This window comes from Panthera uncia, assembly GCF_023721935.1.
Source record: "Panthera uncia isolate 11264 chromosome C1 unlocalized genomic scaffold, Puncia_PCG_1.0 HiC_scaffold_4, whole genome shotgun sequence".
NCBI classification, from domain to species: Eukaryota; Metazoa; Chordata; class Mammalia; order Carnivora; family Felidae; genus Panthera; species Panthera uncia.
In genome coordinates, this window is record NW_026057585.1 from 8,267,605 (window position 1) to 8,549,661 (window position 282,057).

The following is a 282,057-nucleotide window of genomic DNA, read 5'->3' on the forward strand; positions in this document are numbered from 1 at the left end:
CAGATAACATTCCATAGGCTCTGCAAAACTGTAGGGGAAATGACTGAGAACAAGAAAGATCTTTTGGCATCCTTCTATTCAAACCACACCAGTGGCTGTTGGTTTGGCCAAGTGTTTGGCTTTTCCCAGAATTATCCAAGAGGTAGAAGACATCAGTAATACCAGAATTCCAACACCTCGGTTTATGCTTTGGGGAAACTGTGGAGTTAAATAGTGAAGCATCGTTTGTACCTTAAAATGGACCAAGAATGAAGAGACGCTCCACTTTGTCATATGTGGTCAAGGCTGCAAAAATTCGAAACTTTTCCAATGACAGAAAACTCTTTAGACCAAAAATGTAAACAACTAATAAATAGTTGATATGTTAATATGGAAGCCTTTAACCTGCAGCCATAAATAAGTATTATATACAAAAGTGCCATTTATAGCCAGTAGTGGTTGTAATTATTTGTTAGACACCCAGGCAGTTTGCTGACCTTTTCATCAATTTTTATCATTCGAAAGTCACTAACAAGTGGTTCCTTCTTTTTCAGATCTTTGGCATGATATTCAGCATGGTCCTTTGCTGTGCAATCCGAAACTCACGAGATGTGATATGAAGCTACTTCGACATGAAAACTGCAATCGAGAGCTTTCATACAGCTGTCACAGGACCTGGCTCCTGGCTCATTTTTAATACTCAAAGGACATTAGGATCTTAAAATAATTTGCTGTCAATTGTACATTTGCACATGTATGTATGTTTGGCTCATTCCTCGTTTACCCCTTGAGTGAATGCTCTGTGTGTTGACTGACAGCATATTCATGTGTGATCTGTGTGTTTCTGGAATACGCATCATACAGAATGAAATCTGTTGGCTGAAAATTCCTGGTTCTTGTTATGTTAGAATAACAATCTATTTAACTCTCAGAAAAAAAGATCATAAAACTTTGATACACTTTAAAAAACTTGGCTATTCAGAAGAAGTGATAATGGGTCATTCTCTCAGATTCTAGCCATAGAAAGTTAGATACAGAGAATTCAGGGATTTCTAGTTAACAGAAGCAGTAAGTTATGGGAATTGAGAGATCGTGGCGAGGTGCTGAAATTGCCTGCCTCTGAGTTGGGTGTCAGGGTTTCCTGGGATTTTTTTATATACATACTCTCCCCAGAACACAGTAAGCCACAGTTTTAGAACTAAACACATCTGTAAAACTAAATATAGCATGGAAAATCTTATTTGAATAACTCATACTTTCCTAGTATTTAAAAACAAAAAACTCCCTCTGGAAAGAGTGGTCACACAGACAATCATGTGCCCTATAAAAGTGAGTGTTTTTAGGACTTCAAAAAAAAAAAAACCTTTTAATAACTTTTTGAAGACATTTTTTTTCTTATGTAAGTACATTTAAACATTGCTTTATTACTTACTTTCCTTTTCTGACTCTGCTCTGAACTACAGCAACCCTCACACAAACAAAAGGGCTTTTATCTCAGATTTTTCCGTGTTTCTCCAAATGTAAAGATAGAAAGACTAAAGCCAGAGATCTGGCAGTTGCAATTAGTGGGAAAGAGAATTTTCATGGGCACTGTATCCTTGAAATACCTCATAACTTGAGTTTACATATTTTCCTAATTTTTTCTATTTTTCTTACTCACCTAGAGAATTCTTCTTCATAGATTATGAACTATAGTTTCCACCACTTAGGAAAACAAAACCCTTCCTAATTCAAATATTATAAGCATCCTTGGCCAAACCAAAATAAAGAAAGAAAAGCATCTACTAGTTGTGTGCACACAGCAGAGACAAGCTAAGGAAATTAAAATATTTGAACACACAGAACAGAAATATGTTTTTTCTGTGTTAAGTCGCCTATAAAAATAAAATTTTCGTATTCTTTATGATCTTGATGCTTTCATTTTGGTATGTAAACCCAAAGATAGGATCTAAACTGACATTATTTGTCCATTTTTAACAACTTGGTACCTTTAGTAGATCATGGAGGGGTTTTTTTAATTATTATTATTATTACATTTGAAAAGGCCACCCAAAAGTGAAAGTGCTGGGGACTTTGGAAGCCCCTGGGTAAGTTCACAGGCTTGTGAGAACACAGTCTTTGGGTGCGCACTAAAGCAAAGTGCTCAGTCCCAAGAAACTTTTACAAAACGATTTGCTGAAAAGACCTAATTGCTACAAATAGTCTCAATCACATAGAGAACCATCTTCCACCATACTTGCTACTGCCACTAACTTGGGAGGAAGCTTTTCTAGAAAAAAAAGACTGGAAGCAAGCTAATTTAATCATACGTGGCTACTTTACAGTGTTTATAGCTGATGCAAAGATGATTTTAAGAAACTCACTTTAATTTTAAAGATTATTTTAAGAAAGTCACGTGTAAACGTGAAATAGATGTTTACACCCCAGTAGGTGACAAATACAACCTTTGAGGCAAAGAACAAACAGTCCATCTCTCTTGCTGGCTTTAGTTCATCCGTCTACCTGAAGACAGGCCCAAGTGCATACTCGGGTTTCTTGCAGTTCAGAATCATCTCTGATTCAACAAAACTGAGTTTCACTCCATATCTGAATTAACAACCTTAAAGAAGACTACAGTGGTTAAAAAAGAGTAGAGATCTGTTCCATAAATGATTAATGTACCCCTTTGGGGAGTAATTTTTCAGAAATATGTGCCATGAGTAAAACTAGAGAATTCCACCTCTGAGTGAGGGTAGATTTATATATATCCTGAATCTATATATATCTTGAATTCCTATATATCTTGAATCTATATATGTCTTGAATCTATATATCTCAAATATGTAACTCTTGGATACATACATATGTAACTTGAATATATGTATACATGCATGTATGTACAGGCATACATACATGCATGTATATATATATATGTGTGTGTGCATATATATATATATATATACACACACACATATATAAATTTTTGGTTATGTCTGTTTACCTGAACTGATTTGAGATCAGACTCAAACATATTCTTAAGCATCTGGTGCCAAGGCACTGAATTAAAATTTCTTGATGAACTATTTTAAGTTATTTCAAATTAAATTTTCTACGTACTGGAATTGTTTGTTTGATTTTATCTTAAAATTCTATTCTATCTGTATACACCCCTTTACACAACCTTTCCAAATGTCCAACTACCAAACAATACGGTTAAAAAAGGCAGGAGTAGCAATCCTTCTATAGTTTATTGTGAGGAGCTGGACGTAAAAGCAACACCCTAAGGACGTTCAAGCAAATAGCACTATTTCCTTTAACGTTGTTTCATCTCTTCCCCAGAGTCGCTCCTTTGTTGTCCATGGTTCAATCTGGGAAGCCAGACATTGCTCCTGGGGCCATCACAGTCCCCCCCTCCGCGCAGTCATGTAGATAGTTCTTTGCCCATGTGCCTTGCTAATAGGTTTGCTTGATGAGAGTAAGGCTGGTGGGAAGACAGCAGTGAAGGAGATCTCTTCCCTTCTGAAGTATCAAAGGTTAAAAGGAAGAGGCACCCTTGGAAATTCAGGCAGTGCACCCCAACTTTCCTGGTTCACTGCTCCGTTGACATCCCTTTGAGGGAGCATTTGTGGGCCCTCGAAGCTAGTCACTTAACTACACCATCTTAGTTTGAACTCATCAAAATCAAATTTGTATTAAGGTATATTTTAAGGGGAACAAACGTTTTCTACTTTCTCTCAACATGATTTTATTTTTTCCTATAAAATGTACCTGTAAATTATTATATGTAGGTGTCCACTGAAAGGTAAAAAGGACTACACTACTACCAAATATTATTAATCATTCTGTTGGTAGCCTCATTGCTAACAAAAGTTAAATGCATTCCAGGAAACCACTATTCCAATGGCTATCTCCTGGGGACACAGAAAGCATGACATAGAGAAGCAGTATGTCGCAAAGCAAACTCTATGTTGATTTCATAAAGTTTTTAGCCAGAAACCCATCTGAAGCTTTGGTATTTGTTTTTTGGGGATTTTTTTGTGTACAATTTAATGATGGTTTTACTTACATTAAACAGAAGAAATTTAAATTAAAAGAAATAACCAACGAAATGCTTAGCAAACCTGGCAACTAATGAGTATTACCTTAATTGTTATATTTATTACATTGATAAGGACTTTCTGTTAATTACAAATCAAATATGCATCATCGTGCACAACTGAATATAACTTCTGCATGATACCAAATACCTATCTGAACACATTCATTTGTTGAATTAATCAATAGTCTTTGATCTAGTTCCCCATTCTATTTTAATTCAAAGACTTGTTATCAGTAGCCAGAGCCAGAGTCCCTCTATATCCCCCTCGGCCTTCTCTGCCTTACAAGATGCAACCCACTCTAATATTAGAATTTTTTTCTTTACTTTCTTTGGGGGCTACTATTTTATACATTTGATAATCTCTTTGCAACATACTGATATGCTAAGATGAACAAGAGAAGTCTCTGCCTTCAAGAAGCTTAGGGTGGAAAAAAGGCAGGCAAATAGAACCCCCGTGAGGTTAAGTGCTGTGATAATCGTTAACCACGCGTGGGCCTTCTTGACCTTGGAGAGGATGGTCAGGGGAGAGAGGTTTCCTGAGTTCTGAGGTCTCTAAACTGAGTCCTGAAGAACTCCTCTAACACATTAGCCAAGTAAAAAGTAACAGGAGTCGAGAAGAAAAGGGGATCTTTGGTGGAACAATATACAAGAAGACCCTGAAACAGAGAGCATGGAAGCTTTCCAAGAGGGCATGTCAAGAAGACACAAAGAGATGAAGGGCCCCGTTAAACTGTACCAAGGTGTCTTATCTCTGTACAGAGATCATAGGAAATACTTTATTTTCACATATTGTGATCTTTATTTTTTCTTTTAATTTAAATTTGAGTTAACATAGAGTGCACTATTGGTTTCAGTACAATTCAGTGATTCATCACTTACATACAGCACCCCATGCTAATCACAAGTGCCCTCCTTAGTACCCACCATCCATCTAGCCCATCCCCCACCCACCTCCCTCCATCAACCCATAGTTTGTTCTCTATCATTAAGAGTCTCTTGTGGTTTGTTCCCTTCTCTTCTCTTTTCCCCCCTTCCCATGCGTACATCTCTTTTGTTTCTTAAATTCCACATATGAGTGAAATCATTTGGCATTTGTCTTTCTCTGACCTATTTCGCTTAGCATTATAATTATACTCTTTAGATCGATCCATATCGTTGCAAATGGCAAGATTTCCTTCTTTTTACGGCAGAATAATATTCCATTGTATATGTACACATCACATCTTCTTTATCCAGTTATCTGTCAGTAGACACTTGGGCTGTTCCATAATTTGGCTATTGTAAATAATGCTAGTATAAGCATCAGGGTGCACATATCCCTTTGCATTAGTATTTTTGTATTCTTTGGGTAAATACCTAGTAACGTAATTGCTGGCTCATAGAGTAGTTCTATTTTTAACTTTCTGAGGAAGCTCCATACTATTTTCCAGAGTGGCTGTGCCAGCTTGCATTGCCACCAACAATGCAAAAGAGATCCTCTTTCTCCGCATCCTTGCCAACACCTGTTGTTTCTTGTTAATTTTAGCCATTCTGGGAGATGTGAGGTGGTATCTCATAATGGTTTTGATTTGTATTTCCCTGATGATGAGTAGCATTGAGCATCTTTTCATGTGTTTGTTAGCCATCTGGATGTCTTCTTTGGAAAAGTGTCTATTCGTGTCTTCTGCCTCTTTCTTCACTGGGTTGTTTGTTTTGGAGGTGTTAAGTGTGATAAGTTCTTCATAGATTTTGGATACTAACCCTTTATCAGATAGGTCATTGGCAAATATCTTCTCCCACTCCATAGGCTGCCTTTTAGTTTTGTTGATTGTTTCTTTCACTGTGCAGAGGCTTTTTATCTTGATGAGGTCCCAGTAGTTCATTTTTGCTTTTGTTTCCCTTATCTTCAGCAATGTGCCTAGTGAGAAGTTGCTCCAACCAAGGTCAAAGAGGTTCCTGCCTGTGTTCTCTGGATTTTGATGGTTTCCTGTCTTAAATTAAGGTGTTTCATCCATTTTGAATTTATTTTTGTATATGGTGCAAGAATGCGGTCCAGTTTCATTCTTCTGCGTGTTGCTGTCCTGTTTTCCCAACACCATTTGTAGAAGAGATTGTCTTTTTTCCATTGGATATTCTTTCCTGCTTTGTGAAGATAAATTAACCATATAGTTGTGGGTCAATTTCTGGGTTTTCTATTCTGTTCCATTGATGCATGTGTCTGTTTTTGTGCCAGGACCGTACTGTCTTGATCACTAGCTCTGTAATGTAGCTTGAACTCTGGACTCGTGATGCCTTCAGTTTTGTTTTTCTTTTTCAGGACTACTTTGGCTATTCAGGGTCTTTTGTGGTTCCATACAAATTTTAGGATTGTTTGTTCTAGCTCTGTGAAGAATGCTGGTGGTATGATGACAGGGATTGCATTAAATGTGTAGATTGCTTTGGGTAGTATTGACATTTTAACAATATTTGTTCTTCCTATCCAGAAGCATGGAATGCCTTTCCGTTTGGGTCTTCTTCAATTTCTTTCATAAGTGTTCTATAGTTTTCAAAGTATAGATCTTTTACCACTTTAGTTAGGTTTATTCCTAGGTGTCTTATTGTTTTTGGTGCAATTGAAAATGGGATCGATTCCTTGATTTATTTTTCTGTTGCTTCATTACTGGTATATAGTAATGCCACAGATTTCTGCATGTTGATTTTATATCCTGCTACTTTGCTGAATCATGTGTTCTAGCAATTTTTTGGTGGGGTCTTTCAGATTTTCTTTTTTTATTATTTTTTTAATGTTTATTTATTCTTGAGAGAGAGAGACAGAGCATGAACAGGGGAGGAGCAGAGAGAGAGAGAGACAGACAGACAGAATCCAAAGCAGGCTCCAGGCTCTGAGTTGTCAGCATAGAGCTGAACTTGGGGCCTGAGCCCACACACCATGAGATCATGACCTGAGCTGAAGTCAGACACGCAACCAAGTGAGCCACCCAGGTGCCCCCAGATTTTCTACATAGAGTATCATGTCGTCTGCAAAAAGTGAAAGTTTGACTTCTTCTTTCCTTTCTTTTTGTTGTCTGATTGCTGAGGCTAAGATTTCCAGTACATGTTAATAGTAGTGGTGAGAGTGGAAATCCTGTCTTCTCCTCACTGTAAGGGAAAGGCTCTCAGTTTTTCCCCACTGAGGATGATATTAGCTGTGGGTCTTTCATGTATGGCCTTTGTGATGTTAAGGTATGTTCCATCTATCCATACTTTATTGAGGGGTTTCATCAAGAATGGATTCTGTATTTTGTCAAATGCTTTCTCTGCATCTATTGACAGGATCATATGGTTCTTTCATCCTTTTTTTTAAATTAAAGTGGTGTATCAAGTTAATTGATTTGTGGATACTGAACCAGCCCTGCAGCCCAGGAATAAATCCCACTTGATCATGGTGAATGATTCTTTCAATGTACTGTTGAATTCGGTTTGCCAGTATCTTCTTGAGAATTTTTGAATCCACATTCATCAGGGATATTGGCCTGTAATTCTCCTTGTTTAGTGGAGTCTTTGGTTTTGGAATCAAGGTAATGCTGGCCTCATAGAATGACTTTGGAAGTTTTCCTTCTATTTCTGTTTTTTGGAAAAGTTTGAGAAATTAGATGTTAACTCTTTAAGTGTTTGGTAGAATTCCCCTGGGAAGCTATCTGGCCCAGGTCTCTTGTTTGTTGGGAGATTTTTGATTACTGATTCAATTTCTATACTGGTTAGGTGTCTGTTCAAATTTTCTATTTCCTCCTGTTTCAGTTTTGGTAGCTTGTGAGTTTTTAGGAATTCGTCCATTTCTTCTAGATTGTCCACTTTGTTGGCATATAATTTTTCATAGTATTCTCTTACAATTGTTTGTATTTCTGTGGTGTTGTGATTTCTCCTCTTTCATTTGTGATTTTATCTATTTGGGTCCTTTCTCTTTTCTTTTTGATAAGTCTGGCTAGAGGGTTATCAGTTTTGTTAATTCTTTCAAAGAACCGGCTCTAGTTTCATTGATGTGTTCTACTGGGTTTTTTTGTTTGTTTGTTTCTATATCATTTCTATTCTTCATTATTTCCCTTCTTCTGCTGTCTTTAGGCTTTATTTGCTGTTCCTTTTCTAGATCCTCTAGGTGTAAGTTTAGTTTGTGTATTTGGGACCTTTCTTACTTTTTGAGATAAACCTGAATTGCAATATACTTCCCTCTTAGGACTGCCTTTGCTGCATCCCAAGGGTTTGGGATTGTCATGTTTTTATTTTCATTTGCTTCCATGCATTTCTTTAATTTCTTCTTTAATTTACTGGTTAACCCATTCATTCTTCAGAAGGATGTTCTTTAACCTCCCTGTAGTTGAGGGCTTTCCAAATTTTTTCTTGTGGTTGACCTCAAGTTTCACAGTGTTGTGATCTGAAAAGGTGCATGGTATGATCTCAGTCTTTTGTACTTGTTGAGGGCTGATTTGTGACCCAGTATGTGATCTATTCTGAAGAATATTCCATGTACACTCAAAAAGAATGTGCATTCTGTTGATTTGAGATGAAATGTTCTGAATAATATCTGTTAAGTCCATCCAGTCCAGTGTGTCATTCAAAGCCATTGTTTCCTTGTTGATTTTCTGCTTAGATGATCTGTCCATTGTTGTAAGTGGGGTGTTAAAGTCCCCTACTATTATTTTATTGTTATCAGTGAGTTTCTTTATGTTTATTATTAATTGATTTATATATTTGGGTGCTTACAAGTTGGAGACATATTACAATTATTTGATCTTCTTGATGGATAAGCCCATTTTATTATGACATAATGTCCTTCATCCTTTGTTACAGTCTTGTCTTAAAATCTAGTTTGTCTGATATAAGTATGGCTACTCCAGCTTTCTTTTGACATCCAGTAGCATGATAGATGGTTCTCCATCCCTTCACTTCCAATCTTCAAGTGTCTTTAGGTCTAAAATGAGTCTCTTGTAGGCAGCGTATAGATGGATCTTTTCTTTTTACCCATTCTGATACCCTATGTCTTTTGATTGACCCTATGTCATTTAGTCCATTTACATTCAGAATGATTATTGAATGATTGGACTTTAGTGCCATCATGTAACCTGTAGATTTGATGTTTCTGGTGATGTTCTCTGGTCCTTTCTAGTCTTGTTGCTTTTGGTCTTTTTTTTTCTTTTTTCTCCAAAGAGTCCCCCTTAAAGTTTCTTGTATGGTCACAAATTCCTTTAGTTTTTGTCTGGGAAACTCTATCTCTCCTATGTTGAATGACAGCCTTTCTGGATAGAGCATTCTTGGCTGCACAATGTTTCCATTCAACATGTTGAATATATCTTGCCACTCCTTTCTGGCCTGCCAAGTTTCTGTGGACAGATCTGCTGTGAACCTGATCTATCTTCCCTTGTAGGTTAAGGACTTTTTTTCCCCATGTTGCTTTCAGGATTCTTTCCTTGTCTGTGTATTTTGTGAATTTTACTATGATATGTCTTGGTGATGACTGGCTTTTGTTGAATTTAATGGGAGTCCTCTGTGCTTCTTGGATTTTGATGTCTGTGTCCTTTCCCAGATTAGGGAAGTTTTCCACTATAATTTGCTCACATAAACCTTCCTTTTTCTCCCTCTTCATCTTCTGGGACTCCTCTGATACAAATGTTATTACATTTTAATAAAACACTGAGTTCCCTTAGTCTGCCTTCATGATCCCTGACCTTTGTTTCCCTCTTCTTTTCAGATTCATTATTTTTTATAATTTTATCTTCTGTATTGTTAATTCACTCCTCTGCTTCATCTATCCTTGTTTTTATGCACTCGATTTGGGTTTTTGCATCTCAGTTTTAGCATTTTTAATTTCGGCCTGACTCGATTTTAGTTCTTTTATCTCTGCAGAAAGAGATTCTTTTGTGTCTTCTATGCTTTTTCAAGCCCAGCTAGTATCCTTATAATTGTTTTAAATTATAGTTCAGAAATCTTATTTATATCTGCATTGACTAAATCCCTGGCCATCATTTCTTCCTGTCCTTTTTTCTTTTTTAAAAAAAAATTTTTAATACTCATTTTTTTTTAAATTTTTTTTAACGTTTTATTTATTTTTGAGACAGAGAGAGACAGAGCATGAACGGGGGAGGGGCAGAGAGAGAGGGAGACACAGAATCGGAAGCAGGCTCCAGGCTCTGAGCCATCAGCCCAGAGCCCGACGCGGGGCTCGAACTCACGGACCATGAGATCGTGACCTGAGCCGAAGTCGGACGCCCAACTGACTGAGCCACCCAGGCGCCCCAATATTCATTTATTTTTGACAGAGAGAGACAGACAGATTGTGAGTGGGGGTGGGGCAGAGAGAGAGGGAGACACAGAATCTGAAGCATGCTCCAGGCTCTGAGCTCTCAGCACAGAACCCAACACAGGGCGCAAACTCACGGGCCATGAGATCATGACCTGAGCCAAAGTCAGATGCTTAACCAACTGAACCACCCAGGCACCCATCTTCCTGTTCTTTCTTTTGAGGTGAATTCCTCAATCTTGTAATTTTGGATGAATATAAAACAACAACAATAATAATAGAATAAAATAAAATAAAAATTAATTTTAAAAAATCAAGTAAAGGAAGCTAGATCCTAAGTGTGTTTTGGTCTGCATGTTAAGAGAAGCTTGATAGAAAAAAGAGGAGAGAAAAAGAATAATGAAATTATTAAAATGAAATAAAAAATTAAAAAATTGAAAATTAAAAAAATTTTAAAAATGAAATTAAAAAAATGAAAATAAAAATGAAATAAATGAATGAATAAATGAAATAAATGAATAATGAAATAAAAAATGAAAATAAAAATGAAATAAAATTTGAAAATAAAAAATTTTGCTCTTTCTGTAACCAAGATACAAAAGAAAAACAACAAAAACAACAGAAGCAACAAAAACAAAAAAAGCAAACAAACAAATGAACAAAAAAACCCAAATGAAGCTAGATCCAGTTTTCCCTAGAGCTGAAACTTCGCAGCAGTATGGTCAGTAGACTTATCTCGTGGAAGGGACTTGTGCTGGTCTCCTAGGAGAGGGGAATGCTGCTCTCTCAGGCTGACTTGCCCTAGTGGAGATGTGCCTGGAGGACACAATGGGGAGGGGCTTGCCGTAATGACTCAGTTCTCCACTTGGTGGCACTATTTAGCTCACTGGGGTCCATCAGTGTTGGTGGGCTAATGGTGAAAATGGCTTCACTCCACTCTGTATTCTCCAGTGTGGGAAGTTTGGGCCATCACCCCTCCTGTGTCCCCTGCTTCCGTCACCTCCCTGCCTTCCCCCTGTGTCCAAGCTGTCCACCTACTAGGCAGTGACTCTCTCCAGAGTTTTATCTTAGGCATTGCTGTGTTTCAAAATCCATATTTCAGAGACCTCCATGGTTCAGACCCACAGTGATCTGGGGGAGTCTCATGGAACTGTAGCCTGCTTGTTCCAGGAAACAGTTGCACCACCACACAGTGGCTTAGAGTTTATGGTGAATGAAACACAGCCGGTACCAGGGTTTGTTGCCCTCAGCTGGGGTCTTTGTTCCTATATGGGTGAATATGGCAGCTTGATCATGCCCACCAGGTCTTTTGCCCGCAGAAAGGCCATATCACCTCTATTAAATGCACTGCAAGCTGGGGAACCACTTCTTCCTGTAGGACCCAGGGGATCCTCAGACCGGGCTTCCTGCTCCTGGGCCTCCGCCTTGCTTCCTCACCAGAGCACCACCAGGGGCTGACCTCTGACTCTGTGCTCCACTGTTTATTAAAAACTGGCAGTATTGAAACCCTGTCCTTTTTCTCCTATCAATGGTTTTGGGGAACAGTTTTCTTGTGCAGTCCCCTGTGCCTGTTTTCACTCTTGCTTTCTAGCTGCTTTCAGGGGGATTGCTTTCTTGCACAAACCCAATGCACTGCCCTCTCCCTTGAAGTGCAGGTAGCTGATAGAGACTCTCCAGCCTGAGATTAAGGAATGGATGGGGAATACGAACTGCTTTGGGCTTTAAACATTACTGAATTCTGGAATGTAGTTAGAAACATTACTGGATTCTAGTTTTTGCAGCTTTCTCACTGAGGTCTTCGATGTGAAAGGCTACTCATATTGTTCAAATATGGGCACTACTGCTTGTATGTTGCAGATTCCTAAACTATAGTTCTCGTGAGACTCCCTCCTTGAGCTTCAGGAATGTATATATCCTTCACATGTATTCAGTGCCTGTTTATGTTTCCTCTTGGATGTCATATAGTCATTTCCAACTTGCTTCCTCACTGTAGTCTGCTTTCCTGCCTGTGTGCCACCATCTTCTAGCTGTCAGGAAACCTGGGAATGATTCTAGTTTCCTATTTCCCTCAATTCCCCCTCTCTCTGTCTACTTCTTGGTAGGAATTCCAGTATATTAGTTAGAAATCCTCATGAAGGGGTGCCTGGGTGGCTCAGTCGGTGAAGCGTCCGACTTCGGCTCAAGTCATGATCTCACGGTTCGTGAGTTCGAGCCCCATGTCGGGCTCTGTGCTGACAGCTCGGAGCCTGGAGCCTGCTTCTGATTCTGTGTCTCCCTCTCTTTCTGCCCCTCCCCTGCTCATTCTCTCTCTCTCTCTCTCTCTCTCTCTCCAAAATAAATAAACATGAAAAAAAATTTTTTTAAATCCTCATGAAATCCTCTGACTTTGTCCTCCAGTCACTGTTCATACTAAAGCTAAGTGATCTTGAAAGAGTTCAAATTTGATTTTGTAACTCGTTCAAAATTTTTTCAGTGTGGGGAGGAGTTAAGATGGCAGAGTAGTAAGGGGACCCTGGGCTTGTGTCATTCCTTGGACACAGATCAACATCAACCCATTTTGAACACCTATGAAATTGATCTGAGGATTAACAGAACAACCTGCATAATTTGAGGCAGAGAACACAGCAGGTGTGTGCCAAGAGGTGAACTAGGGGAGCGAAGAGCTGCGGTGCCACAGAGTAGAGGGAGGGAAGGAGGAGAGAGGGAGGGAGGGAGGGAGGGAGAAAACAAACATGGGGGGAGAGAAGCCCAAAGGAAAATCGAGGTGCACCTACCAGAAGGGACATGAACGCTAGGCAGACAAAAACAGCAGGTGGAAGGAGGGTCACAGAAGTAGAGAATGTGAGCCAGAGTTCTTTGAAAAGATAACTAGGAATTAGCCAGGAGAGATGAGAGGGTAGGAAAGAATCCAACATTGAGCAATAGGGGGTTAGAGTGGAAGTTACCTTGATAAAAACAATTTTTACTGTACTTAGACTTGCTACTGAGAAGTGGGAGAGGGGCAATTTCTTATATAAATGAGAACTTTTTCTTTTCCTGAGGAGATACTGTATAATCGACATACAACATTAGTTTCAGATGTACATTATATTTGTATATATCCTGACATGATCACCACAATAAGTCTAACATCCGTCACTGCACATAGTTACAGAATTTTTTTTCTTATGATGAGAACTTGTAAGATTTACCTTCACTTAGCAACTTTCCACTATGCAATACAGCATTAACTATAGATGCCATGCTGCACATTACATCCCCATGACTTAGTCATTTCATAACTGGAAGTTTGTACCTTTTGACTCTCTTCACCTATTTCACTCACCTCCAACTCCCCACCTCTGGCAAGCACCACTCTGTTCTCTGTATCTCTAGCTTATTTTTCTTTTTCTTCAAGATTCAACATATAAGTGAGATCATACAGTATTTGCATTTCTCTGACTGACTTATTTTGCTTAATATAATCCCCTCAGGGTCCATTCATGTTGTCATACATGGCAAGATTTTACTTCTTTTTTATGGCAAAACAAAAAATAAGTGTTGATGAAAATGTGAAGAAAAGGGAACCCTCGTATGTTGTTGGTGGCAATGTAAATTGGTGTAGCCACTATGGGAAACAGTATGGAAGTTCCTCAAAAAATTAAAAATAGTACTCTCATATGATCCAGCAATTCCACTTCTGAATATTTATCCAAAGCAAATGAAAACACCAAGTTGAAGAGATATATGCACCCCTATGTTCCTTGCTGCATTATTTACAATAGCCAAGATACGGAAGCAACCCAAACGTCCGTCAATGGATGAATGGATGTGTGTATATATATATATATATATATATATATATATATATATGCAATGGACTATTACTCGGCCATAAAAAAGAATAAGATCTTGCCATTTGCAACAACATGGATGGACCTAGAGGGTATTGTGCTGAGTGAAATAAGTCAGACAGAAAAAGACAAATACCACATGATTTCACAAGATGTGAAGTCTAAAAGCAAAGAAAAAAAAAACACAACAAGCAAAATAAAACAGACTCATAAATACAGAGAATAAACTGGTAGTTGCCAGAGTGGAGGGGAGTGGCAGGATGGATGAAGTAGATGAAGGGGATTAAGAGGAACAGGGGCGCCTGGGTGGCGCAGTCGGTTAAGCGTCCGACTTCAGCCAGGTCACGATCTCACGGTCCGTGAGTTCGAGCCCCACGTCAGGCTCTGGGCTGATGGCTCGGAGCCTGGAGCCTGTTTCCGATTCTGTGTCTCCCTCTCTCTCTGCCCCTCCCCCGTTCATGCTCTGTCTCTCTCTGTCCCAAAAATAAATAAAAAAACGTTGAAAAAAAAAAAAAAAGAGGAACAAACTTCCAGTTATAAAATAAATAACTCATGGGGATGAAAAGTACAGCATACAAAATATAGTCAATATATTGAATAACATTGTATGATGACAGAGGATGACTACACTTATTGTGGTAAGCAATGAGTAATATGTATTGTAGTGTATACAACGTATGTCATACACATATATATATTATATTTTGTTGTATGTATAGTGAGAATTGTTGAATCGCTGTGTTGTACATCGGAAACTAATATACTATCATATGTCAACTACACTTCCATAATAAAACAAAAATATTTTTTAAGGTTGCTTTGGTTATTCAGGGACTGTGGTGGTTCCACACAAGTTTTAAGTTTTAGAATTGTTTGCTCTAGTTCTGTGAAAAACGCCACTTGCGTCTTAATAAGGCTTGCACTGAATCTACATGTAGATTGCTTTGGCTAGTATGGATTTTAACAATATTCATTTTTCCAATCCATGAGCAGAATATCTTCCCATTTACTTGTGTCTTCTTCAATTTCTTTCATCAATGTCTTAGAGTTTTCAGTGTCTTTCACTTCCTTTGTTAAACTTATTCCTAAATACTTTCTTCTTTTTGATAGAATTGAAAATAGGATTGTTTTCTTAATCTCTTTCTGATAATTTTCTGGGGTTTTTTAGTGTTTGTTTTCAGTGCAACAGGTTTCTGTAGATTGATTTTGTACCCTGCAATTTTACTGAATTTATTTATTAGTTCTAACAGGTTTTTGGTGGAGTCTGTAAGGTATTCTATATGTAGTATCATGTCATCTGCAAATAGTGACAGTGTTACTTGCAATTTGGATGCCTTTTATTTCTCTTTCTTACATACTTCTGAGGAGTTTGGCTATTAGAAAAGCAGAGATGGCGGCTGCACTGATCCCAGATCCATTTACTTATGAAAAACTCTTTATATTTCAGAGTCAAATGAGGAACAAAAGGGTTTTTTACAGACCTGAGTCTCAAACTTCTGTCAAGAACTGACTCCTTTAAACTTTAGGTTGAATTAAAAGCCACTTCAGAAGATGTTCCAAAGTCTCCATCTTTTCCTTATTCCACCAGCAATGATTCTTTATTTCCCATTTCTGAGCTCTCTGTTCATTCCGCCTCTCTTAAACCCAAAGAACATCGATACCCTCCGAAAGAGCATTTCCATATACACGTGTTTCTAGATCCAGTTGAGGCAAATTGTTGATCGTGCCAATCCCGAACCCTTCTCCTAAGGATTGTCTTAGACTACTTCACTTTTAAAAATAGTTCAGTATAACTTATACGTGCCCCTATTCTAAGTGGATTGCCTTCAGTGGGTGGAGACAAGTTGTCTCTGATATGCCATTATAGGGTTCTGTGGCCCATGATGGTATAGGCCCACCACAGCCATGTCCAGGCCTAGCCTCCTCCCTACAGGTATAGGAAGCTAATTTATGCAATGTCTTCTGAGTGGAAGTCTGTTTAAGGGGCTCCCTAAATCTTTCAGCGTAGTCACAGTTCAAGTCGCTGGAAAATATCTTTCAGATTCCATGAAAGCCATGGAATCACGTGATTAGTGCCAGTTAGGTTTGAACATTAAAGAGTTTACTCATTAATCAGAGATCTGTGTTTGATACACAGTTTTCAGAGGGGATGTTATAATCCTGCAGCTTTAACGTGTTCATGTTATCAAGTGATATAAGAACCCAAAGCCCCAGATTAATACTTGGAAACTGTACTGTCAACCTCAAACACAGTAAGGTAAGCATAATGTGCATTCCTGACTTTGTCTATAAATGTGCAACTATTCGGGGTGCCTGGGTGGCTCAGTTGGTTGACCGTCCGTCTTCGGCTCAGGTCGTGATCTCGCCGTCTGTGAGTTCGAGCCCCGCATCGGGCTCTGTGCTGACAGCTCAGAGCCTGGAGCCTCCTTCTGACTCTGTGTCTCCCTCTCTCTCTGCTCCTCCCTGACTCATGCTCTCTCTCTGTCTCAGAAATAAACATTAAAAAAATAATAATAATAAAAATGTGCAACTATTCCCTCCCCATTGACAGAGCATGGGCTTGGTGGTAATCCATCTATGCCACCTGAACACCTGCACACATGCGCACTCGCACACACACGCATGCGCACTCGCCCAGCTCTCCAGTGTCTGCATGCGGGCATTTACAAGATGCCCAGCTGAATGTAGCCGGTGACTGTGGGATACGGCAAAGGTAACCATCCCTGCTGATAATTGATTTTTACCCTGAGGGTAGCAGTTTAGATGGAGAGAAATGGGCAAATACAGGATAAATCATCTTTTTGAGGTCAAGTCTTTTTGAGGTCAGACTAGGTCTGTCTCGCATCACACATGTGTTGAAACCAAACTCATGAAAGAGTACCTAAGGAAGGAAAAGAAAAATAAACGGCCACTTACCAAGTGCATTTTCCAGATAACAGTGTTTCAATATTGATGAAGGTTTAGAATTTAAGATGATTCTATGTTATTGAATCCCTTAGCATTCTCCCCCTTTCCCTGAAATCTTTCAAAATCCTTCTAGTTTTTCAGGACATCAAAAGCCAAAGCCGCACAAGTTACTCTTGGTATAAATGCTGAAAAGTGTCTCCTATTACCTGAAAGAATACAAAGGATTTAGACTTCCACATGTAAAATGATCATGGCCTCTTTTCTAGGCTTTTGGGTGTATAACTTTCACAAGTCAGTTGGCCCATCAGAGTAATTAAATTAAAGAGAACAGTTTTTAGAATGGAATATACTGTCCTCTGAGTTTTGGTGAAGTTTTATCATATGCTTTGAGTAGCCTAGAATAAAAGGCTATATTGCAGATTTCACATATTCTTTACCCACCATTTCCACTCCAGTCCTGCTTCTAGCCTTTGGAAGTCAGTGTCTCCAGTACCCTGTTGCCATATATTCCTTCACTTTCTGATCACATAACCCTCTACTTATAACTCTGCAGCGTCCCCACATTCATTTTCTATATCAAGACAAACCTCATGGCCTTCTGTTAAGAAAACCTGCTCAGGGGGCGCCTGGGTGGCTCAGTCAGTTGAGCGTCCGACTTCAGCTCAGGTCATAATCTCACGACTTCGGCTCAGGTCACAATCTCACGGCTTCGGCTCAGGTTATGATCTCACGGCTCATGAGTTCGAGCCCCACGTCGGGCTCTGTGCTGACAGCTCAGAGCCTGAAGTCTGCTTCGGATTCTGTGTCCCTCTCTTGCTGTGCCCCTCCCTCACTCACGCTCTCTCTTTCTCTCAAGAATAAATAAAACATTAAAAAAAATTTTTTTTAAAGCCTGCTCAAGGCTGGCTTTCATCAGTGTCTGATATCCCTGTTCGCCATTTTACCTGCTCTCTGCCCTTCCATGTGGAAACCATCCTTTATGCGAGCTCAAAAGGCTGTTTCACTGACCTTTTCTTCTAAATCCCCTAAGCTCTCTAATGCATGTGTGGGTATAGGTTTGGATGAAAGAGTACTCAAAATGTACACAGTGTGTTGTGAAATATATTAGTATTTTATTAATTGTATTCCAGGTAAACACATTGAACTGAACCGCAAGTGACCTTGCTATTGAAGTTAGATAGAAACTCCTACCACATCGGACTTCTGGGGTTTGGTACAATCATTTGTCTTGATGGCCTCATGTATACAGTCGCTATAGTCAGTGTTACACTTGCCACATTTACAGCTTATAGCTACCGGGTAGGAGAAATAGGGAGTAACATGGTGTGGGCATCCTGGTATTTCTACAGTCTTGTACAGGAAGTCTCTGTAGGTGCAAACATCTTGGGACAGAGCATATTTGGGAAGAAACAGTTTGCCATTGATATCCTGAGGGAAGAACAGAAGAGGAAGCAAAATGTTAATTCGCTTACATCCCATAGATACAAATAGGACTGGGGGAGGATTCCTTAGTCCCATTCCCCAATACCAATTCAGCATATCCACACTGAATCCTATAGAGACAAAAATGACATACACACACACCTCTCTTTTATCCTTGATCGTGGGAATAAGATAAGGTTTAAATAAACTTTGGGAGTAAAACTATTGTAAAAATTATCTGTACCAACTGTATGGAGTAGGTCCGTATATTATAACCTAGGGACTCTACCTCTAAGGAGCCAATGACCGTTAGGTCTGCGAAATGAGGTTGTGATTTATCTCATTTCCTTTCTGGATAGAAATGGACTGAGTCTAGGTTTATCTAATTTTCAGCTAAAAGAAGTGAGATGAACTACATACCCGTGTCATACAATATCCAGCACAGATGGTGGTGTTGATGGTTAGGCAATAAGCACACTCTTTCCTTTCGACATGCATCATATACTCAGTTGGAAAACAAAAAGACATCGCTTGTCCACATGCCAGGCCAAAAAGCACGGACATCACATAGATTGCAGTCATGCTAAATCAAAGACAAAATTAAAGAATCTATTACATGAATCCTTTAGGACATTCAGAAGGGACATTTAGAAAGAGCTACGGTGCGTGTGCATATGTGTGTGCATGTGTGTGTGTGTAAATATATATATTTATCGAATGCCTACTTTGTCCTAGGCCCTATATTAGGTGTTTTTACATACTTAGTACTCTCAATAACCTTTCTTTATAATGTGGCCATGAGCCATATACGTCATAGTGTAGGAACTCACATAGCAAATGTCCTGCTCGCAAGTGCCACTTAACAACACTGGGCAGTGAAATGAAAAGCCTGAAACATCACAACAGAAAAGTGACAGACACATAAGGTCAACTCAGCGCAAAACAATTCATTCGGTAGAAACAGTTTAAATACCTGCCTCTAATTATAAGAAGTGACTTAACAGGCCTCAGTAGGGGCTTTTCAAAACAGGAGTTTTCTAAAATCTTTGGTTCGATAGTTTAAAAGGCCAACAGACTAGTCATAATTAGAAAGCATATCGAAACCAAGAAAATGTATAATCAAACTGTAGTGCCATCTCAATGCAAATAAGCTTGCATACAATTCTATCCAATGTCCGGCAAGGAAGATGAAGCTAGAGAAAGCCTAGAATGGGCCAACTGTCCTAGTGTTATTCTAACCGGTGTTAAAGGGTTAAACCAGAAATCTAGAACCCCCCCCCCTTTTCCAACCCTGAGAATATTCTCTGATGGTTGAAAGAAGTGGAGTTGGACAAATAAAAGTTATTTTACTAAGAAAATGTATGGGGCGCACTATCTTAAAACAAATTATAGAAACAAAAAATATAGGTTGACATAGTGAGAGTAATACCATTCAAGGACAGATCTACTGTGGGTTAGCCGGGAAAATAAAATGAGGTTTCACTACCTGGAAGATAACAGAGGGTCCGCTGTGCCTCAAGTAGAAGGAGAATATGTATCTCAATAGAACCTGTTTAATGGAGAGTCTGTTCAATATTGATGGGTCATTCTAAGCAGATGGATAATGTTATTATGACTTATAGCAGATAAATTAGATAAACATATACTGAGCATTTGAACCAGACGATGAGAAATACAAAATGGATAAGCTATAGTCCATGACTTCAAGGGCTAACAGTCTAAGGAGAGAAGTATAAACACTAATAATAAAAGCATTGTTCTAAGTGCTCTGAAAGAGTCCAAGGCATGACTCCAAGATACAAAATTATATAAAACGTCTTCTGTATAAACAAGGAAGTGAAGTAACCCATTTAAAAGAGTTTTCTGGTTAACTCTTTTGGATAAAATGTTGCATATTCAAGTATTCTTTGGAATTTTTTGGTATTTCAGTTAAGGAGTGAAAATATAAGAATTTCTGGCTCATGGGTCTGGTTTTCTCAAGTGCTTCACAAATGTGAGCTCCGTCTATGGTAGAGAATTGGTTCCATTATTTTAAAACCACAGATTTAGAGGATTCTCTAAGAATGATATAAAATATTCAGCCATCATGATCATATGGTTCTTGCCTGTCTAGCCAACTACTGGGTTTTTGCATAAAACATAATTAACTCGGATATTTTAACTATTAGCTCTGTCTGTGATTCTATATACAATAGATGTGTGGTGATCTGGTGAGAATATTGGTCCTGGAGTTAGGAAACAGAATGCTATTTCAAGATCTCCCATAGATCTATGAGAAATTGACTAAAATATTTAATCTATCTGGGCCTTATTTTCTCATCTGGAAAACATAAAGAGACAAGTAAACCTAACCATTTTTTTTTTAATTGTAGGATAAAACACTGTTTTAGAACTTTTACCCACTGTTGCCATATTCATTATGGATACTGTATATGTTTTGAGAGTTCCTCTTATAAATGTAAAACTCTGAACTAACAAAAGGAAAAATTAAAAATGCTGAGTTACTGGGTGGCTCCGTTGGTTAAGCATCAGACTTCATTCAGCTCAGGCCGTGATCTCATGGTTGCTGAGTTCGAGCCCTACATCTGACTCTCTCCTGTCAGCACAGGGCCCACTTTGGATTCTCTGTCCCCTTCTCTCTGCACCTCCCCCATTTGCATTCCTTCTCTCTCAAAAATGAATAAAAACATTTTTAGGAGCTCCTGGGTGGTTCAGTTGGTTAAGTGTCTGACTTCAGCTCGGGTCATGATCTCATAGGTTCATGGGTTCGAGCCCCAGGTCAGGCTCTGCGCTGACAGCGTGGAGCTTGGAACCTACTTCAGATTCTGTTTCCATCTCTCTGCCCCCACCCCCTCCCTCGCTCACATTTTGTCTCTCTCTCTCTCTTGCAAATATAAAATAAAATGAAAAAAAAATGTTTTAATAAATAATTTTTTAAGTGCTGAATTACAAGCAATAGTAGCTGTATAATTTTGTGAGTGTAAAAAAAAGTAAGAATTGTTCTTTCCCCTTCATTGCAAATAGTAAAACTTCACCCACAGAATCTTTCTGAGCCTGTTTCTTCATCTATAAAAGGAAGGCTTAGAACTAGAAGATGATCAGGAAGGTCTTTTCAGCACAAATAGATTGTGATTCTATGTGATAAATTAGTGTCAGTTCCCTGAGCTATAAGAGTTAGTGATCTAGAATTCTGCTTCCAGATTTCATTACAATTATGAGTAACTGAGCGATTTAATATCATTTGCCTTCATTTTTCCACATGCTCCTTCCTAAAAAAGAATAAAACAATATGTGTGAAGCTCTTGGAATGCTATGGAACAAAGACTAATAACTATATAACACTATATAAATCACTATTAGTTAATACCTCCCTATATGATCTGCCATAATTTCTCCTTTATTGTCACCTGGATTCTCATCTCTGCAACTTAAATGCCTCTCTAAAATCATCATAAGTGATTTATTAAGCACCTAAAAACAGAAGGCATGATTTCAGGTCCTAATAATGAGAGATGCCTCTTTCAGTGGTATGACCATCTGTCTACACTTTCGACATTTTTTCCTATATAAAGTATCTTCTTTCCTTTGCCACTTACCCCACCTTTTTCCTCCCTCCCTCTTTTTTTGCTCTCACTACCTTCATTCTTAATAAACACATTGCTCTCTACTCTGCTAAATTCCTTTGCCTATCTTTTGTCTCCAAATTCCTTACTATGCCATAAAAAAATCAATTGCCCACCCTATGAGCAATCCAGAACTTCACTAAAGCAATATTTTTCTGGAAACCAAAATATACTATAAGGCAGGTGTGTACATTAGACACTATCCAAAGTGAATTTACTGTAAGTTTTCCCAGAAGTATATGATCATCAAACATAACCATTAGTAATTGACAGGATCTAATACACTGATAAAAATGTTTAAATCAAAATGTAACCAGAGAAAGCCATGAACATCAATCAGCCTTCATTAGAGAACTGACCAGTTGTTCCTCTTACTTTAAGTCAATGTAGTTTTTCATATCTTTATATATGTCATTCACTCACCTCCACCACCATTGAACAATTTTGGAGCAGTAATTAGAATTCTTGGAGTCTATTGAAGCAAATTATCACTTAGCACTTGCCATTTTTGAGTATTGGCTAAAATCATGAAAATGAAGAAAGAATTCAAGTAAGAACATTTCATTTCACAAAGCCTTTTCAGTGTAGACACCTACCTTACTTTGCATTGGTGAGCTGATGGTATAATGACCCAGACTAAAAGCTCTTGGTTCATTTTATACCCTTCAGGATAATTCCTCTCTGATCTTCTTGTTTATATAATTGCGTTTGAATTACTGCTTTCTTATCTGAAAAAAACATCTATTGAAAATTCATACTTAACCCCAAATAAAATGTGTTTAGACAAACAATTTCACAACATATTCCCCTGGAAACTCTGACATTATTGCAGCATGAATTTTCCTCTCTCCAATTTCAAAATAAAATTACCCTTTTAAATACATCCTTTATTAATATTTATTAATATTAACAAAGGATACACACAGAAGGAAAAAAAACATAACAAAAAAAACCCCCTCAACATCATCTAAATAAATCTTGGGAATAAATTTATTTGGGGCTTGAGTGTCCCAAATTTTGCCTGAATGCTCCTTTACAGATAATAGAAAATTTTGCTCATCTACAAAACAAAGGCACCTTTTTTATGGAAACCCAGGGCAATTAGCATATGTGTTGTGGATTAAAATAAAAAAATATTTAATTAGTTCAAATATTTTAGTTCAAAATATTTTATTGTTCTACCTTTGGATTTGAAAAAATAATAAACAAAATTTACATGTGTGAAAGAATGGTCATTTAAGTAAATGACCAAATCTGACAAGATGTCAAACTGATCTGAGATCAAATCCTGACTCTACCATTTACTATGACATTAGCATGCTTGAGCTTTGTTTCATCACGTACTTAAAGGTAGTATCAGTGTTTATGTAAAGCACTTAACACAGTATCTGCCATATAATAAGTGCTCGATAAATGATAGCTAATTTATGATAATTCAATACTCACTTGTTTAATAACTATTTAGTCAGAATGCCTGGTATATAGCAGGCAGTCGTTATATGTGTTTAATGTATAAATGGCTGAGGAAGGGCATGAAAAAATAAATATTGAATTTTTGAAACCGACATACACTTTTCTCCATCTACACAGCTGTAATTCAATTTTACTTCTTTTAACCCATTTGCCTCTGTGTAACAAGGTAATATGCCAAAAGTTCAACGAGAATTTTCTACCGCCCTCAAGGAAAAAAAGTCCAAACTCCTTAGTAACATTTACAAATCCCTGGCAATCTATTTTACCTCTCTGGTTTTATCTGTCACCCCTCACCCTGACTTCCCCACCCTGTCTGCACTTTCTATGTCCTTCAGCCAATCTAAATGGAATTCTCAAATTAGTCACATTCTTTCTTGCCTCCAAGTCCTTTCATATACCATTCTCTATCTCTGGAACATCTGCCTGATCCCCCACTGCGTGCCTCATCCCACCTAATTCCTACTCATCCTTCAATACTTAACTGAGTAAGCAGCCCTTCTGTAAGCCCTGATTCCCCAAGGCCTTCATCATGGTTAGTGGTTTTAAAAGAATTTGAGAAAATAATAGAACATCTGGCACATGGTAGATATTCAATAAATTATAGATACTATTCTTGATTATTGACAATCCCATTGATCATCATTTATTCTAGTCTTTCTTGTTAATAAAAGTTAATGCAAAAAATGAGTCCTGTTATAGGTGCGTCGCTCTGGAGGTAGGATGGAGAGGTCAAGGCAGAATCTGGTATGTATACCAGGAATAGCTAGGCCAGAGGCCTCTAAATATCAGAAATATAAGTTACTGTGTAGTAAGAGAAAAACTCTGAAAACAGGAAAAGTTGAAATGAAGATACCAAACTTAACCTATTTCATGTGATTCCATGTTTTGATCCTAAAAAAAAAAAAAAAAAAAAAAAAAAGTAAAAAAAAAAAAACAAAAAGAACCAATTTTATGTAAATCCATTTTTTAAACAAAAAAAAAAAAAAAAAAAAAAAAAAAGCTTAAAAAGCAAGACCTAAAAGGATCAACTGTTTGCAAGTAACATAATTGAGTCAATGAACAAAACCAAAGAATATTTATAGGAATGCAATGATATTTGGTACCCAAGAAGGTATAATCCACAATATGTGGAATTTAATAAAAAAAAATAAGTAGTAATGCAAAGAAGCAGGAAAATACATGGGCCCCTGTGTGGTTCAGCCGGTTAAATGTCCAACTCTTGATTTTGGCTCAGGGTATGATCTCATGGTTTGTGAGTTTGAGCCCCACATCAGGCTCTGCAGTCACAGTGTGGAGCCTGCTTGGAATTCTGTCTTTCCCCCTTTCTCTCTCCATCCCTACCCCACTCATGCACATGTGTGCACTCTCCCTCTCTCAAAATAAATAAATAAACTTTTTTTAAAAGTAGTAAAATACAATCCATAATGAAAAGGAAATTAATCAATTGAAACTGACCCAGAAATGGTATAGAATTAGTAGACAAAGAACATCAAAACTTGACATCACCAAAAGAACACAAAACCTTTCCAGTAAATAATCCCAAAGAAACAGAAATTTGAGTTACCTGAAAAACAATCCAAAATAATTATTTTAAGGAAGCTCAGAGAGATTCAAGGGAATGTAGACAAGTCAATGAACTCAGGAAAACAATCATGAAAAAACAAGAAGTTCAACAACAAGATAAAAATAATAAAAAATAACCGAACAGAAGTTCTGGAACTGAAAAATATGTAAACCACATTGAACTCTAGTATGTAAGTTAAAAGACAGAACTGTTGAAAAAAATATCTGTTAATTTATATTGTGTGGATACACCGTATACAAAGATGTAAATTGGGCACCAAAAACAAAATGGGGGAGGCAAATAAATGTGTAGAACTTTTTTATGCAAATGAAGTAAAGCTGTCAGCTTAAAATAGACTGTTATAAACATTACATGTTTTATATAAGCTTCATAGTAATCACAAAGAAAAACCCATAGTAGATACACAAATAATAGAAGAGAATCGATATTAAAAAATCATCAATTCACAAAGAGAGATGAGAAGAAAAAGAACTACAAAATAATTGAAAACAATTAACAAAATGGTGATAGTAAGTGCTTTCATATCAATAATCATTCCAAATGTAAATGGTTTAAATTCTCTAATTAAAAGACACAGAGTGGCTGAATGGAAAAAAAATAAAAGACCCACTGATATGCTGCCTATAAGAGACTCACTTAAGCTTTAAGGACACTCATAGCCAAAAAGTGAAGGAATGGAAAAAGATAGCCCATGCAAACGGAAACCAAAAAAGAGCAGGGGTAGCTATACTTTTATCAGACAAAATAGACTTTAAGTTAAAAGTTGTAACAAGAAACAAAGAAGGTCATTATGTGATGATAAAGGGGCAAATCATCAAAAGGATGTAACAATTATAAAATACATGCATCCTATATCAGAGTACCTAACTACATTCAACAATAATAAACAAATCTGAAGGCAAAAACAAACAGCAATGCAATAATAATAGGGAACTTAAATACCCCACTTTCAAAAATTGATAGATCATCCAGACAGAAAGTCAATATGGAAATAATAGACTTAAACTACAAGTTGGACCCAACAGATATATACACAAGATTCCATCCAACAGCAGCAGAATACACATTCTTCTCAACCATATGCAGAACATTCTCCAGGATAGACCATATGTTAGGTCACAAAAAAAGTGATAACTAATTTAAGATGACTAAAATCATACCAAGCGTCTTTTCTGCCCACTAGAAATCAATAACAGAAGGAAAACTGGAAAATTTCCAACATGTGGAAATTAAGCAAAAACAATCCTGACCTGCCAACTAGTCAAAAAAGAAATGAAAAAAAATCTTAAAACAAATGAAAATGGAAACACAACATATCAAAACTTATGGGGTATAGCAAAAGCAGTTCTAAGAGGAAAGTTTATAGTGATTAATACCTACATTAAGAAACAAAAAAGATACTAAATATACAACCTCACTTATACCTCAAGGAACTAGAAAAAGAAGAACAAAGCCCAAAGTTAGAAGGAAGAAAATAATAAAAATTAGAGCAGAAATAAATGAAGTAGAGACTAGAAAAATAGAAATCAATGAAACTAAAAGTCGGGTTTTTGGAAACATAAACAAAATTGACAAACCCTTAGCTAGGCTCACCATGGAATAAAAAAGACATGACATAAATAATAATTATAAATGAAAGAGGAGACATTACACTGACAACAGAAATACAAAAGACCATAAGAGACACTATGAACAATTACCAACAACAAATTAGATAACCTAGAAGAAATGGATAAATTTCTGGGAACTTACAAGCTACCAAGATTGAACCATGCAATAATAGAAAACCTGAATAGGCCAATAACAAGTAAGGAGACTGAGTCAGTAATCAAAAATCTCCCAATGATAAAAGCCCAAATGGTTCACTGGTGAATTCTCCAATTAAAATATATATTTAAAGAAGAATTAATACCAATCCTTCTCAAACTCTTCCCAAATAATTGAAGAGGATGAAACATTTCCAAATTAATTTTATAAGGTCAGCATTACCCTGATACTAAGTCAGACAAGGACCTACAAGACAAGAAAATTATAAGCCAATATCCCTGATAAACATAGATGCAAAAATCCTCAATGAAATGGTAGCAAACCAAATTTAAGAGCACATTAAAAGGATTATACACCATGATCAAGTGGGATTTATCTCAAGGATGTAAGGATGGTTTAACACATGCAAATAAGTCAATGTGATACACCATATTAGCAAAATGAGGAATAAAAATCACGATTGTCTTAATAGAAGCAGAAAAAGCATTTAAAAAATTCAACATTTTTTTATGATACAAACTCTCAACAAATTAGGTACAGAAGGAATGTACCTCAACATAATAAAGGCCATATATGACAAGCCCACAGCCAACATCATGCTCAATGGTAAAAAGTTAAAAGCCTTTCCTCTAAGATCAGAGACAAGACGTGGAGGCTCACTATTGTCAAGTCAATGAAGTACTGGAAGTCCTAGCCACAGCAATTAGGCAAGAGAAAGAAATAAAGGCATATGAATCAGAAAAGAAGCAGGAAAATTATCTGTTTGCAGATGACATAATCTAATATATGGAAAATTCTAAAGGCTCCACCAAAAAAACATTACAACTAATAAATGAATTCAGTAAATTTGCAGGATATAAAATCATTATACAAAAGTCAGTTGCATTTCTATACACTAACAATAAACTATCTGAAAGAAAAATTAAGAAAGCAATCCCATTTAAAATAGCATCAAAAAAACAATAATATACTTCAGAATAAATTTAAACAAGGAAGTGAAAGAGATATACACCAAAAACTATAAGACACTGATGAAAACAAATGAGGAAGTCACAAATTAATGGAAGTTATCCTGCATTCATGGGTCAGAAGAAATAATAGTGTTGGGGCGCCTGGGTGGCTCAGTCGGTTGAGCGTCCGACTTCGGCTCAGGTCGTGATCTCACAGTTTGTGAGCTTGAGCCCTGCATCAGGCTCTGTGCTGACAGCTCGGAGCCTGGAGCCTGCTTCAGATTCTGTGTGTCCCTCTCTCTCTGCCCCTAACCACTTGCATTCTGTCCCTGTCTCTCTCAAAAATAAATAAACATTTAAAAAAATGTTTTTAAATAAAGAAGAAATAACAGTGTTAAAATGTCCATATTACCCAAATCAATCTACAAAGTCAACGCAATCTGTATCAAAATTCCAATGGCATTTTTCACAAAAAATAGAAATAATCCTAAAATTTGTACAGAACCACAAAAATCTCTAAAAACTAAGGCAATCTTGAGAAAGGGAAACAAAGCTAGAGGCATCACACATCCTGATTTCAAACCATATTACAAAGATACAGTAATAAAACAGTATGATACATAAAAACAAGCACATATAACAATGGAACAGAACAGGGAGCCCAGAAGTAAACTCATACATATATGGTCAACTAGTCTTTGACAAGGGGGCAAGAACACACAAAGGAAAAAGTGTAGTCTGTTGAATAAATGATATTGAAAAATAGGATAGCCACATACAAAGAAAGGAAACTGGATCCTATTTTATACTAATCAACAAAATTAACTCAGGGGTCCTGGGTAGCTCAGTTGGTTAAATGTTCAACTCTTGAGTTCGGTTCAGGTCATGATCTCACAGTCATGAGATTAAGCCCCACATTGGGTTCTGTGCTGGGCATGGAGCCTGCTTCAGATTCTCTTTCTCCCTCTCCCTCTGCCCCTCCCCAACTCATGTGTGCACTCTCTCAAAAAAAAAAAAAAAAAAATGAACTCAGAATGGATTAAAATTTAAATGTAAGACCTGAAACTAGAATTCCTAGAAGAAAACATAGGAAAAGGCTCTTTGACATATGTCTTGACTATGATCTTTTGGATAGGACTCCAAAAGCATAGGTAACAAAAGCTAAAATAAATAAGTAGGACCATATCAAATTTTAAAAGCTTCAGGAAAGCAAATGAAATAATAACTTGAAATGGCAACCTACAGAATGGGAGAAAATACTTGCAAACCAGGTCTGTTAAGGAGAAAATATTTGCAAACCATGTCTGTTAAGGAGGTAATATCTAATATATATACATACACACACACACACACACACACACACACACATATATATATACTCATACAACTAAATAGCAAAAAAGTAAATAACGTAATTAAAAAGTAGACAAATGACCTGAATTGACATTTTTCCAAAGATAGCCCAATAATACAGTATTGTATATACTTGAAAGTTGCTGAGAGTAGATGTTACGTATTCTCACTACATAACAAAAAAAAAAAAGACTCAACTATGTTAGAAGATGGTGTATTAATTATCTTGATTTTGGTTATTATTCCACTGTGTGTGTATGTGTGTGTGTATAAAATCATCATGTTGTATAATTTTAATATATACAATTATTTTGTCAATTATCCCTCAATAAATAAAGTTGGGGAAAAGGTATTATAACTAGTTTCCATATATTAGAGGAAAGATTAAGTATGTAGAGACATGGAGATATAAAAGACCAAAATTGAACTTCTAAAGGTGAAAACAACAATGGTTGTGAAGAAAAATACATTTAAATGAGTTGACAATAGAGAAGACATTGCAGAGAAAAAGATTAGTAAACTTAAAGACATAGCAATACAAATTATTCTAAATAAAATACACAGAGGAAAAAAAAATAACAGTAAATGATTGAGTTGTGGAACAACTTCAAGATCCCAAACATATATGTAGTTGGGACTCCTGAAGGCAAGGGATACAGAAAAAAAATACTTGAAGATAATGGCCAAAAAAGTTTACAAACATGATCAAAGCTATAAATCTACAGATCCAAAAAGCCCCAAAACATAAGAAATGTGAAGAAAACCAAACCAAGACACATCATAATTAAATTGCTTAAAGGCAGTAAGAAAGAGAAAAAAATTAAAAGCAGCCAGAGAAAAAGACACATAATGCAGAGTAGAGCAAAGATAAGGATGACAGGAGATTTCTCACTGGAACAATCAAGTCAAACTAAAAGGCAGTGGATTATCATCTTTAAAGTACTGCCAAAAACAAAAACAAAAAACTAAAAAACCTATCCACAGAATTCTTAAGCCAGCAAAAATATCTTTCAAATATGAAGGGAAAATAAAGGCTTTCACAGACATGCACAATCACAATCTGAAAGAATTCATCACCAACAGATCTGCACCATAAGCAGAAGGAAATGATACCAGATAGAAATCTAGATATAGACAACAGCATGAAGAACACTGGAAATGGTCATTACATGTGTAAAAAATTTTTGTCTCATTATTTACATTGTTTTAAAGATAACTGAATGTTTAGGGGGAAAACAATAATATAGGGCTCATAATATATGAAGAAGTTAATTATATAACAAAAGCACAATGGCCAAGAGGCAGAAATGGGAGTATCCTGTTATAATGTTCTTATGCCATATGTAAAATGATATATATAACATCACCTGAAGATAGACTAAGATTAAGTTAAAGATGGATAAAGATATAATCCTTAAACTATTAAAATACCACAACAAAGAATTATGGATAATAAGTCAACAAAGTAAATAAAATGAAATTATAAAACATGTTCAATCCAAAAGGAGTCATAAAAATAAGGGAAAAGGTAACAACAACAACAAAACAGATGGGACAAATAGAAAACATCAAGATGACAAATTTAAATCCAACCATGTCAATAACTGTATTAAGTTAAATAGTCTATGGTAGGCAGAATCTTAGCCCCCAAGATTCCTGACTCCTATTATACATACCTTGTATAATTCCCTCTCCTTGATTATGGGTAAACACTTTTAAAAGAAGATCAGAAACAGAAAAAGTCAGAAAGACTCAAAGCTATAGCAGATGCCCTCCATTGGTCTTGAAGAAGCAAACTTCCATGTTGAGGAAAGTGCCACATGGCAAGGACCTGAGAGTGGCCTCAAGGAGCTGAGAGTGGTCCCTGATCATAAGTAAGAAAAAGAGAACCTCAATCATACAGCAGTTAGGAACTCAATTGTGCCAACAACTTGAGGGAGCTTGGAAGTGGATCTTTCCATAATCAAGTTTCCAGATAAGGATGCAATCTACTGGCACCTTAATGTCAGCCTTGTGGGATGTACCAGACCAGTGACCCATGTAAATTATGAGATTATACATTTGTGTTGATTTAAATTGCTGTCTGTGGTAATTTCTCACTCAGCAAAATAACATATGCTATAAACACACCAATTAAAAGTACAGAATGTCAGTGTGGAAGGGAAAAAGACCCTACTCAATTACATGCCACCTATAACAAATCTACTTTAAACATGAAGGCACAGAGGTCCTAAGGTGGCTCAGTCGGTTAGGTGGCTGACTCTTGATTTCAGCTCAGGTCATTATCTCACAGTTCATGAGATTGAGCCCCAGGTTGGGCTCTATGCTGATAGTGCAGAGCTTGCTTGGGATTCTCTCTCTCCTCTCTCTCTTCCCCTCCTCTCACTCATGCTATCTCTCTCTCTCTCTCTCTCTCTCTCTCTCTCTCTCTTCCTCTCCCTCTCCCTCTCCCTCTCCCTCTCTCTCAAAATACATAAATAAACATTTTTTTAAAAAAAAGAATTAAACATGAAGGCACAAATAGGTTAAAAGTTAAAAGAATATAAAATGATAAACTATGCTAACATCAATCAAAAGAAAGCTAGAGTAAATATATTAATACAAAACACACTACATTTCAAAGAATATTACCAGAGTTAAAAAGGGTCATTTGAAAATGATAAAGAAGCCAATCCATCAAGAGGACATAGCAATTCTAAAAATTTATGCACATAATAACAAAGCTTCAAATTTGTTGAAACACTGATAGAACTTCAAAGAAAAATTTCCAAATGCATAATTATAAGTGGAAATTTCAATGCCCCTCTCAACACTTGATAGACAAGTGGACAGAAAATTATTAAAGATAGAGAAGATTTAAACAACATTATCCAACATTTCCTAACTGACCTTTGTAGAACATACCATCCAAAACAATATGATACACACTCTTTTATAAAAAGATTCAAGTCATACAAAGTATGATCTCTGACAAAAAATGGAATTAAATTACAAATCAATAATAAAAAGTTATCAGTAATAACCTCAAATATTTATAAACATACTTCATATAACCCATGGGTTGAAAAAACATTCAAAGGGAAAATTATAAAGTATTTTGAATAGAATGAAAATTAAAAATTAAAACACAACATGTAAAAATTTGGGAAATGCAACTAAAGCAGTACTTAGAGGGAAATTTATACCCTTGCTGCCTGGGAAGATAATACCTTAGAAAAGAATAATGGTCTCACAAGAAAAAATTTGAAAAGACCACAAATACTTGGAGGTTAAAGAACATCCTACTAAAGAATGAATGGTTTAAACAAGAAATTAAAGAAGAAATTAAAAAGTACATGGAAGCCAATGAAAATGAAAACACGACAGTCCAAAACCTTTAGGATGCAGCAAAGGCAGTCATAAGAGAGGTGTATAGCAATCCAGGCCTTCCTACAAAAGAAAAAATGTCTCAAATACACAACCTAACCTAATACCTAAAGGAGGTGGAAAAAGAACAGCAAATAAAGGCCAAAACCACCAGAAGAAGTGAAATAATAAAGATTAGAGCAGAAATCAATGATATCGAAGTAAAAAAACAAAAAGCAAAAGACAGAAGAACCGATCAATGAAACTAGGGACTGGTTCTTTGAAAGAATTAATAAAGTTGATAAGCCCCTAGCCAGACTTATCAGAAAGAAACAGGAAAGGACCCAAATAAATAAAATGAAGAATAAAGGAGGAGACAGCACAACCAACACTGCAGAAATACAAACAATAATAAGAGAATATTATGAGCAGTTACATGCAAACAAATGGGGCAATCTGGAAAAAATGGAAAAATTCCTAGAAAGACATAAACTCCCAAAACTGAAACAAGAAGATATAGAAAATTTGAATAGACCCATAACCAGTAAAGAAATTGAATCAGCCATCAAAAATCTCCCAACGAACCAGTCCAGGGCTGGATAAAACTTCCCAGGGGAATTCTATCAAACATGTAAAGAAGAGTTAATATCTATTATTTTGAAACCATTCCAAACAAATAGAAATGGAAGGAAAACTTGGACACCCATTCTCTGAGGCCAGCATTACCTTGATTCCAAAATGAAAGACCCCACTAAAAAGAATTACAGAACAATTACCCTGTCAAACTTGGATGCAAACATTCTCAATAAGATACTAGCAAATTAGGGTACCTGGGTGACTCAGTCAGTTAAGTGTCTTACTCGTGGTTTCATCTCAGGTCATGATCTCACAGTTTGTGAGATTGAGCCCCACATTAGGCTCTACACTGACAGTGCAGAGCCTGCTTGAGGTCTCTCTCTCTCTCTTTCTCTCTCTCTCTCTCTCTGCCCCTCCCCCTCTCAAAATAAACAAATGATCTTAAAAAAAGATCTAGCAAATCAAATCCAACAATACATTAAAAGAATTATTCATCACAATCAAGTGGGATTTATTCCTGGACTGCAGGTCTGGTTCAAAATCATGAAATCAATCAACATGATATACAACATTAATAAAAGAAATGATAAGGGGCACCTGGGTGGCTCAGTCGGTTGAGCGTCTGACTTCGGCTCAGGTCATGATCTCACAGTTTGTGGGTTGGAGCCCCGCATCAGGCTCTGTGCTGACCGCTTGCTCAGAGCCTGGAGACTGCTTCAGATTCTGTGTCTCCTTCTTTCTCTGCCCCTCCCCTGCTCACACTTTGTCTCACTTTGTTTCTCAAAAATAAATAAATGTAAAAAATGTAAAAAAAAATTTTAAATAAATGATAAGAATGACATAATCCTCTCAATAGATGCAGAAAAATCATTTGACAAACTACAGCATCTTTTCTTGATAAAAACCCTCAAGAAAGTAAGGATAGAAGGAACATACCTGAACATCATAAAGGCCATATACGAAAGACCCACAGTTAATATCACCCTCAGGGGAGAAAAACTAAGAACTTTCCCCTTAAGGTCAGGAACACAACAGGGCTGTCCACTCTCACCACTGTTGTTCAAGACAGTAGTAGAAGTCCTAACCTCAGCAATCACACAACAAAAGGAAATAAAAGGCATATAAATTGGCAATAAAGAAGTCAAACTTTCACTCTTCACAGACAACATGATACCCTATGTGGAAAACCCAAAAGACTCCACCAAAAAACTGCTACAACTGATACATGAACTCAGCAAAGTTGCACAATATAAAATCAACATACAGAAATCTGTTGCATTTCTATATACCAATAATGAAACAGCAGAAAGAGAAATCAAGGAATTGATCCCATTTACAATTGCACAAAAACCATAAGATACTTAGGAATAAACCTAATCAGGGGCTCCTGGGTAGCTCAGTTGTTTGAGCTACTGACTCTTGATTTGGCTCAGATCAGGATCTCACGGTTCATGAGGTTAAGCCCTGCATTGAGATCCATGCTAACAGTATGGAGCCTGCTTGGGATTCTCTCTCTCCCTTTCTATCTTCCCTACCCCACTCTCTCTCTCTCCCCCTCAAAATAAATAAACTTAAAAAAAAAACAAAACCTAACCAAAGAGGTAAAAGATCTGTACACTGCACACTATACAATGCTTATGAAAGAAAGTGAAAAGGACACAAAGAAATGGAAAAACATTCCATGCTAATGGATTGGAAGAACAAATATTGTTAAACTGTCTATGATACCCAAAGCAATCTACACATGCAATGCAATCCCTATCAAAATAACATCAGCATTCTTCACCAAGATAGAACAAACAATTCATAAATTTTTATGGATCTAGAAAAGACCCTGAATAGCTAAAGTAATGTTAAAAAAGAAAACCAAAGCTGGAGGCATCAAAATTCTGGGCTTAAAGCTGTAATAATCAAGACAGCATGGTGCTAGCACAAAAACAGACACATAGATCAATGGAACAGAATATGCAGAAATGGACCCACAAATGTATGGCCAACTAATCTTTGACAAAGCAGGAAAGAATATCCAATGGAAAAAAGTCTCTTCAACAAATGGTTCTGGGAAAACTTGACAGTGACATATAGAAGAATGAAACTAGACCATTTTCTTACACCATACACAAAAATAAATTCAAAATGGATGAAAGACCTTAATGTAAGACAGGAAACCTTCCAAATCCAGAGGAGAACACAGGCAGCAACCTCTTTGACCTCAGCCACAGCAACTTCTCATTAGACATGTCTCCAGAGGCAAGGAAAACAAAAGCAAACATGAACTATTGAGACTTCATCAAGATAAAAGCTTCTGCACGGTGAAGGAAACAATCAACAAAACTTAAAGGCAACTGATGAAATGGGAGAAGATACTTGCAAATGACATATCTGATAAAGGGTCAGCATCCAAAATCTATAAAGAACTTATCAAACTCAACACCCAAACAAATAATCCAGTGAAGAAGTAGGCAGAAGACATGAATAGACATTTTTCCAAAGAAGACATCCAGATGGCTAACAGACTCATTAAAAGATGCTCAACACCTGTCATCATCAGGGAAATACACATCAAAACCACAATGAGATACCACCTCATACCTGTCAGAATGGCTAAAATCAACAACTCAGGAAACAGAGATGTTGGTGAGGATGCAGAGAAAGGGGAACCCTTTTGTACTATTGGTGGGAATGCAAACTGGTGCGGCCACTCTCAAAAACAGTATGAAGGTTCCTCAAAAAATTAAAAATAGAACTACACTATGACCCATCAATTGTACTACTAGGTATCTATATGAAGGATAAAAAAATGCTGATTCAAAGGGGCACATGCACCCCAATGTTTATAGCAGCTCTATCAACAATAGCTAAATTATGGAAAGAGCCCAAATGTCCATCAACTGATGAATGGATAAAGAAGATGCGGTCTTTATATACAATGGAATATTACTTAGTGATCAAAAAGAATGAAATCTTGCCATTTGCAACAACATAGATGGAACTATTGTGCATTATGCTAAGCAAAATAAGTCAGTCAGAGAAAGATAAATACCATATGATTTCACTCACATGTGGAATTTAAGAAACAAAACAGATGAACATAGGGGAAGGGAAGGAAAAATAAAGTAAGATAAAAACAGAGAGAGGCAAACCAAAAGAGACTCTTAAATACAGAGAACAAACTGAGGGTTGATGGGGGGCAGGGGGGAAGGCAGACGAGAGGGGAAAATGGGTGATGGGCATTAAGGAGAGCTCTTGTTGGGATGAGCACTGGGTGTTATATGTAAGTGAGGAATCACTAAATTCTACTCCTGAAACCAATACTACACTATTTGTTAACTAACTTGAATTTAAATTTAAAAAAAAAAAAGAAAAGAAAAATGGTCTCAAATCAATGACTTCTGCTTCCATCTTAAGAAACTAGAAGAGCAAAGTAAGCCCAAAATGAGCAAAGGAAAGGAAATAAAGGTCAAAGAGAAAGTCAATAAAATAAGAAAACAGTAGAGAAACCTCAATGAAATTAAAAGCTAATCCTTTGAGAAAATTAATAAGATCAATAAGCCTCTAGCCATACTGATAAGAAAAAGACAAAACACATATTATTAAGATTAGAAATGAGAGAAGTGACATCACCACAGACTCCACAGGTATTAAGAGGGAGTATTATGAATAACTTTCTCTCAAAATCAACAATTTAGGGGCGCCTAGGTGGCTCAGTCAGTTGAGTGTCTGATTCTTGGTTTTTGCTTGAGTCATAATTCCAGGGCCATGAAATCAAGCTCTGTGTCAGGCTCTGTGCTGAGCATGGAGCCTGCATGGGATTCTCTCTTTCTCTTTCCCTCTGCCCTTCTCCCCTTCTTGCTCTCTCTCTCTCTCAAATATCAACAATTTAGATAAAATTGACAGATTCTGTAAAAGACACAAATTACCAGAGCTAACTCTAAAAAAAAAAAGGTAACTTGAATAGCTTTATATCTATTTTAAAAATTGAATTTGTAGTTAAAAACATTCCCACAAATACTATGCCAGGCTCAAATGACTTCACTAAGGAAATTCTACCAAACTTTTAAAAAATAAATAAAACAAAACTTACACAAATCTAGAAAGTAGCAGAAAACAGAACATTTCTCAATTCATTTGATGAGAACTGCATTATCACTTTATACAAACTCATATTCTGCAAAAAATGTGAAGAGAAGGAGGTACATCCCGATACATTCTATGAAGCCAACATTATCCTGATAATAAAGCTAGACAAAGACATTACAGAAAAGAAAACCACAGACAATAACCTTCATGAAATGAACATACATGCTAAAATTCTTCACAAAATTTTAGCAAATCAAATCAAATAATATATAAAAAGGATAAAACATGACCAAATAGAGTTTATTCCAGGAATGTAAGGATAATTTGCATTCAACCAATGCAATTCACTATACGAATAGACTAAACAATAGGGGAGAGTCAAGATGAAGGAGAAGTGGGGGAACCAGAATTTCCCTCAGCCCTCAAACACAGCAGTACTGAGGTCAGAACATTTGAAGTTCCAGGAATCCAGGCTACAGAGCAACAGAAACATCTCCACAGGTGTATAGAGACAGCTTGGCAGGACAGAGGTGCATGTTTGTGAATTGGGAGAGTGAACTGGGTGGTGTAGGCATGGACAGGGGGAACCACTTTAGTGGAGAGACAAAGGGAAGAGAAAGGCTCTGGAAGTAAGGGATTGTATTTGGACAAGAGAAAAACCTCTCTGGACCATGGGCCAGAGAATGAAAAATATGGAGAGAGCCCATTTCTACCTTGCAAATAGCATTCAGAGTGAAGATCTGAGTTTTCAGGGTTGCACAACTATCTCCAGACTGGAGCTGTGTGCACGAACTTCAGGAGGAAGGGAGCCAGCACTGCGACTCAGTAGCAATCTTGGGGGCATAGTGGGAATAAGCAGTCCTCCCTTGAGTACTGTGGGAAGAGGGTATACTGCCCCTCCAAGGACAAAAGACCTGCAGGCACCAGCCAGAGGCCCTTTTGTTGACTGGGCAGAGTGGTGCTATTCCAGAACGGGTCCCCACAGAATGGGATCCTTTAAGACAGTTGGTTTTGAATCCCATTCAAGCATCTGGGAGGAGCAGGAGATTGTAAAGCAGGACAAGCCTGCCCACCTGTACTGCTCTGTGAGGGCTGCCTAAACAGAATAGTTTGCGACACCTGGCCCAGGAAGGAGAGATGGGGGTATTGCCATTTTTCTGGCCATCACCAACACAGTGGGGCTTTGGAGAACAGGACAGTGGGTCCCAGTGGAGGCAGGACCCACTTACACCAAACCCTTTCACTTCATGCCTGGTAACTGCTTATCTACAGCAGCAAGATTGACACTGACCAAACCAGACGGCCTCTCCTCCAGACCAGTATAGCCGCCAGTTTCAAAGCACCAACAGACAACCATCCTGCAGTTTTGCATTTTCTGGTTTGATTTTTGGCCAGTTCTTATTATATTTCTTTCTTTTTCTTTCTTTCTTTCTTTCTTTCTTTCTTTCTTCCTTCCTTCCTTCCTTCCTTCCTTCCTTTCTCTCTCTCTCTCTCTCTCTCTCTCCTTTTCTTCCTTCTTTCCTTTCCTTTCTTTCTCTGTTCTGGTTGTTTGTTTAATCAGGCACTTTTACTCTATTCTTTTTACATCTTTGCTGTATCTCCTTCTTTATTTTCCTCTCTCTCTCTCTCTCTCTCTCTCTCTCTCTCTTTCTGGATTAAGCCTTATAGTTTCTTTGATTCTCTGCCTGGTCTTTTTTTCCCACCCCTGTCATTTCTCTCTTTCTATGGGATAAGGTGTCTTCCACTCTCCACCTTTTTTCATTTTTTCAAGTGTTACTTCAACAAACAGATCAAAGCACACCTGGTGGAAGGTCCAAACCTCCACTACAAGTAGGGAGATAAAACAACCAGAGACACAACAACAAAGTGCACACAACACACTCCAGAAACACTTCCTGAAATTCCAGGACCTGGACAGGGGATAACCCCTTTTAAATATAGTAGTACTCACAGGTGCAGTACACATAAAAAGCTATTAAAACACATAAAAGACAGAAAACTAGCTAAAATGATGAAACGGAAGAATTCTCCTCAAAAGAAATTCCAGGAAGAAATGACAGCCAAAGAATTTCTCAAAACAGATATAAACAATACATCTGAACATGAATTTAGAATAACAGTCACAGGACTAATAGCAGGGCTTGAAAAAAAACATAGAAAACAACAGAAAATCTATTGCTGCAGAGATCAAGAACCTAAGAAATAGTCAAGACCAATTAAGAAATGTTGTAAATGAGATACAAAATAAACTAGATGCAGTGACAGCAAGGATGGAGGAAGCAGAGGGGAGAATAGGTGAAATAAAAGATAAGATTATGGAAAATGATGAAGCTGAGAAAAAGAGGGCTAGGAAATTACTAGACCATGAGGGGAGAATTAGAGACTTAAGTGATTCAATGAAACATAATATCCATATCATAGGAGTTCCAGAAGAAGAAGAGAGAGAAAGGGGCAGAAGGTTTATTTGAACAAATTATAGCTGAGAACTTCCCTAAAGTTCTTGGGAAAAGAAGAAGACATCCAAGTCCACTGAGAACTCCCTTCAAAATCAACAAAAACAGGTCAACATCACAACATATCATAGCGAAACTGGCAAAATACAAAGATAAAGAGAAAATTCTGAAAGGAGCTAGGGATAAATGAAACTTAACCTACAAGGGTAGACACATAAGGGTAGTAGCAGACCAGTCCACTGAGACTTGGCAGGCCAGAAGGGAGAGGAAGGAAATATTAAGTGTGCTGAATAGGAAAAATATGCAGCCAAGAATCCTTTATCCAGTTAGGCTGGATAGTCATTCAGAATAGAAGGAGAGATAAAGGCTTTCCCAGACAAACAAAAATTAAAGGAGTTCACAACCACTAAACCAGCCCTGCAGGAGATCCTAAGTGCAACTCTATGAGTAGAAAGCAGCAAAGACTACAAAGGACCAGAGATATCACCACAAGCACAAAACCTACAGATAACACAATGGCACTAAATCCATATCTTTCAATAACTCTGAATGTAAATGGACTAAATACCCAAATCAAAAGATATAGGGTATCAGAATGGATAGAAAAAACAAGATCCATCTATATGCTGTCTACAAAAGACTCCTTGTACACCCGAGTACACCTGCAGATTGAAAGTGAGAGGATGGAGAACCATCTATCATGCTACTGGATGTCAAAAGAAAGATGGAGTAGCCATACTTATATCAGACCAACCAGATTTGAAACCAAAGACTATGACATGAAGAAGGGCATTATATCATAATTACGGGGTCTATCCATCAAGAAGAGCTAACAATTGTAGATATTTATGCCCCCAAGGTGGAAGAACACAAATATATAAATCAATTAATCACAAACATAAGCAAACTTATTGATAATAATACTGTAAATGTAGGTGACTTTAATATTCTACTTACAACAATGGACAGATCATCTAGGCAGAAAATCAATAAGGACAATAGCCTTGAATGATACACTGGGCCAGATGGACTTAACAGATATATTCAGAACTTTTCATCCAAAAACAGCAGAATACACATCCTTTTCGAGTGCACAGGGAACATTCTCCAAAACAGATCACATACTGGGTCACAAAACATCCCTCAACAAATATAAAAGGATTGAGATTATAACGTGCATATTTTTAGATCACAATGCTATGAAACTTGAAATCGACCACAAGAAAAAAATTTGGAAAGCCTCCAAATACATGGAAGTTAAAGAACATCCTATCAAAGAAAGAATGGGTAAACCAGGAAACTGAAGAGATTAAAAAATATATGGAAGCAAATGAAAATGAAAACATGGTAGTCCAAACCCTTTGGGATGCAGCAAAAGCAGTCCTAAGAGGAAAATACATTGCAATCCAGACCTATCTCAAGAAGCAAAAAAGATCCCAAATACAGAATTTAACCTCACACCTAAAGGAACTAGAAACACAGCAGCAAAGAAAGCCCAAAGCCAGCAAAAGAAGAGAAATAATAAAGGATTAGAGCTGAAATAAATAATATACAATCCAAAAAAACAGTAGAACAGATCAATGAATCTAAGAGCTGTTTTTTGAAAGAATAAACACAACTGATAAACTCCTAGCCAGACTTCTCAAAAAGAAAAGAGAGAGGACCCAAATAGAGAAAAATCACAAATGAAAGAGAAGAGATCACAACCAACACCACAGAAATAGTTAGTAGAAAATATTATGAAAAATTATATGCCAATAAAGTGGATAATCTGGAAGAAATGGACAAATTCCTAGACACCCACACACCACCAAAACTCAAACGGAAAGAAATAGAAAATTTGAACAGATCCATAACCAGCAAAGAAATTAAATCGGTTATCAAAAATCTCCCAACAAATAAGAGCCCTGGGCCAGATGGCTTGCCAGGGGAATTCTGCCAGACATTTAAAGCAGAGTTAGTACCTATTCTTCACAAGCTGTTTCAAAAGATAGAACTGGAAATAAAGCTTCCAGACTCATTCTATAAAGCCAGGATTACCTTGATTCCCAAACCAAAGACCCCACTAAAAAGAACAATTACAGGCCAATATCCCTGATGAACATGGATGAAAAAACCACAACAAGATATTAGCAAATCAAATTCAACAGTACATTAAGATTCACCACAATCAAGTGGGATTCATTCCTGTGCTATAGGGTTGGTTTCAATATTTGCAAATCAATCAATGTGATACAACACATTAATAGAAGAAAGATTAAGAACCATATGATCCTGTCAATAGATGCAGAAAAGGCATTTAACAAAATACAGTATCCATTCTTAATAGAAAAACCTCAATAAAGTTGGGATAGAAGGAACATATCTTAACATCATAAAAGCCATATATGAAAGGCCCATAGTAAGATCATCCTCAATGGGGAAAAACTGAGACTTTTCCCCCTGAGATCACGAACACTACAGGGATGTCCACTCTCACCACTGTTGTTCAACATAGTAGTGGAAGTCCTAGCCTCAGATATCACACAACAAAAACAAATAAAAGGCATCCAAATTGGCAAAGAAGAAATCAAACTTTTACTTCTCGCAGATGACATGATACTCTACATGGAAAACCTGAAAGACTCCCTCGAAAAACTGCTAGAGTTGATGCATGAATTCAGCAAAGTCACAAGATATAAAATCAATGTGCAGATATCAGTGGCATTTCTACACACCAATAATGAAGCAAAAAAAAAAAAAAGAGAGAGATATAAAGGAATCGATCCCATTTATAATTGCACCAAGAACCATAAAATACCTAGGAATAAACCTAACCAAAGATGTAAAAGATCTGTATGCTGAAAACTATAGAAAGCTAGTGAAAGAAAAGGAAAAACATTCCATGCTCATGGATCAGAAGAACAAATATTGTTAAAAAGTTGAGGGGGCGCCTGGGTGGCTCAGTTGGTTAAGCGGCCGACTTCAGCTCAGGTCATGATCTCGCGGTCCGTGAGTTCGAGCCCCGCGTCGGGCTCTGTGCTGACAGCTCAGAGCCTGGAGCCTGTTTCGGATTCTGTGTCTCCCTCTCTCTCTGACCCTCCCCCGTTCATGCTCTGTCTCTCCCTGTCTCAAAAATAAATAAAATGTTAAAAAAAAAATTTAAAAAGTTGATACTACCCAAAGGAATCTACACATTCAATGCAATCCCAATCAAAATCGCACCAGCATTCTTCTCAGAGCTGGACGAAGCAATCCTAAAATTTGTATGGAACCACAAAAGACCCTGAATAGCCAAAGTTTTGTTGAAAAAGGAAGCCAAAGCAGGAGGCATCACAATCCAGACTTTAACCTGTACTACAAAGCTGTAATTATCAAGACAGTATGGTATTCACACAAAAACAGACACATAGACCAATGGAATAGAGAACCAGAAATGGGCCCACAAATGTATGGCCAACTAATCTTTGACAAAGCAGGAAAGAATATCCAATGGAAAGAAGACAGTCTTTTTAGCAAATGGTGCTGGGAGAACTGGACAGCAACACAAAGAATGAAACTGGACCACTTTCTTACACCATACACAAAAATAAATTCAAAATGGATGAAAGACCTAAATGTGAGACAGGGAACCATCAAAATCCTAGAGGAGAAAACAAGCAACAACCTCTTTGACCTCAACTTCTTACTTGTCTCTGAAGGCAAAAGAAATAAAAGCAAAAATGAACTATTGGGGCCTCATCAAGATAAAAAGCTTCTTTCTGCACAGAAGGAAGTAATCTACAAAACTAAAAGGCAACCAATGGAATGGGAGAAGATATTTGTAAATGACATATTGGATAAAGGGTTAATATCCAAAATCTATAAAGAACTTACCAACTCAACACCTGAAAAACAAATAATTCAGTGAAGAAATGGGCAGAATACATAAACAGACACTTTTCCAAGGAAGACATCCAGATGGCTAACAGACACATGAAAAGATGCTCAACATGGCTCATCATCAGGGAAATACAAATCAAACCACATCGAGATACCACCTCACACTGGTCAGAGTGGCTAAAGTTAACAATTCAGGAAACAACAGATGTAGGTGAGGATGTGGAGAAAGGGGAACCCTCTTGCACTGTTGGTGGAAATGCAAACTGGTGCAGCTGCCCTGGAAAACAGTATGGAAGTTACTAAAAAAATTAAAAATAGAATTTCCCTATGACCCAGCAATTGCACTACTAGGAATTTATCCAAAGGTTACAGGAGTGCTGATTCATAGGGGCATATGTACCCCAATGTTTATAGCAGCACTATCAACAATAGCCAAATTAAGGAAATAGCCCAAATGTCCATCTACTGATGAATAGATAAAGAAGATGTGGTATACATATATATATATACATACATACATACACACACACACACACACACACACGCACACACACACACAATGGACTACTACTTGGTGATGAAAGAGAATGAAATCTTGCCATTTGTAACAATGTGGATAAAATTGGAGGGTATTATGCTAAGTGAAATAAGTCAGTCAGAGAAAGACAGATATCATATGTTTTCACTCTTATGTGAAATTTGAGACCATAGGGGAAGGGAAGGAAAGGTAAGTTACAAACAGAGAGTGAGGCAAACAATAAGAGGCTCTTAAATACAGAGAACAAGCTGAAGGCTGTTGGGGGTGGAGGCTTGGGGGTGTGTGTGGGGAAAATGAGAGATGGGCATTGAGGAGGGCATTTGTTGGGATGAGCACTGGGTGTTGTATATAAGTGATGAATCATGGGAATCTACTCCCAAAGCCAAGACTACACTATATACACTGTATGTTAGCTAACATGATAATAAATTATTTTTTTAAAGCAATAAAAACTATGGTGCACTGTGGAAAACAACATGGAGGTTCCTCAAAAAATTAAAAATAGATGTACCACATGATTCAATAATTCCACTACTGGGTTTTTACCCAAAGAAAACAAAAACACTAATTCAAAAAGATATATGCACCCCTATCTTCACTGCAGCATTGTTCACAATAGCCAAGATATGGAAGCAACCCAAGTTTCCATCAATAGATAAATAGATAAAAAGATGTGATATACCAAAAGTCTATTAACATTAGAATGAGTAATACACTGTGACATGTTTATACAATGGAATGTTATGCAATAGTGAAAAAGGAATGAACTACTGAATCATGCAATTGCATTAATGAATCTCATAGACATAATGTTGAATGAAAAAAGTAAAAAAAAAACAACAAAAAGTATACATACTATGTCATTCCATTTACATGATGTTCAAGAACTTGCCTGAAAGAAGGCATGAGTGAACCTTGTGGGAGGGGGATATGATAAGGTTCTATATTTTGTCTGAATAGTGATTGAATATTACTCAGACTTTAAAAAGAAAGAGATCTTGGTGTGCCGGGGTGGCTCAGTTGGTTGCGTGCCTGACTTTAGCTCAGGTCATGATCTCACAAGTCGTGGATTCGAGCCCCATGTCGGGCTCTGTGCTGACATCTCAGAGCCTGGAGCTTGCTTCAGATTCTGTGTCTCCCTCTCTCTGCCCCTCCCCTACGCATGTTCTGTCTCTCTCTCTCAAAAATAAACGTTAAAAAAATTATTAAAAAAAAAAAGAGATCTTGCCATGTGCAACAACATGGATGGACCTAGAGGGTATTATGCTATGTGAAATAAGTCGGACAGAAAAAGACCATATAATTTCCATAAATACCATATAATTTCACTTATATGTAGAGTATAAAAGACAAAACAAATGAATGAACAACAAACAAAAATCAGAAAAAAGACCCATAAATACAGGGAACAAACTAAACTGATGGTTGCCAGAGGGGAAGGGGTGTGAGGATGGGCAAAATGGGTGGAGAGGAGTAGAAGACACAGATTTCCAATTATGGAATGAATAAGTCACAGGGATAAAAAGTACAACAAAGGGAACATAATCCATGGTATCAAAATAGCATTGTATGGTGACAGATCGTAGCTATACTTGTGGTGAGGACTGTATACCTTTAGGCTTGTCAAATCACTATGTTGTACTCCTGAAACCAATGTGACATTGTATGTCAATAAATAAATAAGGAAAAAATGTTCATCCTTGATCTTAGGAATGTGCACATTGAATGCATATTCAATGATGTGCTACTGCATACTTCTTTGAATGTCTAAAATTTTTAAGTTGACCATATCAAGTGTCAGCAAGGATGTGGAGTAACTAAAATTCTCCTACACTGCTGGTAGGAATATAAAATGGTATAGTTTGTCAAACAGGCAATTTCTTAAAAATTTAAATACATACCTATACTATGATCAACCATTCCATTCTTACACAAGAGATATTAAAGGGCATGTCCCTACACAAAGACTTGTACATAAACATTCATAATGTCTTCATTTATAAAAGCCAAAACCTAGACACTAATGTCCATCCACAGCTGATAAACAAATTACACACACACACACACACACACACACACACACACACACACACAGGAATATTTTCCAACAGTAAATAGGAATAAACTATTGATACAGTAATAACATGGATGAACCTCAAAAAGTAATTATGCTTTGTGAAAGAGCCAGATCATATGATTCTGTTTATAAAAAATTCTAGAAAGTACAAACTAATCATAAGAAAGAAAGAAAGCAGATTACTGAGTGCCTAATATGGGGAAAGGGAAGGAAGAGCAGAAGAGAGGGGTTACAAAGGGGCAGAAGAAATTTTAGGGGTGATGAAAATGTTTATCTTGATTGTGATGATTTCACAGCATATACATATGTCAAAATGTATCATATTGTGTTCTTTAAATATATGCAATGTTATGGTTTGAATTGTGCACCACCAAATTCATATGTTGAAGTTCTAACCCCTAGTATCTCTGAACGTGGCCACATTTGGGAAACTGAGGCATTGCAGATGTAATTAGTTAAGATTAGGTCATTCTGGAGGAGGGTAGTCTCCTAGCCCAATGTGATTGATATCCTTATAAAAAGAGGAAATTTGGACACAGACATGTAGACAGGGAGAATGCCATATGAAGACTGGAGTTATGCTGCCACAAAGCAAAGAACTATCAGAAGCTAGGACACAGGCCTGGAACAGATCTTTCCTGGCACCTTCAGAGGGAGCCTGGCCCTACTAATTTCTTATCTCAGACTTCTAGCCTCTAGAACTGTGACACAAAAATTTCTGTTGTTTAAGTCCCTCGGTTTTGTAGTACTTTATTACAGCAGCCCTAGGAAACTAACGCATGCAGTTTATTGTATGTCACCTATACCTCAACAAAGCTGTTTTTAAAATCCAGTAGGTACAAATGATCTGTGGTCAGTTCTCTGGCTTCATGTCATATCACTCTCTCACTCTACCGTTCACTTACAATGTTCCTTTGAACATGCTAAACTTGTTCTTGCATCAGGACTTTTCATTTGCTATCGTTCATTATGAAGGGCTCTTTCACCAGATCTCCAAATGGCTTACTCATCATCTCAGTTTAAACTACTTAAAACTACTTTCCTCAGAAAAGACTTCCTTCACCACCAAATCTAATATAGCACTCCGGTTCTGTCATTTGTTAATCCACTATCTCATACTTTTTTCAAAGCACTTATAACTTTGATATCATATCATTTGTTTACATGTTTATTCTGTTTCTCCCCTTCTAACTAGGATGTAAGCACCCTAAATAGAGGGAATTATTTGTCTTGGTCATCACTGTATCCTTAGAATTCAAACCAGCCTATTACATACATTAGATGTTCAATAAATATTTACTGAATGCATAAATAAATGGAAATAGATATGCTTTTCCCAGAGTTTATAATTTGATACTCAGGGGGGCGCCTGGGTGCCTCAGTCGGTTAGGTGTCCAGCTTCGGCTCAGGTCATGATCTTGTGGTTTGTGAGTTTGAGCCCTGCATCAGGCTCTGTGCTGACAGCTCAGAACCTGGAGCCTGCTTTGGATTCTGTGTCTCCTTCTCTCTCTGCCCCTCCCCAACTTGTGCTCTGCCTCTGTCTCTCAAAAATAAATAAATGTAAATTAAAAAAAACAAAAATAGAATTTGATACTCAGAGAGGCTATTAACTGCTCTGATGTTCTGAAAAAAAATTTTGCCCTGTTTTTTTTTCCTTTTGAAGTAGGCTTCATGCCCAACGTGGGGCTTTAATTCACAGCCCTGAGATCAAGAGTCACATGTTCTACCAACCGAGCCAGCCAAGCACCCCAACTGCTCTGATGTTCTATAGATAGTTATAGGCAACCCCAGGCTAAAATCCAAGTTTCCTGATGCCCTTTTACTGCATTAAAATTTTAACTCATTTTCAAAGAAAAAAAAAAAGCTACCCACAACCTTCAATTACCTAAACAGAGAAACAGAGGAGCGGCACAGGAATATGAATCAGACATACAGTATTTTCCCCTCCTCAAAGAGAGCGTAATTTTGTAGTTTGCTCTGCTTCCATAAAATTCTAAAATCTTGTACAACAATTATTTTTTAATCAGTTTATCTATCTGAATTCGGAGTTATCTGTAAGCATCACATTAGAACTGTCTGCCATTTGAAACAAAATCTGTTTTTTAACTCCTTTTAATGTTTTTTTTCTTAAACAACACAAATAAATGATAGCAAGTAGAGTTGGGCCTAATGTGCGTATTGATCATTTTATTATCCTAAAGTTCCCAAGTAGAGGGACAAAATTGGTTTAATATGTATAAAATTTATGTCAGTGTGCTTCTCCCATCTGGTAACAGGTTAAAGCCCCTGATATGCCAGATTTATATGAATTTATATAAGCTTTTTCCATCATTTTCAAAACATTTCTGAAATTAAGGTCATATATTAATGTTAATAGGAATTGCTAGCATCTTCCATATCAAGTTTTCTTTCCTGTATATCAAAACGTATTTCTTGATCCCTTAGTGTACTATCATTCACTCTATTTTTGTTGCTTTGCATAAACTCTTGGTAATTAGATATTATTTCTCTGGCTGAATAATATGAGTAGTATTAACTGTACTCATAATAACATGTGTAGCTACTTCCTAACAGCTAATCAACAATATTAATCAACAGTATTAGTTAATATTAATTTTTGGTTATTAATCTCATCAAAACTTATTTTAACTTTTCTCATCTTTGTTTAGTACACCTTTTATCTTAAAAGAAGTTCATAGTATTTTTATATGCAAAAATCAATAAAAGATTCTGTTAGTGGGACACCTGGGTAGCTCAATCAGGGAGGCATCTGACTCTTGGTTTTGGCTCAGGTCATGATCTCACAGTTCGTTGGTTTGAGCCCACGTCGGGTTCAGTGCGGAGCCTGCCTGAAATTCTCTCCCTCTCTCTCTGCCCCTCCCTGCTCATGCTCTCTCCACCCCCCACTCTCTCAACAAAACAAAAAAAGATTCTGTTAGCAAATTAATCTGTGGTAGCCAAGAAATAATAAACGAACAATGCAGTTAAATTCCTTAACCACATGTGTGTATAAAACAAAGTGAAAAGAAGCTACACACAAAAGATCACATATGGTGCAATTCCATTTATTTGAAATATACAGAATAGGTAAACCCATAAAGTCAGAAAGCACACTAGTGGTTACCAGGAGCTGCAGGGAGTGGGAATGGGGAAATAACAGCAAATGGGTGCGGGCCCATCCTTTTGGGGTTATAAAAATGATTTGGAGGGGCACTTGGGGGGCTCAGTCTGTTAAGTGTCTGACTCTTGATTTTGGCTCAGGTCATGATCTCTTGGTTTGTGAGTCTGAGACCCATGTTGGGTTCCTCGCTGATAGTGTAGAGCCTGCTTGGCATTCTGTCTCTCCCTCTGACCCTCCCCTGCTCACTTGCACACATGTTCTCTCTCTCTCTCTCTCATTAAAAATTAAAAGATAAAAAGAAATAAAAAGAAAATGATTTGGAACTAGATAAGGGTACATTATGGAACATTTGGGACATTGTGAATGTATTAAATACCACAGAACTGTTCACTTTAAAGCATTTAATTTTATTATGTAATTTTCACATAACTTAAAAAAAAAAGTGGGGGCACCTGAGTGGCCTAGTCGGTTAAGCGTCTGACTCTTGGTTTTGGCTCAGGTCATGATCTCACAGTTTGTGAGTTCGAGCCCCACATCAGGCTCTGTGGCATCAGTGTGAGTCTGCTTGAGATTCTCTCTCTCCCTCTCTCTCTCTGCCCCTCCCCTGCTCACTCTGTCTCTCTCTCAAAACTAAATAAAATTCTAAAAATTAAAAAAAAAAGACAAATGACAGCTTAAAGAAAAAGTGACAATGTTTTGTGGGATTTATAACATATAAAGAAGTAAATTATACGTCAAGAATAAAACAAAGAACAGGAATGGGAAATAGAAATATATTTCTGTAAGCTTCTTTAACTATATGTGAAGTGCTATAATATTATTTGAAGGTAAACTATAAATTAAAGATGTATATTGCAAATCTTAAAGCAATCACTCAAAATAAAAGTATAGCTAAAAGCCAACTGTGTCAAAAGAATGAGAAGACAGACTGGGAGAAAATATTGGCAAAAGACATGTCAGGTAAAAGACTGCTATCTGAAATATACAAGGAACTCTTAAAAATCAACAGTAGGAAAACTAAGTTTGATTTAAAAAATAACTGAGCAGACGCTGCAACCAAAAAGACACAGCAGATGGCACATAAGCATATGAAAAGATGCCTCACATCATAGGTCATCAGGGAAATACAGATTAAAATAACAACGCAATACCACTACTCATCTAAGAGAATGGTCAAGATCCAGAACAATGACATCACCAAATGCTGGCAAGGATGAGGAGCAAGAGGAACTCTCACTCACTGCTGGTGGGAAGGCAAAATGCTGCAGCCACTTTGGAAGACAGTTTGGCAGTTTCTCACAAAAATTAAACATACTCTTACCTAGCAACCTCACTCTTTGGTATTTACCCCAAAAAGCTGAAAACCCTAGCCACACAGATGTTAATAGCAGCTTTATTCATAATCATCAAAACTTGAAAGCAACCAAGATATCCTGCAGAAGGTGAAAAATAAATTGTGGCATATTCAGACAACGGAATATTATTTAGTAGTAGAAAAAAACAAACGAACAAACAAACTACCAAGCCATGAAAAAATATGGAGGAACCCTAAATGCATATTACCAAGTGAAAGAAGACAATCTGAAAAGGCTACTTACTGCATTATCCCAATCGTATGACATTCTGGAAAAGGCAACACTACAGAGACATTAAAAAGATCATTAGTTATTCAACACAGTGTTGGAAGTCATAGCAGTCAGACAGCAAAAACAATAAAAGGCATCCAAATTGGAAAAGAAATAAAACTGTCACTATTTGCAGATGACATGATATTATATATAGAAAACCCTGACGACTCCACCAAAATATATTAGAACTAATTTAAAAAGTTAACATGCAGTCATGTAGTATGTTGTAAGATATAATAAAGTTGTAAGATACAAAATTAATATACATAAGTTATTACATTTCTTTTTTTTTTTTTTTAATTTTTTTTCAACGTTTTTTATTTATTGTTGGGACAGAGAGAGACAGAGCATGAACGGGGGAGGGGCAGAGAGAGAGAGGGAGACACAGAATCGGAAACAGGCTCCAGGCTCCGAGCCATCAGCCCAGAGCCTGACGCGGGGCTCGAACTCACAGACCGCGAGATCGTGACCTGGCTGAAGTCGGACGCTTAACCGACTGCGCCACCCAGGCGCCCCAAGTTATTACATTTCTATACAGTTATAATGAACTTTTAGAGAAATTAAGAAAGCAATCCAATTTACAATTGCATCAAAAAGAATAAAATACCTAGGAATAAATTTAACCACGGAGGTGAAAGACTCTTACACTGAAAACTCTAAGACATTGATAAAAGAAATTAAAGACGAACACAAATAAAAGGAAAAATATTCTGTGCTCATGGATTGGAAAAATTAATGTTGTTAAAGTATCCATACACTACCCAAGGCAATCTACAGATTCAAAACATCGAAATAACAATGGCATTTATCACAGAACTAGGATAATCCTAAAATTTTTATAGAACCATCAAAGACCCTAAATAACCAAATCAATCTTGAGAAAGAACAAAGCTATAGGTATCATGCTTCCTGATTTCAAACTATACTACAAAGCTATAGTAAATAAAAACATTATGGTACTGGCACAAGAACAGATAATAAATCAATGGAACAGAATAGAGTCCAGAAATAGACCCATGGTTTTATGGTCAGTTAATATAAAACAGAGGAGGCAAGAGCATACAATGGGCAGAAGACAGTTTCCAGTAAATGATGTTGGGGAAACTGGACTACATGCAAAATAATGAAACTGGACCACTTTTTTATATGATATACAAAAATAAACTCAAAATAGTTTAAAGACTTAAATGTAAAACAGGAAATCATAAAACTCCTAGAAGAAAACATCAGCAGTAAGCTCTTGGACATCAGTCTCAGCAACAATTTTTTTGCATCTTTCTTTTCAGGCAAGAGCAACAAAAGCAAAAATAAACAAATGGGACTATATCAAACTAGACAGCTTTTGCATAGTGAAGGAAACCATCAACCAAATGAAAAGGCAATCTACTGAATGGGAGAAAATATTTGCAAATGATATAACTGAAACAAAATGTGGAAAAACACACAACTCAATATGAAAAAACAAACAATCCAATCAAAAAATGGGCAGAGCATCTGAAAAGACCTTTCACCAAAGAAGATATACAGATGGCCAACAGATACATGAAAAGATGTTCAACATCACTAATCATCAGAGAAATGCAAATCAAAACCACAATGAGATATTATCTCATACCTATCATATTGGCTATTATCAAAAAGACAAGAAATAACAAGTGTTGGCAAAGATGTAGAGAAAAGAGAACCCTCATGCGCTGTTGGTGGCAATGCGACATGATGCAGCCACCATGGGAAACAGTATACAGTTTCCTCAAAAAAATTCAAATGGAGGTGGTGAGGGAGCTAAGATGATGGCATAGTAGGAGGACCCTAGGCTCATCTCATAGCTCAAACACAACTAGATAACTATCAAATGATAACTACCATTCTAAATACCCCAGAAATCAACCTGAAGACTGACAGAACAAACTTCACAACTTGAGGGAGAGAAGAAGCCACATTGAGGAAGGTAGGAGGTGCAGAGGTGTGGTATGAGGGAGAAACTGACCACAGGTGCTACGGAGGGGAGGGAGCTGTGGTTGTGGTGAAGTGTGAGGGAGACAGGAGAACACAGGGAAATGCACAAGGAGAACACTTTCCCCAAGCCATTGGCTGGGAAAATGAGAGGGGCTGATTTTTGGGAGTTCTTGCAACCAGCCAGGTTTAAAGACCGGTGTTTTAAAGGTGAAGAGGCTTGGCTGGAATAAAGCCCTGAGGGTACTTCCCTGCTCCTAGAGAGAAGGCAGGCAAAAAACCTACGGGCAGACAGGTTTTAGAAACAGGGATCTAAAGAACACCTGGGGCACACAGCTGGGAGATAATTCACTCTTCTTGGAGCAAGTCCCTGAGAGGTAGCATTCACAGAGATGTCTCTCCCCGGGGACAAAGGAGCTGGCTGGCACCATTTCCCTCCCCTGCCCTTCAGCATAAATGCAGAGCCACCTGTGAGAAGCGGTTCAGCCCTGACAGTGGCTGCCTAACCTCCTTACACCAAGACCACATCTGGCACAACTGACCTTCTCAGTGAAGCCCGCCTCATTCCCAGCATGGTGAGACCCTCCCCCAGAAAACCAGGGCAGGCCTCTGTCCATACCACATCCCTAAAGCCTGGAATTTTCAAAGTCCGAAGGGTTAGCTGGGAACTGTTAAGAAGGCACTTCACTGTTCCTGGAGAGAAGGCTGGCAAACAACTCAGAGGCATAGAGTGTGGAAATAGCCATTTAGGATTGTTTGTTCTAGCTCTGTGAAAAATGATGTTAGTATTTTGATAGGGATTGCAGTAAATGTGTAGATTGCTTTGGGTAGTATAGACATTTTAACAATATTTGTTCTTCCAATCCACGAGCATGGAATGTTTTTCCATTTCTTTGTGTCACTTTCAATTTCTTTCATAAATGTATTACAATCGACAAGATAAAAATCTTCTGCACAGCGAAGGAAACAATCAAGAAAACTAAAAGGCAACCTTTGGAATGGGAGAAAATATTTGCAAGTGACATACCTTATAAATGGTTAGTATACAAAATATAGAAAGAATTTATAAAACTCAACACCCCAAAAAACAAATAATCCAGTTAAAAAATGATCAGAAGACATGAATATACATTTTTCCCAAGAAGACATATAAATGGCTACCAGACGCATGAAATGATGCTCAATATTAATAATCATCAGGGAAATACAATGAGCTATCACCTCACATCTGTCAAAATGGCTACCATTAACAACACAGGAAAAAACAAGTTTGGCAAACATGTTAAGAAATGAGAACCCTCTTACACTTTTGGTGGGAATGAAAACCGGTGCAGCCACTGTGGAAAACAGTACGGAGCTTCCTTAAAAAGTGAAAAATAGAACTATCCTATGATCCAGTAATTGCACTAATAGATATTTACCCAAAGGATACAAAAATACTAATTTGAAGGGATACATGCACCCTTATGCTTATAGCTGCATTATCAACAATAGCCAAATTATGGAAAGAGCCCAAATGTCCATCAATTGATGAATGGCTAAAGAAGATGTGGTTTATATATACAATGAATATTACTCAGCCATATAAAAGAATGAAATCTTGTCATTTGTGATGACCTGGATAGACCTACAGAATATTATGCTAAGTGAAATAAGTCAGAGAAAGACAAATACCATTTACTTTCATTCATATGTGGAATATGAGCAACAAATAAACAAAGGGGAAAAACCAAGAAAGGAAAACCAAGAAACAGGCTCTTATCTATAGAGAACAAAATGATGGTTATCAGAGGAGAGGCGGGTAAGCGATGAGTTAAATAGGTGATGTGGGTTAAGGAGTGCTCTTGTTGTGATGAGCACGTGATGTAGTATGTAAGTGTGGAATCACTAAATTCTATACGGAAAGCTAATATTACACTGTATTTTAACTAACTGGAATTTAAATAAAAACTTAAAAAAATAAAACTGTATACCAAAAAAATAAAGTAGAACTACAACTATATTATCCAACAATTCCAGTTCTGAATATTTACCTGAAGAAAATAAAAATACCAATTTGAAGAGATATATGCACCCTTGTGTTCATTGCAGCTTTGTTTACAACAGCTAAGATATAGAAGCAACCTAAGCATCTATCAATAGATGAATGGATAAAAATGTGGTGTGTGTATGTGTGTGTGTGTACAGATACACACACATGGAGGCTGGAAAATGGCAGCAGAGTAGCAAGACCCTAGGCTCAACTTGTCCCACAAATACAACTAGGCAACTATCAAATCATCTTAAATACTCCAAAAATTGACCTGAAGACTAGCAGAACAAACTCCACAACTGAAGAAGACGCCATATGAAAGAAGGTAGGAAGCGTAGACATATGGTTTGGGAGAGAAATGGATTATGGCCACTGTGGTAGGCAGGGAGCTGTGGTCAGAGAGAAGGGCAAGAGACAAACTGTGTGTACAGGGGAGCTCACAGGGAAAATGTATCCCCATAGCAAGTGGCTTGGAAAGTGAGAGGGAACAAATTTCCTGACTTCTGGCAACCAGTGGGGCTTAAAGCCTGGCATGTTTTGTTTTGTTTTAATTATTTGTTCATCTTTATTTACTTTTGAGAGAGAGAGAAAGACAGCATGAGCGAGGGAGAGGCAGAGAGAGAGAGAGAGAGAGAGAGAGAGAGAGAGACATAGAATCTGAAGCAGGCTCCAGGCTCTGGGCCATCAGCACAAAGCACAATGCGGGGCTTGAACCCACAAACTGCAAGATCATGACCTGAGCCACCAAAGTCAGAAGCTTAACCACTGAGCCACCCAGGCACCCCCAAAGCCTGGGGTTTTGAAGATCAGCAGACTTGGCTGGGATAGAGCCCCATGCTCTCGGCAAGACAGCAGGAAACAATCTGTAGATAGGTAGTGTGAAAACAGTGATCTGAAGAGCACCAGGGACACACACTGGGAAGGTTATTTGCTCATTTCAGAGCATATCCCAGAGAGGCAGTGTTCATGAAGAAACCCTGCTGGGAACAAAGGAACTGCCCCACAGCACTCTGGCAGAACCACCCTTTCCAGTCTCACTTGCCTCAGTCCCAGCTTTGTTGGACCCCTTCCCCAGAAGACCTGCCCAAACCCATGGTCACACTGCATGTCTCCACGCAGGAGTTTTCTGGAGCCTCATTTCCACTGGGGACAGGCCTCATTTCACACGCAGACCAGAACATACCTAGTTAAAATGCACCACCTTCAGGCCTGGAATCAAATACTGCCCACAAGATGCAAAGATAGCCTCTGCAGATGACTGGCCTGAAAGTTAAAGTGGCCAAGACAAAACATCAGAGAACACGTAGCACACATTGGAAGCACTCAAAACTGCCAGGACAGTACACTATAGGGCACTATAGGACTGCTTCTTCATAAGGCCATTACCCTCAAGAATAGGAGACATAGCTAACTTTCTTAACACAGAGAAACAGACACAGAGAGGCAGACAAAATGAGGAGACAGAGACATTTATCTCAAATGAAAGAACTGGACAAGGCTATAGCCAGTGATCTAAGTGAAATAGAGATAATAACATGCCTGATGGAGTATTTAAAGTAATTTATTGGGGCATCTGGGTGGCTCAGTCTGTTATGAATCTGACTCTTGATCTCAGTTCAAGTCATGATCTCACGGTTCATGAGTTTGAGCCCTGCATCAGGCTCTGCACCAGCAGCGCAGAGCCTGCCTGGGATTCTGTCTCTCCCTCTCTCTGCCCCTCCCGCACCCATTCTCTCCCTCCCTCCTTCTCAAAATAAAGAAATAAACTTTAAAAAAATAAAAAATAAAGTGATGATCATATGAATACTCCCTGGATTTGAGAAAAGAGTGGAAGACATGAGTGAGATGCTTAACACAGAGATAAAAAATAACATAGCAGAGATAAAGGGCTCAATAAACAAAATGAGAAACATGTTCCTCCTCCTCCTCCTCCACTCACATGCTCTCTCTCTCAAAATAAACATTAAAAAAAATAAGTTAGCTTTTTTGAAGGAAAAATATATACACACATACATACACACAATGAAGTATTACTCAACTAAAAAAGAATGAGATCTTGCCATTTGTGACAACATGGATGAACCTAGAGGATATTATGCTAAGTGAAATAAGCCAAAGAGAGAGGGACAAATATCATGATTTCACTTAAATCTAAAAAGAAAAACAAACAGAAAAAAACAGAAATAGATTCATAGGTACAGAGACAAATCTAGTGGTTGCCAGAAGGGTGAGAGGTATGGAAAATGGGTGAAATAGAATAGGGGATTAAAAGGTACAAACTTCCAGTTATAAAATACATAAGACATGGGGATAAGATATAGAGCATACAGAATATAGTTAACAATATGTAACAACTTTGTGTGGTGACAGATGGTTGCTAGATTTATCATAGTAATCACTTCATAATGTATATAAATATCAAATCTCCATTTTGTACACCTCAAACTAATATTATATTGTATGTCAACTACACTTTAATTTAAAAATATATATCAGTGGTTATCAGGGATTGAGGGAAGGAAGTGATGAATGGGCAGAGAACAGAGAATTTTTAGGACAGTGAAAATATTTTGTATGATACTATAATGGTGGGTATCTGTCATTATACATTTGTGAAAACCCAGAAAATGTACATCAAGAATTAACCTTAATGTAAACTATGGACTTCAGGTAATAATGATGTATTGATAAAGAGTCATCAGTTGTAACAAATGTACTACTCTGGTATTGGATATTTATAGAAAGAGTATGCATGTGTGGAGGAATGTGTATATAGGAAATCTCCATACTTTCCACTCAGTTTTGCTGTGCACTTAAAATTACTCTAAAAAATAAAGTCTAGGGGCTCCTGGGTGGCTCAGTCGGTTAAGCGGCCAACTTCGGCTCAGGTCATGATCTAACGGTCCGTGAGTTAGAGCCCCATGTCGGGCTCTGTGCTGACAGCTCAGAGCCTGGAGCCTGTTTCAGATTCTGTGTCTCCCTCTCTCTGACCCTCCCCCGTTCATGTTCTGTCTCTCTCTGTCTCAAAAATAAATAAACGTTAAAAAAAATTAAAAAAAATAAAGTCTATTAATTTTTAAAAAGTCAATGATGAAGATAAAATGAAATCATGACAATACCATAATAAAACAGAGCAGGCAGAAAAAATAAGAACAGAGGGAAAACTGGGGCACCTGGGTGGCTTAGTCGGTTGAGTGTCTGACTTCGGCTCAGGTCATGATCTCACTGCTTGTAGGTTCAACCCCATCAGGCTCTGTGCTGACAGCTCAGAGCCTGGAGCCTGCTTCAGTTTCTGTGCCTCCCTCTCTCTCTCTGCCCCTCCCCCACGCATGCTCTCTCTTTCTCTCTCTCAAAAATAAATATTTAAAAATTTAAATAAAAAAAAGAATAGAGGGAAAATATAAAGAATAGAAAACAAATGGCAATATGATAAACTTAAACCTAACCACATTGACAATTACATTAAGTGTAAAGGGTTTAAACATTCAAAATTATAAAGCAAAGATGATAAGACTGCATGAAAAAATCAAGACTGATATATTCCATCTCCAAGTAATGCACTTTACATATAGGGACACACATGGGGTGACAATAAAAGGACTGAAAAAGACACATTATGCAAACATTAATTAAAAGAAAGCTGCAGTGGCTATATGCAAGTCAAAGTAAACCTCAGAGCAAGGAATATACTATGAATAAAGAGGGATATTCTACAATGATAAAGGGTCAAATTAGTCAAGACCAGAAAAGCAATCCTAAATGTGTATGTGCCTAAAAACAAACTCCAAAATATATGAAATAAAAATTGATAGAATTTAAAATGAGAAATAATCTATTATAGTTGAAATTTTCAACACGTTTTTCTCAGTAATTGAAATAAATACACAAAATATAAGAAAAAATATAGAAAATTTGAACCCTATAAACAACTTTTCCTAATTGATATACGTAGAATATTCCATCCACCAAGAGCAGAACACACATTCTTTGTGCACATGAATACATATGGGATATTCACCAAGATAAGACTATATTCTGGGCCATAATACAAGTGTCAAAAAATTTTACAAGATCATAATGATACTGAGTATAGATTCTGACCAAAGTGAAATTAAATATCAACAGAGGATATCTGGAAAATTCCCAAATAGTTGGAAATTAAACAACACAATTTCAACATTCAATGGTGCAAAGCAAAAAAGCAAAAAGTTAAAAAGTAAATTAGAAAATATTTAAAACTGAATAGAAATAAAAATGTGTCAAAATTTGTGAGATGTAACTAATGTATAGAAAAAAATGTATAGCCTTAAGTGTACATATTAAAATAAGAAAGGTCTAAAATCAAGTTTTTAAGCTTCTATTTGGAAGAAAAGTAAATCCAAAGTAAGCAAAATAAAGGAAAAAATTAAAATGAGAATACAATCAAAGAAATAGGAAACAGACAAAAAATCAACAGGAAAACCACTAAAACCATTTTTTTCTGGAAAAGATCAATAAAATCAATAAACATTTAAGTAGACTGGTCAAGAGAAAAAGACACAAATCACCAAAATCAGGGATTAAAAAATAGCCCCCACTACAGATCCTAAAGACATTAATATGATACTAAGGGAATATTATGAACAACGTCATTTCAAATACACTCAACCATTTAGGAAAAAAAATATGCATTTTGTGAAAGATAGAAATTATCAAAATTGACTCAAGAAGAAATAGTAAATGTAAGTAGCCACATATTTATCAAATAAATTTATTCATAATTAAATATATTATTAAAAAAAAACTCCATTCCCAAATGATTTCCCTGGTGAATTCTATCATGCATTAAAAAAAGAATAATACCAATTTGACATAAACTCCAAAAGTTAGATTGCGGGAATGCTTCTCAACTCATGTTATAAGGCCAGCATTACCTTGATAGCAAACCAAACAAAAATATTACAAAAAAACAAAACTAGATGCCATTCCTCAGAAAATCTTTAGCAAGTTGAATCCAATAATATATAAATAGAATAAAATATAATGACCTTCACATTCCAGGAATGCAAAGTTAGTTTAACATTAAAGACTCACTCGGTACAATTCACCATATTAACAGACTAAAAGTAAAATACCATATGATCATCTCAAAATATTCAGAAAAAGCCTGAGAAAATTCAACTTTCATTCATGATACAATTTTCAACAAATTAGCAATAGAAAGAACTTCTTTAATCTGATAAAAAGATATCTAACAACATACTTAAGGTTAAATAATTGGGGAAAAGGCAAGGATGTCAACTCTCATCATATATATACAACATTGTACTGAAGGTACTAGCCTGTGCAATAAGGCAATAAAAAGAAAAAGTTATAGATTGAAGAGGAAGAAGTAAAAATGTCTTTAGCCATAGATGACATAATCATCCACATAGAAAATCCCAAGGAATCTATAAAAGTGCGACTGGAACTAGTGAGTTTATCAAGGTTGTGGGATACAAGCTGATTAGACAAAAATCTCCACCTCCCCAGGCATCATTATCTTCCCCCTGCCACACTGTATCTGGAGGGCCTGGCCATGCCATACTCACACCTCCTTTTGGATCCTAGGCTCTATAGATGGGTACTGCTAGGGGGCCATCCTTGGGCCCATCTACCTGCTGTCCCGCTAGCTATCCTGCTTTAGTTCCCATACACCAAACACCATCTTCTGATTCCTCCAAACACATGCAGACCCCAGCAAGGCAGACTTCCTCAGTCAGTGAAGCTAGCAATAGTAGACCAATGCTCCATGCCAATTTGGCTTTTCACAGACTGTGGCCACCTATTACTGGCCAGAGCTGCCCTGAGGTAGCCCCTAACGTGTCCATTCATAGGAACAGTAGCCTCCAAGTTAACTCCAAATTTTTCAAAGAACCTGGGAGAAACAGGTGTGTGGTAACAATAGCTATTGCAGGCACCAGTCTGGCAATATGGATTCTGTTGACATTTCAGGTATTCCTAGGACAGAAAGGAGGCTTCTGAGGCTGGAGAGAGTCCACTTGGCCAATTTGGAGCTAGGGAACTTCTAGAATACAGGTCCTTCTTTTTCACTGTCCCTGTTAAATTTTCACCTTCATATGGTGAGTCAAATTCATCAAAATCCACTGAAAGCCTACATGTCATGGGCATGCATAAGATTGATTTTATTAATAAAAATGAGAGGTAATCATGATTAACACTTGCTTTGTGCTAGATACCTTTCAAAATGCCTATTATTTTTTTCTAGTTATAAGTATCATCATTTTTTTAGACCTAAAACTCAGCCACACAGAGGTTGTTATTCAAAACATGAACAACAGTTGCTAAGATTACAAATTCAGTAGGCCAAAACAAAAAATAAAAAAACAAAACCCAAAACAAAACAAAACAAAACAACAAAAAAACCCACAATACTTTTAACTGACACTTGTAACATGCAGACTGGCCCAAAGAATTAGTTTTGACTTAAGTAAACATGATAACCCCAACAAACTATAGTTGTGATTTAGCTGATAAACAGAATATACAAAAATCTCAGTTATTATTATAAGGACTAGAAAACTTTTAATGTAATATCATATAACATAGCAATAATTTTTAAAAATTAAAAAATAATTTAGAATAATCAATTTGTATTACAGTTTACAACTCTTGATTATCACTTAACTTAATGTTTATTTTTTAGAGAGAAAAAGCATGAGAGGGGGAGGAACAGAAAGAGAGAGAGACAGAGGATCTGAAGGCGACTCCAGCTGACAGCAGAGAGCCCAATGAGGGGCTTGAACTCACAAACCACACGATCATGACCTGAGCTGAAGCTGGATACTTAACTGACTGAGCCACCCAGGCTTTTATAAGAGAATAAGCTGTACTCTGTAGAATATATTGTCATAGAATATAGTTTCAACTATTAATTACATAATGATTTATACACATAATATATATTTCCATACCAGTGATTACATATTTTTACTATCGCTCCTAGACAACACCTATTAAAAATTTTAATATGCATATCTGTAGGCCCATCAATTCCAAAGTCAGTAATTTACAGAAATAAAAGCACTAACATTAGCATTGTTCATAGTGCAAAAAACTGGAAACAAAGAGAATTCTCATTATATCAGTTAAGATAGAGTAGGTTATGCCAACAATCATAGACAACCCCAAACTCTCAGGGGCTTAATGCTACAAAGTCTTATATCTTATTCATACTACATGACCATGATGGGCTAATGGGGAAACTTTATTTTATGTAATTTTTACTCACGTAGAATGACAGGAGTTTTGTCATCTGTAACATCACAAATTGCTGCAGCAGGAGGAAGAATGTTCTAGAAGGTCTCACACTATTAATCAAATACTCTGGCACAGAAGTAATTAGTGCGTATCAGTTCTATCTAAACTCCCTTGGCCAGAACTTACAATATAGGCTCACCAAGATGCGAAGGGAAATGTAGTCTTTATCTTGTGTGCCTAGAAGGAGAGAAGAAGTAGGTATAGGTGATCATAAAAGTCTCTACCATACTCTAATATATAGCTAAATTATGGTACATCCATGAAATATTACTACAGCCATTTAAAAGAATGAATTGCAGGGGCACCTGGGTGGCTCGGTCAGTTAAGTGACTCTTGATTTCAGCTCAGGTCATGCATGATCTCATAGTTGGTGGGATTGAGCCCTGTGTCAGGCTCTATGCTGACAGTATGGAGGCTGCTTGGGATTCTCTCTCTCCCCCACCCCCTTCTCTGCCCTTCCCCAACTTGTGCTCACTCTGTCTCAAAAATAAATAAACTTAAAAAAAATAATAATAAAAGAATGAATTGGAACTACACCATGCTTTAAAGAGATTGTCATGAGATACTGTGTAAAGACTCTGAAAAGCATATATATTATCCCATTTTTGTAAATTAACCATGACAAGAGAATCCTGTGTGCGTGCCTATGTAAAAGTATGTAACTAAATATATTACATTTATTATCTACATCTATCAGTGATTGAAAAAAACAGGAAAGGATTTTTCCCCCAGGAGAGGGGGATTTGGCAGAGGGCGACCCTGATGTGTGTGGAGAGGGGAAGAAAGGGGGAAGACAAAAGCAAAAGGAAAAAAGAAGGCAGTAAGATTTTATGATTATATTTATGTATTGATGTAAAGTATGTATATGCATAGAAATTCAGTTTTCAAAACTATCTTTGCCTTTTAATTATGATTACTTTTATAGGCCTCAAATTATTGATCTATTGAAATTAAATTATCTTTTCAGTTCCCTCCAGCTCTAAACCCTACGATTTCATAACTTAATAACGGTAAGTCCTACCTGTCTCCTGTTTGTCATTTCCTATTTCTAACCCAGAGATGACCTGCCACTGATTAAAGTAGATGTACTTCTACAGCCTGTGGACTACTAATTATACTGAATTCAGGTTGCCTAAATTATAAATAATTTATTTCTAACCTTTATATCAACCAAAGCAAGTTGTTCTTTGACATCATTAACTTACATTTACATGAAGGAGGGTTTAAAGAGATAAAATTATGGATATTTTTCTTATGCTAGGTATTAGATATAATCTAAAAGTCTGGAACTTAAAATTTTTAGTCTAAGAAATTTTCCCATCTCTCATCTGGACTATTTCCATAGCTGCAATAACGTCACCCTGTTCCAACTGACCTTTAATGAGCTTTCTAAACACAAAAGTCTTTTTCAATTATGGGGATGAATAATAGAGTTGGGAGACCTTATAAACACTTGTTACACTTTTGTAAAACTTAAATTTTAAAATACTGTATTTTAAATAATAAAGTCTTATTTTCCTTGCTTAAACTCTATTCAATTTTCCATATCAAAAAGTCCAAGCTTTGGAATATAACATACTACATGAAGACACCATGGTCTGGTTCAGCTCATCCTTTATATTGCTATTTCTCCTGCCTTAATTTTCCCTTGTCCTTCTTATACACCGGTAGCATTCTTTTTTATGTCCAAAATTCATCTCTTCTAGAAGGTCTTCTCTGAAGCCAAGACATGAAATTATCTTTCACATCTCTGTATCTCTTACGTACTGTTGAATTGCTTACATTATAAGTGATTCATTTGTTTACACATTTATATTTGCTACTGGACATCAAGTCATTGACGGCAGAGATTGTATGTCATATAGATAAATCCAATTATTTGCTTTCAAGTATTGCCACTCAGAAGGATTGGACATGGGAGAATACTCCCTTCTTAAATCACTTTGGTCTTTAAGCTTCATGACCCCTTACACTTCACCTGTCTGTCCTTCTTAGTCTTTGCAGCAACTCCTCTATTGCTTGACTTTTAAATGGTCCAGTATCCCAAGGGTATTAACTCTTCTCTGTAACTACACACTCACTGTCCACAGAAAGAGTGCACACAGTCCTATGCTTTAAATGACATGTATATGCCAATGATTACCAAATAATGATCCTTCTGGAGAACTCCAGATTCATTTGTTCAAAGATCTATTCAACATCTCCACTTAGATATCAAAGATAGCTCAGGGCGCCTGGGTGGCGCCGTCGGTTAAGCGTCCGACTTCAGCTCAGGTCACCATCTCGCGGTCCGTGAGTTTGAGCCCCGTGTCGGGCTCTGGGCTGATGGCTCAGAGCCTGGAGCCTGCTTCCGATTCTGTGTCTCCCTCTCTCTCTGCCCCTCCCCCGTTCATGCTTTGTCTCAAAAATAAATAAACGTTAAAAAAAAGAAATTAAAAAAAAAAAAGATAGCTCAAATATTACGTAGCCCCCGCCTCCAAATATTACATCAAAACAAAACTTCAAGACCCAACTTTGTACCTTCTTTTTCTCTCACTTCATCCTTATTTCAAGCCAATCTGTCAGCAAATCTTTTTGGTGTTTCCCCTTTTGCAGCAACCTTGGAAGCCCGTTGTTAAACATGGCAGAACTAAAAGTTGGAAGTAGCCAGGTTTCCTGAATCACTGCTTGGAGGAATGCTTCTCACTAAATAGGAACATTTATGTTGGAGTTTAGATAAGTGACAAGTTGATAAATGATTAGCCAGAGAAGCTTGTTACCTTAATACACTAGCCTGGTGGCTCAGTTGAGCATCTGACTCTTGATTTTAGCTCAGGTCATGATCTCACAGTTTGTGGGGTTGAGACCCAGATAGCGCTCTGCACTGACAGCTTGGAGCCTGCTTAGGATTCTCTCTTTGCCCCTCCCCAACTCATGTGCATGCACTCTCTCAAAATAAACATTTTTAAAAAATAAAATGTTTGAAAATACATAGCTTCAAATACAAAATATCACATTATCAAGACCAATAATCCTCTAAAAAACACTTGCTCAGGAGACTAATTATAAAATTTCAATCACGATATCAGAAAGCTGAGGGGCATCTGAATGCCTCATTGGGTTAAGCCTCCGACTTCGGCTCAGGTCATGATCTCACAGTTGGTTGAGCCCGCATCCAGCTCTGTGCTGACAGCTCAGAGCCTGAAGCCTGTTTCAGATTCTGTGTCTCCCTCTCTCTTTCTGTCCCTTCCCCACTCATACTCTCGCTCTCTCAAAAATAAACAAACATTAAAAAATTAAAAAAAAAACAAAAACAAAAACCAGAAAGCTGGAAATCCCCAAACCATTTCCAGTTATCAGAGTATAGTCAAAGGCTTACAAATTGAAGGAGGAACACAATTTCTGTAATGTTATAGCATTTCCATTTTTTCTTGGCACACAGAATTCCACACTATGAGGGAATTAGAGTTCTACTACACCAAAATTGTTAGAGACAACTGGAACTATTTTTTATCTACTTGTCAGTTGTTTTGACAGTTTATTTTCGCTTCCCTAGTTTATATGAATCTTTTACCTGCTCATCTTTCTCCTCCATTCTCATTCTCAATTCTTACTCCACTAGGAAAATTGAAGCTATGAAACCACAACTTCCACAAACTCCTATCCACTTACCAACATCTTGTGTGATACACTCTTCCGTTTCTCTGGTTACTATGGTAGAACTCTCTATTTTCCTACCTAAGGCCCAGCACTTTCATTTTCCACTAGATTCTATTCATCTTGCCTATCATAGAACATTCTACCAAAAAAACCCAAAACAAAACAGTAAAAAAAGCACTTCCCTCTCTCCTGCATAATCATTTCCCCCCATCCTGAATCCTTCCCTAATTATTAAACATGCTATTAATTTTTAGATCTTTAAAAAAAAATCTCTTGATCCACTTCCATTTCTAGTAACTGCTTCATTTATCTTCTTCCCTTTAAAGTGTAACTTCTTCTGTTTCTTACACTTTTTAAAAAAATGTTATTTTTGAGAGAGAGCACAAGGAGGGGAGGGGCATAGAGAGAGACCAAGGATCCGAAGTGGGCTCTGCGCTGACAGCAGAGAACCTGATGCGCGGTTTGAACTCATAAATCATGAGATCATGACCTGAGCCAAAGTCAGCCACTTAAACAACTGAGCCACCCAGGCATACTGCTTCTTACTCTTGATAGAGATGTTATCTCCACTTCCTCTACTCCCATTCTCTTGACTGTCCCCTTCAAATTCCAGTCACCAAAACTGCCATTCTTAAGATCATCCAGGCTCCACATTAACAACAACTTAACCAATTTTACTTTACCTCTGAGCAGTATTTAACACAATTTATCACTCCCTCTTTGTTGAAATACTTTCTTGCTTGACTTCACTATCACTCTTGGCTAATCTTTTGATGGTTTCTTATCATCTCTCTAATCTCCTCTTTTCTAGGTACAGTCACACCCATGATTATACATGTTCTCATCCAGTTTGATAGCTTTAAATATGCTGTTAACTCCCACCAAATTTATATCACTACCCTAAACTTGTCTCTAAGCCTATTTACCATCCCCTATTTGGATGTCTAACAGGCATTTCAAACCCCACATGTCCAAAACTACATTGCTCAGGCCGAAAATACTAAATTATCCTTGGCTCTTTTTCTTATCACGTCCCAGATCTAATCTTCAAAGCAGATCCAAAAGTTGACCACGTTATTCCTCTACTGCTTTCACCCTTGTTCAAGCCAAATACCATCTCTCGTATGTATTATTAAAATAACTTCCTGGGACACCTGGGTGGCTCAATCAGTTGAGTGTCCAACTCTTGATTTCAGCTCACGTCATGATCCCAGGGTCATGGGATTGAGCCCCATCTTGGGCTCCATGCTGGGCATGGAGCCTGCTTAAGATTCTCTCTCTCTTGGCTCTGGCCTTCTCCCTCACTTGCTCTAAAATAAAAAAAAAAAAAAGTTCCTGTTTTGTTTTAGCCTTTTGTCTTCTTTTCAAAATCTGTTCTCAATATAGTAGTCAGAAAGGTCCTTATGTTAAAACTTGAGTCAGATCATAGCTCTTCTTTGCTAAAAAATACTATTAATTTCACATCTTATTCAGGGTAAAAGCCACAGTTCTCACAGTAGTTACAAGCACTACATAAACTGCCCACCCAAATTCCCCATCCTGATAAAGATAGACCTTTTCTCCTTCTACTCTTCCTTTTGCTCATGATTCTCCAGGTACAGTGACCTCTTTGCTGCTTCTCAAATACAGTAGGCACACTTCCACCTCTGGGTCTTTGAACTTCTGTTCCTTGCGCCAGGAATGTACTCTCCCATAGAGCCACAGGCTCACTTGTTAGTCATCAGATCTTCAAATGTTATCTCAGTGAGGCCCACTCTACTTAAAAGTCCAACCTTCTTCATACTCCCTAGTACTCTTCTGTTTTATTTCTCCTAGCAATTACCATTAACAGTACACTATGTTTTGGTCTTTAAATTTTCTGTCTTGTCTATTTCCCTCACTAACATGTAAGCTCTAGAAAAACAGAGGGTTTCTTTTTTTTGTTCTGTTCACTGTCATATCTCCAGTATCTAGAACTGTGTTTTGCTCTTAGTGGGCATTCAATAAATATTTGCTTAAATTAGTAAGTGTTGAATAAATAATGTTATGAAGGCATACTGGTATAGCCTTTTTCCCCCTACAACTAAATAGATAGAGCTATTAGTATAACTCTAAAGTTTAGTATAGCTAAAAGGTATAGCCTTTTTCCCCCTACAACTAAATAGATAAAGCTTCTTCAGAATTATGAAACTTCACTAAAAGGACCTTAAGATTTTAAAAACAAATATTATCAAAATTATGATAAGCTGTTCAGATGACCTCACAGAATCAATTTATTTGCATTCAAAATATTTTAATAGTAAAGAATAAAGAGTAAATCTCAATGTGTTCCTAGCATTTAATGGATAACTTTACAAATTTGAAAACTTAGCTAAAACAGTTTTCATAAATACAAGAAAAGGTAAAAACAAAATACAATCTTCTTATTATTTGAATACAATTACAAGATTTCAGGTAACATGTGGTTATTTCAATTTAGGCCAAAATATACAAATTTTAAAAACCAAATTATTTATGCAAAAAGTCTCAATTTCAGAAACTGGCTCTTCAGAAAATAAACATTTTTAATTAACTATAAATAAGATGTTATTAGGCTCCTTAATCACACTTATTTTCTGAAATTAAGCAAATAGCTTTTCTGCATCCTTTAGTTTTTTTTTCCTATCCATTTTGGCAATTACAGCCCAACGATCTTCCCTCATTTTCCTCATAGCTCCAAACTTCAGTGTAGATCCAGGCGTTGTTAGAGATGAAGGGGTCTGAATATAAAATAAAATAAAATCATAGTATATCTAATTTAAAAAGATAAAGTCCAGCTTTTGAAATTTGCTTTCTGAAGTAAAAATGAAAAGATACCTGTTTTGGTGTTCTGACACAAAGATGAGGAGTTGGTGGATTATGAGTCTTGTACAGTTTTTTCGATGTGTCTTCTTCTGCTACCATGCCCTTAAAGGAAGATACAAAAATATTAATTTGGAGTCTGTCATCACTGATATTTGTTATTAAGATTTTTCCTACATATCACAGAGAGGAGGAGAAAAACGAGGAAGGGAAAAGAGGAAGAAAGGAGGTAAGAGAAGGGAAGAGAGAGGAGAAAGAGGAGAGAAAAAAGAAGAAAAACTGAAGACAATGACAAAATAAATCCTCCATCTGTCAAACAAGGACATAGATTTGGATTCTATTAACGGTGTTCCTGAAAGGTTATGTGAAATACAAGATGTGTATGAATAGTACTTAGTTATTTCTATTTCAGTTTCAGAGTCTTTATACTACCTTTCCTTCTCCTTCCCCCCAGCCCACTTATTCAAACTCACACTTCAGCTTTAGAATAAGCATTTATAATCCTATAAAGCTATAATGTTATCAATTATCAACTTATGAGTATTGTAATGTCCCTACACAATAGCTAACACGTATTTAGTACTTTATGTTAGAAACTGTTTTAATCACTTTGTGTATTTTAGCTTTAATCCTCACAACAATTTTATGAAGTAGGTATACTATTATTATCCCCATTTTGAGGGTGAAGAATGAAGACACAGAAATATTAAGTAACTTGCCTAAGATTATACAGCTAATAAGAGGTGGAGCCAGGATTCAAATCCAGGTAGGCTGGTTCCAGAATCCATTCTCTTAATAAATATACTACACAGATTTAGTCAGGCAAGCAATCTGTTTACATTATCTTTTCCTGCTCCTAATGTCACATTTACAGAAGCTTCATGAATAAAAATATTCAGAGAGATTTTCATGAATTCTAAGATTTCAGCAGAATTCAGTAATTCATAAAAAGCTGCCTTTTCAGTTATACTCAGAACCAGTATGTACCAACTGACCAGCTTAGAAAAGAAAAATTTTTTAAATCATCCTGGAAACTGTTAAAATTTTACTCAGTACATAGCAAACTGATAATTCATTAATGACTGTCCAAATAAAAATAAATTAACCCAATTAAAACAAAACCTTATCTGTCCTTCTAACTCTGTAACGTTCACCTTTTCATGTGCTTGTTGGCCATTTATATATCCTCTTTGGAGAAATGTCTATTCAAGTCTTTTGTCCATTTTTAAATTGGGCTGTATGGTTTTTGGTGTTGAATTATGGGGGTTCCTTATGTATTCTAGATATTAATCCCTTTTCAAATATATGATTTGAAATATTTTCTGCCACCCTCTAGCTTGTCCTTTGACTTTAATAGTGTCCTTGGATGCACAAAAAATTATTAATTTTGAAGTCAAATTGATTTATTTTCTCTTTTCTTGGCTGTTTTTGGTGTCATACCCATTAGGTCCTTGCCAAATTCAATGTCATGAAAATTTTCCCAATATTTTCTTCTAAGAGCTTCATGGTTTTAGCTTTAAGTTTAGATCTTTGATCCATTTTTACTTAATTTTTATATGTGGTATAAAGTAAGAGTCCAACTTCATTCTTTTGCATATGGGTATATCCAGTTCTAGCACCATTTGTTGAAAAAAATGTCTTCTCTACCCACTGAATGGTCTTGGCACTTTTGTCAAAAATCAATTGACTATATATGTGAGGATTTATTTCTGGGCTATTTTATTCCACATATATCTGTCCTTATCCTAGTATTAATCTCCTTAAATTACTAGCTTTGTAGAAAATTTGAAAGTTGAGAACTATGAATCCCCCAACATTATCCTTCTTTTTCAAAATTGTTTTAGCTATTTGGGGACCCATGTAGTTCTGTATGAATTTTAGTATCAGAGGTAGTTTTGACATCCTAACAATGTTGTCTTCCTATCCATAAGCAGAATTTTCTCCTATTTCTTTAAGTCTTAATTTCTTCCCGCAATGTTTATAGTTTTCATTATATTTCAGTGTTTTACCTTCTTGGTTAGATTTGTACCTAAATAATAGTAGTAGTAGTAGTAGTAGTAGTACTAGTAATTTCCTTTTGGATTTTAATCATTGCTGGTGTATAGAAACATAACTGATGTCATGTGTTCTACCCTTCCATGTTGCTGACTTTCATTTATTAGCTCTAGTAGCCTTCTTGTGGAGTCTTTGTGATTTTCAATGGATAGGATCATGACATCTGCACATAGCTGTACACCATACTCCATCTGTATGCCGGCTTTTTAGCTCCCTCCCTCTCCCTTTGTCTTTTTTGTCTTGGCTATAACTTCCAGAACAATGTTGACTAGCAGTGGTGAAAACGGATATCCTTGTCTCATTCTTAATCTTAGGGGGAAGTTTTCAATCTGTTACCACTATGATGTTAGCTGTGGGTTTTCGGAAGTACTTTTTATCATGCTGAGGAATTTTCCCTTTATTATAAGAGTTTTTAATCATGAAAAAATGTTGGATTTTCTTGAGTGCCTTTTCTATACCAATTGAGATGAACTTTTTCCCTTTGTTCTATTAATGTGATATATTACATTAATTTTCTTATACTGAACCATCCTTGTATTTCTCAGAAAAACCCCACTTGGTCATGGTGAATAGCCCTTGTAATATGATGTGGAATTTGACTAATATTTTGTTGAGGATTTCTACATCTACAACCATAAAAGATAATGGTCTTTAATTTTTTTCTAATGATATCTGTATTTTGCTTTGGTATCAAGGTAATGCTGGCCTCAGGGAATGAGTTAGCATGAGTTCTCTAATTTTTTTGAACTTGAGAAGGTTATATCCTCAAATGTTTGATACAATCCATCAATGAAACCATCTGGTCCAAGGCTTTTCTTTGTTGAGAGTTTTATTATTACTAATTCAAATTCTTTACTTACTGTAGATAAGTCTGTTGAGATTTTCTATTTCTTCTTGAATCAGTTTAGGTAATTTGTGTTTTGAGGATTTTACCCATTTGTCCATTTCTTCTAGGTTATAAAATTTGTTACCATATAGTCACAGTATTTTTTTATCTCTGAATAATTAGTAATAATGTACCCACTTTCATTTGATTCAAGTTATTTACATCTTCTTGTTAGTGTAGCCAAAGATTTGTCAATTTTGTTCAAATAAACAAATTTTGGTTTCATTGATTTTCTCTATTGTTTTCTATTCTCTGTTTATCTCCCCCTTGAATATTCATTATATCCTTCTTTCTGCTAGCTTTGGGTTTAGTTTGTTCTTCTTTTTCTAGTTACATAAAGTGTAAAGTTAAGTTACTGAACTGAGATCTTTCTTTTTTAGTAGGAATTTGGGAACTATGCCTTTCCTCTGAGTGTGGTTTTTGCTGTATCACATAAGTTTTGATATACTGTGCTTTCATTTTTATTCATATCTAAGTCTTAATTTCCCTTGTGACGACTTCTCTGATTAAAAGTGTGTTAATTTTCACAAATTTGTGAATTTTCTAATTTTCCTACTCTTACTGATTTCTAATTTCATCCCATTGTAGTCAGAGAAGATACTTTGTATGATGGCTATCTTTTAAAATGTATTGAGACTTGTTTTGTAATCTATACGGCTTATCCTGAAGAATATTCCATGTGCACTTGAAAATGATGTGTATTCTGTTGTTGTTGTTTTGTATAGATCTGTTAGTCCTATTTGCTTTATTGTGGTTTTCCAGTCCTCTATTTCCTTATTTATCTTCTGATTGTTTTATCCTTTATTGAAGATGGGGTATTGAAGTATCCAACTATTGATGTAGAACTATTAGTCCCTTCAATTTTGTAAATTTTTTTTTTTTCAACGTTTATTTATTTTTGGGACAGAGAGAGACAGAGCATGAACGGGGGAGGGGCAGAGAGAGAGGGAGACACAGAATCGGAAACAAGCTCCAGGCTCTGAGCCATCAGCCCAGAGCCTGACGCGGGGCTCGAACTCACGGACCGTGAGATCGTGACCTGGCTGAAGTCGGACGCCCAACCGACTGCGCCACCCAGGCGCCCCTAGTCCCTTCAATTTTGTAAAGACTTGCTTCATGTACCTTGAGGATCTGTTATTAGGTATAAATGTTTAAAACTCTCATATCTTCTTGCTGTACTGAACCTCTTATTAATATAAAATGTCATTCTTTGCCTCTTGCACTTTTTTTATTTAAAACCTATTTTGTTGGATAGAAGTATAGCCAGCCCAGATCTTTTATGGTTACTATTTGCATGGGATATCTTTTTCTACCTTTTGACTTTCAATTTGTGTCTTTGGCTCTAAGATGAGTCTCTTTTAGACAAGACACTAGTTGGATCATTCTTTATTCTGTAAATCTATGTTGATTGGAAAGTGTAATCCATTTAAAGTAATTACAATAAAGAGAGACTAACTTCTGCCTATTTGCTGTTTGTTTTCTATATGCCTTATAGGTTTGTTGTTTCTCTCTCATTTTCTCCATCACTGTCTTCTTTTATGGCTAGGTGATTTTTTTTTTTTTTTTTGTAGTGAAATGTTTCGATTCCCTTTTCATTTCCTTTTGTGTATATTCTACAGATTTTTTTTGTATGGTTACCATGGGGATTACATTTAACATCCTATAATGTTATAACAATCTAATTTGAATTTATACCAAGTTCACTTCAATAGCCTGCAAAAATCCTGCTCTTATACAGCTCCATGCTCCTTTTCTGTTATTGATGTCACAAATTACATCTTTATACCTTGGGTACCCAGTAATGTAGATTAACAATTCTGATGCAATTTCTTTCAAATCCTGTAGAAAATAAAAGGTGGAGTTACAAACAAAATTACAATGCTAGCTTTTGTAAGTTCCTGTGTAAATTATTTGGTAACTCCCTCAGCTTTTGTTTATCTGGGAATGTCTTAATTTCTCCCTCATTTTTGAAGAACAGTTTTTGCAGGTATCAAATTCTCAGTTGACGATTTTCTTCTTTCAGCACTTTGAATATGGAAAACTATTGTCTTCTGGTTTCCAAGTCTTTCTCAGTGAGAAATCAGCTGATAATTGTATTGAGAGTACCTTGTTTGTGATGAGTTGATTCTCACTACTTTCAAGATTCTCTTTGTCTTTAGACAGTTTGATTATAATGTGTTTTGACGTGAGTCTGTTTGATTTTATACTACTTAGAATTCAATGAGCTTCTTGGATTTGTAGATTCATTTTCTTTCATCAAAGTTTGAGAAGTTTTCAGCTATTACTTTTTCAAATATTTTTTCCCCTTTTTCTCTCTCTTCTTCTTGGACTCGTACAAAACATATAGATATGTTTGATGATGTCCCACAAGTCTCAGGCTGCCTACTCACTTTTCCTTTTTTCTTTCCTTTCCTCAAACTCAGTAATTTCAATGATCCTATTTCCAAATTCATCAATTCTTCTGCTTACTCAAATCTTTTGAATCTCTCTAATGAACTTTTCATTTTAAGTTACTGTACTTTCAACTCCAGGATTCCTTCTTGGTTCTTTTTATAATTTCTATCTCTTTATTGGTATTCTCATTTTAATCATACATCATTTTTCTGTCTTTGTCTATGTCTTCGTTTAGCTCTTTCAGCATCTTTAAGATGGTTGTTTTGAAACCTTTATCTAGTAAGCCCAACATCTGGGCTTCCTCAAGGACATTTTCCGTTGACTTGTTCTGTTCCTTTGTATAGCCATACTTTCCTTTTCTTTGTATACCTTGTGATTTTTGTTGAAAGCTAGACACTGGAATCTTATAATTAGATAGGTCTGCAAATCAGATTCTTCACTTTCCCCAGGGTTTGCTGTAGTGGGTTAGTTTTGTTTTTGTTTTATGTTGTATAAGTTTCTATGCCAGGGATCAGGATGAGGTGAAAATTTGAGATCTCAGGTTTTTTCTGAGCTGGTCTTTCCCTGGACACATGTAGTGGTTTTAAATACCCCATAAATGTGAGTGCTTTTGAATGTACTAATTCTTAAATGCCTGGTCTTCCAAAGAAGAAAAATGAAAAGAAGAGGAAGGCAAAAAACAAAACAAAACAAAACAAAACAAAACAAAACAAAAAACCCACAGGTACAGATCACTTAAATCCTCTAAGAAGACACAAGCCAGCGAGGGTTGAAAGAATGACAGGAAGTTTCTGTGCCTGCACCTCAGTGGTGAGAAGCAGCAATCATGATATGGAACAATGAACCTTGATACTCAGAGAAAAAGTCCTTGTTGCTTACCCTGGCTATGGCCAAGACCTGAGCATAGCTGTCTGCCACAGGCCTATGGATTGGATGATAGGTAGTTACCACCATTCTTAAGGTTGCAAACTTAACTATAATTTACCAAGTTGCAACCCTGGAAACTGCAAGCATTCAAATAGTCTCCAGAGCTCCAAAATAGTTACTTCTGGCAATTTCTGCAAGTACAATTGCTATCTAGGTGGAGAAATAAATTTGTGGTATGTCCTACTCCACCATCTTCTCCAAGATCACTTAGACAATCCATTTTTACATCTAACTTTTTATAATAATTTGAATGTTCATCAAAATTTAAACACAACAGTTAAGAAATTTACAAAAATAGTAACTTCAAATGATAATTATAACCAAATAAACAGACATGAAATGTCTTTTTAGACAAGTGGAAATAATTGTGTATACATATAATAGTGTAGTATGCTTATGGTGTTGCAAAGTTGTGATGCTCCTTTTAAAAATGAGATGAGTCATTTTGAATCTCAGATCAGCTAAATTCACACTGCTAGAAAAATAGTAGGGATTCCAACCCTGGAGTGTCTAATCCCAGAGCTCATAGTCTTTCTACTAATTCTCCTTACATTTTTATATATCTGGACTTCAGTTTAAGCTGGAAGTTACTATGTACATGGTCTTACATAGGCTTTGGAGCTAGATGGTCTGTGTTCAAATTTTGGCTCCCTGCCTTACTAGCTATGTGATCTTGGGCAAGGTATCTGTGTGACTCAGTTTCCTCTTCTGTAAAATGAGAACAGCAACATTGTCTATACTTCTTAAACAGGAGATTGTTCTAAGAAATAATCTATGTAGTCTTTGAAACATTGCTTGGTTCAGTTTTAATCATTAAAATGTTAACATCTATAAAACAACAGGTACTTGAGTAAGGATTCTGTATGTTAACTTCAATAATTAAAGTTTTAAGACTTCAGCTACTCATTTTTCCAGAACAAAGAAGTCCCAAAAAAGCTTGAAGAATCTCAAAAGTTGTAAGTGGCAACAATGAAACAAGTGCTTTTAACTGGAATTTTATAATTAGGAATCTTTGGTATATTGCTTCATTTTGTGTGATGAGATTTATTTGGTTTTAAATTAAATGAATCTAAGTTTAACTATTCTCAATAAATCAATATTATAACTTCAGAAAACACTGGTATGTGTGGATACACTCATGGTAGGGAGTAATTACTACTACAAACTGCTAGGGGAAATATCTTCCTTAAACAACTCATCTTTAATACATTAACTCTTTAAGAATAATAGTAATGTTATACCTTGATACAGATTTCAACCAAAAAGTGGTATAAAATGAAGTAACATGTATATTAGCAAAATCAAAAGGGGCCCTAAATAACAAATTTGGCCATAGCAAGATTCATCTAACCTTTCTGAAAGAAAGAAAGAGGAAGAAGAAAAGAAACAAAAAAAGAGAAAATGTGGTTAAAAATTCCTTGTAACACTCTGCTGGAAAACAAGATTGTTAATCATGTGTCAACTATGTTACATTAAGTAATTCAAAATGCCATGTTTACTGAAGTTAGATTATTTGAACCCTATCCGAAATGCTGCAAAAGCATATAGGGCTCTGTGTTGTAGTAGAGTTCTACTATATTTTAATATTGCAATGGTAGATGCTATGTGTATATATTATACATATACATCAAAAAGTAATGTATAAAAATAATGAATAATGTAAACAAGTAATAAATACTGATTTGTAGTATTTTTACCAAAAGATCAGTAGTTTCTGAACTATCCGAGTTAATATCAAACTCAAAGACCATTTTTCTCTTTTTATTACTTTCTTCGGTAGGTATATTCTTGCTTTCTCTCTGCTGAATTTTTAGTTTCGTTGGTGTCTTCACAGTATATGCCTATCCAAAAAGAAAAACAATACATTTTCCCATCAAAAACCCCGTATTATTAATAAAGGCAAGTTAAGTCTTTAGCAATCAATAACTCTCAATTATTAGTGGAATGTATATAGAGATTTTTGATAATAATTTAATTCAGGTATTTTTGATGCTAAAACTTACAACTTCCTTCCAAAAATTTTTAATAGAAAACTTTTTCTTTGTCCTTCCCTTCAACTTACTGAAGAAAATAATGGCAGGAGAGAGTGCGGAGAGACACTCTTCAACTTCAGGAGTCAACGGTCTTAAGAAGAGGGATTTTTAACTTTTTTAACAATGATTCAGACCAAAAAACAGAGTGAGTTTAGCTCTCTCTACAAAAATCCTTACTGATTTATGAGAAAATAGGTATGCTTATATTTTGTTGATTAAGTAATTCACATTAGTCAATGTTTAGTATTCCATATTTCCCCGTAAGTTTTACAATTTTTTTTCAAGTACCTTAAAAAGTTAGGTCAGTGACATCAGCAAAAATGGCACAGTAAGGTACTCCAAAAATTTTCTCTTCCATAAAGCAATAAAATACTAGTAAAATGGTCAAAGTCCACTTTTTTCAGAACTCTGGAAATTAACCAAAAGCTTGTCACAAACTGTAGTGTTTATTTAAAAAAAATAATAATTGGCAGAGGGGTGCCTGGGTGGCTCAGTCAGTTAAGCTTCCGACTTAAGCTCAGGTCATAATCTCACAGTTTGTGGGTTCAAGCCCTATATCAGGCTCTGTGCTGGCAGCTTAGAGCCTGAAGCCTCCTTAGGATTCTGTGTCTCCCTCGCTCTCTCTGCCCCTCCCCCACTCATGTTCGCTCGCTCTCTCTCTCAAAACTAAACATTAAATTTTTTTTAATTATAAAATAAAATAAAATAAAATAATTGGCAGAACCTCCATAAGAACAGCAAGCTTTGCGGTGTCTTAACTTTTCTTCATCCTAGCTCCCATTCTCTATGTTACCCATAAAAATAACATCCCACACTCCCGGTCCAGACTGGCAGCCATTAGTCAGAGCAAAACAAAATTGAGAGCTCTTTCAAAGCTTTTATTCCCAAAGAGTTGTCATTATTTGATCTGTCTAGGGGTTCTGTGAAAGACCTCACAAGCTAGTCTGTATTTAACCTGATTCAGAACTCATTCAGTACAAAAGCTTTCTCTTTGGTATTGAGTAGGACACAGCATTTATCAAGACAATTATAGACAAGTGTTTTCACTTTGCAGTTCCATGAGGCAATGATTTTAACAGGTCAAATGATAAACTAGACAAAAACTTCAAAAATTCTGGCATTCCTGGAAATGTAGAAAGCCACACATGCATAGGACTGTGAATAAGCACAGGAAAGACCTAAGAAGGCCCTAGTTGAGCTTGAAGATTCAGTTATCAATGGTCTGGCTGAGTGCTGAAGGTATACCCTAATAAGTACCTACAGTCCATTGGTAAAAATTGGGAGATTTATTGGTACAGGCTCAGTTGGTTCAAACATTAGCTAAACATTAAGCTAACCAAGTAGAAACTTCAGTGGCACTCAAAGAATACAAACTTTACAGAATTAGTTTAGAAAAGTCACTAAACAAACAACAACTATAACAAGCAGAAACAACAAACCCTAAGGACAGGGGTGAATCTGATCTCCACAGCTGTCACATTATGTTATTTTTAGTGTTCAGATTTCAAGAAAAAATTATGAGACATGCAAAGAAACAAAAAACTATGGCCCATCACAGGGGTTGGGATGGTACAATCAAAAGAAACTATCCCTAAGGAAGACCTGTCATGGATTTCCTAGACAAAGGCTTTAAGTCAGTTATTTTAAATATGTTCAAGGAGCTGAAGAAACCCATATCTAAAGAAATAAAGTATGATGACAATCTCTAACCAAATGGAATTATCAATAAAGATAAAACTTATTTTTTTTTAAAAGAACCAAATTGAAAACTGCAGTTGAAAAGTATAACTGAAATGAAAAGTTCAGTAGAGGGGCTCAATATCAGATTAAAGCAGAAAGAATCCATGAACCTGAAGATAGTTCAATTGAAATTATCTGGTCTAAGAAATAGAAAGAAGAAAAATGAACACGGCCTCAGAGACTTGTGGGACACCATCAAGTATACATAATGGGAGTTCCAAGATAAGAGCAGAGAAAGGGAAGAAGAAACATTTGAAAAAATAATGGCCGAAAACCTCCCAAATTTGGTGAAAACATTAATCTATACACCCAAGAAGCTCAACAAACTCCAAGGAGGATAAACTCAATTAGAACTACACTTAGACATACAATCAAACTGTCAAAAGTCAAAGACAAACTAGAAAAGCAGTAAGAGACAAGTGACTCATTACATACAGTTGATTTCTACCATAAAGCATGGAGTTAAAACAGCTGTAGGTTGACTCCAAAGCACTTAAAAAAACCTGTTTCCAAATAATTCAAATAATTCTATATACACCAAAACCATCCAGTAAAGAAAACTATACAATTATAAAAGATAGTATACATGTATTTCTGTTTATAATTCTTTTTTCCTATCTAATCTAAAATATAGACACATAAGGCAATAATTATTATACTGTATCAATGGGATTAAAATGTATAAATATATGATTTGCATGACAATGATATCAAAAGAGAGAGGGAATGAAACTAAGTTTGGGCAAAGTTTTTGTATACCGTTGAAATTACATTGGTATTAATTCAAACTAAATCATTTTAAGACGTTAATACTCAGGTAATCACTAAGAAAATAATTCAAAAAGTATAATAAAAAAACAAGAGGATTAAAATGGTATACTAGAAAATACTTAGGGGCACCTAGGGCTCACTTGGTTAAGTGCCCAACTCTTGGTTTCAGCTCAGGTCACGATCTTACGGTTTGTGAGCTCCACACTGGGGTCCATGCTGACAGCTCAGAGTCTGCTTGGGATTCTCTCTCTCCCTCTTTCTTTGCTCCTCCCCACTCATGCTCTCTCTCCCTCAAAATAAATAAATAAATAAATACATACATAAACTTTAAAAATTTAAGATCAAGACTAGGGAAGTATGCCAACTAAATGCAAAGTGGTACCCTGGATTGAATCCTGGAAGAGTAAGAAAACATTAATGGAAAAATAAAGTTTAGTTAACAGTAATGTACCAATGTATGTTTCTTAGTTTTGACAAATGTACATGGTAATGTAAGATGTTAACAATGTAGAAAACTGAGTGACTGGTATAAAGGAATTCTCTGTACTACCTTTGCAATTTTCCTGTAAATCTAAAATTATGGTAAAAATGTTCTTTTTTAAAAAGTAAAGTCACCACAGCCATGAGAATGGCTAAAATCAAAAAGATAAAAAGTACCATGTGGTAGCAAGGATGTGGGGCAACTAGAACTCTCACTTGCTGCTAGCTTAGATATAAATTGATGTAATGATTTTTTTTTTAAATGATTGGCAGTGTGGTACAACAAGAAACATACCTTTAGTTTTTGTCCCTGGTTCCTGACAGAGAACTTCTAAAACCCATGTAATTTTCTGAGTGAAAGGAGCATCTTTTGGTACAACATTTGGTCTTTGTTGACAGTAATGTGATAGGAGTCTTTTCCTATTCAGAATGAACTCCTTTCAACTGGACAAGAGTTAATGTTAATGAAACAATTGGCAGTAAAGGGCACCTACATAACTTCAGGATGGTAGCTTATTGCCGGAAAAAAACAAGGTTTGATTAGAAGTTTGTAACCTTTCAGTTCCACCCCCTGACCTCCTGGGAGGGGAGAGAGGTTGGAGATTGAGTTACCAATGGCCATGATTTAACCAATCATGCTAGGTAGTGAAATCTCCATTAAAAAGAAACCCTAAACGATAGGGTTCTGAGAATGTCCATGTTGGCAAACACACAGAGGTGCTGCTGGAAGGATGGAACTCCTGAAGAGAGCATGGAAGCTCTATACCCCTTCCCCTATACCCTGCCCTACTCATCTTTTCCATTTGGCTGTTCCTGGGTTGTATCCTTTATAATACACTGGTAATAGTAAGTAAAGGAATTTCCTGAGTTCTGTGAGTCATTCTAGCAAATTAGCAAACCTGAGGAGGGGGTTGTGGGAACCCCCAATTTAGAGCCAGTTGGTCAGTAGTACAAGTGGCAAACCAGGATTGTGACTGGTGTCTGAAGTGGAAGCAGTCTTATGAGACTGAGCCCTAACTTACTGGGATCTACATTAGCTCCAGGTAGTGTGAGAATCTAATCAAGTTGTGGGACACCTAGTTGGTGTCTGCAATCAGAGAACTGGCATGAGGGGGAAAAAACAAAAAACAAAAAACACATGTTTTGTATCACAGTAAAAAACAGCTCAGGCAATATCTATTAAAATGTAACATATTATGCATAATGCTATTACCCAGCAATTTCATTCCTAAAGACATACCCAACCAAAATGCATACATGTCAAATACTAGAATTTTTATAGCAACACTGTTCATAAAAGTCCCATCTGGAAACTACCCAAAAGTCCACTAACAATACAATAAATAAAATATGGCACATCATACAATGGATTACTATACAGGAACAAAAACAGAGAATCTACAACTTAAAGCAACAATATAGATGAGTCCCACATAATGTTAAATGAATAAAGCCAAAACAAAAATAATGATTCTGTTTATAGAAAATGCAAAAACAGATACATCAAATATTAGAGTTGGGACAGTAGTTAGCCTTGGGGGAGAAGCTAGTAAGGGGGCAAGAAGATCTTCAGAGGTGATAGTAATGTTCTGTATTTTATTGTGAATGCTGATTACTAAAAAAGTCATCTTTAGTTTGTAAAGATTCATCCAATTGTATAATTAAGACCTGGGCATTTTTTTTGCATATATTTCAATAAAAAGTTTTTTTTTTTAAGTAAGGTTCATTTTCTATAAAGATCATTTCATGTGAATAATATAGTTATAAATACAACAAAATAATTTTATATAAAAGCCTCTCTAAGCCATGTAGTTTACTAATTTTCATAATTTCCATGGTGTGGATAACATGTATCAACAGGATGTGAGAGACTCTTCTTTTTGCTCTGGAACTGTTAACTGGGGCACAAAGCTGTGGAAAAAAGTGCTAGTAACCCATATTCTAAAGAAAGTAACCTATGATTAAAGCCTGGATCCTTCAATCCTTCTTTCGGGCTTATTAAAAAGTGGTTAAACTGGCCATACAAGCACCAAACACCTCCTTTCTGGGAAGAAAAGAGGTTTCCTTATCTTAAGGAAACTGAGAAGGAAAGGTATGAAATTTCAACTTAGAAGGATACAAAGAGGTAGAGATATTTTTCCCTTCAAGTTCCAAGCCAAGTGAGGAACTAATATAAAACTAGGGGCACCTTTAAGAAGATACACACTTAATGTATACCTCACTAGATTCACACTTAGGAAGAAATTTCATTTGTCTTTGCATCTGGCTGAATAGTTTAGAGTATAAAGAAATTAGAGAGAGATGGATGGTGGTGGGGGAGGGGGGGCGGGCCAGAGTAGACATTCTGTACTACCATTTAGCACGGAAAGGCTGAATGAATTCCCCATGGATTAAGTGGGCATATGGAAGATAGCTAGTAACTCAGCCACCTCCTGGTGGTACCTGATCCACCAAGGGCTGACTGCTAAGTAAAGGACTCTCCCAGCAAGATGATGAAGGGTAAATAGCAAAGGAAGCAACTGGGGTGAAAAATGCCAAGTCAGAACCAGATTTCCCACATCAGGGAATGCCACCTGGTGAATGCCAAAAATTTACGGAATCTGCCCAAGATGTCATTAAGTTGTAGACAGTAATTTAAAAAAAAATTTTTTTTTAACTTAAAAAAAAAAAAAAAAAGGAAACCATTTCATGCTGGTATCACAAAAACTGAATTGGTTTTATATATGTATGTGCAATACCAGATATATGGCATATGATACTAAAACCTTTTTTAACCAAAACGTTATGAACTTCTTAGAAATTTTAGCAACCAACCTTTGGCAATGGTGTGGATAAAGTACTTTTGGCAGATGTCCACAAATAGTCTCTTTTGTCTTTGGATTTGCCATTGTCCACTGATGTGATGTTTCTGGATATATTTTGTGAAGGAGCTACTTTAGAATCAAACTTCCAATAATGAGTTTCAGGTGTTTCCAACAGAGATGTCTGTGTTTTCTATATTGAACAACAAATAGGAATAAAATCATCACTATATGTCATTTAAAGTGCAGCAACTACTAGAGATAACACTGGAATAAACTAGAATTTACCCCCAAATTTATTATTAAATAACTTTCAATAAATTATATTTATCACTTTATATTCCCATTTAAGATGAAAATGGTATCTGCCCCTCTCTGTCTTCACAGAGCTGCTATAAAAAGAAATAAAACATCTCAACTCTCTAACTGACCAAAAGTTGAGGATTTGCTAAAGAAAAACCTCTATTCCTGGTAGCAAAAAAGCCTTTCTTTGTTGTTCATTACAATAGTCTAAAAGCCAGAGGGCAGTTTATTCTCATTTCTATCCATTCTCTTTTATGCTTTCGTATTTCCTCTCTCTCATCTATAAAAATATCGCCTTTCCTATCCACCAGCCTTACTCCCCACCAAAAAAAAAAAAGAAAAAAAAAAAAAAAAGAAAAATAGGTAAGAAAACCTATAAAAGTAAAGAACCAGAAATTTTTTCCAGGAGGAAAAAAAAAATGTTTTTTTTGTTTTTTTTTTAAGAAAAAAATTTTTTTGAAGAAAAAAATTTTCTTCAATTCTGAAACAAATTGCAAATTTACTTTAAATACTTAGGTTTTATTTCAATTCAATGTCTTCCATTTTTTTTCTACCTTCATATGTATCTTCTCTTTAGCATCTGACCTATCTTTCTAGTAACAGTTCGTAGTAGCTACTTTAGTGGAATTGTGTTAGTTGCTTTGTATTTTATCACTTCTCCTGGTTGCCACTGTCTCCATGCATGGCAATTACTCACAAGAAAAAACAGAGCACATACAAACCACACACAAAGGGCTATTCTCAAAAGTTCAGTGGTTAAGTCTGCCATAAATTTAAATTAGGAGGGTATAAGATGCAGGATTAAGAGGTGACCACATGTGCTATAAAAATATTGGGAGTAGGGGAGCCCGGGTGGCTCAGTCAGTTGAGCATCGGACTCTTGATTTCAGCTCAAGTCATGATCCCAGGGTCATGGGATTCAGCCCCGTGTCGAGCTCCCTGCTGAGCATGGAGCCTGGTTAAGGTTTGTTCTCTCTCTCTCCGCCCCCGCAAGTTCCCCCTCTCCCCCCTTTACAACTTTCACACTCTCACTCTCTATAAATTAATTAATTTTAATTTAAAAATTAAAAAACTTGGGGCACCTGGGTGGCTCAGTCGGTTAGGTGTCCAACTTCGGCTCAGGTCATGATCTTGTGGTTTGTGAGTTCAAGCCCTCCATCAGTCTCTGTGCTGATAGCTCAGAGACTGGAGCCTGCTTCAGATTCTGTGTCTCCCTCTCTCTCTCTGCCCCTCCCCCACTCGCACTTTCTCTCTCTCAAAAGTAAATAAAACATTTAAAAATTTGTAATAAAAAATCCCACACTGGGGCGCCTGGGTGGCTCAGTCAGTTGAGCAACTGACTTCGGCTCAGGTCATGATCTCATAGCTCGTGAGTTCAAGCCCCGTGTCGGGCTCTGTGCTGACAGCTCAGAGCCTGGAGCTTGCTTCGGATTCTATGTCTCCCTCTCTCTCTGCCCCTAACCCACTCGCATTCTGTCTCTGTCTCTCTCAAAAATAAACATTAAAAAAAAATTTTTTTTTAAATCCCACACTGGACTAATCAATAGACAAATGGATAAGGAGGATGTGGTATACATACATACACACACACACACACAGAGAAATATTACATAACTGTGTTATTACATAACACAGAGGAATATACATATAAAAAAGGATGAGATTGTGCCATCTGAGACACCACGGATGGACCTAGAAGCTATTATGCCAAATGAAATAAGTCAGACTAAGAAAGACAAATACCATATTATTTCACTCATATGTGAAATCCAAAAACAACAAAAACAACAAAAGAATAAACAAAAAGCAGAATCAGACCTATAAATACACAGAACAAACTGATGGTAGTCAGATGGGAAGAGGATGGGAGAATGGGCAAAATTGGTGACAGGAAGTGAGAGATACAGGCTTCCAGTTAGGAAATGAATGAGTCACAGGAATAAAAAGCTCAGCATAAAGACTACAGTCAATGATATTATCATGGTGATGTAATAGGACAGATGGTAGCTACACTTGTGGTGAACACAGGATAATGTATAAACTTGTTGAATCACTATGTTGTACCTGAACTTACATAACGCTGTATGTTGACTATATTTTAAAAAACAGAACAAAACATTAGACTAAGAGTCAAGGAATATACTCTTTTCTCCTCAATCTTTTACTATCTTGCTGGGTGATTCTAAGTAAATCTCCAAGTACCTCTTGGCTTAAATCTGTCCATCTACATAAATCAAGGAGCTAAATGAGGTGACATGTAGGCTTCTGCCCAGTTCTAGTGATCTCACTTCATAATCTTTTTTCCAGCAGGTATAAATTTTGGTAGCTTTTTTTCCACACACTTGCATTTTTGTATCCTCCTTCCTAAATATTTCTGCATCATAGTTGATAACACAATTTTGATGGAAGTAAATCTTTTTGCTCTCTGGACTTATCAGGAGTCATCCTCAGAATTTCCAAAACGTAGCTGTTTTCATAGACAAATTTTTCTCTCTTGAAAGGACTGATAATGACAACTACACCACCTTGTGGCCAAGTCTAGGAATTTAACACTTCCTGGGGTAGAAGGGTAGTTTGAAAGAAAATTCACCCCCATTCTAGAATACTGAAATATTCCCCTTCATAATAAGTCATAGAAATGTATATATTCTCCTACCATTCTTTTCTGAAGGTTACATTTCTAGTGATGCATATACAGGCATATCTCCTTTCATTACACTTCACTTTACTGTGTTTCAGATGCTGTGTGTTTTTTGGTGTTTTTTGTTTGTGTGTCAAGCAAGCCTATTGGCAACATTTTTCCTTAACCATTTTGCTCACTTACTGGAACTTTTTTCTCTTTGTGTCACATCCTGATAATTCTTACAATATGTCAAACTTCTCCCATTATTGTTATATTTGTTATGGTAATCTGTGATTGGTGATCTTTGATGTTACTATTGTAATTGTCTGGGGGCACCATGAATCACACCCTCATAAGATGGCTAACTTAACTGTTAAATGCTGTGCGTGTTCTGATTGCTCCACTGACCACCCATTCCCCGTCCTTCTCCCTCTCCTGGAGCCTCCCTATTCACTGAGACCCAACAAAACTGAAATTAGGCCAATCAGTAATGCTCCAATGCCTCTACGTGTTCAAGTGAAAAAAAGAGCATGAGCTATAAATGATTGAGCTTAGAGAGAGGAAGGCATGTTGAAAGCTGAGATAGGCCAAAAGCTAGGCCTCTTGCACCAAACAGCTAGGCAGGTTGTAAATACAAAGAAAAAGTTCTTGAAGGAAATTAAAAGTGCTACCTCCAGTGAACACACACAAATGAGAAGTAAAACAGCTTTATTACTGATATGGAGAAAGTTTTAGTGGTCTGGATAGAAGATCAAACCAGCCACAACATTCCCTTAAATCAAAACCTAATCCAGAGTAAGGCCCTAAATCTCTTCAATTCTATGAAGGCTGAGAGAAGTGAGGAAGCTGCAGAAGAAAAGTTTGAAGCTCGCAGAGGTTGGTTCATGAGGTTTAAGAAGCCATGTCCATAACATAAAAGTGCAAGGTGAAGCAGCAAGTGCTGATATAGAAGCTGCAGGAAATTATCCATGAGACCTAGGCTAATTAATTACTGAAGGGGTCTATGCTAAACAAGAGAGTTTCAATGTACATGAAACAGCCTTATATTGGAAGCAGATGCCATCTAGGACTTTCATAGCTAGAGAGGAGAAGTCAATGATTGGCTTCAAAGCTTCAAAGAACTGGCTGACTCCCTTGTTAGGGGCTAATGCAGCTGGTGAATTTAAATTGAAGCCAGTGCTCATTAACCATTCTGAAAATCCTAAGGCCCTTTAAGAATTACACTAATCTAGGGGCGCCTGGGTGGCGCAGTCGGTTAAGCATCCGACTTCAGCCAGGTCACGATCTCGCGGTCTGTGAGTTCGAGCCCCGCGTCGGGCTCTGGGCTGATGGCTCGGAGCCTGGAGCCTGTTTTCGATTCTGTGTCTCCCTCTCTCTCTGCCCCTCCCCCGTTCATGCTCTGTCTCTCTCTGTCCCAAAAATAAATAAAAAACGTTGAAAAAAAAATTAAAAAAAAAAAAAAGAATTACACTAATCTACTTGCCTATGTTCTATAAATAGAACAAAGCCTGGATGACAGCACATCTGATTACAACATGGTTTACTGAATATTTTAAGCCTGCTGTTAACACCTACTACTGCTCAGACAAAAAGATTCCTTTCAAAATATTACTGCTCCATGACAATGCACCTGGTTACACAAGAGCTCTGATGGAGATGTACAAGGTTACTGCTCTGATGCCTGCAGCCCATGGATCATGGAGTCATTCTGACTTTCAAGTCTCGTTATTTAAGAAATGCATTTTGCGTTTTTTTTAATGTTTGCTTATTTTTGAGAGAGAGAGGGAGAGAGAGAGGAAGAGAGAGAGAGAAACAGAATGTGAGTAGGGGAGAGCAGAGAGAAAGGGAGACACAGAATCCGAAGCAGGATCCAGGCTCTGAGCTGTGTGCACAAAGCCTGACACAGGGCTCGAACTTATGAACTGTGAGATCATGACGTGAGCCAAAGTCAGACGCTTAACTGATGGAGCCACCCAAGCACCACTTAATAAGTGCATTTTGTAAGCCTACAGCTGCTACAGATAGTGATTCTACTAATGGATCTAGGAAAAGTAAATTGAAAACCTTCTGGAAAGGATTCACCATTCTAGATTCCATTAAGAATATCTGTGATTCATAGAAGAGGTCAAATATCAGTATTAACAGGAGTTTGGAAGAATGTGATTCCAACCCTCATGGATGACTTTAGGGGTTCAAGACTTCTGTGGCAGAAATAACTTTAGATGTGGTGGAAACAGCAAAAACACTGGAATTAAAAGTGAAGCCTGAAGATGTGATTTAAAGGCTGCAATCTCATAAAACTTTAACAAGTGAGGAGTCACTTCATGTGGATCAGCAAAAAAAAAAAAAAAAAAAAAAAAAAAAAAGTGGTTTCTCGAGATGAAATCTACTCTTGATGAACATGTTGTGAAGATTGTTGAAATGAAACAAAGGATTTAAACTATGATGTGAACTTAGTTGATAAATCAGCAGCAGCATTTGAGAAGACTGACTCTGATCTTAAAATAAGTTCTACTATGGGCAAAATGCTATCAAACAGTATCCCGTGCTACAGAGAAATCATTCGTGAAAAGAAGAGTCAGTGAAGCAAACTTCATCGTTGTCTTATTTTAAGAAATTGTCACATATCCCAACCTTCAGCAACCATCATCCTTGATCAGTCAGCAGCCATTAATATCAAGGCAAGACCCTCCACCAGCAAAAAGGATTACTACTCATTAAAGGCTCACATGATGGTTAGCATTTTTAAGTAATAAAGTATTTTTAAATTAAGGTATGTACACTGTTTTTTAGACATAATGCGCACTCAACAGACCACAATATAGTATACATGTAACTTTTATATGCAGTGGGAAACCAAAAAGTCATTTACTGTGGTATTTGCTGCATTGATCTGGAACTGAACCCGCACTATCTTCAAGGTGTACCTACATACAGAACATTCACGATTTTCTGCTTTACTTTTTTAATGGAAATATAATTAACATACAGTATTATATTTGTTACATGTATACAATGTAATGATTCAACAATTCTATACATTAAAAAATACAGTGATGAGCACTGAGTAAACACTTATATGGCATTTTCTATGTGCCACGCTCTATTATAAATGCCTTAAAATATTATCTCATTTAATCCTTATAACGTTAAAAAATAGATACTATTAATTATCCCTATATCAATGAAGAAACTGAGGCATAAAGTAATTTTCCCAAACTCAGAAATGTTTCATAAACCTAATAGTCATTACATATAAAGATTGTGCTATTTCAATATTGTTGGAATAAGGCATAGCAAATAAAAGCTTATTAAAATTTTTTATTTCTTGTATTATTTCCTCATTTGTAATTTATATATCCAGAACCCCAAACGAAATATAGGGCATTTACTAATCTAAATAATGGGCCTATATTACTGGAATTATACATGAATCAAAATAACTCCATAAGGATACATGATATATACTGGTATACTCTAAGCACATTCTATATTTAGAAATGAATATTAGATGTTCCTTACATATTTATGATCAAAAAAATTTTTCAGGTAAATGTTAGAAAAACCAGGAGAATTATATAAAACTCTTACCTTGTCTTTTTTTTCTTTGAGAAGAACTGTGTTTTCTTTGGTCTCTTTTTTGAGTTTTTCCTATTAAAAATGAGTACACACAATGCAGTCATTACTGTTATCAAAAATTAATGCTATTATCAAAATCTTTGCTGAGAAGTATCAACAAAGAATGCTAAACTCTAAATATTAGAAAATAATGAAAAAAAAGCAAATTAGTTTCTTTCTACAGAGCCCATTATTTAGTTTTGATTATCTTTTTTAAAAATTCTGATCTGTCTAGTATGTATCTGTGGAATCCTGAGTCTTTTAAAACTCTGAATCAACTTTCTCATTTGTAAAATGAAGTAGACGAATTGGATTATAAACTAAGGAATACACACAAGTAATAACTGTGAAGAGCTATAAAGAGATCCAAGTATTATGGGCCTTTAGATGTAGAATTCAATTTTTCTGTGTGTTGAGAGAGGATACATCTCAGTTGGACCTTGGATAATGAACTTTCAACATGAGATAATCAAGGATGAGGGAAAAAAGAGTACAAAATACTTAGGAAATAATAGATCACTTTTGCTGGAGATTAGGGTATGTGTACTCAGTATAGAAAAGAGAAAAGTTACCCCTGGCCTACAGAAAAGAATATGTATTATGCCTTTAATATGACAGCCAACTGGAAAACAGAATTGTTACAGCCCCAGGGGAACTTAAAGGACTCAGAGAAGGGAAAGTTCCAACACACAGAACTTTAAGCAAACTTGCCGTGCCTGCCCATGATGCCTATGCCAATATCAATCCTCACTGAATGCCTCTTGTACATTGTGCTCTCTATCCCAGAGTGTTGCTCCTAACCAAAAAACTCACTTCACCACAAAGACGCTGGCAGTAAACTAATTTAACAATAGTCACTATTCTTATTATGTATCCTATCAACCACCAATGGTTGATTTTTAGTTATAGTGAAAACTGGGGTCTCTACTAAGGGACTAGAATAAGGGCCTAGAATGCTATCTTCTAGAGTAAAGTACATCCTCTAAACCAGCAAAATTGCACTGCCTCTCTGAATATGTATCTTGGCTTCTAGAAGACAGAAGGGCAAAAGCACCTCTTATGACTGCAATGACTCTATGAAAGTCTGGAGACTTTTACTGGTCTGGAGATCTTAGTACAGTCTATTCTAATACAACATATGTTTCCAAGGTGGGAATTATTAGCTCATACACAAACATGTATCTTTGGGAGTGGTTAATTGATCTTGAGTTCCTTAAGAACATACCAATGCGCAGTCCACTATGGTCCCTATTCAATCTGAATAACTAAAATATGCCTGTAATACACATTGGCAAACAGAGGATTGACTTCAGCCACAGGAATAGAGAATGACAGGCCTATACCCAGATTTCAGACTTGAACAAATTAAATTTATAAACCTAGAACCCTCTAAATTAAAAGAAAGCCTGGTAACTCTTGTGGAACGATTTTGTAATAGTATCACAAATAAATACTGTATTTTCTAGTATCTTGTGCGCTGAAACACTAAGACTTATGGGTAAGTGGACACTGACTATAAATTAACCCCATTTATTACACCCATAATGTTACTATTTTTTCATTAGATCAAGTGCAGGCGTTTTGGGATCAGGTGAAAATGGCATTTAATCCAAGTCTACTTTCACAATGAGCCCATGGAACTATAAACCTAATCTATGGTCATTTCTTTGGATCCTAAGAATAAAGTTTGATAGAGAGTTTAAATTCAGTAAGTGCCATAATCCCCATACTAGTTCTAACCACAGAATGAGGGTTTTAAATTTGGGAGGACCAACTGGAAGACTTTGTTATTTTCCTCCATATCAAGAATGTAAACAAATACAAATCAAATGTCACATCTCACATAGGCAGAGACTAAGGTCCCATTAAACCATGGAAGATATAGAGAAGGTGATTTATCACAGTCCCACAGAGATAATTTTTGGAAAATTAAATTTGACTGTCATCTAGTAATAATTTGGTCATACCAATGGGCAAGTAACAGAAGTCAAAATACGGATTGCCATAATGACTGGGACCAAAATTGAGAACTAAGAAAATAGTTTCATATAAAAGATGAACTGAATCGGGGTGGGGGGAGCGCCTGGGTGGCTCAGTCAGTTAAGCATCCGACTTGGGCTCAGATCATGATCTCACGGTTGATGAGTTTGAGCCCCACATCAGGCTCTGTGTTGACAGCTCAGAGTCTGGAGCCTGCTTCAGATTCTGTGTCTCCCTCTCTCTCTGCCACTCCCCTGGCTCGTGCTCTGTCTTCCTCGCTCTCTCAAAAATAAATAACCATTAAAAAAATGAAAAAGAAAAGATGACCTGAATCTATGTAAATATAAAGCTCAAATTAAATACCAGAATCATGGTTACAGAACAAATACATGTGTTTATTAATCTTGACAATGTAAATTAATACCAAAATTGTATAAGCAAAGGAAGAAGCAGTAGGAGGAAGTGTTAGATACACTGTTTACAAATACAAAGGTAACCAGTAAAATAACTGAAAATACTACACACACCTTTCAAATTAACAAGATACCCACACACACATTTAGAGAAAAAGAAAAAATAAATAAATATTAATATGTAATGTAAAATAAGAGGACAAAAACATGATATAAATCATATCAATAAGGGGTTAATATCCAGAAAATATAAGTCAACAACAAAAAACAATTTAAAAATGGGCAAAGGATTTGAACAGACAATTCTCCAAAGAAGATGTGTAAATGGCCAACAGGGGAAGGAAACAATTAAGAACTTCCAAAATAAATTCAATAACATAAACATACAATCACATGCCATAATTTCTGATTCCAGTGAGACTCAGCATGAGAGCCACTGTAGACCTGTGCTTATTTGATTCTAGTCAATATGGCTCTTAACCTAATCACCACTTGTATAGTACTGGTGAAAGTGGACACATATAATAATGAGAATAACTGTCACTAGTATACCTGTATTGATAAGAAGTAATCTGAGGGGATAAGTAGGCAGTCCAGGAAAAAAAAAAAAAAAAGAGGCCTATAAAATGCACAGAGAGTCAAAGTTTCAGGAAAAATGACTAAATTTTTTTCATTTTGGTCTATCTAGTCTGGATAAAGAAAGTACAACAAACATACCCATACAGAATTAATTATCCATGCCAATAAATAGGACATACTAGCAATAAAGTCAAAAGACAAGTTAAAAAAAAAAAACAAGAAAGAAAAGATTCACCTGAAGCAGAAAACACAAAAAGAAGAGATTCACTGAAAAAATAAATGAATTTTGTCCTTTTCCCAGCCTCCCTCTTACCACGCTGTAAGTAGAATATACCAAATCACGATATTCTTATCTTTCTTGCATAAACTGCATGAAGAAACACAGCTTGAAGAGAGACTGGTAAATGGCAAAAGTGAATACACACACTGGAATAATACTCAGCCATGAAAGAGATCTTGCCATTTACAACAACATGAATAGATCTATAGAGTATTAAGTTAAATGAAATAACTCAAAGACACACATACCATCTGATTTCACTTATGTGGAATCTAAAAAACAAATAAACAAAGCAGAAACAGACCCATAAATACAGAGAACAAATTGATGACTGCCAGAGGGGAAAAGGGTGAAGAGATGGCAAAATGGGTGATTGAGAATAGGAGATACAGGCTTTCAGTTATGGAATGAATAAGTCAAGGGATGAAAGGTACAGCATAGGAAATATAGTCAGTGATATTATAACAGCACTGTATGGTGGCAGATGGTAACTACACTTAGGGTGAGCATAGCATACAATACTAAACGCTTTCAATAGGAAAAGAGAAGACTGATGTCAGCAAAATGGCAAGAGTTTTCTACCATCTACCCCACCAAGACAACATATTTTAACAATCATCCACAGATGAGAGTTCCTCTATGGACATCCTGGAATCCAGCAGAGAAGTTACAGCATTTCACTGGAACCAAAAAAGAAAAAAAGAAAGAAAAAAAATCATAGATCGAACACACTGAAGATGACAAGAGGAACAGTTTCACTTTACCCATGTTACCCCTTCTCCCAAGAAAGCACAGTTCAGTGCCAAGAAAGACCTCTCAGCCAGCAGTTTTTCCTATGGGAAAAAGTGAGACCAAGAGAGAGATGCCCAGCTTCCCCAGTTATATAGGATACTGCCAAGAGAGGGATGCCCAGCTTCCCCAGTTGTACAAGATCACTCCATCCATGATACTGAGGTTAACTATAAGACTAAGGGGTGAGGAGGGTTGGGACTATAGCAGCAAAAGTTCAGAATGTATTTAAGGGACACAGATCCTACTAACTACATCATGGACTCTATTGGAAAGCCTGACTAAGAGCTGCTGAGGATACCTTGCTTGAAGATCTCCTCAACTGGCCAATGGGCATTCTCCCAATGCTCCACACATCTCACCCATACACGTCCTACCCCGCTGCCAACCTATGCATGCCCCTATAAGTGTGGCAAGTGTGGGTCTTTGTAGATGGCAAGTGATCATGTGCAGAAAGCTGGGTCAATGCTGCATCATGCAGACATAATGAAAGTAGTCCTTCAAGCTGAAATGAGAGGATGGTAACTAGTAATATGAAAACATATGAAACTATGAAACACACTGGTAAAGGTCAAATTCAAAATACTCTAATATGTATGAAGGTGGTATGTTAATCACTTAACTATCTCTCATATAAAAGTTAAATAAGCATTAGAAATAGCTAGAGCTATAAAATTAACAAGTCAGGAAACAACAGATGTTGGCGAGGATGCAGACAAAGGGGAACCTTTTTGCACTGCTGGTGGGAATGCAAACTGGTGCAGCCACTCTGGAAAATAGTAGGGAGGTTCCTCAAAAAATTAAAAATAGAACTACCCTATGACCCGCAATTGCACTACTAGGTATTTATCCAAAGGATACAGGAGTGCTATTTTGAAGGGGCACATGCACCCCAATGTTTATAGCAGCACTATCAACAATAGCCAAATTATAGAAAGAGCCCAAATGTCCATTGATTGATGAATGGATAAAGAAGATGTGGTACGTGTACACACACACACACACACACACACACACACACACAATGGAATATTATTTGGCAATCAAAAAGAATTAAATTTTGCCATTTGCAACACATGGATGGAACTAGAGTATATTCTGCTAAGTGAAATAAGTCAGAGAAAGATAAATATCATATGATTTCACTCATAGGTGGAATTTAAGAAACAAAACAGATGAACATAGCGGAAGGGAAGGAAAAATAAGATAAAAACAGAGAGGGAAGCAAACCATAAGAGACTCTTAAATACAGAGAATAAACTGAGGGTTGCTGGAGGAGTGTTGGGTGGGGAATGGGCTAAAGGGGTGATGGGCATTAGGAGGGCACTTGTTGGGATGAGCACTGGGTGTTATATGTAAGTGATGAATCACTACATTCTACTTCTGAAAACATTACACTATATGTTAACTAACTTAAATAAAACTTAAAAATTAAATTTTAAAAATGAGAAAAAAGAAATACAGCTACAATAATTTGTTAATGGACACACATTATTAAAAGATGCAAACTGTAACACTGACTGAAAACACAAAATGTAAAAGGGACTTGTTTGCACTACAAGTTATTATCACCTTAAAATAGACTATTAGAACTATATGAGTTTCTAGGGAGGCCTCATGGTAACCACCAAGGAAAAACTTACAGTAGGAACACAAAAGATAAACAGAAGGGAATCAGAAGGGAATCAAAATATACCAGTAGGTAAGATTATCATTTCACATTTCACAAAGGAAGATGCAAAAGAAGAAAGAAACAAAGGAACTACAAAACAGCCGGACAACAATTGGATGGCATTAGTAAGTCTTTACCTAACATTAATTACTGTAAATATAAATGGACTCAATTCTCCAAGCAAAAGATGGAGAGTGGCTGAATGGAAAAATACGGGTAATGGATGAAGAATGAATAAATAAAGATCCAACAATGTGCTGCCAACTAGACTCAGTTATGCTTTAAGGACATTGGTCAAAGTGAAGGGACAGAGAAATATTCCATGCAAAAAAAAAAAAAAGTCTATTTGACAAAATAGACTTTCAGTCAAAAGCTATAACAAAAGACAATGAAGGTCATTACGTAATGATAAAGGGGTCAACTTATCAAGATCATATAACAACTGTCAATACATATGCACCCAACAGCAGAGCACCTAAATATATTAAGCAAATACTAACAAACCTGAAGGGAGAAACAGAAAACAATATAATAGTAAGGGACTTCAGTACCTCATTTTTTTATTGAAATATAATTAACAATGTTAAATTAGTTTCAGATATACAACATATTGATTCAACAATTCTATATATTACTCAGTGATTATCACAATAAGTGTAGTCACTATCTGTCACAACACTGTTATAATATCATTAGAACATTGTTATATCATTAGAACAACACTGTTATAATATCATTGACTATATTCCCTATACTGTAGTTTTCATCTCTATGACTTATTTTATTTTTTATTTATTTTTAATGTTTATTTATTTTTGACAGAGAGAGAGAGAGAGACAGAGCATGAGCAGGGGAGGGGCAGAAAGAGAGGGAGACACAGAATCCAGAGCAGGCGCCAGGCTCTGAGTTGTCAACACAGAGCCTGATGCGGGGCTTGAACCCATGAGCTGTGAGATCACGACCTGAACCAAAGTCGGACGCTCAACCGACTGAGCCACCCAGGCGCCCCTGACTTACTTATTTTAAATTGAAGTTTGTACCTCTTAATCTCCTTTACCTATTTTACCCCTCCCCACCACTTTCCCTCTGGCAACCACCAGTTTGTTCTCTGTATTTAAGAACCTGTTCAGGGCGTCTGGGTGGCTCAGTCAGTTAAGCGTCCGACTCTTGGTTTCAGCTCATGTCATGATCTCACGGTTTCATGAGTTCGAGCCCTGCATCAGGCTCTGTACTGTCAGACTGTCAGTCCCTCTCTCTCTCTCTCTCTGTCCCTCCCCTGCTCACACTGTCTCTGTCTCTCTCAAAATAAATAAACTTAAAAAAAAAAAAGAGAGAGAGAGTCTGTTTATTCAGGGGTGCCTGGGTGGCTCAGTTGGTTAAGCGTCCAACTTCAGCTCAAGTCATGATCTCATGATTCATGAGTCTGAGCCCTGCCTGCATTGGGCTCTCTGCTGTCAGTGCAAAATCCACTTTGGATCCTCTGTACCCCCCTCTCTGCCCCTCCCCTGCTTGTCCTTTTCTTTCTCTCTCAACAAATAAAAAATTTTAAAAATAAGTAAAATATGAGTCCATTTATTCATTTGTTTTCTCTTTTAGATCCACATATAAGTGAAATCATATGGTATTTGGCTTTCTGTGTCTGAGTATAATACCCTCTAGATACAGCCATATTGTCACATATGGCAAGATCTCTTTCTTTTTTATTGCCAAGCAATATTCCATTGTGTGTGTGTGTGTATCTCATGTCTTCTTTATCTAGTCATCTATCAATAAACACTTGGATCACTCCCACATCTTGGCTAGTGTAAATAACGCTGCAGTAAACATTAGAGTGCATATATCTTTTTGAATTAGTGTTTTTTGAGAAACAAAAAACCTCCTGATTTTAAGATTTATTACAAAGCTAGAGTAATTGGTAGAATTAGTGGATCATATGTTTATTTCTATTTTTAATTTTTTGAGGAATCTCCATACTGCTTCTCACAGTGGCTACATCAATTTACATTCTTAGCAACAGTGCCTGAGTCTTCCTTATTCTCCATTCTTCCTTATTCTCCTTATCAACACTTGTAATTTCTTATCTTTTTTTATTCTAGCTATGCTGACAGGTGTGAGGTTGTATCTCATAGTGGTTTTGAACAGTACTCCATTTTCAACAATGGATAGATCAGTAAGGAAACATTGGAATATGAACTATGCTTTAGACCAAACAGACCTAACAGACATACACACAACTTTTCATCCAATAAAACATATTGAGACGAATATTCATTCTTCTCAAAACACATGGAACATGTCCATGGTAACTCATATGTTAGGCCATAAAACAAGTCTTAACAAATTTTGGATGACTGAAATCATACCAAGTATGTTTTAGAACCACAAGAGTATGAAATTAGAAATCAGTAACAGGAGAAAAACTGGAAAATTCACAAATAATGTGGAAATCAAACAACATACTCCTGGATAACCAATAAAGAAGAAATCCAAAAGGGAATTTAAAAAATATATAAAGCAAATGAAAATGGAAACATAACACACTAAAACTTACAGGATGCAAGTAGTTCTAAGAGGAAAAAGTTTATAGCAGTAAACACCCTCAACTAAGAAAAAAGAAAGATCTCAAGTAAACAACCTAAATTTACATCTCTAGAAAATAGAAAAAGAGGAACAAACTAAGTTCAAAGTTTGCAGAAGAATGCAAATAACAAAGATCAGAGTATAAAAACATGAAAGAGACAGATGAGGAAGGGGAGAGGATGGGACAGGGGGAGGAGGACAGAAGGAAAAGGACAATGGCTAAGTCTGATCATTTGAAAAGATAAACCTAACACACCTTTGGCTAGATCATTAAGAAAAAAGAGAACTAAGAGTCAAATGAATAAAATCAGAATTAAAAGAGGAGATATTACAACAAACACCACAGAAATACAAAGAATCCTAAGAGACTACGAAAACAATTATATGCCAACAAATTGGATAACCTAGAAGAAATGGGTAAATCCCTAGAAATGTAACCTACCAAGACTGAATCATCAAAAAATAGAAAATTTGAACAGACCAATAAGAATCAGTTGTCAAAAGTCTCCCAATAAGAAAAGTCCAAGAGAACACCTGATTGCTTTTCTGGGGAATTCATCCAAACATTTAAAGAATAACTGACACCAATCTTTCTCAAAATATTCCTCCCAAAGTGAGGAAGGAACACTTCCAAACTCATTTTACCAGGCCAGCGTTACCCTGTTAACAAAGCTAGGGAAGAGAATTATAAGAAAATTACAGGCCAATATCCCTGATGAACACAACTGCAAAAATCCTCAACAAAATACTAGTGAAGGGAATTCAACAGTACTGAAAGAATCATACATCATGATCAAGTGGGATTTTTCCCTGGGATACAAAGATCGTTCAAATACACAAATCAATAAATGCGATAAACCACATTAACAGAATTGAAGGGTAAAAATAATATGATGATCTCAACAGATGCATAAAAAGCACCTGACAAAACTGAACACTCTTTCATGTAAAAACTCTTAACAAATTAGGTATAGTAGGAATACACCTCAACATAATAAAGGCCATATATGAAAAGCCCACAGCTTACATCATAGTCAATGGAGAAAAGCTGAAAGCCTTTCCACTAAAATCAAGAAGACGACAAAGATGCCCACTGTCACCACTCCTATTCACTTATTTCTCTGCCAAAGAAAGCAGACAAGAAAAAAAAAAAAGGCATCAAAAATGGAAAAGAAGAAGTAAAATTATCTCTATTTGCAGATGACATGATTTTATATGGAGACAATCCTAAAGACTCCACCAAAGAGCTGCTAGAATAAACAAAGTTGCAGGACACAAAATTAATGTACAAAAATCCATAGCATTTCTATACACTAGCAACAAGTTATCTGAAAAAGAAATAAAAAAAATAAAGAAAATGATCCCATCCATAATAGTGTCAAAACTATAGGGTATTTAGGAATAAATTTAATCAAGGAGGTGAAATATTTGTGCATGAAAACTTTTCTTTAAATATAATTTATTGCCAAATTGGTTAACATACAGTGTGTAAAGTGTGCTCTTGATTTTTGGAGTAGAGTCCTGTGGTTCATCACTTACATACAACACCCAGTGCAATGTACATGAAAACTTTAAGGCACTGATGAAAGAAAACAAAGAAGACACAAATAAGTGGAAAGATGTCCCATGTTCATGGGTTGAAAGAGTTAATACTGTTAAAATGTCCATACTACCCAACACCATTTATAAATTCAATGTATTCTCTATTGTTTCCAATGGCATTTTTTACAGAAGTAGAAAAAACAATTCTAAAATTTACATAGAATCACAAAAGACCCCAAGTAACCAAAACAATCCTGAGAAAAAAGAACAAAGCAGGAGGCATCACACCTCCTGATTTTAAGATCTATTAGAAAGCTAGAGTAATCAAAAAATAAATAAAAATAAAGCTACAATAATCAAAACAGTATGGTAATGGCATAAAAACAGACACATAAACAAATGGAACAGAATCAGGAGTCCAGGAATAAACTCATGCATATACAGTCAACTATTATTTTACAAGGGAGCCAAGAATACTCAATGGAGAAAAGACAGTCTCCTCAATAAATGGTGCTGAGAAAACTAAATATTCATAGTAAAAGAATAAAAGACCACTATCCTATATTTACACCACACACAAAAATTAACTAAAAATGGATTAAAGACTTAAATGTAAGACTGGAAACCATGAAACTCCTTGAAGAAAGCAGGGGAAAAGCTCCTTGACAGGATCTTAGCAATGATTTTTTGGATAGAACACTAAAGCACAAACAAAATCAAAATAAATAAGTGGGACTATGTCAATCTGCACAGCAAAAGAAATGATGGATCACATGAAAAGATAACCTACAAAATGGGGAACAAATATACGCAAACTATGTGTCTTATAAGGGGTCAATATCAAAAATATATAAAGAATTCACACAATTCAAGAGGAAAAAAATCCAATTAAAAAATGGGCAAACGACCAGAATAGACATTTTTCCAAAGAACATATATGAACAGCCAATAGGTACATGAAAAGGTTCTCAACATGAGTAATCATCAGAAAAATGCAAATCAAAACCATATTGAGATACCACCTCAAGCCTGTCAGAATAACTATCATTAAAAAGACAAAAGAGGATGTATAGAAAAGAAAACCCTTGAAGGGAGCTAAGACAGGGGAACGTAGGAGGACCCTAGGCTTGCCTTGTCCCTCAAATACAGGTAGATAAATATCAAATCATTCTGAACAGCCAAGAAATCGATCTGAGGACAGAACAAACTGCACAACTAGGAGAGAAGAGTACACATGACATTGGAAGGAAGGAGGTGCGATATGTGATTGGGGGAGAAAAGGATCTCAGGTGCTGCAGGGGAGAGAGTGCCCTGATCACAGAGAGAGGGAGGGAGAGGGAGGGGAAGGGAAAGAAGAAGAGGGAGGGAGGAAGGAGCACAAGGAAAACACTTTCCCAAAGCCAATGATTGAGAAAATGAAAGGGGCTGATTATCATGAGTTCTTACAACAATCAGAGTTCAAAGACTGGAGTTTTAGAGGTCTGTACCATGGCTGGTGTTGAGCCTGGTGGGCATTGCAGTGTTCCTGTGGAGAAGGAGGGCAGAAGGCTGGGAGCAGACAGCGAGATCTGACGATCTCCTGGGATGCACTGGGAGAGACGGATCCTCCTTCTTGGAGCACAACTGGAAGAGATGGCATTGCTTCTTGGCGGACAAAAGAGCCAGCAGGCACCATTACACTCTCCCACTCCTTAGCATAGGTGCAGAGACAACTGCTGAAGACAGCTAACCTGGACATTGGCTTTTTGCTGAGCTTTACTCCAAATTCAAAGTTCCTGCATATTGGTGTGACTGCCCTTCTGGGATAAACCTGCACCAGCCCCATCATGGTGAGACCCTCCCCCAGAGGATCAGCATGGATCTGCTCCATGCCAGGTCTCTAAAGTTTGGAGTTTTAAATTTTTTTTAAGTTCATTTATTTATTTGGAGAGGGGGGGTGGGCAGAGAGAAGGGGAGAGAAAGAAGCCCAAGCAGGATCTGTGCTCTCAGCTCAGAGCCTGACACAGGGCTCAATCCCACAAACTGTAAGATCATGATGTGAGCTGAAATCAAGAGTCAGATACTCAACTGACTGAGCCACCCAGGTGCCCCTAAAGTTTGAAGGGTGTTTTTTCCTTAATGTGTATTTATTTTTGAGAGAGAGACAGAGCACAAGCAGGGGAGAAACAGAGAGAGAGAGGGACACAGAACCTGAAGCAAGTTCCAGGCTCTGAGCTGTTAGCACAGAACCTGATGTGGGGCTTGAACCTACAAACCTCAAGATCATAACCCGAGCTAAGGAGGAATGCTTAACCGACTGAGCCACCCAGGCGCCCCTGGAATTTTTTAATCTTAGCCATCCTGCATTGGATAAAACTCAGGTGTACTGCACTGCCAGAGTGGGCAGATCACCCAAACACAGGCAGGGTGAAGGCAGGGATCTGAGGGACACCTGGCACACATGAGTGGAGATGGTTCACTCTTCCATGAGGGCTTCCCAGACAGCAGTGGGAGCAAACTCCACTCTCCAGGGACAAGAGAGAGGGCTGACATCATTTTCCTCCCCTATCCCTTAGTGTAAACTAATTTCAGTTAGCAGGACAGCACCAAAATTGAAGGCCTAAACCACTTATGCCAAGCCCCACCCCCCAGTGTTCTGCAGGTGCTTCTTTACTAGGGCAAGTGTGCCTGAGAACCAGAGCACCAGGCCCCTCCCCAAGAAGACCAGTACAAACCCCCCACATGCACCAAGTCTGCTGACCTAATAGAATGCTGCAAAGCTTCAGGTCTAGTGCAAATAACTGATCAGGTCTATTTTAACAAGCAGACAAGAACACACCTAGTTAAAACTCACTACACACTCTGGCCAAGGTCCAAATACTCCCCACTGCAGGCAAGGAGAAACTGCAGAGGACTGACCTAAGGGAAAGAGCAGCCAAACCACAGTGTACACCAGAAACACTTCCTAAAGCACCAGGCCCAGAACAATATATGACCTCTTCTTAAAGTTATTACTCTCAGGAGCAAGAAACATAACAGGCTTTCCTAACACACACAAAAAAGGCAAAGACCTAGACAAAATGCCAAGACAGATGAATTCATCCCAATAGAGCAAGAAAAGATCATGGCTAGGAATCTACTGGAAACAGATAAAAGTAATATGACTAATCTAGACTTTAAAACAACAATCATATGGATACTAGCTGGACTTGAGAAAAGCACAGAAGACACCAGGGAGTCCCTTACTGCAGAGATAAAAGACCTAAAAACTATTCAGGCCAAAATAAAAAATATTATAACCGCAATGCAAAACCAACTGAATGTAATGATCATGACAATGGGAGAAACAGAGGAACAAATGACTGATATAGAAGATAAAATTATGGAAAATAATGAAGCTGAAAAGAAGAGGGAAAGAAAAATACTGGATCACAAATGTAGACTTGGGGAACTCAGTGACTCCATAAAACATAATAACATTCATACCACAGGAGTCCCAGAATAAGAGAGGGAAAAAGGGACAGAAGGTTTATTTAAGAAAATGATAGCTGAAGACTTCCCTAATCTGGGGATGGAAACAGACATCGAAATCCAGGAGGCACAGAGAATTCCCATCAAAATCAAGGAAAACAGGCCAGCACCAAGATATATCATAGTAATGTTTGCAAAATATATACATAAGGAAAAAATACTAAAAGCAGCAATGGAAAAGAGGTCCCTGATTTGCCAGGGAAGACAAATAAGGTTATCAGCAGACCTCCACACAGAAACTTGGCAGGCCAGAAAGGAGTGGCATGATATAGTCAATGTGCTGATGGGAAAAATATACAGCCAAGAACACTCTATCCAACAAAGCTGTCATTCAGAATACGAGAGACAAAGAGTTTCCCAAACAAAACCTAAAGGAGTTCATGACCACTAAACCAGCCCTGCAAGAAATAGTAAAGGGGACTCTTTGGGAAAGAAAGACCAAAAGCAATAAAGACCAAAAGCAAAATAAAAGAAAAGAATAGAGAAAATCTCCAGACACAATGACTTAACAAATAATACAATGGCACTAAATTCATATCTATCATTAACCACTCTGAGGTAAACAGGCTAAACCCTCCAATCAAAAGACATATAGTATGTCAGAATGGATTAAAAAAAAAGACTCATCTATATGTTGTTCACAAGAGACTTATTTTCTCCTATTTTGTTTGAGAGAGAACAAGCAGGTGAGGGGCAGAGGGAGAAAGAATCTTTAAGCAGGCTCCATGCTCAGTGCAGGGCCCAACGTGGGATTTGATCTTACAACCCTGGGATCATGACTTGAGCCAAAATCAAGAGTCAGATGCTCAACCGAGCCACCCAAGCACCCTAAGACTCATTTTAGACCTAAAGCCACCTGTATACTGAAAGTGACAGAATGGAGAACCATTTATCATGCTAATGGATTTCAAAAGAAAGCCAGTGTAGTAATACTTAATTCAGACAAACTAGACTTTAAACCAAAGACTAACAAGAGATGACTAAAGGCATTATATCATAATAAATGGGTCTATCCAACAAGAAGATTTAACAATTGTAAAAATTTATGCCCCTAACTTGAGCACACCCAAATATATAAAACTAATAGCTAACATAGAGGAACTCATTGATAATAATACAGTAATATAACACCCACTTACAGCAATGGACAGACCACCTAAACAGAAAATCAGCAAAGAAACAATGGCTTTGAATGACACACTGGATTAGATGGGCTTAAGAGAAATATTCAGAACTTTTCATCCTAGGGTAGCATACACATTCTCCAAAATAGATCACATACTGGGTTACATATCAGGCTTCAACAAACACAAAAAGACTGAGATCATACCATGCATATTTTCCAACCACAACACTATGAAACTTAAAGTCAACCACAAGAAAAATCTGGAAAGACCACAAGTACATGGAGGTTAAGAATACCCTACTAAATAATGAATGGGTTAAACAGGAAATTAAAGAAGAAATAAAACAATACACAGAAACAAATGAAAATGAAAATATGACAGACCAAAATGTTTGGGATGCAGCAAAAGCGGCCATAAGAAGAAAATATATAGCAATACAGGCCTACCTCAAGAAGAAAGAAAAATCTCAAATATACAATCTAACCTTACACCTAAAGGAGCTAGAAAAAGAACAAATGAAACCTAAAGTCAGCAAAAGAAGGGAAGTAATAAAGATTGGAGAAAAATAAATGATATAGAAACAAAAAAATAAAACAGATCAATGAAACTAGGAGCTGGTTCCTAGAAAGAATTAACAAAATTGATAAACCCCTAGCCAGACTTATAAGAGAAAGGACCCAAATAAATAAAATCACAAATGAGAGGAGATCAAAACCAATACCACAGAAATACAAACAACTGTAAGAGAATATTATGAAAAATTACATGCCAACAAATGGGGCAATCTGGAAGAAATGGATAAATTCCTAGAAACATATAAGCTACCAAAACTGAAAAAGGAAAATCAAAAACGTGAACAGAGATAACTAGCAAAGAAATTGAATCAGTAATCAAAACACTCCCAACTAAAAGAAGTCCAGGGCCAGATGGCTTTTCAGGCAAAACCTTTAAAGAAGAGTTAATACCTATTCTTTTGAAACTGTTCCAAAAAAATAGAAATGGAAGGGAAACTTTCAAACTCACTCTACAAGGCCATCATTACCTTGATTCTGAAACCAAAGACCCAGCTAAACACAAGAATTACAGACCAATATCCCTGATGAACATGAACACAAAAATTCTCAACAAAATACTAGAGAAAATCAAATCCAACAATACATTGAAAGAATCATTCACCACAATCAAATGGGATTTATTCCTGGGCTGCAAGGTTGGTTCAATATTCACAAATCAATCAATGTGATACATCATACATAAAAGAAAGGCTAAGAAACGTAATGATCCTGTCAATATATGCAGAAAAAAGCATCTGATAAAGTATCTCATCCATTCTTGATAAAACCCCTCAACAATGTAGGAATAGAGGGGACATATATCAACATCATAAAGGCCGTATATGAAAGATTCACAGCTAATATAATCCTCAATGGGGGAAAAACTTAGAACTTTTCCTCTACTGTCAGGAACAAGACAGAGATATCCACTCTTGCCATTATTACTTAACATAGTACTGGAAGTCCTAGCCACAGCAATCAACAACAAAAAGAAATAAAAGGCATCAAAATCAGCAAGGAAGAAGTCAAACTTTCACTATTCGCAGACATGATACTCTATGTAGAAAACCCAAAAGACTCCACCAAAAATTGCTACAACTGACAAATGAAATTAGTAAAGTCAAAGGATACAAAATCAACTTACAGAAACCTGTTGCATTTCTAAACACCAATAATGAGGCAGCAGAAAGAAAAATCAAGGAATCTTTGCCATTTACAACTGCACTAAAAACCATACAATACCTAGGAATAAACCTAAGTAAATAAGTAAAAGATCTGTACTCTGAAAACTATAGAACACTGATGAAAGAAACTGAAGATGACATAGAGAAATGGAAAAACATTCCATGCTCACAAATTGGAAGAAAAAATATTGTTAAAATGTCAATACTACCCAAAGCAATCTACATATTTTATGCAATCCCTATCAAAGCATTTTCACAGAGGTAGAACAAACAGTCCTAAAATTTACATGGAAGCACAAATGACCCCAAATAGTCAAAGCAATCTTGAAAAAGAAAAGCAAAGCTGGAGGCATCACAATTCTGGACTTCAAGCTATATGACAAAGCTGTAATATGCTACTGGCATAAAAACAGACACATAGATCAATGGAACAGAACAGAAAACCCAGAAATAGACCCACAACCATAGGGTCAACTAATCTTCTACAAAGCAGGAAAGACTATCTAATGGAAAAAAAGACAGTCTTTTCAACAAATGGTGTTGAGAAAACTGGACAGTGACATGCAGAAGAATGAAACTGAACCACTTTATTTTTTAATTTTTTTATGTTTATTTTTGAGAGAGAGAGCATGTGAGCAGGGAGGGACAGAGAGAGAGGGAGACACAGAATCTGAAGCAGGCTCCAGATTCCAAGCTGTCAGCAAAGAGCCCAACATGGGGCTCGAACCCATGAACTGCAAGATCATGACCTGCACCAAAGTCGGACGCTCAACCAACTGAGCCACCCAGACACTCCAAAACTGAACCACTTTTAACACCATACACAAAAATAAACTCAAAATGGATGAAAGACCTAAATGTGAGACAGGAACCATCAAAATCCTATTAGAGAAAACAGTCAACAACCTCTTTGACCTCAGCTGCAGCAATTTCTTACTTGACACATCTCTGAAGCCAAGGGAAATAAAAGCAAAAATCAACTGTTGGGACCTCATCAAGATAAAAATCTTCTGCACAGCAAAGGAAACAATCAACAAAACTAAAAGGTAACTGACAGAATGGGACAAGATATTTGCAAACAGCACAGCTGATAAAGGGTTAGTATCCAAAATCTATAAAGAACTTATCAAACTCAACAGCCAAAAAACTGATAATCCAGTGAAGAAATAGGCAGAAGACATGAACATTTTTCCAAAGATGACATTCAAATGGATAACAGACACAAAAAATATGCTCAGCATCACTCATCATCAGTCAAATACAAATCAAAACCATGATGAGATACCACCCCCATACCTGTCAGAATGGCTAAAATTAACAACACAGGAAATAAAAGACGTTGGTAAGGATGCGGAGAAAGGGGAGCCCTCTTACACTGTTGATGAGAACGAAAACTGGTACAGCCACTCTGGAAAACAATATGGAGGTTCTTCAAAAAGTTAAAAATGGAACTACCCTATGACCCAGCAACTGCACTAGGTATTTACCCAAAGAATATAAAAATACGGACTCAAAGGGATATATGCACCCCAATTTGTTTACAGCAGCATTACCAACAACAGCCAAACTATGGAAAGACCCCAAATATCCACTGACTGATGAATGAATAAAGAAGATGTGGTATAAATACACACACACAAGGAATACTACTCAGCCATCAAAAAGAATAAAATCTTGCCATCTGCAATGACATGGATGAAGCTAGAGTGTATCATGCTAAGAAAAATAAGTCAGAGACAAATACTGTATTATTTCACTCATACATGCAATTTAAGAAATAAAATGGATGGACATATGGGAAGGGGGGAAAGAAAGGAGGGAAACAAACCATAAGAGACTCTTAAGAACAGAGAACAAACTGGGGGTTGATGGAGGGAGATAAATAGGTGATGAGTATTAAGGAGGGCACCCGTTCTGATGAACAGTGGATATTATATGTAAGTGATGAATCACTAAATTCTACTCCTGAAACTAAGATTACACTATATGTTAACTAACTAGAATTTAAATACAAGCTTGAAACAACAACAAAAACAAGAAGAAAAGAAAACTCTTGTGCACTGTTGGTGGGACTGTAAATTGGTACAGCCACTATGGAAAACACTATGGAGCTTCCTCAAAAAAATCAATAATAAAATTACCATATGATCTAGCCATTCCATTTCTAGGAATACATCCAAAGGAAATGAAAACACTATGCTAAAGAGATATCTGTCCCCACATGTTCATTGCAGCAGCATTACTTCCAATAGCTAAGACAAAGAAACAACTTAAGTGTTACCAACAGATGAATGCATAAAGTGTGATACACATACATACACATATATACACACACACTGATATATTATTCAGCCATAAATAAGAAGGAAATCCTGCCATTTGCAATAACATGAATGGACATTGGGAGCATTATGCTATATGAATTAATTCAAAGAAAAACAAATACTTACATGTTCTCATTTATATGAGAGTCTAAAATTTTAAAAACTCCAGGCACCTGGGTGGCTCAGTCGGTTAAGCATCTGACTTCTGCTCAGGTCATGATCTCACAGTTTGTGGGTTTGAGTCCCGTGTTGGGCTCTGTACTGACATCTCAGAGCCTGGAGCCTGTTTCAGATTCTGTGTTTCCCTCCCTCTGCCCTCCCCCATCCCGCTGCCCTGTTTGTGCTCTCTCTCTCAAAAATAAACAAACATTAAAAAAAAATTTTTTTAACAAAAAACTCATAGAAAAACATCAGATTTGTGGTTACCAGAGGCAAGGGGCTTGGGGCTGGGGAATTATATGAAAATGGTCAAAGGTTCAAACTTCTAGTTATAAGATAAATAAGTACTAGGGATGTAATTTACCACACAATGACTATAGTTAATACTGCTATATGGTATACGTGAAAGTTAAGAGAGTAAATCCTAAGAGTTCTCATGAAAAGGGAAAGAACATTTTTTTCTTTTTTTTTTTTTTTGGCATCTATATGAAATGATGGATGTTAAATGTATTACAGTAATCATTTCACAATATATGTAGGTCAAATCATGCTGTGTACCTTAAACTTGGACAGGGCTGCATGCCAAGTATATCTCAACAAAACTGGAAAACATTTGGAAAGAAAAGAACCTTAAGAGTAGTTAAAAACAATGAAGAAGACCTCTTATACTAAAACAGCAGGATAAAGGTAAGTATATGTTACTAATACAGGTGAAGAGAAAACCATTTAGTCATTCCTCTGACAACATTCATTAAAAGCAGAAACTTTTCAGAGCCTCCTTGGTGGCTCGGTGGGTTAAGCGTCTGAGACCTTTGGCTCAGGTCATGATCTTGCGGTTTGTGGGTTTGAGCCCCGTGTTGGGCTCTGTGCTGACAGGCCTGCTTCAGAATCTGTGTTGCCCTCTCTCTCTGCCCCTCCCCCTCTTGCACTGTCTTTCTGTCAAAATGAACATTAAAAAAATAAAAATAATAAAAAAATAAATACATTAAAAAATTTTTCAAAGCACTGTGCTCAGATAAAGAGAAAACAAAAATAAATAAGATATAATCCTTGCCTCTGAAGAGCCTGAAATATAATAGAAGCATAGAGTGACATAACTATTTTAATGTAAGTACAAACTGCTATGAAAATACTTATATACAGTAAGCTCACCTTTGGAAGTTGAAAGATGTGTCAGATTTGCCATAGTGAAGAAAGGAATTAAGTACAAGAAACAAAGTGAACAAATGCACAGGGTCTTGAAATTGAAAGTGCAGGTTACCTAGGCTGCTGTTGAGTCATTAAGAGCACAGATTTTGGAATCATGTAAAATAGACCTAGATTTGAATTCTAAGTCATTTTACTTTTTTATTATGTGATCTTGAATAAATAACCTAAACTCTGTAAAAATGAGGATAATATGTATTGCTTATACCATTGTTGTAAGGATTAGGTAGGATAGTCCTATAGAAAGCAAGAATAAATAAATAGTATCTGCCATTTTAAAATAAGCCTATTCAGTTTGTCAGGGTGCCTGGGTAGCTTAGTCAGTTGAGCGTCCCACTTTGGCTCAGGTCATGATCTTGCACTTCGTGGGTTCAAGCCCATGTCAGGCTCTGTGCTGACAGCTCAGAGCCTGGAGCCTGCTTCAGATTCTGTGTCTCCCTCTCTCTCCACACCTCTCCCACTAACTCCTGCATGCGCACTCTCTCTCAAAAATAAACATTACAAAAAAATTTTTAAGTAAGTCAATTCATTTTGTAAACTGCAAAACACTATACAAATATAAGGCATTATTCTTTCCTAAAACCTGATGAATAGTTTAAAAAACACATCTAAATACATAAGCATTTTATAATATATGAGATAATATTTTCCAAGTACTTCTATCTAAAAGCACTCCTAAAGTATGGCTATATTTATATGTTTAACATTTCAATAAAGGAATATACTAAATATGTCTGAAAAAGAAGCTAATGGGGAAAAACTATATTTTAAAAATATATATTTATTATATATATATTTAATATATATAATAAATATATATTTTCTAGTATGACATGTTTATAAGAACAATGTTGCAATTATACTTCAGTAAAAAATTAAGAAAACAAAGTCACACCTAAATGATACAATTAGTTACTTTATCTATAATGCCACAAAACCTACCTTTTCTTCTCTTTCTATTTCAAGTTGTTTCTTAACAGACAAAAGTTCATTTTTGAAATTAGATAGTTCAGCTTCCTAAAGAAAAAAAACATGAAATTTTCAAGTACATCCATGTATTTCTCAAAACAATGCTAAAAAAATGCTTCAGATATATTCAGTTTTTCAGAGAAATAAATTCACTAATAAAATATATACACTTTAAAAGTCTACTGATAGCCTGCTAGCTGAACATGACTAAAGATTTCATTTAGACAAATTTCTTACAGTTTTCTCTGAATAAATATTAACACCATGTATATTCTCCTCCTCAGCATCTCCTAATATATCCCATTCCTCCTCTCCCCATCTCTATCAGAGCTCCAAATTTATTTGTAACTGGAGTTTATATTTATTCATTTGAAAAAATAGTTCACCCCACCATTTCAGAATATAAATTGGAAAACCACTTAACTATCAAACCCATAAGATCTTTTTCAAAATGTAAGATTGATTCTATAGCTCTAAAATTATGGCTTTATTTAATATATTACTCTTTACCACCAGCCATGCTGATATGAAAATTGGCTTTACTACTATTTGCTCTGTATCTCACCAAAGATGCCTTCATTGATGACTGTTCTTGTTCTTTGCTTTTATAAAGTCCTAATTCTGCGTCTCTTTCTTCAACTATTTTATCATATTGGTGCTATATTAAACAGAGAAAATATTTTAGGTGTATCAGAACACAAATAGGTCATGTTTTAATAATAGTGGTATTCTTAAGCATTTAATATTTGTTACACAATGTCTAGGAATTCAGTGATATATATTTGAGTTTTTTCCTAACTTTTCAAGTCTTTTTTATTCGTATAACGTAATCAATGAAACATAAAAAACAGTCTTGAAAATAACACAAGAGCAGCAAAAAATTCTTTTTAATTAGAAATGTTGAATGTCATAATTTAAAAACTAAGGTAGGAATTCCAGGACCTCTTAGAAAAGTAACTGATTCCAGATCTGGGAATACAGGATGAGTCTTGAACATTTGTCACAATAGAAAGCAAAAAAGCTGTCAGAAATTATTAAGGTCAAAAGGACTGGCCAGTGAGTTTGAAGAGCCTCCCGCTGGCCAAAAGATAAACAATTTGAGCATCAAGGATTATACTGGATTGAGATATATAAAATATATTTAAATCTATGAGTTCACATTTAAAGTAAGCTCCACGCCCAGCGCGGAAGCCAATGTGAGACCTGAACTCACGAACCTAAGCTGAGATCATGAGTAGGATGCTTAACTGACTGAACCACCCAGGCACCCCGAGTTCCCAATATTTTTATGAATTTTGTTAATATTTATTACCTAAATATTTTTAATTCTTGTTGGTTACCTCATAACAATGTTATATTCCACCAACAATTTTTAACATGGATAGATAGATAGATATAGCCTACCTCCTCTCCAAATCTTGAAGGGAATAAAGGTAAATTCCCCTAAAAGAATGACTACTTTTAGAACAAAAAATACAGCATACTCACAAACACAACAAACATGAAGTCTTTCATCTATTTATACCACTGATAAAAATTTGTTTAGCTTAATATGTGTTAGCCATATAGATGATATAAATATTTACCAGATACATATCCTGGGGATGTGCTTAAATAAATAGAAGGTGGCTATAAGAGACTACTAGGAAAATTCGGAAGAAAAGTGATCACTTCCATACATCATAGATGACAAAGAGAGATTCTACCAAGGAAGTGACACCCGAACTCAGCTTTGTGTAGTTAAGACCCAAACTGAGAAATGAGAGATCAAGAATATTCAAGCTGTAATAAGACATTCTTGCATAGTTTTCTGACATATCAGAATGTTATCTTGATTTCATTTTATTCATAAATATGGCTCCAATTAATAGTTTTCAATACACCAAAAGGGAAGAGTTACCTTATGTTTTTCCATAAGTGCTACCATTTCAGCTATTTTATGTTGACATCGTTTATCAATTTCTTTCTGTAATTTTACTGCTTCATCAGCTATTACTTTTGCTTTCTCAACCTATCAAATAAAGTGATTCTTAAAATTAATGCACAAAAAACAAATTTAACTTAAATCCAAAGACCATACACACTACTTACATAAAATGCAGAAATCAAACACAAGGATATTAGGAAAGCCAAGCAGAAAATGCATTACTGTTTTGGTTCATTTTAGGGTGTTCTATCAAGTGAGATGACAATATAACACTGTAATGTTATAACCTTTTAATGTTATAATCTTAATCTTGGCAAAATATACTACTCAGTAATCAAATACCTAGAATAACAAAGATATTTTTAAGCTTCATAGAAACTGTCTCATATAAATTTATTAAATCTTTTAAAAATCATAATTTAAAAATAAGAATTGCTTTTCTCTTAAAATGCTAATAAAAAATATAGTTTTAAGATAACAAATTTTCAAACATAGTTTTTCCTACCTCTTTCAAAAGATTTTCTTCTGATATCGTTTTGTCTTTAATTTCTTTTTGATAGATGTCAGTCATTTCTTTAAATTTTTGTTTGGCAACTTCTAGTTCTAACTCTAATTTATTGACCTTTGAGCAAAGAAAATAACATGAACATTAGTAAATGCTGTGGATTACTTAAAAATATTCTGTATTCATTTTGAGGTATTGTGAATCTTAAAAGATTACTTATTCATTGCAATTGTGGTTAGATCATTTTCTTACATTTTTTATATGGTGAGATGTGCTTTATTTTTCACAAAATCCATCTTCTCCCCTGAAGTATGTACGTAGTCTTAGCAAGTAATGTTTTAAAAGCAAACATATATATTTTTTAATCCATTCCTCAGCAATATTTATTTAGTCTCAGGTTTAGGTTTATTACAGTAAGTACTCCATTTGGATAGAACACCCATGTGACTCAAAGAAAAGTCTGCTCTTTTACCAAAACAAAACAGCTTTACTGAGGTACAACTGATACACATAAAAAAAAAACTACACGTAATGTATACAATTTGATAAATTTAGACATGCATATACTGTAAAACCACCACGATTCAGATGATAGACATAATGCATCACCTCCAAAAGTTTCCTGCTATCCCTTTGTTTTTTGCCATTAAGAACATTTTAACGTGAGATCCTCTTAAATGAATAAGTTCACAATACAGTATTGTTGACTATAGGTTCCATGCTGTACCATCTGCTGCTGTACAGCTGATCTTAGAACTAATTTATCCTACATAATGGAAACTTTATACAAATTGAGGAACTCTCCATTTCCCCCTACCCCTTGCCCATTCTAATCTCTGCTTCTGTGAATCTGACTCGTGCCTCAAAAAAGTGGAATCATGCAGCATCTGTCCTTTTGTGACTGGCTTTTGTTGCTGAATTGGAAGTGTTCTTTATATTCTGAATACTAGATCATTACCAAGTATATGATTGGCTAATATTCTCTCTATTCTGTGGGTTGCTTTCACTCTTTTGACACTGCCCTTTGATACATTCGGTAAAATTTCTACCAACATCCCAACTATCTTTTTGTCAGAAAATATAGAAGCTGATCCTAAAGTTTGTATGGAATTATGAGGGACCCTGAATAGCCAAAACAATCTTGAAAAAGAATGATGTTGGAGGACACATACTTATTAATAATTTATAATAAAATTTATTATAAAGCTACAATAATGAAAACAGTGTGATATTGACATAAGATAACATACAGATCAAGGCAACAGAATTGGGAGTCCAGAAATAAGGCCATACAGCTATGGTCAATTTGTAACTTATTTTCAACAAGAGTAACACGACAATTCAATGGGGAAAGAATACTCTAACAAATGTTGCTGAGACAACTGCTATTCACATGGAAAGAAATAAAGTTGGACACTTAACCTCGTATCATAAAAAAAAAAAAACAGATTAAAGATTTAACTGTAATAGCTAAAACTATAAAACTCTTAGAAGAAAATAGGAGCTAACATTCATGGATTTGGCAATGGATTCCTAGATAGGATACTAAAAGCACAAGCAAATGAGAAAAATAGATTTCATGAAAGACATAGTCTTAAAGAGATTTTCTATAAAAAAATAGTATCTCTGATTTCTATTATTTTCATATATTTTGTACAAAAATGTACTGAGTTGTGTAGACATGATTCAAGCACAGAAATTATCAAAAGAAAGAGAAACCTGAATTAGCATATCCACCCTCCAGAGTCACTTATTACTTTAGAGCTGAATTAGAAATGAAGAGTAGGTATATGGCAGGGACAGGAATTGGGGAAGGGAGGTATAAGTAATTTAACAATGAATCAGACCGTATACTGTACTCAAGAATCAACCACCAACTTTAAGATGGAATAGTATCAATATTGATAAATACTTCTGAGTGCCTCTTTTCATTGGTTTGCCCCTTCTGCCCCTCAAATGTAACAAATATCCTTAATATTCATTTTTCCTTGCTCTTCTTTATAGTTTTACCGTATATTTATCTACCAATACTTCAGAGTTGTTTTTGAACTTTATGTAAATGTATGTTTATTTTTCTTTCTTGTATTTTTTATTCATCAGTATATTTCAGATACTTATGTGTGTAAATACACTTCCTTCATTTTCACTGCTAAACGCTGTTCCATTGTATGAGTGTACTGTAGTGCTTGGTGATGAGAAAGAATGAAATCCAGTCATTTGCAACAACATGGTCGGAACTGGAAGTTATTGTGCTAAGAAATATGTCAGAGAAAGAACAGGTACCATGTATCACCATATGTGGAACTTGAGAAGCTTAACAGAAGACCATGGGGAAAGGGAAGGGGAAAAATAGTTTCAAACAGAGAGGGAGGCAAACCCATAAGAGACTCTTAAATACAGAGAACAAACTAAAGATTGATAAGGGGGATGGGAGAGAGGGGAAAATGGGAGATGGGCATTGAGGAGGGCACTTGTTGGATGAGCACTGGGTGTTGTATGTAAGTGATAAATGACAGGAATCTATCCCCAAAACCAAGAACACACTGTATATGTTGTATGTTAGCTACTTGACGATAAATTATATTTTAAAAAAAATGAGTGCAGGGGCGCCTGGGTGGCTCAGTCGGTTGAGTGTCCGACTTCGGCTCAGGTCATGATCTCACGGTCCATGAGTTTGAGCCCCGCGTCGGGCTCTGGGCTGACAGCTTAGAACCTAGAGCCTGCTTCGGATTCTGTGTCTCCCTCTCTCTCTGCCCCTTCCCCGCTCACACTCTGTCTCTCTCTCATAAATAAACATTAAAAAAAATTTTTTTAATAAAAAATTAAAAAAATGAGTGCAGAATTTTGTCAGATGCTTTTTCTGCAATCACTGAAACGATTACATTGTTCTCTTTTATTACTTGATACAGGAAATTACACTAATAGTTTCAAATTTTAAACTACCTTCTCAAGATAAACCTTCACTCGTTCAATGTAAGATAGTTTTCATTACAAGATTAAATTTACTATTATATTAAGGATTTTATACATATATATTTTTTAGTGTTATTTTTGAGGGAGAGAGACAGAGAACAAATGGGAAAGGCAGAGAGAGAGAGAGAGAGAGAGAGACAGAGAGAGACAGAGAGAGAGAGACAGAATCCGAAGCAGGCTCCACGATCCAAACTGTCAACACAGAGCCTGACGCGGGGCTCAAACTCATGAGCAGTGAGATCATGACCTGAGCCGAAGTCGGACGCTTAACCAACTGGGCCTCCCAGGCGCCCTTATACCTATATTTTTAAGGGATAGTGAAAAAATAAAAGGTATTCTTGTAATGTCTTTGCCAGGATTTGGTATCAAAAAAACTAGTTGAGAATTGTTCCCCTGCTATTTTTAGGAAGAGTTCATAGAAGGCTGATATTATTTTAAAAAATTTCTGAACATACAGTTTTACATTACTTTCAGATGTACAACAAAGTCATTCAGCGTCTCTATACATTATGCTACACACTCACCACAACTGTGGCTACCATTTGTCATCACACAATACTATTACAATACTACTATGTTCCTATGCTGTACCTTTAATTCCCACAACTTATTCATTCCATAACTAGGAAGCTGTATCTCCTACTCCCTAACACCCATTTTGCCCATCCCCCAAAACGGGTATTATTTCTTCCTGAAGCATTTGTTAGAATTCACCAGTGAGACCTTCCAGATCTGGATATTTCTCTAGGAAATTTTTCATGACGAATTCAATATCGCTGATATATGATTCTTTAGATTTTCTGTTTCATCTTGTGTCCGTTCTAGTAAATTAGGTTTTCCAAATTTTCCCATGTCATCTAAGTTTCAAATTTATTGGCATATAATTGTCCATGACATTCCCTTATTATCTTTCCAATAGTTATAATATTTATATTAATAATGTCCTATTTCATTCTTACCTTTAGTGAGTTTTATTATTTTTGTGATCAATCCTGCTAAGGGATTATCAATTTTAGTAATATTTTCAAAGAATCAACTTTTGACTTCATTGATTTTTTTCATTTTTTTTTCTGTTTGTCTCTCTTCTGTTTCTTTGATCTCTCTTCTTTACTATTTCCTTTTGTCTACTTTCTTTCGGTTTAATTTGCTGAATAAAAACGTGAGTCATTTCTTTTCTAAAACAAACATTGTTGAGAGGAGAGGGAAGATGGCGGTGTAGGAGGACGCTGGGCTCACCGCGCGTCCTGCTGATCACTTAGATTCCACCTACACCTGCCTAAAGAACCCAGAAAACCGCCAGAGGATTAGCAGAACGGAGTCTCCGGAGCCAAGCGCAGACGAGAGGCCCACGGAAGAGGGTAGGAAGGGCGGCGAGGCGGTGCGCGCTCCACGGACTGGCGGGAGGGAGCCGGGGCGGAGGGGCGGCTCGCCGGCCAAGCAGAGCCCCCGAGTCTGGCTGGCAAAAGCGGAGGGGCCGGACAGACTGTGTTCCGACAGCAAGCGCGACTTAGCGTCTGGGAGGTCATAAGTTAACAGCTCTGCTCGGAAAGCGGGAAGGCTGGAGGACAAAGGGAGGGAGAGCTGCTGAGCCCCCGGACGGCAGAGCTCAGCTTGGCGGGGAACAAAGGCGCCAGCGCCATCTCCCCCGCCCATCCCCCAGCCAAAATCCCAAAAGGGAACCAGTTCCTGCCAGGGAACTTGCTCGCTCCGCGCAAACACCCAACTCTGTGCTTCTGCGGAGCCAAACCTCCGGCAGTGGATCTGACTCCCTCCCGCTGCCACAGGGCCCCTCCTGAAGTGGATCACCTAAGGAGAAGCGAGCTAAGCCTGCCCCTCCTGCTCCCGTGCACCTTGCCTACCCACCCCAGCTAATACGCCAGATCCCCAGCACCACATGCCTGGCAGTGTGCAAGCAGCCCAGACGGGCCCCGCCACCCCACAGTGAATCCCGCCCCTAGGAGAGGGGAAGAGAAGGCACACACCAGTCTGACTGTGGCCCCAGCGGTGGGCTGGGGGCAGACATCAGGTTGGACTGCGGCCCCGCCCACCAACTCCAGTTATACACCACAGCACAGGGGAAGTGCCCTGCAGGTCCTCACCACGCCAGGGACTCTCCAAAATGACCAAACGGAAGAATTCCCCTCAGAAGAATCTCCAGGAAATAAAAACAGCCAATGAACTGATCAAAAAGGATATAAATAATATAACAGAAAATGAATTTAGAATAATAGTCATAAAATTAATCGCTGGGCTTGAAAACAGTATAGAGGACAGCAGAGAATCGAACAGTCACGAGGAGCTGAAAAACGCTTTAAACGAAATGCAAAACAAAATGGAAACCACGACGGCTCGGCTTGAAGAGGCAGAGGAGAGAATAGGTGAACTAGAAGATAAAGTTATGGAAAAAGAGGAAGCTGAAAGAAAGAGAGATAAAAAAATCCAGGAGTATGAGGGGAAAATTAGAGAACTAAGTGATACACTAAAAAGAAATAATATACGCATAATTGGTATCCCAGAGGAGGAAGAGAGAGGGAAAGGTGCTGAAGGGGTACTTGAAGAAGTAATAGCTGAGAACTTCCCTGAACTGGGGAAGGAAAAGGGCATTGAAATCCAAGAGGCACAGAGAACTCCCTTCATACGTAACTTGAATCGATCTTCTGCACGACATATCATAGTGAAACTGGCAAAATACAAGGATAAAGAGAAAATTCTGAAAACAGCAAGGGATAAACGTGCCCTCACATATAAAGGGAGACCTATAAGACTTGTGACTGATCTCTCTTTTGAAACTTGGCAGGCCAGAAAGGATTGGCACGATATCTTCAGTGTGCTAAACAGAAAAAAATATGCAGCCGAGAATCCTTTATCCAGCAAGTCTGTCATTTAGAATAGAAGGAGAGATAAAGGTCTTCCCAAACAAACAAAAACTGAAGGAATTTGTCACCACTAAACCAGCCCTACAAGAGATCCTAAGGGGGATCCTGTGAGACAAAGTACCAGAGACATCACTACAAGCATAAAACATACAGACATCACAATGACTCTAAACCCGTATCTTTCTATAATAACACTGAATTTAATCATACTTAAATGCGCCAACCAAAAGACATAGGGTATCAGAATGGATAAAAAAACAAGACCCATCTATTTGCTGTCTACAAGAGACTCATTTTACACCTGAGGACACCTTTAGATTGAGAGTGAGGGGATGGAGAACTATTTATCATGCTCCTGGAAGTCAAAAGAAAGCTGGAGTAGCCATACTTATATCAGACAAACTAGACTTTAAATTAAAGGCTGTAACAAGAGATGAAGAAGGGCATTATATAATAATCACAGGGTCTATCCATCAGGAAGAGCTAACAATTATAAATGTCTATGTGCCGAATACCGGAGCCCCCAAATATATAAAACAATTACTCATAAACATAAGCAACCTATTGATAAGAATGTGGTCATTGCAGGGGACTTTAACACTCCACTTACAGAAATGGATAGATCATCTAGACACACGGTCAATAAAGAAACAAGGGTCCTGAATGATACAGTGGATCAGATGGACTTGACAGATATATTTAGAACTCTGCATCCCAAAGCAACAGAATATACTTTCTTCTCGAGTGCACATGGAACATTCTCCAAGATAGATCATATACTGGGTCACAAAACAGCCCTTCATAAGTTTGCAAGAATTGAAATTATACCATGCATACTTTCAGACCACAATGCTATGAAGCTTGAAATCAACCACAGGAAAAAGTCTGGAAAACCTCCAAAAGCATGGAGGTTAAAGAACACCCTACTAACGAATGAGTGGGTCAACCAGGCAATTAGAGAAGAAATTAAAAAATATATGGAAACAAACGAAAATGAAAATACAACAATCCAAACGCTTTGGGACGCAGCGAAGGCAGTGCTGAGAGGAAAATACATTGCAATCCAGGCCTATCTCAAGAAACAAGAAAAATCCCAAATACAAAATCTAACAGCACACCTAAAGGAACTAGAAGCAGAACAGCAAAGGCAGCCTAAACCCAGCAGAACAAGAGAAATAATAAAGATCAGAGCAGAAATAAACAATATAGAATCTAAAAAAACTGTAGAGCAGATCAACGAAACCAAGAGTTGGTTTTTTGAAAAAATAAAATTGACAAACCTCTAGCCAGGCTTCTCAAAAAGAAAAGGGAGATGACCCAAATAGATAAAATCATGAATGAAAATGGAATTATTACAACCAATCCCTCTGAGATACAAACAATTATCAGGAAATACTATGAAAAATTATATGCCAACAAATTGGACAACCTGGAAGAAATGGACAAATTCCTAAACACCCACACTCTTCCAAAACTCAATCAGGAGGAAATAGAAAGCTTGAACAGACCCATAACCAGCAAAGAAATTGAATTGGTTATCAAAAATCTCCCAACAAATAAGAGTCCAGGACCAGATGGCTTCCCAGGGGAGTTCTACCAGACGTTTAAAGCAGAGATAATACCTATCCTTCTCAAGCTATTCCAAGAAATAGAAAGGGAAGGAAAACTTCCAGAGTCATTCTATGAAGCCAGTATTACTTTGATTCCTAAACCAGACAGAGACCCAGTAAAAAAAGAGAACTACAGGCCAATATCCCTGATGAATATGGATGCAAAAATTCTCAATAAGATACTAGCAAATCGAATTCAACGGCATATAAAAAGAATTATTCACCATGATCAAGTGGGATTCATTCCTGGGATGCAGGGCTGGTTCAACATTCGCACATCAATCAACGTGATACATCACATTAACAAAAAAAAAGAGAAGAACCATATGATCCTGTCAGTCGATGCAGAAAAGGCCTTTGACAAAATCCAGCACCCTTTCTTAATAAAAACCCTGGAGAAAGTCGGGATAGAAGGAACATACTTAAAGACCATAAAAGCCATTTATGAAAAGCCCACAGCTAACATCATCCTCAATGGGGAAAAACTGAGAGCTTTTTCCCTGAGATCAGGAACACGACAGGGATGCCCACTCTCACTGCTGTTGTTTCACATAGTGCTGGAAGTTCTAGCATCAGCAATCAGACAACAAAAGGAAATCAAAGGCATCAAAATTGGCAAAGATGAAGTCAAGCTTTCGCTTTTTGCAGATGACATGATATTATACATGGAAAATCCGATAGACTCCACCAAAAGTCTGCTAGAACTGATACATGAATTCAGCAAAGTTGCAGGATACAAAATCAGTGTACAGAAATCAGTTGCATTCTTATACACTAACAATGAAGCAACAGAAAGACAAATAAAGAAACTGATCCCATTCACAACTGCACCAAGAAACATAAAATACCTAGGAATAAATCTAACCAAAGATGTAAAAGATCTGTATGCTGAAAAATATATAAAGCCTATGAAGGAAATTGAAGAAGATATAAAGAAATGGAAAGACATTCCCTGCTCATGGATTGGAAGAATAAATATTGTCAAAATGTCAATACTACCCAAAGCTATCTACACATTCAATGCAATCCCAATCAAAATTGCACCAGCATTCTTCTCGAAACTAGAACAAGCAACCCTAAAATTCATATGGAACCACAAAAGGCCCCGAATAGCCAAAGTAATTTTGAAGAAGACCAAAGCAGGAGGCATCACAATCCCAGACGTTAGCCTCTACTACAAAGCTGTCATCATCAAGACAGCATGGTATTGGCACAAAAACAGACACATAGACCAATGGAATAGAATAGAAACCCCAGAACTAGACCCACAAACGTATGGCCAGCTAATCTTTGACAAAGCAGGAAAGAACATCCAATGGAAAAAAGAGTCTCTTTAACAAATGGTGCTGGGAGAACTGGACAGCAACATGCAGAAGGTTGAAACTAGACCACTTTCTCACACCATTCACAAAAATAAACTCAAAATGGATAAAGGACCTGAATGTGAGACAGGAAACCATCAAAACCTTAGAGGAGAAAGCAGGAAAAGACCTCTCTGACCTCAGCCATAGCAATCTCTTACTCGACACATCCCCAAAGGCAAGGGAATTAAAAGCAAAAGTGAATTACTGGGACCTTATGAAGATAAAAAGCTTCTGCACAGCAAAGGAAACAACCAACAAAACTAAAAGGCAACCAATGGAATGGGAAAAGATATTTGCAAATGACATATTGGACAAAGGACTAGTATCCAAAATCTATAAAGAGCTCACCAAACTCCACACCCAAAAAACAAATAACCCAGTGAAGAAATGGGCAGAAAACATGAATAGACACTTCTCTAAAGAAGACATCTGGATGGCCAACAGGCACATGAAAAGATGTTCAACGTTGCTCCTTATCAGGGAAATACAAATCAAAACCACACTCAGATATCACCTCATGCCAGTCAGAGTGGCCAAAATGAACAAATCAGGAGACTATAGATGCTGGAGAGGATGTGGAGAAACGGGAACCCTCTTGCACTGTTGGTGGGAATGCAAATTGGTGCAGCCGCTCTGGAAAGCAGTGTGGAGGTTCCTCAGAAAATTAAAAATAGACCTACCCTATGACCCAGCAATAGCACTGCTAGGAATTTACCCAAGGGATACAGGAGTACTGATGCATAAGCGCCCTTGTACCCCAATGTTTATAGCAGCACTCTCAACAATAGCCAAATTATGGAAAGAGCCTAAATGTCCATCAACTGATGAATGGAGAAAGAAATTGTGGTTTATATACACAATGGAATACTACGTGGCAATGAGAAAGAATGAAATATGGCCTTTTGTAGCAACGTGGATGGAACTGGAGAGTGTGATGCTAAGTGAAATAAGCCATACAGAGAAAGACAGATACCATATGGTTTCACTCTTATGTGGATCCTGAGAAACTTAACAGAAACCCATGGGGGAGGGGAAGGAAAAAAAAAAAAAAAGAGGTTAGAGTGGGAGAGAGCCAAAGCATAAGAGAATGTTAAAAACTGAGAACAAACTGAGGGTTGATGGGGGGTGGGAGGGAGGGGAGGGTGGGTGATGGGTATTGAGGAGGGCACCTTTTGGGATGAGCACTGGGTGTTGTATGGAAACCAATTTGACAATAAATTTCATATATTAAAAAAAATAATAAATAAATAAATAAAACAAACATTGTTTATAAATTTCCTTCCAAAACCTGCCAAATGCATGCCATAAATTTTGACATGCTGTATTTCTATCATTATTCAGTTTAAAATCATTTCTAACTTTTCTTGTGATTTCTTCTTTGGCCTATGACTTATTAGTGTGATATTTAATTTCTAAATATTCAGACTTTTCTAGGTATCTTAAGGTTACTTATTTCTAACTTAATTCTATTGTAGTTAAAGAATATACTTTGTAAAACTTCAATCTTTTTAAACATATGGAGACTTGTTTTATAGCCCAGCATATGGTCTTCCTTGGTAAACATTCTATGTGTCTACAAAATAATTCACAGCTTAACTATAGTGTTCTATAAATGCAAATTAAGTCAAGGTAGTAAATGGTGTTGTTCAGAATTTCTACATTCTTACCAATTTTTTACTAGTTGTATCAATTGCTGAAAGAGGTGTATTATAATTCATTTTAGTTTAAGTTTTTGCTTCATGTATTTTGAAGCTCTGTTATAAAATACAAACATACTCGTGATTGTTACATCTTCCTGATACATTAATGCCTTTTTCACTGTGAAATGCTCTTCTGGATCTCTGATAATACTTTTATCTTAATCTGTTTTGTGTGTTATTAAAACAATCACTCCAGTTTTCCTATTCTTACTGTTTGCATGGTATACAATGTATCTTTTTCATCTTTATTTTCAATTTCCTTGTATCTTTATATTAAATAAAGTATGTCTCTTATAGGTAGCATATAGTTTGGTCTCAATTTTTTATCCAGACTAACAATCTCTGCCTTTCTATTATTTAGTCCATTGATATTTAAGGTAATTATTGATATGCTTGATTCAGATGTATCATTTTGCTCTTTGCCTTCCATTCACGTCATCTTTTTGTTCTACTCTTTTGGATTTATCAAAATTTTTTAGTATTCCACTTTTTTGGCTTTTGGCTGGGAGGAGATGAAGGTGCAACTGTCTTTGGTGGTCCTAAATCCAGATTCAGCCAACATCAACTGCTGTCACCATGCCAATAAAGTTTGATCCCAATGAGATGAAAGTTGTATACCTGATGGGCAATGGTAGAGAAGTTGGTGCCACATCTGTCCTAGCCCCGAAGATCAGCCCCCTACGTCTGTCTCCAAAAAAGGTTTGTGATGATATCACCAAGGCAACTGGTGATTGGAAGGGTCTGAGGATTACAGTGAAACTGACCATTCAGAACAGACAGGCCCAGATTGAAGTGGTACCTTCTGCCTCTGACCTGATTATCAAAGCCATCAAGAAACCGCCAAGAGACAGAAAGCAGCAGAAAAATATTAAGCACAGTGGAAATAACACTTTTGATGAGACTGGCAACAAAGTCAGACAGATGTGGCACCGATCTTTGCTAGAGAACTCTCTGGAACCATTAAAGAGATCTTGGGGACTGACTGCCCAATCTGCGGGCTGCAATGTTGATGGCTGACACTCTCATGACATCAATAGAGAGCAGTGGAGCTAAGCTGGTGAAGAACTGTAAATAAAAATATTTCAAAAAAGGATCATTTGACAACCAATGGAAAAATTTTTTTCTTCATTCCATTTTTCTATTGGCTTTTCACCGTTTCTTTCCATTATTTTATAGTGACTGCTCTAGAGAGAATATGTATCACTAACTTATAGTCTACACAAGGACTTAATAGTGTACTACTTCATGTATCATGTAAAAATCCTGCAACAAAATAGTTGTATTTACCTTCCTGCCCTTTGAGCCATGGTTGTCATATATCTTATGCACTGTACATAGAATTTTTTTATAGAAGCCAAATACACATTTTAAAAATTAAAAAAAAGAAAAATATATAGCCTTTTGTATTCATTTACATATTTACTGTTTCTAGTACTTTTCATTCCTTCCATTGATTCAAGTTTTCATCTGATGTCATTTTCCTTCAGACAGAAAAAAATTCCTTCAGCCAGAAAAAAATTCCTTCAGCAGGTCTTTAACGATTAGTACAACTCTCAATGTCCTTATTTTTGCTGCATACAGAATTGTGGCTTGATGGTTTATTTCTGGCACCACTTTACAGATGTCATTCCTTTGTCATCCAGCCTTCACTGTCCTAATGCAAGGTCAGCCCTCATTTGTGTCATTGTTTCCCCATATGCAATATGATGTTCTCTGGCTGCTTTTAAGTTTCTATTTTGGGTTTTAGCACTTTGACTAAGATATACCTGCCTAGGTATCATTTTCTGTTTATCTTCCTTTGGATTTGATAAAAGCCACAGATCTGCAAGTTTCTGTTTTTTATTAAATGTGGGAAATTTTTCAGAAATCCTTCAAATAACCTTCTTTTGACCTATTCTCTCTCTACCCTCTTCTTAGGGTCTCCAACTACACATTTAAAACCACTTGATATTGTCCCGCAGGCCACTGAAGTACCATTCCTTTTTTTTTTTTTTCTTCTCCATCTTTCTTCTGTGCTTCTCTGATCATTTCTATTGATCCAGCTTCAAGCTCACTGACACTCTCTTCATCCATTTTCAATCTACTACTAGGACACTTGAAGTTTAAGATATTTTACTTTTCAGTTTTAGAATCTCCATGTGATTCTTTTTTAAAGTTTCCATTTATTCATGGAGATTCCCCATTTGTTATTTCATTATAATCATACTCTCCATCTTTGAACACAATTAAAATAGCTATATAAATGATCTTATCTGCTAATTCCATCATCTGGGTCATCTTAGAGTGATTTCCTATTGACTTATTTTTATACTGCTAATGGTTATTGTGTCATCTTCAGTTTAGGGCTACTATAAGTAATGCTGCTATGAAGATTTTGTACATTTCTCTTGATTCTACCTACAGAAGGCTGATTTATAGGATATATGTATCAGTTACTTTTCTACATAATTCCAGCAGTTTGAGACTTCTTTTCATTTTTAACACAATGTTTATATATTTTTAATCTCAAATAGTATTACAGGAAGGTGTCATATTTTTGCTTTCCTAGAAAAGGGACATGTCTCAAACACTGAGAACCATTGTTTTCCATTCAAGACTCAAAAACTATTTGAGTACTGTCAGTTGTTGTTCAAAGGCTTGGGCATATGATAACAAATTAGAGCTCTGACATCATGAGCTGACATTCCCTAAGTTTAATTTGTTTCTACAAAACCAATGGTTCTCAAACTTCTTGGGCAGCCAGATAATCATATGTAGAGCTTCTATAAAATGTAGATTCCAAGGCTCCATCCCAAAATCTACTCAATCTCAATTGTGGAGGTATGGGTAAGGAATATGAATACACACATATACCACACATGTTCATGTATTTTAAGCTGCTTATATTATTATAATTCAGCTAAATCACAGACAAGTACTCTATTACAACTAAAAGGATTCCTGTAATCTCAAAAGATAATTTCTGAAAATTACTGCTACAATATGAAGAGTTTAAAATTCCTAAGTTCTCATCTACTTACTAGTATTTTAAAAACAAAGAGTCCAAATACCTTTATCTCATAAATATTCAGTTGCTTGCTTTCTGCTGTACCCTTTTTTTTTAAGGCCTTATTCTGTAAAAAATTAAAAATACAGAATTACATTTAGTGATTCAATTTTGCACTGCCACTGACTTAGACTGAAATTACTAAAGGAAAGAAAAGCATTATTCTCTAAAAGTATAGTGAAAAAAATAGTTTTCCTTTAATAGTTTGATTTTGAGAATCAGCACGTACCTCTTGCTGGAGTTCTTCAATACACTTGCTTTTATTTTCAACTTGTTTCCTTAAATTGTTACACTACAAATTATGAGAAATTATAATTATTTTATTCAATATTCCAGTCAAAATAAGTAATTTTAAACAAAAATATTGCATAAGGTAACAAAGAGGTCATTTCAAAAATCATGTGGTTAAGTAATTCCATTAATGTCAAAAATTATGTGATCAAGTATAAATTGTAATGAAGAAAATGCGCCTCTTGGTAAATTCTATACAGAAGGCTGAATTATATTAATTGGATTTTCAAAAGCTACAGCCAGAGATAAGATTAACTGTAATTTGTTCCCCATTATTACTCATTATTCCCCATTTAATTATTCCCCACTCATTATTCCCCATTTCTCATTTCTGAGTCTCTTTTACTTGTTATATTTGGGGAAGGGAAATAAGGTGATACTCTATGTTCTAGCTACATTCTAATTCCTCTTATCTAAACCACTTTTTTTAAATCTCACTTTAAGAGACTATTTCACCTGAGTACACAGGCATGATTGGATCAAGAGGCATTAGGCTAAGAAATATTTGGAGCACCATAAAAGCACAGATTTCTAAACAGTCCTAAGACATTACAACTTTGTAAATTGTCCTAATTTCCATCAAAATAGAAACTCCAAAGGGGGGGGGGGAACTAACCTCTCTTAGCACAAACTATTGTGTTAAATATTTTTACTGCAAAACCCATGTGCAGTCATAGTTAAGTATTATTCTAAAGCTGAGTAATACACGGCACTGTTGTTTAAAGTGACTTATTTATCTCCTTTTTAATATCCCCCACCCCCAAACCGTCTACTTCACGGAAGAAAAGTTAAAGAAAAGTGATTTTCACAGCAATTTTACTGGTATAAACATATTAGCAGGTACAACTATTTGTGTATATAATTTTTCCTTACTTCCAATTTTGACAGAAAAGGCAGCTAGATACTCTGAACAACCTTCCTGATAATTTAAAAGTAAATGGCTACAAAACAGATAATCTGCTTACTTGAAATTACAATTTAAAGTGATAATAGTAGGTTTGGGGGTAGCACTAAAACCAGCTAAGGATGTATGTTGAAACTACCTAGGGTAAGGGAAATAGATAAAACTTAGAGCTCACTAAAGGTAAAGAATTCAATAACACAACCCCGCATAAAGCCATAAACTCAAAAGACTACCTGCCCTATGAAAATGTAAACAAGAAATAAATCTGCCACACAGAAGGGTACTGTAAGAAAACTTGTCTGTCTTGATGCTAACACTTAAGTTAAAGGTATCAAAATCTTCCCTGAAATTTGTAGACATGAGGTAGCCTTATATGAGTTTATAGGCTTAATTCATGCTATCTCTATTATTTGGAAAAACTTAAAAATGGAGAATTTAATTTAAAATGGTTCCTGGTGAACAGTGCTCCCAAGAAAATCTTTTGGGGAAGATCCCAACTTTAATACAAACCACAAAGAAATCCCATAGATGAAATTCCAAAGAATCATTAAAAAACACAAAAGAATCAGCAGAAACAAAAAGCAGAATGAGACCTGAAAAGACTTCAAATACTGGTATTCCTAAAAAAACCTTCTTTATTATTGGCATTACTACCATCCAAAAATTATATACCTTACTAAAATGATAGTGGCATCAAAACTATCAACTTTGAAGTCATTTTGACTGCCCCATCTCACTCTCCCTTCTTTCTGAATAAGCTAATGAAAATTAAAGTAACAAGTTTTCATTCCTTTTAAGTTTAAATAATCTCCAAATTTAGGGCTAATGAAGATAAATATATTTGGTAGGATGTCCAAAAATTCTTGAAAAGGATTTAAACTATCACATACTTTTCCAGAGGACTACTCAACTATAAAGAAGGTCAAGTTTAGTACAAGTGTGTGGTGAGGGACAGAGAAAGGAAGAGTGAATTGGGATGGACAGCCAGGCAGTAAAAACACTTCATAACTTCACATAAAAAGACGAGAAAATTTTCTGTAGCTCCCTTGATTATAAGAATGAGAGCAAAGTCTAACAATAATGTTTAAAAGCATCTTGCCGCTCTAAAGATATCTGCAACAAATACAGCTGCTGAGAGTGTGAAATCTGGGGAAAGGGAAGAGATAACTAAAGAGAAGTTTAATGAAACTTTGCTCTTTGAAGCACTGTACAAAACTCCTGAACTAATGGCCTCTTCAAAGAAACCTGCAGTAAAAATCCAAAATTATTCCTTAAAGCCTTCAATGGAGAATTGAGATCTCTTTCTACAAGACAGTGTAAAGACTCCTCCTAAAGAATCTAGTCATACATATATTGTTACAAAGTCTCTTATCTCAAAAACATTTTTTGCAATTTGATAATACCTTGTTCTCTAATATCTTCATTTGCTTATCTTTTTTTAAAACTTCACATTCAATGCTGCGAGCCTAAAAAACATTATATGACATCAGATTAAAAACGCTAACAGAATTTTCTTCTATGAGAATCTTATAGAAATGGAATTATAAAACTTAGTCTTATATTTCTACAAAAATATCCATTCTCCCAGTTTATTTCAGTATTCTTTTTTTTAAAAAAAAGAAACTGTCTTTAATGTTCATCATTCTTATCTTGGCCCAACAATCACTTTATATTTTATTAACTTCCCAGTTTACCCTGAAATTTAAAAAAGAGGTTTACTTATTTATTTTGAGGGAGAGTGCATGTGTGTGCGTATGCACACATACAAGTGGGAAAGGGGCAGACAGAGAGGGAGAAACAATCCCAAGCAGGCTCTGAGCATCAGCACCAACGCAAGCCTCAATCTCACAAACAATGAATGAGATCATGACCCGAGCAGAAATCCAGAGTCAGATACTTAACCAACTGAGCCACCCAGGCACCTGCTACCCTGGATTTTTAACAGTTGTCTTGCATACAAATGTTTATAATTTTTTAAATATGTCTTTCACAAACATTTGTTAGATCTGAACCTTGTAACAACCCAATGATAAAGACAGGTCAGGTATTATTATCTCCATTTTAGAGATGAGAAAATAGGCTCAGATAAAGCATGCATGAAACAATATAAATGTCTAAACTAAGGTAGCAGACTGGGGGGAAAAGTGTAATGAATATTAATGCCAGGCAAATATCTGAGAACTACTTACAAATTGGGATTCTTTCTGAGAAGCTGTTTCAATAGGTAAATAGAAATCCAACCATGGAAAAAGCTTAAATATGCTAACAACTTGTTTTGCATTTTGGGGTTTTTTCCCTTAACTCATCACTAATATCTTGTACATTGATAACATAAATTTAAATTCTTGGTAGAGAATTTTTATTTTAAACACTAAATTCATGTTTTACCACAACACAAACAAAAGGACTAGGGTCTTGGGCAGCCTCCGATGCAAATTTTAAAGCAGTAAATTACATAGCAAGTCTTTAGGATAAGATTAAATTGTTTTTTTCTGGTTGAACGTAGTAAGTATGAAACTGAAAGTAAAAAATATGTTTTTGGAAGAAAAAAATATGGGAGAGTCTAAAGAATGGTAGAAGTCTAGCACTACCACTACTACTTCTTATTCATGCCATTCAGAGTCTCAATTTTTTTTTTTTTAAGTTTATTTATTTATTGGGGGGAGGAGGCAGGGAGAGATGAACAAAGAGGCAGACAATCCCAAGCAGGCTCTGTGCTGCCAGCCAGAGCCTGATGCAGGGCTCAGTCTCACAAACTGTGAGATCATGACCTGAGCCGAAGTCAAGAATCAGATGCATTACCAGACTGAGCCACCCAGGTGCTCCCAGAGGCTTGATTTCTTAATTCATAAAAAGAGGACAAAAGTAAGTTCCAGTTAACTAAGATAACATATATAGAGAACTAGAATGTTCCTGGTACACTGTAAGCCCTTCAAAATATTAGCTCATCTCATCCTTAGTTGAGATGGTCTGACAACTTTCTAAAAATAAACATGACATTCCTCAGGTCAAAACTCTTCAATAACCTCAAATTCCTAAATATAGTTTATGAGACTTTAAATAATCTGCCCTCATCTCTCCCAACTTTCATTTTCCCTATCCTCATCTCTCCACTCTCATCTTTCCCTACTCTCTACACTATTACCACAATCTTAAACTCCACCTTTCAACCAAGATGAACTTTTCATAATTGTTTAAATACAAAAGACTCTCTCATGGTCTGTATACAGTGTGTGTATACTTGTAAATTAGAACACTCTTTTCCCTGATATATTTATGTCCACCTCTCTGCCTTCCACTAATTCCTATTAATCTAAGGTTTCAAATTGAATGTCACTTCTTCCAGGAAACTTATCCTGATTAGATGCCCCGTACAGGCTCCAACAGCATCTATATAGAGGACCTATGTTTTGGTCTGGCCACCATTCTTTCCCGAGAAAACTCTGTTAGTGTAAATTCCATGATAATCCTGCTAAATCCATGTTGTTTGATCGAAGCTAATCTGTCTCCAGGAGCAGGTGGGTAAGTACCTCAGGCTTTGCCAAATTACTCTACCCCTTACCCACAATAATCAATTCAGGAAGAAGTAAGTAAACTAAACCAGGCCAAAGTCCTTTCCAAGATTTTTTTTCCAGAGCTTTCAGGACACTTTTTTAAAGCCTTCCAACTGACTCCAGCACCTTTCATATCTCCTCATTCCATTCCTAAAAATTAAAAATATCACTTCCCTAATAACAAATCTTAATTGGGGGCACCTGGGTGACTCAGTCAGCTAAGCATCTGACTTCCGCTCAGGTCATGATCTAGTGATTCGTGAGTTCGAGCCCCACCTTGGGCTCTGTGCTGACAGCTCAGAGCCTGGAGCCTGCTTCAGATTCTGTGCCCCCCCACTCTCTCTCTCTCTCTCTGTCCCCTCCCCCCATGCTCTCGCTTGCTCTCTCTCAAAAATATATAAGCATTAAAAAAAAAAAACAACTTTAATTGGATCACACATTATCCACCAGAACAAATGAAGTCCAAGCTTGACACCCAGAACAGTGCCTAGAACATGGTGGAATCACATACTTTGTACTATTCCACTTTTGTGATATTCTTCCCGGAAAACCTTCTTCCTATCTCTATATATTGACATCATACCCACCAAAGCACAACACACACTTACCAATTTTATCAGTATGTCATTTACTGACAAATTTTTTCTTGAGCCTCTTTAGCCTAAAAATGTATATCAACATTAAATGTTGAGGATTTATGAAAGAAATTTAGAATTATACCACTATTTCTTTTATTTATAAATCCTGTAAGCAAAATAACTCAGCTTTGCCTGTATTTTTAAGGTCAGCAGTCTACAATAGTCCCTATATCACTATTTATACACTAGAATATTCCACTTTATTTTTTTTTACACACATGGTGATTTTAGGATTTGAAATTCTATTCTACAATTTATTATTAAATATAACATACATTTTCTTCGCTCTTGTCCAATTTACATTTAACTTCATCTCCTTTCTGCTTTAGTTCTTCTCGCACAGATTCCAGTTCATTCCTTAAAGGAAATGGAAGAGTGATATAGTAATAAACTTTATATTTTTTGTTCTATTCATTTTCTGGGATTTCTAAAATGCTTGACTATATTTTTTTGTTGGTTTAGATTTTCATTTTGTTTGGTAATTATTCATGCATTAATGTCAACATATATACCTCCTCTCCTACATTTAAATGAATTTATACATTTAACTTGAAACTATGTAGATCCTTTTTCCACTAAAAAAACCTCTAGAAAGAAGTACTTCTGATTTAAATCAAGACTTCACTTTACTCTTCCTTAGTCTTAAATTAGTCATCATAGTCAAGACATAGTTATTATTTTATACAAATAAATTAGGGACATAAATACAAGTGATTTTTAATGAACTACTACATGACTGAGATATTTGCATAGACAAATATCCTTACATAGAGAGAGAGTATCTCTGGAAACACACATAAGAAACAGTGATACCTCTGGGGAGGGAAACTAGATAGCAGAAAGACAAAGGAAAGACAGTTTTCTTTCCTTATGTGCCCCCCTTTGTCACTTTGAATTTTGTACCATATGCATGTATTATCCTTTCAAAATTTTGTAAATTAAAAATTTGTTGCACATGAAAGCAATGGTCTTTTGTCTTGAATCCTTGAAGCTATTTATTTTTTTCTTTTTTTTAATTTTATTTTGTTTTTTTTTTAAATTTCTTTTTTAACGTTTATTTATTTTTGAGACAGAGAGAGACAGAGCATGAATGGGGGAGGGTCAGAGAGAGGGAGACACAGAATCCAAAACAGGCTCCGAGCTGTCAGCACAGAGCCTGATGTGGGGCTCAAACTCACAGACCGCGAGATTGTGACCTGAGCCAAGGTCAGCCGCTCAACCGACTGAGCCACCCAGGCGCCCCTTAAATTTTATTTTAGAGAGAGCACATGAGCAGGAGAGAGGGACAGAGGGAGAGGGACAGGGAGAGGGAGAGAGAGAATCCCAAGCAGGCTCCATGCTCAGTGTGGAGCCTGATGCGGGGTTTGATTCCACGACCTTGGGATCATGACCTGAGCTGAAATCAAGAGTCCGATGCTCAACAGACTGGCCATCCGGGCACCCCTTCTTGAAGCTATTTCTATTTATAGAAATATATAAATATTATTCAATCATATGAAATAACTGGCCTTGTAAAATAATTAACTGGCCAGACACTATATGTAGTATTATTCACATTACCTCATATAATCCTCAATCCTATATATTAACCAAAATGAGAAGCCAAAGCTTAATACTTCAAAATATAAGTACAGACAAGGACCCCCAAGTATTTAGAAACCATCTAAATTAACTAATGGATTAAAAGGAAACTTAAAATACAGGAACAGGTTGTTTAGAAAATAAACATTATAAACACTATATATCAAAACCTAAGTCATAGATCCATAGCTGTGTTAAGAAGTAAACTGCTATCTTCAAATGTTTTTATGATTTGAAAAAGAGAAAGAAAACTAAGTATCAATATATCAATTTGAAAAAGAACTAAAGAAAAGATTAATATGTGATTTTAAGCAGGCAAAACATTTCTAAGTAGAAAAGCAATGGAAAAATTACCAAAAAAAGACAACTAGATTTAATTCAAATTAAAAAAATTTACGCACAACAAAAAATTACCCAAAATGCAAGGAAAACAACAAGTTGGGGGAAATATGTACTGTAATATATTGTAAATGTATGTAAATATATTATTTAAAGCTTAAGTAAATCAGTAAGTAAACAAGACCTCAAAAGTATTAACAGGCAACAGATATAAGCAATTTTAGAAATAAGAAATTCTAGCAAGCAAACACAAAAAATTCCAAAACTTACCCCCCAAAAAAGAAAATTACAAGTCCTAATAGCAATGAGTTGTTTTTATCTATTATATTATCAAATAAATTAATAATAATACCCAAAACAAATTAAAAGATATTTGGAGCCAGCATTTTCATACAATAGTGATTGTACTGCATGGTTTACAACTAGTATAACCTATTAGAAACCATTTGACTAGAAACCATGACTCAGTAAATTCTCCTTGAAATGTATCCTATCAAATTCAAAATAAGGGAAAAAATCTGTATGCTCCAAGATGTTTACTACAATACTATTTATGATAGTGGAAAACTGGAAAATGTCATCTCTAAAACCAACAAGGATTAAAATAAATTGTTATATCCACTTGACTGGTTTACAGGCATTAAAAATAGACGATTGTGAAAACACCTAGAAACATGGACAACTTTTTAAAATAACATTAATTTTTTTAAATTTCGCTTCTAAATTTTCTTGCATATAATTACTTTCTTCGTGATGCTTTAAAATTCCTGTCTAACCTATTTCAACAATAGAACAAAAGACATTGTTATGATTTTATTTTTAAGCAGAACTCCAAAGCAATCATTCTAATTTTTTACTTTATACCATATCCAACATTAAGTGTAATTTAAATTAACCATAACAAATAGAAACATACTAAAATCTTTTGCCAGACAAAAAAAAGCCAACTCATTAGTCTTGCCTTAATTGTGTTTCAGTTTTTTCCATATTTTCTATTTGTTTCAACATCCGTTCTTCTTTCTTTTTGCTATTCTAAAGAAATAATAAATGTTTATGTTAATCATTCTGTTTCAACAAAAATAAAATTGAAACTAATATTTAAAACCTTTATCTGTCACCATAAAATTCAATTAGTTATATATAAAACAAGACAGTGAGCTATTTAACTTGCATACTATTTTTCCAGCCTTATTTTAATTATTCCCCTAGTAATTTATATACAACAGCTAAAAAGCAAGTCTTACTTATTGTCTCCCAGTGACACTTTAAGGCCTTCTATCCTTGTTCATATTGTTGTGATTTCAAGGAATGCTTTTCCATTCACTATTACCTACTGAACTTATAATCAGTCATCTTTTAAGACCAAAATCAATGCTATATTCTCTCTGAAGCCTTCTCTTCCTCCAAGGAAGAAGATAACATTTTGTCCCCAAAACAACACATATAACATAGTATTTTAAGTTATTTGAGCATTTAGTTCTTCTCTTGAGTCATAAGATCTTAATGAGGAAAGAAGGTATTTTATTCATCGTTGTATCCTCCACACTGTCATATGATTTACCCAATAAATACTTGAATAAATATTCATAAAAATCCTAACGCTTAAAATTACATTAACTTTATCAATGGGTAGTTCTATAGTCTGTTGCCCATTATCACCATCTAAATCAATATGCACATTTTTCTTCTGAAACAGAGGATCAGTTCTAAGATAATCAGATTTGTAAAGGGTAAAGAATCTTGGAAAGTCATCTATTCAAACCCCCTATTTTTACAGGTTAGAAAACTAAGTCACTGGTACTTTCTTTTACAACTCACATCAGTATCTTCTTGCTGTTTCTTGAGTTCTAGGGCCATTTCACTTGTTTCTTGTGCTAATTTTTTGTTCTCCAGTGAAAGTCTGTTGCAGCTTGCATTTAGTTCAGTAGTCTTAAGCCTGTTTTTTAAAAACATGTCAGACCTAAATATTTACCTATTAAATTATATGATGTAGAATTTAATTCAAGATAATCTTAGGGGAAAGGGAGAAAGGGCTGGGAATATAAATAAGATTGGCCATTAATTAATAATTTCTGAAGTGCAATGATAGCTATGTGCTGCTTCATTACATTATTCCCTCTACACGTTTGAAATTTTCAACACTAAGTTAAGATGCCACAGATTTCCTTGCATATTCCCTACACCTCATCTCCCCATACTTTTCCACAAATTTTGAAGGGTGTCTTACTTTCTCATATAATTTTCTCTAGTAGACAGTCTCAAAACTATTCCAAACTTCTGGTGATTTGATTATAGTAGCACATGAGGCATGAGCTATTTTTAACAAAATATTTTCATTAAAATAAGTAAAACAAGATTTAATTTTTGTGTACAACACTTAAACTGCTCTTACAAGATCTCAAATACTCTACACTGGAAGAGAGATTACTACTGCTATTAGTGCACTCAGGATCAATTTTAAATCAAAGAAGGGGGAACTGTGCGGTTCTATGGAATGATTTCAGTAGCAAGCACCTATTATCTTCTCCTACTTAACCAATACTGGAAATTCATCTAAGAGTAGATTAAAAAATGAAAGGTTGAAAAAGCAAACATAGCTTTGAAAGGTTGAAATAGGAAACACTAAACTAATGTATAAATAACCAGTCCATTTACTAAAAGGAATTTTGGTTAATAAGTTTTACCCAGAATTCAATGACCTGTATGTATTTTGTCACTTCACCAAAACAAATCTATGAAATAATTTAACAAGCAACCAAAATAAATGGGTAGAATTGCAAATAATTATTTTTATGAGGAACTAAGTATCGCCAAGAAAAGTAATATATTGATATTCTAAAGAAGTTCTCAACTTTGTGATATACTCTTTTTATGTCAATTATATATACATGTGTATGTATATATGTATATGTATATATGTATATGTATTTGTATATATATATTAACAATGGTGTGTGTATATATGTATATGTGTATATGTATATACATACACATATATATATACACACACACACCATTGTTAATTTCATCAGCAGTAAAATTAATAAATTATTTTGATCTCTAATTAGGAATAAAATACAACTTTAACCCCATTCAAATAAATATTGAATATAATTTACTAATTTATTAACTACCAGAAAGCTTAAAAATGAAATATATAAGCTATTTATAAGATAGAAAACTTACTTCTCATTTTCAAGTTCAGTTTTCAGCTCTTTAACCTGTTTGGAATAATGTTGCTCACTTGTCACAATGGCAGTTAACTGTACTTCCAAATCATGCACTTTTCTCTGGAAAATAAATGTGTATAATCACAGCAAACATTTTTACAATATTCTTATTTTAAAAGTATGGTCAGTCTGTAATCAACTCATATATTAGGCAAAAATTTGGTAAGAAAATGTCACATTTTGGGGCGCCTGGGTGGCGCAGTCGGTTAAGCGTCCGACTTCAGCCAGGTCACGATCTCGTGGTCTGTGAGTTCGAGCCCCACGTCGGGCTCTGGGCTGATGGCTCGGAGCCTGGAGCCTGTTTCCGATTCTGTGTCTCCCTCTCTCTCTGCCCCTCCCCCGTTCATGCTCTGTCTCTCTCTGTCCCAAAAATAAAAAAAAAACGTTAAAAAAAAAAAATAAAAAAAAAAAAAAAAAAAAAAAGAAAATGTCACATTTTAAAATTTAATAGACTTAATGCCAAAAGCATTATAATTTTAGAATAATGAATAATGACAAATGTAATACAAGTAAATTCCATCTTGATATTCTAAAGCTCAACCAGTAAAATTATATTTACAAATTATAAAATATTTTCATCAGTTTTACTCAACCAGGTAATTAATCTCCATTAAAATGTTATATTATCAAGAAAAAATATAATAATTAATGAAGTCAGGCAGTATCTTAAAAACTAAGCTGTTCTTACTATTTTAAACTATTGTATAGTTACAACGTAATACTGTTATGTATTGAAAAAATACCTTTATAAAATAAAAAACATATTCCAAAATTATAACGTAAGCACTATAAAAATTATTGTAAACTAAGAACTTAACAAAAGTTAAATTTTAAATGTTTAAATTAAGAATACTGAAGACATCAAAAATGTGATTGTTATAAACCATAGCATCATGCATACTCCTGATATCTTAAATGCTGACCTCTCTCTCCCACATTAGAATATGAAGATTTTCTAGATGTGTATCACATAAATCATTAGTACATTAAATGTAGCAGGAACACTTCCTTTGAAAGGAATTTTGTGAAGAAATCTTTCACAAAGCTAATAGCTATACCATAATCTATTCTGTAAATCTGTACTCTACTAACAAAATGTTGCAGGACAAAATGTATCTTTTCTAAACAAACCTCTCTGGTGTGGAGAAGACCAGTCAGTTCTTGTTGTGTTCCTTTTAATTCTTCAGCAATCTTCTCAAATTGTTTCTTTTCATCTAAAAGCTTTTGGTTTTCTACCTATTTAAGAACACCATAAATCATGACAACCAAAGCACACACGTATGCAAAATGATCAAACTACCTAACTAGAGTGAAGAGACTTACGAGTTTCTCTTTGGCTAAAATTTTTTAAAAAGAGAAAACAAGTAATTAATAAGTTAATTCCAAAACTAAATATGATAACAAAGGATTGAATAAACAGAGCCCTAAAATTTTTTATTTAAAAAAAAATCAGACAGGTCATTGAATTCAAACCTTATCTTATGCATAATTCACTCTAATTTATTAGCATTTATTAGTCACTCACTATCCTACCAATCCTGTTTGTCTTTATATTGCACTAAAACGTGCTTCCCTATAACTTCCATGCAATTGTCATTGTTCTGCCTTTCTTAGTCACATAGAAGTCTAATTCCTTTTTTACATGATAGCTGACAAATATTTGAAGAGAATTATCAACACTCCCTAACTTTTCTTTTTCTCTTAACCATTCTAAAATCTCTAATTCTTATTATCATTCTTCCTATGAAATGGTTTTAAATTACTTCATTCCCCGAGGATTCCTTTGTCAATATACAATTTTAAATAAGGTATCAAGAATTAAATTCAATGTTGAAATATGGCCCTTTGTAGCAACGTGGATGGAACTGGAGAGTGTTATGCTAAGTGAAGTAAGCCATACAGAGAAAGACAGATACCATATGTTTTCACTCTCATGTGGATCCTGAGAAACTTAACAGAAACCCATGGGGGAGAGGAAGAAAAAAAAAAAAAGAGGCTACAGTGGGAGACAGCCAAAGCATAAGAGACTCTCAAAAACTGAGAATAAACTGAGGGTTGATGAGGGGTGGGAGGGAAAGGAGGGTGGGTGATGGGTATTGAAGAGGGCATCTTTTGGGATGAGCACTGGGTGTTGTATGGAAACCAATTTGACAATAAATTTCATATATTGAAAAAAAAAAAGAATTAAATTCAATGTTCTAGACAATCAAGGATCAACAAACTACGGCCCACAGGCCAAATCCAGTCCCTACTTGTTTTTAATAAAGCTTTACTGTAATACAGCCAACATATTTATATATTGTATATTCCCATTTTGCCTTGTAACAATGAAGCTGTATAGATGCAAGAGAGACCAACCACATGGCCCACAAAGCCTAAAAATTTGCTACTGGCCCTTTAAAGAAAAATTCTGTCAATCTTTGCTTTAGATGGGTCCTATACAATAGAACTTTCTGCAATAACAGGAACATGCGGTAGCTACTGATCACTTCAAATGTGGCTACTGGAGCTGAGAAACTGACTTTTTTTTTAATTTGGTCTATTTTAATTAATTTAAATTTAAGTGCCACATTTGGCCTCTAGTTACCATACTGGATGGCATAGCTCTAGAAAGTGAGCAAAACTAAGTATAAAACAACCATTAACTCTTTACTTACAGGTGCTTAATTACTATCAACTCCTCCTGTTATCCAACATAGATTTAAGTCAATTTTCATGTTGTTTACTTAAGCATGAGATCACAACGGTTTATTAAAGGCTTGACAATAAAGGCCCTATATTAATAATAAAAACTACTAAATTGTGTTTATAGAGTCTCAATTTTATAGGCAATGTGGAGCTATTTAAAATTTTGATACAGCTATAACATGATCGCATCTGTGATTTAGAAAGCTAACTCCTATGCACTATTGCATAGGAAGACCCAATTATATACAGACTACATATATACATATACACAAGTGTTTACAAATAAAAGACTAATCCAGTTTGAAAGATATACCTTGCAAACCATAAACATTCTTCAAGACAAAAAGATACTGTCAGAGATAAAGAGAGATATTAATAATGATCAAAGATCAATTTGTCAGGAAGACAGAATAGTTCTATATGAATGTGAGACTTATAACAGAAATTTAAAGTACATGAAGCAAACATTGACATAATTATAGAGAAATAGACAATTAATAAATCAAAATAGGAGATGTTAACACCCCTCAGTAATAGAACAGGACAAAAAAAAAAATCGACAACACGGAAGATTTTCACAACACCATCAATCAAATGAATCTAACATTTAAAGAACACATATAGAACCTAACAACAGCAGAATACACATTCTTTTCAAGTACACATGGAACATTTACTAAGATAGATTATAACCTTTATAAATTTAAATAATAAAGTATATTCTTGAACCATAATGGAATTAAACTAGAAATAAGTAAAAGAGGAAAATCTCCAAATACATGGAAATTAAATAACAGACTTCTAAATAACCCCAGGGTCAAAGAGGAAATCGAGAAATTAGAAAATATTTTAACCTAAATAAAAATGAAAATATAAGATATCAAAATTTGTGGGATGCAGTTAAGGAAGTGATTAAATTTATAGCATTAAATGTTTAAATGGAAAAGAAAAGTCTCAAAACAATCTAGGTTTTCATCTTAAGAACCTAGAAAAAGAACAAAATAAACCCAAGCAAGTAGAAGAAAGGAAATAGTAAAGATAAGAGCCAAAACTGATGAAACTGAAAATGGAAAAACAGTAGAGAAAAATCAACAAAACACAAAGCTGGTTATTTTGAAAAGGTCAGTAAAATCAATAAACTTCTATCAAGACTGACAAGACAGAAGACACCAATCACCAATATTAGTAATCAAAGATTATAGACTATAGACTCCATAGATATTAAAAAAATAACAGAATGCTACGAACAACTCTATGCACAGAAAGTTGACAACTTCAATGAAATGGACTAATTCCTTAAAAACCACAAACTACCAAATCACCTAAGATAAAACAGGTCACCTTAACAGTTCTGTAATAATGAAAAACATTAGATTCATACTTTAAAATCTTGCCAAAAAAGAATCTCTAAGTCCAGATGATTTCACCAGAGAATTCTACCAAATGTTTAAGGAAGAAATAACACTAGTTGTATACAATCTCTTCCAGAAAACAGAAAGAAATGCTTCCCAACTCATTTTATGAGGCCAGTATTAGCCTGATTCCAAAACCAGATAAAGACCATTGAAGAAAACTATAGACTTTTCAAGAACACAAAACCAAAAATCCTCAACAAAATATTCATAAATTCAACAATTTAGAAAAAGAATAATATACCACACCAACTGGGATTTATCCCAGAAATACAAGCCTGGTTCAATATTTGAAAATCAATGTATGACATTGATTAGAATATTAATATTCTAAATAAGAAAAACAACATGATCATATCAGTAAACACAGAAAAAGCACTTGACAAAATTCAACACAGATTCATAAGAAAAAAAGCTTAAACTAGGAACAGAAGGGCACTTCCACCAAAAAAAAAAAAAAAAAACAAACTAGAATTAAACATCATATTTAATGGTAAAACACTGAATATTTTCCCTTAAGATCACATCAAAGATGTACATGGTCACCACTCCTTTTCAACATCATACTGGGAAGTCTGAGCCAGTGCAGTTAGACAAGAAAAAAAGAACTACAACTGTCCTTATTTGCAGACAAAATAACTGTCTACATAGAAAATTATAAGGAATGTGCAAAAAACTCCAAGAACTAGTAAGTCATTTTGAAAAGGGGTACCTGGGTGGCTCAGTGGATTAAAACATCTGACTCTGGGTTTCCGCTCAGGTCATGACCTCACCAGCCATGAGATCGAGCCCCACATCGGGCTCAGCACTGACAGCATCTCTCCCTATCTGCTCCCTCCCTCTCTCTCAAAATAAACAAACATTAAAAAAATAAAAAATAAATGATTTTGGCAAGACTGTAGGATACAAGGCCAATGCATAAAGCAATTGTATCCCCACCTGCTAGTAATGTACAACTGGAAAAATACAGGTTTTTTGGGAAAAGTACTTTTAAATACTACTTAAAACACTTTCCAGAAAGGAAATATTTAGGTATAAATACAACATGTACAGATCTGTATGTTGAAAACTAAAAAATGCTAAAGAATGAAGGAAGATCTATACAAATGGACAGATACCATGTTCATATATTAGAAGACCCAACATAAGTAATAACAGCAATTCAACCTAACTTGATTTCACACAATTACAATCATAATCACAATTACAATTACAATCACAATTACAATCATAATTCTGGTAGGATTTCCTTAGATAATAGACAAGCTGAAAATCTAGATGATAAAGGAACTAGGATAGCTAAAACAATTTTGAAAAAGAATATTAAAGCCAGAGGAACCACACTACCCAAATCTAAGACTATTAAGCTACAGTAATCAAAACACTAATATGTCAGTGAATTGATAACAAATAGATCAAGAAAACAGAAATAGTCCAGAAACAGATCCACACAAATATGGCCAATTGATTTTTTATAAAAGTGCAAAAGCAATTCAAGGGGGAAAAAGAATCTTTTCAACAAATGCTAATATCATCCTGGATTAACCTAAGTATTTAAATCTTAAATATCTCTCAAAACCATCCACTTTTTCTCACCACTACTTCCCAGCCTAAGCTACAATCATCTCTCCTCTAGCTACTGTGATTGTCTGTCTAATTAACTGTTCTATCTTAATCTGTTCTCAATTCTGCAAGCCAAATGAGCTTTTCAAAATGCAAACCAAGTCACTCCCTACTGAAATTCCTTAGGGTTTACCATACCTCTTGGGATAATACAAAATTATCCTGATAAGATTTAAAAGGCCATGAACTGCCAAGCTCCTACTACCTAACTTTCTGGCCTCATTTTGTACCATTCTCTTCTTTTCACTCGAGGTTGTACTCACCATACTCCTTCCTATTAAAGAAACTTTGCACATAATATTTCCTCTACCTGATAAGCTCTTCCCTTCCTTCTCTGAATTTCAGTTCAATATTTATTTTTTTAAAAAAAGACTTTCCTGACCCAACTAGTTCAAATTCCTTAATTATAGGCCTCATAGCACTGAAAATTAATCCTTTATTGCCTTTGTCACCATTGTAATATTACCTTTGAATGACTGCTTATATTTAAATGTGATTATTTCATGACTGTAGATCCATGAAAGCTGCATATGCATCCATTTGCTCCCAGCTGTACCCCCAGAGTATAGCATAACAGAAACTCAACAAATGTTTGTTAAAAGGGCAAATGTATTATTTTATCCCTTACAACTACCCCATTAGCTATGTGCATTTCAGAGATGGAGATCTGAGGCATCAAGAGTTTAGTTAAATTGCTCTTAGTCATACAGTTAAGAAGCAAAGAGCTAGATTACCAATCAAAACATAATTTTAAGGACCAAGATATTAATTGTGTTCTATTGCTGTCCAAATATAACAAAACCTTAAACCAGTTCTTGTCTGCATAGGAGTGAATCTTTACACTAAAAATAATGCTTTAGTATTCATTCATTCAACAAATATTCATAAAGTGTCAGTCATTGTACTAAGTACTAGGTGTATAAGGAAAACAGGGCATGGATTCTTAGCCCTTAGCCCTTATGGGAGCATACATTCATTCCACTATTTATTAACTGAAGACCTACTGTATACCACCTACTGTGCTAAGTAAGGGGGAATCAAAAGGGTGAATAAAGCTTTAAATAATTTTACCAAAAATAATTCTATTTGTGATAAATGCTATACAGGAAAAGTACAGGGTGGCTATGGGAACAAGCCATACAGAGACCTAAACTAGATAAGAGTATTAAAGAGAGGTTTCCTAAACAACTGATATTCAAGCTGAAACTTAAAGTATGAGTCTGCATTATCAAATCTGAAAGCAATGTAAACATTACTATTCACAAGAGTTTGAGTTAAAGCAATTCAGTGGAGAAAAGATAAGCATTTGGAAATAATGCTTCCCAAGAGATGGAAGAATCAGGAGTTGCAAAGTCAGGTAGAGACACAATAGGTTAAACCCACCATCAAATATCTATAATCATAAACAATACTATATAGCAAGGGTTGGCAAACTGTAGCCTGCTAGATAAAATCAGCCCACAATCTCTTTATGTAGGCCCTTGACCTAAGAATAATTTTTACATTTTATTTAAAAATAAAAGAGAGGAGGAGGAGAAGGTGGTGTGGAAATAGGAGGAGAGGAGAATTAACATTCTGTATATAGCTCATAAAGCCTAAAATATTTACTATCCAGTTCTTTAAATAAAAGTTTGCCACCCACGCTCCACACATTATAATCAATTAAAACATAATGAAGCCTACCCTAACAAATCCATTAAACGTGATTTTATCTGAACACTTAACATAGCTACTGAATATATAACATACATATCTTCCTTAAAAGTGTAGCTTTGTGGTTCAAAGGGATCAAAGGCATACCAAATTTACAACCAGCTATATCATATGCATTGCTCTTACTTAAAGGTACTGTCAACACATGTTCAAATAACATAAACACTTTTGCCAAGACAGATGTATAAAACTTGGTACAGATAAGAATGTGGTTTTACTAAAACACAAGTGTATTTTTTTATATTTAGTTGAAAACACTAATATAAAATATCTATAGTGTATGAGACTAGGTCAACAGATTCATATTATTTTGAAAAATAACTGCTCTGTATTAATAAGAGAAACTATATACTTACCAAGATTTTCTTCAATTCTTCAAGTTCTACTTCTTTGTTATTTTTAAGCTTAGTCATCTCTTCTAAAATAAGCAAAAGAATACAAGGTGTGAAAAGCCAGATTAGAAGAACAGGAAAGGAAAGAGGAGAAATAAGAATACCACAGTTTGAAAGGGAAGAAAACCGAGATGGTTTAGTGCAACTAAAGAAAGCACCATAAAAGGACAGGTTTCATTCTTTCTCATTGCCAAGTAGTATTCCATTGTATATATAAACCACAACTTCTTTATCCATTCATCAGTTGATGGACATTTAGGTTCTTTCCATAGTTTGGCTATTATGGCCTTTTGTAGCAACGTGGATGGAACTGGAGAGTGTTATGCTAAGTGAAATATGTTATACAGAGAAAGACAGATCCCATATGTTTTCACTCTTATGTGGATCCTGAGAAACTTAACAGAAGACCATGGAGGAGGGGAAGGGGAAAAAAAAGTTATAGAGGGAGGGAGGCAAACCATAAGAGACTCTTAAAAACTGAGAATAAAATAAACTGATCCTTATTTAAAAAAAAAAAACAAAAAACAAAAAACGATACTGTTACCCATAAACTGATCCCTTATTAAAAAAAAAACAAAAACTGAGAATAAACTGAGTGAGGGTTGATGAGGGGTAGGAGGGAGCAGAAAGTGGGTGATGGGCGTTGAGGAGGGAACCTGTTGGGATGAGCACTGGGTGTTGCATGGAAACCAATTTGATAATAAATTTCATATTAAAAAATAAATAAGTAAATGCGTTAGTTAAAAAAAATAAAATAAAAAAGAAAGCCCCATAAAGCATAGAAGAAGTCCAAATGGAACTACGCAAAAATAATGGATACGTATTAATAGCAATGTTTGTATCAAGTTAATTCCACAACCAAATGAGCCCGGAGTTCATTAGTCAAAATAAGCAATACACACACACACACACACACACACACACACTCCAAATATATTTGGAATGAGGTTACTCAGCATGTACCTTTACCTTTAATTCATCACTGTCTAAATACCTGGCCTCTTAATCTTCACTCTCAACTAAAAAGGACAAGTGATCTACTTTTCTCAAGCTAATTCTGACCATTGTACTCTGGACCTCAACATTCCTACCTCCTCTGAGACTTTAGTTGCTTATATAACCAATATATATACTGACTCTCTGTAAAGGAATCTTTCATTTCCCCCATCCCATCGAAACATCTATTTGAATACAAAACAATATCTGACTGACGTTTCTGCCTTTTCTTACTACTGTCCAATTTCTTTGGTTTGCAAACAAATTCCTGTTTGTTATCTACACATTTCTTAGTCCTATGCAAAACTAATGCCTATCTCATGACATTACATTAATTACATCTCTTACATTATTTTACATTATTTATAAGTATTTATAAATATAAATACTTTAATATTTATAAATTCATAATTTATATTTATAAAATATTTATAATTACATTATTTATAATTACATTATTAAAACTATGATCCTCAATAACCATTCTGTGGTACAATTCTCAGTCCTCTTTATTGTGGAGCTTTCTGGAATTTAATGCTATCAACTACTCTCTCTTTTTCTCTTTTTGATTTTCAAGACCTTGTGTTATTTGCATTTCCTGTTTTCTCTGCTGACACCCTTCTTTTTTTTTCCTACCCTAAATAATAACACTCTACACAACGCTTTTATTTCTATCTTCTATTAATTCAGTATTAGACTAATAAATTTATAAAACTTTTCCAGGCCAAACCACCTTTATCCTCCTTTCTTAAATTCTTTAACCGCCTACAAAGTTCCCAAGTGATGCCTAGCTGTCAGCTACAATTTTATTGTATTTGAAACATTGTCTTTCTTCACTGTTAATTAAGGGTTTTTAATAAATGGAGATATAAGAGATTTACTGGAAATTTCCAAGACTCTGTACATTAAAAATAAACAGGGGTACCTGGGTGGCTCAGTTGGGTAAGTGTCCGACCTCTGCTTGGGTCATGATCACATGGTTCGTGAGTTTGAGCCCTGCGTCAAGCTCTGAGTGGACAGCTCAGAGCCTGGAACCTGCTTTGGATTCTGTGTCTCCTTCTCTCTCTGCTCCTCCCCCGCCTGCACACACACTCTCTCTCAAAACTAAATATTTTTAAAAAATAATAAAAAATAAAAGTAAAAAATAAAAAATTGTAATAATTGCCCACAATTTTTAAGGAAAAATCAAACAAATAGGAAATGCCAGCATGGAGTCTAAAAGAAACACCTGTCACAAGCAAAGCTTATTTAACCACAATTTTCATTTTAGGTAAAAAGAGTTTTTCAAACTCAAGGATTAATTAAAAATAGTTGACTAAGCATATCTTCACATTCTCTCATCCCCACTCTCATAAAATTTTTTAAAGGTACATATATATATATATGTGTGTTTTATATATATATAAAATATAAATCATATATAAAAATATATGATGAGGGAGTGCAGGACAAGCTGAGGGCAAAACACAGGCTAATGGCACCACCCACCCCCAGGTGGGATATGTGTGATATTCCTCAGACAGTCCTGGCTACCCAAGAATAAAGGAAAGGGATTTAAGTGTTTGCCATGATGATGTGGAAAACGAAGACAAATGAAAAATTAAATTGCCTTACTGTCTACAGCCCACTGACAAGTCCTCGGAACAGGCAGAGTGACCTCTGCTAGGGGCAAAAGGAAATCTTGGCTTATCCTGACCCCCCAGGAATCTGTAAGTCTACTTCAACATATAAAAATTCCTTTGGAAAAACCCCTTCATATATATATATTTACAACAATAACAAAACCAGACAGACTACCATAAACAAACCAAAATACTGAAGAATCCTAGAAGGAGGAGGGGTCACCTACATTAATTCATTGAAGACTATGTGCAACAACTAGACCAGGTGACTATACCTCCCACCACAGAGTCCACCTCAGGTTAAATCAAAGATCCTAGGAATTGGAGCCCAAGGGGTAAGGCAGTGCCCCCAAACAGCTCATGATCTCTACAAACAATCCCCTAAATCCAAAAGATTAGCTACCGAGCCCACCCTTCCCTACAGTACCTCCCGTCTCCCCCCAACATAATCAGAAAAATCACATTATAACATATGTGGGAGAAAAAAGATTCTCAAATATTTAGATGAGTAAATAATCAAAAATCACCAATTAGTGAAGAAAAGCAAAACCATAAATGTTAGGCACCAAATTCAGAGAAGAACTAAAATAAAATTCAAGAAGGAATTAATAGAGCAAACAGAAGCAGAAATGTTGCTAAGTATAGTATGTTCCAACAGGATACAATATCCATGAAATTAATCACCTAGAGCTCTCAGAAACTTAAAATTTGGTAACTAAGACTTTAAAAACAGCAAAGTAGGGGTGCCTGGTGATTCAGTCATTTGAGTATCCAACTCTTTATTTCAACTCTAGTCATGATCCCAGGGTCGTGGGATCTAGTCCCATGTCGGGCTCTGCACTAAGCATGGAGCCTGGTTAAAGATTCTCTCTCTGGGGCACCGGAATGGCTCAGTTGGTTGGGCATCCGACTTTGGCTCAGGTCATGAGCTCACGGTTCATGGGTTCAAGTCCCACATGGGGCTCTGTGCTGATAGCTTGGAGCCTGGTTTGGATTCTGTGTCTCCTTCTCTCTCTCTGCCACTCACCTGCTTGTGCGTGCACTCTCTCTCTCTGTCTCTGTCTCTCTCTCAACAAATGAATAAACATATTTTTTAAAAATTAAAAAAAAAAAAAAGATTCTCTTTCCCTCTGCCTCTCCCCACCCAGCTCATGCATGTGCTCTCTACCAAAAACAAAAAAAGGCAAATTAAACATATCTAAAGACTGAATTATTAGGGAGAAGCCAAAAAACTTTTTTCCCAAAATTCCCCTCAAAATAAACTAAAAAGTAAAGAGTTTAAGAGAGAAATTTTAAAATATAAAGGACTGGGGCGCCTGGGTGGCTCAGTTGGTAAAGCGTCTGACTTCGGCTCAGGCCATGATCTCATGGCTTGTTAAGTTCAAGCCCTGTTTGGGGCTCTGTGCTGACAGCTCAGAGCCTGGAACCTGCTTCTGATTCTATGTCTCTCTCTCTCTGCCCCTTCCCCACTCGTGCTCGCTCTCTCTCTCTCTCTCTCTCTCTCAAGAATAAAAAACATTAAAAAAATTTTTTTAAATAAAAATATAAAAGATTCAGAATTTCTAAAATCCACCTATCAAAATTTACAGAGAACAATGACACTAGAAAAGAAGAATTAAGAGAACTTTTCAGAGCTGAAGACAGTGTCCTCAGATTCAAGAGCTCACCAAATGCTAGCAAAAGTGTGATATGATTCCACTTTTAAAAGATAGTCTCTCATGCCTGTACCACTCAAACAGCTTCTAATATGATTTCTCCTCTTTGTCCTTTTCCTATCATCATTCCCCACCCACCACCAAATTTATCTGCCATACAAAAGTGGCAGTGATCCTCTAAAAATGTAAACCACAGGCACCTGGGTGGCTTAGTCGGTTAAGCGTCTGACTTTGGCTCAGGTCATGATCTCATGGTTCATGAGTTTGAGCCCTGGTAGGACTCTGCACTGACAGCATGGAGCCTGCTTGGGATTCTCTCTCTCTCTCTCTCTCTCTCTCTCTCTCTGGCCCCTTCCCCACCTGTGTGCACCCTCTAATAAATATTTTTTAAAAAGACAAAGATTCGCAAGATAGAGTTAAATTAGTTAGATCTTACAAGCTAGATAGATATTAAAAGTTAGACAACAGCACTGGATAACCAATTAGAAGTGAAAAGTAAGGGAGAAAGAACAGTACAGAATATCATTCAAGATTTTGATTTTGAGAACTATACTATTAACCAAAGAAGGAAATAAGCTAATGCTCAGTACTTATGTCATTGTTAATGCTGCTCTCCTACACATAATGCTTTATACATTCCATCATTCTCTACAACTACCCAAAGCCTCTTTATACCTTAAAGTCTACTTTTAAAATCTACCTCTTCTAGAGAATCATTTCCAATTCTGCAGTCCACATTGATACCTTTGGCTTCCTCTTGTCATCAGCATTAACACATCTCCATCAGCAACAAGTCTGTGAGCATTCACCCCAAATACATACTTATATATCGTGTAAAATTTTAAAATATAAATGTGTACTACACTATTCATTATGAAATATATGCAAAGCATAAGATAAATAGAAACTCTAAATATTCCCTTCTCTTAATAGAATTCTTGCTCATCCCCTCATTGCTCTAATGATTTTATGTGTTCAACCTTTCTCTCATTAGAGATTTCTCTATTATGAGAAAAATCACCTTATGCATTTGATTTGTTAATCTGACAATAACAGCCACTTAACTTCAATATCAGACTGAATTGTTACAAATAAATATCCACTAAAGATATTTTAAGGACTAAAATTATTCCTTAGTCTACCACATTCAATTGAATAATTCTAAGAAAGCAGGTATGTGCAGTGATTTAAAATACTACATTATGCTTTGAAGGAAGATTTAAAAATTAGATGAAAATTGCATTTACAGTCATTGTAATATAAAATAATACCAAAGGAATTATTTACCACTGAAAAGTACAATTTTGGATGCTCAAAGATTGGTCTAGTCTATAGTGGGAGATTAAGCATTGCCAAAGGAAAGGCATAAATAAGTTTTGAAAGTTCAACCAAACATCCTAACAAGGCAAAATTTCTTACAATTATTTTAATTACACAATTTCTCAAACCTAATAATAAAGTTTACAGAATGTTGTGGAGACAGTCTAGAAAACACCTGCAAATTCCTGAGTTAATTTATAAAAATAATTCTTTTCACCAAAATTGGAAAAATGTTTTTATAGCTTTATAATTCTCCACATCTGTACATATGAAGATTTGTAAATATGAAATACAGGAGTTAAATTATGATTAGCTAATTAAAGGGTTATAAATTCACAAAATAACTACAGAACTTCTTTCTCTTTTGGCCATGAAATCTATTGAGTATTAACAATACTACATGACAAAACAGGATAGCATTCTCCTATAGATAGTTCATAATCCAACATGACTAATCAATAAAATGTCAAAATTCAATTAAAATATAACAGACCTTTTCCATTAAGAATTATTAAGGCCTCTAAATCCTAAAATAAGAAAAATAAACTAGAAACATCTCTTAAGCTCCTTCCACTTCTAGACATCTATGAATTGCATAATGGCACAGAATAGTCTTTCTTAAGGTTTAAATTTTCTGTCTTTGAAAATCAAATTAAAAGTTACAAAATAATTATTATTGATAAATGACAAAGGAGAAACTATATTATAATCTGAAATAGCATTTATATCTGTATAATAGACTAATATTATCACGTACACGTTATTCTCTAAATCTTACCGAGTTCACGTGATTTCTGCTGAAGCTTCATGGTAAGTATTTTCAATTGATCTTCACTTTTTTCCAATCTTGTAAAATATTAATTTACATGTAAAACATTCTTTTAATCACAATTCATCTAGTAACTAAAACTGGTGCAATTTAACAATATATCTTTCACAGATTCACCCAATTAAACAATTTTTGAGTACCTACCATGCCATATAGTATAACATTTCAAAATAAGGTATCACTATTATTAATCAATAGTTGTATATTAATTATATCTGCATAAAACCTTAAAGCTTATGGTCACAATTTATCTCTTAGCTATTGATGATAATCAAATTAATGCATCCTAGAACTTTAAAAGAGACTGAATATGTAACTACTGTTACATTGAATTCTGCCTTAGAAACAATATAAATGTGAGAATTGGGCAATCCGCTTAACTCTTCTAGCTTTCTGCTTCCTCATCTATAAAACTGAGGTAATTGGGGGCCCCTGGGTGGCTCACTCAGTTAAGCATCCGACTTCAGCTCAGGTCATATCTCGCTGCTGGTGGGTTTGAGCCCTGCATCGGGTTCTGTGCTGACAGCTTGGAGCCTGGAGCCTGCTTCAGATTCTGTGTCTACCTCTTTCTCTCCCCTCCCCAGTTCTCTCTCTCTCTTTCCCTCTCTCTCTCTCTCTCTCAAAAATAAATACTTAAAAAAAAATTTTAACTGAAATAATTGGAACAGATGATATTTAAGCTAACTTACAATTTCAAAATTTGAAAATAACCTATAATATCAACAAAGAATATATAAGATGAGCTGAAGTAGAAAAACTAGCTTTTCTTCCACCACCATACATAAGCAGTAGAGAAGAAATACTACTAGGTTCGGGTCATGAATTCACAGAAAAGCGTGTTCCTGTCTTTCATCCTACTAGACTTACTAAACCCTAATGCTAATGGGACAAAAATAATAACTTAGGCCTCATAACACAGCTTTAAAAATACACATATAGTGAAAACAGAGTAAGTTTTTAATTCAAGCTTTAGACAAACTGTTATTTAGATGAAATTCAAATGAATATCTTATATATAATATTCACTAATTCATTAATTTAATAAAAAAAATGTTTTGAGTACCTACCCTATACCAGGCTAGTACTAATTTTATACATCAGAGAGGTTACAGACCCAAGTAAAACAAACTCACAACCTGGGAAGTTATTTCTATGAAGCTAATAATGATCCACAGTTTAATTAAATACGTCCTATCACTGCATCAGCATTTATGAGCTTGTTTATATAGCTGGACTCTGTGGCCAAGTATGCATGGGAACTATCCTAAAGAATACCTGCTATCTTCTCCCAGGACACCTGCCTACCTAATACAAACTTTTAAAATGTATTCCCATTTTATAAATTAAAAAAGAGACTTGGTTACAGATACTATAGGAATTAGAAGTCACTTGACAATGAATAGAAAATACAGTGAATATTGGAAATAAATTGTTTTTATCTAGCTAAATAAAAATAGCTTTACCTTTGCTGTTCTGTTGTCAATAATTCTTTCAAGCTGCAGACAGAAGTTTTAAGTTCAGTAACCACAAATGAATGAGCAGCTTTAGCTTTGTTAAATTCTTCCATCTGAGTTTCTTTTTCTCCAGTGAGCTGATATATTTTTTTTGTTGCTACCTGTAAATCTTCCTCTAAAGCTTTCTGAGTAATCTAAATGAAATAAAATACAAAACAAAAGCTATAATCCAAGGGCCTTAAGAAAAAAAACTGAACTCATCTGCCTTTGCCGCCTCTCCTCCCTCCTTATTATTCTATCACCCTCCTCCATTACCCCACCCTGGCCAATTTCAATGCCCATTCAGTATTCCTACTTCAATTTACCATTCTCCCAAAGCCAACCTATAGTCCCAACCTCCCAATGGAGTCTTCTTAGCCCACAGTGTTCTTTCCATTTTTAGAACTACTGTAACAATTTTAGCCTGAATCACTCTGTTGGTATTTAGCAGAGTCTTCTATTTTATACTTTTGATGCGTTTTTACCCAATGTTTCTAATTATAAGCATTTTGTAGACTGGGATGAAGTTCCGGGTCCTTGTACACAGTATTAGCATTTTATAAGTATTTATTGATTCGTAGTGTGAGGCTTATCACACACAAATCAGTTTTTAAATCATACCACGCTTCTTTGCAAAGACATTTTAGTATCTTCTAGTTCTGATGTCAAATGATCCTGCTTCTCATTTGATTCTTTTAAGTTTTCATTCTGTAATTCTAAAAAAGAGAGTTGTGGATTGGTAGTACTTAATAAAAAAATACATACCAAGAAAACAAATTATTTGTTCAACTACTTTTCTTTCCTCCATGAGATACTCCAAAATGAAGGAAAATTATGCAAATATAGATGCACTGATATTGGCATCATCTACTTTTACTGACTTTTCAAGACTATTAACTCCCAAGCACTCACCAGTAAACATGAGGATGTTTGATGCTACATTTTAATAACAGCTAAACAAAGGAAACAATATAAATATTCAATAGGAGATAAATTAAATTATGATGGTACATACACACAATGGCATACCATGTAACCACTATAAAAGATAACGGACTTTATTCCAAATTGGAATACATATTCACAGAATATGTATTAAATAAAAAGGGCAGAATAAAAAGGGCAAGTTTAAACGGTATTTATAGAAATAATGCATATGAAAGGAAACAATACAAAAATATTGTAAGTAATTTACCTCTTAATGGTGAAATTATTCAATACTTTATTTTTATCATTGCACATCTTGATTTTTAGTTTTCTAAAATATTACATTTATATATTGAAATATTATGAAAAAAGGCTTTTGACTCTATAGCTAATATTTATTAAATACTAAATGTTACGTACTAGTCTATGTGCTTTATATGTGTGCATTCTACTTTTAAACCTCATGGAAAAAATAGGGTGAAAAAAAAGTTCATGCTCTTCCCTGGATTCAAATTATTCTATGTCCTCTTACTAGCTACCTAAACTTAGGCATGATAATAACTAGTCTGTCACTACTTTTCTCAACTGGAGAAAGAGAATAATCATAGTTATTCATATCCTGAAGGATTAAACAAAATAATGCAACTTAAAATGATTAACCACAGTGTCTAGCATATATAGTCAATTAGTGTTAACGATTAGCATGATAATGATGGTGTAAACTAGAAACTGGGCCTTAAAAATTCATGGTATTTACAATGCAAGCAGACAAATAATCAATGATAACTGCTGATGGGCACTCACTCAGAAATTCTGGAAATATACAGACGGGGAACTTAAGCCAAAAAGGATCAATAAAAGTTAGAGGCAAGGGGAGACAGACATAAAGAGGGAAAGTTCAAGGAAGGCTTCCAGAAAGTGACAGATCAGTTCAAACATTTGAAAGCCAGTAAGAATTAATAAGAGTAGTGGGAGCTAGGAGAGAAAGAAATATCACAGACAGGTCAAAGAGCATGTACAAAGACAAAAATGAAAGAGACGAGATGACACATCTAAATGTCTAAATGAAATGCATTTCAGTAGCATGAAACATAAAGTAAGAGGGAAGAATCATAGCAATTATGGTTAGAAAAATAACAAGGACAAGATAACAGGATTTATATGACTTGTTCAGAGGTAGTTCAGAAGTCATAAACACTATGAAAAATGATGAAAGATGCTAGACCACAGAATGTTTCAAGTTCATATTTTTTTAAAGTTCCACTCTGAAAATCTGGGTAGAAATGAAAAGGTTAGTGGTCCACCTCTGAAAACAAAATGGGAAAAATAGATCTGGAGAGAGGAAAATGATTACCAAAGACTATGGTGTCTGCTATGGTACTATTTATTATAGTCTGGTAATAAATGTCTCCTCTGAGAAATCATAATCACAAACTAGTACTTCAGCATGTATGAGAACTGAATGTATGCTGCTTGAATGTTCTAAAAAGCTCCAAGCCGAAACTTAATTTGAAATGTCCTTAAGTTCACCCAGGAATCCAGAACTGCTAATGCAAATTTTCTCTGTAGAAATTTACTTCCAATCCAAGTCTTAAAGAAGTTCCACAGATGAAGTTACATGACCTCAAAATCACAAGAGAAAACAAAGCACCATGAGCAGAGTCAGCATAATAAATGAAAGGCGTACTTGGATCTGCAAAAATTTCAGATGTTAAAATTACTGGCTGTGGATTAAAAAAAAAAAAAAGTATTATAACATTCTTTAAAAACTAAAAAAGGAAGATATCTATAAACTAAATAAAACTTCTAGAAAAGACTTTTTTTAATTTTTTTTTAACGTTTATTTATTTTTGAGACAGAGACAGAGCATGAACGGGGGAGGGTCAGAGAGAGAGAGGGAGACACAGAATCTGAAACAGGCTCCAGGCTCTGAGCTGTCAGCACAGAGCCCGACGCGGGGCTTGAACTCACGAACCGCAAGATCATGACCTGAGCCGAAATCGGACGCTTAACCAGCTGAGCCACCCAGGCGCCCCTAGAAATGACATTTACAAAACTGAAACTGAAAATTCCATTGGGGTAATGAGTAAGGTATGTCATTCAAACATTCCTCTAAAAAGGCATAAAAACCCAGGATCAAATATTAAGAATATTAAAATCATTAAGCTCCTGACAAAATCGTAAGAAATTACCAGGACCAAGTGAAGGAGAAAACAGAAACTTGGAGAACATAAGCACAGAAACCCTCTTTTGCCCTGAAAGCATTTGCAGATCCTGGCAAAGTTAGACTTTTGATTTGAAATGAGGTGATGAAAAAATGAGGTCAGGAAAAGAAACATGAAAACCCAAAAAGACTGTATAAGACAAAGAATCCAAGAACTGAAGCGCCTGGGTGGCTCAGTCAATTGAGCGTCCCACTTCGGCTCAGGTCATGATCTTGCACTTCATGGGTTCAAGCCCCATGTCAGGCTCTGCGCTGACATCTCAGAGCCTGGAGCCTACTTCAGATTCTGTGTCTCCCTCTTTCTCTCCACCCCTCCCCAGCTTTCCTCGCTCTCCTCTCGCTCTCTCAAAAATAAACAAACATTAAAAAAGGAAAGGAATCCAAGAACTAAACCTCTATACAATAAGCTGACACACTGTTTATGTAAAGGAAGCCAAAGGAAACCAATCCTCAAGCAGATTTGCAGCCCAGGTTCCCATGACCTGAGTGGTCCAAGGAACCCGAAGCCTTGAAACTGAAGCTCGGAGCCTGGAGCCTGGAGCCTGGAGCCTGGAGCCTGCTTTGGATTCTGTGTCTCGTTCTCTCTCTGCCCCTCTCCCACTTGTGCTCTGTCTCATTCTGTCTCTCAAAAATAAATAATAGGGGCGCCTGGGTGGCGCAGTTGGTTAAGTGTCCGACTTCAACCAGGTCACGATCTCACAGTCCCTGAGTTCGAGCCCCGCGTCAGGCTCTGGGCTGATGGCTCGGAGCCTGGAGCCTGTTTCAGATTCTGTGTCTCCCTCTCTCTCTGCCCCTCCCCCATTCATGCTCTGTCTCTCTCTGTCCCAAAAATAAATAAAAAACGTTGAAAAAAAAATTAAAAAAATAAAATAAAATAAATAATAAATGTAAAAGAAAAAAAAATTTGAATAGACCCATAACCACTAAAGAAATTAAATCTTACTCAAAAACCTCCCAACAAACAAGACTCCAGGGCCAGACAGCTTTCCAGGGGAATTCTACCAAACATTTAAGTAAGAGTTAATACCTATTCTTTTGAAACTGTTCCGAAAAATACAAATGGCAGAAAAACTTCCAAACTCATTCTATAAGACCAGCCACTATCTTGATTCCAAAACTAGATAAAGACCCCCACTAAAAAGGAGAACCACAGCCCAATTTCCCTGATGAACATGGATGCAAAAATTCCCAACAAGATACCAGCAAACCAAATCCAACATTACATTAAAAGAATTATTCACCACAATCAAGTGGGATTTATTCCTGGGATACAGGACTGGTTCAACATCTACAAATCAACCAACATGATACATCACATTAATAAAAAATTAAAAAAACTACATGATCCTCTAAATAGAGAAAAACCATTTGACAGTATACAGCATCCTTTCTTGATAAAAACCCTCAAGAAAGCAGGGACAAAAAGGAACATACCTCAACATCACAAATGCTATATAGGGAAGACCCACAGCTAATATCAACCTCAATGGGGAAAAACTGAGAGCTTTCCCTCTAAGGTCAAGAACATGACAGAGATGTCCACTCTCACCACTGTTGTTCAAGATGGTGTTGGAAGTCCCGGCCTCAACATTCAGACAACAAAAAGAAATAAAAGGCATTCAAATCCACATGAAAGAAGTCAACTTTTCACTATTCACAGATGACATGATACTCGACATGAAAAACCCAGAAGACTCCACCAAAAAACTGCTACAACTGATACATGAAATCAGCAAAGTCACAGGATATTAAATCAATGTACAGAAATCTGTGGAATATCTATACACCAATAATGAAGCAGCAGCAAGAGTAATCAAGGAATTGATCCCATTTACAACTGCACTGAAAACTATAAAATACCAAGGAATAAACTTAACCAAAGAGGTAAAAGATCTATATGCTGAAAACTACGGAAGACACAAGAAATGAAAAAACATTCCATGCTCATGGATTGGAAGAACAAATATTGTTAAAATGTCAATACTACAGAAAGCAATCTATGTAGTCAATGCAATCCCTATCAAAATAACACCAGCATTCTTCACAGAGCCAGAACAAAGAATTCTAAAATTTGTATGGAACCAGAAAAAACCCTGAACAGCCAGAGTAATGTTAAAAAAGAAAACCAAAGCTGGAGGCATCACAATTCTGGACTTCAAGCTGTATTACAAAGCTGTAATCATCAAGACAGTATGATATTGGCACAAAAACAGACACATGAATCAACGGAACAGAATAGAGAACCCAGAAATAGACCCACAAATGTATGGCCAACTAATCTTTGACAAAGCAGGAAAGAATATCCAGTGGAAAAAAGGGAGTCCCTTCAGCATATGATGTTGGGAAAACTGGACAGTGACATGCAGAATGAACCTGGACCACTGTCTTACACAAAAATAAACTCAAAATGGATGAAAGACCAAAATGTAAGACAGAAAATCATCAAAATCCTAGAGGAGAAAACAGGCAATCTTTTTGACCATGGCCACAGCAACTACTTCTAGACATGTCTCCGGAGGCAAGGGAAACAAAAGCAAAAATAACTATTATATTTCATCAAGATAAAAAGTTTCTGCACAGTGAAGGAAACAATCAACAAAACTAAAAGGCAACCAATGGAATGGAAAAAGATATTTGCAATGACATACTGGATAATTGGTTAGTATCCAAAATCTATAAAGAACTTACCAAACTCAATGCCCAAAAAACAAATAACCCAGTGAAGAAATGGGCAGAAGACATGAACTTTTCCAAAGAGGACATCCAGATGGCTAACAGACACATGAAAAGATGCTCAATATCACTCATCATCAGGGAAATACAAATCAAAACCACAATGAGATACCACCTCACACTGGTCAGAATGGCTAATATTAACAACTCAGGAAACAACAGATGTAGAATTACCCTACAACCCAGCAATTGCACTACTAGGTATTTATCTGAAGGATACAAAAATGCTGATTCAAAGGGTCACATACATCCCAATGTTTATAGTAGCTCTATCAACAATAGCTACATTATGGAAAGATCCCAAATGTCCATTGACTGACGAATGGATAAAGAAGATGTGGTATATATAAACAATGGAAAATTACTTGGCAATCAAAAAAAATGAAATCTTGCCATTTGCAACAACATGGATGGAACTAAAGTGTACTATGCTAACCGAAATGAGACAGAGAAAGATATATATCGTGTGATTTCACTCATATGTGGAATTTAAGAAACAAAAGAAATGAACATAGGGAAAGGGAAGGAAAAATAAGACAAAAACAGAGAGAGAGACAAACCATAAGAAACTCTTAAAGTACAGAGAACAAACTGAAGGTTGCTGGAGGGGTACTGGATGGGGGGGGGGATGGACTAAAGGGGGAATGGGCATTAAGGAGGGCACTTGCTGGGATGAGCACTGGGTATTACATGCAAGTGATGAATCACTAAATTCTACTTATGAAATCATTATTACACTATATGTGAACTTGGATTTAAATAAAACTTTAAAAATAATTTAAATATTTTAAAAATAAATTAAAAAGAAAAGCAAATTAGACACAGAAGGTGGGATTAGGTAACAGGTCAATAGAAGATCTCCCAACTGAAACAAAGAGAAAAAATAAAAGATATACCGCATATGGGACACAATGAAAAGTAACTTAAATGAATGCATTTCAGTGCTTATGAGTCTGCAGAATCACAGAGAATTAGTTACTTAGTACCAGGAAATTGTTTCCAGTTTAAATGATAAGATTAAACATTCATTCATCCTAACAACTCTTTAGCTATTATGTACACAGCAATATGCTAGGCATTGAATTACACAGATACTTAATGAAATACAGCCCTGCCTGCAAGATACCCATAGTCACAGATGAGTAATGGTTAAGCCATTCTTAAGAATAAGGAGTTCACTGGAATTTAGGCAAAATATTTGGAGTGGAGGTAAGAGGCTCACTTGTGGTAGAGGAAGTAGCCAAAATCATGATGGAGAGATAAGAAGAACAAAAAATGTATGGGAAGTTAAACTATTTCATACCTGGAGTATACCGATTTAGTAATAACAGTAATGTAAAATGAGTGGGCAACGTTTCACCCAAACTATGTAATCATTTGCCATGTGAAAAAAAGAATTTTTTTTTGAGAGAAGTGACAAATATCACAAGATCTATATGATGCTCTGGAAGGTATACAGTATTTCACAAAGTGTATTATGCCTTCCAAGTGCCCTGCCACCTAAACAAGTTTGAAAAATATTCAATAAGGTGGTCTAAACATAACATGACATTCAAGAACCTTCACAATCTGATCCAAACATTCTTTTCCAGTCATGTACCTGAGTTCTCTAAGATATAAACACACAAATCAGTGTTTCAAATATACCCTAACTCTGACACTTCTATGACTTGCACAAGGCATTTCTTCTGCCTACATTCTCCCCTCCAATTCAGTAGAGAAACTTTAATCATCAAAGGTATATTTAGTTTAACAAGCAATTTTCCCTAATACCTTTCCCAATACCTCTAGAGTGTTCCCAGGGTATTCATTCATTCATGAAATATTTATTGAGTATGCTGTGTGCCAAACACTGTTCTAGGCACTTGGAATGCATCAGTAAACAAAAGAAAGAAAATCCCTGTTTTCTTGAAGCATTTTGTTGAAATTCTGAAGAAAGGGACAGTATGGAAAAGTGAAAAGAGCATATGTACACTGAAAAATCTCCCTAAGTGACTCTATTACACCCTCCTCCAAAGATCCATGTTGAGAATTACAGCACTAGAAAGCATTACGACAAAACTGTAATGAAAGCCAAAATTTTAAATATAACAAGAGTAATACACAAGACACATTGTTATATTTTCTTATGTAAATTCTTACTTGTCTTTTCCTCTAATCGATTAACTTTATCTCTGGATTCCTCCAGCAGAAATACCAAATCTTTCATTTCATTTTCTTTCTCAGTATTTTGGACCAATAGTAGTGATACCTAAAATGAAATATTTAAATAATACAATATAAATACGAAAAATTAAATATAACACCTTAGCATTTACCATTACCTACGATTATTTATGTATTTGTTTATATGCTTTTCAACTGGTTGTGCCTGGCATTTAGTACATATTTGCATAATAAACATTTACTAAGTGAATGAACAAACTAATATGATCTACCCAATGATCTACGCGATATTATAATATGCATTTCAAGTTAGTACTTAGAATACACAGATAATGAAATAGATATATAATGAAATCTATTGGCTCATTTATTCCATAAATATTATGGAGCACCTACTTCATTCCACAAACCATAATAAGCATTGAGTATACAGAGATAAGGAAACTTACCTTAAAGAAACTCAGAGCCTACACCAGGAGACAACTATACTTGAATATTATTAGTAACAGGACAAAATGTTATATGAATCAGCGCGCGCACACACACACACACACACACACACACACACACACCTAAATCAGTCTTAGAGGATGTAAATAAAAATTCATCCTTCTCACAGTACTGAATTGAGTCTTGATAGACAAATAGAAATTAATCAAACACAGAAATTAACATTCTAACTCATACAAGAACACAAAGGATCAAGAGATCATGTTTTATTTAAAGAGCTGAAAATATTCAGATGGCTAGAGTATAGAGTCCATGTGAAGAAAAAGGTAAAAGATAAACTTATAAAGACAAGCTGAAGACTCACAGATTCAAGATGGCAGAAAGACCTGTCTGCCCTGTATTCAATTCCAAATCACCCAAGAAATAACCAGGAGAACAAAGACAAATTCCATTTCCCATGAAACTATGAGACTTCTATCACCCAAACCACAATATGTAAAGAAGGAAAGCAGTTAAAAGGAATGGAAAATGATGTAGTATAGAAAAGCAAGGTCAAACCTAAGAGCCTACACAGGGAAGATACTATTGAGAAGCAAAACAATTCAATCCCAAAGGACTCCAGAATGTTTCAAGAATTAGAGGCAACAGACACTGTGGAAGGTAGGTATAAAAAAGACTAAGTATAAAGAGGCTATTTGGAAGTCTGTATAAAGCGTATTAAAACCTCCCCAGGTCCACTTAATCCTCCTTTTTCGGACTCTCCTCCTTGATAGCCAATGTAGTCAGAGAACTAACCTGACTAAAGATACAGACGTAGTCATATTGAAAAAGAGAATCTCTAAACCTAGGTTTTCTAATCACAGGGAGGGTTGTAATGAAAGGTCAGCCTGTGGAATAGTAAAACTCATTCTGTCCTTCCTACTCTGCCAGCCTCAATCCAAAATGCCATCAGTCAAGTCTGTAACACCATGCAGGAATTTGGAGAATTAAAAAAAAAAAAAAAAGCATTATAAATAATGACATTTAGGAGTCCATAGCAAAACACTAGTTGGCCACGCCACCATTTCACAGGGAACCCCACCAATCTATAAGCCCTGCCCATGCACCCAGAACTCCAACAAGCTTTTTAGCACTTCCTTCTTCTTTTGTGTTCTTTATAATATTCACAATTTTAACTTTTAAAAAGGCCTTCTCTCAGAAATCTGGTTTAAAAGTTCAGTTACAATATGGAAAATTATTAAGTCTTTCAAAAGATCTAAGCCTTAACACATAAATTTAACCAGAATTTAAAAATACAAGTATCTTCTCTGTACTTTCAATTAACTTTTGTTACTATTGTTTAAGTAGATATCCTTGTTATCTATCATTACAAAGTATCTTATAAAAAATAAAAAAAAAAACTCTGAAAAAATAGGGGGAGACAGAAAGAAGGGGATTCCTTTCTATAAAACATTTTCCATTGGTAAGCATGACTTGAAATTGATTAAGTTGGCATAATAATTGACATTCTTGTGAATGTCAAAGAACACAGACATTATTTTCACATTTTCCACTATGTGACATTAATAGAAAGAAGCAAAAGAGTATTTTAGTTCCCCCTCCTTGGTGTCATTAATACCAAATACATTTCAAAATAAACTGCAAAATAGGAGTTGAGTGGTCAACGATCATCATCTTTACATTTGATAAAATTTTTATCTAAAGTTCTCATAAAATATTTTTGCAGCAATGTTACCCACTAATATAAATATTGTAGAAAATTCACTGAGTTTTTAAAATAGGGCTGCCATTCAGGGCATGCATGTTTGAATCAATGGAAATTAATTCTGCTAGGTAAATAGCTAAGTATTTGGAAATATATATTTAAAATCTCTCACAGAAATTTATCATGCAGTCTGCAATAGATTTCTTTTGAAATTTTAAGTATTTTATGAATTAGCGAATACAAAGAATACAAAGAGTTGATTTTTTTTAAAAATACCTGCTTTTCCTTGTCATTTACTTCCCTCTTATATTCCTCTTCAAGGTGTTGGAATTTTTCATGATCTTCCTTTACTTTAAAAATAAAGCCGATATACTTTAATATCTTAACACAATTACACAATAAAATTTAAAGTTTCTGAGACTTTATTTCACCTCCTTATGTATCTAGATACTAAACCTCAAAGTTCTATCAAGTTAAAACTGCTGTTTTCTTGCTGTTTAATAAAATATTGAATTTAAATAATATCAAAATATAACAAGAAAATTCTATAATTTTTATAACAGCAAATATGTAAAACCTTATACTTTATAACACCCTAACCTGAAATAACAGATTTTAAATATATACAGAGTTGACCCCTGAACAACAAACATTAGGGACACTGACCCCTACACAGTTGAAAATCCACATATACTTTTGACTCCCCAAAAACTGAACTACTAATAGCCTACTGATGACCAGAAGCCTTACCCATAACATGTTTTGTAGGTCATATGTATTATATACTGTATTCTTGCACTAAAGTAAGCTAGAGAAAATGTTAAGAAATTCATAAGAGAAAGTACATTTATAGTACTATGTTGTATTAACTGAAAAAAATCCACAGAAGTGGACCTGCACAGTTCAAATTTGTGTTGTTCAAGGGTCAACTTGTTATTTTATCATGAAACTTTACCAAGAAATGTAAAAATAAGACCAAATCACTCTTCTAAAAAATTAAGTACAAACCATAGTAAGTTTGATTTCAGGGAAAATGTAGCTTTGAAGCCAAAAGACTATTTTTAACATATATCAATTCCCTGCCACATTCCACAAGATTTTGAGGGGTTTACAAAACTCTGAGTACGAAATTTAAAAGACCTGAGGAATCAAACTGAAACTAGGAAAACATTAAAGGAATCTAATTTTTTATTAGATTTATATATTTTTATTTTTATTTTATTTATTTTATTTATTTATATTTTTTATAAACATCAGTAGAGTAATATAAAATTAAATAGGATCCATACATTTAAAATGCATTTCCAATCTGGAATTCTCAGCTTGCCCACGAAGTTCCTCAAAAGCTATTATCATTTTCTGAAATATAAAATTTGACTTTTAAGAATCATACTGACATTTTTTAAATAGGTTCTTCAAACTATGAAAATATTAATAAATTTGTCTCACGATCACTAGATATAAAAACACTCAACTTTGAATAATGAAATTCCCATAACTTGCAATAATTAAATAACTTACTAAAAATGTATTAAGTGCCTACTAAATTAGCTTCCCAGATGCTTAAATGCACTGGAGACATGTTACATACTACCAAACAGCAGCAAAATGATTTTTGGTATTCTAGTCATTTACTTAATAGCCCATATCAAAGTCTATAATTTTACATATTTTTTTGCTTACTTAATTTCTGTCTTCCCCCCACTAAAGTGTAACCTCTGTGAGGTCTCCCTCCTATTAGAGTCCAAATTAACACTTACGTCATTTAGCAGTGTTAAGTTCATTCAGCATTCAACAAATCCTGATTTGCGGATTTGTACGAATTCATTTATTTGTTTAATAAATAGTTACTGAGTATCTACCATGTGCCAGCCACTGTTTTAGGCACTTAGGATATAGGACAAGGTTCTGATAGGGAACCAATTTATATTCCAGGGTAATGGAAAATACTTACATATACATCTATATCAAATAAATGTCATGTGGCTTTCAGCAAAGTTAAACACGGTGAGGAGATAGAGAAAAACTGAAAGGAAAGGTATTTTAGATAAAGTAGTAAGGGGGATAATTAAAAAGGAGAATGAAGCTTAAGAGTTCTCATAAAATCTTGGACACAAAAGTTCTAGACAAAGTCAAAGAACCGAGATCATAAAGAAGTTACAAGTTTGAGAAACATAAAAGAGAATGACTATAGCTGAAAAAGCAAAGTGGAAAACAAGAGGGATAAGAAAGGTAAGGAGGAACCAGACACATTAGTAATACTTTGTATTTTTTTTCAAATTAATGGTTATGTAACATAATGTGATAGTCTCTGACACAGAGTTAATACATTTTTGATAAATTAAGTTAAATGGTGTCACTAACACATAAATTCAAAAGCCACTGAATAACATTAACACACCTAGTACAGAATCTTAATCTTATTGGATATAATCCTATGTCAACAAATAATAATCCTTTTATCAAGAAGAGTTACATATATCTTTGTAGCTATCACTCAATTTTGCTTAGAAATGTCTCTATTTAGCAGTGCCTATGTGGCTCAGTCAGTTGAGCGTCCGACTTCAGCTCAGGTCATGATCTCATGGTTCATGGGTTTGAGTCCTACACATCAGGCTCTGCACTAAAGGCTCGGAGCCTGGAGTCTGGTTCAGATTTTGTGTCTCCCTCTCTCTCTATGCCCCTTCCCTGCTTGTGTGTGCTCGCTCTCTCCCTCTCTCTCTCAAAAATAAACACTTTCTTTAAATGCCTCTGTTTAAAACATTTAACTTTTCACTACAACTTACCTCAATGTTATTATTTAGATCCACATATACTTGCCTAGTTTCTTCCCGTTCATATTCATCTATTAATATAAAATAATTCAGAATTAAATTTAAAAATGATTATAATGCCAATAATACTCAAAATGCCTCAAGAAACCATTAAAATATTTAAAATTCTGTTAGTGAAATGTATTAGTATATCCTGAGTCTCTGAAAATAGTATCAAATGTACAGAATTGTTGATTACTATGTTGTACATCTGAAACTAACATAATGTTGTATGTCAACTCTACTTCAGTAACAAAGTTTTTTAAATAAGCTACTTCATAGTAGTTTCACAGCAAGGCACAGCAAGGCATGATTTTATTTCAACCTCAAAAGTTCTAATTTTCTTTTACCGAATTACTACCCATGAATTTATTCAAACTTTGTAAAATATATTTACAGTTTTAGCCTTTAAAATGAGTAGGGATTTAACAATTATTCTATTAAGTACTTTCTCCTGTGTATATTTATGATTCATAGAGTCCACATGAAAACCAAAGCCCATGATCTCTTGCTCTACTTCTGAGGAGGCAGAAAGGAAGATAAACTTGCTCTTCATGCCTTGAAGTTTAAGAATAGGTGTGGCTCCAGAGAGAAATCCCCTATAAATCCTCTACAACCTTTTTATTTTTCTGGGTGTTTTTTTTTTACCTGAGCAATGATTCCCTCTAGCTATGCTGAGGGGAATGAAGGTAGAAGGCAGTACCTTAATTACAAAGCAGTAACAGACAACGTGGCTGTTCCTTTATCATCCCCCCAAATGAGACCAGCATTACATTAAAGCATGTTAAATTTAAAGATGGTAGGGGCGCCTGAGTGGCTCAGTCGGTTAAGCGTCCAACTTCAGCTCAAGTCATGATCTCACAGTCTGTGAGTTCGAGCCCCGCATCAGGCTCTGTGCTGACAGCTCAGAGCCTGGAGCCTGTTTCAGATTCTGTGTCTCCCTCTCTCTCTGACCCTCCCCCATTCATGCTCTGTCTCTCTCTGTCTCAAAAATAAATAAACGTTAAAAAAAAAAAAATGTAAAGAGGGTATTAGTCCCAGACTCTCAGTAACCAGCTGCAAACAAGAGAATAGCAGCTGTCAATGGGAACCCAAATAACCAAAAAGAGGGTACATGAACTATCTTTAGAAGAATGCAGGTGTGCTAAACCCCTAAAAAATAATGGAGAAAGCTCTGGACTTACAGCATATGAAACAGGAACTGAACCAATTTTATCTGAATATTAAAGGGCTGGAAATAAAGGGCTGGAAAATTTAAGGAAATAGAGGCAGAATATATCAGCATTTGAACAGAAAGATAGTTCATACTTCTCACTCCATCTATTCTGTTTTATATTCACTACTTACACACTTAGTAATACATCTTCTCTATTCCTCAGAAATGATTTGTACCAAAGAACTGCATTCTACTGCCAACATCTCCAATTTTCCCATTACCAATACCATTAGTACTTCCAAGATACCATCCAGCCATTCTTCCAATAGAAAAGTACTGGAAATTAAATAAAACTACAAAAAAGAACATAAACGGGTATAGATATACTTTACAGTTGTCAGAAGCAAGACCCTATAGGTAGTACAAAGTAGGGACTCTGGTAGCTGTTGAGTGTTCCAATGTGGTAATGCAGTATTGTAAAAATATAACCCTACATTTTCTGTTTTTCTTCTTGATATTTATCTATCCATTGATCTATCTCCCTACCCCCCACCTTCACTCCCTTCCCTTTAGCCTCCCTCCCTCTCCCTTCCCCCTCTCCCCCTCCCCCCCCCCCCTCCCCCACACATGCTTTGCCCCAGTTTGGGCAACTAGATCTTTCAGCATGTACTACCTTAAAGAAGAAATGATTCAGGGGTGTCTGGGTGGCTCAGTCGGTTAAGCATCCGACTTCGGCTCAGGTCATGATCTCATGGCTCATGAGTTCGAGCCCCGCGTCAGGCTCTGTGCTGACAGCTCAGAGCCTGGAACCTGCTCCAGATTCTATGTCTCCCTCTCTCTCTCTGCCCCTCTCCCACTCACACTCTCTCTCTATCAAAAATAAATAAACATTTAAAAAATAATTTAGAAAAGAAGAGATGATTCAAACAAAAGCAAAGAAAAACTCTTTGGGTTTCAAAACACCAGATTGGGGATTAAGGGAAGGATTCAGGACATAAACACTAGGTTTTTTAAATATATGAGTCAGAACAAAGATTCTCATCCTCTATGTCAAAGAAATATTTACTAATTTGTGGGAAAAAGCCTTTAGAAGGGGAAGCTAAGAGAGCTTGGTAGGTTCTGGCAGACACTTAAGAAAAGGTTCTGGAGCCCTCTACACTCACCAGACTAAGCCTCAGGGTTGAAGACCACAAAACCCCCAGCGAGTGTGGGCCAACCAAGAGCAGAGTGAGACTATACTTTTTTTCTTCAGTAGGGCTCTAGAAAGATGACAAAACCTAAGAAGAAATGCCTGTGAAGTATATCTAGGCAGATAGGGCTTTAGACAGCTTCCATTACCCTTGTTGCAACACCCGATGCAGCTGAGCATGGTGGGACAAAGCACAGAGAACCAGCAGATCTGAATGGGCCCTGAGGACAGAAATGAGGGAGGACTCAGCAGCAACCTATGTGGACCAGTTACCGAATACCAGTCGAAACGAGAAAAGTCTCCATGGATAACAAATGTCCTTCTCTACCACGTGGTACAATATGGGAACTTCCAAATTTAGATTCAACCCCAGGGGAAGGGGGAAAGTTCCCAAATTTACTAAGATTATGTTTCTTCTACGTTAGCAGCATCAAGGCTTTAAGATACTAAAAATTAAGATTTTTTAATATTTTAAGATATCAAAGTGTTATGCATGTTTCAGTTTATTGATTACAATTATGCAGAATCATAGTTTCTACATTTATCAGAGCATCAGAAAACTAGCCAGAAGGGGCAGAGTTACACAAGGTGAAAAATTTACAAACTGCTCAGGGATCTGCCATACAACTGTAAATATAAAAAGAGGATTCAGCCACTAAACCAGAGGAGGTAAATCCAGACTAAAGTCAGTTTATCACCTAGTTTATTTAGTCTGGATAGTTCTTGCTTTTTTCAATGACATATATGGTGAGAAAACCCACATGAGGCCTACAAAAAAATACTGTCAAACAAAGGAAAGGGAACAACATGAGAGATGTTAAAAGGAATAACCTATCTCTGAAAACAAAGTCTATCTAGAGAACCCAGATGAAGATTTCAGAAAACTATCCAGTATTCTCAACAGAACCAAGAAAATATGGTCAATGAAAGAGGAAGATACAGTGAAAAAAGACAGAACAGGCCACAACAGAAATGCAAGAAATGGGATAAATCAAATGGAAAAATAAATGAGGAGGAAAGGGGCAATGAATTAGATGACACTACAAGAGAATTACAGGTTAGAGGCAGAACAGTACAGAATTGATATTTCAAAAGTCAAACTGGAAATATATGAAACAAACCCAATGAGGGGGAAAATATTAAAACAATTAGAGAAAAGAAGAACTGAAGGCCAACAAACAAGTATTGCCCAAACAAAAATCAGACAGTGCCCAAAGATATCATAAAGCATTCATGAGCTAAAAAAAAGACCGGTACAGATTGAAATGGTTGTACTGACAAAACTGTGAATTATAATGATCAAAAATACACACACACACACATACACACACACATACACACACACACACAATATCTAGGTATAGATCTAGGGAACTGTGATTACCCCCATTTCACAGATGAGGAAATTGTGAGACAGAAAATTATGTTATTTTCCAGGATTCCAAAGCTAGTGAGTAGTGGGACATGATTAAAAACACAGGCGTGCCTGGGGGCACCTGGGTGGCTCAGTCGGTTGAGCGTCTGACTTCAGCTTAAGCCATGATCTCATGGTTTGTGGGTTTGAGCCCAGCATCAGGCTCTGTGCTGACAGTCTGGAGCCTGCTTCAGATTCTGTGTCTCCTTCTCTCTCTGCCCCTCCCCGACTTGTGCTCTGTCTCTGTCTCTCAAAAATAAATAAATGTAAAAAAAAATTTTTTTTTTTTAAACACAGGTGTGCCTGATTAAATCTAGTTTGGATAAATGCAAAGAATGCTATCTGGATCCAAAAATGTAAATGTACATGCAAAGAATGAAGCAAAAAAGAAAATGTAAAGGTTTTAATTAATAGTGAACTCACTAAGCCTATAATGCATTGTGACTATCAAATAAGCTGACCTTAGAGTTCATTAAAGACACCTACAATTAGACAACGAATAGTCCCTTACACAGGTTAAGTTACAAAACTAGATTACCTCAGACAGATCTGGACTCTATAACAAAGATGTTCAACAGATCAACCAAAATGCCAAAAGCACTTAAGAATCTTCAAATGTCTAGGCTAACGACAAGATTCAAAAAGGACAAGAAGCCAGCTTTAAAGATCTAAAGAGATAGCACATAAAAAATGACTTAGACTTTTTCCATATGCCCTAAGGAGAGCTACAATAAGACGACAGAAACTATGTCAAGATTTCAGCTCAACATAAAAATTAAGAGCTGTCCTTAAATGACAATCTTGGGGTTAGTGAGTTTCCATCACTGAATATATTCAAACATAAAAACGACTACCACTTGGTTAGACATGCTATAAAGGAAAGTAGATCAATGGAAATGTAAGTAGACTACAAAAGCTTTAAAGTCTTTCCCAACACTAAAACACTAACTACCTTAGGTTAGGACTTAAGGCTACAAAAAAAAAAAAATGTAAAGAGGGTATTAAAAAAAAAAAAAGCTAACGCAATATTTCGAATGGCAGTCTAAAGAATTCAATATCATTCAGTGTGCAACAGCCATTTAAAGGGTTTTTTTTTAAAGGTGCATCTAAGAACAGATTTGTTCTTTTTTTATTAACCTATCACCTACTATCTTGAAAGACATTGTCTAAAGAACGGACTATACTGAATTAAGATATGATCCCTTGTCCTTAAGCTTGCAGTGAGATGTCTAGCATATAGTAGTAGACAGTCAAATATTTGTTGAGGGAATTCATAAATACAGTACATGGTAAAGGTATACAAAGAAGAGGAGCATCTAAATCAGACTACAAAATTGGGGAATATTTCCCAAGAGTAGTAACATTTATTCTGAGTTTTGAAGGACAAATACGAGCTAAGGAGATGAAGGAAAGAGGATCAGTCAATAAAAAAATATATTCAAAAGCTCAGAAGCATAATCTGTTTAGGGAGTAACAAGTAGTTCTCCATGAGCCTGTATATATGGGAAAGTGGCAAACATCATGCTATCCACCAAAAAACATATGGAAAGCCATTTAATGAATTAGACAGTAACATGATTTGGTCTGTATTTTAGGAAAGCATCAAGGACTCTGTTTTCTGGTAATAGCTAAGTAATTCAGACCAACCCTCCTACTGCAGACAGTTAAAAACCTGGAGGATTTTTTAATTCTTGAAGGAATCAAAGATCTAAAAACATAATGATGAAAACAATCAGGCCAAGAATAGATTGAGGGTTATAATTCAAAAACACCAAACCAACTTCCAGTGCCAGTCAAGATGAAGTAATTCCACTATAGCTTTTCTCTCCCATTACTTACAGCTAAAATCCCTGAATGAAATACATAAAGCAACTACTTCAGGACTCTGAAAAGTAAGCAAAGGCAGATATACTGGAGACAAAAAGTAAAATCTTAAAGAAATGACTCATGGGAAGGTGAGTTTCCTGTTAAGGTTTTTTCCTATCTTCCCTCCTAACAGTAGCCAAAGTGTAAGGCCCCAGCAGAACTGTAACAGGAAACATGAGCAGCAAAAGGAAATCCTGATTTTTTTCTTTTTTTTCCCCTCACAGCCCTGTCCCCAAAATGGCCCTAGTAGTGGAATAGTAGCAGCCATGGCAGCGAGGACATACAAAACCCCAAAAGAAATTCCACATTTACAGCCAACGGGCAGGGAAAATGGGCCCAAGGCTGAGCATGGGGGAGAAATCTTAAAGACAGCTCCAAAAGAGGATTACCTAAATTATGATATGAGTCCCATGGGAAAATTGAGAGACTATACATGTACAAGACAGACCCAAAACAAATACAGCAAGGGCTTTGAAAACTAAACTCCAATATAAACCACTACCCACATCCCAGACCTAATCTTGAGTGGAGCATACAAGAAACAGAGCCAGAGCAGTATACCAAAGGCTTTGAAAACTGAACTGATACTGGAACCCAGCACACAAAAGGCAAGATAGAACTTGTGATCTGATCTGGAGTTGACAAACTGCTAAAAAATAAACAAACATACATTGTCCTGGGGATTTTAAAAGGACCCAGATTCTCACAACATATAATTTCAAAATGTCCAGGATATAATCAAAAATTTTCAACATTCAAAGAACCAGGAAAATGTGACACCATTCTAGGTCTCAAGCAAATAATCATAGATAATGAAGTACACAATGAGATAAACAAGAAGTAGAATCTAGAGGACGACACACCAGAATAGACCCCTTTAATAAACTTTATTAAAACCTTAATAAAATAATGTTTAATTTACTATGTTCATGGAGATAAAAAAGCTGAACTTAAAAATTTCAGCAAGGAACACTAGTGGTGAACATCGCATATTAAATCACTATGTTACACACCTGAAACTAATGTAACATTGTCCATCAACTTTATGTTAAAGAAAAATTTCAGCAACAAACCTGAAAGTCTAAAAAGTGACACTACGGATATTTTTAAGACCAGCTAATATATACAAAACCAAAAAATGCAATAACAAAAATTGAAACTTCGACTAATGAATTAAAAAACAAACTAGAACTAGCTAAAAAGAGAATTAGTGTACTAGAAGAGAGATTAGAAGAAATGTTCCCGAATGGCACACAAGAAAAAAGATGAAAAACATATACAAGGCAGAAATATGAAAGGTAACAGCACAGTGGCCTCACTGACTTGAAAAGATTAAACAGGCTTTCATCTAAGGGACTTTGCACTTACTATTTCCCAAAATAACTACATGGCTCACCCCCCCCCCCACACACACACACACACTTACTAGGGTCCCTAAAATACTTCCCCAATCACCCTATCCCAAAATACTCTCTCCTTAAGTAGTTACCATCACCCAACATATAATTTGTTTATGGTCTGTGTCCCTCCACTAGGATGCATCCTCCTTAAAAGCAGAAACTGTTCATTGCTGTTTTCCTCAGCATTCAGAATATTTCATGACCCAAAGTAGACACTTAAAAAGCTGGTGAATGAATAAATGAGACAGAAAAATCCAACAGCAAAAGGAAAGACTTCAGGAAGAATCTAGATGGAGTTTACATTAATAAGTGTAAAGACTTTGTATAGGAAAAAACGATCTACACATCATATCAAGATACACTCATCGGTTCATTTAAGAAATCACCTAAAAATCTTTTTAAAGATTCAGCAAACCTCTCCCACCATCTATCTCTGACTTAGAGAACATAAAACTAAACAGAGAAAAAAAAAAAAACAAAAAACCTAGCAGCCTTGTCTCTATGGCCCAGGTTACTTTCTACAAAGCAGTCAACACACCATCCCTCTACACCCATCAGTGTATACTTTTCACCATTTTTTATATATAGATGGGAAAGCTAATATTGAAAGTTGAATAAACAGGATGCAGTGGAGGAGCTGGTAGGGTACACTACATTCTAGAACTATATATATTAGTTCTAAAAGCAAAGTACTATGGGTAGGGACAAAGAATTAAAAACACTAGCAATAGTGCATACTGGAAAGAAAGAAAGAAAGAAAGAAAGAAAGAAAGAAAGAAAGAGAGAAAGAAAGAAAGAAAGAAAGAAAGACAAGGAAGAGGAGAGGGGGAAGGAAAAGGAAGAGGAGGAGGAGGAAAAAAAGAAAAAGAAAAAAGAAGAGAGAGGAGGAGGGGAGGAGCACTTTGCACTGTTATAAGCAATTTATATTTATTAACAAATTTAATTCTCAAAACAACACTAAGAGGCACTTTATTAACCAATAAACAGTGGATCAGAGATTATATAACTTATCCAAGGTCAAGTAGACAGCAACCTAACTCTTAAGCCCAGGCTCTTAAGCAATAAGCTGTGTGACACTAAAATTTTAGCTATCCTGAAAAAGCAGATAGACAGTATATCCTAATAGATTCTTGGCAGAAACAAAGTAGAGCTAGTGTGAAAATAATGACAAAGATAAAAGTATTATTTTTGAAAATAAAATTTGTTTTTCATCAAAATGAAAAAAATTCCTACAAGTAAAATCAAAATATGCATACAATGAAAAGGTGTACTTTCATATATATACCACAACCTTATTTGAATATTTTAAAAGCATGTTTCTTTAGAAGAAACTTGAGAATTCTATTTAGATAGGAAATAAATATTGCACTACTCTTAAGTACTAGGCCTTCAGCATAGCCTTCCACCAGTAGTTTCTATTATAAACATGGTTATGCATCAAAATTTAATATGCTGGTTGTTCCAGACAGAAAGAAGCTTAGTCTCAAGATCACATTTTAACTGAAATAAGAACTACAAATGTCAGATATACAGCTTTTGAAATAAATTATCTTTCAAAAAAACTTTGAGCTTTGAAAGCTCAAAGAACTGAGAATCAAATCACTACTTATGCAAAGAAATGGTATGAGGCACATGTAACTTGTTCAAATCAAAGTTGGCTCCAAAAAGTGAAAAAACAATTTCTTCCCTTCTCCATTAAAATAATAATAAGTTGATGGGGCGCCTGGGTGGCTCAGTTGGTTGAGCATCCGACTTCAGCTCAGGTCATGATCTCACGGTTTGTGAGTTTGGGCCCCACGTCGGGCTTGGGCTAGGTGCTGACAGCTCAGAGCCTGGAGCCTGCTTCTGACTCTGTGTCTTCCTCTCTCTCTGCTCCTCCCCCACTCTGTCTCTCTCTCAAAAATAAACATTAAAAAAATTTTTTTTTAAATAATAACAAACTTAGAAAATCACATAAAACAAGAAAAATATTTACATCTCTTTGTCTTTTCTGCAGATCTGGCACAGGTTTCTTTGAGTAAATTACATAAATGCCTTGTAGCATTATTCCTGAAAGAAAACAAAGAGTCTGTGTAAGTGCAATCTGATCTCAAAGCAAAATCATATGTAAAAGTTATGAAACATTATTGTTATAATTTTTGAAGAAAGTCTTATAATACTTTAATATATATATCACATCACTCATAAATGACTATATGGGAAAAAAATGGGTTGACTGCACTATTAGCAAAGATGATTTAGTAACTGCTTCCCTTTAAAGTAAAAAGGATAGTTCCTTAACAAGTTTCTACCCAAGTAGCTATCAATAACCCTTCAGTAAACAGATCTAGATTTGCAGAAGAAAAAATATGAGAAAAGAGAGTAGGGCTTTTCATTTACTAATTACCCCACATATACTCTAGCTGTCTTACCCTCAAAACAGTAAACAGGTAATTTTCTGACTAGCCTTTCATTACATGAATAAGACGACCTCTGATCATCTCAATAGATGCAGAAAAAGCATTTAATAAAATTCAATATCCATTTGTGATAAAAACTCTCAACAAAGTTGGGTATAAAGAGAATGTACCTCAACATAATAATGGCCATATATGACAAGTACACAGCTTGCATCATATTCAACAGTAAAAAGCCAAAAGCTTTTCCTCTAAGATCAGAACGAGACAAGAATACCCCCTCTTGCCATTTTTATTCAGCATAGTATTAGAAGAACTAGTCAGAGTAATGAGGCAAGAAAATAAATAAATTAAAGGTATCAAAAAAGGTATCCAAATTAGAAAGGAAAAAGAAACTCTTAACATGATATATAGAGAAAACTCTAAAGACCCCACCAAAAAACTGTTAGAAAAAACCAGTGAAGTGTGTAGGATATAAAATCAATATACACAAAAATCAGCTGCATTTGTGTACACTGATAATGAACTATCTGAAGGATAAATTAAGAAAACAACCCTATTTACAGTTGCATCAAAAAGAATAAAATACCTAGGATTAAATTTAACCAAGGAAATTAAAGACCTGTGCACTGAAAACTATAATACATTAAGAAATTGAAGACACAAATAAATGGAAAGATATTCCATGCTCATAGATTAGAAGAATATTGTTAAAATGTCCACATTACCTAAATGGGTCCTAATACCAATTCCAATGTGGAGGGGCAGCGGTTCAATTCTTGGGACCAACAAGCAATTCTTGGGACACCAGTTGAGTGTACCACAATTCAATTCAATCTGACACTACCTACCTGGAGATAGCCTCAGATTCTAAGGGTTCGGTCCTACAAAAACTGCTGTTCCCCCAGTCCTACTTGAGATTCTACAAGTTAAGGGTTCGGTCCTACAAAACTGCTGTTCCCCCAGCCCTACTTAACCAGTTGCAAGCCCAAGTTGTTACCTACACTTCTGTCCAACTGGCTATAAATAAAAAATTCCCATGACTCACTCCTTAGTTTTCGGACACCAGTAACAAGCTCAGATTGTTACCTATACCTCTGACAAACTGCCTATAAATCTGAGGTTCCTTAGGTTCAATTAATTTGCTGGAGCAGCTCACTGAACACTGAGAAACAATTCACTTGCCATGTTACTAGTTTATTATAAAAGAATGTAAGTCAGAAATAGTCAGGTAAAAGAGATGCATAGGGACAGGCATGGGGAAAGGGTGGGGAGCTTCCATGCTCTCTCTCTGAGCTCACCACTCTCTTCAAATCTCTTTACCAAGCTCGAAGTTTTCCTGAACCCTGTCCTCTTGGGTTTTCATGGAGGCTAAGTTACATAATCATGATTGATTAAATCATTGGTCAATGATGACAGATTCGACTTCCAGACCCTCTTCCCCTTACCAAGGGTGGGGGGGTAGGGGTGGAGAAGGACTGTAAGTTCCAACCCTCTAATCACATGCTGGGTTCTCCTAGCAGCCAACCTCATCCTTAAGTAGGTTCCAAAAGTCATCTCATTAACATAATAAGAGATACTTTTGTCACTCTTAGCACTTAGGAAATTCCAAGGGTTTTGGAAGCTATGAGCCAGGAATGGTGGATGAAAACCAAATATATATACATATATATATACACATATACATACATATATGTGTGTGTGTGTGTATATGTGTATGTATATATATATTTATATTTATATGAGAAATACAGATTTGGTCACCTGAATGACCAAATATATTTTTCTTATAAATATCACACTACCTAAAACAATTCACAGAATCAATGCAATCCCAACCAAATTTTCAATGGCATTTTTCAGATACAGAACAAACCTAAAATTTGTATGATATCACCAACGAGCCAAAGCAAACTTGAGAAAGAAGAGCTAGAGGAATCACACTTCCTGATTTCAAACTATATGACAAAACTAGAGTAATCAAAACAGTCTGGGAGGAGGGGGGAACTGGTCAAATAGGTGATGGGGATTAAGGAGTACACTTGTTGGGATGAGCACCAAGTATTGCATGCAAGTGTTGAATCACTGTATTGTACACCTGAAACTAATATTCATTGTATGTTAACTAACTGAATTTAAAAAGTTTTTCAAAAGTATGGTATTAGCATAAAAACAGACACATAAATCAACAAAACAAACAAACCCATGCATATACGGTCAGTGAGTTCACTACAAAGGAGCCAAGAATATACAACAGGGAAAGGAGAATCCCTTCAATAAATGGTGTTGAGAAGGGGCACCTTGGTGGCTGGCTCCATGAGTTAAGCATCCAACTTGGGCTCAGGTCATGATCTCACAGTTGGTGAGTCTGAACCCTGTGTTGGGCTCCGCGCTGCAGCTCAGAGCCTGGAGCCTGCTTCTGATTCTGCGTTTTTCTCTCTCTCTGCTTCTCCCCTGCTCGTGCTCTCTCCCTGTCCCCCCAAAATAAACAAACATTAAAAATTGTTTGAAATAAATAAATGCCACTGGGAAAATGGAACCACTATCTTATAGCATACACAAAATCAACTCAAAATGGATTAAAGACTTGAACATAAGACCTGAAACCATAAAACTCCTAGAAGAAAACATAGGTGGTAAGTTCCTTGACATCAATCTTAGAAATGATTTTTTTGGATTTGACACAAGCAAAGGCAACAAAAGCAAAAATAAACAAGTGGGACCACATCAAATTTAAAAGCTTCTGGGGGTGCCTGGGTGGCTCAGTTGGTTAAGCACCGACTTTAGCTCAGGTCATGATCTCAAGGTTTGTAGGTTTGAGCCCAACATCCAGCTCTGTGCTGACAGCTCAGAGCCTGGAGACTGCTTCGGATTCTGTGTCTCCCTCTCTCTCTAACCCTCCCCTGCTCGCATTCCATGTCACTCTCTCAAAAATAAATAAACGTTAAAAAAATTATTTAAAAAAAGCCATGACAACTGAAATCAATACATGATCAGTATTTAAAAAATAATAATAAAAAAACAAAAATAAGTGCTTCTGCACAGCCAAGGAAACTACCAACAAAATGAAAAGACAACCTACTAAATGGGAGAATATATTTGCTGATCATTTTGCTATACATATATCCAATAATTATGTTTCATACCTAAAATTAATGTCATACTTTCTCACACCATTCACAAAAATAAACTCAAAATGGATAAAGGACCTGAATGTGAGACAGGAAACCATCAAAACCTTAGAGGAGAAAGCAGGAAAAGACCTCTCTGACCTCAGCCGTAGCAATCTCTTACTCAGCACATCCCCAAAGGCAAGGGAATTAAAAGCAAAAGTGAATTACTGGGACCTTATGAAGATAAAAAGCTTCTGCACAGCAAAGGAAACAACCAACAAAACTAAAAGGCAACCAACGGAATGGGAAAAGATATTTGCAAATGACACATCGGACAAAGGGCTAGTATCCAAAATCTATAAAGAGCTCATCAAACTCCACACCCGAAAAACAAATAACCCAGTGAAGAAATGGGCAGAAAACATGAATAGACACTTCTCTAAAGAAGACATCCGGATGGCCAACAGGCACATGAAAAGATGCTCAACGTCGCTCCTTATCAGGGAAATACAAATCAAAACCACACTCAGATACCACCTCACGCCAGTCAGAGTGGCCAAAATGAAGAAATCAGGAGACTATAGATGCTGGAGAGGATGTGGAGAAACAGGAACCCTCTTGCACTGTTGGTGGGAATGCAAATTGGTGCAGCCGCTCTGGAAAGCAGTGTGGAGGTTCCTCAGAAAATTAAAAATAGACCTACCCTATGACCCAGCAATAGCACTGCTAGGAATTTATCCAAGGGATACAGGAGTACTGATGCATAGGGGCACCTGTACCCCAATGTTTATAGCGGCACTCTCAACAATAGCCAAATTATGGAAAGAGCCTAAATGTCCATCAACTGATGAATGGATAAAGAAACTGTGGTTTATATACACAATGGAATACTACGTGGCAATGAGAAAAAATGAAATATGGCCTTTTGTAGCAACATGGATGGAACTGGAGAGTGTGATGCTAAGTGAAATAAGCCATACAGAGAAAGACAGATACCATATGGTTTCACTCTTATGTGGATCCTGAGAAACATAACAGAAACCCATGGGGGAGGGGAAGGAAAGAAAAAAAAAAAAAAAAAAAAAAGAGGTTAGAGTGGGAGAGAGCCAAAGCATAAGAGACTGTTAAAAACTGAGAACAAACTGAGGGTTGATGGGGGGTGGGAGGGAGGGCAGGGTGGGTGATGGGTATTGAGGAGGGCACCTTTTGGGATGAGCACTGGGTGTTGTATGGAAACCAATTTGACAGTAAATTTCATATATTAAAAAATTAAAAAAAAATAAATAAATGAATAAATAAACGTTAAAAAAAATAATAAAATAAAATAAAATTAATGTCATAGATAAATTATACCAATAAATTTTTTTAGAAAGTTCAATACAATGTAGTCTTGTATGTTCCAAATCTCATTACATGTTAATGAAAATTTTAAAAAAAAAAAGAAGAGGGAAAAAAGACCTCTAGATATCCTGAAGTTATCATATATTCAACAGTTAGATATAATTTTCCACCTTATAAATTTTCCATAGAAATGAACTGTTAAAAATTAATCATTAATAATGATTTTTGGGGTGTTTTTATATTTATTTATTTTTGAGAGAGCGCAAGCAGGGGAGAGGCAGAGAAAAGGGAACAGAGGATCCAAAGTGGGCTCTGTGCTGACAGCAGCACAAACCACAAACCATGACATCATGACCTGAGCTGAAGTCGGACTCTGAACCGACGAGCCACCCAGGTGCCTCTCATTAATAATGATTTTTAGCAGCACCTGGGTGGCTCAGTCACTAAGTGTGGATCTCAATTTCAGCTCAGGTCATGATCTCACTGTCCTTGAGTTCAAGTCCTGCACTCTGTGCTCTGAGCACAGAGCCTGCTTGGGATTCTGTCTCCCTCTCTCTCTGCCCCTCTCTCACTTGCATGGGCATTCTCTCTCTCTGAAGAATAAATAAAAATAAACTTCTGAGTTTTTAAATCTACATATTAGTTTAGTAAAAAGCAAAAGATTATTACATAGACCATATCCTTTGACATTTTCAATAATCTAATAAATGAAAAAGCTAAGAAATCACTGAAATCAAGTGTGGTTTTTTGTCTGCTTTTTCAAAATTTTTTACTTATTTTAATTCAGGAGTAGTCAACATACAGTGTTATATTAGTTTCAGGTTTATAATACAGTAATTCAACAATTCTGGAAATTACTCAGTGCTCATGATAAATGTACTCTTAATACACTTTACCTATTTCACCCACCCCCCACCCACCTCACCTCTGGTAACCATCTGTTTGTTCTGTTTTTGGTTTGCCTTTTTTTCCTTTGTTCATTTGTTTCTTAAATTCCACAGGAGTGAAGGCTGGAGGTATCACAATTCCAGATTTCAACTGCTACTACAAATATAGTGATCAAAACTGTGGTACTGGCACAAAAAGAGACACACAGGTTAAGAGAACAGAATATAAAACCCAGAAATAAACCCACAATTATGTGGTCAACTAATCTTCAACAAAGGAGGCAAGAATATGTAATGGGAAAAAAGTCTCTTCAACAAATGGTAATGGAAAAAGTGGACAGCTACATGCAAAAGAATGAAACTGGACCACTTTCTTATACTATCCACAAAAACAAATTCAAAATGGATTTTTGAAAGGCCTAAATGTGAGACCTAAAATCATAAAACTCTTTCCAATTTGGATGCCTTTTATTTCTTTTTGTTGTCTGATTGCCCTAGAAGAAAGCACAGGCATATCAGCCATAAAACATCTTTCTAGATAGGTCTTCTGAGACAAGGGAAACAAAAGCAAAAATAAACTATTGGGACATCAAAATAAAAAGCTTTTGCACAGCAAAGGAAACAATCAACAAAACTAAAAAACAACCTACTGAAGGGGAGAAGATATTTGCAAATGACATATCTGATAGAGGGTTAGTATCCAAAATATACAAAGAACTTATAAAACTCAACACACACAAAAAAACCTGGTAACCCAATTTAAAAATGGGCAGAAGACATAAACAGTTCTCCAAAGACGACATACAGATGGCCAACAGACACCTGAAAAGATGATCAATGTCACTAATCAACAGGGAAATGCAAATCAAAATCACGCCACCTGTCAGAATGGCTAAAATCAAAAACACAAGAAACAACAAGTGCTGACGAAAATGTGGAGAAAAAAGAACCTTATGCACTGTGGGAATGCAAACTGTTGCAGCCACTGTGGAAAACAGTATGGAGGTTGCTCAAAAAATTAAAAACAGAATTACCATATGATCCAGTAATAGCACTACTGGGTATTTACCCAAAGAACACAAAAACACTAATTTGAAGGGATATACACAGTCCTATATATATATTTTTTTAATTTTTTTTTTCAACGTTTATTTTATTTTTGGGACAGAGAGAGACAGAGCATGAACGGGGGAGGGACAGAGAGAGAGGGAGACACAGAATCGGAAACAGGCTCCAGGCTCCGAGCCATCAGCCCAGAGCCCGACGCGGGGCTCGAACTCACGGACCGTGAGATCGTGACCTGGCTGAAGTCGGACGCTTAACCGACTGCGCCACCCAGGTGCCCCTACACAGTCCTATATTTATTGCAGCTTTAAAATAGCCAAAATATGGAAGCAGCCCAAGTGGCCACTGATAGATGAATGGATAAAGAAGATGTGGTGTATGCACACACACACACACACACACACACACACACACACACACACACAATGGAACATTCTATCACTCAGTCATAAGAGAATGAAATTTTGCCATTTTCAACAACATGGATGGATCTAGAGAGTATAACGCTAAGAAAAATAAGCCAGTCAGAGAAAAGGTGGGTTTGCTTTATTTTTAAAGCCTGTGACTGTTCTCTAGTACAGAGCAGTAGCTCCCAAAGTATGATCCTTGGACCAGTAGCATCCACATCACTTGTTAGAAAGGCAAATTCTGAAGCCCTACTCCACTGAATCAGAAATTCGGGGTGGGGGGGGGGGGGAAGGACAACAGTATATTCTTCAACAAGCTATGCAGATAATTCAGATGCTTGCTAAAATTTGAGAACCACTGGTCTAGAGAGGGTCTTTTTTGTTAGAGGTTTTGTAAAAATCAGAACAAGTGACCATAAACCTAATTTTTCAATTACAATTTGAAAAAACAACTTCAGCCTCTTCCTGCTAATCTATGGTGAGAGGTAAAGGACGAAAGTGTCTTTAGCAATACGCTCCCCAAACCACAAAGACCCTTTGAGCAGCACAGCTTGGTATAAAACTAGCCATATATCCATATACAAGCAATCATCCAATCAAATAAATATTTCAAGTCTACTCTGTATTCACAATGGCTCAATTTTAGAATTCTGAAAACCCTTCACTGGCTTCAAAACGACCATCTGCAGCAATTTTCAATCTTTTTTTTTTCTAGAACCAAAATTCTCTTACAAAATGAAATCTTAACTGGATACACAAGATTTTAAATTATACTGAAAAAATAAAACTATTCTTGTTGAAGGGAGCCATAGCTATAGCCAATCAGCCTTTCTTCAGCCCACTCTTCTTCAAGCCCTACCCTCCCACCCCACTTTAAGATAAAATCAAAACTCTAGCGTGTCACAAAATGCCAGAGTTGCAACCTCTAATTCTCCTCCTGGTTAATTCCTATTCGTCCTTTGGACATCCTCATCTGTAGAAAGCCTTCTCTTCTCTGATAACTATCACTATCACATGCATGCCACAGGGTTTGCCATATGCATGCCATAAGGGTTTAATTCATCAAATTAAACAAATCCCAGATAGGAGTCTGACAAATGCTGCTTTTTAAAGTAATTTCTGAATTATGTAATTGTGGATGCTTCAGGTTTGACTGCTGAAATTTGAAAATTGAGACACTAATATATGGAAATAAAATCACATATAAGGTCCTGCACTCCACTCAAAAAAAAAAAATCCCTCCCAAATTATCTAAACTATCTCAAAAGTCTTTTCCTGCTCAAAACTGTCAATAAATTAAAGTGTCCATTCCCTCTCAAACTTCTACTACAGGCCAGGCATATGGTTTTGAAATACCCAAAGTCTCTTTCAAATCTATATCCCTTTTAGAAAGTCATGACCAGTGAATAGGCTGGTCCTGAGCAACTTTATATTAAGTCTGTCATCCAACAATCAAGTCACTGGACCTTAAGTGCAACTTTGTTTCTCACCAACATTTTGACAAAGCTCTTACCTAAACGTCAAGGTTCTTTCAGATGACAAATGACAATTCAGCATTTGAGGGCAAAACAGACACATAACTCAAACAAGTGCTTAAAATAGAAGGAGATCCCATCCAAAATAAACTACCTCTCACCTCAAAAAAATGGTGTAACTCCTATGTCACGCTACACTACGTTACATTATACTATGTAATTAAACAGTCACAGTATTAACAAAAATACACATGTTCATTAATGGAGGTAACACCAAACTTAAGAAAGCTCACCAGTTATCAAATACTGGTATTAGGGTGACAGTAAGATACTGTAGGAACTCAGTCACATAACCTACAAAAGTGACCGTTAAGTACAAAATATACAATAGGCACACAATGTCAGAAACTTCCTCTTCACTCTCTCTTCTCCCTAATAACCAAACCTCAAGTAGGCAGAGAAAAAATTAAGGTATAATATTTCAATTTGATCTGGGAAGTCATAGGTTACCTTTTTTAAAGTTTGTTTATTTATTTAAGTAATCTCTAACCCCAATATTGGGCTCAAACTCATGACCCTCAGATCAAGAGTCACATGCTCTTCCAACTGAGCCAGCCAGGCACCTCCACAGGTTGTCTTTCACTTGGGCTAAAACAATTTGTCATTAAGAGCCCTTTTCACTTATCAGCAACTTCACTGACAAGGTGATAGGTCTTCTAAAACCATACTTAGCAAGCAAGTAGGAATAAATAAGTTTTGCACTCTTTGTGGACCCATACATTACATTCTAACTATTCAATATCTATTTAGCAGATGAATTAAACAATTATATATTTCTATTAAATTGTATACGATATAATCTGAATGAGGATGAGGTAAGAGTGTATAAAATAAGGCTTAGCTACTGCCTAGAACAAAGAAAAGGAAAAGTTAAAGATGACTCTAAAATTTAAAGCTAATGTTCATGAAACAATCATTAGGCCACTGACAAAAACAGAAACTTGAGAGTGAGAATTAGCTTGGAACTAAATTGATCACTATTTATACTATTTAACTATTATACTATTTACACTATAAATACTGTACCTAAAATACTACAACAGAAAGGTAGACAATATACATAGGCAGTTGTAGATACAGAATTATCAGATACCTTTTTGACACCCAATTAATGGTTTTTCCTGACATTTTAGAAAGTGAAAAATTATTAGTCAGTGACCACTGTTTGCCAAACATAAGAATGTAGAATAACTATGTCTTCCTTCTCCCACAGTACCCAGGTAAAATTCTGTATATAATACATAATAGAAAGTGTTCAGTACATTTCTGGAAATTATTTTAATAAATCTGGAATAAAATTTAGAGAGAACAAATTCATTAAACGATTACTTACTCTTTTATTAAATCTTTATTTTCTTGAATTCCTTCTTCTAATTTCAAACTTACTTTTTCATTTTCAAACTAATTAACAAAACAGAAGAACAGTGCATCACATTTTGCTTAGGAAAATAAACATGAGTATAATTATTAAGCAGGATTTCTTTGCTAACAACTAAGAAGTGTAAAAAACTTCTTTGCACACAAAAAAGTTTTTTTTGTCACAGCTTATGGATTTTCCCATAAGAATACAGTCTCACTTTCACAGATGTAAAATCAAGTTTGCTGAATCATCTCCAGAAAGTATCCAACAATATTTTAATGCAATATTATCTTCCCTAAACATTTTTAAATGATGTCTTATCTTTGTCCTAACCCAATGGTGCATTTTCTCAACCTTTTTCTTTCACTAGGCCACAAAACTGAAGCTCAATAGTTTCAAATACAGTTTTAACCACCAATATCATATTCCAATTAATAAAAGACATTTATTTCAAACAGAACATCAGTAATAGGAATTAAAAAATTCAAAGTCTATAATTAGAATCATTAAATCAATCTTTATCTAAAGTAATTTATTATTTCCCTAATCATTTGCATTAAGCTCTGTACAACTTGTCTTCTGTGTTCATCCTAAAGTTGAAATGCAGTATCGCTGAAACTTAAAAAAAGTACTGTCCTTAAAATCCACACCACAGAAATACTCTATTTTAAATACTATTATGACAAAATCTACTACACTACATTTTCAATTCCAAATCTCATTATACCTGTAGTTCTTGAATGGCTTTCCGCTGTGCTTCAATTATCTTTCTATTTTCTTGCAACTTATTTTCTTTCTGCTTCAATTCAAATTCTATATTCACTTTCCACTTCTTGATCTTTTCAGCCTCCTTATACAGTTTTGAATACAGTCTGCTCATTGGCTCTGAATTCTATTAAAATAAATAGATTTTCAAAGATTGGTTACACTAAAATTATGAACAATTAAACTACAGCTGCCCACTGAAAATACCCAAGACTAATAGTACCTTACTAGTTGACAATAAATCTCTCCTCAAATTACGTCCTAATATCATATGGCTACATTAATTCTTTAAAATACTAAGGCAGTATTAGCTACTTTACTAAAGTTACTGGTCACTTGATTAAGTTATACCCACTGAGTATAATCAAATACCTTCAAAATGTACCTAAGCCAGAAATTGGAAATATTTTAATCAGTGAGAGAGTATCGCTGATTAAAAGCTAGAGTAAATCCCTCTACATGATATCTATAAATTTTTACCATGGTCTTAAAACATTTTGGTTATACAGTTTGAAGATTACCTAAAGGACAAGAATTTTAAAATATGACAAAAAATATAGTTAACAAAAGATCTAGCTTTCATTTATTCACAGTTTCTTTTTTTTTTATTCTCAGGTTCTATTTAGATTTTATTTGGATTTCCTTCATTATCCATTTCAACATTATAAGGTAATGCCAGAGTTTGTATTTTTTAAATCATATTGATTTCTGTTTTCTAATTAGCTCTGTTATCAAAATATATGAATATTAAATTCTGTGATGCTATAATCACAGCAACAAACATATAGCATTTTATCAGGCCATAGTTTCTCTCTGTTGGGTTTTGTTTTTTTTTTTTTTTAAAGTAGATCCACACCCAATGTGGGGCTTGAACTAAGGACCCTGAGGTTAAGAGTCACATGCTCTGGGGCCTCCTGGGTGGCTCAGTCAGTTAAACACCAGGCTCAGATAATGATCTCACATTTCACGGGATCAAGCCCCTTATCAGGCTCTGTGCTGTCAGCTTAGGATTCTCTCTCTCCCTCTCTCTCTGTCCCTCCTCTGCTTGTGCTCTCTCTCAAAATAAATAAACCTTAAAAAAAAAAAAAATTCCTTAGACAGCAAACCAGCCAAACAATCATACCTATTAGTTTTATTTGTAAAATAGTGACTTGATTCTCAGCCTTTTCATAAGCTGAGCCTATGAAATTGTAGCCACAGCCCCTCTTCTATTCTTGCTGTAATTTAAAATTAAATTTCTCCTAAAGGATGGTTGCTTGTATAACCCAGGAAAATACAGAAGCCTAGTGTTTCAATAACTTTAAAAGAAAAACAAAGAGGGGAAAAAGATTTTGAAGGATATAACTTAAAACATTAGCCAAACTTTAATCCTTTAGAAGCTTCAAAAGAAAAATATAAACAAATAACAATAAATGATACTCAATTACAATAAATTGAATATGGATAGAAAAACTTCTGACCTCAAAATCAGAGTCTTTTAGTCCTTCCTGGTAGTGACAACTGTCAGAGTTATCAACCTAAAAAAATGAATAAATGTTTCCTGTAAGAAAATATTTCTGATGAGAGTTTCCAAATAGTAGCAATTAAATACTGAAGGCTAGTAATCCAACAAATATTTTTTTTTCCTTTTTTCAAACAAGCAACTCAAGACCTAAACATGTTATATGTTATAGTACTGTACGTTATACTTAACTGACCTGTTCAAGCATGGGCAAAACCTTAACTTTTTGTAAAGCAGGATCTGCAAGATAGAAGACAACTGATATTAAGTATGTCAACATCTTATTTTTTAGGTCAAGTATTATATCTAGCTTTAATGTCAAGGCTATCAATATAATACTTACATTTTCAATATCTAACAATGTATATATAAAAAATGCTTATACGTATAGTGATGTATTGTTGTTCCAGTTTCTTACCTGAATCAACGTTTTCCCCATTTTTGGAGAGATTAGTCATTGCAAATGGAAAGCCAAAATCATCTTCAATACATTTGTTGAAACTCTAGAAACACAAAGAAGTTCTTAAACATACTGTTCCATATCACTCTGGTAACTAGGAGTGAATATGTAGTTATATATGGAACATACATCTGCTTGAAAAAGTGACTTTAATTGTAAACCCTTTCATGTATATACAGTATTTAAAATATCAAGTGGTTTTGCTATATAAGAAAGCAAAAAATTTTTTGACTTAGAAGATAAAGCTAAACTATAAATTTCACAATACACACTTTGGAAGTATTCAGTAAAATCTTATTTTATTTTTAAAAGTTTATTTATTTTTATTTATTTTTGAGAGAGAGAGAAAAAAAAAGCATGAGTGGGGGGAGGGGCAGAGAGAGGGGGAAGGAGAAAATCCCAAGCAGGCTCCACATTGTCAGTGCTGGGCTCTAACTCATGAACCATGAGACCATGACTTAAGCTGAAGTTGGGCACTTAACCAACTGAGCCACCCAGGCACCCCAAAAGTAACAGTAATTTTAATTACTAGCTTAATATATTAGTCTTCTTCAATTTCATTATCTTTCCCTTGAGAGAATTGAGAGTTGTCTTCACTGAATAGCATTTTAATGTTATCCTCTTAGCTATACAGACATAGAAATTTTTCTACAGCATATAAAATTAAAATATTTTAACATTTTATATATTTAGTATATAAATATTATATATTATTGGGTTATAATTATAATATTATTATATTATATTATTACATGTTATATATATTATATATAGATTATATATTATAAATATTGGAGATATTTATATCTCCAGATATAAAAATCTCCAGAGAGGGGCGCCTGGGTGGCTCAGTCGGTTAAGCGTCCGACTTCAGCTCAGGTCACGATCTCGCGGTCCATGAGTTGGAGCCCCGCATCGGGCTCTGGGTTGATGGCTCGGAGCCTGGAGCCTGCTTCCGATTCTGTGTCTCCCTCTCTCTCTGGCCCTCCCCCGTTCATGCTCTGTCTCTCTCTGTCTCAAAAATAAATAAACTTTAAAAAAAAATTTTTTTTTTAAATCTCCAGAGAAATTTTTAAAATAATTTAGTAGTAAGAGCTGTTTTGCCTGAGAAACTTGGTATGATTCCCCCTTTCTGGTAAGAACTCTACTACAGAAATGAATTTCTCTTTTTATCCTGTCAAGCAGGAAGCTCAAAGCCAAATTTTAAGCTTAGTCAGACACTAATTTTTACCAGTATATTGACATATTTGTCCAAATTTTCTTATTTTTTTGATCCTAATAGTCTCTGAATATACGTTTATATCTTGCTACTTCAATGTACATGTCTTATAAGTTGCCTCCAAGAGAGGATTCAAATTAGGACCCATTATGTACCCAGAGTTCTATGGCAACAGTGATTATTTTTTTTAATGAACAATGCTCACAAACATTAAGTATGCTCATTATTCATTCAAAGCAATACTATTCAAAATTCTTGGGTAATAAAAATCCTGGAAGACAACACAGGCAGGAGTTTCTCTGACACTGGCCCATATCCACATTTTTCTAGGCAAGTCTCCTGAGACAAGGGAAACAAAGGCAAAAATAAGCTATTAGGACTACAACAAAATAAAAAGCTTCTTTGTGCACAGTGAGGAAACAATCAACAAAACTAGTCTACTGAATGGGAGAAGATATTTGCAAATGACATATCCAATAATGGGTTAGTATCCAAAATATACATACAATACCAAAAAACCCAAATAATCCAATTTAAAAAATGGGAAGAAGACATAAAACAAACAGGTCTCCAAAGAAGAGATCCAGATGGCTAAGAGACACATGAAAAGATGCTCAACATCACTCATCATCACGGAAATGTTAGTCAAAATCACAGTATCACCTCACACCTGTCAGAATGGCAAAAACCATAAACACATGAAACAAGTGTTGGTGAGGACGTGGAGAAAAAGGAACACTTGTGCACTGCTGGTGGGAATGCAAATTGGTGCAGCCTCTGTGGAAAACAGTATGGAGGTTCCTCAGAAAATAAAAATAGAACTACCCTATGACCCAGTAATTCCACTACTGGGTATTTACCCAAAGAATATGAAAACACTAATTTGAAAAGATGTATGCACCCCTATGTTTCCTGCAGCATTATTTACAATAGCCGAGCCATGGAAGCAGCCCAAGTGTCTACTGATAGATGAGTGGATCAAGAAGATGTGTCATAGGTGCCTGGGTGGCTCACTCGGTTGGGCGTCCGACTTTGGCTCAGGTCACGATCTCACAGCTTGTGGGTTCGAGTCCCACGTCGGGCTCTGCGCTGACAGCTCAGAGCCTGGGGCCTGCTTCAGGTTCTGTGTCTCCCTCTCTTTCTGCCCCTCCCCGGCTTGCGCTCTCTCTCTCGAAAATAAACATCAAAAAAAAATTTAAGGATGTGCTATAGATATACAACGGAATAGTACTGATTTGTAAAAAAAAGAATGAAAGCTTGCCATTTGCATCGACAAGCACAGAGTTGGGAGAGTATAGTGGTAAGCAAAATAAGTCGGTCAGAAAAAGACAAATACCCTATGATTTATTCCTATGTGGAATTTAAGACACAAAACAAAGGAGGCTACAGGGAAAAAAGAGACAAACCAAGAAGGCGACTCATAACTATAGAGAACAAACTGGTGGTTGCCTGAGGGAAGGTGGTGGAGGGACGGGTGAAATAGGTGAAGGGGATGAAGAGTACCCTTATCTTCATGAGCACTGAATAATGTACAGAATTGCTGAATCACTGTATTGTACACCTGAAACTAATATAACACTGTATATCAAGTAAATTGGATTTAAATTTTTAAATAAATTTGTTTACAAATTCTTGGGCTAAAATAAAATCAAAAATAGGGCGCCTGGGTGGCTCTGCCCATTGAGCCACTTCGGCTCAGGTCATGACCTCAGGGTTCCTGGGTTCAGGTCCCGCATGGGGCTCCGCGCTGACCGCTGGGAGCCTGGAACCTGGAGCCTGCTTCGGATTCTGAGTCTCCCTTTCTCTCTGCCCCTCCCCCATTAGTGCTCTGTCTCTGTGTCTTAAAAATAAAACATAAACATTAAAAAAGATAAAAAATAAATTAAAAATAAAAATTCTTGGGCAAATCAGGCCACACTTGGTGAAAAACAAATTATACAACGTACAAATAAAATTATACAATATTACCAGTTAGAAAGTACACCGTGCCTCTTTACCTGAAAAATATTCAAATCAAGATTCATACGCAAATTTACCTTGAAGAAATTAGAATCTCCTCCCAAATTCTGAGGTTTCACTGCAGATACTTGACTGCTACTTAATCTTGGTGGTACGAACAATTTAAAAGGCTTTTGCTTTTCCATTTTCTCTCTTCCAGTTGTAATTATCTGTTGCCCCAGCGGGCGGGGTGGAGGGAGGGAAAGCGTTTTACATGGTTTCATTAATACCCTCTTTATTTTAAAAGGCGATGTTTGTACAATAAATGCTGTGTCAAGGAGCAGGTGTACCCTTTGCCACAATGTGAGTCTGCAGCGTCACATTACTGGGCAAAGTAAAAACACCCCGCAGTTGTTCCCTTCCACCCCCCACCGCCAATGGCCACGCTGGCAGCGTAGATAAGCCAGAAACTCCCACCCCAGAAAAGAAAGCTCTGCCCCCACCGGCCCTGGTAAATTGCATCACCCAGCCGCGAGAACTACCTTAGGTTCTTAGAGGGCTACAGCTACCAACGAGGCGCCGGGGGGTGGGGAGGGGGGCGGCCAGAATCAAAATATCGCCCAGCTCCGGGTTCGGTCGTCAGGAAAAGAACTCAGTACACCTGCCCTTACCTCTGAATAGTCAGCAGGAAACCGTGGACTCGGTGCCTACGCGAACTGCTACCCGCTGTCTACTAGGGCGGCAAAAAGAATCTACGAGAACTTCTGCCTCCGAACCTCCAGAAAAGCAAGAAATCGCTCCGCCTCAGCGGCCGGCCGAAAAGGGCCGGGTGCACAACGGTTTAACGGCTAAATAACGGTCAGCCGCGACCGTTGGCTCCCGATTCTCGCGAGATTTTCCTTTGTGTTAGTAACAATTCTTCTCTGGATTCTGTTTTTCCTTAGACATTCTTGAAGCTTCTGCGATTCTCAGAGAATGCAAGGAAAACTATAACAAGTCCCATGACAGATTGGAGCGAAGAATAAAAACTCCACTTGTGTTTTCCAAGAGTTCAGTCTTAGGGCAAAAAACAAATGGGCAAACAGTTGTAGCCACGTGTAATCACTTAAAGGTGGTAATTTTCAAAGACTGGTTAGGACACAGGGAAAGCGGTACTTTCAGTGGCCTGGGGAGTCAGGAGAGGCTGCCCAGATGTGATGGGCTTCTTTTAAGGCTTCCGTCAAGAATAGAGTGACTATAGACAGATTGGGCTAGTCAATGGGGAAAGACTACTCCTGAAGGTAGGCGAAGGCCCTGTGGTTGCGAAAGAGATTAGTACAAGAGAGACTCCAACAAATGTGCCGTACGTGTGTGAGGACAAGGTCGGGGAATGGCAAGAAGGAGACTGCAGACTTGACAGATAAGGCCTTGCAAAGACCTTTGGATTTTAGCCTCTGTGGATGGGGAACTTGTAGAATTCTGAGTGGAGAGGGAGGCAAGATCAAGTTCAGAAGAAAATTTGTAGTATGAGAAATGGTTTAGGCAGGCATTGGGACTTGAGTTAGGGAGACAGTTTTAATAGGCTGGGTGAAGTATGAGGACCCGAGCCATGACAGTGGCGCTGGAGATGAGGAAGAGGCATCAAAAGTAAAAGGTATTTAGAAGTAAAATTAATAGGAGTTGATGGGCTGTTTTAACAGTAAGCAGTGAAAGAGAGAAGTCTAAGATGACTTCCTAGTTTCAGACTTGGGCAAGTAAATGCAATAAATATTGTGATTCTAAGTACCTAGGTTTGAGCAATTAGATGAGTTCCGTTCCGTTTTGACCACATTTGACTTTGTTTTCTAATGTCTATAATTGATGTTTTTCCAAAGGACTTGAGTAATATTTTTAAATAACCAATTTTGTTTTGTGTAAATTTAATGAGACATCATAGTTTCTGCTAGAATTTAAAAAATTTTTGAGCTTTGAAAGAGATGAGCCAGGTTGTCCTTCATTTTACACTTTAAGGAAATTGAGTCTAGATACCCTAAAAAAAGAATATTCCCTCCAAGAGATGATTCCAGGTTTATGCCCAAGATACCCCCCCCCGGGGGCAATAATTAATACATTTAAATAAGATCTTTTTGAAGTTGAGGATATAAATTCAACTATGTCTTTTTTTTTTAAGTTTTATAAATATGAAAATTTTAACTATGGGCTTTTTTTTTTCATCGAAAACCAAACTGCTACTACTCCTGCTATCAAATTAACTTAAATTCACAGCATTGAAAGACTTACACCCAGTCTTTCAAAATAATAAAACCACCACAGAATTTATTAATTTCATGTATTTCATATGAAATTTATTTTTACTAGATAGCCTTCCTATCCTTACAAGGATTAAAATATTTGTGGGAAGACTTCAGTTTTTAAGAACTTCATTTTTTTCTACAAAAGATATTGGCAAAAATGTCAAAGTATTGTCTGCCAGAATAAGCAGTAAATCGTGCCAGTATTTCCCAATATGTGTTAAAACATTTTAGGGGCGCCTGGGTGGCTCAGTCGGTTAAGCGTCCGACTTTGGCTCAGGTCATGATCTCCCGGTTCCTGAGTTCGAGCCCCATGTCGGGCTCTGTGCCAACAGCTCAGAGCCTGGAGCCTGCTTCGGATTCTGTGTCTCCCCTTCTCTCTCTGCCCCTCCCCACCCCACGCTCTGTCTCTCAAAAAATGAATAAACGTTAAAAAAAAATTTTTAAAAACCATTTTAATGATTTTTCACTTTAACTTTTTTCAATATTTTACCATCGTAATTTTTTTAAATTTAGACTTATAAAAGATTTCTTTTTAAAAAACATTAAGAAAAGGTAAGAGTTGAACAAAGTTTTGTTCCTCTTTAATAATTCATAAAATGCCATAACAGGAATAAGTTTAAAATGTTAGTTCTTTATCCATCAATCTGGCCTAATTAATGAGGTTCACAAACTGCCTTTATTCTGATTACAATTGTTTCCACTAGATACCCTTTCTCATGTCTATAAGTAATCTACATATTTTCGTTCAGTTTTCTACTAAAGGGAAAAAGTAGAGCATCTTCAGGAAAGAACTCTATTTAGCATTTTTCCCTTTAGAAGGAACCATGCAAACAATAATCCTTGCTTCTTTTGAGTCAAATCTGGAAAAGAATCCTGGATGTCCCTCTAGTGGTGGTCCTATATTCCACAAAATTTGATGAGCACTGATAATGTCCCATTTTATGCTGATACATTGGTAACCTAGCAATCCTGTTTATGTTTTTCAAAGCAGTCATCCTATAATGATAAACAATCTAGATTTTGAAAGTTTTAAGACAAACCACAGCCACATTCTAAAATTTCAGCAATGTGAATACAAATTCCATTTCTCTGAGAGTAAACTAGCCAATTTGGGGTCCTTTGCTTTCCAAGTGCTAAGTATTTCTGAGTAGTTGTGATTCAGTGTCCTCAGTTCTGTGAGCCTCCCTATGAGACGAGCAAAATGCTGTAGGTCTTCTGGATGATAAATTTTTGAATATTTGTATAAAATCTGTAAAACTGGTTCTTGTAAATTTTCCACATATTGCTTATTTTTAAGGCATGGACGATCTGAAAAACATCATCATATACATCTTAATGAATACTGGAAAGTGGTAAAAGATAGCAAATTCATTGAAAACAATACAGTTTGTAAATAATAAAAATAGCAAATATTTACTGAACCCTTAATATATGCCAGATATTACACTAAGTAATTTATTTCATGCAATGTCTTATTTAGTCTTCAGAGTACACTATGAGGTAAATTCTATTATTACCGCTGTTTTTTTGGACAAGCTTCTTAAGATGTAGAGAAGTCAAATAGGAAGAGAAAGGTCAGTAAGTGGTTGTAAGAATATAAAAGCAAGTTTCAAGCTTACTTGAAACTTAAAAAGATTAATTTCCTCCGGGTCAACAACAAGTAAAAGGTGAAGCTTCTTTTATTTATTTATTTTTTTTAATGTTTTTCTTTATTTTTGAGAGAGAGAGAGACAGAGCATGAGCAGGGGAGGGGCAGAGAGAGAGGGAGACACAGAATCTGAAGCAGGCTCCAGGCTCTGAGCTGTCAGCACAGAGCCCGACACGGGGCTCGAACTCACGAACTGTGAGATCATGACCTGAGCCAAAGTTGGACGCTTAACCGACTGAGCCACCCAGGCGCCCCAAAAGGTTAAGCTTCTTAAGTACCTAGTTATAAAAATAAGAACCAACCAAGAATTTCTTAATGCTTAGGCAACAGTTATTTATCCAGGCATTTTGGTAGAGATACAGCAGTGAACATAAACAGACACAATTTCCTGCCCTCATTAAGCTTATATCCTGAGTTTGGGAGGAGTGGATGAGAAAAGAGACATATACACATTTTAAATAAAAATATAATATGACAATGATATGTGTTACAGAGACAAATAAACAGAGAAAGGGATAAGAATTTAGGGGGGGAGGCACACTAGCTATTTTTAAAAGGATAATCAGAGATAGGATGACATTTAAGCAGAGATCCAAGATGAAGGAGGGAGGCATATAGCTCTTCTGGGGAAATAGCTTTCCAAGGATATTTGTCAAGTACAGTACAACCTGTGGCAGGAGACTGCTTGACATTTTCAAGTAACAAAATGTATCAAAAGTAATGTGGAAAAAAAAATGTGGCTGTGGTGGTGTAAGCAAAAGGAATAGTAGTAGGCAATAATGGAAAAAACTGGGCTTTAAGCTATGTAGAATAGGAAACCATGAAAGGGTTATGAGCAGAGAAGTGAAATGATCTGGCCTATGTTTTAAAAGAATAACTCTGGTCTCTATATAGAGACTAGACCCTAGGGAGGAAAGGGCAGAAACAGGAAAGCAAAAAAGGACACTAGTTTGAATTAGGGTGGCAGGAACAGAACAGTAAGACATGGTTGAGTTCTGGATATATTCTGAGGCTAGAGCCAACAGGAGATGTTGCCTTTTTGATATGGGTTTTTGGTTTGTGCAACTTGAAGGATGGAGATGCCATTTAGTAAAGATGGAGGAAGAATATAGGAGGATCGGGGAGAGATCAGGAGTTCATCCTGGGATAGGTTAAATTTGATATGCCTTACTGCAGGTTGAAATCTTGAGTAGGCTATTTAGTGGAGTTAGGAGTTAGTCCAAGTTGGTATATAAATTTGGGAATTGGCTGGGTCGCCTGGGTGGCTTAGTCAGTTGAGCATCCAACTTTTGATTTTGGCTCAGGTTGTGATCCCAGGGTCATGGGATTGAGCCCCACACATCAGGCTCCATGCTCAGCTCAGGCTCAGCAAGGAGACTGCCTAAGTTCTCACTCCCTCTGCCCCTCCCCCACTCACTCTCCCGCGCACACACGCACGCTCTCTCTCTCTCTCTCTCTCTCTCTCTCAGATAAAAAAATTTGAAAGTTGTTAACATGTAGATGGTGTTCAAAGCCATGAGATAGGATGAAATTTCAGAGGAAGTGAGTATGAAAGAGAAAAGAACTGAGCCTTAGAACACTCTTAGCATTTATCAGTGTGAAAGATGAGGAGGAGTCAACAAAGGAGATGGAAAGAGCAGTCATTGAGGAGGAAAATCAAGAGAGTGTGATGTCCTGGAAATTAAGTGGGGAAAAAAATTTTTTTTTCAAGAGGGAGGGAGTGACCAACAGAAGCCAAGTGATGAAAGTGTTCCAAGAAAGAAGGAATGATCTGCTCTGTCAGATGAAGTTGATGATGGGTCAAGTACAATAAGGACTAAGAATTGACCACTGGAATCAGCAATGCCAGATTACTAAAGATCTTGACAAGTTATGGCAGAATGGAAAGAAGGGGACAAAATCTGACTGCAGTGGGTTCATGAGTAAATGAGTTGAGAGAAATAAAGGCAGGAGCACAGACAACTCAAAAAGTTTTTTTTTTTTTCTGTAAAGTAGAACAGAGAAATGGGAGAACAGCTGAAAGGGGATTATAGGTCAAGAAGGCATTTTTTGAGATGCAAGAAATTATAGCATGTTTGTAAGCTAAAGAGAATTCTCTCAAGGAGAAAGAGATTTTGATGAAACAAAATTGTTACATTTGGCATCAGTGAATAATGTAATAACCACAGACATCATGATTTGATTGCCAAACTTAATCCAAATTTTTACTTTTGAATGGTTTTTACCTGAAAAAAACACAGTTGTTGCTGCAAGCAGAGCATATTCAGTATTAGTAATATTAAGCTCACTCATTCTTCTGTAGAAGTAAAACAATGTGTTAATAAATTCTTCAGCAATACCTAAAAAGATTAATATCAAATGTATTTTCATCAGAACATAGTGCAGAATCAAACATATTGTCATTATCATTTTTTATTAAAGCAGAATAATAAAACATTATATCTGACCAATTTTTTCCACCCATTATATTTTGTATGATATGTAATATTACCAGTCAGTGTAGTAGGAGGACAGTCTTCGTTGCAAAAGGTTTCCATAGAATAAATAACACTTCCATTAACACTCTGATTGTGACAATTCAGTGAGTGATCTGAATGATCTGATATTCTCATAGTACCTAGTAACAGGGGAAAACATAAAGTCTGATTTTTGAAAAAAACTTTACACAGATAGTAAATCCATTCTCTCTAATCTGTTAGGAAACACTCCCAACAAATGGTAGATTTATAATTTTTATTACTGAAACAGGAAGTGAGATTAATAGTTTAGATTTTATATAAATTTTGTGTAGAAAACCTTCCAAAAAGATTTTTCTTATGATGCCATATAATCAAAATGGTTTACTTTAAAAGAAAAGCAAAAGCTAGACCAATGAATTAGAAAAGCTGTTACGAAATTCTTATTACTACACTAACTAGTAAAACAAAAATATAATAAGAAAAATAACTCAATGTTGTATAATTTGTTGCTGTATTTAATAGTTAACTGTTAACAGTAAGGTTATGTTGGCCGGACTTTTTTACTTTCAGAAGCTGACGAAAGACATTCTTTCAGGCTGTAAAGTTGGGCCCCGTGAAGAAACATCACTTCAGTTTTTGATCCTTTACGTAATGCAGTCTGGTCCTCAGTTGTCAAATTTTCAAATCCTTTAACAAAAGATCACATAATTGTTTGAAATCAATAATGAAAAGATAATTTTCAGGTATAAGATTTAGTATTTTTAACCATCCATTTAGTTATAATATAAATCCTAAATGTTTCCTTAGAATAATCACAATTTGTAACTTCAAATCTAAATAAAATTCTTGATTCCACATGATAATATTTTGGAGCACTTTCATCAGAACTAGATAATAATACTTTCATATGGCAAGAGCAAATCAAACATAGTTTAGCCTCAAAGAATTTATTTCTACAGTGAGTTATCTGTATATGTAGATAGGTAAGTTTTGGCCAACTGTACCTTGATTTTTTCATACTGTACCAGCAATTTTGTTTGTTTCATGTTTTATCTAAAGTTAAAAGATACAGTCATATTATTTCTCTTGTTCCTAAGTCCTTGAAGTCATTTGAATATTTTAAAATATTTATACTTTCAACTACCTGATTGTTTAAAGCAGACAAAATGAACCATTTCCACCAGCTTTGCTGGAAAAATAGAGGTTTTTGTTTTCCTAAATGGTCCCCTTCCTTTAAAATAGGAAACTTAAAAAAAAAAGTGTTGGGGCGCCTGGGTGGCTCAGTCGGTTAAGCATCCGACTTCAGCTCAGGTCATGATCTCGGATCCATGAGTTCAGGCCCCACGTCGGGCTCTATGCTGCCAGTTCAGAGCCTGGACCCTGCTTCAGATTCTGTGTCTCCCCCTCTCTGCCCCTCCCCTGCTCATGCTCTGTCTCTCTCTGTCTCAAAAAAATAAAGCATTAAAAAAAATTTTTTTTTAATTAAAAAAAAAGTGTTAAAGTAATTTTTTTTCCAAAGGTGAAGTGATTACCTGGGAGTCCCTTGGTAAAATCCACTAACCCCTGTAGGTGTAGGACCATACTCTCCGAGAGTTGCAAAAAGCTCAGCTCAGGATTTGCATACTTCTGGAGCTAGCCAGCAAAAAGAAATAAGGTTAATAGATTTTTTTCTTTTAAGTAAATTAAAATGTTTAACTTTTAAATTACAAGTTTAAATTTTTAACTTTCACATTGACACTCTTATTTTCTAACATAATTAGTTATAAATTATTTCCTGCCAATAATGAACACATACAAACATCTTTGTTTCCTCTAAAGGACTTGTGTATTTTTGATGAGCAGCCACAATGTCCTTAATGAGCTGACGTTCCTCGTGACTTAGTTCCATGCTCTCCTTAATCTGTAAGAAAACACGGGGGAGGGAGGAGAACTATAATGAATTCTTATTAAACAAGACATCATGTCATCATTAAAGAAACAAGAAATTTTATAAGAAGAGTCTTGCCACTTTTCCAGATCTAGTGGTGGATGATACAAGCTTGTTGTCTACTTCCTCTTCTACTTTGATGCTAGAGGAAAAACTATTCTTCTGCTTAAAATTCTTTCGAAGTCTCTTTGATTTGCATTGGATTTCTGTGAGCAAACCTGTGATATTACAAAATTCATATAAAATGTTTTAGGTATGGCAAATAACATTCTAGGATTTGATGAAAATTGTCTTATACTGGATACATATATAATCATAGACTTGTCTTTTCACAAAGAATCTTTCTTTTATGGCAAGCAGCAATTAAATTTACTACATTACTTTCTCCTTTTCCTTCCATCACTGCCTTCTACTTAAAAATACATAGTTAGCCTACAGGCACCTGGGTGGCTCAGTCGGTTGAGCTTCCAACTTCGGCTCAGGTCATGATCTCATGGCCCGTGAATTCAAGCCACGCATCAATCAGGCTTTGTGCTGACAGCTCAGAGCCTGGAGCCTGCTTCGGATTCTGCATCTCCCTCTCTCTCTGCCCCTCCCCCACTCACACTGTGTCTCAAAAAATAAATAAACATCAAAAAAAATACATAGCCTAGACATAAATTAAAAATTAATTTTGCGTCTCCAAACTATAAGTTTAGACCTTTTTATGTCAGGGAAATATACACATTAATTAGATCTCGGAAGTAACATAAAATATCAATTGGTATAGCAGTTGAACTAACTACCTTATCCATGAGCTTTTTTCTTTGATTTTTATATAAGGTCAAGAGAATATTTTGTGATTTTTCAAATGAGCTAAGTCAATTTTTTCCTAACAAGACAAGAAAATGGTATTTTGTTATGGCAGCCCGAGCAGTCTCAAGACAGGGATAAAGTAAAGGATTCAGGCTGGACAGGATAACCTTAAGATCTTCTCCAACCCTAGAATCTTAAATAGGAATCCTTTTGCTCAAAAACTTTGAAGAGTTTGGATTTTATTATAATAAGCTGTATAAAATAAACAGGATACTGCATCGGTATTTATTGAACAAGAATGTAACTTAATAAAAATTGAAGAATATTATAGCAGTTGAAGGTAGATTGAACTAAAAAACAGAAAATGAAAAAATAGCCATAAAATTAATATAATAGTATAAGTGCAAGATGATAAGAGTTTGTGCAAGATTAGACATAAGAAAACATTAATAGTACCTTACTAAGAAAAATGAAATTTTGAAATCACCATGAGATTTTGAGCCCTGGGAAATAGGAGAAATTGAGGAAATAATGCCAAAATCTTAGTGCTACTCTGAGGATTAAATGACATCATGTAAGTTTCAGCTAAAAACTCAGTGAACATACAAGGAACCCAAACAGCTTAGGTACTCTTCTGCCTGTTGAGTTGGGTTTTGACACCTATGGGTTGTTAGTAGGCTCTACTTCCCTATCATGTTATCATGTAGGCTTGTAACGATACCAGACCAAAGAAGGGGAACTACCAATTTAAAATTCTGCTCTTTACAGATACATTATATAACTTTAGGTTAAGTAATATGGCAGTACAAGGATTTCCAGTTAAGAACATATGATTACTGGAAAAATTAGAGCAATATAGTATAGAATGGGGTTTATGGAAATAATTACCTAGATTGGTTACTGGTCATCCTAATTTATCAGTTGCTAGAGAAATAGCTTAAATCTAGACAAGTATGTTACAATTCAAAATGACAATCTGAGGAATGCATTAAGTTGTCAGCAAGATAAGAAAAACTAAAATCCCCCTCAAAAAAAAGAGCCCCCCAAATCCACAATAATACTTACATTCTGCCAACATTCCTACTGCCTTACACTTTTTTAGTCTGCACTCTTGACATTTCCTACGCATGTACATGTCCATTTCACAGTGGCCACCATTCTTGCAATGATATACTGCATTTTTGGTGATGCTACGTCGAAAAAAACCTAATGACAAGAAAAACTACTTTTAAAATTTACGACTAGGTATTTTTAGTTGTTTTTTATTAATATACCTTCCTAGTAAAATGATCAAAATAAAATTATTTCAATAAAGTGTGTTTTTCTATCAATAAGGTTTGGTTTGATATACATTTATATTCCCTCGTGATTGATAATATTCTATTCCAAGGGTATTCCTTTCAATAATCACATCCGAAAATTAAACTAAATAGCTCCAACACATTAAGATTTTCTTTTATCTATTTTACCATGGTTATACTATATCATCTAAAGCATTTTTATAACTATGTTCTGCAGACTATCAAGATTCCATGAAGCATCTCTCTAGCTGCCTTTGAAATAATATGTGCTCAGGTGAAACCTCTTTTCTGCTCTCCTCACATTTCCACCTCAACCCATAAAGGAAGAGATATCCTTCGAAACTTAGTTCCCTGTCCTTCCTTTTTTAGCACCCCCACAGGTGAGAAAATATTTTTAAGTTATTTGGCCTGAGACATTGAGTCAGCGGTGTTATGTGTGTGTGTGTGTGTGTGTGTGTGTGTGTGTGTGTTGGTGGAGGTATCTATATTTGCTCTTTCATTTCCTAAATCCACGCATAGCAGTCCCCCTTCCCATTTCCTCTTTTATTTCCCATTTCTCTGTAGTCACCCCTGCTACCTTCTTAATCCATTCCAAGCAGTAAAGTTGATAAGCCATGTCAATGCCTCTCTCAGAGGCCTGCCATACCTTTTTTCTGTAGCCACACTTGAGAGTGAGAGTTTCATGACTTAGATTCAACAAAGGGAGCAGAAAGGTCAGCTGAAGTCTTCAAGAACTATGCCTCATCCTCCACCTAGTTTTAACAGCAAGGCCCTGCATTTTAAGAGTAAGCAAATACATGCCCAGCTATTCTATTCACAAAGCTGGTACTTCATTTCCCACAGTCTTTATTTGGCTATTCTTTGTGAGGGGTATGCTGTGAGATTCTGACAGTAAGTCTTCACCGTGAACTTCTAATAGATATGTTTACCTAGTGCTGCATTGGCCTAAGCATTTCCAGGTCTGTCTCAACATTGCATTTGTAAATAAAAATAGTGCAGAAGTGTTTTAATACCTCGAAATTTCATCAAGGGCTGTTTCACTTTTTGAAAATTTCATTGTCAATAATGATCTTTGCTTGCAAACTTCCCATTTGTTTTCAAAAAAGCATTCCAAAAGAATTAAAATAGACTCATAGAAGTCATTTAATTTCAAATTCCTTTCTAATGCATGAATTATACCAGCCGCATGAGAAGATGTATTAGTTACCATTCAGATGGTTTTAAAAATCATTTTCCATTCCAATATCAGATTCATCTAGGAACACAGAAACCTCCTGCTATTATATAAATATTGAAGTTTGTATTTAAATGTAAAAGTTTTCATCAAAAATGAAAACTAAATCAAAACTTTATTACATTCCACTTTCATGTCTTTTATGCCACAGATGGATCACCTTTAAATACATCAATGGGTCTCCCTGGTTTTCTTTTTCACACTTTAAAAAGTAAGGCTATTCTTACAGGCCTAAAATTTCATGTCTCTTCAGTGAACACTAGGACTTCAGTTTCGTTTTAACTTTATCCTTACCTTTGCAACCTTCACAAGTAAGTGCATTATAATGATATCCTGATGCTTTATCACCACAAACTACACAGAGGTCTTCCTGTCTCTTAATTCGCATAGAAGAATGAGTTAGTCTGGACCTTTTTATTCCAGAGTATCCGTCTTCAACATCATGGTCAACCACATAAGTGGGTTTATTTAATTCACAGGAAACAAGTCCACATTCTCCACCGCTGAACTGTGGATCCAAGCTGTAAGTGTTGAAATGACTTTGTAAAGATTGGGACTGTAGAGCTGTTGGAAACTGGGCGGTAGAATACTGGCAAAAAGGCGATTCTTGAAAATCAGTGTCATACAGCTGATAACTGATTTGCTCTGGCAGAATATCTAGGTGTTTTTAGCATAAACAAAGAACAAATGGTAAAAAGTCAAAATTTCATAATTGTTTTCAAAGGTCAAAGAGTTTTATGCTCAACAAACAGTTCAACATGTCCACTACATCCCAGGGACTTGCTGTCCAGCATGAGGAGCAGGCAGTAAACTGTATTGCAATGCATCGTAAGTGCTGCCGTCCCAGTGGTATGCAGAGGTTGCCCAGGAGCTGGGAGAAAGGGCAGTCGTTGCTAATGGCCTGCATACCAACCCCAGCCTCCGTCTTAAATACAAATGCGTATTTCCCAAAGTTTGGAATGAAAGAAGGTTTTCCCCACCGTATGCATTTCCCTTATTGTGGATACAACCGTTTGCAATGCAGTCAGGCCAACAAAGAGATGAATTCATAAATTAGCACCTCCCCAAAATACCAAACTGAAATACAATTTTACCAGTTACCTGGTTATTTCAAGCAAAGAAAATTTTTTTTTCTGGGGCTCCTAGCTGGCTTAGTCAGTTAAGTGTCCAACTTCAGCTCAGGTCATGATTTCACAGTTCATGAGTTCAGTTCATGAGTTCAAGTCCCGAGTTGGGCTTTGTGCTGACAGCATGGAGCCTGCTTGGGATTCTCTCTCTCTCCCTCTCTCTCTGCCCCTCCCTGACTCGTGCTTTCTCTCTCTCTCTCAAAATAAATAAATTAATTTAAAAAATATTATTTACTTGAACTCCCCATTTAATATACCTTAACACTCTCCTTTGCAATTCATAGGCCTGATTTAAATTACTAGTTTCTTTTGTGTTTTGTTGACTAACAGTTCTAACTAGCAATTATGTGTGGTAAGTTCACCTACCTCAAAGGGTTACTGCAAGGATAAATAAAATATGGTATGCAAAAGCAAATATAAAACATAAAATACAAAATAATGCTTAATGAATATCACTATTATAATTATCAGAAGCTCCCAAACACCAACTTACTTTTCACTTTCAGCAAAATTGTTAAATCTAAATCCAGAAAATTGGCTCCAAATGGATCCAGGAGTACTGAGTGCCCTATGTCTGTAACTAGCAATATTTGTACTTTTCCTGATGCTGAATCACCAGGTGATTAACCTCAAAATTCTACCAAGATCAGTAAACATTATAATTTTCATTAACTAACTCACATAAGTCACTTGCAATCTTAGAGCATTCAGTCTAATGCTAAGTGTTGAGTAAATACTAATGACCACCTGATATGAAAAGAAAGGTTATCAGTAAAAACAATGTAACTTTTTTTTAAAAGAAGAAGGCCCTTCTTGACTGAGTGTCAAAAGACTGTAGAATACTGGCTGATGTTCCATTGTCATGGCAATCCGAGTTGAAATCTCAACCCTAACCTTACCCCTAACAAGAAAACTGCCCCTAAAATAAATTTATATTATAGCCTTACTCTTTTTGGAGAAAATTCCTGTCATATCCTGCATTCTGTTTCTATTTCTTTCCCTTTGATAAAAATCTTATATCAAGATTAAAATTTCAAGTATATTGAATAGCACTCTGAGCTACATTTACTAAATTGCATGTGAACTAGCTACAACTAACTCCTAAAACAACTTCTAATGTGCATGTTAATTCACATTTTAAAAATTAAATACAATTTTGTACTATCTTGATTTTCCCTCCTTTTTTTTTTTTAAGTTTATTTATTTTGAGAGAGAGAGTGTACTCCCGCAGGCACATGGAGGAGGGTCAGAGCAAGGGAGAGAGAATCCCAAGCAGGCTCCTAGCTATCAGCGCAAAACCCAACTCAGGGCTCCATCCCATGAACTGTGAGATCATAACCTGAGCCAAAATCAAGAGTCTGATGCTCAACCGACTGAGTTACCCAAGCACGCTGGGCTTTTCCCTTTTACAATTGATTCTGGCTTACAATATTTTCATATTACTGATTTTTTAAATTATATTCTCGTAGAGGGAATAATTTTTTATTAAGTTTTTTATTTTAATTCCTCTTGTTAAGAATAATTTAAAGTCTTTGGTTTACTTGTTTATTTCTTTTTTAAAAAAACCCTATTATTAACCAATATTACACACACACACACAAAAATGTTTTATTAACTATTATACTGTATTTGTCTACATACCATAGTACTCCACTGGTTCAGCAAGACAGTACCCATCAGATGTAGTAACGTAAGTATTTGCCATTCTCTGGTCCAATTCTCACTTACTCATCAGTGAATGCTGAAATAGAGCCTGAAGGAAATAAAACTTTTGTAGACTATCTGAAAGCATGATTATCAACTCAGCATGACTTTATAAAAGTACAGTACTATTTTTGGAAAAGAGGAGTTAGCAGAATTTATACTAAAATTAGACATCTATATTTATACTTTAATTGGAAAAATAGTGAGTTTTCAATTTCTAAACACCAAATTATTAATTCTGCCAATTTCTTTATACATATTTTTTTTAAATTTTTAATGTTCATTTTTGAAAGAGCGAGAGAGAGAGAGAGAGAGAGAGAGAGAGAGATCATGAACAGGGGAAGGGCAGAGAGATAGTGAGACACAGAATCCAAAGCAGGCTCCAGGCTCTGAGCTGTCAGCGAAGAGCCCGAAGTGGGGCTTGAACCCATGAAACGTGAGATCATGAACCGAGCCAAAGTCAGACATTTAACTGACTGAGCCACCCAGGCATCCCTAATTTTGCCAATTTCTTATTGCTCAGCTCTTTACAAATAACTCATTAAACCTTGGTAATAATCAGTGTGGCTTTTTTTTCTTTTTATGTGGCTTTTGAAAGTGTACCAAGCTTTGGTGTCAGGCTTCATACACTGCTTTCACCACTTACTTATGGGTCATTTATTAAACCTCCCTAAACCTTAGTTTCCTCATTTGTAGAAGAAAAATAATAAAACCCTCCTGGCAAAATTATTGGGAGAGTTTAATTAATGTATGTAAAATCCAGCACACTTCTTGTCTTAATAACTGATTCTCATAATCTCTATTCTAATAGTTTCAAGATTTCACTGTTCTAAATTTAGATGAACTAGGAAGAAAAATGAGACTTTTTCACTAAGGAAATTAAAGAGTAAGAAAAAAATGCCTTTCATAGCACTTGTGTTTATCTTCTAAGTCCTCTATAAATATTTTTCATAGTCCTATGATATGCTAAACATTAAAACATTAATTTTGGTTCTGCTTAACTAAAATTTTATTTTTTTATTTATTAAAGAAAGTTTATGGATTACTGGAGAAAGTGTTTTATTTTTAATAGTAAAGCCTAAAAATCATAAGCTGTTATAAGAAAAATTATTCAAAATCTAAGGCTATCCTTTAATGGGAAAAAAAAGTCTTTATTTTTGTTATTTCCTAGAAAGGAACTCCAAAAATTTAAATAAACTTAAACAGGAAATCACAGTTTAAGAGACTGAAAATTATTGGAAGAAAATAAAGTTCACCCTAGAGTCCATCGTATCTTACAGCTTTATCTTCTCTATTAGAAGATAAAGACTGTTTTCACCTTCAAAAAGAACCAAAAAAGGAGAAATTGGGGTTTTAAATCATGCCAGAAAATTTATGTGACCAACTTCTGAGACAGTCTCTGAGCTTATATTGAAAAATCTTTCACTTGGATTTATTACCCATGTGACGAGTTCGTGGCTAAGGTTTCTATGTCCACAAAGACGGTTCAAATAGTAATATCTCTGAAATGTGTCCCCTTTATCATCTAATAGAATGTATGCTCCTTTAAAAGCGTTTGAATCTCCAGTCTTCTGACAGCATAGCAGTCAGTAGAAGGAGCATTGGATGGAAGAGATGAAGCAAAAGCAGTGCCCCCAAATAAGTGCAACTTTGATATGAAGTTTTCCTTCCTTGAAAAGTCAGGACTAAAATCAGTATGATCAGTCAGCATACACTTCTGTGTTTCCTATATTGCAACAGGTCAATTGGCCCTCCATGGAAAAAACAATTCTGAATGCCATCCATTTAATTTGTGTGGTCCCTTTTAGCAATGATCCTGTTCAGTTCTTTCCATACTTCTCTTTGGAGTCTCAACTCAATTTCATAAAATTATAAATGAATGTGAAAACTTGAAGTTGTTATTCACCCTCCTTTTAAAATTGCTGCATTTGCCATGAGGCTTCATACAATATTGAATATCTGAAGAAGTCTGATAATTTAAAAGTATTTGGTACTACTTAGATACAGACTTTGCTGAGGGAGAGTTTGAGAAATAATATAGAACAAACCAGAGGTAGCACATTAAAACAAAACTGGTAGTATCCTGACAAAGACACACATAAGTATCCTGTAGTAATGCCACTATCAGGGTTCAAATCACAAACAATGATGTTCTAAAACCCAGTCCTTCCAATGCTGGTAAATAAACACCCAAAAATATTATCTAAAGTAAACCTGTTTTTATCAGTTTATGGACTAGTTATATTCCCGGGCATACATGAAACATACATAAATAAGCCTTTGATTAAAAATATGCTTCTTAAAATATGAAATATTCATCTCTCTAAATGCTCACAGTAATGTTGTATTATTTTCTACATAAAATTTTTCACTAATTTTCTTCAGCCTTTTAGATGTTTAATAGAATTATTTTAATATGTATACATAGTAAATAAAAGCTTTCAGAAATACAGTGTTCGTACAATTAGTTTAAGATCACTTAAGTAAATTATTAACAACATAGAGAAAGGTATGTAATCAAAGACTTCCTATCCTGTTAAAAGTTACAATAGGCCTGGCGTGATTCTGTTTTGTTATCTTTCCTAGTAAATATTTACTTAAAAACAAAAATAACTTAGTTAAGAGAGAAGCTTTTATCAAGAGGATCAATTTGGCATGGGCAAAGTCTGTATTTTCTTTCTAGAACAAATATAACTTTATTAAAAAATTGTGCTTTCCACAGATTATAATAGCTATTTACCTGAAAAGATGCTTAATTGCAGAAATGAATTTGCATCTCCTCTGCCTTAACCCTAAATCATGTGTAGGAAATCTTCACGTAGCTAGAACTTTTAACAGGAAAAACATATTGACTCCGGAGAACTACAGTGACATGTTAAAGGCACGGTTTTTACATTTTCACTCTTGCAATAGGTCACTTGAATCATGAATAATGCATTGCATAAAACTGTTATCACTGAAAAGTAGATAGCTTCATAAGAAAAACATTTTACTCTTCAGAGTAGCCTCTACTAGAAAAAAAGGAATGATAGTGCTGTATGATACACAATTATAAAAAGGTTTTTCAGAGCAGAATTTCTTTGATCCAAAATTCTCTGAGCTTATTGGAACCAAAGAAAATGAAAAGAATATATTTGAATAACAGCACAAATTAAGGCTTCTGGATTCCTTTACAAGGATCTGTCCTTTAACCTTCGAATACTTGGAGGATTTTACACTGTGAAGTCTTCACATATAGTTTTATCATGAAGCTTTTTTGAGATGCAATTTACATAATATAAAATTCGCCCTTTTAAAATGTACAATTCGTGGTTTTTAGAATACTCAGAGTGTGCAACTATCACCACCATCTAATTGCAGAGCATTTTTATTACTGCAAAATGAAATCCTATACCCATAAACAGTCTCTCCTCATTCTCTTCTCCCCCCCCAATCCTTAGCAACCACCAATCCACTTTCTGTGTCTATGTATTTACCTATTCTAGACATTTCATATAAATGGAATCCTACAATTCCATATATAGTTTTAAATGAAAAAACATATTTAGTTAATATCATGTCAAGTAATTTTTACAGCTTAAGAAAGAGAAAACAGACTAAATGTTTAGAAAATTCATGGCTATGAATTTAATGTATACTTCAGAGATGTGGAAATACAGTTTGTGTCTACTTCCATAATCTGGAAGAATGTTTATAAATATCATAGCATTTTGAACAGAGGTGTAATTCCCTGAATATACCCCTATCAGAATATATTTCAAGTTGCCTTCAATTTACATATAACCTATTGCTTTAAAAAATAAAATGTGTTTTAAGAATAAGTTCTTGATTAAAAACACATTTCATTTTTAAATATGAGAGTAAATACCACTGTGAATCAACTTACATTATTACATCGAATGTCACCTGAAGCCCAGCTACGGTTCAAAATTGCCTTGTCATTCTTCAGGGGAAAACCAAACCACTGTATAAGCTACTTAAGTTTCTTGTTTTTAAGGAGCAAATGCTTTTTATAGTTTGACTATCATAGCAACAACATTGGCTTATTTGCTTTGCAAAAATTAAATTAATGATGATGGAAACTAAAGGGTTCCAAAAATACCCTTAACACCTTCCAGTTTAATAATAGTTTAAATTGCCAACAAAATTAATATTCATATTTAATTTAGACAGCATAAAATTATAAAATTTTGTGTTTTGAAAGAAGACAAAATACTCACAGTTAAATGATATTACTAGAGATTGTCCTTTTCCTCGCAGAACGAGTATAGATAGATTTAACAAGGACTTCAACTTTCCAGCTGGAGCAAATTGGACCTTTTCCCTATTTATCAAGGAGCGGAGAGGGGGGCACTCTGCATACACTTAGGCTCCAGACACTCTGCAGAGCAACGCTTCAGCTCTATCTCAGAGACAAACTTCCCAGACAATCCTCTCTTAGGTCAAAACAAGGGCAGTTATTATTTGACATAAATCAAATAATAACCAGATCATCAGGGATAGAGTTCTTTGGGACCTTCAGGTCACACTCTCCCAGAGTTCCTTATTGTTTACTTAATAAATATTTTGTTTTCTTGATTAAATTTGACATTCTCCCACTTTGGTTACAAAACACTGGGTCTCTAGAAACTACTAAGCAATATGTACAGGAAAGGAAAACCCGTCATTAATTCAAACGTCATTAATACAGGTGTTGTAACAATTCAACTTGAAGTTTATCTCTGCATTACCTACAAAGTAATTGTTAGTCCAATTAGAAATGTTGATAATAATTCAGATCGGTACAGTGTTACATGTATACAAGCCATCTAGTCCAACCCTCTCGATGTTTTGGCTTAAAAAACTGCAACACCAATAAATACTACTCCTGGTTCAAGTTCTCATAGCTAAGCCAGTTAGTAGCAGAGTTGAAACTCAATGAAAATTCATGTAGTTGAACAAGATACATAAATAACTTCACTATGATTTTTTTTTAATGTCACTTACGTAAACAAAGTCTGTTGGCTACCAGGCTCATAGTATCATCCCTGTAAGGCATCTCTACAGAGGCATGTTCCACCATTAACCTCCAATTCTTCTGGTAACACCTCCTCTAACTCACCTATTTTACGTGACTCTAGGCTCTGGTCTCTGTCCTGCCCAGTTCTGCTTGCACGTTAACGTAGCACAGTATACATTTCCACCTTTCTTGGCATCTTAGTCCACCTCCCGTTTCTGACTTCACAACTACTATATCTGCTGAATTCTTCAAGGGACCTTATCTACTACTGGGAAGAATTCATGATAAAATCTGCAAGTCATGTCACACAGAGTTTTGCTTATTTCTTAAAAGAATAGGCCCTGTGTCTATGAATTTTAATCCGTGAACCAAAGAATAATAGTTCCAGCATTATAAATTCATTTATTTGATTATAAAATATTCCAAAAACAGGCTCCAAATTATGTCTCAGAAGAACTGACACTCTACTGGAAACCTTACAATGAAATAAGGCAAAACAAACATACACTACTTGATGTGTTTTAAAAGCAATGTTTAACTTCTAAATATTTATCAGGAACATTTGCTTCTCAAAAAAAAACATTTTTAAAAGAACTTCAGCCCTTTCAGTATTAGTATACAAGTATCAGGGATAGTTTATAAATTATTTTATCATTTTTTTATCTTTTTAATTGAGGTGTAATTGACATAAGACCTTGTATTAGTTTCAGGTTTACAACATAATTCAATATTTGTATGTATTGTCAAATAATCAACATAATAAGTCTAGTTAAGGTCTGTTACCATACATAGTTACAATTTTTTTTTCTTGTGATGAGAGCTTTTAAGATCTACTCGTTTAGCAAATAGCAAATATGCAGTACAGTATATTAAGTATAGTTACCATCCTGTTCATTATTTTATTTTATAGCTGGAAGTTTGTGCCTTTTGATCCCCTTCACCCATTTTGCCCACCCTCCACTCCCCACCCCCTCGGCAATCACCAATTTGTCCTATGAGACTGGTTGTTGTATTTTGCTTTTTTTAGGATTCCGCATATAATTGAGATCATGCGATATTTGTCCTTGTCTGACTCATTTCATTCATCACTTAGCATGATGCCCTCAAGGTCCATCCCTGTTGTTGTAAATGCAAATGGTATACATCATGTTTTCTTTATTCATTCATCTATCCATGCACACTGAGGTTGTTTCCATATGTTTCCTCTTGTAAATAATGCTGCAATGAACATGGGATTGCATATTTATTTTCAAGTTAGTGTTTTCATTTTTTTTTTCAGATAAATATCCAGAAGTGTAATTTCTTGATCATATAATAGTTCTATTTATAATTTTGGGGGGATTCTCCTTACTGTTTTCCATGATGGCTGCACCAATTTGCAGTCCCACCAACAGTGTACAACAGTTCCCTTTTCTCCACATCCTCATCAATGCTTGTTATTTCTTGTCTTTTTGGTAACAGACATTCTAACAGGTGTGATATGATATCTCATCATGGTTTTGATATGCATTTACCTGATGATTAATGATGTTGAGCACCTCTTCAGGTACCTCTTGGCCACCTCTATATCATCTTTGAAAAAATGTCTGTACAGGTCCTCTGCCCACTCTGTAATCAGATTGTTTACTATTGAATTATATGAGTTCTCTATATATTTTGGAAATTAACCCCTTGCCAGATATATGATTTCCAAAAGTTTTCTCCCATTCAGTAGGTTGCCTTTTCATTTTGTTGATTTTGAGTATTTCCTTTGGTGCGCAGAGGCTTTTTAGTTTAATGTAGTCCAACTTATTTATTTTTGCTTTTGTTGCCTTTGCTATTGGTGTTAGATCCAAAATATCATCACCAAGACCAAAGCAATGAGCTTATAGTCCATGTTTACTTCTAGGAGCTTTATAAATTAATTTTATTATTCAGATAATTACCAATTTTAGCCTCTACTTATAACTATAATTATTAGTTTCTGTATTCAGTGATGTATCTCAAATGCTCAATGATTCAAACATTTCATTAATTCATATCACCATGACCACTTACACCCTCATTCCACCCTTACTATATCTGAAATATTACAATTCATTGCCACCAGCTTCCTTGTTTAGCATTGCAAAGAGTAATTCATTCAGACCTTTTCTGTTACAAATTTTTATATGTACTTCCCTGGTTTATGATAACACCCTAGACTTACTATGTTGTTCACATAGTACTCATTCCAAGTACTTGAAAATATGTGCAAATATATGTTAATACTTTAAAATAGAGAATGCAGAACATATTTTTAAATTTTATACAACAGGCTACTGTCACCTAAGCACTCTATAATTACATAGTTCACTGATATTCCTTAATAAGCATAAATGGGGGAATCTCCTGAAGTTTATTCTTTTCATACAGTCACTCAATAGGCAGCTAGCCCAGATAGATAGATAGATACGTGCCATTTAAAATAAATATTAACATTGTTATCTTATCAATACATGCCATTTAAAATAAATATTAACATTGTTACCATATCAGTAACAAACAATCTAAAGAGTTATAAATCTAACCAACTAGTTTGCTGTAGGGTTGGGAGCATCATTACGGAAGGCTCTTAAGGAGATGACATCCAAGCCAAGACCTAAAAGATGAGAAAAAGCCACAGAAGGGTTGGGAGATGAATGTTTTCGTGGGAACAACACAGTGTTGTCTATTGGCTTGTGTAATATGAAAAGAAGTCCAGTGTGATGAATGGGGAAAGAAGACACAGCATAAAATGATACTGGGGAAAAGACATAAACCTGATTTTTTCCCCTTTGTTTTTCTTTCTTTTTTTTTTTAAGTTTTTATTTAAATTCCAGTTAGGTAACATAAGAGCCTTAGAGAGACATCTGAATTTTATTCCAGGTATAATAAGAAATCATTGAAGGACTACCCAAAAAAGGCACGTAATCTGAAGTATATTTTTTGTTTTGTTTTGTTTTGTTTTTTTCCTGACAAAGTGAGGATGAGCACACGTGTGCGTGTGGGGGAAGGGTACAGGCAGGGAGAGAGAGGGAAAGAGAGAGAGAGAGAGACAGAGACAGAGACAGAGACAGAGACAGAGAGACAGAGAATCCCAAGCAGGCTCCACGCTCAGCACGGAGCCTGATCCTGGGCTCAATCTCATGACCCTGGATCATGACCTGAGCTGAAGTCAAGAGTCAGATGCTCCACTGATTGAGCCACCCAGGCGCCCCTTTTTAAAAGTAATCTGTACACCCAACATGGGGCTTGAACTCACAACCTTGAGATAAAGAGTCACATGCTCTACCTACTGAGTCAGGCAGGTGCCCCTGCTTTTCTTAATGGAGCTTTCATTGACATCATTGTCAGCTCACTTGCAGAGGTAAGGAATAATACAGAGAGATCTGTCTATACTTAATCCAGTTTTCCCCAATGGTAAAACTTGCAGAACTATACTACAATAGCAGAACCAGGATATTGACATTGATACTGATTTCCCCAATTTTGCTTGTACTTATTTTTGCATGTGTATTAAATTCTATGTAATTTTATCACCTATAGGTTCATGTATCCATCACCACAGTCACAGTCAAAACACCGAATAGTTCCAACATCACCAGAAGCCCTCGTGTTGCCCTGGTTTGTATATACCCACCTCCCTCCTCCCATTCTCCATTCCCGAGTGCTGGAGATCACTAATTTTTCTCCATTTCTAAAATTTTGTAATTTCAAAATGTCATATAATGGATCATACATTATATAACCTTTTATGGTGGGCTTTTTTTTTTCTCAGCATAATTCCCTGGAGATTGATCCAAGCTGTTGTACGTATCAATAGTCTACTCATTGGTGAGTAATATTCTATGGTTATAGGTATACCACAGTTTAAACATTCACCTATTGAAGGACACATGGGTGGATTCCATTTTCTGGCTATGGCAAATAAAGCTGCTATGAATATTCATGTACAGATATGTACAAGTATATGCTCATTTCTCTTGGGTAAATGCCCAAGAGTGTGATTACTGGGTTTTATGGTAATTGTATATTTTGTTTTATAAGAAACTGCCAAACGTTTCCAGAATGGCTATACCATTTTACAATTCTACCAGCAACATGCAAATGTATCTCTGTATCTTTGCTAGGATGCAATATTGTCACAGTTTTTTATTTTAGCCTTTCTGTAAGATGTGTAGTGATATCTCATGGTTTTAATTTGCATTTCTCTGTTGGCTAATCATATTGAACATCCTTTTTCTTTTGAGAAAGAGAGAGAGAGAGAGACAGCAAACTTGGGAGAGGGGTAGAGGGAGAGAGAGAGAGAGAGAGAGAGAGAGAGAGAGAGAGAGAGAGAATCTCAAGTAGGTTCCATGACCCTGGGGTCATGACCTGAGCCAAAGCAACTGACTGAGCCACCCAGGCACCCCTGAACATCTTTTAATGTACTTATTTGCCATTTGTATATCCTCTTTAAAGAAATGTCTGTTCATGTCTTTTTCCTGTTTTCTAATTGGACTGAGGTTTTGTTTTGTTTTGTTTTGTTTTACTGTTTTGAGGGTTCTTTACATATTCTAGATACTTACTAATCTTTTGTTGCATATGTGATTTGCAAACTTTTTTTCCCCAATTTGTGGTGTGTCTTTGCATCCTCCTGAGGGGATCTTTTGCAGAACAAGTTTTTAATTGTGATAAAGTATAATTTATCAGTTTATCCTTTTATGGAGTGTACTTTAAGTGCTAAGTCTAAGAACTCTTCACCTAGCCCAAGATCCCAAAGATGTTCTCCTGTGTTTTTTTTTTTGCAAGTTTTATATTTTAATTTTTTTTAATGTTTATTTATTTTTGAGAGAGAGACAGAGTGTGAGCAGGGGAGGGACAGAGAGAGAGGGAGACACAGAATCCGAAGCAGGCTCCAGGCTCTGAGCTGTCAGCACAGAGCCTGTTGTGGCGGTTGAACCCACAGGCCATGAGATCATGACCTTAGCCCAAGTCGGATGCTGAACCGACTGAGCCACCCAGGCGCTCCTTAAAATTTTATATTTTAAGTTTCACATTTAAGTCTACGATTTTAGTTACTATTTTTAAAAGGTATGAGGTTTAGGTTAAGGTTCATTTTTTTGCTAAGAGATGTTCAATTGATCCAGCACCATTTGTTGAAAAAGCAATCTTTCCATTGGTGAATTGCTGTTGCACCTTGTGAAAATTCAGTTAGACATATTTGTGTGGATATATTTCTAGGTTCTCTATTCTGTTCCATTGATTTGTGTATCTGTCTCTCCACCAGTACAACACCACGCTATTTTGATTGTTATAGCTATCAAGTAAGCCTGTAATATTGAGTGAAGAGATTTCCCCCCCCCCCCCCCCCCTTTATCCTTCTTTAGTAAGATTGCTTTAGTTATTCTGGGACCTGTGCTTTTTCGCACAAATCAAATTTCAAAATAAGCTTGTCTGTTTCTAAACAAAACAAAAGAAAACAAAACAAAAACTTACTGGGATTCTTCATAAAAATTGTATTAAACCTATTGATCAGTTTGAGAAGAACTGACATCTTACTACATTGAGCCTTTCCAAACATGAACGTAATACATCTCTTCATTTATTTAGGTCTTCCTTGATTTCTTTCATCATAATTTTCAGCATCTACATCCTATACATGTTTTGTTAAGTATATACCTAAGTATCTCATTTTTTTTGAAGTCATTGTAAATAGTACTGTTTTTAATTTCAGTTACTTCATGTTCATTGTTGGTATATAGAAATATGGTTTCATTTCTTGTGTTGATCTTGTATCCTGCAACCTTGCTGAACTCACTTGCTAGTTCTGGAGTGATTTTGTTATTCCTCAGGATTTTCTTTTCTTTTCTTTTCTTTTCTTTTTTTAAGATTTTATTTTTGGGGCGCCTGGGTGGTTCAGTGGGTTAAGCGTCCGACTTCAGCTCAGGTCATGATCTCGAGGTCCGTGAGTTTGAGCCCCGCGTCGGGCTCTGGGCTGATGGCTCAGAGCCTGGAGCCTGCTTCCGATTCTGTGTCTCCCTCTCTCTCTGACCCTCCCCCGTTCATGCTCTGTCTCTCTCTGTCTCAAAAATAAATAAACGTTAAAAAAATTGTTTTTTAAAGATTTTATTTTTAAGTAATCTCTACACCTGGGGCACCTGGGTGGCTCAGTTGGTTAAGCATCCAACTTTGGCTCAGGTCATGATTTTGAGGTTCATGAGTTTAAGCCCCACAGCTGGCTCTGCACTGACAGTGCAAAGCCTGCTTGGGGTTCTCTCTCTCTCCCTCTCTCTCTCTGCACAACCCCCTCCTTGCTTTCTCTCTCAAAATAAACTTTAAAAACGAAGAATAAATAAATAAATAAATAAATAAATAAATAAATAAAAGTAATCTCTACACCCAACATGGGGCTTGAACTTACAACCCCAAGATCAAATCAAGAGTTGCATGCTCTGCTGACTAAGCCAGCCAGGTGCCCCCCTCCCTTTTTTTAAAAGATTTTATTTTTACCCTATGACCCAGCAATAGAACTGCTAGGAATTTACCCAAGGGATACAGGAGTACTGATGCATAGGGGCACTTGTACCCCAATGTTTATAGCAGCGCTCTCGACAATAGCCAAATTATGGAAAGAGCCTAAATGTCCATCAACTGATGAATGGATAAAGAAATTGCGGTTTATATACACAATGGAGTACTACGTGGCAATGAGAAAGAATGAAATATGGCCCTTTGTAGCAACGTGGATGGAACTGGAGAGTGTTATGCTAAGTGAAATAAGCCATACAGAGAAAGACAGATACCATACGTTTTCACTCTTATGTGGATCCTGAGAAACTTAACAGAAACCCATGGGGGAGGGGAAGGAAAAAAAAAAAAAGAGGTTAGAGTGGGAGAAAGCCAAAGCATAAGCGACTCTTAAAAACTGAGAACAAACTGAGGGTTGATGGGGGGTGGGAGGGAGGGCAGGGTGGGTGATGGGTATTGAGGTGGGCACCTTTTGGGATGAGCACTGGGTGTTGCATGGAAACCAATTTGACAATAAATTTCATATGTTGAAAAAAATGCAAAAAAAAATAAATAATAAAAAAAATAAAGATTTTATTTTTGGGGTGCCTGGGTGGTACAGTTGGTTAAGTGTCTGACTTTTGATCTTGGCTCAGGTCAAGATCTCACAGTTCATGAGTTTGAGCCCCACGTCGGGCTCTGCACTAATGTCGTGGAGCCTGCTTAGGATTCTGTCTCTCCTTCTCTCTGCCCCGCCCCTGCTTGTGCTCTCTCTCTCTCTCTCTCTCTCTCTCTCTCTCTCAAAATAAATAAATAAACTTAAAAACTAAAATAAAACAAAATAAAATTTAAAAAGATTTTAAAGTAATCTCTACACCCAACATGGGTCTCCTTGGAATTTTCTATGTAGACATCGTGTCATCTGCAAATAGAAACAGTTTTATTTCTTCTTTTCCAATCTGTATGCCTTTCATTTGTTTTCTTGACCTTTTGCAATGGCTAGAACTTCCAGTACTATGCTGAATAAGAGTGGTGAGAGCAGACAGCCTTCCCTTGCTCCCAATCTTGAGAAAGCATATAGTTTTTCAGCATTCTGTGATATTAACTGTAACTTTTTATAGGTACTCTCAAGTTGAGGTAAATCTCTTATATTCCTCACTTACTGAGCGAATATTGTTTTTAAATAACTCTGGATGCTATAAGAGGAATACATGAGAGGAGACTTTAAAAAGTAGTGAGGTAACCAGTTAGGTGACTATCACAGTACTCCAGGTGAAAGATGATGATAGCCTAGGCTTAGATGATGATAGTGATCTGAACCAGGAGATAGGTGAGTGGATTCAAGATATATTTTGTTGTAGACTCTGTAGGATTTGCTGATGGATTGGATGGTTAGAGTTAGAAATTGCATTTGGATGCAACCAATAGAAAGTCTACTACAGGGCACTTGGGTGGCTCAGTCAGTTAAGTGTCTGACTCTTGATTTCAGGTCAGGTCATGGTCTCAGGGTCATGAGAGAGAGCCCTGCATGGGGCTCTGTGCTGGGCACGGATCCTGTTTAAGATTCCCTCTCTCCCTCTCCCTCTGCTCCCCCACCCCCACCTCTGTCCCTCCTCCTGTTCGCATGCTCTCTCTCTCCCTAAAAAAAAAAAAAAAGTCCACAACAATGACTTAAGTGGAAAGTTTTTCTCCCCCATATAACAATAGTCTGAATGTGACAAGTCTAAGAGTTTAACAGTAGTTTTATTGATGTCATCAGTGTCTCAAGATACTTCTATGCATTGCTTTCTCATCACTAGCATGTAGCTTTGAACCATATGGTCACAAGATGGATGCTGTACCTCCAGGTATCACAGATAAGTTCCAGTAAGGAAGATAGAGAGAGACTTGCAAAGATTTTCTTTTAGTAAAACTTTATGTAGAAAGTTAAGCACTTCTAGGATGCCTGAATGGCTCAGCAGGTTGAGCGTCTGACTCTTGATTTTGGCTCAGGTCAGGATCCTAGGGTCATGGGATCAAGCCCTACATCAGTCTCTGTGCTGAGCATGGAGCATGCTTAAGCGTCTCTCTCTCTCTTTCCGACTCCCTCTCCTTTCCTCTGCCCCTCTCCCCCACTCACACTCTCACTCTCTCTCTAAAAGAAAAAGAAAAGAAAGTTAAGCACTTCTGTAAAGATCCATTCATATTTCCTTGATCAAAACTATGTAACTGGTGGGCGCCTGGGTGGTTCAGTTGGTTAAGCAACCAAGTCTCAATTTAGGCTCAGGTCATGATCTCATGGTTTGTGGGATCAAGCCGCACATTGGGCTCTGTGCTGACAGTACAGAGCCTGCTTGAGATTCTCTCTCTCTCTCTCTCTCTCTCTGCCCCTCCCCTGCTTGTTCTTGCTCTCTCTCTCTCTCTCTCTCTCATAAAATGAATAAACTTTTTTAAAAAAAGTTAAAAAAAAAAACTACATGGCTACTCAGCTGCAAGGGAGGCTAGGAAATGAGTATTTCATTTTCCAGTCTTTAAAGGAAAGAAAAGCAAGGAGGAGTTTATCGTAATGGGTGTTAGGTGAGCCAACCCATAGTATCTGGCACATTAAAGATGATGGAGAGTAAGGAATCATGGATAACTCCCAGGTTTCTGGTTGATGGATTATATTACAGTTTACTAAGATATATAGACATAAAGAAGGAATGCACTTTTAAATGGAAAAGTAGTAGTTCGATTTTGGACATATTGAGTTTAAAATGTTTGTGAAGCATCTGGAATGTCAAGCAGATCATATGAAGCTGGAATTGAGAGAAGTCCATGCTGGTGGTAATACTGTGGAAGTTTTCAGGATACTGATGGTATTTAAAGCCATTAAAATACATAAGATCACTGAGAAAGAAAAAAGTAGTAGAACACAACCTTGACAAACTCCAATATTTAAGTATCGGTTTGACAACAGAGAACTTGTAAAATAGAGTAGCTAAAAAGGTAAAAGAAAAAACAAGAAAAAGGCATCAAGGAAGTTAAAAGAGACATATGTTTCATGGAGAAAGTGCTCAACAGTGTGGAATGCTAGTGAGAAGTTAAATAAGATGAGGAAAGAAAAGGTTCTATTGAATTTAGCAGCATGAAAGTTGGTGGTGACTGTATTAATAGGAACTGATTTCAGAGTCAAGAAATGACAACAACAAAAAATGAGATTAAACCCAAATAAGAATCTGGGATTTTTTCCCCCACACATACCACAAAAAGTCTGGAGGTATCACCAGCTACAGGCGCTAGTTGGCAGTTGAATATCGGAGCCTGTTATGCTCTGATGGCGGCAAGATGGGTGTCACTGTTCTGGACTCGTGTACAAGGCGGGGGGAGGGGGAAGCTAAGGTGTGGAGCCCACAGTGTATGTCCCTTTATTAAGAATAGAAAAACTTTCCAAGAAGCTTCCATCCCCAGAATTCTTTTGTACCTCATCAGTCAGAGCTATGCCACGTAGCCACCCTGAACTGCAAGGGAAGCTCTGGGAAGGTGGGTGTTGAATTTTTCTAGCCTCTACGGAGAAAGTAGACAAGGGAAAAGGGAGTTGGGAATGAAGGGTTAAGTCGATCAAAAGTGCCTGCTATGATGACCCTGACCACAACAGTTTTAGTGGTGTGATGAGAACAAAACCAGATTACATAGGAGACTGAAGAGGGAACCGGAACTATGCCTGCAGCGTGTCTCCCTGTGTCACCTGCTTTGGACCTCTGTCCCCACCTCAGCCGGAAATGGACCCAACTGCCCCTGCTCCACCAGTGGCTTCTGCACATGCAGAGTGCAAATGCACTGCAGGAAGCAGAACTGCTGCTCTTGCTGCCTGGTGGGCAGTGCCAAGTGTGCCCAGGGCCGCATCTGGCATCAGAAGGAGGCATCAGACAAGCGCAGCTGCTGTGCCCGATGTGACGGAGAGCCTGTTCCAGATGTCAGTAGAGCAACATGAACAAACCTGCAGTTTTAAAACATTTTGTCCTATGCCTCTGACCTGTTGGCTACATTCTTATTTCTGTAAGATACATGGAATTATAATAAAAGTTGTTGACTTTTTAAAAGAGTGAATTGGAGGGAGAGGCAGCAAAACACAACAGATGGAAACATTCTTCATTTGGCTAGAAGTTCAGCTGTATGGAGGAGCAGAGAAGTGGGATGGTATCTAGACTGGGATTTAAGGTCCAAAGGTTTTTGGTTGCATTTTTTTTTTTTTTTTTTTTTTTGCTATTGTTGTTTTTAACGCCAAGGAGACAATCTTTGTCAGGTGACAGGAGTGATCGCAGTGAAGAGGGGAGAGATTAATGATGCAGCAAGTCAAGGGAATAAAGAGGACTCCAAACAGCTCATGCCCTGGGTTCCAGCCTACTTGTGATCTTCTCTTCCTGTCCTGTCTTGCCTACGGACTTTGGACTCACTTAGCCACCCTTCACAAATGCTTCAGCTAATTCCTTGCAGTAAATCCCTTAAAATTCCTGGTTCTGCTTCTTTGATTAAATCCTGACTGATACTGAATTTGATCCTTAAGAAGCCATTGAAAAGGCAATTAAGTTATCCACTGGTTTCTAGGAAAGCAGAGGAGTTACACTTGACTTAGAGAGGTGAGTGAAGACTTCCAGAGTGAGATTTCACTTAAACTGAATTTTAAAGAATTATTAACAATTAGTAAGGTAAGAGAGAAGTGGAAGCGGTGGTAAGCTAGTAAGCCAGCTTGCTGGAAAAACACAAACTTGATTTGTGGTGGTTGATTATTTCACTGGTGCATATACTCCCACCATGGCCAATATCAAGCCACCAATGTGATGTTATAGGATACAGACTCAGGAAAAAATGCGCACAGTTGGCTTGTATGAGTCTACACCACTTAAGTGGAAGGTGGAGGGAGAACAGAATATACAACAGAAAAGTATACACCAAGCTTCTTTCTTCTACAGTACACCTTGTCATGGAAAAAAGACCCAGTGGAGCCTCTTTCTCACACAGTTGTCACTGCGGTAAAAGAACAAAGTTCAGAAGCATGACTGTAGTGTTGGGCAGCTTACCAATAATGAACACCATTATAATAAATTCAGCTAAGAAATGTTTAGACACTGTCCTAAAGAAGCGGATAATGTTATTTGCCTAAGATCGATGACAAGTAAATGCAGACATGGGATTCAAAGCCTAGACAGTGTACAGAGACTGCTCTTTCCACTGTAAAATGCTTCCTCACTACCATTTCTTATTATAGGAACTAAACTAAGAGACCAGAATGTATAACATCAGGAAAATCCTTATACACCCCGCTAGCCTTAGATCAAATTTTTTAGAATCTCTGTAGTAAGATAAAAATGACTAGTTGGTTTTGCAGTAATTTAAAATCCAGTCTCTAATTTATTCATCTATGGCTAATTCATTTTTGACAAAGATGCCAAAACTATCCAATGGGGAAAGAATAGTCCCTTCAACAAATCGTGCTGGGACAACTGAATACCCACATGCAAAAGTGGATATTTTTGGAAATATATATATATATATATATATATATATATATATATATCCATATATATGATATATCACATCATATAAAAAAATTAACTCAAAATGGCTTAATGACTTAAATATGAGCTAAAACCATAAAACTCTTAGAAGAAAACATAGGGGTAAATTGACATGATCCTGGATTCAGGAATGGTTTCTTAGATAGGGCATCAAAAGTATGAGTTACAAAAGAAGATATAAATAGATAAATTGGACTTCATCAAAACTAAAAACTTTTATGCATAAAAAGAACATTATCAAAAAGGTGAAAAGAAAATCTACAGAATGGGAGAAAATATTTGCAAGCCATATATGTAGTATCCAGAATATATCAAGAATTCTCACAACTCAACCACAGAAAGATTTAAAAAGTCCAATTTAAAAATGCATAATGGGGGCACCCGCGTGGCTCAGTCAGTTAAGCATCTGACCCCTGATCTCAGATCATGTCTTGATCTCAGGGTCGTGAGTTCAAGCCCTGCATTGGGCTCCACACTGGGCATGAAGCCTACTTTTAAATAAATTAAATTAAATTAAAATGCACAAGGGACTTGATTACACATTTCTTTAAAGAAGACCTACAAACAGCCAACAAACACATGAAAAGATGAACATCATTAGCCACTAGGTAAATGCAAATCAAAACCATAATGAAGTACCACTTCATACTCCTTAGGATAGCTATAATTTAAAAAAATAGTAAATAAGTGTTGGCGAGTGTGTGCAGAAATTGGACCTTTAGTACACTGCTAATGGGAATGTAAAATAGTTCAGTATTATGAAAAAGTTTATTGATAACTCAAAAAGTTAAACATAGAATTAGCATATGACCAAACAATTCTACTCCTAAATATATACCCAAAAGAATTGAAAACAGGTACTCAAATACATATGCATAGCAGCACTATTCACTTTAGCCAAAAGATGGGAAACACTACAAATGTCCACCAACAGACAAATGGATGAACAAACTGTGGCATAAACAGACCATGAAATATTAATTAAGCCATAAAAAGAAATGAGTCCTGACATATGGTCCAATGTTGATAAGTCTCAAAAATGTTGTTAAGTAAAAGTAAGTAGATACAAAAGGTCACATATTGTATGATTCCACTTATATGAAATATCCAGAATAGGTAAATCATAAAGACAGGATGCACACCGGTGGTTGCCAGGAGGTGGGGATGGGATAAATGGAGAGTAATAGCTTAAATGGGTATGGGCTTTCCTTGTGGGGTAATGAACATGTTCTGGAACTAAAACAGAGGTAGTAAGTGTACAACACTGTGAATATACTAAATACCACCGAAATGTTCACTTTTTAAATGGTTATGTTTTGTGAATCTCAACTTAGAAACAGAAAAGCTGGATTCTAAATTTGGTTCTATACTTAAGAGTTCATATTAAGCAATCAAAAAGAATGTCTCCAGTTGTACTGACTTTCATTTCATGTTAAGATCAAGTGAATTCCATTTTGTGTTTTGGAGCTGTTTCACTGAATTTGAAAACCAAACTAGATATGGCTTTCAATACTAAACCAAACAGTAAGAAATAAAGTTATAACATAGGTGGTTTGGTTGGTTTTTTTCTTAAGGGTTTTAAAATATTTTTGAGGTTCTTAATAGTAAAAGGAAATCATATTTAGTACAGCTGGATCATTTCTACATAATTGGCTTTTCATTCTTGATCTGGTTTTGAACTGTTTACTCCACTTTAGTAATTAACCATTATCAGCTTCATTAATGAAACAGAAACCACCTCCTATAATCATTTATAAAATGCTTGTCAAACAAAATTTAAACAAAGAATAGGATCTGGGCAAAGTAACAGCTCTTTGAAAGCTACTGCAACTAATTATAAAGTATTCTAGTTATTTTGTTGTTGTTTTCCATTTATTATGAAAGAATCCTTCAGGACCTACAGATTTTCTCTTGGCATAGTTATCTGAATTCTTTTATCCAAGAGGAATTATTTTAACAATACTTTTTATCCGCTGTTATGAAAAGCTCTGAGTTTTCAGCTGCTTATTTATGTCTATTACTTATAAAAATCAGATTCCTATTTAATCAAGCCACCTTTAGAGACTTTATTTTCTATTTACTTGATTTTTAGGTGACTGAAAAGGAGCATGGGAGATAGTTGAAGACATATTTCTTAGTTCAAGATATATTTATGAGACCACACAAGCAAAATTATGGTTTGTATATCCAAAAACAAAATTAGATTTAAGTATTCTAAAAGACTGCTCCACTGGCATTTAATGAGAATGCCACAAAGTTTTAAATGATTTCTAGGAAAATAGGCTCCACTATTGTAATCCTTTCTCTCCAAGGCTTCATATTTTATAGAATTTAGAATATTACTAATTTAGAAAAATAAGGCAAAAATTAAAATGTTAATTCAGAATACAAGAGATAATGATGAGATGCAAACTTTATATATATAAATGATGCAAGTGGTAGATCACCAACTGAGCATGTTCTTTGAGCTTCTTTTCTAGTACACAATTGTACTTTGCTAGCTAAAAGATCAACAGTAGCAACGGAGCAGGAGAAAGCACATCGGGTGATTTAATCCCTGATCTTTTTTCATTACTATTCTATTAGAATGTTGGTCTATGGCTATCTGCCTCCCTGTTGTGTTCCCAGTGCCCATCTCAGGGCCTGGCTCAGAATGCGTGCTCAGTATTTCTTGTGTGGATGAATAAACAAATGGATGAATGAAGGATGAATGACGGCTATGCTAACCAATTGAGCTAACTGTCCAGAACTTGAAAGCAAAGACGTAATAAAGTAATACTTCTGGCATTCAAGAACATCAAAATACTCAATTAAGGAGCCCATTATCTTACACCTTCACTTTTGAACTCAACATTTATTTATCCTTATTTTGCAGGAGGAAAACTGAGCACTAGTAGCTAACACTGTTTATGCATCTGTTAGCACTTTATCTCCCTGAGCCTTAATTGTTTTCATTCATATTTATTTAACCCATTAGTCATGTATACCTTATGAGCAAACACCATGTTCGTTTTTATCTCCCTGGCGCTTAATACAGTGACTTGTGCATAAGAGATGCTCAATAAATGCTTGCTGAACCCAAAGTTTAAACTTTTCTAAAAATATTTTCCTTTTCATTTTTAAGTTGTTTCTAGTGTATTAATATAGTACAGACCTTTCAGAATTCAGGAATGTGCAGATAATACCATGGGCATTTCTACTTACTTGTGACAATATATTTTCGAAATCTTATTGATTAGCTCTGACTTACGAAGAAATGGCTCCAAAAATTTGACTTCTAATTAGCATTAAATAATATTTTAGAAATTTCTTCATTTGGATTTTACAGAATATTACACATTTAAAAAATTATATTAATACAACAACCAATGAAAAAATTAAATCTTGTTACAAACCCAATTTCAAGAGCAGAAAATTTATCTAATGTTCCAGTTACAATTCTCCTATCTGGAGGATTTAGAAAATAAAATTTCCCAGAATTTTCCCATAATATCAGGGACAATCTAGGAAAAAATATTCATTTTTCTCCAAAGTGGCAAAGGTACATAGGCACCTGCTAAGGGTCCGTATTCTGAGAGGAAACACACACACACACACACACACACACACACACACACACACACACCATCTGATTTAAATCGACAAGTGAATCTCCTTTATATGAATTAAAGAACTGAATGATATCAGGGAGAATTTCAGTCACCACTTATGATACTAACACTTTTTACCTGGAAATTTCACCATTGGTTTTAGACTGTCAGATATGTTTTATAAATGCACATTAAAATATAGAATTAAACACTCTAACATTTTTCCCATTATACTTCCCCTTGTTCCTTGATATTATGTTTGGCATAATGTTATAGAAATGCACATGATTTCTGAGGATTGTTTTGGTATTGCCAGTCTGCTTTGTGTGATGCAGCACTGACAGATCAGCTCAGGTTCTAATTGTAAGAATAAAAAATTTTTCACATTTTTAATGTAGTGTTTATGACTACTTGACAGTTCTCTTTACATTAATGTCAGAGTTAGAATGGGTATTTTTTTTAGATTAAGGAGGAGGATAGTTGCTCTGGATGATAGCTGCATACAGGGGAAGAGTTGCCCTTTCTTGTTTTTAACTAAATCAAGTAATTCTTTGTTAGCAGCTCTTCTGAGTCCTACCAGAATGGAACTTGTCTCATTTTGACAAGATGCAGAAGTGGCACTACTAGATATTAAAAGCATTAAAACATTAACCTTTAGCAACCTCATTTTTCACTCAGTACCCGCGTTTCAGTATTTTATCAAACTGAAGTCAAACGCTAAAAATTGGAGTGAACAACGGATCTATTCCCTTTAACCTAAAAGAATAAATGTGATAGAAAGTAAGGCATTAGAAGGAAGAGACAGTATAAATAGTTGTTTTAGTGTTAACATAATTCTAATCACTTATGACTGGTGAAACTAGTGTCAGAAAGGGAATTGGTCAAGAAACATCCTCTGTGATTATCTGGGGGTGGGGGGGGGGAGAGCGGGGGTGTGTGAAAAACAAGCTCTCTTGAATTCACTTTGACCCCAAGGCCCTCCACTCCCTGTTACTAGCACTAAGCTCAATTAACTCACAATTCCTGTCTGGCCCCTCCTGGTCTTTGAGTTTACAACTCCTAAAAGGAAAGAATATATATTTGGAATAATGCATATAATCATTCCAAGTTGTTGTTGAGATGCAATTCCCCAGGGTTTTGTTTGTTTGTTTGTTTACATACCTGCATATCTTGTAAGCAATACACTTATTCCCTTTGTTCACACTATGTTTTCAAAGACAGGTTTAGTGGATTTTGGTACTTGGGCTGTCCAAAGCATCAGACTCCAGCAGTCTTCAACTGATGAGCTGCCGTAAAGAGGCAAAGTTGCTATTTGGCACCTTTGCAAAGAAACTTCCCCAGGAATCTGGCTGGATAACTGTTCAGGGTAAGCTGAGATCTGCAGTAATGACTGAAGAGTATCATGGCAGGATGTGTGCTTCCAGCCCTAGGGTCAGTTTTTCTACTTCTGCCTCACCTTAGGACTGTTTTCCTTAGGAGTCATTTCTCAATAAACTGACTAGTTCCACAGCTCAATCTTCTGTGCTATTTAACCCTGAAATCATCCCAGACTAGCACCGACTATTTATGGACCAGGCACTATACTTGGTTCTTTGTATATATTGCCTCTTTCATTTCTACAGCCACCATGTTACACAAGTACTCATGTAATCCTCATTTTATAGATGAGGGAACTGAGGCTCAGAAAATTTAAATGGCTTTCCCAGGGTTACACAGCTGGTAGGTGTTTATCCAGATTAAACCTAGATATATTCAACTAGGTATATTCAAAGCCCATACAGTGGTTCAGGAGGAGTAGGTGAAGACAGGAGATAAACTGGCCTATCCTCCTCAAAACGCCAGTCACAGAGGGGCGCCTGGCTGGCTCAGTCAGTGGAGCATATGACTCTTGCTCTTGGGGTTGTAAGTTTGAGCCCCATGTTGGGTGTAGAGATTACTTAAAAATAAAATCTTAAAATAAAAAAAAAAAGAAAAATGCTGATCACAGCATAGCATAATATATAGAGATGTTGAATCACTATGTTGTAGACCAGAAACTAATGTAACATCGTGTCAACTCCACTCAAATTTTTTTTAAAAAGTAAAACAAAACAAACAAACAAACAAAACACTGACCACAATATGTATGGCCTTGTGACCAGAGAAAAGGAAGAGGCCTGAAATAAAAACCATAATCCTCACTTCCTAGGAGCAACCTGTTGGAACTTCTTGGCTTATTGTTGAACATGGCCCATCTCATACAAGACCATCAGTAGAACAGACAAACTAAGCTGAGTGGTCCAACAGGACAGTATTATGACATAAACATAAGACTACATTTTAGTTCTCACCTACTGGGACATGCAACTATCCATCAGGGAGAAGACTGCAGAAATGGGCATAAAGGAGTAGCTGGAGGCAGAAGCTTGAAGCAGAAAATTCTCAAATGGCTGAGAAAATAGTCCCCACATTTTAGCTAGATCAATAAAGTCAAATATGATAAAGACAGTTAAGGCTACTGACTTAGAGTCAGAGGGACCTGACCCTAAAATGAATTCCTCTTCTATGAGATGCTAGAGCTTCAAAGCAGACTTGATTATCCAAGATACATTGAAGGAGTGTTCCTTCAATAATTGAAACATAGGATAGTAAAATATCTTGATAGTCTCTAAATGAGAGATTAGACTGAAGTCTCAAAAGAACACTAACATAAGTAATCTAAGTGAACAGCCTCAATCATGTTATTTACAACCGAAATACCCAAATTTTTAGTATGTTCACAAAGTTGTGCAACCATTACCACAATCTAATTGTAGAGCATTTTCATCACCCCCAAACAAAGCTTGATTTTGAGACTTGAAATACTTAAAATACTAAAGAATATAATACATTGTATTCTCTTTCTCCTAGATAATTAAGAATAACTGTTAAGCAAGATTTGGAAAACTGAACTTCCACTATGCTTCAATTGACAATATTATATACTACACCTTAAGCCAATTTAAAATGACTAAGAAAGTCAACTTAAATATTTTCCCATCTAGTCTCCTGCCAGCCAAGCAATCACAAACCAGAATCCGCCAGCCTGACCCAGACCACAGGGACTACCCTGCAGACTCATGAACAAAATAGTTATTGTTTTAAGCCATTAAGTTTGGGGGTAGTTTATTATGTAACAAGAAATAAATGATCCGCCTTCTGAGTCACTTCAGTACTTTATTCCAAGCATTCAATGACCACCCCCGCTACCATTCTAGGTACCTAATTTTACCTCCTTTTTCAAATAAGAAAAACAGACATACTTAACTCCCCACCCTGACCAAACACTGCACTATAGCATAGTGGCCAAGAATACTAATCCTAAGGCCAGACTCCCAATTCTTATCTGGACTCTGGCACATATAAGCTATAAGGCTGAGAGAAAATTACGTGTTCCTTCTCTGTAAGAGTAGGGACAGTGATAATACCTACCTCATACAGTTGTGGGGAAAAATATGAATAAAGCCTTGAGACCATTTTGTTTCCCATAGTCAACACTAAAAATATAAGCTACTATTATGTTTATTGTGCACTGGCCAGTGACCTTGACTTTTTAACAGTTTCATTCACAACCATATTCAGTATTCATATACCATAAAATTCATACATTTAAAGTGTACATTTCAGTGATTTTTAGTATGTTTATAGACTTGTGCAACCGTCACGACAAATCTAATTTTAGAGCATTTTCATCACCCCCAAACAAAGCTTGATTTGGAGACTTGAAATACTAAAGTGGCTGTCAGACACATCCTTGAGGAAAGGCCAAAAGTCCAACAGGGAATACCAAATACTGATGCCAGTCTAATGAGCAGGAGCAGAACTGTAAATAAGAGGTGAAGCCAAGAATTAGGATCAGATGGAAACAGACTTGAGAGGAAATGAAGTTCAATACATAGCCACAAACAGTACTAGCCTGTCTACGGCTAACATTTTCACATTTGCCAGGCTGACTTAAAGGTGTGGCACCAGGGAAAGCTTCTCACTTCCCACCTTCAGACCTACTCTGTCAAGACTTAAAAATCTAGGACTTCCCACAAATCTCTGCCCTCTAAAAGGTTCTAACACAGGGGCGCCTGGGTGGCTCAGCTGGTTAAGCATCCGACTTCAATTCGGGTCATGATCTCATGGTTCCTGGGTTCTGTGCTGACAGCTCAGAGCCTGGAGCCTGCTTCCGATTCTGTGTCTCCCTCTCTCTCTCTCTGCCTCTCCCCTGCCACACTCTGTGTCTCTCTAGCTTTCAAAGATAAATAAATATTTAAAAATTAATAAAAAAATAAAAGATAAAAGAAATTACAACACAGGAAAAGATGATTATTTAAAACAAAATTTTAGTCATCATTGCCCTTGTATCTACTGGCAATACTTTACCACAGAGGGTTCCCTACCAGTGACCTTCAGTCGGCCACAGTGGTATAGAATGACAGTTCTCCTCCCAAAGTTCGGGGTCCTTTCAACGCTTTTTACCCTTTCCTTCCCAGGCCATGGGCTTTCCTGCTCTTTCTCAGACCCAGCCAGAGTAAAAGGCTGGCCTTCTCTACTTAGGAGCCTCATCTCCTTCTCAAGGATGACCGACGGTGGGAACAAGTGTGGTATTCAGGAAAGATCTCCTATTTCCCACCACACAAAATATGATATGGGCCCTGGCCACAGGAAGCCACAATAGTTTAGAGTTTCCAAAGTCTGACTTACTCAGCCTTAACAGGGATCACATGTGGCTCACTGACTGTCTCACCCAGCTGCCACCGTGTCAGATCCAGTCCAGCTCCTTTTCCCATACTTTCCTCCAGGTTACACTGAAAAGATTTCAGATCTTCATGTTCCTCTTGTGGTCTGCTCTCCCAATTTCTTACAAACAAACATTCGTAACAAAGACATACACACTCCCAAATAAAAGTAATGATTATATTCTGTCATAAAGCAGCCTATTCTGGAATGATAAAGAAAACAATTAACTGTAGGCAGCCTGTTCTGTAAAAGATGCAATTATGTGTAAAAGATGCACATAATTCACACTGTTAAGCCAAACTTTAATCATCTCGAAATTAAGCATATTAATTTGTTTTGTTTCACCCGGTCAGGATCATCCCCATACAGTAAGTACTATTACTCATTATTCAACATCTCCAACACTGAAAGAGGTCACCAAAATGCTTACAGAACAACTCCAAGCTCCATCATACAATATAGAGACTGGCTACTGTCCTTAAAATGACATTCTTTCCAGTTCATGTGACTTGTCCATGCCTACTTCGACCACCTGTGGCCAGGGGGCAGGATCATAAGGGCCTATAATCCCTTAAATATTCTTACAAAATCCAAAAATCTCTGAAATTTGAAAGCTTGTTTTCATAACTCATTTGGCAGCAAAGCTGGCTACCTCCCACTATATACAAATATTAACTCAAAATGGATAAGAGACCTACATGTAAGAACTTGAAAATATAAAACTCTTACATGAAACAAAAGTAAATTTTCATGACCTTGTGTTATGCAGGAGTTTCTTAGCTATTACAGCTACAACATAAAAAAACAAATTAAAAACAGGTAATTTACATTCCATCAAAATTAAAAAACATTTGTACTTCAAAAACTACCATAAAGAAAGTAAAAATAGAGGAAAATATTTGCAAATCATATATTTGATTAGGGACTTAAATCCAGAATATACAAAGAATTCTTATGACTCAGCAAAAAGACAAAAAATCCAACTTAAACATGATCAATGTGTTTGTATAGACACTTCTCCAAAGGAGATATATCAGGGCCATTAAGCATATGAAAAGATACGCAACATTGTTAGCCATGAGGGAAGTACAAATCAAAAACACAGTGAGATACCATTTCGCCCCACTAGTATGGCTCTAACAACAACAACAAAAGGAAGGATAACAAGTGTTGGCAAAGATGAGAAGAAACTGACAATGTAAAATGATGTGTGGCTGCTTTGGAAAATAGTTTGGCAGTCCCTCAAAAAGCTAAATGTAGAGTTACCTTATGACCAAGCAATTCCACTCCAGGGTATTTAACCATAAAAATCAAAAGCATATGTTCCCACAAAAACTTGTACACAGATGTTCATAGTAGCATTATTCATAATAACCAAAAAGCAATCCAAATATCCATCAACAGATAAAGAGGTAAATAAAATGTGATATATTGTTCCATTGTATGGAACATTACTCAGTCATAAAAAGGAATGAGGTTCTCATACACACCACAATATAGACAAACCTTGAAAACATTATGCTAAGTGAAAGAAGTCAGACACAAAAGATATATATTCTATGATTCTGTTTAATATGAAATACTCAGAATAGGCAAATCATTAGAGACAGAAAATTGATTAAGGTTGCCAAGGACTAGGGTGAGAGGGAAATGGGAAGTGACTGCTAATGGTTATGGAATTTCTTTTCAGGTAATGAATGTCCTAGAATTAGTGTTGATCAATACACAACTTCTAAAATCTACTAAAAACCACCAAATTGTATGCTTTTAAAGGGTGAAATTCATCATACATGATATCTCAATAAAGCTAGTATTAAAAAGTAAAACAAAAAACATGACTTGGGTTATTGCTGAGTGAGGTTATATATAATCTTTAATACCCATGTTAAATCAATATGCATTTATTTGCTGCAGAAATCTGTTTAATTTTGAGTACTTCCCCAGACCCTGCCAAGGGTGTTCTATAATATTAATATTATAGATCTCAGTGCCTCCGTAAAATCTTAAATTTTCTGAATCTCAGAATACATGGGACCCAAGATTTTTAGTAAGGAATTATGCGATTGTATAACCAAAACCTGACTTATCATAAAAGTCTGAGCTTGACAGATAATACTAAAGCTCTTTCATGCATGAAGTAGGAAATAAAAGTATCTAATACATGGGGCTGGTCCGAGTGCAGTGGTGTTTACAATTAATTGATCATAGCCAGTTACAGATTTCTTTGTTCCTTCTCCACTCCCACTGCTTCACTCAACTAGCCTTAAAAAAAATAAAGAAAAAAGAAAAAAAATCTAACACATAGGATAATCATGAGGATTAAGTAATTAATATAAAGTCCTTAGAACAGTGACTGGCACATAGTAAGCACTTATTAAACATCAGTATTGCTATTATTCTCGTTGAAGTAGGAGTTTGGTCCCAATGACAGCTCTTCTGGATCTAATACCTTCCATTAGACCAGGTGTCAGAGATGTTTATGGTTCTATAAAACCAGTATTCTCTTCTGTAAACTTTGGCTTCCCATGTCAGGAGAAGGGGGGCAGGATGTAGGCCTCCTGAGGCACAGTACAGAATGGTAATAGGAAAAAATATCACAGAATAGCATAATGAGAGGTAGAATTCAATGGAGTTGGTTATCTCTGTGGCTTTGAATGGACCCAAAAAGTCATCTTCCAGATTTTGATAGGAATAGATTGTACAAGCATAGCAAGAGAATTAGACAGGGACTTCCACAAGACTGCCTCTCCTGTAAGGCCACTCTCTGTTGTGCATACTGAAGCACTCTGCTTTGTATAATGTAGATGTCCTGGAGGGTTGTGGTTCAACAGTGTGGGAAATTGTGGGAGAGTACTGGAATTGTGGGTTTTAGTAAAAAGTATATTAAAGTATTGTTTGCAGTTCTGCAGTGGTGAGGTAGGAGGACCAGCACTGTTATCTAGAGTAGATATGGTAGTGGAATTTGTCTTCCAGAATTCTGTTGATATAATCTGTTTGGCAAATTGGTCCCAAGGTGATTGGCAATGGACATGTGGACATACACAAAGGAATCTGACATGATTGCCAGAATCATAATGTCTGAGGGCCACAGGTAAGTTGTTAGTAAATCTCTGGAGATAACTCTTTAAAACAGTGGAGATGACTACATCAATCAGGAATCTAGAATATGGGCCTTTTGATTAGCACCATTTCTTTCAAAATTCAAGGGGGAAACAAAAACAGTCTAATATATTTTTCAGCTAGGGCTGAAAGCTGCAGAGTTTTCAAGAGTTCTCAGGGAACCTGCACGGCTTTTTGTCAAGGCTTATAAACAAACCTATGTTCCCCAGTTCTGGCTGTATGCATGATGTGAAAGGCAAAACTTTGATAAAATTGCCCATTTTATCTGGCATAGGCTAAGCATTTTCATTTTTCTCTGAGTTGATGCAAACCAAGGTGGTCAGACTTCACCATCTCAGGATTCCCATTTCCTTCAAAGTAGTTTTGAAGACAACTTGACTATCTTCTTATCACTTCACAGCTTTGCCTCAACCAACACAGTCTTCCTTACAAAGGCATAACAGTTTCTTATAGAGTAGACTCATAACATTCCTGAGTGAAAAAGCCTGAGACTTTTATGATACTGCAAATTTGAAAAGATGACTGCAGCATATAATTTTCCCCACAAAATGAATACAAAACCACATATGCAACAATAAAATGGTGCCAGTGCAGAGTTAAGTTGTTGCTTAAACGAACCCACTAGCTAAGCAGAGACCCTACACACTAGCTTGTAGTAGAAAAATCACCATACTTCATGGACTGTCACGATCTTTTGAGAATACTCAAAGGTCACGAATGCTAAATCTTCAAATTCCAAGAATCTTCTGTGATGTGGCTCTCCATACGATGGAAGGGGATCTGTCACTGTTGGTTATATGTTTCCATAATTTAGGGACACACTGATCAGTCAAGGATGAGGGTAAGGGTGATAAATCTTTTGAATCAGAACACAGTGCCTACCCATTTAGGTGGGCCCATGTTACAGAGTGAACTATTTACAATCTCATTCATGTTTTACGGAACATTCAGTAGGCTTTGGAGCCAACTTTGCCTCTTAACCCAGGTTGATACTCTATATTATACAGCGATTCATATCTCACCTAACTCAGTGTTTCTGCTGACAAATAACTCCATAACTTCATAACATATATTGCATTTAGAAATAATACCTCATTTGCTTTCTTATTAATCAACTGGCCTCTCTTTCCTTTCACTTTACAGTTCCAAAAAGGAGGGAGGGGATACTTTGGGAGTGTCCAGGCCTGAGAGGAAATAGAAAAAAAATATCTTGCCATTTCTGTCAGGGTGGACTGTGGAAAAAATCAGAAGATTGTGGGAAGACACAGACACATACAGGTCCTGACCTTTCTTCTGTGAAGTCCCAGGTTAAAGTCCAAAATAGAAGAATGTTTTGTCCTGCTTCCCATTTGAAATTCTATGCAGATGTAAAGCATTCCATTCCATACCATTATTATTTCTTCTAGTAAAATTTGAACTCATCGGGTCTGCTCTCTCATATAATACTAATTTAAATTAAATTAAAATTAATTAGTTAAAATTCCAGAACCTAACCTTCTAAATGCAAGTTTTCTTTTCTTTTTTTTTCAAGTTTTAATTTAAATTCCAGTTAGTTAACATACAGTGCAATATTACTTGCAGGTGTAGAATTTTGTGATTCATCACTTACATACAACACGCAGTGCTTATCACAAGTGCCCTCTTTAATACCTATCACCCATTTAACCTGTTCACCCCCACCCCCGACTTAGGTAGATTTCTTTTAAACAAAGAGTTTGATAATCTGTATCTCGTTAGTTAAAGAGGAGGACTCCTTGCTGGCCCCACAACAACCATTGCTGATATAAAGAAGAGAAATGGTGGGGCACCTGGGTGGCTCAGTCGGTTAAGCATCTGACTTCGGCTCAGGTCATGATTTCACGGTCTGTGGGTTCAAGCCCCACATGGGGCTCTGTGCTGACAGCTCAGAACCTGGAGTCTGCTTCAGATTCTGTGTCTCCCTCTCTCTCTGCCCCTCCACTGCGCTCTCTCTCTCTCTCTCAAAATATTAAAAAAGAGAAAGAGAAACGGTGATCACAACATGGAAGACACCCAGATGTTCCCACTGGCCTCTAAGGAAATGAGAGCAGTAGCTGAGAAACTGGCTAGGAAACTTACCAGAGGAATTCACTGCAACATCAGGAGGTACCCAGGTGGTCCTATAACTAAGGATTCCAAATACTGCCTCAGCCAGGAACCTATTGAGAGGTATGGCCTTAAGGAGGTATTAGATGTATAAACCCCTCCCCACTGCTGCATATGGGTCAGGGAGGACTACTAGGTCCGGAGTCTAGAGAGGAAAGACCAAGCTTTCTGAGGGATGGAACCAGACCAACCACAGACCAATCACACCTCCAAAGGCTGGGGTTTGCAGGGGACACTCTTTGCCCAACACCTTCAAATACCCATACTCCATCATGGATCAAAGAGGGGAAAGGGGGATGAAATCTGAAAAACAATCACACATAAGAATCTGATTTACCTAAAGAAACTGTTAAATTACCTAATTAGACTAAGTTTATCAGACTCAACTAAAAGTTAGGGTTGGGGTTTTTGCCCTATTTTACCTAATAAGGTGGACATGGGGGTTCACAAGAAATTGCAGATTACAGAAAATAAGCTACAGTTTGTGCACATATCTGTGTAATAAAAGTAAATTTGTGACCCTATTGCATATAGTTTTACAAATTGATCAGAATTGGTCAGCACACTTGTGAAAGATTTGGAGCACATTAGATGATAAACACTGGATTATACACAGAAGTGTTTTTTAAAAATGAACAATTAAAAGCATAGTCAGCCACCCTTTGGTCTGCACTGACTCCACCATTGTTAATAGGACTTTGGGGCTGCATTCACCTGCCTTCCCACTCTGCCAGGCAAGCAGATTCAGCAGAGTCTAATCCAACAAGAGGTAGTTTGGGTTTCATAACTAGGACCACCCATCTTGCTGTTCTCCCAACATTGTGATAATACCCCAAATGCCTGTTTCTTGGATTCCCTCATTAATTTAAATAAGAATAGGCTTTTTGTTTACTTAAGAAATATACCCATCACAGTTTTTGTTTCTTTGTTTTTAATCTCCATACATGAAGGAGAAGAAGGGTGAATTTATGGAAAGGCATGGAATAGATTTCCTCAGAGCCTCCAAAGGGTATCAACCCTGCTGACACCTTGACTTCAGACTTCTGGCTTCCACACATGTGAGAGAATAAACTTATGTTGTTAAGCCACCCAGTGGTAATTTATTATGATAGCCCTACAAAACTGATACACACATATAGTTGTTTTGTTTTTTGTGGGTTTTTTTAAACGGAATCAGAAGAACATCGCCAGTGATCACCAATGATGTTCTTCTGATTCCGTTAACACACACACACACACACACACGCACGCACACAAAACAACTATATGTGTGTATCAGTTTCGTAGGGCTATCATAATAAATTACCCCCGGGTGGCTTAATACAACATAAGTTTATTCTCTCAGATGTGTGGAAGCCAGAAGTCTGAAGTCAAGGTGTCAGCAGGGTTGATACCCTTTGGAGGCTCTGAGGAAATCTATTCCATGCCTTTTCCCTAACTTCCGGTGGCTGTAGGCAAACCTTGGCATTCCTTGGCTTGTAAACACACCATTCCAATTTCTACTTCCGTCACATGACCTTCTCCTCTTTTTGACTCTGTGTGTCTTCTTCTTTTCTGTCACTCTTTTTTTTTTTTTTTAAAGATTTTATCTTTTAGGTAATCTCTACACCCAACACTCAAACCCACAACCCTGACATCAAGAGTCGCATGCTTTACTGACTAAGCCAGCCAGGTACCCCCTTTTCTGCCACTTCTAAGGTCGACGGTCATTGGATTTAGGGTTCATCCTAATCCAGGATGATCTCATTTTGAGATCCTTTTTTTAATTACAAATGCAAAGATCTCTTTCCAAGTAAGGTCATATTCACAGGCATAGGAAGTTAAGGCTTGGACATATCTTTTGGGGAGACATATCATTTGGGGAAAGATCTCTTTCCAAGGAAGGTCACAGTCACCGGTACAGGGAGTTAGGGCTTGGACAAATTATTAAGTAAAACAGCAAATCAGAATTACAGACTTCTTAGATGTTAAAGGTTATTTTCACAGACCATAGCAACAATCTCTGAAGTCAGGGTGTCTCTTAATTAGAATTAACATTTACAAGAAGTTTTATGATACAAAATGAGTATCTGCTTTTCTGACTTTCTAGAAGACTAAACATTTTTCCTTATCTTATTGAGATTTCTTTTACCATAATTATGAAGGTCTGTGGTTTTTCAAGACCAAGTCCTAGAAAGCCATTAGTTAGCAACAACATGAAAAAAAATAGGTATGAGAGCTCAAAACTTACCATATGGAGGACAAAGGAGCAAAATAAAATAGACCCAGTTTTCTAATCTTAGACCAACAATTTCATTCCAAATGTCTCCTAGAGGCATATGCCATATACCAGAAACCATTTTCATGCTTCTCACTTTCATACACCTCATAAATTGGCATGGATCCACTCACCATGCTGTGTCCATTCACAGCCAGGAAGAAGACTTGATTGGCATTGAATTGTAAGAGCCTGCTAATTATTTTGATGAGTTCACGCATTTTGATGTGATCAGGTGCAAAGAACTCAGTTTTATCCAGGATAGGAAACTGCTTCTCACCCTTTCTTGGTTCTATTATCACTGGGATTTGGGTAGGATACTGCTCTTGGGTAAATTTGGCATCTTTTATTCTTTGTTGCAAGGTGCAGAGCCACTTGAAGGTCTTCTCCAAGATCTTGGCATAGGAGATTGAGATAGGATGGCAGCAGCGGTGGCTCTGACTATGGAGATAGTAACTCCTGAAAAAATTTATTAAATAGTTACTATGTCCCTTTTCTTCTGGTTCTTCCTCCTTCATACGTCCCCCTCCTCTCTTTTAACTCTTCCTCCATTGGATCCTTCCCATATGAAGGCTATAAACATGCTCAACACTTGTTCATAGAAATAAAAGCAAAAATGGCAACAAAAACCCTGTATCCTGTTTTAACCACTACTAGAATCATAGTATTGGTCAAGGGTTGGAGTTTACTGTTTGCATTTGGCTTTTTAAAAAAGTGCACAGAGGCACCTGGGTGGCTCAGCCGCTTAAGCATCCAACTCTCAATCTCAGCTCAGGTCCTGATCTGAGTCCTGTGTTTAAGCCCCATCTTGGGCTCCCCATTGGGCATGAAGCCCACTTAAAAGAAAAAAAAGATATATAAATATACATATATATAATTAATAATTAATGTATGATAATTATACATAACATGTAACATATTATATAATAATATGGCTTAGTATATATAATAATTAAAGTATATTATTGATTATTAATTATATGCACAGAAATTAAGGGTACTAGAGAGACTGTGGTTCACATTGGCTATCATAAGCTCCCTGTCTTTTCAGGGAAAGAAAACTAGAGCATAACAAAATAATCTGATAGGTAGAGAGATTATGACATATTCAGAAATGAAAGAGCTGGATGAGGTCAAAGAGACAGTAGTGGGAGAAAAGTATGCAAGAACTAGACAGATTAAAATAAAGGTTGCAGTCAAATGATTAGATATGAAAGTTTAAAATCCTTTTTTTAAATGTTTATTTTTGAGAGAGAGAAAGAGAGAGCACAAGTGGACGAAGGGCAGAGAGTGAGGGCGACAGAGTATCCAAAGCAGGCTATGCACCAACAGCAGCGAGAAGCCCCATGTGGGGTTTGAACTCAGGAACTGTAAGGTCATGACCTAAGCCAATGTCAGATATTCCACCCACTGAACCACCCAGGTGCCCCTGAAAGTTTAAATTCCCAATGAGGAAAAATTGTTAGTGAATGATCAAGGGTGTGGTCATGGATACCCAAATAAATTCAATGTCTCTTGAAATGAAAAGGCCAAGGAAGACATTATACAAATTGTCCACATAGACATGAATGTCACCCAAGATGAGAGCAAACCAATGAAGTAATCAAAAAGACTGTAAGCCAATTCCTTATTCCTACGAATAAAGGGAACTATCCAAGGTAGTCAGTAACTGACAACAATAAGGAGGGACAGAAGATTCTTCAGCTGCATGATGTAAACTTCAAATAAAGTAGAGGTTGTAATTACACAACCAAGTACAAGTAATGGTTTGGCAATGTCATTGGGGAATTACAATGACAGTCTAGTTTTCAGCCCTAACATGGGTGGGGCATAGAAGAATAATTGACACCATGGAAAGGGCAGCATGGCTTGTGGTGTCCTTAAGGGAGAGCTATTAGAGAAGAAGAAGACTTGAGGTAGGGAGAAGACCAGTTGGGAGACTGTTGCTGCATCTGGGTGAGAAAGGATGATGGCCCAACTACCCAGTAGCAGTGAGAATAAAAAGAAGGAAATATGTCCTAATGGTATAAAGGAGATAGATTGCTTTGATAACTAATTAAGTGTAAAGAATAAATAGGAAGGATAAAGGACAACTTCCAGGATGCTCTTTTGGGCAAATGGATATATGAATATGCTCTTTACTGAAATGGGGAAGAGCAGGTATATAAACATCAATAATGAGATCAGGTTTTGATCTTCTCCCTCTGCGAATACAAATATATTCTAGGTTCATGGAAAAGATTGGGGCTACAGAGATGAATTTGAGAACCATCATCCCTGAATAGAAGTCAAAGGTAAATAAGTGAAAGAGATCACTTAGGGAGGGTATTTTGTTTTGTTTTAATGAATGAATGAAACCTCTTTGTATCTGTGGCTCTACATTATTCTTTATTCTGTCGATCAGTGGTCCTGATTTGTTATTTTTGTTTAACTTGTTCCCCATCACCCTCTTGACAATCATTGAATGTCTCCATTGTGCCATGTGTTGAAATACAAAAGTAAAAAGCATAGTTCTTTCCCCGCTGCTTCTCTAACCTGTCACTACTTCTCTGAGGCACTTGCCTGTTTTACCAGCCTCCTTATGCTGTCATGAACTTCAATTATTCATGAGTATGAACTCTTTCTCCCATTAGAATATAAACTCCCTAAGGACAGAGACCTTGTGTCATTTTCTGAAGCATTCTCAGACACTAAACAGTGCCTGAACCAAAGGAGTCTCACCAAAAATATTTATTAAAGTAATGAATGAAAAAGAACAAAGATTGGCATACAAGCTTGATATGGTAAACTCTTATAAACCAATATAACAAATAGTATGGAAGTCAGTGCCATTCTGGTTAAATTTATTATTTGTTAATTGAATTAGAAAGGAAAAATAGGCAAGCAGAAAATAATAATGACTGCATCTCATACCCATGAAGATAGCTATCAAAAAAGAAAGAAAGAAAGAAAGAAAGAAAGAAAGAAAGAAAGAAAGAAAGAACCAAGTGTGGGCAAGAATGTGGGGAAACTGGAATCCTTATGCAATGTTGTTAAAAATGTAAAATGGTACAGCCACTGTGAAAAACAGTATGATCTTTCCTCAGAAAATCTAAGGCAGAATTATTATTATATGACCCAGCAATTCCACTTCTAGTAAATACCTAAAAGAATTGAAAGCTGGGACTCAAAACAGATAAGCAAACATCCCTGTTCACAGTGGCCAAAAGGTGGAAGTGTCCCTCAGTGGATGAATGGATAGGCAAAATATGGCACATACATTTGATGAACTATCATTCAGCCCTAAAAAGGAAGTAAATTCTAAAATGCATAGATAAACCCTGAGGACACGTTAGGTGAAATAAGCTAGTAACAAAACAACAGATATGATTTGTATAATTCCACTTACCGTACTTGAGGTATCTAAAGTAGTCAAATTCATACAGACAGAAAGTAGGTTAGTGGTTACCAAGCACTGAGAGGACTGCAGAATAGGGAGTTAGTATTTAATGGACATATTGTTTCCATTTTGCAAGAGGAAGAGTTCTGGAAATGGATGGTGGTGATGGTTGCATAAGGAAGGCAATGCACTTAAACAGTACTAGAGTATACATTTAAAAAAGGTTCACTGGGTTAAGCGTCCAACTCTTTATATTGGCTCAGGTCACGATCTCACCGTTGGTGGGATGGAGTCCAGTATCCGGCACTGTGCTGACAGCGTGGAGCCCGCTTGGGATTCATTCTCTCTCTCTCTCTCTCTCTCTCTCTCTCTCTCTCTCTCTCTCTCTGTCTCCCCCTCCCTCCCTCTCTCTGCTCCTCTCCGACTTGCTCTAGCTATCTCCCAAAATAAATAAACATGAAAATGCTTAATATGCTACATTTTATGTGTATTTTACCACAATTTTTAAGAATTAATTTTAAAAAGAAACCAAGCACCAATTAAAAAAAAAAAAAAAAAGATGCCTGAACAGCAATCCACATCAGTCAGAACCCACTGGGAAAAAAGACACGGACCAGAACCCAGCTTGACTACCTGGCCATCGGAGCCAGAAGGCAGAGGCGGGGCCAGGCGGGGCCAGGCCAGGCCTGGGGCTCCGCGCAAGGCGGGGCCGCACGGCGAGGCTGCTGGTTAAACTGGGTCACCGGCGGACTGGGCCGCCACTGCGCAGGCGCATATGGCGGCTGCCTAGGCGCCTTTTAAACATACCGGAAGTGACGTCTGTAACGCTGAGACAGGTTCAGGGAAGGTTCGTGTAGGTGAGCAGGGCCGGGGGCCGTGGTCCTGGGCCGCTATGAGCTGCACCATCGAGAAGATCCTGACAGACGCCAAGACGCTGCTGGAGCGGCTGCGGGAGCACGACGCGGCCGCAGAGTCGCTAGTGGATCAGTCCGCCGCGCTGCACCGGCGGGTGGCCGCTATGAGGGAGGCGGGGACGGCGCTTCCGGACCAGGTCGGGCAGAGGGTAGGGGGCCGTGCCCGCGGGTTCTGTGCACCGGGAGGGGTGGAGGGCATAGGACGGTGGGAACCCGGCTTTAAATTTATGCCTGCTCTCAGAGGGTGGCGGTGAGACCTTTCTGCGGGGTCGGGGCTGAGAATGCTGCCCTGGAGCCCCGACCCCAACTTCTTCGGTTGCATCCGCGGCTGTTTTCCTGTTAACGGCGCGCTTAGCCTGTCTCTGTTTGTCCAGTATCAAGAAGATGCACCCGATATAAAGGACATGTCCAAATTCAAACCTCACATTCTGCTGTCCCAAGAGAACACACAGATTAGAGACTTGCAGCAGGAAAACAGAGGTTAGTCAGGTCTTTTTCTGTAGTTATTATTTTCTAATATCCAATAATGTTTCAAAAGTTCTTGCCAAACTAACTTCACATCTTATATATATCTCCGGATTAGTACTTTGAAAAAGCGTTATCCCTTGCTGGCCCGGTAACAATAAAGTTTACGTTACCCTTTTTAAGGTCATCTGACTGATTTTGTATTTATAGGCTGCTTACCAAAGTGGGTGCTTAGTAGAGTTGAATTATTGCATGGCTTATTTGTGTATCCCCATATGGATATTTGCATAAGAAAAGAGTTAATATCCTCAAGAGCTTAAATTTTTTGTTTATTAATTGACATAAACACTAAGATTGAAGAAGTTTTTTAAATGTTCTTGTGCAAGGTGGAAGAAATGAATTTTATCCTCAGGGTATATATTCTCAGGTTTAATGAGTAAATGATCAGTGATAGTATGAAGTTATTTGTATGTCAGTTTACAGAGAGCTTTCACATATATCATCACATTATATTCTCATATCTTCATTTTGAGGTAGATAAGCCAGTATTTAATATTACAATGCAGTTAATAGGCTCAGAGAGGTTAAATGATTTGCATAGGAGTAGTAGTAAGCTAGTAACTCACAGAATTGAACCGAAACCCATGTCTTCTGGTTCTACATCCCATGTTGTTTCAAACAGACTATTCTGCCTCTGCCTAGAAAGTTATTTTTCAGATAGACCTTAACTGTTGAGTTTTGTGGACTTAAACACTGAGTTATAACTTTGCATTCACAATATCTCATGGACTGTCATAAAATTCCAACTTTAAGAGCTTTGGCTTTGAGAGCTCTCTCTCAGACATCACTGCCAAGTGATTTTATTTATTTATTTTCTTATAGAGCTATGGGTTTCCTTGGAGGAACACCAGGATGCTTTGGAACTCATCATGAGCAAGTACCGGAAACAGATGTTACAATTAATGGTTGCTAAAAAGGCCGTGGATGCTGAACCAGTCCTGAAAGCTCACCAGTCTCACTCTGCAGTAAGAAATTTTGATGAATAAGTTCTAAATGAACAGGATTGAAATCTTGAATTGTTTTAAATTGTTTGCTTGTTTTTGAAGAAAAGTAAGCTTGTTTTCCTTTCATGTTTGTCATATTTGCTTTGATTTCCCTATACCTTTGTAAGGATATGAATAGAAAGAAGGGGGTAAGGGACTGTTCAGGTGCTTTTCTCTGAGTGGGATTAAGGTTCTTCCCTTCTTCACCAAGATCTCTTTTCAAGATTAATGGATGCTTAGTTCCTTGACCAAACATAATGCCAGGTAGTGGTGAAGGTGCTCAGTAAATATTTGGTTGCTTATTAAATTTTTTAAAATGTTTTATTTATTTTTTGAGAGACAGAGACACAGAGTGAGCAGGGGAGGGGCAGAGAGAGAGAGAGAGAGAGAGACAGAATCCAAAGCAGGCTCCAGGCTCCAAGCTGTCAGCACAGAGCCCAATGCGGGGCTCGAACTCACAAATCACGAGATCATGACCTGAGCCGAAGTTGGACGCTCAACCCACTGAGCCACCCCGGCGCCCCAATATTTGGTTGGTTATTATTGTACTTTCACTAAACTATAAGCTCCTTGATTGTAAGGAGCATGAATTCTTCTTTTATCCCTAACATAGTACCTGGCACATAGCAGGCAGTCAGTAAACCTTTATTAAACTGAACTACATAGCATCATACTATGTTGTTAGAAGTATGGTTTTAGGGGCGCCTGGGTGGCTCAGTCGGTTAAGCATCCGACTTCAGCTCAGGTCACGATCTCGCGTCCGTGAGTTCGAGCCCCGTGTCGGGCTCTGGGCTGATGGCTCAGAGCCTGGAGCGTTGCTTCCGATTCTGTGTCTCCCTCTCTCTGACCCTCCCCTGTTCATGCTCTGTCTCTCTCTGTCTCAAAAATAAATAAACATTTAAAAAAAAAAAAAAAGAAGTATGGTTTTAAAAAAATACATGGTGTAGGGGCGCCTGGGTGGCGCAGTCGGTTAAGCGTCCGACTTCAGCCAGGTCACGATCTCGCGGTCCGTGAGTTCGAGCCCCGCGTCAGGCTCTGGGCTGATGGCTCGGAGCCTGGAGCCTGTTTCCGATTCTGTGTCTCCCTCTCTCTCTGCCCCTCCCCCGTTCATGCTCTGTCTCTCTCTGTCCCAAAAAAATAAACAAAAACGTTGAAAAGAAAAAAAAAAAAATTTAAAAAAAAAAAAATACATGGTGTAGTTTCTATACTTTGGTTGCTTATGATTTAATTTGGGAGACCTAGTAATTGTGCTTATGTTTGTAGAGTGCTTCATAGTTGTCATTGTACATTCACATGTACTATATCATTTAAAACAGGATTAAAAGATGGGCACCTATTTGCTCCAGGGAATTTATGAAAGATAAGTTGCATCTTAGATTCCTTTGAAAGCATTTTACTGACTTAACAAAAGTCTTAGGGAGCAGGAATATTTTAAATATGTGAATAGCTCTCATCTAGAAGAGAAAAATAAATGATTTTCTGTTATCTGGAGGAAAAAACTTGAACCTTAAAAGAGACAGTTTAGTTTGGGGTGCCTGGGTGGCTCAGTTGGTTTAGCATTGGACTTCAGCTCAAGTCATGATGTCACGGTTCATGGGTTCAAGCTCTGCGTCAGGCTCTGTGCTGACAGCGCAGAGCCCACTTTGGACCTTGTCCTCCTCTCTCTCTTCACCTCACTCACTCTCTCTCAAAAATAAACATTTAAAAAAAGAAAAAAAAAAACAACAGTTTAACTCACATGAAAAAGTTGCGAAGAGATATGTCCAATGATAGAATAAGGTACCTTGGAATGCGGTGAGCTTCCTGCCAATAAATATACTCAAATTTAAGTTAAACAGCCACTTAGAGATGTTGTTCAATGGCCAGTGGTTGGTTAGACTAGAATCAATCTTTTGAAAACAAATTATTTATTTGTGAATACCACAAGATAACTTGATTATGTCTTTGCCTCTTCAGACTCAGATTGTGATGAAACTCCTGTGTAACTTCTATAGCATAGATTAAAGGAATTTTTTAACTCATAATGCATATGTTCTCGTGAACATCTGTAGAAAAGATAACTTTTCACCTTTGTCTTTTCTTAATCTTAATCTTTACAGGAAATTGAGAGTCAGATTGACAGAATCTGTGAAATGGGAGAAGTGATGAGGAAAGCAGTTCAGGTGGATGATGACCAATTTTGTAAGATTCAGGAAAAACTAGCCCAATTAGAGGTAAGATTGTTGCTATTATAGGGTCACAATATTCAGGGAGTTTTCTTAGAGTCCAGAAGGTATGCCATTGCTATCCTAGGCAGTATATTGATGTTTTCTGTGTGTTCATGATTTAAAATTAAAACTCCTGTTCTATATCCTTTCCAAGAAAGTAAATACAATCAGCAGCAAACAATGAAAATGCCAACTATGTATTGGCTAGAAATTGAGATATTATCATATTGAGAGGGTAGAGAGAGTAGAAGAGACAGATTACATGTGAGCTAAAATCCCTCCTCTGCTATAAAAGGAAGTCAGATAATGTCTTAAATTGATCATCAAGAAATAGCAGTACAGGGGCACCTGGGTGGCTCAGTTGGTTAAGCATCCAACTTCGGCTCAGGTCATGACCTCGCGGTTCATGAGTTCGAGCCCCACATTGGGCTCTGTGCTCACAGCTCAGAGCCTGGAGCCTGCTTCAGATTCTGTGTCTCCCTCTCTGCCCCTCTCCCACTCACACTCTCTCTTTCAAAAATAAACATTAAAAATATATATATAGCAGTACAGGCATAATAATTACTATTAATTATTCATTTATTAACTATGGAAGTAAGTACCAAAAGAAATAGATAAAAGTTTTAAAAGTGGTTGCCCTTGGGGAACAAAGCCAAGGGCATGCTATTTATTTTATAAGCCTTACAGTTTTGATTTTTTAAAGGCTCTTTTCATGTAATATTTTTATTATAATAGCAATAATTTACCAAGGGAAAAAAAAAGACCTGGAGGTATTAGAATCCCATAAAATTATTAAGAAAACACATAACAGTAAATCATTTGAATGTTGCTTATTACAAGATGCTGTCATGGCCCCTTTGAGAAATATCAGAGAGAAAGAGAGGATCCCTGCACAGAGTCTACTGAAAGGAATAAGACTAGTACTTATATGATATGAAATGGTTTGTACATGCTAGGAGAGATGCACAGTACTAAGGGAAGCACTTTATATGTTAGACGATTTAATGACCATGGACGCAGACTCTTGATGAAGCCTAAAAATGCTATGGTTTCCTAGAATTTCCTACAGAGAGAATGAGGATACAGAGTGCAAGCTGCCCTAGCTGGAAATCAAAGGGAGAGACAAGGTCCCAAGTAGGAATTAGGAGTTAGTTAAAACAGTAGAACAACCTTGTCTGTAGTATCCCTGATGTACCTGAAATATGGAAATAGCCCTAAAGAAATGTGGAACAAATTTTACTCAGTATTTTAAGTGGAAAGGACACCAACATCAGATTGAAACCCTAGCAGTATCACATCCACGTTGTCTGCGTTTGGACAAGTTTTTGGACTTTGGTGAGCCACAGTGTCCTCGTCTTCTAGAGAACATGGATGTAGGGAATGGTACCTGCTCTACATGTTGTTGTGAGATGATATATGTAGGACACCCACTGGTACCTGGCTGTGGACCCATGTGTAGTTTCTTCTCCTTTTCTTCCTTCCTCCAAAACTGTAGCACATTCAGAAGAAAAGACTGAGCACAGTAAAAATATTATTAGGAATTTAAAAGGTAGAAGAAATAGTAGTAAAACTAGCGGGAACCACAAAAAGTACAACAAGCACTGAATACCTCAGGTGGAGAGAGACTTTGGTTTTTTTTCCTTGTAATCCTAACATGTGGTTTATATAAATTACTCAGTAAATGTATATTAAGTGATTAATAATTAGTATTTTAGGAAATTCTCAGTTATTTTGTTTCTTTCAAATGTTTAAAATTAATATGCTTTCTGTTCCTGGCCCAAAACAATGTATTCTGATACAGTTTGACAATCAAAATACTGAAATAAACATACCTTTTTTTTTCCAGCTTGAAAATAAGGAACTTCGAGAATTATTGTCCATCAGCAGTGAATCTCTTCAGGTCAGGAAGGAAAACTCAATGGACACTGCTTCCCAAGCCATCAAATAACTCCACTTCTGAATGACAGCTGGAGATTGTCAAGGAAGGAAGGAAGTTATTATCTTTCTATTTGAGTATTGTCCATGTAATGTCTTGCCTCAGACTTGATTTAGTGTTGATTAAAGGTACCAGGTGGCAGTTCAGAAATTCGAAATCAGATTGGCTGTCCACAAAACAGTTTTTGGGTGTGTTCGTGAAAATACACACTGAGTTTCACCATTCCTTTCTCTGAGAGACTACTTTTAATTTTCAGTTCTGGGACCTTGATTTATATAAACTGTGTTACCAGTTCCTTTTTGTTTGTTCATATCTCTGAAACTTAGAGCCTTTTATTATAAGCCAGCAATTTTATTTTATATAGGACTGTAAATTACAATTCTAAAAAATTTTTAAAAGAGATTAGCTTTTTAAATCTACTTGGCACACACCTAGTTTTTTTTCCAGTTGAGAAAAGTAATACAATTCCATAGAACTAGATTAGTAGATTCTCTGATTTGTAACGTCATTCACCTCCTATGAAGTTTTAAGTCTCTCTGGTGCTAAGAGTTGGCACTTTATGACCTGGTGTCTTTACTCTTAATTTGAGAGAACCTACTGCTAGTTCCCAAGAAACATACTTGAAAATAAGTCCACCTTTTTTCTGGTGATAGTAAAGTCATTGTATTGTTCAAAGAATCCTGAGAAATTTGTCCCGTGTATGTGCATATACACATGTACTCTTAGTTAAATCCTAAAGGTAGCTTTTATTTATTCTATTTGATATTAATAGTCAATTTTTCAATATTGTCCTCATAGGAAATCTTCAACTTGGGTGATTCACCCAGTTGAAGAGCATACAATAGGTTTATTCACATCATGGTTTTTAATGTACAACATTCTGTTTACATAGAACTTCTTTTTATAGTTGAGTACCATCACTTACTTGGATGTCTTTCATTATTAGTACTGGCAGTTGGCTTTCTTTTTAGATCCACTTTTCACAAGGAAGCAAAGGTTTATCACCTAATGAGAGTTATTACATTCATCGTGTTGTGCAGACAACAAAGCAGTGTTGAGATTCAAATGCTGAGTGGTCAACTAGGCTCACTCATCAACTCATTCTCCCATCTCAATTTAGTCACATGTGAAATTTACAAATTACTTCATGTTATACTGTCAGATTAGGTTTGCCTAAAAATAATTGAAATAACAAATCCTAAACCTGTCCATATTTTCCAGTAGTACTAAGCACCATACTGCATAGGAGAGACCCAGTATTAAAAAGAGTTTTTTGTTTGTGCTTTGTGTGATGTAAACTTTCATACTGCCATAAAGAATTAATTCCAATTAAAACAGTAAAACTTCACTAAGATATCCTAAAAGCATCTGATCCCAGTAATACTGAAATGACTTTGCCTATAGTGGTGGTCTTTAATAATCAGGTATTTTAGAATTTGTCAAATTTCTATTCAAAGTCCTATACAGAATTTGAAAAATACTACCACCCCCAGTGTGGGCATTTTTATCTTGTTTTCCAAGAGTAAGTAAACCTTTAGTCCAGCCATTTGGCTTGAAGTATATACCCTAAGTGACACTGTGTGTCCCACAGTTCCACTCAGGAGGCAGTGGACTATACAGGGCCATCAAATGGCCCATTAAAATATGACATGGTGTCTCTTTATCTGCCTTATGTTCCTTTAAAGGTGTTTATAGAGTACTTTACATCTTAGATATCAGGATAAATGTCTATGTTAACTTTTCACCCCGGCAAATCAAAAGCTTGAAGTCTGAGTCTAAAGAGCTCTCAGCACCCTACATAATGTAATTCTGGCTAGTGTTAATATAAATGTTTCTAATAAAAACTTCATTTTGAGAATAACAGTTAATTTTATTCCGCAGTGAGTCTAATTATCAGGAAATACAAAGGTCTATTTTTCACATAATAGCAACATGTCAAGTAGACAGGGCTTTTCATAAATATTTTATAATTAGCATAATGTAGTCAGATGTATAAGTCTACAAATAGTTGTATCTAAAATGGTTTTAGAAGGGTACTTCCATGGCTCAGTCGGTTGAGCATGATTCCAGCTCAGGTCATGATCCCAGGTTTGTTGGATCGAGCCCCACATCGGGCTCCATGCTGAGCTTGACCCTGCCTGAGATTGTCTCTTCTCTCTCCCTCTGCCCTCTCTACCCGGCTCATGCGCTGGCTCTCTCTCTCTCTCAACTAACTAAACAAACAAATAAATGAATAAATAAAATAGTTTTAGAGATTTCCTCATGATTTAGAAATCCAAAATTATATGATTACAAATCAAATTACAAAAACTGAGTTTAGAAGTACCTTGAAAAATGCTTAAATATTACTGATCTTACCTTAATACCTTTTACCTTGACTTATATTGATAATTTTCACATAATTTGATTCAAACATTGAAGGTCCATTCCGTGTTCCCCAAAATTGTTTGCTGACTACTGAAATAGAAACTTAGGAATGGGATCCAGGAATTTGTATTTTATAATCATCCCAGATAACTTCTAAGGATACTAGTTTGAGAATGTCTAATCTGCTATGTACCAGGCACTTCATTTGGAGTTACGAATAGAAAAAAGGTGAGGGAAAGGCGTTGACACTGTTTTTGAAGAAAAATTTGGTAGAGGAGACAAGTATACATATAATTACAGGGCAGTGATAAATCCAATATGAGAATGTATAGGATACAGAGAAGGCTCTATAAGGAGGAGAAAGCTTGGTGCTTTCTAGTTATTCTATAATCTCCATTTCAACTATACCTCATTTTACATACACTCAGGCACAAGGAGGTTATGCTATCTGTCTAAACTGGAACCAAGATTCCAACCTAGAGAGACCCTTAAACATACTCTTAACCACTAAGTTAGGATGCCTTTAAATGCCAAATACGGGTCAGAGTTCAAGTGGTTCTTGATTGGCAAAATCTATTTTTACTAATAGTGCAAAAGAAACACCACAGCCCATATATTAGAAAATATGAATTCAATAAATGGAGTCTTAACTCATGAGACGTAATTGTCCTCTCTTTTCTAGAGTGGTGCAGCTGAGACCATGTGTGCATACGATTAAACAATGTTTAATCGGTGGTCTTACCTACATACAAAGAGTGCAGTGCTGTCTTTCAAATCCGCCTCCTGAGCATGCCATTTTTCATCCTTCATGCTCTTTTCTTGTGGTTGCAAGGTCGGTGCTGTGCCAGATTCCATGTCCATACTGAAGGCAGGAAGATAAAGGGAAATGGCCTGTGCCAGCTGTGTATCCTCTTTTACGAAGGAAAGCAAAGCTTTCCCTGAAATTCCAGACAGATTTCCCCTTGTCTTAATTTGCCTGCCTCTTTAAATGGTAACTTCTATCTTCAAAGGAGGCTGTGTACATAGCTGCCTCAAATAAAGTCGGTATTCCATTAGCAAGGAGGAAAGAGTATTGAGAAAGCAACTAACAAGGTCTGACAAGTCCTTTTACTCTGAATCATTCTTAATAAGTGAAAGTTGAAGGTGTTGGTGTTGGTGTTGAGTGGCCAAGAGTGGCTGTGGCAGACAACTGTCATTTCTTTCCTGGCTGCCCAATATCATTCCTATCCTGTTAGGGAGTCCCTCACCTAATGAGGCAGAGGCCTTCCTCCCTCCTAAGAAATTTGTCAGATGTTTTCCCAGCCTCTTTTGCAGCTAAGGAAGATATACCTGCTTTAAACTTTAAAGTTGGGCATACGAAGAAGCAGGGAACTATGCAGAATTCCTTTTGAGTAAAGGCCTACAACGCTGGCTACTATGTCCAGTTCCACAGAGGAACAGCCCAAGCGGCTTTAGTGACAACATTTCAGTATCCAGTGTCAGTAAAGTCAATGGTGCGGCTGCAGTGTCTCTGCCACACAGTGAGATCTTCAATGAAGCAATTATCTGAAGTGATTTAGAGGCTCTGTAGCCTCTCATTTTGGTTTTCTGCCTGTCTTAGAGATCCTGAGGATTGCCTTTTAATAAAATCACTTTTTGTTAAAATGAACCTGACTTGCCTCTAATTAAGAACGCTGATCAAATAAGCACAGTCTAAAAAACAACTGTGCAAATACAAATTTTGCCAATACTTTATACATAATTTTGCACTTACGTTTTAATATTTGACACTTAGAAAAGGATATGTAACATGCAAATAAGCTATCAAACATAATCATTCATCACCTAACTTAAGAATTAGAACATCACCCATACTTTGCATTTATCTAAGCTCCTTTCCTATTCTCCCCATCTCCCTACTCCCTCTTTTTGATAGTTCTACCACATGCAAAAAGACCTAAAATACGTATGCATCCCTAAAGTGACATTTTTTAGTTTTGTTCCATTTTGATTTCTATAAAAATGGTACCATATTTTACATAGTCTATAGGGATTTGATATTTTCAACTGAACATGTTTCTAAAAATAGTTTTGTACATAGCTGTCATTTATTTCCACTGATGTTCACTATTTCATTGTGTGATCATATAATGTATTAAGAGATACATATATAATACTACAATTATGCATTTTGTAAATCCTTGCTAATATCTGACTTCCTGAATTTTAATTCTCCATCCACTTTTATATTAGATACATTTCACAATAAGCAGTTATATTGCACATTTTTCAGTATTTCACTTGCAGGTGTCTCAGCAACTTTTAGAGGGAATTAAGGACTATTATCTGCTAATATAATGGAAAGCAGATGATGCTTTTTCTTTTGTCACCCACAAAGAATGCTAAAGAGGAGGCAGAACCTTCAGAGCTGAATGAACTGCAATTTACTCAACATTTTATCTAGCCTAAAAATACAAGAGGAATTGATGGAAGTGGATTTCTATATGTTATTGATCCTAAGCTTGATTTTTATTTCATATGTTAACATCCCTGTAATTGGGATATGTCTTACACATGTAGGGGTTTGTGGTGTAGTTGACTGTAAGCATAAGCATAATTGGCTGTGTTCCTGGTGGCATGACTGGACAAAGGTAAGCTCTTGCTATTTTGGTCAAGAAACTATTTTAAGCACTATTTGAGAAGGGAGTAGGGGTTTAGCTGTTTTCTGTGAACTTTCCATTCATGTGAACCTTCTGGTAAGATCAAGAGAGTGCCAGCATAAGAACTTGGGAGTATGGCTATATTCGTTCTTTACTGCTATATAACAGATGACCACAAATTTCCCACCTTAAAACAATGCCCATTTCTTCTCTTACAGTTCTGTAGGTCAGCAGTCCATGCAGGGTTTAACTAGGTTCCCATCTAATGATGTCACAAGGCTGAAATCAAGGTGTCAGCATAGGCTAGGCATCTCATCTGAGGCTCTGGGCCCCCTCCCAAGCTCACATGGTTGTTGGCAAAATTCATTTCTATACAGGTGTAAAACTCCCAGGACTTCAAGGCCAAAAGGAGATCACTCTCCAACCTTCCTTGTCTCCCATCTCTAGACTCTCTTTTAAGAGCTTACATTAGGCCCAACCAGAATAATCCCCCTCTTGATTAACCCAACTGATTGGAGATCTTAATTACACCTGCAGTAATCTCTTTGCCATAAAGGAGATATGAGGTATCCTCTAATATCCACAGGTCTAGCCCATGCTCAAGGGCAGGGGACTATACACAGCATGTACACCACCAGGTGGCGGGATTCTTGGTAGCCATCTCACAGTTCTGCCTGCCACACAGCTTTTGCTAGCTTGAAATAAAATTCTGGACACCACAATGAAGCACTCTTAGGAAATCCTGTGTTACCAGTATTTTTGGTGGCCTAAGAATAATCCTGTGTGGAAAAACCTGCACATCTATGAGCCAAAAAGAGATTCAGTAAGATTCATCAATGTATGCTGTAATCAGTGAACTAAAGTGGTTTTTTTTTTTTAACGTTTATTTATTTTTGAGAGAGCACACATGAGTGGAGGAGGGGCAAAGAGAGAGGAGGACAAAGATCCAAAGTGAGCTCTGTGCTAACAGCTCAACTGACTGAGCCACCCAGGTGCCCCTAGTGAACTAAAGTTTAAACAGAAAAAGGTATTTGCTTAGCTTCTATTAGTTTCCTAGAGTTACCATAACAAGTTACTACAAACTGGATAGCTTAAAACAACAGAAATGTATTCTGTCACAGTTCTGATGGCTAGAAGTCTGAAATTAAGGTGTTGACAAGGTTGGTTCTTTCTGGAGGCTCTAAGGGAGAGTATGTTCCATGCCCCTTTTTTCTAGCTCCTGCAACTCTTGGCATTCCTTGACTTCTAGATACAGCACTGCAATTTCTACCTCAATCTTCACATGATTTTCTCCCTGTATGTCTGTGTCTGTATCCAAATATCCCTCTTCTAAGAACAGTAGTCATTTGATTAGTTGTTGCTATAATTCAGTATGACTTCATTGTAACTTGATTACATCTGCAGAGACCCTATTTCCAAACAAGGCCATGTTCTGAGATTCTGAGTAGATATAATTTTGAAAGGACAATTCAATCAAGTCCCAAAGTATCTCCCCCAAAACATTTAGTAATTATAATGGAAAAATAACAATTTTACTATGAATAATCCTGGCAGACACCACTTTAACCAACTGATTAAGGTAAACATCACTAATAATAAATTTCAACATCTTATGCCCCCTGGTATAATGCAATGAGAAAGGTACATCACCTCCATAACATTCTTTCAAATAATGCATCACCTCAATCTAACCCAGGGAAGCATCAGACAAAAACAAGTTGAGGGATGTTTACAAAATAACTGATCAATGTTCCAAAGTGTCCAGGTCACGAAAGGCAAGGAACTGTCACAGAATGGAAGAGAGTAAGGAGACAACAACTAAATGCAGGGTGTGATCCTGGATTTGATTGTGGAAGAGAAAATGGATATCAGGGAAAGAACTCATGAAACCTGAATTAATTTTGTAGTTTAGTTAATATTGTGTCAAGGTTAATTTCCTCGTTTTGAAAATTGTCCTATGGCTAAGTAAGCTTAACATAATGGAAAAGTGGGTGAAGTGTTTATGGGAACTTTCTATATAGTTTTTGTAATTCTTTTGTAAGTCTAAAACTATCTCAAAACAAATATGTATTCCCTGGATTACTAATGAGGCTGAGCATAATATCAAATGATTATTTGCCTAACAGTTTTCTTTTTTTTAATTTTAGAGAAAGAGAGAGAGACAGAGCTCGCACACGCCGGTAGGGGTGAGGGAGAGAGAGAACCTTAAGCAGGCTCCATATTCAATGCAGAGCTCAATGCAGGTCTCAATCCTGTGACCTTGGGATCATGACCAGAGCAGAAATCTAGAGTCAGACACTCAACCAACTGAGCCACGCAGGCACCCCGTACCTATACAGTTGTTCGTTTGTTTGTTTTAACATTTATTCATTTTTGAAAGACAGAGAGAGGCAGAGCATGAGTGAGGAAGGGGCAGAGAGAGGGAGACACAGAATCTGAAACAGGCTCCAGGCTCCGAGCTGTCAGCACAGAGCCCAACGCGGGGCTCAGACTCATAAACTGCAAGATCATGACCTGAGCCGAAGTCAGACCCTCAACCAACTGAGCCACCCAGGTGCCCTTAACGTTTTTTTTTAATGTAGACATTCAAGTCATTCCCCCATTTCTTTTCTTTCACTTTTTCCTATTTATAGGTATTAATTTAGTATATATTTATGATACTAATACATTATCAGCTTTACATGTTGCAAACATATATATTCTAGTTTCTTGATTTTTTAAAGTTTTTAATGCTGTCTCTTGATGAATGGAATTTTTAAAATACAGTAAAATTTATTACTACAAAGAAAGATTCAGAAGAGTTAGGTTTTGTGAAGAGTTTTAGGAAGACCACCAATTTACTTTGCTTATTTTTTTTTTTGACTTTATATACACACAAGAGTGACACATGATGAAAATGTTTTTAAAGTTTTATCTAATTAGACCTAAACCAGGTCTAAATAACTTTAAAGGAACTCCATTAACAAATATAAAAATTGTAACCAATGACAGTATTATGTCAGAGTGAAAATGGCAACATATTTTCTTCTTGCTGATGCACAAATAATGATGTATGGTACAATCAATAATGTCTTAGAATTAGTGAAATGGATAATTCATCCATTCGATGAATATTATTAAGTACTTACTGTTATGTCAGTCCCTGTCCTAGATTTAGGGGATGTAGTGATGAACCAGAGAACTGAAACTTGGACTATTGTTTAGAAAGAAGGGGAATAAACAACTAAATTCATAAATGTGTTAATTTTGGACAGCAATACATATTATGAAGACAATAAAACAAGCTAATACTATGGAGAGCGATGCTGATAGTGGGTACTTTTACTTTAGAGAAGATCTTTGTGAGGCAGTAACATTTAAGCTAACAAGTTACTGATGAGAAAGTGCCACAAAGTGATAATTTGGGGGAACAGCATTCCAGACAGCGGCAACAGTAAATGCAAGTCCTGAGTAGAAACAAATCTGCAATGTGGGAAAAACCAAAATAGCAATGGAATTGAATCACAGTGAACCAGAGGTTAGAGATTTAGTGGGAACTAGGTCAGTTAGGGCCTTGTAGGCCATGGTAAAAGAATTTGGGTTTTATTCTGAGTACAATTGGTTTCATTAGGATCTAAATTAAGTTTAATTAACAATATTCTTTTGCTCCACCCTTCCCTCTGGCTGATTCCCAGAGCTAAAGTGTTATGGTGACTACTTTTAATGCAGCAGCTTAGCATATAATTCTTCTCTTATGTGCAGTGTTGACACTTTAAAGGGAAGCATAGGGGCACCTGGTGGGTCAGTCAGTTGAGAGACTGACCTAGGCTTAGGTCATGATCTCACGGTTTGTGAGTTTGAACCCTGCATTGAGCTCTCTACTGTCAGGGCAGAGCCCACTTGGGATCCTCTGTCTGCCATCCCCTGCTCATTCCCTCTCTCTCTCTTTCCCTCTCTCTTTCAAAAATTGGAAAAAAAAAAAAAAAAAGGAAGCATTATACAAAGTTTTTGCATTATTCTTATTTAAATTCTAATATTTTATTACATGTTGTTATCCTTATATCATTCTTATTTACATAATGCATTTTAACTGTTAGAGGCTTGTTAATGAATAAAAAGTTTTGGAATGCAGGGTTCTAGGATTAAATCTTATTTACATTCTTGTGGAAATAATGATTCCTTATGAAAGTTTCTGCTCTAAATTGTGTTTTTCTGTTCTGAAATCTTGAATGTGGATACCTTTACCATCCACTATTAGCAAAATTTTATAAAAGTCCCCGGGGGTGCCTGGGTGGCTCAGTCGGTTGAGCGTCCGACTTTGGCTCAGGTCATGATCTCCCAGTCTGTGGGTTCAAGCCCTGTGTCAGGCTCTGAGCTGACAGCTCAGAGCCTGGAGCCTGCTTCTGATTCTGTGCCTCACTCTCTCTCTGCCCCTCTCCCACTCATGCTCTGTCTCTCTCTGTCTCAGAAATAAACATTAAAAAAAATTTTTTTTTTTAAAGTTCCCTTTAGGGGCGCCTGGGTGGCTCAGTCAGTTGAACATCTGACTTCAGCTCAGGTCGTGATCTTGCGGTCCATGAGTTCGAGCCCCACGTCGGGCTCTGTGCTGACGGCGCAGAGCCTGGAGCCTGTTTCAGATTCTGTGTCTCCCTCTCTCTCTCTGACCCTCCCCCATTCATGCTCTGTCTCTGTCTCAAAAATAAATAAACATTAAAAAAATTTCAAAAAAGTAAAAAAATTTAAAAATAAATAAATAAATAAATAAATAAAAGTTCCCTTTACCTCCCCTAAATAGGAAAGACATGTCAGAATGAAAACAGCCCTTAGAATCTTGAATAAATTTAGCCTTATTTTTTTAAAAATCTCTACATTGACCTAATATTTCTCATTTCACAGAGAACTGACAAAAATCTCATCCTATACAGTTGCCATCACTGCTCAAGAAAAACTTACAAATGTGTAAAGGATGCTTTTGATTGTCAAATAGATTCGAGAGATATGTGCTTACTGATAATTGTAGAGAGAAAAAAACACAATCATAATCAATTTCACTATCTAAGTTTCTCAGGGAAGAAAAACTGGGATGATAAATACCAAAAAATAATGTATGCATTTTTTTTGTTTCAGTTTATTCCTTAATAGAATAAATATCTCCTCAAAATCCATAACTACCCCATTGCATAGGAGATGGCTTCCCAAGTGACTTCACAAGTTTCTGCTTTAACTTTGGTTTTAAAAAATAAACATAACATGATAACTACATTTCAGTTTTTTAATTTCACTTCAAAAGTAATCTGAAAAAAATTATTGCCCTAAAATGTAGCGATCTTCTAAAAATGAAACCTACCTCTAGTTATGGGTAATACTTGTAAAAAGAATAAATCACATAAGCTAGTGATTTAAATCAAATGTTTCCATCTTTTACTTTCTTTAATGCCTTGGATGCTAAAATGTATGCTTCTGGGTGTATGCATATTTGCATTTTGTGTTTAATGTAAATTGATACTAATTATGGATCATGGAGGAATTTAAAGGCAATTGAGACATAATCAGAATGATGAGGATGAATGGTTGTATGATTTAGGAAGGCATTTAGAAACTATGTGTAATAGTAGAAATCAAGACTTATTCTTTCTTAATAGGGATTGTATATATAGAATTTAATGAGACTATTATTTTTTACATTTCCCATTACTGTGATATTTGAGAATGCGTGCTCTTAGACCTAATTCTACTTTTAGCCCAGCTTCACATGACCTTGTTTCTAGTGCAAGAGCCCGGGGCAGTTTCTCTGTAACATTAGATTAGAATATCCAGACTAGGTCTATTGCTGAGAAGGAGAGATCTCAATTTAAGAACTGGACAAAGGAAACAAAACAGCTGGTTTGACAGATGAAATGTTTTGTACTTCCCCAACAGAACACTCTAATTTCTAACAACATCCTACACTATTGTTCAGTGCTACTCATTCAACAAGCTTTTGAGAGTTGTCTATGCCAAGTACTGTCAGAAACTAGGGATGCAAAGATGAATGTCATTGGTCCTGTCGTAAAGTATCACTAGGTGGTATAAACCAATAATTACAATAGAGTGAGCTATGAAAACATTGAAAGCAAATATGAAGCAAATATCTTACCTTGGAAGCATGGGAAGGCATCAAAGAGAACAAAGGCAGCTTGGAGGTGGAATGGAATTGGACTAATAGCAACAGAGTTCAGAGAGAAATGTTTTAACATCATAACTAGAATACTGCCTCCTCTTAGAATTCAAAATAATTTGCTCAGAATTGGAGGCTATTTACTCTTAACTCTGTGCATCTTTCCTTCACTGCAGTTATGTCTCTGTGTACGTTTAAATTTGTTTTTGTGATTACTTAATGGTGCTAGACTGAAAGTTCCTTGAGGACAGAACTATATCCATTTGTCTTGAGAACTGTATACACCCCAATGATGACAGATATGAGATGCAGAATAAATGTATTTTGAAAGCGAAAATAAAGCGTAGGGGAGTTCTCAGGAGCGTGACTGGTCATTGTTTATCCAATATTGTCAAGAGGGAGAGCCACAGAATCTGGGAAAAGCATTCCTCTCACCAGAGGGTACTGCCCTATTGTTTGACAAGGGATAACTCATTGAACTTTTCTGTGGCCACAATGAACTATTTTCTTTCTTCCCCATACCCCTTTGGATTAATCATCATTTGCCCTGATTTCAACCTTTTGGTTACTGATTCAGCCTCTTTGATTACCAGATACAATACGAATATCTTCTGGTGACTAAAAGGTCAGTTGAAGGAGTTTTTTGTTTGTTTTTTGTTTTTTAATGGTTATGCTGCCTTGCTCACTCTTGTCCGTCTGTTGCAAGCACTACAGTTTCTGCGAGACAAAGGTCTCACGTAGAACTTCCAAACTACCTTACTAAAACCTACTCTATACTAACGAAAATTCCAGTATATTATAGCAGACAAGAGAAAAAAAGCCTTGCGCTGTGAGGAGAAACTGGGGTTTGGGGCTTCTGAATGATGTCCGAGAAAACAGAAATCCTTTATATGACATTCCTGCATATGCCCTCCAGATTGTTCGTCCTCAAAGTTTAGCCTGGTCTCTCTGTCTAAAGCATATTCAGGTTTGCAAAGATCAGAGACGCCGAAAGTTACCCGCCACCCCGCCCCATGCGTCCCAGCGGAGTCAGTAAACACGGAGATTGCTTCCCGCACCTCAAGGGGGAGGGAATGTAAGGGAACGTGGGCACCATCTTGGTTGTGGTTAAGCGTAGCGCACTAGTTGGCGTCATTCAGACCTCATGCGCAAGCGTATTAGGAATACGCTCCCCCTCGCTTCCCGTGCACGCGCTCAGAGCCCGCAACTCTCGCGAGAGAAGCGAGATTTATTCCTACGTACCGGGCCGTGCTGCTTATGGCGGCGCTGGAGAGGGGGCGCTGAGCTGTTGGGGTGAGTACGACCTCAGGGTCCAACTGGGGGTAGTAAGAAGCCAGGCTAGGTGCGGATGAGAAGACCAAGACTAACAGGAGAGACTTCTGAGTCAAGGTGGGCACTCCTAGAGCTCTGGGCAGGGAAGGTTTCACCCTGAGTCTTTACCCCGGCTTTTCCACCTGGCCCCCGTTTAACTGTCTAAGCCTCACGTCAGGCCGCAGAGCTGAAAGGAAGAGTCGAGGCCAGGCAGCCGCGCGTGGTGGTGGTGGTGGTGACTAAAGTGGGGGGAGGGAGCGAAAATGGAGGCTCCGACCGCAGCCAAGATGGAGGCAGGGGTGCGGGGCTCGGGCGCGGAGGCTGCTGGGAATTGTAGTCTGGCCACTTCCTCCTCTGCGGCTTGGCGGGGGAAACGGGAACTACAAGTCCCGGCGGGCGGGGCGAGGGGGGGGTGGTGGCGCGGTCCTTTGTGTGAGGCTGGCAGAGCCGGAGGCAGAGGGGCCTGCTTTGACTCCGGACCCCATAGTTTACTGGCAGTCACCTGCTTGGGGATCTGACTACGAGTACCAGAGCGCAGTGCGGTAGTGGCGCCTCCTTTGTGTATGGACTGAGACCCCGCTCCGTCTAAATGCTTAGAGACACCCCTTTCCCCAGCCACGTCTGACACAGTAGCGTAGCCGAAGTGTCATCTTTACTTCCACTCACCTAGAGCTGTCTGTCTTGATTCTGAACACCCAACATTCCCTTCTTCGCTTACCCCTCGGCTTCTTGAGAAAGGGAACCAGCCCCTAATCGTGGGCACGTGGCTCTCATTCCTTCATCCTGGGGTTAGGGCGTACTCTATTAGAGCTCTGTGGAATCGTCCTTAGCACCATCTCTGCCTCTTATGGTGCCAGAGCCTGGCCCCTGTTGAGCAGCGAACGACTTGGCTTCGTCATTCTCTGTAGAGTGAGTTTTTTTAGAACCCTGGCAGGAGACCCTTGAAGATTTTAACCATCGATCGATATTTTATCAGTAGGAAATTTGGGGCGCCTGGCTGGTTGAGTCGGTAGAGCTTGCAAACTCTTGGTCTCAGTGTCGTTTTTAAACCCCACCTTGGGTGTAGAGATTACTTAAAAATCTTAAAAAAAAGAAAAAAGAAAAAAACACTATGACAATTTTAGTGCCTTGGTTCTTTTGGTTTCAGGTTTTCCTTTAGAAACACCCAGATGGCTCCTCTCTTGCTTGACTCAAAAGTGAGGCAGGGAACACTCCCTAAAACAGCCTTCAATCTGCAAACACAAAAATCTGAACACTGTTGTAGGAGGTTGTTGTTTTGCACCTAAAATGAGTGAAAGAATGGTCCTCTAAAGAGTTTAGAGACAGGGTTAGAGGGCAAGGGAGGACGTCCAAAGACACTGTAGTAAAATTTCCTTTGAGAGACATAGTTTTTTATCAGGATGATATGAACTGCCAGCTCTTGACCAGAGCTACCGGCCTAAAAAATGCAGGTACCAAATTATAGCTCATAAGTTATTCAATATCAAAATGCTGAGTAATTTTCATTTTGAGTTTCTAGAAGGTAGGCATTTTCAATACTACATGGAGGGGCAATATAATACCTTGGTGCTTTTGGGGTACTAATGAAAAATAGGTGTTCTTGGTGTGGGTTAAGAAGAGGGTTTATATGCCTGAATGGTTGTGTGTGTATATATGTGGGTATATATATATATATGAGTCATAAAATCTGGGTAAATATTCAGCCTTGTTTCTTTTTGTTTCCTTTTAGCCTTAGGCTTGAAATAAAAGAGATGGTAGTGGTTTGAGTGATTTTGCAGCTGCTCTGGATGTTTACCATTGGGATGAGTATTTATAGCAGCTGAGTTGAAAAGTAAAGTATTTGAGGCGCAGAAGATAGGTTTTCTTTTTTTGTAAATAAGTTCTGACTTAACAAGTATGACCTTTAGAGTGTGGTTGAAAATTCTGGTAAATTCCTGCAAATCAAAAAATGAGAGCGTGAAAGCTGACATACAGTCCTGCTTTATTCCACTCCTGTTTTCCCCTCCATCCATCTAAAGACACACTGTGCAGAGCCATCCAGCTTGTAAAAAATATTTTTTCTGGGGTGTCTGAGTGGCTCAGTTAAGCGTCTGACTTCAGCTCAGGTCATGATCTCAAGGTTCGAGGGTTCGGGCCTGCCTTGGGCTCTGTGTTGACAGCTCAGAGCCTGCAGCCTGCTTGGGTGTCTCCCTCTCTTTCTTCCCCTCCCCCACTCGTGCTCTCTCATGGTCTCAAAAATAAATTATAAATGTTAATAAAAATTTTTTAAAATATTTTTTCTTTTAAATTGTTGAAAAATATACATAACATAAAGTTTATAATTTTAACCCCCCCCCTTTTTTTTAAAGTGTATGGTTCAGAGATAATAACTTCATTCACATTGTTTTGAGGACCATACTTTTGGCAAGGTAGCTGAAACATGGAAATGCTGTTTGGACAGATTTTTAAGGAGCTGAACTGTAGGACTGTATTATAAAATAAAAATTTTGATTTTTGTTAAACACAAAGAACTCTGTGCCTTCTTAGCTTTTGTCTTTTCAAAAAATGAAAGGGAAACTAATTTGAGATCTTTGACTCAGACTGTCTTATGGAGAGCTGTAAAACCTGGAGGATTTTTCATAATAGAGAATTACAGCAACAAAAATTACAACTTTTTTAAGACTTCATAGCTAGAATATCTACAGGGGTGAAAATGCTTTGGTAGGAGTGACTTGTTTTCTTGAATTCCATCATTTCTTGATGTTAAATTATTTTTGCCGAAGTCAGGATTTTAAAAATTCCTTTGTCTTGATACTGGAATGTTTCCACTTCTATGTAGGAGTACCTAGTTAAAAACAATACAAAACTTTTTTTTCAGTTCGTACTGCGAAGTCTGAGGAATTATAAAATGTATTTTTCATTAAGGTTATTAAACTGGAGTATGATGTTCTAGGCAGTATTCTGTTCAGAAGTACTGAATGGGCATTTTATTTTTGAAGCGTTTTTATATTTAATATGTCCTTTAATGCTGAGGTTTAACTGTGTAGTTGAAAATAAATTGATTAGCAGTTTCTTCACGGTTAACATGTTGGCTATCCATTGGTTTGTAGCCCTAGCCAATAAATAACCAGTTAGTTATTTACACTTTTACTTCTCAACGCAGTACGTACAAGCTCTTGCTATCTATGGTCAGGTTTGCTAGATACTGCCTCCTTTTATCTGTGAAAGCCTTTGCCAAAGAGCCTTTTGTTTTCTATGTATTGGGCATGCCAGTACCTTTTTCCCTCATGAGTCTGTACCTTCTGTGACCAATTTGGTAGTCATGTATGGCACTTAAACTGTGCACAATTCTGAATTGAAATGTGCTATAATTGTAAAATAAACATCAGATTTCAAAGAAAACTTTTTAGATTGACTACATAGGGAAAATAACATGTCAGATATATTTGGTTAAATAGACCTAATAAAAATTAGGTTCACCTTTTTCTCTCAATTTTAACATGATTACCAGAAAATTTTAAATTACATGCATGGTTTTGCACTATATTTCGCATGAACAGTGCTGGTCTACACTATTTTCTGGGTTTTGTGTTTGGAGCATTTAGGTCCTTCCTACACTGGCATTTGTCCTATTTCAGAGTGCTAGTGTATTATAAAAGCGGTTAAGTGATAGATGGAGATAAAACTTAAAATGTCTTAGCAGCTATTCAGGTAATTAACAACCCAGCGTAATTGTTCTTACTGAACATATACAAAAAGATAGTTGCAGTAATTTGATTTTCTCTAATTTCTGCCTGATATGATGGCTTAAAATGGTTAATTATCTAAACTTTATCATTTTCCTTAGATTCTAAAGCAAAAGTGAATTAAAATGTTAACCACTTCAGTTATACAGGTAATAGCAAAATATGACACACTTAAATTGTCTTGAGTTAAAGCATCTAGAAATATGAACTAGTGCTGCCTAATTGGATCGTTGCTCTTCTCAAAAAAAAAAAAAAAAAAAGTATTTTCTGGGCACCTGGGTGACTCAGTCGGTTAAGTGTCCAACTCTTGATTTTGGCTCAAGTTATGATCTCTCAGGGTTTGTGAGTTTGAGCCCCGCGTCGTCGGGCTCTGTGCTGACAGCGCTGAGCCTGCTTGGGATATTTCCCCTCTCTCTCTCTCTCTCTCTCTCTCTCTCTCTCTCTCTCTCTCTCTCTGCCACGTCCCTCTCTTACGAGCACTCACACGTGCATGTACCCACACGCGCTCTCTAATTTTTTTTTTTTAAATTAAAAAACCTACTTTCTGAACAAAGTGGGTTAGGTGGGAAGACTTACAGACTAGCCTGTCATTACCATTGCCCCCAGGTGAGTGCTGTACAGACTTTGAGAATAACTTGTCAAAATGACAAACTGGGTTATGTGATATATTTTAGATGGATTGTTGGCCACGTAAGTGTAGTGGTTCAACATTTATTTAGTGCCTGCTGTTTGCTTGTCTTCTACTAGGCCTTTTTTTAAGACCGTTGAGATAGGAATACCTATTTGGATTATCAGTTCAGTTCAAAGAATTAGCTTTTAACTTCCGACTGAAGCTGTGTGACATAATAGTTGATAATTAACTAGCGGTGATACTGTTTCCATACAAAACAAAGGAAAAGGGAATTGATTACTTAGCAGTGAGGGAGGCTCTGAGATCAACATTTAAACTGTTCCTTAGTGTTTTGGTTGGTACTTCTTTCATGTGACTTAAGTATCTAGCTTTTGGGGGCTAGAGGGAATGCACTGCATTCTTAGGGTTAAGGCAGAAGAGTTGTCAGTACCGCCCATGAATGTTAATAATCTTGGCATGAGTGCATAGCCAATTTTATTAAAATGCCCAGTGGGTACTTTCTAAGTGTTTCATTAAGTGTTAATTTGACTGAAAAGTGTTTTGTTAACCATAGAAGTCTCATAGCTGTGAAGATACTAATGAAATAAAATTCAGCCACTTTCAGTTATTTTTGGTAGCTGGTGCATTTGTTTGAGCTTTAATAGATACTAATAGGCTTCATTAGTGCCCCAACACTAACTCTGCAATGCTCCAGATTTTAGATTCTGGAAGTCTCATTTCTGTGTTACTAAGTGACAATCTGGACAGTTCTTAACATAATACAACACCCTAGAACTGGGTTAATCCAAATTTTTCAAGATAAGTTGTTTCAGAAAAAGACAAATATCATATGATTTCACTCGTGAAATTTAAGAAACAACAGATGAACATAGGAGAAGGGAAAAAAGGAAGCAAATCCTAAGAGACTTAATGATAGAGAACAAACAGGGTTGATGGAGAGAAGGTGGGCGGGGAATGGGTATTAAGGAGGGCACTTGTGTTGAGCAATAGGTGTTATATGTAAGTGATGAGTTACTAAATTCTCCTGAAACCCAATATTACAGTATATGTTAACCGACTAGAGTTTTTTTTTTAATTTTTTTTTAAACGTTTATTTATTTTTGAGACAGAGAGAGAGCATGAACGGGGGAGGGGCAGAGAGAGAGGGAGACACAGAATTTGAAGCAGGCTCCAGGCTCTGAGCTGTCAGCCCAGAGCCGGACGCGGGGCTCGAACTCATGGACTGTGAGATCGTGACCTGAGCTGAAGTCGGACGCTTAACCGACTGAGCCACCCAGGCGCCCCAAACTGACTAGAATTTAAATAAAAATTACCAAAAAAAAATTCTCACCTCTTTTATCAGATAGCCTTTTGGGGTCTTTGGGTTTGTAAATAGAAGTTGGTAGAACTGCTGCACTTGAATTGTGGTGTCCTTTTCCTATTATGGACTAACTGCCTTTTTTGCTGTGGTAGTTTCTGCTGTGCTTAAGTTTGGCAGTGCTGGATTAGGTGCTGAAGGGGGCTGTGATACAGAAATAAACTTGTGGGGCACCTGGGTGGACTTGTGATTTCAGCTCAGGTCATTATTTCACGGTTTGTGGGTTTGAGCCTTGAGTTGGGATTCTCTCTCTCCCTTTCTCTCTGACCCCACTGTCCCCCCCCCCCCCCCCATTTTCACCCCCAAAATTAAAAAAAAAAAAAAAGAAACTTGTTTCATAATTGGAGGAACAAGACACATAGCATGAAGTAAGCAAAGTGCAGAAATGACCTGGTACCAAAAAGGATGATATGATGTATGCAGTGGGAGTTACTGCCTCACATAGTGGGAATTAAGGTATTAAGGTATTAAGTCTGTACTGGAAATGGTACAGAGGAAGCTGTTTTGTCACTTTGAAGATGGTAATATTATCTCTTTGTGGGAAGACCCACATGCACAAAGAAGGCTAGAATTCAGGAATCTTCCAAGGGTTATGTTTAAGAATTAGGCAGGAAAATGTACCTATCTAGGAGACCTGGAGAGCAATTGAAGGTAAAAGATGGAAAGGTAGAATAGAGAACACCTTAAAATGGTAGTTCTTAAATCCTGCCACGAGTCAGAATCATACGGAGAGAGGAGAGATAAAATATACCAATTCCTGGGATGTAACCCTCGTGAAATTGAATTAGAATCTCAAGGTAGGACCCAGGCTTTGATTTTTTTTTTTTTTTTTTTTTTTTTTTTTTTTTTAGGTTGCCCAGGTGGTTGGGTTGGATGTGTAGCCAGGATTAAGAATTTCCCATCTAAAGTGCTAAAAAAAAATCATTGAAGATTTAGGACAATGAAATGAGGTGAAATTGGAGTTTTAGATCAGTCTAGCAGTATTGTGTGACAGAAAATGGAAAGAGTTGACACTGGAAATTAGCAGATGTGTTAGATACCTATACTAAAATATGTGTCATTTAGCTATCTTGAAGGAAATATCGATAAGACTTGCGACACTGGATGTGGAGGTAGAGAAGGAGGAATCAAAGATCATAACGGAAGTAGCCTCACTTTAGGCCAATTAAATTACTTTTTTTTTTTAATGTTTAGTTTTGAGAGATAGAGTAGGGGAGGGGCAGAGAGAGAGGGAGAGAGAATCTTAAGCAGGCTCCTCATTTTCAGCACAGAGCCCAGTGTGTGGCTCAAACTCACGAACCGTGAGATCATGACCTGAGCCAAAATCAAGAGTTGGATTCTTAGCCAACTGAGCCACCCAGGCACACCATAGGCCAATTAAATTACTCTTTGAATGAGGACTGGGCTTAGGTATTTTTTAAAGCTTCCCAAGTGATTTGAGAACCATTGGCCTAAGAAATATCTAGTCTGGGAAATAAAATGATCCAAATAAAAAGAACAATATATAACAGCATTTGATATTTGAGGTAATAATACAAAGTCAGGGAACGTAAGGTATAGCCACAAAAAAACAAAAAACAAGCCACAGATCAACTCTTGATGAGTTTTCATTTTGTGTATGAGAAACCAGAATTTAGAGAGATGAAATGATTTATTCAAGCATTTTATTAGTAAGTGTCAGTGGATGGACTGGGGCTCTCCTGGTCTAAGCTATTTCACAAGCTCTGACCTCTCTCACCTTATAGACATTCTTATTTCTGAGGTTTCTAAAATACACTATTCATCTCTCAGCATATCTAAAACCAAATCTACCTTTTTTTTTCTCCCTGTGTAAATCGTTTTGCTAACAGCACCAGTTAATATTTCGGTCAGTACAGAAGAAACGCTTTTATGGCTAATATAAAGCACGATTCTGTGGTTTTACCTATAAATATATTTCGCTTCCCATCTCTTCTCATCTTAATTGTTTCTTTTTTATAGATATTTTTTCTCTATTTCTGGCAACAGCTCAGAAATAGAGATTTCTCAGAAAATGAGATTTCTGTTACCTTCACTAACTTATCTCCCATAGGATTTCAAGACTTAATATCCTTTCATCAAGAACTAAGGCTCTCTATTTCCTGTTATATCAAGTTGAAATACTTCATAATCTGACTCCACTACACCTGTCACACCACGTATCCCATTTCACTTTAAGCCAGCCCTCTGTTCTGGCCAGACTAGACTGTTGATTCCTCTGAAACAACAAGCTGCACTTGTTGGCCATAGTCATTCATGTAATAATAAACCTCCCTTGATGTCAGGCATCAAAAATCATATACATGGTCCCTGCTTTCAAGGAACTTATGATTCAGTGGCATACCCTGGCTTGGCATACCCCGACATGCCTAGAATGCTTGACTGTTTTATTTCTCTTAAAAATTTGCCTATGTCTCTAAATTAAGGCTGTCTCTTATTAACTCCTTCTCTGTGCTCACCATGTTGTTTCAATGCACTTACAGTGGTGAAGAAACAACAAGTAGTAGCTCTAGTATACTGTATGTCATAGTACTCCGATATTGGTTGGGCAAATTAATTTTTGGCATTTGGTCCTATATTCTAGTTTTTCTCCGTGTATAACTCTTATCTTCTCTGCAAGAGTGTAAGTTATCTGATGGCAGGAACTTCTTTATTTTCCATAATACCTACCATAGTACTAGATGCTTATAAAACACTTGTATTAAATTGAATATTATGCTTTATAACTTAGAACTTAAGGTGTGGAAGTGTCAATTAAGGACTGAAATTCCTGTTTTGAGTGTATGACACCAAAGGAGGTATCCATTAGCACTTGAGAGATTGCTCAAATAACATCAAATGAGTGTGCTTTCAAGTTTCTTGCATTCCTTGTTTAGCCAATGAATGATTCTAACTTTATGAAATGAGCTTGTCACCTCTACCCACCCTCTGTCTTGGTTCTTTTATGTAAGTTATACTTAATGTCTTCATTTTTTATCTCTAGTATGAAGTGTAACAGAACAGATTTTACCACCTGAAACTGCTGCTTCAAGTTCAGATCAGGCAAGGAACAAACCTCGAAACAACCAACAAGACCAAAGAAGAGTACACTTAAGTTGAAGACACAACACTTGATCTGAAACAAGAAGTTTGTGCCTACTCAACAGCTTTGAAAGAGCACTTCCCAACGCTGCTAGTAGTCTTTGTTTTCTTCAGTGCTGTACTGTGAGATTGCCCGGTGCAGCAGCAGTTGTATTCTTTATTAGCTTGATAGATCATTTTCTCTCGCTCTTTTTTTTAATACTAGCAACTTTCATCCTTTGAAACGTGTGCTGAAAAAGAAGAATCAGCAAATACTACTGAAAGTGCAATATTTGATTATCACTGCGAGGTAGGTTTGTAGTTTCCTCTTGGCAAAGGATCCGTTTGTAATTTCAGAAATCCTGATTGTTTTGGCCAAATATAAAATCTTATTAATGTCTTCTTTTCTAAAGCTATTCTGAAAACAATTTATATTCTCAGCCATTTAGTCTGAAAATGTCAACACTAGATTATTTAATTTATTATCTCTTACTGGACAAGGACAATATTGATGGCCAAACTATGGGATTTTTTCAAACAAGATTACATTTGTTAATACATGTGGATCTCTCTTAATGTATCGGTCTCTTAGAAAGGAAAACTCCCATTGCACTGTTTAAAAGTTAGAATTTCAGTTGCAGTCTGTTCAGCGATCTCTGTAAAGGTAAAGAAAGCCTTGGGGCGCCTGGGTGGCGCAGTCGGTTAAGCGTCCAACTTCAGCCAGGTCACGATCTCGCGGTCCATGAGTTCGAGCCCGGCGTCAGGCTCTGGGCTGATGGCTCGGAGCCTGGGGCCTGTTTCCGATTCTGTGTCTCCCTCTCTCTCTGCCCCTCCCCCGTTCATGCTCTGTCTCTCTCCCAAAAATAAATAAAAAACGTTGGAAAAAAAAAAAAAAAGAAAGAAAGCCTAGAGAGAAGGGACATTTGAAGGCGAATAGTGCTTTAAGAGGGAGAAGAGTCTTCGTAGAGGCAACAGAATGAGCAGATTCAGGGAGATCTGAAAGCATATAGTATATAATGAGTGGTCTATTATGAACAAAGTGGGAGATACAGTTTTGTGGGTAGAGAGAGTAACTAGAAAGGAAAACTTGCTGGAGGAAGGTTCTGAAGGTCCCAGTGTATTTGACTTCGTTCTATAGAAAAGTCATCAGATGTTTATATTTGTAAGCAAGGGCTTAATGGGTTTTTTAATTTCAAAACTGAGATAGCTTTATTGCTTCAGGTTTTAAAATTATATTTTCAGAAGTGTATCTTTGAAAACAAGTAGAACAACTTTTTAAGAGATAGACTGAGGGTGGGAAAACCTGTTAAGAGCAATGGATAGGATATAAGGAAGATAAAAACTAGAGTATAGGCAGAGAAAGAGACAGTAGGTGTTTTTAGTGGTAGAAGTGATAGGACTTGATAACCAACTGTGAAAATGAGCCTGGAGGGAATTGACCTAGTCTACCCAGTTATAGAAGCTCGAAACCTTTTTGTTCCTAGGACTGGGGAACTTTACATGGGGACTTGTTGAAAGCAAAATATATTGTGGAACTCTAGTGCATTCATTAGATAGTAATCTGCAGTTGAGGAAATATGCTAGCATGGAATATTAAACAGTGGTTATTTGGGGAAGGAGGATTATAAAAGGCAATTTTCCTTTTTAGTCAGCTTTCTAAACTGTGTAGAAATAGAAGCTTGGAAATCAGAAAGGAGTCCTCGCTTTATAAGTAATAAATGAAGAAGTACCAAAGAAGAGAATGTTCAAAGAAATAAAGGTAGCCAGGAAGGAACACCGAGGAAGATCATTTTAAGGAGAATTTGGTTGATAACCCTTTTTTAAAATGCTGCAGTAATCAAATAGAATGAGGAATGAGAATATTAGGTCATTCCTAGGTTGTTATCTTACAAAAGCTTCCTCACCATTTCAAGAAGCACTTGGGCCTTTAATCTGTAATTTATTTAAAAGTTGATGAGCCTGTTGTGGTAATGATCATACTGTGGACCAAAATTATTCCTTAACTGTGAAAATTACCAATCATACCAATTTATTTAAATTATCTGTGTTCTGTAAACAGACGCTCAGTTACTCAGTTTTAAAGTTATTGTACCATTTGCTGCTTCTGTTTGTTTCTTCTTAACCTCCTCATTTGATTTTTAAAAAATAATTTTAGATTGTTATCAGTTGTGCTGGATTAGATAAGGTAATGCAAATTGAAACTACCATTTTCTTTAGTCTTCAGAAGAGTAAAAGACTAGGCACCCCAACATGAACTTTTTTTTTTTTTTTTTTTTTAGTGTTTATTTTGAAAGACAAAGAGTACACTCATGAAAAAGAGGGGCAGACAGAATCCCAAGCAGGTTCCACGCTCAACAGGGAGCCGGATGTGGGGCTCAATCTCACAACCAAGGGATCTGAGCCAGAATCAAGAGTCTGTTGCTTAACTGACTGAGCCTTCCAGGCACCCCTCCAATTCTTCTTTTGTAAAGGGGTGGGTTAACGTTAATGACTTTCCAATTTTAAAAATAAATATGTAGGGAAGTTGGGAATTTTTATCTGTTGGATTCTCTATATGAGCACAGCCTAGAACAGTATTGATGTAGGTACTAAAATTCTTTAATGTATAAGGCAGTGGTTAAGAATGTGGGCCATGGGGGTGCCTGGGTAGCTCAGTTGGTTGAGCGTCCAACTCTTGATCTCAGCTCAGATCTTGATCTCAGGGTCTTGAATTCAGGTCCCGCTTTGGGCTCAATGCTGGGCATGGAGCCTACTTAAAAGATGAAAAGAATGTGGGCCATGGAGGGGTCCTGTCCGGTTCAGTCAGTAAAGCGTGCAGCTCTTAGCCTCAGGTTGGTGAGTTCAAGCCCTATATTGGGCATGGAGCCTATTTTAAAAAATAATAATACAGGGCCATAGTATCAGTACTGTATTCTGTCCCCATTTACCATTTTAAGACACCTTCCAAGTGTTCTCTTGAGAAATCCGTGAGCATTAGATTAGACTTCTCTGGTCTTTTTTAAAATACATTTGAAATCCTATTGTATAGATAATCTCTCTTGTCATTTGATATTATAGCATAAGCATATTTGTCCATCCTTTCTAAAGACTGCATGGCATTTATACAAATTGTTGTGACTTGACCCAATGTTAGACTAGATTATTTCCAGACGTTTGTTATTAAAACATATCAGTGAACACATTGGTGCATAAAGTGTCATTTACACATTTCAGATTGCAGGTTTCCTGCATTGGAATTATTAAGGAAAACAACTCCACATTTTGATTCATGTTGCTGCATTTCAGAAAGGTTGCACCAGTTTACCAACATAAAAGTATTTGAGCATATTGTTCTTAGCCTACTTTCTCACTATTTTTAAATCTTTAATCTTTGGTCATTTGATAAATGAATAATTTGCTTTATCAAAATTTTGATGGTCAAAACTGAAGTTTTTCTTGTGTTTTATGTTTAATGAGTGGTCTTTAAGACTAATTTATTTGTCTAAATGCTTGCAGTATTTGACAAATGAGTGCCTAATATGTGCCAACAACTGTTTGTCTAGACTGTAGGAATTTAGCTTTGAACAAAAAGCCCTTGCCCTCATGGAGTTTATAATCTAGTACAGTAGGCCTCCCCTTATCAACAAAGGAATATGTTTCAAGACTCCCAGTGGATGTGTGGAACCTCAGTACTGAACCCTGTATAAACTGGTTTTTTTCTATTCCTACATATCTGTGATGAAATTTAATTTGTAAATTAGGTGCAATAAGATATTAATAGTAATTAACCCAATTATATCAGTATGCTATAGTAAAAGTTATGTGAATGTATCTCTCAGAACATCTTATTGTACTGTACTTGCCCTTGTTGTAGTGATGTGAGATGATAAAATGCCTACATGATGAGCTGAAGTGATGAATGACATTTGCATGTGGTATAGTGTGAGGCTACTATTGACCTTCTGACAATATGTCAGGAAGTGTATCACATGCTTCCAGACTGTGGTTGGGGGGTAGGGAGGTGGGTAACAAATTGCAGAAAGCAAAATGTGGAAAAGGGGTGACTTATTATAGTTTAATTCTACTGATTTGCTTACATTTCCTTAATAATAACGCTGATACCTTTGTGTTTGCATTTGTTTTCCTTAGGTTTGGGTATAGAAGGTTGTCCTTTTTGTATGTAATCATTGACTCTTTGCAGCTTTTTCTGTTTTCAAATCTAGAAAGTCTTCCTTCCAAAAATTTTATTAATATGCATGTTTGTATTTAATATCTGTTAGGGTATTTAACTAGGTCTATCTTGATTATATTTTTGTATGCTGTAAGGTGAACAACTAAATTGTTCCCCCGCCCCCATTTAAAAAAAGCCAAATAACATTTACACTCTGGTCCTTTCCTTCCATTCCCCTCCCCCCTTTTTTTTGATGTGTCTTTATCTTAATTTTTTACAAAGAAGCATCTGTTGTTGAGCTATCTGTTTTTTCCATTGGACTTAACACTTTTATGTAATTGGCGTTTGTGTGTGTGTGTGTGTGTGTGTGTGTGTGTTTTTAATGAACTTTCTTTTTGTTTAATGGCACTTCTTTAAAGTTGTAGTGGTGCTGGTTAAGAAAATCTTACAGTGCCATAGAAATGTAGTTTAGCCTGAATTGTAAAGAATTCTTTGAAGAGAAGGGTGTTAACATATTGCTTTATCTAAAGTTGCTCCAGTGCCATGTTTTTCCTAAAAGAAAGATGAGGCCCCCCAAATGGATAAAGGATAGAGAAAGAAACTTCAGTCAGGAAAGATGGGAGGAGAAAGGAAAGACCCTTTTTCAATTCTGCTTTGATACTCATTTTGAGGTGAGATGAGACTAAAGAGCAATACAGTCCAAGTTCCAGAACCTTTGTTGGGGAATAATAATCTTAGAGGGAAAAAGGATAGCTCTGATTCCTTGTATTTCTGTTTCATTTTCCCTTGGAAAAACAAGTCTGACCTCGTATCTGCAGGAATATGTGATAGGACTGGAGACTTGAGAATGTGGTTTTTGGGACTTCATGGCCTGTGTGTTACAAATCACAGTATTGTGTTCTTACCTGTATGGTAATAACTCTAGTCCAAATAGCACAGCTTGAAAGCCATGATCCAAGACATGTCTTGGATCTAGAATATGGTCTTCAAATTAGTTTGATCATATTGTTAGTTAAAGCATGTATAGTCAGTGTGTATATGTGTAGATACTTCTAAATCGTGTAATTATACTACACACATCGCATTTGTGTTATAAAACATAGTCCTACAAATAAGGAAGATAAAGATGGAAAAGGTGCCTGGTTGGCTCAGTCAGAAGAGCTGGCAACTCTTGATCTCGGGGTTGTGAGTTTGAGCCCCGTGTTGGGTGTAGAGATGACTTAAATGAATAAAAACTTCAAAAAAAGAAAAAAACATCTAACTTACATTTTGGGATGTCTGGCTGGCTCAGTCGATAGAGCATGTGACTCTTATTAATTTAGGATCGTGAGTTAAAGCCCCACATTGGGCATGGAGCCTACTTAAAAACAAAAGATGAAATAAACAATACCATAAAAATAGTTTACCTATTAACAGTACAGAAACTTCCCCCTCACTAAAAATGTTATGTCTAAATGCTTAGTTTATAAGTGTTTTAAAAATGTATACCATCATGAATTAATATCAGAGGGACAGTATATGTGCAGTGTGTTTTATTGCTACTAGTATAAGTCTGTATCATAGTCTTGATATTAACGTTTGGCAGACTTATCAGATCTTAAATTAGATGATCATTTTACGTCATTATGTAGAGGTTAAAGAACTAATACTAGGATTAGAAGTGTCAGGGCCCATTTTCTTTGCTGGTGTTTGCCTTATATTAACATTTTTTTTTCTATCTAAGAGTCTTCTGTAGCAATCTTTTTCAACCGTTTGTCTTTTTGTAAAAAAATTTTTTTAACGTTTATTAATTTTTGAGACAGAGACAGAGCATGAACGGGGGAGGGTCAGAGAGAGAGGGAAACACAGAATCCGAAGCAGGCTCCAGGCTCTGAGCCGACAGCACAGAGCCCGACGCAGGGCTTGAACTCATGGACAGTGAGATCATGACCTGAGCCGAAGTCGGACGCTCAACTGACTGAGCCACCCAGGTGCCCCCTGTTTGTCTTTTTGTGAGGGCTGTTTAAACTAGATAGCTACATTTGTCCACTTAATTGGGCAAATATAAATTGTAATATACTGAAAGTAAATGAATGAGGGCTTCACTGTCAGCCTCTTGTGGAGTTTTTCACCCTCCCTCAGAACACCTAAGTAATGTATGCGCAGTGTGATATTATCTAACATACCACTCAGTCCTTTCCTGAAAAAATATGATATTTATAATAAAGCTGTTTATCTATGGGCAAGATAAATAATATAGTTGTAATATTTTCTTCCCACATCCTATTGGATTATTGTTGTGCATACTCTGAAGAGTCAAATAACTGAAAATACTGGATTCCATGTGAAGTTGTGAGACGTTGAGAAGAAGTTGGGCTGAATTGTGTCATTGTAGCAACCACCAGTGACTCATTATGGCATTTAAAAAATTGTAAATGTTGTGGATTAGGGATTGTGAAAGGGCTTTAAAAGATACATTTCAGCTTGACCTCTTAATGTTAACACTATAATTTCTTTTGTCAATAGAAACCTGATTGAATGAATTCTGTTTTGCTGAAGTAACCTAATGGTAAATCTGTAAAGGTATAGAAGTTGACTGTCAAGTGTGTGTTAAATTGTTATTGATCATAGTTATAAACATTGTGCTATGTTACCACAGCTGTTTGAGATGGAGAACGTTTTTACTGTATCATCAGATCCTCATCCCCCTCCTGCAGCCCCTCCTTCACTTTCTTTACCTTTATCTTCATCTTCTACCTCATCTGGGACTAAAAAACAAAAGAGGACCCCCACGTATCAGAGATCTGTAAGTCAGGGAAACAGTCATCCCAGCTCATTTTGCTTTGTGTTAAGAGCATGACTTAGGAGGGCCACTCACTTTGGTTGAAGTAACCTGCAAACTCACTTTCTAACTTCTCTAGGCATTTCCTTCACCCTGAATCATGAAAGATAAGTAGTTTAGGCCTTGCTACTCATAGTGTGTCCAAGAAACTAAAGCATTGGTACCACCTTGGGAGCTTGTTAGAAGTGGAGAATCTCAAACTTTAACTCCTGCCTCCACTACAATCAGTATTTTGTATTTTAGCCCTAGTTCAGAACCCAGATTGTAGAGGTAGGCCTTCTTGGTTTAAATCCTCTACCATTTAACTTTGGCAAGTCATTTAACCTTTCTGTGTCTGTTACCTCATTAGTAAAATGAGGATAATATTACTTTCTCTTGGGCTTTGTAAAAAATTAAATGAGTTCATGCATGTCAAACAGAAGAATGTCTAGTATGAAAGAACTAGAACTTAATTACCTACAGACTTAATGGCTTTGATTTGCATGGTTTGGCCATCCCATGTACTGTTTAACTACTCATACTTGGGTTTATTGTTCTACAGTCTTAGTCTTTGTATTTTCCTAAAGAAAAATATTTTTATTAATAGTGCCCAACATCACATTTAAATGAAAATGCTTCTTAATAAGTCAAATTTTCAATGGAAGAGTCTAAAACCAGTAAAGATGTGGATATGTTGCTGTCATAGTAAATCAGTTATAGACCTAATCTCTCCTAGGGATTTTTCCTCTTTTATCCATCGCTTACATTAATAATTTGTTTTTATGGTTTTACTCAAATAAGGCAAAATGAAATCTCCAGTGTGATAGACTGTATTTGATGATCTAACATGTTCCATTGCATTATATTTAAATAGCTCTTTTCACTAAAGAATGTTTTCCTTTGTTTTACCTGATCGTAGAAGCAAATGACAGTATTTAGAGATTTCATCAGCATCTGAAACGGGTGAAAAGATTTCTTTAAATATACTGTGAAATGATTAAAACATTTTTAGATTTGAAGAGTTTTTGTTGTCATGTACTTCTGTCTTAGAAAAATCCTGTTTTCTAAGGGTTATCTTTCACTGAAGAATCTGTTGCATTACTCTAATATTTTGTAGTTTGAAATAAGTATTGCATACAAAGTTTGTTTTGTTTTCATCTCTACTAATTTAAGTAATTGCCTTTGGATGCATGGCTTACCTAATAGTGTTGATTTCTATTTAAGTTTTAAAGTAGGTGTTAGCAAATTTCTTAAAGAAGTGTTTTGGTAGTCTGGGTTGCCATCCCTTGAATATCAGTTACCTTTGTTCTGAAATTATTGTTTTAGTAGTAATTTGAAGTTAACATAAAGGCAGCTTATACTTAACGTAGTTGCTTTACCTTAACACTAAACTCCAGAAATCCTATTTGTCTGGTAAGTGAAAATTCTACCATAAATTGGGGCAGTTCCTTAAAATAAATGGAATTATTTCTTCTGAAATATTTTATTAGCTAAACTAACATTTCAATAATAAAATCCCATAAACTTTGCTTTACCGATTTTATCTTTATTTTCTTTGCTTGTTTATATTAAAAATTTAGTGATTTGTTAATCATAAAATGCTTTAATGTACAGATCTGAATATATTAAGTTCTTTTTCTTCTTAAAACAGATGAGCTTTGATCCAAACCTTCTCCATAACAATGGACACAATGGGTACCCCAATGGTACTTCAGCAGCACTGCGTGAAACTGGGGTTATTGAAAAACTGCTAACCTCTTATGGATTTATTCAGTGTTCAGAACGTCAAGCTAGACTTTTCTTCCACTGTTCACAGTATAATGGCAACCTGCAGGACTTAAAAGTAGGAGGTAATCTGTCATTGACTATTCTTTTTAAAAAACTAATCACAGATTTCTCTTGCATATCATCTTGCTCATGACAGTGTTCTACTACTTTTGGCCTTTTAATTGTCCCAGTTACTGAAATGTATCTCTGTAAACTAACAGAGTGGTGTTGTCTTTTTGAGGGATAAAGGACTAATTGACTTAAAGATATCTTTGAATATTTTTTAAATAGATACTTGGAAGATCTAATTGTTCTCCCCCATAATAATGACTTTAGCTGTATATTAGATTTTAAGCCAATGAAAATATTAGACTTTTATAGTGTTAGTTTTGACTATTTTATTAAGTACTAATTTTGGTAGTACCTGAAAAAAATAACTCCTACAGTGTCACCACTTGAACTATTCATCTTGGCTGACACCATAGAAATTACTTTCACATGTGAAAATGTATGGCTTATTGGAAGACTGAAGTTACAAGGTGTCAAGGTGTGTGTGTTTAAAGATTTTATTACAGTTTTTTTAATGTTTTTATTTATTTTTGAGAGAGAGTGAGGGAGCATGAGCAGAGGAGGGGCAAAGTGGAGGGGGACAGAGGATCCAAAGCAGGCTCTGCGCCTACAGCAGAGAGCCTGATGCAGGGCTTGAACTCAGAAACCAGGAGATCATGACCTGAGCCGAAGTCAGACACTTAGATTCAACCACCCAGGCCCCCCCTCGGTGTGGTTTTTTGTTTTTTGTTTTTTGTTTTTTGTTTTTTTTTTTTAAGTATCTTTGGGAAAAAAGAGCAGTAGTTAACATGCATATTTGGCATACCAAATACTCTAAACCCTGCAAGAACATTATTTTGGTTAATCCTTACTTTGCAGATGAGGAAACTGAGATACAGAGAAGCTTAAGAAAGAAGAAAAGTTGCCAAAGGTCATGATCTTTATATCGCCTCATTTTCAGTATTTGTTAAATGTGAAAACTAAGACGTTGCTATCTTAGAATAAAACAGTGGTTCTGAAGCATTAGTATGTATCAGAATAACCTGGAAGGCTTGTCAAAACAAATTGCTGTACCTGGTGCCTAGAGTTTGTCTTTCAATAGGTCTGAAGTGGGGTGGGGCCCAGGACTTTGCATTTCCGCTAAGCTACCAGGTAATGTGCTGCTGCTGCTGCTGGTCCAGGAACTGCACTTTGAGAAATCACTTGTCTAAAACATCTCAAATGCTACATTAAGTTTGGCTTGAAAGTGAAGTACCATTTTGCCAAAATTAGTCCAACACATACAATACTTATACTTTATTTTAGATGATGTTGAATTCGAAGTATCATCTGACCGGCGGACTGGGAAACCCATTGCTGTTAAACTGGTGAAGATAAAACCAGAAATCCTCCCTGAAGAACGAATGAATGGACAAGTTAGTGGCTTTGATGCTTTGTGTTTTCTTAGGGCCCTGCATTTGCATATCTTTCACATTAGAAAAGGAAGATTCTCCCCATCTCCTCAGTTTGCACGCAAGAGAGCTATAGTATATAAAGATCACTATCTTAAAATTCTAACAGAAGCACTGGCATTTCTTGACCTGAAATAAAATATGGTCAAGACTCAATTTGGGTTTTTACATATAACCCTAAGACTACACTTACAGTCAGCTTATGTACTGTAAGTTTGAAACTTGGCAGCATGACATCCTCTTGTGGATCATATTAAAATGCATCCCTATGTATAGTATAGAGGATATTAAAATTCAGTTAATATTGCACAGTGCTGCTCCTGAAATGATTAGCAATGGAAATTTTTTTTTTTTTGACTGGTAGGTTGTGTGCGCTGTTCCTCACAACTTAGAGAGTAAATCTCCAGCTGCCCCGGGTCAGAGTCCAACAGGGAGTGTATGCTACGAACGTAATGGGGTAAACTTGTGTATTTTTCTTAAACCTTTGCCTGATCCACCATGTGATCTATAAGCGTACTTTAAAATTCAAAATAGAAAACGTAAGCTGCAGTTGATAAATTCAGTTTTAAATTTGGTTTCTAAGAGACTTCGAGTGCAGCATAATCAAAAACTTTAAAAGGAAAAAAATCCTTAGGACTTCCAAGTGTTTTAGCTTGCCCAAGTGTGACCTTAGTTAGAACATTAAGGTAAAATGTTCCTTTTACTCGAGTTTTTGGGGGTTGTGGGAGGGGATCTTTTTTCTGGTTCTTTTTAAGCACTAACTCCATCTTTTTTGTTTGGAATGCCTTACATAAAAATTGTTTTTTTGAAATGTAACTACAGTCTCTGGGCAAATGCTTCCACGTGTGTAAGCTTTTTGAAGTTGGATTGCTGCTCAGCTGTGGACTCGCAGAAGTCATCAGCATCATGGAGGGGAAGTGTGTGTTTATATGAATAAAACAATGTACTTGTCATAAAGCATTGTTAAGACATTTGGTTTAAAATGCCAGTTTAAGAGGTATTTAACAAAATAAATCACAGTATACAGAGAATATGCATCCTGCCAGTATAGTAATAACAACTTATTAATTCACAGGAAGTGTTTTATCTGACTTACACCCCTGAAGATGTCGAAGGGAACGTTCAGCTGGAAACCGGAGATAAAATAAACTTTGTAATTGATAACAATAAACAGTAAGTTCTTTTTTTCCACTTAAGTTGGGAGTTTTTGTTTTGTTTCTTTTGTTTGTGTGTCCTCCCCCTCCCCCCAAGGAGAAGAAAATTGAAGTACGTTGAAAACCTAACTTGTAGATTTGGATAATTTTAATGATAATTTTCATGATCTTTTTTTTTTTAATGTTTATTTATTTTTGAGAGAGAGAGAGAGAGAGAGAGAGAAAACACAAGCAGGGGAGGGGCAGAGAGAGGGAGACACAGAATCTGAAGCAGGCTCCAGGCTCTGAGCTGTCAGCACAGAGCCTGATGGGGGGGCCCGAACCCACAAACCGTGAGATCATGACCCGAGCCAAAGTCAGACGCTCAACTGAGTGAGCCACCAGGTTCCCCTTCATGGTCTTTTAAACTTTTCATCAGCTAAGCATTTGAGGGTCTGTTCTATGATGGGCACTGTGCAGCTGTCAAAAATAGGAATATAATTAAAGTTATGGTCTGAGCTTTCAAGGAGCTGTTCTAGAAGTCAGTGAAAGTTTCGCAGTGCTAAAGAGAAGTTTTGAGGGAAATGGTGTAAAGTCACCAGGGAGATGGGGGGGGGGGTAGCATTCTGAGTAGAAGTATAATTTTGAGGAAATGGCCAAAAGTTTTGAGTTTGATTGAATTGATTGGATCATAGGAAGATGAAGTTTGAGCTTTATCCCAAAGTCCTAGGACTCTGGAGGGATTTTAAATTGGGCGGGGGCGGGCGCGGCAGGGTAGGAGCAGAGATGGAGGTGTGATTGGTTTAGATCATTGAAGTGGTGGAGATGGTAGACTTTTGAAGGGTAGGTATACGCTAGACTAGAAGCAGTGACTTGAGAGTTAATATGCAAGATGAGTGTCTACTATATGCATAGGCCAAGGATGGTTAGGTGGAGAAGTCAAGCCATTGATTAGATAGAGGTGTATATTGGAATTAAGGAAAGGAGAGTTCCAAATGCCACTTTTCTGGCTACTGGACAGATGATGTCATTAACCACAAGATACAGCAGAAAGTACTAAATGTGGGAGAAGAATTATACTTATTTTGGCATTTTTTTAAATAAATGTTTATTCGTTTTTGAGAGAGCAAGAAGTGAGCAGGGGAGGGGAGGGGCAATGGGGAGGAGTGGACAGAGAATCCGAAGCAGACTGCGCAGAGAGCAACGAGCCTGATGTGGGGTTCAAACTCATGAATCGTGAGTTCATGACCTGAGCTGAAGTTGGGCCCTCAACCAACTGAGCCAAACCAGGCTCCCCTTGTTTTGACATTTTATGTAGGTGAAGATCATAAATATGTAGTTGCATGTAGAAGTCTGAAACAAGCTTAATGGACAGGATATACAGCTGTTGAATTCATCAGTATGAGCAGTTAAGGAAAGTGTAGTTAAGAAAGCTTAAGGATAAGGGGCACCTGGGTGGCTCCATCAGTTAAGCGTCTGACTCTTGATTTTGGCTTAGGTCATGATCTCATGGTTGTAGGTTCAAGCCCCACATCAGGCTCTGCACTGACAACGCCAGAGCCTGCTTGGGGTTCTTTCTCCCTCTCTCTGCCCCTCCCTCCCTTCCTCTTTTTCTCTTTCTCTCCCTCTCCCTCTCCCTCTCCCTCTCCCTCTCCCTCTCCCTCTCCCTCTCCCTCTCCCTCCCTCTCCCTCTCCCTCCCTCCCTCTCCCTCCCTCCCTCTCCCTCCCTCTCCCTCTC

General features: G+C 36.5%; 6 protein-coding genes, 1 long non-coding RNA gene and 1 pseudogene across 14 annotated transcripts in view; 4 read left to right on the forward strand and 4 right to left on the reverse strand.

Annotated features, from left to right (window-relative positions):
• Nucleotides 1-3,080, forward strand: part of TSPAN2 (tetraspanin 2) — a 58,222-nt gene extending 55,142 nt beyond the window's left edge. For all 3 annotated transcript variants that reach the window (XM_049616502.1, XM_049616503.1, XM_049616504.1), the window contains one exon: nucleotides 534-3,080. In XM_049616502.1, coding sequence (XP_049472459.1) covers nucleotides 534-599 — 66 coding nt within the window. In that variant the 3' untranslated portion in view covers nucleotides 600-3,080. The remainder of the gene's footprint in view (nucleotides 1-533) is intronic.
• A 15,140-nt stretch (nucleotides 3,081-18,220) lies between these two features.
• TSHB (thyroid stimulating hormone subunit beta) lies at nucleotides 18,221-19,103 on the reverse strand. The gene is made up of 2 exons (XM_049616505.1): nucleotides 18,890-19,103; nucleotides 18,221-18,475 (listed from the first exon to the last, which is right to left on the reverse strand). Exons 1-2 carry the CDS (start codon nucleotides 19,049-19,051, stop codon nucleotides 18,221-18,223), a joined length of 417 nt encoding a protein of 138 aa, XP_049472462.1. The 5' UTR covers nucleotides 19,052-19,103.
• Nucleotides 19,104-68,118: 49,015 nt separating this feature from the next.
• SYCP1 (synaptonemal complex protein 1) lies at nucleotides 68,119-191,284 on the reverse strand. Of its 3 annotated transcripts, none has more exons than XM_049616499.1 (33): nucleotides 191,124-191,282; nucleotides 190,551-190,682; nucleotides 187,254-187,338; nucleotides 187,032-187,075; nucleotides 186,795-186,851; nucleotides 185,297-185,461; nucleotides 184,543-184,610; nucleotides 174,441-174,514; nucleotides 165,414-165,472; nucleotides 163,917-163,986; nucleotides 162,904-162,977; nucleotides 160,449-160,557; nucleotides 153,044-153,138; nucleotides 152,393-152,577; nucleotides 150,879-150,946; nucleotides 144,472-144,533; nucleotides 137,811-137,915; nucleotides 136,636-136,739; nucleotides 135,268-135,385; nucleotides 134,411-134,481; nucleotides 131,805-131,886; nucleotides 128,741-128,803; nucleotides 126,372-126,434; nucleotides 126,147-126,209; nucleotides 112,574-112,690; nucleotides 112,042-112,152; nucleotides 110,707-110,799; nucleotides 110,115-110,189; nucleotides 89,247-89,306; nucleotides 82,743-82,922; nucleotides 76,602-76,745; nucleotides 68,658-68,747; nucleotides 68,121-68,560 (listed from the first exon to the last, which is right to left on the reverse strand). In XM_049616499.1, exons 2-33 carry the CDS (start codon nucleotides 190,656-190,658, stop codon nucleotides 68,423-68,425), a joined length of 3,000 nt encoding a protein of 999 aa, XP_049472456.1. In that variant the 5' UTR covers nucleotides 190,659-190,682; nucleotides 191,124-191,282; the 3' UTR covers nucleotides 68,121-68,422. The 3 variants fall into 3 exon arrangements, with proteins under 3 accessions (XP_049472458.1, XP_049472456.1, XP_049472457.1); XM_049616500.1 differs by lacking the exon at nucleotides 191,124-191,282 and adding an exon at nucleotides 190,995-191,117; XM_049616501.1 differs by lacking the exon at nucleotides 76,602-76,745 and having other exon boundaries at nucleotides 68,119-68,560; nucleotides 191,124-191,284.
• Nucleotides 191,285-193,228: 1,944 nt separating this feature from the next.
• Nucleotides 193,229-205,119, reverse strand: LOC125912214 (bile acid receptor-like). Its single transcript, XM_049616507.1, has 10 exons — nucleotides 204,858-205,119; nucleotides 202,384-202,746; nucleotides 200,620-200,760; nucleotides 198,838-198,977; nucleotides 198,628-198,732; nucleotides 198,365-198,464; nucleotides 197,397-197,519; nucleotides 196,865-196,990; nucleotides 196,599-196,712; nucleotides 193,229-194,033 (listed from the first exon to the last, which is right to left on the reverse strand). Exons 1-10 carry the CDS (start codon nucleotides 204,919-204,921, stop codon nucleotides 193,786-193,788), a joined length of 1,524 nt encoding a protein of 507 aa, XP_049472464.1. The 5' UTR covers nucleotides 204,922-205,119; the 3' UTR covers nucleotides 193,229-193,785.
• Nucleotides 205,120-213,458: 8,339 nt separating this feature from the next.
• LOC125912215 (uncharacterized) lies at nucleotides 213,459-224,122 on the forward strand. Its single transcript, XR_007454637.1, has 3 exons — nucleotides 213,459-213,543; nucleotides 213,698-213,753; nucleotides 224,038-224,122. It is a non-coding gene; the product is annotated as an uncharacterized LOC125912215 (long non-coding RNA).
• A 13,681-nt stretch (nucleotides 224,123-237,803) lies between these two features.
• On the reverse strand, nucleotides 237,804-238,354 carry LOC125913408 (microtubule-associated proteins 1A/1B light chain 3B-like; annotated as a pseudogene).
• Nucleotides 238,355-241,970: 3,616 nt separating this feature from the next.
• Nucleotides 241,971-249,587, forward strand: SIKE1 (suppressor of IKBKE 1). The gene is made up of 5 exons (XM_049616508.1): nucleotides 241,971-242,212; nucleotides 242,450-242,555; nucleotides 243,423-243,565; nucleotides 245,683-245,796; nucleotides 247,637-249,587. The coding sequence occupies exons 1-5, from the start codon at nucleotides 242,054-242,056 to the stop codon at nucleotides 247,736-247,738; spliced, it is 624 nt and encodes a 207-aa protein (XP_049472465.1). The 5' UTR covers nucleotides 241,971-242,053; the 3' UTR covers nucleotides 247,739-249,587.
• A 10,468-nt stretch (nucleotides 249,588-260,055) lies between these two features.
• The window catches only part of CSDE1 (cold shock domain containing E1), a 39,370-nt gene continuing 17,368 nt past the window's right edge, over nucleotides 260,056-282,057 (forward strand). The window contains exons 1-7 of one of the 4 annotated variants that reach the window (XM_049616509.1): nucleotides 260,056-260,161; nucleotides 268,894-269,280; nucleotides 275,759-275,905; nucleotides 277,572-277,770; nucleotides 279,041-279,150; nucleotides 279,551-279,643; nucleotides 280,262-280,359. In XM_049616509.1, coding sequence (XP_049472466.1) covers nucleotides 275,768-275,905; nucleotides 277,572-277,770; nucleotides 279,041-279,150; nucleotides 279,551-279,643; nucleotides 280,262-280,359 — 638 coding nt within the window. In that variant the 5' untranslated portion in view covers nucleotides 260,056-260,161; nucleotides 268,894-269,280; nucleotides 275,759-275,767. The other 3 variants (XM_049616510.1, XM_049616511.1, XM_049616512.1) reach the window with 3 other exon arrangements.

Coding starts and splice junctions, on each gene's coding strand:
- SIKE1 (XM_049616508.1), top strand. CDS start 242,054: ATGAGCTGCACCATCGAGAAGATCCTGACAGACGCCAAGACGCTGCTG. Junction 242,213..242,449: donor GGACGGCGCTTCCGGACCAG/GTCGGGCAGAGG, acceptor CTGTTTGTCCAG/TATCAAGAAGATGCACCCGA. Junction 243,566..245,682: donor CTCACCAGTCTCACTCTGCA/GTAAGAAATTTT, acceptor TAATCTTTACAG/GAAATTGAGAGTCAGATTGA.
- SYCP1 (XM_049616499.1), bottom strand. CDS start 190,658: ATGGAAAAGCAAAAGCCTTTTAAATTGTTCGTACCACCAAGATTAAGT. Junction 187,339..190,550: donor GAGATTCTAATTTCTTCAAG/GTAAATTTGCGT, acceptor TTGTGTTTCTAG/AGTTTCAACAAATGTATTGA. Junction 110,190..110,706: donor CATCAATGAAGGCATCTTTG/GTGAGATACAGA, acceptor TTTTTTCTTTAG/GAAGCTGAACTATCTAATTT.
- LOC125912214 (XM_049616507.1), bottom strand. CDS start 204,921: ATGGCAAATACTTACGTTACTACATCTGATGGGTACTGTCTTGCTGAA. Junction 198,465..198,627: donor TAGAGGAAACAAAGATGTTT/GTATGTGTTCAT, acceptor TTTGCTGGCTAG/CTCCAGAAGTATGCAAATCC. Junction 196,991..197,396: donor TCTTTCGTCAGCTTCTGAAA/GTAAAAAAGTCC, acceptor CCCTGTTACTAG/GTACTATGAGAATATCAGAT.
- TSHB (XM_049616505.1), bottom strand. CDS start 19,051: ATGACTGCAATCTATGTGATGTCCGTGCTTTTTGGCCTGGCATGTGGA. Junction 18,476..18,889: donor CTGGATATTGTATGACACGG/GTATGTAGTTCA, acceptor TTCTTCCCTCAG/GATATCAATGGCAAACTGTT.